Source organism: Hetaerina americana, unplaced genomic scaffold (assembly GCF_022747635.1).
Source record: "Hetaerina americana unplaced genomic scaffold, ioHetAmer1.1.p SCAF_5, whole genome shotgun sequence".
Classification (NCBI taxonomy): Eukaryota; Metazoa; Arthropoda; class Insecta; order Odonata; family Calopterygidae; genus Hetaerina; species Hetaerina americana.
Genome location: NW_027287095.1, coordinates 8,781,430 through 8,999,855, shown reverse-complemented (window position 1 = coordinate 8,999,855; position 218,426 = coordinate 8,781,430). Strand labels below are relative to the sequence as shown.

At 40.5% G+C, this 218,426-nt stretch overlaps 1 protein-coding gene across 1 annotated transcript; it reads right to left on the bottom strand.

Annotated features, from left to right (window-relative positions):
- Nucleotides 1-5,263: 5,263 nt before the first annotated feature.
- LOC139694198 (calmodulin-like) lies at nucleotides 5,264-137,732 on the bottom strand. Its single transcript, XM_071592635.1, has 7 exons — nucleotides 135,932-137,732; nucleotides 16,773-16,995; nucleotides 15,749-15,892; nucleotides 10,864-10,973; nucleotides 9,150-9,240; nucleotides 7,820-7,876; nucleotides 5,264-5,761 (listed from the first exon to the last, which is right to left on the bottom strand). Exons 1-7 carry the CDS (start codon nucleotides 135,932-135,934, stop codon nucleotides 5,664-5,666), a joined length of 726 nt encoding a protein of 241 aa, XP_071448736.1. The 5' UTR covers nucleotides 135,935-137,732; the 3' UTR covers nucleotides 5,264-5,663.
- Nucleotides 137,733-218,426: the final 80,694 nt, after the last annotated feature.

Sequence of the window (218,426 nt, the reverse complement as noted above, 5' to 3'; positions counted from 1 at the left end):
CAGTTTTCTAAAACTAAGTGGTATCATGCAATTGGTTTACCTACATTTGGTCTCGTACTCAGCAAGAAGGCACAGAATTGTGACCTACCTTTGGGCTACAAAAAATAGTAATCATTAGGTACGTACTTCTCTGAGGTTTACACTCCGTTTAAGGAGTGATTTTTTCACTAACGCTAGATGACTCTCCTGTATGATAATTCTGCTGTATAGTCCCTTGTTTTAAAATTTGTATTTCCTGAATTCTTGCAATAAAAAAAGCAAAATTGTATCATGACATGGTTAGATGCTAGAAAAAGTTGAATTCTACAATATAGATCTACAAGAAAGTTGATCTCTCTGATGCTAGTAGGATTTTCATTAGGTGAGCCATGGTATTTTTGATTCTATTTAGAGCAAATATATGCAAGGGGCTGAGTGCTTCATTTTTGGTTCGTAAATCTTTGAAAGTCTGTCATGGAATTTTTAACTCGTGCATAGCGAGAAATACTGAAGTATAAATAACCGATGAATCCAAGCCCCTGGATATTACAATCCATTCAGTTCATTTCTCATTGGAACTGCAATTTACAAAAGAAGGTCTTCTCTTAATTGTAACGTAACTTGTTTGTTGTAGATTGCACAGTCATGTTGAGTTAAAGAAGTGAGCGCATGAGAACATGTGAATTTCGTGGGTGTCACCACATACATCCCAATGTAAAATATATGTGTAGCATTTACAACGTCGGCACTCTCCAAATACTTAGTCTGTAAAAATTGTGGGGCAGAACAATGAAAAGTGCTCTTCCTCATTCAGTTGATTTGTCATTGTGAATAGCTCATCTTTGAGATTCGTCGTTTGGTGTTTAAAAAAAATTGCTGGTAACTAATTCTATATTTTTAAATTATTCATTGTTATGTGGGACATGGTAGTCCAGGGATAGAGCATCGGTCTATTGACCAGGAGGATTGACCATTGTGATCAGGTTCGATTGTCGGGTGCACCTATGGGTGCCTTCATCTTCACCCAAGATGTGTGATTTTTCGGGTACCCGAACTTCCTGGGAAAACATAGGTAGCATAGGGAAAGGAACTGACCTAATTTCTGTGGTATTTGATATTCTCCCGACTTAGGTCTAAGTATCTGATGAACTCTTAGCCAAACCATTCAAACTGATCTTTGGGCTGATAACTGTGTTCATGGTTTTATTTATTGCCACTAATGGATATACTTGCACTGTCAGGTGAACTAGAGTGGGTACATCGTCATGCTGAAAGATGCTGGATTAAATTTATTTGAAAATGTTCCCTTTATTTTATGAAACTGTTTAAATTATAAGGGAAGTGGGTACTAGCAGTAGGTTTGGAATGGATGAAACACTAATTCTTCATTTTGCCTTGTAATGTGTTTTCAAATCATCCTGGTAAATGACTATATATTATCCATTGACGTAATTAAAATATTAATGCTCAGCAAGTTTACTGGTGGACAACACAAAATTGTTCAAAATACGAGATTTCCATCATCCCCATGCAGCCAGATGCAACAGCAAATTTTGACAGTATCCTTTTAATAGCTGATTTTCCACTTTAAATAAATAGCTGTTCGTTCTCCTTGCTGCATACTCCTTATAGAATGCCTAGCAGGCATTTAAATAACATTAGAAACTACTTATTCCTTGCTATAGATGTATCAATCATGATTTAATTTGTTGATACTAAGGCGTGGTGAAAATATTTATTCATGGGTTTTGGTTACGTATGAAATACATCGTTATAGTCATCTTTAAATTTCAGGGTATTAAGGGTAATTTAAGAGACTGACAGGGAAAGGGTGACCATGAAAAAAGCAATTAGTAGCTATTTAGTTTTTCTAAGTCATTGCCCGTAAAGTACGATACGATGAGCCCTTAAAGTTCATGTAGCTGTAGTACAAAAGTAGTCGGAATTAATTTCTAAACACATTACAAATCTCATCTAAACCTGAAAAAGCATCGTAGCTGGTTTGCTTTTCGATTCCCTTGTTCTCTTCTCCGGACTCGGGGAGGGATGAGAGATCTGAAATAGTAGCAAGTAAGCCTGAGTAGCGGAGAAATGCTCTTGTTACGTGCATGTACCGATGAGCTGTGCTTAAGTGTTTGTGGGGTCATGCGTGATTTTTCGTGTTCATTTCACACAGAAATGGAATAATCTCTGCTGGCTTGGATTACTCCAAAGGGGTTCAATAAAGGACAAGGGAAAAAATTGGCATAATGGGTATGATTTAATTGCTCCCGATTCAACTTCCTGAATTTGTAATCATTTATGGCTTTGAGCGACGGCACGAGATTGATGATATTATGCTGGGAAAACCGACTTCAAAGTTATCATTTATAATTAATGGATGTTTACAATTACGGCGAGAACCAAATGTGCCCTCGAATCATTTGGAAACCATATGCATACTTCACGATACCAATTAATTAGTTCCGGTCCTTTCAGACAGGTTTTAAACCGGAGCCTATTATCAATTTTCAGAAATTGGAGACCTCTCAGTCGTGAAACCGAAAAGACCGACATTATTTGTCGAATAATAAAATCGAAAGTTTTGAAAACCAAATTTGTGGCTTATTAATCTGAAGCATTCTTCAAATAGATCATAATTTGGATTAAAAAAGGTTGGATGCGGTAATGGGAATGAATACGGTTGGCAAATACCTTCCCAGATAACCGCATGATACTGTCATTTAATGACTGTTGTACTTGGCACAATATTGCCTACCCTTATTTGTTTTCAAGCTTCTTCTTCTATCCATCGTCTCTCTCCGTGGTTGGGGGGGGGGGGCACAATAGTAAACATGTCTCATGCCGTCCACTGCCAACAGCGGTGTGTCACATTCTATGCCTGTAACTTTAGGGGCGGAGACCATGAGTGGAATGTCGATGAAATAGTAGAATTTCCATTTCTTACTTCGTAATTCTTTATCACCTGTCTTTGGTATGGTGGAGGTCTGTTGTGTAAATGGTCTTGGTTCACTGTAATTCCCTTCTTTTTCATGTAAAAAATAGCTATATTATTAGGTGAAATTAACTCTTGTTTTGGATGAAGTCTTCCTTCAGCATATTTTTTTGCTCGTTATTTGATAGTTTTTTACTGAATATTTTTTCCCTTCCTCTCCCATATGCCTTACCCTTCTCACTTGGTGCTTGCACCCCCTGCCACACACCCTTTTGATGGATCGCGCGGTATATGTAGATGAGATTGTTGTTTTGCGTGACATGAAGGTTAACTGTTAAAAATCTCGCAATTAAAAGCTTAAGACGCCAGTCAACAACTTAATATGTTAAAAAGTAGGAGATGGTCCAGGAGAGAATGAGAATACCTATTTTCACCTTCTTACGGTCATGATTTAAGAAATATATGTAGTTTTTGATGGATTTTTACATTTTTTTCAGTATCAATTGTGGTAACAACTTCGGAAATTAATATGCGATCTTGTTAAATTATTCATACTTATTGGGCTCTGGTGTAGAAATCGTTTGCAACGAGGAAAGCAATTTAATTGAACATAAGCACTAAAACATTGGAAATGATCGGAATCTAGTTCAATGAAGATGTAACAAAAATGTACCAGAATATAAATAGATAAAGAAAAAAAATATTAATCTAATCCTTGAAAAAACTGAATTGTCATATCCTTGAAAAATGCCAAGCTTAAATTTCTATTATGAAGGTATATCATTGAGGTAGAGTTTAGATTAACCATGGGGAAGTTCTGCTGGACTTCAAAGCCCCGCATAACGCGACTGTAATCCCTATTAGCCCCATATTTACAATAAACTATTTTTCACACCACATACGTTATATTTCCCGTGATTCCTAATATATTCGCAATTCTCAAAATGTACGAAAGAAAAGTATGTACCTTCATCCTAGGTTATAATATTATGCATTACCCCTCTTATCAGTGATTTCATTACTGCTACGGCAACACGCGTAGAACGTACACGCCCCTTTCTGAACCCAAATTTACCATTCCCTACGGAATCATTTACCCTCTTCTCCATTATTTTGTTTGTGAACATAAATACTATCTTTTTTGGATTTCACCCGAGCCAAATCAAACTTATGGTCGACTGCTGTTCCTTTTCCCTTTTTTGGAATGGGAATTACTACTGACCAAAGACAATCTTCGGGCCATTCTCTTCCCCCATATATACTACGAACGAGCCCATAAAAACTCTTCTTTCCGTGTTGCCCCAAGTACGCGTAGTGCCGTAGGGACATTACTTATGCCCGCAGCTTTCTCTGATTTATTTTCTTTAACGCCTTTTATACCTCACTCTCAACTGCCCTCTGATTGGAAGCGAGTATTTATCTACTTTCTTCCAATAATATTTTAGTTCTCTGTCCAAACTCAGCTAGCCGTGTATCTTCATCATGTATTTCCTGTGTACTCTTTCCATCTTTCCTGAATCTCCTCTGCATCGGTTAATGCCTTTACTCTCGCCTAGCCTTAATCCACCTATTTGGGGAACTGACGCTGCGCGGGTTGTGGGTATGGCTCCTGTCCTTTGATCTACAGGTATCTGACATGAATGACCCTTCTAGAATGCCCACTAGCACAGCCCCAGAGGTCATCAAAACACCCAATGTCTTCCTTAACATCTAGGTGGAGAGGGCAAATATGGCTGTATGTACTTTTGAATTATTTGTTCCGTGTGCTAAATGAAAAAGCTGTCCATCATATGGCTTATTCTCTGATTTAATTGAAATCGATTTCAGTTTGACGTTTCATGTTCGGGCCGAATATTGTGATTCGACAAAGCAATATTAAAGCGCCCAGTTCTTGAGTGTAGATTGAAGTGAATGGTTGATTGTTTTCATGCGTATGACTTAATGAGTCGTTGATGTGCATTTTAGGCTTATGACTCCCAGGGTACGACAATCACATTACAACTCGACAAACTAGGGCGGCAAAAACTCGTCGGCATTGAATAATAAAATACCAAATGTATTGAATTGGGTGGACAGATTGAATTAGTGCCAAGGAAATTACGCGGAAAAGATCAAATCCGGTAACGGTTAAATATGAACAATATTTTGACTTTAAAAGCTTCAATATGAATTTCATTACGTAGACTTAAGAATCAATTTGCGTCAGTCTTAATTATCAGAATTAATACTTTGTGACATTAGCATGCTCTCATAGAGTTATTGGATGCACAAGGATATTTGGGGTGGTGAAAGTCAAATCATTACAAATCGGAATTATTATTGATTGAATTTAATATGGTACTCAAAGAATACAATTTAGCATTTCCTTTATTTATATTTTTACATTAAATATTTACCATGTTTACATAAGATATGGCAAAGGCTCCATGTCTTCCTGTTGCATGTAATATCGCATAAGTTTTGCAATTTTGAATTTCAAAACAAAGGAAATTATTTTGATTTATTCTAGAGTTTAGAAGAGCTCTTCTCATTATATTTAATTGATAAAGACTTGAAGATACATACGATTGAAAAGTATTTTCGCGTAAATACGAGAGTTTTAAAAATTCAAAGGCAGAAAGTTTTGAGAGATACGCTTCTAAATTAGCAGGAGATAAAAGAGATTTGGAAATATTCGATTTCAAGTTAGGCGTAGATATAAGTAATTTACATTGAAATTGACTTGTGCAATAACTACATTTCCGTACATCTAAGTGCTAATCATTGGCGGGGTTGCTTCTTCTTTCTCTTCCTCCTCATCCTCAGCCTCGTCATCCTCACCGGGTTCACCGAGGGCATTCACAAATTCTGGAAAGAAATTCAACCGTTTGAGTCATTTTTTCAAAATATTATGTTTAATCTATTGCTTTAAATCATGTATACTCTGCATCGTTTTAAAGTATTTTATTTGTTGTTCATCAATAAAAAGATGTAGGTGCCCCGATAGTAAAATGAAAATGTTTACTCCACGTATTTTTCAGAGAGTTTAGCTTAGTAGTGCACTAGTTTATGTTTCTTTTGTTCCCCTAAACTAAGATTTTCTAGCGCCGCGCTGCGGTCATATGCATATAATGTCAATCAATATTATTTGACGTTAGGATCAAAATGGTCAAAGCAGTAGGGACATAGGACGAAGAATTGCGTTAGGCAAAGAAGCTTTCACAAGGATAAGGGTTGATAACAGAGACATTAAGTAAGGATGTTAAGAAATGCCTCACCAAAATCTTTATATTGAACGTAGTTATGTACGGCGCGGAAACCTGGTTACTGAAGCAGGAGGATAGACGTAGATTGAAGGTTTTTGAAACGTCGGTGTGGAGAAGGATGGAGAATGAGAAGTGGAAAGAAAGGAAAACAAATGAGGAAGCACTTGGTATGGTGGGCGAAGAGAAGGGTTTGTTGGGAGAAATCCTATGGAGGCAGGAAAATGGGATGAAGGGCTTATTGATCGGTAGTGGGATGTTAAAGACTGTATTAGAGGGGAGAATGTTAGGCAAACGAGGAAAGGGCAGGAATAGGATAGGGATGTTGAACGGGATGAAGGGAGGAAGGAAGTACACAGAGATGAATGTACCGTTTGGTAGCTTGTTCATCCAAAACCTACCTTAACCCGTTAATAATAATTAAGCATTAGCAATATTTACGGTACGCGCCTAATTTAATAGTAGTCTAATGTAAAGCCAGTCAGGATTAATATTGTTATTTATTAATCATATAAATTATATATCAGAATATTCAAGCGGAAAATATATATAACGTACACAATATACGAGGGTCATCCGGAAAGTAGTACCCGTTCGTGAAATAAAGACACAAAAGTAAATATTAACAAACATAAAAAATTTTATTTGAAAGAGGATACTTTAAACTACTTCTCAACATAATCTCCAAGCAAATTAAGGCATTTGTCATAACGTGTGACAAGTTTATGTATTCCTGCTGCATAGTCCTTCGCCGCCAGCTCATTGAGATACGCGAGGGACCCATCTTGCACAAATTTTTGCATAATGCAGATGGTGTTTAACAATTTCATGAACAATTGTTCGAGAAACATTGGGAAAATGCTCACAGATGTCATCAATTGTGACGCGCCGATCGTTCCTCACGAATTCGTCAACTGAGCTCACCAGTTGGTCTGTAATGACAGACGGTCTCCCCGAACGCTCATCGTCGTGTGTGTTCCCCCTCCCCATGTTGAAGTTGCGACACCACCGCCGAACAGACGACTCGTCCATTACATTGTCTCCATACACCTCCTTTAATTGGCGATGAATATCACATGGGCGAACGTTTCTTGCATTGAGGAATTTAATCACTGCCCTCACATCACAACTGGCGGCGTTCTCAATTTTTTTAAACATTGTAAACAATCACAGAAACAACACAGGCAATGCTAGCGTCACGCAACTTGGCTCAGAGAAGGCAGACAAGCCACTGAAGCTATCTGACCTCGTCCAGCGGCTACTCGCGTCGTCAGCACTTCATGCGGCACGAACGGGTACTACTTTCCGGATGACCCTCGTATTACGTATATTTCATGCGGGGACCATTTTATAAAACGGAATGGTTGAATACCAATTTAAAACAATAATTAGTAATATGAGCCAGGGTACGATGAAATCCAGAACGATGTGCCCAAGTGGTTATTGCCACCATGATAAAACTTCAATTAACTACACATATTTTTTAGACAAAAATCAACGCTCACATACAAAGATAATTGGATGTTGTTGAAAAAGACAATACCAGATGATAGATTTACCAGATTTAGAAATGCCAGTTTTCCTCTTACAGGATTTATGTGAAGCAATCACAGATTGAATGGTGACGCAAAAAAATTCAATGAATATAAATAAATAAACGTACCATAAAAATCGATTCGGCCATCGCCATCAACGTCCACCTCCTTAATCATGTCTTCAACTGGAAATAAAAGGAACTTCATTGAGTCATGTGCACATTTACGAATCTTCAAATCAGTATAAATTGCCATTTTTAGAAACTGAAGTTGGATATGGATGATTGAGTATTTCTTTTCAATTTTCTTGTTTAATATGAAGTTCACGTAAGGTGAAATCTAGAATTCCATATGTAATTATGGCCAGCATTTCCCGCAAATTTCAACGTTCTATCTAGCCTCTGCATTTAAGAAGATGAACAAACGTAGTCTCACTATAAAAAAAATTAGTGAATCAGTAAGCGTTGAATGAAGTAGTTTCACTGTTCCAAAATTTATAACCAATTGCATGTGGCCTATGATCTCTGGACGGAAATATTAGGTGCGGTCTACAATGAATAAATGGGCAAACGGAAAGAAACTTAAATGGTTTTCGTATAGCGATGAATAATAAAACAACTGAGACATTTTGAACATAAATTGATGTTGTAATTTGAGTGACAATGATCTGATTATTTTGTTTTCCTTATTTAACCATTGACGAACAAGATGATTTTCATGAATCTACGATGGACTGACTCCAAACGCCACTTCAACCATTGAATACGCACTTCACACACCTTAGGCGACATCAGAGCTCACTGGGCTACAGATGTCTCGCGAAAAGCTCTTTCCTTTCACAATTTGTTCAGAAAAATGTCTCTCACTCTGACGGAATATATTGCCCGTAGAATACTGTGAAATGATAATGAAAACTCTCGTCGTCACCACTGAACCAGGGATGGTTAACTCAACTCGAGTTTTCAGCGCCATCTTGTATACACCACCAGTTTATTTTGTTATCACGATCATCGATGAAATGCCCAAGAATTTTTGGCGACGGTTGTGATTCACGAACTAGAATCTTAGTTTTTATTATTCATTGTATTTTTTCTGGCAAGAGGAGTTTTGAGCTCCTGATCAAATCGCCTTTTTTCGAAAGAGATATCCTCATTGTCTTCACTTTTGTGCTATCATTTAAAGAGAAATCTCAATAGATATTCTTATTTTTTGATGCATGAAAGAAGAATCCGGCCTTTCTTACAAAATTACAGGTTTCGCAGAGTTGTTCAGAGATTCGCCTCACTAATTGCAAGAGTACGTATCTTTGGAGGCATTAATTCTCGCTTCAGGAAATTTCGCCAATTTAGATTTGCTTTTGGGCCCGGCCCGTGCCTTCCGTATTCCAAAAAACTGTCAAGTGTGAGTTGCGAGAGGCGTGATGGGGCAATGCTTGCTGCCCTCTTGCTTGCTACTCACTCTCTTCCTCGGACAGGTCTTCGCCGAGACACTGGAGCACGGCCCGAAGGTCGGAGGCGCTGATATATCCGCGGTTGTGCTTGTCGAAGACCTGCGAAGGGAGGGAAATGTGAAACTGAGCCAGGTGCACTGGGATTATTTGAAGTTGCCAGAAAACTTGTCAACCCACGGACGATCTCACAGTTAGACCTCCTTCAACCGAAACCTTTTTAAGTGAAATGAAACTTTAAAGCAAACGGCCAGTCGATTTGTAAAGGTATTTTTTTAGACACATTTGATTGTTTAAAAAATTAATCTTTTTGGAAGAAAAAATAGATTCAACATGATGTTAAATGCGATAATTTTAATGATAAAATACAATTTAAATTATTGTCGTACAGAAATATTAAATCATTTGAGTGAAGGTAAGTACTTAAATGTGCACGGGTATTTCGGCAAGATAGCGCCGTTAAAAAGGCCGACAAAGAAAATTTTACACTTTTGCAAAAACATAAGGAGGCGCTTTGGTTATTTCATGTTCTTCTTTACTATATTTACTTGTAGATTTTGTCGATTGATATTATAATTTAAGTAAATTCACTTTGATGCGGGAATCGTGTACCATGTTTGTCATTTTCAACCTTCTGGCTCCAAAATTCTATTGTTATTCATGAATTCCAATTTCAATAATTGAAAACTGTTCATCTCTCAGAGTTTGTATGTCGAATTACGAAAGTTTGACTGTATTCCATTCACAGGATAAGATTGAGAACTTTGCCAATGTTGGCCATGGTGAATCTTGGCCAACATTGTCAAGTTGTCAAGGTGAAAGTTTATTCGTTACAGAATTCCATCAAGTGCCCCTGAATCCGTTTGTTTGAGCTGTGAAGTGAAGCTGACTTAGTGCATAAAAATCGTGCACAAGGATATTACTATGTAAAATGAGATTTTCAAGCAAACATTGATGCATATCATTTTCACTGATGACTGATCGGAATATTATAATTTTCTATTAAGTGTCATTAACAAAATGCATAAGTGTTTTGAAGAAACGTGAATGGGTACCTGCTTCTTTGTTACGTATAAGGTACAAGTACTGTATTGTATATTTGTACTCAACATCTGTGGAATGATTGGATTTGGTTGTCTTCTTGGATGTGTTGATTTACTTCCCGGGAAAAGATGGACATTGGATGACGAATACAGTTGAACAGTTTCAATACACGTATGTCCCAGTGTAAAATTTTGGAGAGAAATATCAAAAGCGCCGTCAAGTTAGCACAGTTGTTTTCAATCTCTTAAGTTTCATTAAGCGTCCAATTTAATTTTAACACCATTGAACACAGTTTATTTTAAAATGAAGCACATCATTGATATGATTTTCCCATTTTGTATTTACATGATATGATATTGAATTAGTAATTCAAATATCTGCTATGCATTATTAATTTTTTAATATCACTGAGTATTTTGGAAAATATTATCAAAATATATAAAATACTCTTCATTGGCTATATTTTATGAGGCGGGAGGTCATCACTCGGCGTGAATAAAGAGAGATGGCCACAGATTCTGTCAGCTTTCAGGGATGAATCTAATTAATTTGGATCCATAGTGATACATCCGAAATAGCTGTACTATTTCACAAGCATGCCACGATCACTCTCGAGAAATCTTTCAAATTAACGATAATATTGATATCTGGAGGGAAATCGTTAATATTAGGTGTACTAACTCTGAAGGCATCTCGGAGTTCCTTCTCCTCTTCGTCGGCCGTCTTGTCCGCTGCTGTCCCCATGTTGGATACTATCTCGACGAACTCATCAAAGCTGAAGTTCCCATCACCTTGATAAAGAAACCTTTTGTGAAGTGATCAATTTAGAGTGTGACCAAATAAAGCTTATTAATGAAGGAGGGGTAATAGTCCTTGAAGTATTATATAGCTTAATTATTTCTATTAATGCGTAACTCTTATACTTGAATAACTTATACGACATGTACCTGTCAACACTCCACATGCATGAGTTTGCGCTTTGATTTTTTAATGCTGATTCGACTCCCAATAGATTTATTATATGGCTTGCTTTTAAGGGCAATTTAAGTGATTGTATCTCATCAACTCTCTACTTACACAATAATCTCATTGCAAACAGAGCGGGGGCAAATTAACATACTCGTATTTCATATTTTGATGGTAGTTACTTATTTTTACATATTTTCTTTCACTTGAGCGTAATTTTAAACGTATTTTATCCATCATTTACGTATTATTCTTATGGTTAGGTCGGTACGGTAATTTAGGGTGGTAATTAGCGTATATTTACGAGCAACTGCGTGGCGATTCAAATGGACGGATTGCAGCCAAAGGGCGGCAATGTGTTCAGCAGGCATCTCGCCATTTGGAGTTCAAAGAGTAAACCAACGACCAATATATATATATATATATATATATATATATATATATATATATATATATATATATATATATATATATATATATATCAACTGACAATATGGACGTATTAATTCCAAAGGAACTGCGGGAGATGCCGCAACAGTAACTTTTAATGGAGTCATCCGCTAATATGCATTTCAATGCAATAATTTCAGAGTGTAAACATCATTTACCTTGACCAGGATGCGAACCCGAATCCCTCAATGTCCGGTCGAGTGCTTTAGCCAGTTAAGCTAGCGAGGCATCCTTCTAAACTCTGAAATTGGCCAAGGCGAATGATTTTATCCTCTGAAATTGTTGCATTGAAATGAACGTATTTATTTCTCAGGCAACTTTCGGCTCATCAGCTTTAGGGCGGATTCACCTGATTGACAGGTGAGCTTGTTTAAAAAGTAAACCGGTGTTCTCTTTAACTGAGAGGAAGAGGACGATAATTGGTTGCAAACGCGTGGCGAGGTGAGCGTGGGGACACGTCGAACCCATAGCTCGAGTTCTCCGCCCAATTGAATTCACCCATCGAATCGACATTGATAAATACGTAACAGATGCCTCATTTGCGTGAAACAATTCCATCGCCGACTCATATTTCTCAGGCGAGGACATTTGCCACAAGGAGACAAATTAAATTCAGAGACAGTTTGCCACGAGCGATAGAATTTGAACATTTGAACTTTATGCGCTCCAGTAACGGGGATATTATTGCTGAGGCGAGCTGATGAAATTAGATTTTCATTAAACACGTGGTTCACCCATCCACTCGTATGGAAGAGACAAATTTTATACTTCGAGCACATTGATGGTTCACCTAAATCTCCAAACCGCGGGACAAGTCACGAGAAAGTGTGCATGTGTCACGGGGCACGAATCCTTCGCACCGAATGGTAATGGGCATTATCTCATGTTGCTACTAGAAGGAACGGTCCCTTGGAAAAAACCTTATGGCTTGGGAAAAAATGGAAAGATATTTTTATGCATAAGCTACTTATAAAAAAAGGACTTTAAATTTCGGTCAGGATTGAATTTGATTTATACTTTCTTACATTTTCAACTTCGGAAAAAAATGAGAATTAATTCTTTCGAGCTAGAATTTTCAGGAATATTTGACTCAATAAATGTTAGCGTTAAATGGTATGATACTGCAACAAATTGGGTGGTGTCAGGCTTGATGTGGTGGAAGTCGAGCATAACAAAGAACGGATCTTAGCAATATTCCACCAGATATAGTTTCCACTAGTATCTAGAAGCAATAGCTTCTATTATCTTCTATTATATGCTGGTAGCAGCGGATGATTGTAGCTAAGGATAGTTGCGATTTGCCACGAGATACTAGTGGAAACTATAGTATATCTAATGGAAAATTGCAAATATCCTTTCTATATTATTAGGATACTACTATTTTGCGTTTTGAAATCTGCAGGGTAGCATTGCAATGTCTGAAGGCCGAATACATACTCGCACGATATGCGAACAGTCTTCGAAAAGCGAAGGCAGAGATTAACGGTTCGATTCATCAAGATAGCAGAAAGAATCGATTTCCGAGTGGAAGGAGCTCTTTCTTAGTTATTTTTTTTAATGCAGCCACAGCGCGAAGTGTTTCATTCGGACAGAACTCCACAGTTCGCCTTAAAGATTCTCTCCCAGATTATTCATTTCGGTCCTCCAGATCTTAATCCCCTGGCTAATGCAACCACATTGTTTCTCCTTGCTTTGAGGCCCACCGGATGGTTTTCATTCAATTTCACTCATCCCACTGTCTTCCCTCCCGCTGAATGGACCCATTTTTCAGGGCAGGATCTTTATCTTTCTTTCTCCCCGGCCCTGAAACCCCTTAAGCCGCCTTCTCTCTTCCTTCAATAACTCCTCCTCCACCGTCCAATAATCGATCCGCCCTTACCACCTCCAAGGTCCGAAGTGGACCAGCTCCTTTCACCCTTTCCCTTAAAGTTCTCTGCCCTCGCCTACTTAACTGCCGATTGATGAATATCCATCTGCCTCTTGGATACAACTTCCCTTCCGCTCTTCATTTCCCTGACTCCACCGTGAGCACTGCATTAACTTCGAGAGTGGAGTTTTATGGTGTCGCACACCTGAGCGAAGTTTCTGAGTTTGTGGATTCGGAAATTCGATTCGGGAGGATAGAGAAACAATTTAAAATGTGTAAAGAGTACGAAGTAGTTGAATTCAAATATATTACACGAAAGAATTCATCAAATACCAATATTGATTTCAAGTGTGAGGGTATAGTACTAATAGTACTTCAAAAGAAAAGTTTTAATATTGCCAGAGTATTTTTTTATCGCGCTCTAACTTCAATATTTTGGTCTTGATTTTTAATCAAGTGTCGAAGAACTCAATGTAAGATATCGTTTTTTCCCAGCGTACGACTGCGATGAAGTCTTCGAGACGAAGTCGTCTATCGTAACCGTTTTAATGTCCTACGGTGGTAAATCCTCAGGGTAATAAACGGAAATGTTCTCTTTAAATTACTTAAATTCATATGAAGCATTCCTTTGAATATTTTTTTTTACGAATGAAAACATTTTTTGTAGAATTTTTCCGTTCTGCCATTTTAGGCGAACATAAATGGTTATGAAAAGTCTCTGAAGGGGCCCAATTCGATTGAAATTGAAAATTCAGACACACAAAGTAGGTTTTTGAAACTTTGTTTCTACCTCGAATTCGTTATTCATGAGCAATTTACTGTGTTTTATCGTTATCTAGTTTTTTCCAGTGTTTCAAACTGGTATCAGACTTTTTGAAAAGGCTTAATCTTCATCCACATCTACATAATACCCCGCAAGCCACCGCAAGGGCGTTTGGCGGGGGGTGTTAGGTCACCACCCGTAAGAAGGAACATTAATTATCGAGATTATTTGAAGTATTTTACGAAATCAATTGTGTAATGTAATTTGCATATTCTCTCTGGCCCTCAGCTTGAGCGGACCTGTCTGCTGAGTGCTCCTGATAATCGGATATCGGATAATCTTCATCCGAGTCCAACCATACGAAATTAGAAGGGACTGTGGCTATTTAATAAAGAATAAATAATTTCAAGCTGCTTCAAGTTGTTTGCAGAAACGTGATCCAAATCACCGTATCTGACATATAAGCTTTGAGGATTATGTGCGTACATGTACGAGGGTCATCCGGAAAGTAGTACCCGTTCGTGCCGCATGAAGTGCTGACGACGCGAGTAGCCGCTGGACGAGGTCAGATAGCTTCAGTGGCTTGTCTGCCTTCTCTGAGCCAAGTTGCGTGACGCTAGCATTGCCTGTGTTGTTTCTGTGATTGTTTACAATGTTTAAAAAAATTGAGAACGCCGCCAGTTGTGATGTGAGGGCAGTGATTAAATTCCTCAATGCAAGAAACGTTCGCCCATGTGATATTCATCGCCAATTAAAGGAGGTGTATGGAGACAATGTAATGGACGAGTCGTCTGTTCGGCGGTGGTGTCGCAACTTCAACATGGGGAGGGGGAACACACACGACGATGAGCGTTCGGGGAGACCGTCTGTCATTACAGACCAACTGGTGAGCTCAGTTGACGAATTCGTGAGGAACGATCGGCGCGTCACAATTGATGACATCTGTGAGCATTTTCCCAATGTTTCTCGAACAATTGTTCATGAAATTGTTAAACACCATCTGCATTATGCAAAAATTTGTGCAAGATGGGTCCCTCGCGTATCTCAATGAGCTGGCGGCGAAGGACTATGCAGCAGGAATACAGAAACTTGTCACACGTTATGACAAATGCCTTAATTTGCTTGGAGATTATGTTGAGAAGTAGTTTAAAGTATCCTCTTTCAAATAAAATTTTTTATGTTTGTTAATATTTACTTTTGTGTCTTTATTTCACGAACGGGTACTACTTTCCGGATGACCTTCGTATCATCTTATTGAGAGAGATGTTTTTTTTGGGATCATGTAAGATACCAATTTTCGGCTCACATTATTTTCGCCTTTCCCTCGGACAGCGACGTGAGAAAATACCAATTATTGTTCGGTGTATAAGATTTAATTGACAAATAATATTTTTCCCGTGAAATAATATAACTTATCCATGCAGAGAGTGAGTTTGTTAGAAATAATATATTCGGCTGATTCCGGAAATGTGGAATCCCGGACGGCGTTCGCCCCTGCGACAGCCGAGGGGAGGTCTCACCGTCGATGTCCACTTCGGTCAGCATCTGCTGCAATTCCTCTTCCGTCGCGAACTGGCCAAGGCTCCTCATCACTCTTCCGAGCTCTTCCTGGGTGATACTTCCGTCGCCGTCCTTGTCGAAGAGCCGGAAGGCATCCCGGAACTCTGGGAATTAAAAGGATTGCCGTTTAGTGGGCCCACCACTGACAGGGAATGTTTTGTCATCATGCCGTGAGGGAGGCACACGATATGATCAAACATTAATTAGCCAGAGAGCCAAGGGGTGAGAGTTATTGCTGAGATGTATATAAGGTAATTTAGGGAATTAAAAAATGTTACAAAAGTGATGGATTCTCAAGAAGTAGGAGGATTAATTTAAAAAGCTTAAGTAGATTGTAAATTGGAATTCGAGTTTTGAAGTTATTCAATTATCCAAAAACACTTAAACTTACATTTAAATTTACGTCTCTTTGCTCTTGAATTTTCACTGAAATGTGATATTGGACACTTCTAGTCGTAAGCATTCTAATATTTTTAGTAGGCGCCGTTTGATGAGAATATTTTTTTATTTCGAACTTTATAAAATTACTATTTTATTTTTAAAATTACCGTGGAGTCCGCGTAGTTGCACTTCTGGCGATCGCAGAAGTTCTAATTATAACCTCTTTGAGTTTCATTAAGTACCTGTATACATGCAAGAAATTCACTATCATTTTTTTTAATTGATTAAATTCTCATATTTATTGAGTAGTGATGAAAAATCAGTAATGCAAAAAGAGAGTGAATCATAAATACTGCTCCAGCCAAAGACGACAATAGTTCAATGGACAATAGGGCCTAGTTCTTATCTGGCATCCCCATCAGAAACGCATCGAATGAACCCGAATTTCGATAATATATATTGAGGGTGGTTTCTCGACACCTTTGCACCGTACGCGGCATGCCTTGCCGGTTCTCCGGGTGTGATGGGGGTGCACCCCAGTGCGCAGATTCCCCCGCCAATGAGAAGGAAGGGTACGTAACCCCGAGAGGCAGACGCTCGTACCTTTCATCTGCGCCTTGGAGACCTTGTAGCTGGTCGAGGAGGGTCTCCGCGAGGGGGGCCCGTGGTCCGCCTTGTCTGCACCCCCGGCGCCTCCTTCTTCGCCGCCCGGGGACAAGTCCGGGGCCTCCGGAGCGGGAGGCTGCCCGGCCGCCGCGACGCCACCCTCCGCCCCGGCGCCACCGCCGCCTCCGCTCCCGTCAGGATTCAAGTTGGTCTGCCGAGTCTGTTGACGAGAGAACGGGTCACGTTAGTGCTCCTGACTGCGTATGCTTTGGATATGTCGTGGATGGTACGTATCTTTATTTGTGACATAATTAAAATTAATGAAAGTTGAAAATGAATTGGCATATTTGAACCAGATAGGATTAGAATGGAGGGATGGACGACATAACCGGAACCTGTACGAGCTTCAGATTGCGCAGGTGTGGATGGGGAATGCAGAATCGGGATGGGCAGTGCTAGAAAGGGGAGTAAGGGATTGATAACCTGTTCTTAATAATATGGATGCGGAGGAAATGGTAAGCAGGGCATGGGAATAGTAGAAGACAGGAGTGAAAGAAGGTACGTAACTTATCTAATCAGTTATATTTGCGGACGATCGAGCAATACCAGTCAACCAAAGATTTACAGTCGTTACTTGGCGTATTGCACAATCAATGCTATAGGTATAGGCTGAGAATCAATTATCAGAAAACGAATTTAATAAGATTCTCAAGAATAGGAAGGCTAAGATAGGGATTATATCTGGGGAACATGAGCCAAAAGCTTAACTATTTGGAAAATATTTCGGGGTAGGGTGATCAGAATAGAAGAGGCATTAAAAAAAGAATTGCTTTCAGTTAAAGATATGAAGATGAGAATAGCTTAACTATTAATATGGCGCGTAGTTTTTTGTAGTTCGTTAACTTGGTCGTTGAGGCAAGAGTGGACAAGAGACTTCTGGGATTTGGGTGTGGATAAGAATGAAAAAAATAATATGGATGGAAAGGCAAACAAAGGATGGAGCACTAGTCATGGTTCCGGGATTCCCCCCCCCCTTTGAGGAGGCGCGGGTGAGAGTTTGGGGAGGTGGGTGCGGGACATTTCCCTGCACCCACCGCCGCCCCCGCCAAGCACATGCTCTCCCCTCCCCTCTAATCCGCACAGCCATATTTACATTCCTCTCACAATTGCAGATTATTGAAATTAATTGGCATTATTACGCATATAAAACGTCATGATTTCTATAATTAATGCACGTTATCCATGTGAACGAAGTTACTACCATCGCTTTAATTTCAAGTACTCCCGACCAGGCTAACATGGTAGACACCACTTCCATCCCTAAATTATCATTTATTGTATAAAATATTACAGTGCTCTTGAGCGTAAGGCATTTGATATTTTTTAAGAATCGTTTTTAGTGTCATATGTTCTAAATCGAGTTACTTTACCTATACCGTCCTGCAATCCCTGTATGTTTGCAAAACTTCATTCCGGAATACCTACTGTAGGTAAACTCAAGTTTACGAGAAGCGATTTAAAATGTTGAAGATTGGCAAAAGCGATACAGCTGCTTGAAATTGGAGATATCTCGAAGTAACAGCATTTAAGATTGACTCCAAAATAGAATCAGCAATTTGCATAATTGGCGACCACAGCTCGAAAAGAAGAGCTTTTGTGAGATTACACCGACCTCCGGGTTAATTACTGTGTTTATGGTTATAATATAAATATACGCACTCATTCACATAGAAATAGATATAAGGAAAAGGGATAGGAACACATATCAAGGACGAACACAGGTGAGGTGGGGAAGGCGGAATCAGGCAAATCACGAGTGTAAAAATATTTCCTAGACCGGGACTTGAACTCCTTATATCTATTTCTATGTGAATGAGTATTTGTTCGCCATTTGGCGGGATTTCGTGTTTTAATTTGTGTGTGTGTGTGTGTATATGTATATATATATATACATATATATATATATATATATATATATATATATATATATATATATATAATTATAAAATTATATAAATATTATTTATAGATAATATATACGTTTATATGTACGTGTATAGATACGATTTATTAATCGACTTCTGGTTCCTACGGTATGAACATATCATCGCATTATCTCGGCGAGCGATGATAGTCCGATTACGACGCCCACGCATTCTCGAAATTGGAGGGAAGCTTACTTGCCGGATGGCTAAGGCCGCGACGGAAATAAGCGAAGGAATACTTCCGTCAATCGCCGGTGGGTAATCGGAGGCGAGCCGCTTTCGCGTAATCTGGGTGCGGGAAGAAGGAAGCCTCTCGGCTGGGCGAGCCCTCCTTCCTTCCCCCCTCGCTCTCGCCCAAGTGGGCGTGTGTTTTCAAGCCTCTAGCGATGGAGGGAAAAATCCGGGGGGTGTTGTTATCCCTTCAGGAAGAGGAGGGGAGCATTATGGGCCGCATGCGGATGGGGCTCCTTGCCTCAATCGCTTTGCGGGACGAAGCCCTAGCCCCCCTCTCGTGAGCTCACGGCACCAACTTAGCGATTACAATAAAGCCCTTTCTCGCGGAGGACATTGCCTCCACTTCACTGCGACGCATCCCACGCCTCAATTTATCTCTCGTCCACCGGGAGAAATTTATTTTTCGTCCAATTTACTCTTCTTTCTTTTGTTATCATTACTCTCGCCCGTCAGTTTTATCTATCAATCGATTTTTTTCGGCTGCTCTTTACTTTTGGTCTTCATCGGCCTCTTTTCCGTGCTGGATTTTTATTGAAGACAACGTGCAGAAATACAACTTTTCAGTTTTCATGCGTTTAATTTTACAGTGTCACATTTTCACCAGAATTTTTTTTATCTCGAGTACACATGTAAAAAGCGAAACCATCAACAACACATCAGTCATGACGTCATAGTTGCGTGGTTGTGCAAATAATAATCTGAATGGAACCTTAGGCAGCTTGCGCCTGTGCACCAACTAGTTCAAATAAAGGTAAAACCGTTAATGGATTTTCATTTCTGCCCACAATTGAAGTGATTATTTCCCTAATTATGCGTACGTCTACAATCAGTGAGCAGATAAATCACTCCGCATTTTTCCTTAGCGGCTGTATATCGACAGCATTTCCATTACGAAATAAGTCATTAAAAATAAAACGATTATACCATCAATTTTCCGCCGGCTACGTTAGAATACTGTTTGGCTCTCAAGTTGCTCAGGACAACGACGAGACCATTTGGATTGCCCCAGTACTGACGCGAACGTGCGTGTGAACGACACAGAGAGGCGAATGAAAGCATGTGTGGCTTGGGCATGAGCAGATAAATTCCATATGCGTGCGAAAAGAGCGAATGTGGCTCCTTTAGTTTCCTGGATGTTTCCATCTCCATCGAAAATGACTTTTTCCGATGTTCCTCTCATCAGGAAACCCTATTATACGGACCAGACCATAGCCTCTAGATACCATCATCGTCATTCTTTATGCTCTCTGCTACATATGTGACTCTTAGATATTTTCATCTAATGATCCCCTCATCCCATATCCGATGCAAATTTCAGAAAAGAACGTGGCGCTGTCAAATGATTTGCATCAATCAACGGCCAACCAAATTCCGTATTTGACAAGTTGACGACAATTTCTAAGAAACTACGGGAGATGCCGCAACAGCAACTTTTAACGGAGTCATCCGCTAACATGCATTTGAAAATATGTGCTGAAATTGTTCCATTGAAATTGTAGCATAGGTAACGACTAATTTACAAGACCATGGTATCTTCATAGTTTCATTTTTTCCCCGACTGGAAACTAGATTTCAGAACATCAAGTAAAAATGACCTCTCTGGACACACTCATCAGATATCAGAAAAATGTTGCTCAATGATTGATATGGATTTCATATTTAAAACAAAAAAGCCTCGGTAACCTTACACGGCCCTTCGACTTTGCAGACGGGCCGTCTCCAAAGTCGAAGTTCACGAAATATTTAATTGAACGCGGTCAGTGGAGTGGCACCACTGCTATCCCGCATCTCGCACGAATGCGAATGCCTGTGACATTGTATGCACGGTATAACGTCACAACATCATTTCCCTTTAAAGTCCCCAAAATTTCGGAGTGTTTAAGGATGCTTCGGTAGCTTAACTGGCTGAAGCACTCGGCCAGATATCGTGATCCGAGTTCGAAACCGGGTCAAGGGGAAAGATTTTTACTATCTGAAATTGTTAAACTGCAGTGCACATTTAGCGGATGACTCTATTGGAATTTACTGTCGCGGCAACTCCTGCAGTTTCTTGGAAACTGATTATAAATGTAATTTTTATTTTAGAATTATGCCAATTAAATGAGAGAGTCAAGGGTCTAAGGTTGGGAAATCTTTGTGATTCGGAGAAGATCGATCCACGCTAATGAAGGGATAACTCATTTTGCGAAAAATTGAAGCCTACAAGACTCTCATAGCCCTCTTTAAGATTGCCCTCGAAAATATCGGGAGTTTAAAAGCTTAATATATCTGTATATTAATATATATATATATATTATTTTATATTATATATCAGAATAATGTGGGTCGCGGTAGTCCAGGGGGTAGAGCGTTGGACTACTGGCAGGAGGGTCCCGGGTTCGATTTCCGGGCAAGTCTCTGGGTACCTGCAGCTCCACCAAAGCTATGTGGTTTTCGGGTACCAGATCTTCCTGGGAAACCATAACCGGAAAGGAACTGGCCCACCTACCCTGATGTGTGAATTTCACTCGCCGTCGGGCTTAGTACTGGGTGAGCTCTATCATCACCTACCATACCGACCTTCGGCTTGATTACTGTGTTTATGGTTTTTTCATATGAAAAATGTATACAGTATTTACATATTTTAAAACTACTTCTATTTTTTGATAACTGTTCACAATACTCTTTTTTCTGATCCCTTTAATTCATCTACCAACTATTCTGGGAACTTGTATTTAGGCCGTAAGCTAACACCTCATATCCAAACCTTCAGGTGGGTTTGATATGGCTAACAATATGGTATCAAATAAAAATACTTCGGTGACTATGAAATGGCTACCTGGGTATCCCTAAATTCCACAAGCTTTCTCAAAAATATCCCGAAAAAACACTTATTGGGTTAGATTTTGCCTCCTGGGGTATGAGAAAAGCATAATTTCACAGGATTTTTTCCCAAAATTTTAATCAAAATGTTTCCAGTTGGAAGATCTCCGACGAATGAAACACGCTGACGGAGCTATTTCTTTTGAAGCACCCCTTAGATCAAACTCGTTGATCTAACTTTTATCGTTCATCTAAACTTATTCAGATTATTATTTAGTTAGGTGAAATATTTTAGTTAGTAGTTATAGCCTCTTATGATCAAAAAAACTGTCAAGTTCTAAATTGGAAACTCTCATCATTCCTTAACCCCTTCCTTATTAGTTGTCCTACGAATGCACAGTTTTTACTCGTATGACTACAGTTGGTTTATCTTTGTCATTTGTGTTTTTCTCATTATAAAAAACTCAATTAAAATCCCTCGCCTTTGACGAACCATACCGACTAACCTCTCTTTAAAATTCAGATGCAAATTTTCTGTCACAAGCCGGCGTTGGAATGAAGTCCATTTACCTCCTATGCAAATTTTCCTCATATTCCACGCGGGTCGAGATTCAACGAATGCGCTCTGTGCTAGGATTTCCGCAATATTCTTTTGTTTTTTTTTGGCAAATATTTCGAAATTGTACATTTTTGAGATGGCTGCGTTTGTTTGTGCTTTTGATGACGGATTCCTAAACATTGTTGTGAAAGAGATGGAGATAGGACACTCACTGACTAATATCCCACGGGTTTTCGTTTTATTGGGGCTAGTGGAATAATATATTTACATGTTAATAATAAGAGTGCTATAGGCCGCAACATAGTTTCTCTCTAAACTTGAATTTCTGTTTTATTTAGTATTTGCAGGGTTGTAATGTCACAATTTTGTAGCATTTGTTAGAGCCCGTACCTATGTCCTACATTTTATGCCTGTATATTCAGACTATCTATTCCTCCTATTTCACGGTTTATGCTATTCCTTTCTTTGGCGATAATTTTCGAAATTTTAATATCCAGCAGATTAATCATGGCTATTCTGTAGGAACTCTTGTGGCCATTCTCATGCAATTATTTGGTTTTTATTGTGGGGAGACGTGTACTTGTTGGCGATCATATCAAATTTTTAAAATTATTAAGAAAATGGATGGCGCCATGTTTATGTTGTTACACTTAAATAACACCTGGCTAATAAGTGGCAATGGTGTTACCAGTGGCATATCCATGGGTCAAAAATGAGCCAGTAGCATTTTCAAAAGCTGAAATTATGGCGGAATGTGTATTACTCCTTTGTCTTTGAGGGTTATAATGATGAAGGAATCAAAGTGTCGTCGAGGGGAAAGCGGAAAGACTCAGGTCCTCCAATCTTCGAAGGCTAACGAGAGAGGAACATCAGTTTAGGGAATGGGTGGAGTGGTTCACTTGATTGAACTATTCCATTAAACTTCTCCCTTCTATTTGGAGGTTGTATTGAAGTTATGATACGAGCATAATTGCGTTAATAATTAAAATATTTGAACGCCATGAACTAATTGATTTCATTTGCTACGTTGAGGGAAAGAGAAATCACGAAAATCATGCCTTACTTTTTCTCTTAGTTAATTTGCAACGCAAGATCGCTTTCGACGCGAGAGTATCGGGTTTCCTCAAATATTAATTAGAAAAGCAAAAGGTGACCAGTGCTTAAGATAACGAAGACCGCAGTGTCATAAATGCACTTTCGTACACATTTGCTGATAGCGAGCGATGTTCAAATAGTAGAAGTGGTAAATTCCCCATTTCTGGATATAAATGTAGGGCGTAGCAGTCTAGTGAGTAGAATGCTGGGCTACTGACCAGAGGACCCGGGTTTGTTTCCCGGTGATACCCCTTGATACCCTCAGCTTACGCAAGCTGTATGATTTTCCGGGTACCAGATCTTCCCGGGAAACCCACAGGTGACACAGAGAAAGGAACTGGCCCCTCTACCCTGATGTGCGGATTTCACACACATTTGGGCTTAGTAATAGGGCAGCTCTACCGTCTCACCTATCAAACCAACCTTCGGGTTGGCAAATGCAGTTTAAACGTAGAGTAAAAGTGAGCAGTGATCTGTGAAATCACATTCACAATACGGGCGCTGCGACTCCTTGAAACAAATTATGACTCCTAGGCTAAGGGTTTAACAAGAACTATAACTTTTAAACTTCACTTTCTCGCGAAGGTAGCGTTCTCACCCGATTGCCTTTCGCGGGTGAAACGCGAGCATTGGTACTACCGGTGATTCAGCTTGTCAGACATTGTTGTCAGCGGAACACGGAGTTGGGGCTTTCTGTTGAGGCCGAGGGAAAGTAATGAGATCGAGAATCTTGAGGGGGATAGGGTTCGCTTACGCGACTGGAATTTGTTGGACGAACGAGCCCCCGGGGGGGGGGGAGATCGGTGGCGGGATAAAGAGTGAATGCGCCAAGATGGCGCTCCAGATCCCGCGAACGTGTGTGGGTTGCGCCGAAATATTTTCGAATGAAATCTCTCGTCCTCCACCTCTGCCTCCCCCCTCCCCGCGAGAGGCACTTTCTCCTCCCCCTCGTCTACTCCTTCAACCACCGCACCTCCGCCGTCCTTCCCCGCCCAAGTTTCCACTGGCGTTGTCACGGTCCCCCTCCTAAACGATGTTGCCGTTTCATTCATCCGGAATTGCGCCAAGTGGGCTCTGAGTACGAGATACACCCAGAGTACGTAGCACTGAGCCCAGTAAGGCGAAAAAAAAACAAATTTTCAATTTTTGACCTACTTAAATTATTGATTACGCTTTTTTGGGTTCACGTTTGAGCTAAACAAAGGTTTCAGAAGTAGTGTTAATGCGGCAGAATATATTCACCAATCGGAATGGTCCATAGCCACTATAATGTTTAGTTAAATGTTTTTGGATTATAGCTCTCCTCGCACGAAGTACTTTTATGACCACTGTAGTCGAACAGTCGGTCGGTCGGTTGTGATAGGTGAGGCTGGAGATCGTTTCTAGCAAAATTCCCACGAGGTGTCCTATTCGAACATTCATTTGAGCAGAGCAGGGAGCAGCACTTCCACTCTCTATGCCGCCCGCGGTTTCCCAGAAAGGTCTGGATACACAAATACTCCCACAGATTGAGTTAAGCTGAGGTTGCTCAGAGGAGCCACGTGTATTGCAACCCGGAATCCATGCTCAGTACTATTGACCACTACTCTCTAGGCTGCTACCAGTTCAACATCACTTTAAGGTTATTTGAAAAAAAAGGTTACGGTAAGTTCAGAGAATTTACTTCGCATTCAATGTTTTTTTTTTAAATTCAAGAAAAGTTATCTCTTTTGAAATATACAGGTATTACTTTCGCTCTGATAATTATAAATCACTCGATATATTTCCAATCTTCTTTCCGATCTATCACCGACATCGTGTCGTTTAAATTTCGGTCTGGGTCGTTATCAAATTGGCGCTTGTTTGTGACACACGACGCCGAAACAGTGGGAAGTTAAATAAAAGAGGAGTGGAAAACTATTTTATGATTTCAATTGATAACAATGGCAATAATTAGTGGCCACAAAAGACCGAAAGTTGTGGGAAGAATTTTAAAATATGTTTGCTCCCTTTGCGCTTTGACCGAGACAGCCTCTTAATTGGTCCTGAATCATTCGGTAAAAAACAGAATGGTGTCAGATTCAGTGCGAGGGAGTGCGAAGGGCAGTCAAACAACGATAGAGTGGGCGAGGCAATAAAAGGGCGCAAAAGTTGGTTACGTCGTTACCTCCCAAGATCTCCCCCTCCGACGCCCTCGCATCCCTTCCTCCTCGTTAAACGCTCTCCTTCACACCCGTTCAACCCCCTGCCGGTCGACCCTCTTTCCTTTCACGCTCTGACGTCTGATTGGCCGAACTTTCAGGGACGTGATGAGAATCCAAATGCGACGGGTGCTGTGCCCCCTTTCGTCCCGGGAGCCGGCCATGAGATTCTACGAACACCTTCCGCTCACCAAAACCACCCTGAGCTTCCGGTGCGGGTGTTCCAGGACGTTTTTTTTCCTTTTCCTGTCCCTCCTCCCGCCTCCTTCGACACGGGGTCGGTGGGAGGGAGGCCAGGGCTCATTTCGAAGGCGAGCCATGGCGTCGAATTAAATCTTTCACCCCACTCTTACACTCCGCGTGTGCGAGCGCTGGTGATCGCTTCGCGCCCCCCCATCTCATCTACATCTACATCTACATAATACCCCGCAAGCCGCCGCAAGGGCGTGTGGCGGGGGGTGTTAGGTCACCAACCGTAAAAAAGAAAAATACCACATGCAAAAAAACAACACGGAAAATTACACCCACAGCAGCGCACACACTCATGCAAAAATTCCTTCATCCAATACTCATGCAAACACATATACCGCAAAACAACTAAAAACTGCACCCCATGATGCGGCACGAAAGCCATCCTACAACACGAAAGCCAGGACACAACAAGCAAGAAATTGAAACACCACATGAAAATGCACCACGAAACACTCTGCCCCCAAAGAGTCTTTAAAAGGCAGGGAATGCGACCCAACGTAGCAGGTAGCAGGAATTTCCCCCCGCGGAGAGGGACGAGGGATTGAAAGGGAAACTTAAAAACAGATGAACAGAACATGAATGAGGTCATTCGGGAAGAATGTGTTAATATAACAAAACACATAAGGTTAGTGGAAGAGCATGCATTTAAATACAACTAATTATTTTTTAGACGCTGAGGGTGGCAAGTGGAATTTTTGCTATCTATAACCCTGCAGTTGCTATCCCGTATTGTCCGTGGGAAGAAGGAGTCCTTGAGTCGGCTAGTTCTGGCATCTATTTCCCGAATTTTATATGCATGATCCAAGCGACCAATGTATGTAGGAGTACGAATAATTTGCGAGACCTCGGTGCTGAAACATGCGGATCTAAATTTATTTAATAATTTCAATCTTGCATTGAATCGTCTCTCAGCCAATGATTCCCACCCCAAATCCATGAGCATTTCGGTGACGCTTTGCGTTTTATCGTAGGAATTTTTTACAAAACGGGCTGCCCGGCGTTGAACCTTCTCAACTTCCCGAATGAGGCCTTTTTCACTCGGATCCCACACGCTGCATGCGTATTCTAAATGAGGCCTTACAAGAGCGTGGTAACAACGTTCCTTGACCTTCGAGTCACTTTTGCCGACAATGCGTCTAATGAATCCCAATCTTTTATATGCTTGACCGCAGACTTTACGTATGTGAGTCCCCCAAATTAAGTCTTTTGAGAATGCGACACCTAGGTATTTTACCGTATCAACTACTGCCAGGTCACCTCCAGCTAATTTGTAAGCAAATCCCGTTGATCTTTTAAAGAAATTTACCACTGAACATTTATTATAATTTAGAGTCAATCCCCAGTTAGAACACCATTTAGTAATGCAATCTAAATCCTGCGCTAGAATAAAACGATCCTCATCCCCAGATATCTCCCGATAGATCACCGTGTCATCCGCGAACATCCTAATTTTACTTTTCACTTCGCGGTTCAAATCGTTAACAAAAATCAAGAAAAGCAATGGCCCGATCACACTTCCCTGAGGTACCCCCGACGTGACTCGAACGCTGTCGGAACTAGCGCCATCAAGGACTACCCTCTGTTCCCGCTCTGAAAGAAAATCTTTAACCCAACTTATGGCGCCCTTGTTTATACCCGCGACCTTTAATTTATGAATGAGTTTACCATGTGGGACTTTATCAAATGCCTTTTGAAAATCTAAGAAGATGGCATCCACTTGCCTACCTCTCTCACCAGATACAAGTAAATCATGTGTAAATAATCCTAATTGGGTTTCGCAGGAGCGGGTTTTCCTGAATCCGTGTTGATTGTCACTTAAAAAGTTAATATTGTCAAGGTGTCTCATTATTGAACTGACAATTATGTGCTCTAAGATTTTACAACAGATAGAAGTGAGAGATATAGGTCTGTAATTACTGGGCCCATCCCCCATGATGGCCCAGGGAAGCGTTAAATAAAGCCCTCCCCTTACACTCCTCTTCCCTTTGTTGTCCGCAGGTGCTTAGAAATCACCGCCCGCGCAATTCTTGTCCAGAGTTCGGCAGTTACACAATTAAGAGTGTGGAGCACTCTTGGAGATAATTAGATGGTTCAGAAATAATGAATTAAAGCATTACTTAACCATTTTTTAGATCATGTCACACTGATAGGAATGGTGAAAATAAAACTCTAAAATTTCATGAATCACAATTTATTACCACAAATTATTCATTTATTATTAAAATGCAGCAATGGAAGAGTAAAATTCATTCGCCTTGACCGGGATTCGAACCCGGATCTCTAGATGTCAGGCCGAGTGCTTTAGCCAGTTAAAAGGCTTTAAAGGATTAAGATTTTGAGATGAAATGCCGTACATATGATGTCACAGGCGAATGATTTTTATACACTGAAATTGTTGCATTGTGGTGAAAATTTAGCGGATGACTTCGTTAAATGTTACTGTCGCGGCATTTCCCGCAGTTTCTTGGAAATTATTTATTATTTTTGATGGAATTGCAGAATTTATTCTGTTTCTCAAAATATGGAGGAATTCCACATTGTTAAGCCTGACACAGTGCCCTACATCATGCCACACTTCAGAACCCCAGAGAACTTTGATTCCCTCTCTGAGTAGCCAACCAAGTTCTGAAACGCAATAATACACTCTTATATGAGGACTTCAAATAAATAGTAGTGGTTTTTAGGGGAGGCGTCCCACAGCTGAGGTCATTTGCGGTATTAGGGGTGGATGGGAAAGAAAGGGTGGAGAGAAACCCGGCGTCGGTATTAGCCTACTGTTGTCGAAAGGCACCAAGGGGACCGCAGTTTCACGTCCCATCCGAAGGACGACGTACTCACTCAAAGTGCTCTCCACAAAGCACCTCAAGTAGGGAACGGGATACCACTGAAACATATTTACCGTCTCCGGGATTCGAAACCGGGCCCTCTCGGTGGGAAGCCTGTACGTTAACCAGCGAACCATCCGCATGCATCTACTGCATTGGTAAATAGCAGACGTAGAAAATTCTCGCGAATAAATCTTCCTCCTAGCACATTCAACTGACGTAGTGATGAGGCCGAATACAATTATATGTGTGGCAATACTGGGAAAGTGTGTTCTCTATGTGTACGAATCAGCCCCATAGATGTTTAGCTTCATTGAAGGAATAGTTGTGTTAGATTCGGTCGGAAACGTCGGGGAGAGATTTTATTGCGCGATGGTAAGACGTCAAATGCACCTTGAACGCTTTGGATCCAGTGCGGAGATATTTAATTTCTGACTTAAACAGTATACCAAGGAAAACAACTATATTTGCCCTCAATAGAAGGCGTGCCATAATTATTGTCAAAACAATGATGAGAACCGGATTGGAATTTGGCGTCGGGGAATGAGTTAATATGAAATCAAAAGTCCTCTTTCTAATACGGATTACAATTCAATCACACAATGACATAACTCTCTTTCCTCGGAGAATCAATTGCAAGGTAAGATCGTTAAGTTACGAGCTCCCTTCTTTGGGCATTTTATCGTTAATTTTAAAAATTTTCTTCCTGCTTGTATCGTGATTTACACGTACACCTGTACTCTGCCACTGTGGTGCTGCTGTTTCAATTGAAAACTTTATATCCATAGTGTCTGCTCATGAGCACCTACCGACGAAATCGATATATTCCTGCAACAGAAACAAACTCTAAAAAATCATGTGGGTTTAAACTAATGAGTATCTCGTTTGGGAATTCCCTGATCGTCTTTCCTAAACGTCACCGGTTTGAATATTTCCATAAGACATAGCCAGATATATTGTCTCCTAGAAGATGTTAAGCGACTGAGTTAAGCCAGGCCGTCTACCCTTGGTGGAACTAAAAACGAAATTAAAAAATTGACACGCCGTAGCATTCTTTTGGCATACGCGGCTTCATCTCTCAATCGGATGATTAGTTTTACATACGATGCAGCCGAGCATACGAATACGTTGCTAGCAATACTTAAGTCGGCGCCCATTATCGTTTGTGTGTAGTTTCGAAAACGACCATTTTCACAACCTGAGACAGACGGGTCTCTCGTGGAGACGTCAGCCGCAGGCGCCACAGTTTCCGACCCTCTCCTGCTCGCCCACCTTTTCCCCCCCATGCAACGCCCGCTCGCCCCGGCCGGGGGTGCGGCGACGGCCGACCGGTCTTCCCGCGACCGCTGTTGCGCCTGGCGGCCGCTTGCAGGCAATGTCATTATCCGCCCGAGCGCATCCGCGTCTCTGTCCGCCGGCCCTTTGTGTCTGCGGTTCGTGAGTGCCCTTATCATATAGGTCAGCGAGAAGTGGCTTTGAAAGGGGGAACTCAGATACAGACTCGTGAATCGCGCGGAACTGGACTTGTTTTTTTCAAAGTGAGCACTCTTTGTGCGAAAGAAATTCAAACGACATTTACCAGCTTCCTTATTTTTATGGACGCCTGTCGGAGGAGATTTATTTTGTCTCCAACTTTTTCATGCATATACTAAACCGTAGATTTGTACGATGCGGAAACTTGGTCATTGAAGCAGAATGATAGGGGTGGACTGAAGGCTTTTGAAATGTGGGTGTGGAGAAGGATAGAGAAGGTGGAATGGACAGAAAGGAAAACAACGAGGAAGTGCAAGGTATGATTGGGGAGGAGAGGGGATTGTTGGGAGAAATCCGGAGAAGGCAGGAAAGATGGATGCAGAGCATTTTGACTGGGAATGGCATGCTGAAAACTAGGAGAGTAAGGAGAATATTAGGAAAGCGAGGAAAAGGGGAGGAATAGGGACAGGGATGTTTAACGGGATGTATTGAGGAAGGAAGTATATTGAGGTGAAGAGGGGCTTATTGTTAGAGTATGATGTTTGGTTGTTTTTGCTAGAAGAAGCAACGAAATATTTATTTAGTTGTTATGTGCATCCGAAACCTACATTAACCGGTACATTACTTATAGTATTAACTATATCGCGGACGGTTCGACATAGTCTTTAACATGGGGTTTTATGTATCCGAAACCTCATATTCGAGGAATGCGGATGTGCATAGATTAGATGCTTTTCACATGTGTGTATGGAGGAAAATTGAGAAAATAATCTGAATGCATTGGCAGATTGACGAATGGACTATAAATGATAAAAATAAATCAACAAATATGTCGGAGGAATGAGTACGTTGCTAGGTAAGATCTGAAGGTGGCAGTGGGTAGAGGAAATATTGACATGTTTAAGTCCATTATATTCTATTTTAGATAAATGGGATAGAGGCTGGAAGGGAATGGGTTTAAGAGGAAAATCAGGCAGATTGAAGGTCTGACGCATTGATAGTATAAGTAATTCAGGGGAGAATGCTATAACAAGAGGTAGTCTCGCGATGCATATAACATTATTGCTTTTAGAGACCTTCCAAAACTTTCCTTCAATGGGCAGTTTACGTTGATAACGATGATTTCCACTAGATGACACTAATATCGACGGTTCATACTACATAGTGCATTTGTTCCTTTCATATTTATGTACGTGGAAAATATATAAGTGCCGCGCACTTCGTAAACACTCAATCGAAACGCAGTATTTTATTTTTAGGTGCTCCGTCGCACTTCACGAAGAAGAAAAGAGAGAAAGTGCACTCCTGCGAATATCACTCCAAGTCCACGTTCGGGAAGGCATTTAAAACCTCCAGGCTAGTCAGCTTTCTTCGTTTCAAGTGAATAAGATCATGTGTATTCATTACTATTACTTTGTTTTCGGAGTTCCAAGGAAGAAAAAAACTAACCCAGGTTACTTTTGTGAATATGCAAATTAGTACGTGCAATTACAAGTAAAACGATCATAGTAGTATTAGTAATACTGTTTCAATACTGCAGAGGAAGGTATTCTAAGATCAATGCTTTATAGTAGCTACTACACATCATAATGGTCCTTATAGATTTTTAGACCGAGAAATGACTGGCTGTCTTTATTTGAACAGCGATTACCACGTGACCAAATTGTAACATGCCGTGATGGAAACCAATGATTTTTAATACTTTACGTGGAGCGAACCAAATTGCGTAAATGATACCAAATTTAGACTTTTACGTGTAAGGGAAAATATTATTTCACTTGGAGTTCAGTTTTTCTTGTGTTCTTCCAAATGAAATATACGTTGTTTCACTAACAAAAATTTCATCGGGGAGCGCATGTTGCATAGTTATTACAATCTTCATTGAGGGCTCTGTGTAGTGCACTCCTTTGAATTCCTAATTGCTTCGTTTAGCATTCCTTTCATTCGAATCCGCCGCCCAAAACGTTGTGTGTCCTTCATTACTGAAAATCCGCAATCGATTCCTTTCGGCAAACATCACTTCAATAATCCTCTCGTAACTATTATTTCTCCCACAAGTACAAATAAGGGTAATTTTTTCCCGTAAATTCATTTATTGTTCCTCTGAGAGTAATGTATTTATCGAGAGGATCCTGGCATGATAGCTTTAAATGTTATTAAACTATAAATATATCACCTTTCTTTGACGAATAGTAATTTTTAGTCATCAGAATGATGATCAATTTTCACTTTACTCCAGGGCGATGCAATTAAGTAGAGTCGAAGGAAAAAGAGGTTTTATGCTTTGAAAATATAAATATATTTTGTATTTAAAATATTAAATATTTGAGATGCAAGAGATATTCCATTTCTCCCTTTCGTGCCTCCTTCTCACGTCACGTTATAACGTAGGAAGTTATTATAAATTCAAAGCGAATGAATCTAATATCCAATGATGGATGACGCTAGTTAAAATTTATCTTCTTACGATATTCCACAGACAGAAGATTGCATAAACTAGCGGATTCTTACAGTGAAATCGAAATTCGACGATCAATGCTGTATATGAATATAATCTACGTGTATACGGACCGGTACGATATTTCGCATGAAAAAGTTAAGGCGCATTTTATGCACGCTCTCTTAAATATTTCCTGAAGGATAATACTTATCTTTTTATGTAAATGAAAGGAAATCTATTTTGTAAAATTGTTTAACCTGAGAATAATAAGAACAAACTAATACAGTTTAGGTATACCTTTTTAGTAAAACTGTTCATATATACAACACGTTTACACATTTCATAAAAATAGATGCGTCACAGATTGAAAGAAACTCCTCCGTGTTATTTATCTTAAGCACTGAGACCTTTTCTCCTTTGTATTTTTATAACCTTGATAAACACTGTCATATTTCTTGTCCTTTAGCGTGGAATAGTTTATTTTTTGTCAGCCATTTGTCAACGTCAGGCTTTATTTCGCGATGATGACGCCAAATGTGTCACATTTTAGCAACCTTCATAATTGAAATTCATCCCAGTGATGAAATGGGGACAAAATAAACGAACTCATCCGAACGAACAATATTCAAGCGATTGAGTACTTTTTTTTACTTAACTCTCTTTTAGCCTCACTTCGGAATGTTGCCAACACTGAAACAGTTCACAGAGACGAAGTCTTTATTCTATACGGTGATACAACTTGTATAATTTCTCAATAGATTGGTGGAATTTGAAATCTTGGACTTAACCCCTGAAAAAACGGCACGAGTGTAAATTTTCAGAATAAAACATTAGTGCTATCAGGGAAAGGAAACGACAGCTCTGTCAGTGACATTAAATTTAACAGTTTAGGTTTGCCAAATTTAAACTCTCAATGAACTTTTGGTTGCATTTAATGTATATTTTGAAAACGCCTTATAAAGTTTCAGTAAACTTCTCTTCGGGCTTAATTTGAATTTCACCCAGATCCGACTTCATATAATATAGTCCAAGCACAAATTCACAATATTTTATCAAATCGCATGCATAGCTTCCAAAACTATCCATCAAAAATTTTCTTTGGAACTTCAATGCGTAAATACCCTATTCATCCCTTCTTTTCCGTGAAATAATAGGCGTAACAAGAGTCAAAGCGTAATAGGAAGGATATTTTTTACGCCAGAGCAAACATTATTACTCACATCTGAATCGAATACTTAATCCGTCGAATAACGTTGTTAGATCGGATGGGAAGGCAGCGAAAAACTATGGAGAGGCACCAGCGAAAACCCTGTCCGGAATATCGATTAAAACGCCAAATGGCCAACCCCCGCGGTTCAATCCAAACTTTTCACTCTTTCCCTTTCCCACCCCCACACTTTCTTTTCCTCCCTTTCCCCACGCTTTTTCACCCACCCTCTGCCAGCTGGGGGTGATTTATGGCCCACTCCATCCTGCCTCAATTGCATTCCCCGGCCCTCTTCATATTTGCTTATATTAGATTTGGTTCAATTATATCCGGTCCCATCCAATCCCCCCATCCCCTCCCCTTAACCCCTTGTTCTTCGCCTCCACCCACTCAGGACTCCTGAGAGGAGCGCCACGATGCCCCCTGCTAGTCTCCCTCTCGCTCGCCAAAGAGAGCTGCGATAATAAATCAGTCAGTGTATTAATCTCCCCGTTTCGCCAGTGGCCTCCCTCCTTCCCTCCCTCCCTCAAACCTAATCTCTAATCGTATTTCCTCTTTCATTCCACCCTTTTTCCTCACCTACATTAAAGCCCATCGGTCACAGAACTTATTTTTCCATCTTCATGGCACTGTTATTAGTTAAACTCGAGTTTAGTCGCCTTCACATGGTCGAGATTAAGGATTTTTCATCTATAAGTTTGACTCGGGAATCCGAGAATAGACTTATAATGCTAGATTTTCTAGGCTGGGCGCCCATGAAGCACATGACAGTTTCATGTGATCGTATATATCGTATTTGTATTGTATATATATATATATATATTGTATTTGTTGTATTTATATATATATGTGTGTGTGTTGTAAATACTTGTACATACGATGGTGGTCTGAAAAGTTTCCGACGATAAAATTTTAGTGGAATGAGAAAATTACTTATTTTTAATTTCCAAAACCCTCCTTATTCCCCCGATGTTGCACCTTGCGATTTTTATTTTATTCTCAACTCAAGAGACACCTATCATTATACCTCAGAAGATGAGGTGAAGGTAAACATTCGATAACAGCACGCTGTTTAACTCGCGTTGACATAGCTCTAGAACACGTCTCTATACTTCCGCTTCACAAAATACACTGGATGAATGTAACGACCTTAAACCTGCACATGCGTGTTGAGGGGGAATGTTATTTCCACATGCCATCAGGAGGGCTTCTGGAGGTCATTTTGGTTGTGGTCTACAAGCATGTGTGCATTATTTTTCAGCCTACCCTCGTATAAAACTATGAATTTGAATTTTACTCTAAATACATAAGTATGCGTTAATAATTAACGAAAATAAAGAATAATAGTGCGATAGTTGTTCAATTTTTTGCCAAGAAAATTAACATTTATTAACTTCAAAAATTTTTCGATCAAGAAAAACGAAGTATACCATCAGACATTGAAAGGATTGATACTTAAGATTTAAATGTAAAGGAGTAAAGGCAAGAAATCAAGGTAATTGTTTTTGATTTATCTTTTTTGAATTGCCATTTATTAAAAAAAATTCATATTTCAAATTCGTTAATTTTTCGCCAATATGTCAGGATGACTATAAAATCTGGATTTAGGTGAAAATAATACAATTGAAAATCAAACTAATGCGTCTCTGAATTGCGTATTCGTGACCTACCTAGTATCCTTTTTCTGTATCTCAGTGTGAGATCGGTCAATAGGGAGGAAGCTATTGTTTGGTGGATGTACCAACATACGAGGAATTTGGACTAAACCATTGGTTTCTGGGATAAGATGCAATGAGAGTTCGAAGCATTTTTTGAGGATACATTTTTTAACTTTTTCTGACTCTAAAAGAACAAATTTTGGGCAAAGATGGGGATGCCGATCGAATCAGGTCGGTGCCTTTGTTTCCGTGTCCTAATTTCGCTCTTATGTAACCTTTCAATGTAGAGGAAATAATTATGTAGAGCCAATTTGCAGTTACCAATGGTACATTCCGGAATAAATCTACGCAGAATAAATTCATTTACGCAAATTACGCGTCGGAAAGAATTTTATTTTGGCGGCCTCCAGTAATTGTCTCTAGAGCAACGATTTTTCCTTCCTCCCCCGTCCTCTCCCAGTGATCCTCCCCTCCCTCGTTCCAACCCTCTATCCCTCTCTCTCTTTGACTCACCTTTTGCACAAAAAACCCCTCGATAGAATTCCATTTGTGGGAATTCAAATCGGCCGACTCCATATTTATTTGCTCTCCTGATTTCGAGGTGACTCACACTCACGGAGACCCCTTTCCTCCTCCACGATAACCCATCCCATCCGAGCACCTCGCTGGGTAAACTGATTCCCAAAATTACGGTTCTTTTTTATTTGCGCGCTGATTTCGACGCGGGAGGCGAAGTGGAGAGAGACCTCACGCCTTAGGGCCGCTAGGACTCCTTTACAGTTGATTCAAGGCCCACGTTAATCTCTTGGCAAGCGGGACCAGTGGAGGATTTTCGTTTTCTTTTATCGCGGTCCCCTTCGGATTGTACATATTTATCTCTCACCAATATCATCCAGTCATTTAATCAGGTTCTTTATATTTTTTAGCTCTTGAATTGTTCACTATTTAATATTTATTACACCTTCATAAAATTATAGAGATTTTCGGATTTTGATTCGAGTTTTGTGGTCAACTTTAAAAATTACAAAAAAAACTTCCGACCAATATTTCTACTGATTTCGTAAAGAATGTAATCTGGGAGCAAATATGCTCATTGTGAAATTTTGATGCATTTCAGCGCTGTGCAAGTGGGGAAGGAAATGAATTTCCAATATACAGCTTCTAAACCTTCACTTATCTACTATGAATTATCAATTGCAGTAATAAATTGGATTCTTTTTCAACCACTCTAGCGGTACATGCACAAATAATCATATAAATACAACTTCATGCCTTTCTTGGTTTTCTCCATTCGCCTATGTTCTTGATCCATTTATTCAGATTCTCCTTGAAAATGAAGGGTGTGGAAGTAATACATGTTTCTGTAATTGTATGTTTTGGCATTCTCTAGCAATGCTTTTAATTTACACTCCTGATTGTCTAGTGAAGCATATCTGTACATTGTCCGTTTCGAGTCAGCTTCAGTTCTACCTTACTGCGTTCCAAAGGGAGAATATACACCGATGCGATACGAAATCATAGGACGACTCATCACCCAAACGTTGAAATGGATCTTTAACGTATTCGCTTGTAAGATAGTCATAAAAATAGATAGAAGAAATAGCTTATAAATGATATCGGAATGAAGGTGCCAATAAAAGTGAATATTTTAGCAGGTAGATTAGGGAATAATACTATGACAGAGGGGGGCTTGCATTATCGTAGAATTTGTTATTTTAAGGTGTGATTTACCTGTATGTATAAACTGTTAGTGGTCACTTTTTCCGTAATGATTATGAATATCATTCGTGTAGTTCGTATGTATTTTATTTCTCCGGGATCGTTCCTTACTAAATAAATTTCATAATTTTTTTAATATCTCCAAGGTATCATGCGTATCTTTTCCTCCGTTACGAAGCAACGGCAGTATCAGGGAAATCTTCTTTGTAGGAGTTCGAGATTGGTTTCGTTTCCAATGGTAAAAATCGTGTATTTAAGTTGATTTGCAGTCAGCCGCAGAATCCCTTCCCTTCCTTAGGAGGAGGAGGTGGTGAGGGATTCTGTCTCTCCTCATCCCACTACCAACACCCCTACTCCTCCATCCCCGTCCTGAGGATCCAAGCTTTCCGTTCGAGGGGAAATGTACGGATTCCGCAGCCAAATGCACCCACGCTCCGTCTTCCAGTTCACCCACCTTCGGACGTAAAATTCGAATCAATACGCGTCAAAAGAATGAGGTAACGGCCTGGGAGTTAATTAATTCCACCCGAAAAGATATCCAGAATTTCATTTAACTTGCATCAAAAAAGCCGGTTCCAATTCATTTGATTTATGCGATAATTAAAGTGGTAAATGGTAGGGAGAAAATATGGGAGAAACAAAGAACAAAGGAAAGAGTTGAAAGCCAAAAAGAGAAAGTTAAAAGTCCTACGGATAGGACTATGGCAGTCAACTGATCGGAGGATTCTCTGATGCATTCGGATATTTCCAGCAATATTTTGATTCCCAATAGAACATGCAATTGCATCCAAGGGCATGCAGCTTAACACTGCGCTGAATATGCTAACCGTTGGATATTAAATAATTCTTCATCTTCACGCACTCTCTGGACTACCGCCATGCCTTTCAAAATATCCATTGCATACCTGATTCGGCCTCGCTCAACAAGCGTTTTACCTTTGTTGTCGATGTTCAAAATCCCTTTACTTGACAAAGTCTTCTCAACGGTCAGTCTTTGACTGTCAAAGTTCAGTTATACCTCTATGGAACGTACATATATCTGCTAGCAGTCTTTCCGTTGTACCATTCGTGAATGATTCGAATGGAAAGTGTTGTATGCCCATCGGTTCTACAATCCCTCACTCTTATTTTTCTTTTATGACGAATTAAAAAATTAAAATAAATTATCGTACGTCGCTCGAAGTATCGAGTACCCCTTGGTGTTGAAAATACCCGTTCCATTTAAGGCCATTCCGCAACATATCGCCAAATGTTTCCCCCTTAGGATTAGGCTTTTTGAGGAGACTGCCCCAGTCTCAACCTCGTCGTGCAAAAATAAAGATGTGCATTCATCCGACTCTGTGCGGAAATGTTCAATGTCTGGTGCGTTCCTTGGGAGATGACAAAGCAAATTGTCAAGGTTTGAGGATGACCGCGGGGGAAATAAATTGTGTCCGGGAGGGAATCTTGGCGGCTGCCTATTCGGCGTGTCGTCTTAGACGGGAATGAGTTGAGGATCATGTGAGGAGGGGGATTAGAGAGGGAGGGAGAAAATAAGGCTCTCCGCAGATCGGCGTGTATTTTTTTATCTTATCATCCGTCTCTCGGTCGGAGTGAAGAGCGAGCGCCCTTCCACTCGAGAGCGACGTTCGAGGAGCTTAAGCATTCTGCCGCAGTGGGGAAACATCACCGCACCCGTCGACATCACCATCCCTTCCCCACTCTCCTCCCCCTATGCGCCTCCCCACCCACCAAATGGAGGACGGCGGGTGTTCTCCAACGACCAGGAGAGGATGGTGGGGGAGGAGGGGAGCATGCGTGTGCCCGCGGGTGCAGACACATGTCCCACATCCTCCTCCTTGACAGTCGCCCACTCCTCGTTGGCGGGGGAGAGGGGCCTCCCCGCTCCCGACGCGCGATGCGGAAGGAAGTCTCGAGGAGTGAGAGCGATTTCTCGGGAACGCGCTCTAAGCAGCGATGGAGAGAATGGGGGATGTGGGAGAGTTGTGGAGAAAGAGAAGAGAGAGGGAGTGAGCTCCGGAGAAGAAAAAGGAGAGGGGAGTGGAGGGTGAGGGCGGGGAGAGAGTAGAGTCAGTTCTGTTCGCGCCCGCTGTTTCGCACTGCCTCAGGCGAATTCCATACTAGCAGTGGTGCAAGATCTAACTTTCATCGTTATATGTTCCCTCTTTCAGTCGTGCTAGAGTGGAATCGTGGACCTCTTTGAGTGGAAACGCGCGCTGGAATAAAGGTTTCATGTATATCCAGTGGAAAGGTGTTAGTTTTATTCCTGGGTCGTCATCATCTATTCAAAGTAACATACGTGCTTTTGCAAAGTGGATTTTGCGGGGTTTCAGCGAATATTATGTAAAACTTCCTCTTGCTTCCTCTACATTATTCCCTTCTTCTTCTGTCCCTGGGAACTACTCACTGCTTTCCTGCCTTCTAAAAAACCAATAGCTTATTTCCTTCCCTTCTCTACCCAGCTTACCTTGAATTCTCCCTTCTATATCGGCTCTTTAATATCCCACCTACGTCTCAATATTTCCACCACCCACATTCTCTGCTTTTTCGGATTTCCCCCGACTACTTCCTCTCCTTTCTCGCCACATTTGATGCTTCGTCGTCAGTCTTCCTCTCTGTTTAGTTTGCTTTCTCCATTCTTCTCCAAACCCATCTCTCTAAAGCCTCCAATCCACAACCACCCTCTCTTGACTCAATGGCCAAGTTTTGGATGCATAGCGCTACGCTCCATAACAATGTCTGTTCTTATATTTTCTTATATTTTTCGCCCAGAATACCTGCCATCAACTAACTTCTTCCGATAAATTCCTACACTTATTTTTTTCCAACATACTGCCCATATACAGTTGCTCTATCACATTCTTTTCTACTTGATTGTTTAACTTTGATTGTCACCGGAAATGAAAAAAAAAACCATTGTGACCAAAAACATTAACTATAAATTTATATGATGGGAGAGCTCCTTAGACCGTCATGTTGTTTGCCGCAAGTCGTAATATAAGGCAATAATCAATCGTATTATTATCCCTAAATTCTGTGGCCAAAAACCGCTAACTGGTACTGCGATTGAGATTTCGTTGACCCTGGACTTAATTTTCCTGTGAACAGCTGCAGCTAGTTTTTTGTGTGTTCTTGTGTGGTTGTTGTGTGTTTGCCACTTAAGTTAATTAATACCTGGTTTTGTTTTTACCTTAGTTTTCCTTAAATCACACCGTATTATTGGAAAGAATATTCGGTATATAGCTTCAATTATAAATCTTATTCAATATAATTCCACGGTTGGTGGGAACGTTTTCATGGGCAAAGGAGCTTGATCTTTTTGGCGTCATATTTTTAAATGCCATATTACAACTCAACACCTCAAGGCAATGCTTATCATGCGTTATCATTTTGAAAATTGGTTTGTGGCAGCTTTCAGATGTAGCATGTTTTCCACCAACCTCTTCACTCCTTCGTAGTTCCTTGCACTGATATTTTCTATCACTTATTTCTCCTAATTCAGCAATAATTATATTCTACGTGGAAAGAGAGGCTTATTCTATCATCTTGCTGGCGTGCTGACGATGAATTTGAACGCCTTTAGGCTCATTCCATTTCCTTACCAAAGTTGTAACCACAAGCCAGAGTTGGTCCAAGCGCGTAACAGAAAAAATCCGTAACTCTCCCAAAATTTACCAATTCCTTCTGAGTAATGTTGTTTAGATTTCGAGTACTCGAGGGGAAGCGTATGAGAATGAACCGATTGGGCGCTTCGGTGTATTTAATCGATCCATCCCGGCAGTGAATCTCGCTTGACATCGAATCTGTCAAGGGGTCGCAACCCCAAAGTGTATGCGGCCCGCGTGGGGATGGATGGGTGATGAAGAGTGAGTGAGAGCGAGGGTATGGGAGGTGAGGGGGGGGGTGGTAACCTCTCCGGGAGGGAGTGGAACCTTAAGAGCATCGAGCAGTGGCGGGGGTCAGTCGGGGAGTGAGGAAGGGGGATCGAGAAATAATCAGGGCGGAATAGGAAGGAGAGAGACAAACGGGCCAGGCCCCGCTTCCTTCCTCACAAGATGCACATATTAACGACCACACAAGATAACATATTAGCACTATACTTCGTGAAATCAGGGATGCAAGCGAAAAAAATATTCTTGTTACACTAAAAAGGTAATATCAACAAATCCAGGCAAAATACAATCCCAAAAACGATTATCTTAATGTGGCAATTTTTGTTTATGTTTGAAATATTTAGTACGATCGTGAAAGTTTTTTTGGGATTTCTGGAAACCTTTCAGGCGAGGACAAATAAAAGGACAAATACGAAAATCCCGTGGTCTCAAGTCACACGTCTCCGTGAGCATGCAAATTTCCGCTGCGAAAAAGTTTAACTCAAAATTAAAAAAACTTCGATAGCCAGCATATTTTTAAGATCCATTCAGGTGACTTCCAACGCTATTCCCATGGCCATTTGCCGTTCATCACTCAAACGCGACCGAACGAATTGTTCATTGCTGGGAAGTTCCGTTTGGTTTTCAAGGGATATTAGAGACTTCCTGTCAATTACGGCCGAACGAAGCGAAACGTTACGGTTATCGTTCAACACTTCGATAAAATCGTAAAAACTTTGTATTCATATAATTATTATTGTTTTGTATTCTACCATTTAGAGTAAGTTTTGGAGAGATACATACTAAATAATGGCAAAACGATACGTTTCTACCTCTTCTAACAAAACGCAACCCATATGAAACCCAAATAAACTCATGTTTAATTACGCTTTCTCCCTTTTTCCATTCGTTCTTTCCTAACCCTTGTTCCCATCCAACCTATATCCCACTTCAGCCTCATCCTCCCTTGACTAGCGTTCTCCTCTCTTCCACAGTCTGCAAAACTCTATCGCCAGTAAAAATGTCCTGTATCAATATTTCCTGCCTGCTTTCAGACGATGGAAGTTAAAATACAGAAAAATCTCTGATGAAATATAAAGGAGATTACTTCTCCGAATATGCTAAAACTATCTTACATATTCAATCAATTTACGAATAAGACGTTGGATAGTTAATATGATACTATAGAGATCAATAATTGTCGAAGAGTCAGCAAAAATATTTAATTTCCTTTTGTGTACCCTAAGAGAGCACTAGCTATCAGAGGAAGCTATCATCTTATTCGTCTAACTAAATATTAATTGACCTTAGTATTAAGCTTATTTTTGGACACTTCCTTCTATGCGAATTAATAAAAGTAATGTCATTTGAGTAGATTAATAGTTGGGACTCAAATATATGAGTACGAAAACATAGTTTATTTCATTCTTTGAATTGTATAGCTCCCCATTGAGCTCTAACCTTAGAGTAATATTTAAATGGGGATGGTGCACGGATCAAATACCTCCCTATTAAGCAATTCAGTGGCGCCTTGCAGGGGACTGTTTGTGTACAGGATAAAACAGAAGGTTTTTACAAAATCATTAATAAAACTTGACATTTGCCATACATTTGTTGATTAATTACTCTTGCGTTGGATGCCAAACGTTTATGAGATGTAGATTGATGCATTTGATATATCTATTGGTTGAAATAAACCGTTGAGGAATCATGCTATTTCCTTTTCTGTGACCTTAGGAGTTAAGATTCGTTGATATATTTCTATGCCACTCTTTCTGTGGGAGAAGAGGCCTCCTTTCCTATGCAATTGCAAAGAATTTGCATTGCTACCACTTCTATTTCCGAGCGTATTGTTCCTTTTTGGAGGAATTTATTTCTGGACAAGTCCCCGCTCTCATGCCGATGTTAAATAATAAAATGCACATCTGATTCCATTACAGGAACTTTTGAGCCTATGGTAAATATTTGAACATAAATGATTAAAGATAAATATTATTACGCTCTAAAATACTCCGAGTGTTACTGTACAATTTGTTCTTCAACTTAATGAAGCAAAGTCGCCTCCCGTGTCTCACCAAACTCAAGAGGAGACGAAGGGAAGAAAGTGCTGGGCTTTAGTCCGTAATGAATGTCTGCGGCATTCTTTTCCAACTTCTAGTTAGCTGAACTTGTAATCGATTTAATTTAGGCACAATTAAAGTGTTGGCAAAGGAAAGAGCGCAGGAAACAATTCGTTGGTTGATAATTACAATTTTATGCTGGGAAATAAAAAGAGAACTTCGTTGGGTCTTTTCATGACTCTTATGTATTTTTTTCATCGTAAGACATTTCCTCGAACATCCCCGGCCACATTCTTTAACAGTTAACCCTCCTCCGCTCTCCCCTTTCCATTCGCCCTCTGCTGCCCCCGGCAAACCCCAAGATTTTCCAAGACCAGGCGCCGCGCCTGCATACCATTTCCTTCCCCACCACGAAGGGCTCAATAGTGCCCTGGAGTAAAAAATCGCAGACAGCTGCGCCAATCTGCTTCTTGCCTCAACACTCTCAGTCTCACTTCTGACACTCTTGAGCTACCCACGAGCAACTCGGGCATTTGATCCCTTTCACCCTCACAATAATGTTTGAATTGAAACGGTGTGAATCTCCCAACTGGTCACTCGGAGTATATTGCTTGTTCACTAAATAAGGGTTACGTTGAAAACATTTGGGCACTTTTTTGTTGCCTTTGCAGTTTGTAATGAAAAAGACAAAAATATCTTCAAAAACCTTTCACATATGATCTATTCGTCATGTCTAAAACCATTTCGAACTAACTTCGAATACTCTTATTCACGTTTCGCTGTGTGAAGATTAAAAAAATATAATTTTATTTTAAATTGTATGATAAAGACCGCTTATCTTAAATAAATACTTAAAACTGATCCCAATTCATATCAAAGGTAAATTTTATAGGGAACGAATTTTTTAAATATATATTATTATTTCTGAAGCAATTAAGAATCTAATATCACCTCAGATATATTCGAAAGGTCGGTATTCACGAAGAATATGTGCGTGTATTTTGCTAAATAAGGGGAATATTCTCTTTATAAAAATCGATCATCATACTACAAATGAATTCGAAAAAGAAATAGGACGTAAATTTGATATGATAGGAGAAGTGTGAGTGGTACAGTAATGAAACTATGAAGATAGGAAATAGTAAGATAAAATATTTTCCTCCATTTTGCAGAATTTCAAAAAAAGCTTACCTTATTAGGGGAAGATTATTTTTTATTCCGTTGGGGTTTCAGCAACTACCCTACGGCTGAAGTCACGCACACGCCAGTGAGTCTTGCGCTTTAAATAATGCGTCAAAGTATGACATTTAGATAGTGCTATGTAATGAAAAAATTGCATATTAAACCATGGTATGCTTTTATGAAGATATTTAATTTCTATCTTTATTTGACGTAGAGGAAGTATAAACATATATTTTTCATGGCAAACCGGTTTACAGAGCCCTACATATACGTACCTTCCATTTTCATCAACGCAGCAGCATGGAAAATCGTTTAAATCGAGTCAATTAAGTGTGGTGGAGAGTATAAATTGCACTTCAGAAGGGTGAATGGTCGTAGTTTACGTAAAACATGACGGAACTAGTTTTATTCAGAGGGATGGCAGACATATTTGATTTTTTTACTATTAACATCACGTTGTTTCGGCGTAGGTAGCTTCGAATGCATGAGGATTTGAAGTTTTACTCTTCTGGAAATTTATGAAACTCTCTCATCAACAAGAATGACAATAAGCGTATTGGTGAATTTTATTTAGAAAAGTTTGATTCTGTGAATCATCCCTTTAGATTTTTTCCTTCTTTTACTTTATCTGATCAGTTAAAATTCCAGATTTATGTTTGGATTAGCTTCATCTCCAATAATTCACCAGTATTCATTAAATAATCGCATAAATGCGGAACAACTTCATACTTTTTGAGGTCCCAAGTTACCCTTTAAGTAGTGGAATTATTTACGGCATTACGCTACCTTTCACTCTTGGCCTCATCAAAAAAATATTTCCCGAAATGTATCGGTAATCTGTTTGCAGTGGCAGGCGGCCGTCGGTGCATCATTTCAAGCTGGCGTCATATTTTCTTTTGGTCCATATCAGCGAGCACACATTCCACGTGTTCACAGCGATATGAAGCGTATAGAGTATCGAGTATGTGCGAGAGTCACGTTAATCTGTCGAGGGCCTCACGGTGAGTGACACGACGACCGTGAGTGGGCAGTTCACGGGCCACCCTTCTGGCGGCCCTGACCATAGGCTCTCTCTCAGGGATTCATGATGCGAGACCCAAGGGTCAGGGAGTACGGCCTCCGTATAATGCAGTGGTAATGTGTTTCGAATGCTCTACATTAACTTGGTTTGTCGTATTAATCAAATAATAGCAGTGTCTTTACGTGAAAAACCAGTATTTTATGAAATTGAACTAATTCTGAGAAGTGCTGACTAAATGATTTTTTCGTTCGGAATATTCTGCAATATTTATTGGTATCAAATGTTTTTTTGTGAATTGCTTCGCAAATCAAATCTGATTTGTGAAGCAATCCACCAACGATTGCACATGGAGGCGAAGGCTACGACGTTTAGGCAACACACAGCACATAAGTGTGTTTAATGTTGCATAAACATTAGGATACTGACCTGTGTGTATACGTATACTGAAGTGACCTACGCGTATATTATTCTTTGATGAACTTTTTTCTACGCTTAGCTGTGAGACACTCAGGGAACCATACGGGGAGCAGAGTTGTACTGGAGGACTTGATACTCAGGAAGATGACATTTTTTGCAATGATCCTGGAATAACGGATTTAGAAGTGAATGTTTCCTGGCATAACCGACTGCGTCACGTCTGGAAATAAGGGGTGTAAACGCGCTTAACTAATGACGCAATATATCGCATTGTAATTTCATAGGTACTGAAAACAACTTATCGAAAGCACAAACAGACTACAATGAACTCCGGCTGCGAACTTTGGCGTCGTTTTGACTACATATGCGGGCAACAGAGTGAATGATGGATGAGTTTGCTTTGATAGTTTATCAATCTTAATTTTGTCGTCACAATGATACTTTAATTGCAGCAATCCTAGGTATTCAGCATAAAAACATAAGACAAATGCATCTTAAGCGTCTTAAGAGAATACTGGGACGACCCCGAATTTCTCTTTGGCTTGCCATCTCCTTAATCTTCCCCTTTTTTATTATTCAGAGCTCCCCGTCTTGTTTGACAAATTTGGCTGTTAGATTTGAGCGTGAAAATTGAGTGCGATAAATAACTCTCCATGCTCCTCCATATTGAAGATCGGACTAAATTGTAATCGAACAAAGAGTTTTACGGGATAATCAGGATTTACAGGAAAACATTGTCATACTTTTACGGGAAATATTTCTTTTCCCGTGCATCTAAAGTCCGAATTTCAGTGAAGAATAGCAGAAAATAGGCATGTTCAGGTATATTTTAAATGTCAGTCCATCCAAGTCATTTACTTTTGAGAGATTCATGAAGATTTTAAAGAATTATGCTCGATATTTCGTGGTATAGATGGCGGCGATCAGAGCGCAGGGGGCTAATATGAGATGCAATGTAATTGATTCGTGGGGCAGACGAACGCACTGAGATGTGAGGGTGAGGGGGATAAAGTGAGGGAGAGAGAGTGCGAGAGTGGGGGGGTATGCCGCTGTTGACGGATCACTAGGCCATATTTTGACATGCAAAGCAAGCGGTGTGGGGGGACAGGGAAGGTGGGGAATTGAGAAGAGGGACGGGCTTGCGGAAAGATGTGAAAGGGCAGTGTGGATAGGAGGGGAGCATTGGAAACTGGGAGGGTGTGGGGGTTTGATATATGGATTGGATGGAGGTCGGAAAGGGGCCTATCGCTATGGCGGAGAAGGGAGGGGGGTGAAGGCTCCAGATGGGACAGGAGGGCGAGGGGGAGGAGGAAACATGGGAGAATTTGGAGCTGGGCACTGCTTGAGAGACCTCTTCAATCGCTTCGGAAGACGCCTTCCAATATATAACCGCCGCCCCTATGGGAATTCCCATCGATGGCGCCATTTATTTTAACAGCACTTGAGTTCGATCGATTGTACTAGGAGGAGACCCCGTGGATCTCACATTTATCAACCAATGGATACTTCCTTTTCAACCGGCTGATAACCCGATTGATCTCTCGTCAGAGTTATCTCCCATGCAGACTGAAATCAATCACTCACGAATGAATTCGGCATCAAACACAAAAAAAACGAAATTAATAATTCTATTTGATTTATTAAATTAAGATTGTGTGAGTTTATCCCATTTACTCCGAATATCAAGGGACATACGATTAAAATTATGTGGTAATAACACATCATGACCAGGGCCGGCAATTTAATTGATGAATAATATTTTTTTCCGGAAAGTACCCGAATTTTTTAAAGATGGACGAAAAGGCATTCAAAATCTCTGAGACATGTTTGTATCCACTATGCTTGAATAATTGAGGAAAAAATTGAAGATCTAGGCAGTGTATGCAGTAAGTGGAGGGCTGAAAGGGAAGTTTAAACAATTTCTTATATCAAATTAGTTATATCGCGTTAAATTTGAACTGTCTGCTGGTGTTTACTCTGTGTTATATTACGCACTCTATCGAAAGATATCGGGAAGGTGGAAAACTGGCTAAAACTTTAACAATGGTCTCCTGCCTTAAAAAAAATCATAATCTAATCAAAAATGTATCAAACCCCAAGTCATGTCCTCGGAGTATGCAACCCTTCTCTTAATTGTTTCATTTATCATTTGTTCCCCCGAACTGCATATTTTTCTTTTGTTGCCCACAAGTAATTCGGCTCCGTCGCTTACGGCGAAGTAAGGACGCTTACCAGGCGCTTATGCTTATCAGTCGGAAAAAGGATGAATATTGGGGGAGGAATTTATTGCAGGGTGCGCATCGATTTTATTTGATTATTTCACCCTATGAGTACACAAAATGGCCGTTAGTTGTCTACAACATAAATCTGGTCGATTTGTCCGGTCGTAAAAATTTCTACTTGGATGATTTTCAAGTGTAAAATTTTAGATTGAGCACAAGAACTTTATTCTATATTAGATATTACACTTTGCTCATCTTTTTTTAAATTCAGATACCTCTCATTCATCAAAAGGTCATATAACTTCAAAATGTTGAAAATTTATTTCATCGCAGTATGAATTCAATTTTTCTTGCAAATGTCTGAAGAGTCACTAAAAAATCATCGAATGGCTGAATTCGTGTCTAAATAAATATGTATTTATTTTCTCGTAACTTTGAACAAATTTTGAATGTAGATTGATTTTATCGCAGAAATTAAGTACACATCAACAAAATTTCATTAATTATTTGTTTAAAATTGTAAATAAGCTAATATAATAATGTGCTCCAATCATTGAATTTCAACAAACAGAATATGATTAATAATAGTCATTATGTGTATCCCATATATTTTGATGATTTGATGCATTCTTTTTCTGCAAATATATATTGCGGTTGATGAAGCAACCGCTTTTGAAAATGTCGTGTTGATTATCCATATTTGATATTTCAAATGAAAAATGTACGAGTTGTTTAAAATGAGAGTGAATATTTAGCTATGAATTTACTTTGAGCAATATTTTCAGATCAATATGTTTTAAAATGTAATTAATGTGTTTGATCTAGTGTATTTTTATGACGGCAACACTTTTAAATTGCTGATTTAATTAACTGTATACTTGTTTTAAAATACATTGCCAATAATGTTTTTCAAATACTCGAATGCCCTTAAAATAACGTCACTTAAACTAATTGGTGGAGGCAAAAAACCACTTAAAATGCAATACAGGCGAAAAATTGTCAGCACGAAATATTAATTTTTTGAAAACTTTTTTTTACTTTTTTACCTTCTCATATTTTTTCCTGTTGTGGGTGAGTTATGGTTAAAAAAACCTATAGAGATTTTATTTTCTCTGTGTTAGACTATTGAGCAAACTAACGTGAAGAAGTGCTTTTTAGTACGCAGACATTAATATGGATGAACTCGATTTATGTTTTCGCAATGAACTCCCATTAAGGATCATTTTCCACCGGAGCCTTTATTCCTCTCAATTTTCTGAGGCGCATATCCATTTGAAATTTAAATGAGTCAATCGGGTGAAAAGTTGGATGATATTAATCCTTTGGTTAGGCCTACTTATACGGTGCCCATTACATAATAGAGTCCACCGGCGGTGTTCCTTTTCCGCCCGCAACTGCCGCATAGTTCCAGAGCTGGCGATTATTTTAATGCATAATTAGTAGTGTGATGGTATTAGTAGGATTTTCAGGAAAATACGTTAAGATGAAACCATTATGATCAGGATGAGCTTAGAAATGGTTTGAAATTGCTTTCTCTAGTCGAAATTAAAAATAATAACGCTTATGCATACGAGGGTAGTCCCAGAAGTACCCGGCTTGATCTAGAGATGGCGGTAGTTGTTTGAAAAATATCACTGTATACGCAATCTAGAAATATTGATGACACCACGTTGTTCAGTATTTGTTTGGGAGCCATCAATAGTGAGCGTTTTAGTGAATTTGTGAAAATGGAGAAAATTTGTCATCTTCATGTGATACAATACTTTTATTTGAAAGGCCTCAGCCCAGCCAATATAATAAGTGAACTGGATTCTACTCTAGGTGATTCTGCTCCTTCGTTTACAACAGTAAAATATTGGGTAGCAGAGTTTAAACGAGGCCGTGAGGCCTGTCAAGACGAGCATCGGTCGCATTAGTCGACCAAATGAGGTGACGACTCCCGAAACGGTGAAGAAAATATACTAAGTGATGCTGGATGATGGTTGACCGAAAGTGCGCGAGCTAAGAGGCACAGTGGGTATTTCAAAAAGTGCAACACATCGCCCATTGACTGAAAATTTAGACATGAGAAAGCTGTGTGCAAGATGGGTGCCGCGTTAACTCACACTCGAGCAAAACCAGTGTCGCGATGATGTTTCAATTTAGTGTTTAGCTAAGTTTCACTGCAACAAAACAGAATTTTTGCGCCGTTTCATAGCCCTGGATGAAACATGGATCCATTACTTCACACCCGAGACGAAAGAACAATCAAAACAATGGATTCAAAAGGGAGACCCGGCTCCATAGAAGGCGAAGACCGTTTCATCTCTAGGCAAGGGCATGGCGTCGGATTTTTAGGATACGCGTGGGATAATTTTCATTGAATATCTTAAAAAAAGGAAAAATTATCAACGGTGAGTATTATGTGAACTTGTTGCAACGTTTGAGTGAAGAAATCAAGCAAAAGCGGCCGCATTTGGCTTAGAATAAATTTTTTTTTTATCAAGACAATGCACCAACTCACAAATCAGTTATTGCAATGGCCCAAATTCATGAATTTATGAAAGTTTGAATGGCTACCTCATGCACCCTATTCGCCAGATTTAGCCCCCTAGGGTTATTTTCTGTTCGCAAACTTGAAAAAATGGCTCAGTGGTCAAATATTCTAGCTGCGGAGAAGAAATGTCGGCAGTTGATGGCTATTTTGAGGAGCAAGGCAGTTGTTATTATAAAAAGGGTATCGAACTTATTGAACATCGCTGGGATAAGATAATAGGGCTGAAAGGACATGTTGAAAATAAACGCATTTTTTCCAAATTTTTGTGATTTCTTTGTTGGGTTGGGTACTTCTGGGATTACCCCCGCGCAGCATGAAAGTTACTGTCAACATGAAACAATAAATAATATTGAACTTGATGAATGGAGACGTTAAAGCGAGCAATAATCTCTTCCGCACGTTTGCTGCACCGTCAACCAATTGATCCATTGTAAGCAAAAACCATTCGTTGAATTCATGTCCCGAGAATGTGACCACTTGCCTGAATAGTAAACGCAGAACTTCGCCTGCCATAGTTGCGATCGAGCTCTCGTGTACCGTGGCGAAAGCCTCTTTCGAAGTTAAATCGCGAGAGAGGAGAGGGCGAAGACGTGTGCAACGAGCCGTAAAATGAGTTGGGAGCGGAGTGTCGGGAACAAGGCGAAGCGACGAGTGTTTTGCCCGCGAGCTGTGAGACCTTCCACGGAAATTGAAAAGGAAAACTATGCAGCTAACGCGATTACCACCCCACTAATTTCTTCTAAGTCATCCTCGACACTATTTTAATACTTCTATCTAGCTCGCTTTGGCTGTTTGTTATCACTTTAACATTATATAACTGTTTTTCAAGCTGTGATCAAATGCTTAAGCTACTTATTATTAACTGATTAAAATTCGTAATTTTTAGGCATGACTTTGTGGAACTTAACCATTACTGAATATCCATTTTCTTTCCGAAAAATTGATTACTCACTGTATCTGCTTTAGAAAGTAATCTGTTTCCCTAATTACTGTTATTTAAAGATAAAATACTGAATCACACGTCACTAACTTACGCTTTGATATCGTCTGTTTGATTGGTTTCCACTTCATACGTAGATGCAGAGTGCTGAAGATTTACTTTTCAATCTAGACGTTGGAAGTTGTTTATTTACTTCAAAGTATGCATGGCCAATTTAAAAAAAGGCAGGTTTTAATTAAATTCAGTACAACTGAAGTAGCAGTCCGCCGAGTGGACCACCTTCAAGAAGGTTCTCAAATCCCCGAGGAGATATGGATAATTTTTTTATTTAAAGTTTTATAATATGATATCAAAAATTTATTAATAGTTATGTGAATTATTTAGTAAAATATGATGACTACTCATCGTGTATAACAACTTAAAGAGCGATCAACCTTTGTATACTTCTTAAGAACTGCTGTCAACAATAGAGTATTTGGTTATCCATTGTTTCAATAGTGACTAATAAAACTTATCCGAAATACAGGAATTATGGGTACATTTTATTGCACATCTATTTCATATATTATTACTCATGCAGATACGATTTTTCAGTCATTTAAAAGTTGTTTATCTTGTAGTTGGCTACAGAAATGTAATTATCATTTTATTCCCTGGTCAAGCTAATAGCTAGCTATCGAACTGAATTTAGAGCGTCAACACGTTACGATATGTCATATTCCTAATGCTTTCCTCACGTTTTAATTCTTTTCTTTTTCAACTAACGTCTGCTTCTTCTTCTGTTTCTGCGTGCTTACACTTCCGACAATCCGTGGGATTACGACACCCGTTTTCTCTTAGCAGTCATGGTGAGCTTCGCTGGTGACGCCATGTGACGTAAATGTGCTGATGTCATTGTTGCCCTTAATAGTGATGCAAAAAGCGGATCTGCCACTCAAAGGGGGAACTAGAGTAACGGATGCACGTGCATCATGTTAAAAATTAAGGAAATATTGAGCGCATGAATATCTCAGTTCAATGCCACAATCGAGTTAGTAATATTGATTATCGTGAGTGATATTGAAATGATTTCGTTGAACTTTTTTTGACGCTATTTGCATAATTCACCCTATATCCAAGACATTTTAATCAAAAAAAATACGTCGTGAAAAGTGTGTCCTTTATTATGAGAGTAAATACGGCTATATTTTATAGCAACTTCAGATTTTTGCAGAAACCTAAGATTTTTGCAGCAAACTCGGATTATTTGCCCACGACGTACAGGGAAGTAAGGGGCTCATCAGATTGCGAGCTATTCTTTAGAGGCTTAGACGCAATATAGGATTGGTGCAAGGAATGGGGATTAGTACTTAATATAGGCAAATGCGTAGTTTTGAAATTTTGTAACAAAGGAAGTGAAAAATAGGACGTATATTATAAAATTCAAGGGTTCAGTGCCAACTACGGCCGATCAAGTTAAATATTTGGGAGTGGTTCTAACACCACGCCTTTCATGTGGAGCACATATGAGGAAAATGTGCGGATCCGCTTTATAGAAACGGGATATTATGTAGATAGATATGAAATAGGCTCTAAACGTCTTTCTTTTTTACATTCACGTAAAATGACCATAAGCATGTTATGGAATACTGCATGAATACTGAAAAAAATAATATGATTTTTCTTTGCTTCAGTAAACATTCCACCCTGGAGAATCCGGCCGGCGTTCGGTTTCACTCCCATCATATCGGCCGGTGTTGATTTGAGAGAGGATAGGCCCAGAGGCGCCACCGTCGGACAAGTGGTGAAAGTTTCCTTAAGCCATGTGCTAGAAGCGTGCGTAATAATTTGATTCATCATGGTTGTAGTAAAAGCACGTTCTGCCTTCGACCTGAATGGCTGAGAAACATTTGACGCCACCTGAGAACCTTCAAATCCATCTAGTTGATCGGAAGGCTTTTCTCATGGAGTACACCGGGTACGTCTACCTCTATTCACGCAATAAACCTGGTAAAAGTATGTCCATATTCTAATTATTATATTTTGTATGTGGTTATGATACGTTTCGTATCCAAAATACACCGCGCCCGTGTCAATCGAATTTAGTTTTAGAATCCCGAATTACGCATTTAGTTTTGAACTATTTTCCATAACGTATGTATCTCTGATCAAAATGAAATTATGGCAGTTATATGAACTCGCGGGAATCATGACGTGCAGGCAGAGTGTGGGAGTGATGAAAAAAACAAGTAATACCTACGGTATACAGAGTATTGGAAAGTTAATTTCTTCGAAAGTGGAAAATTCAAAACATGCCACTTTGACGAAATGAACAAATTGAGATTTTAATGTTGGGTTATCAATTGTAAAAGACACCGGCATAGAAAAATAGCAAAGCTATGTACCTCGGGATCAGATCAAACCGATTAAAAACTCTTCATAATTCTGTGTAGTAGCAGTAGATGTAGAACTGGCTGACCACCATTGACTTAAGAAGCCGGAATGAGAACGCTAAGTTGGTACCATTGTCCAATGCATTGGCGAGTATGTAAATCCAACTGAATAATATGTATACATTGATGGTTCAGTAGAACTAGCAAATTAAGAATCTATTTTAGGCATCATTTCAATGTTTCGGTGAGAAATGCGCCGACGAAAATTCGAATCAACTAACACGCCGGAGATAGTGTGTTCAAAAGAATTTAAATATTCACGGCTAACGAGGAGATTATGGTGTAAATCACATACATTATATTTGACGGTAGAGTCACTTTCCAAAACTTTACGTTCGTATTTTTTCACTTCTCGCCTACAACGGTTCATAGTTCATTTCCCGCGTAGCCACGCGTCCCCTCGCACTTTAAGGCCCTGTAATTTCACAACTAAACTGCTGACGTAATTTATGAATAACCCCCTCGGTTGAAGTGTACAAACGTGTTCGACGGACGGAGAGGGGGCTGCGCAGGGACACCCATTTTCAGACCAATTGTTTGTTTGGTTGGGCGAAACTGTTTTGAGGCCTGCGTTCGTCCCCGAGATGCCCTCGTCGTAGCCCGAGGGGCCCGCTCTGCATTCCCCCACCCCCTGAATTCCTCACCTACAGTCAAATGTTTGCCCTGGCCCATGGGGATGGTCAAGCATTCCTTCCCCTCCCCCCTCGGGGCGTGCCTGCAAACAGGAGTATGACCGGAAGGTTCAGTTCGTTGTAGTCTGCACGCCACCCAAAGTATCGCGGCCAACACGAGACGAAGTTTGATCGAATTAATTTTCGCAATTTTGAAATGCCCACTTGAAAGAGGCTACACACACGCATTATAATACAAGTAATAACATTCTCCAAATTTGGGATATATGCGAATTTTCGTGACGAATTGCTCGCATTGGGTTTGCATCAATTGATATAGTATTGGCCACGCCCGCTCTCACACGAAAGCATTTTTATGAATGAATTCCTTTTCTTTAGTGTCTGATTCTTTGATCAAAGGGTGTCATTATAAATATTGAGAATATAAGGACGGTATAATATTTACATTATTTTTTATTGGTGGATACATTGTTAATAAAGCTAACTTAAAAAAAATTGCTTACAAGGCCACCGAAAGTGTGTCCGTGGAATAAAATTGGTCTCAAATGTGCCATTGAACATTGTCCTTCACCCTCTAATAGATGCTCGGGTCATTTGAATGACAAGCACGTCCCTTTAAACGTGGTTGAAAGTACCTTGGGATCCAACTGCATCGGATGTGCAACCCAAGGTAACTAACTACTCAAGAGGCATAGGAAAAAATTACAGCAATGATGAAAAACTAATTCTAATACTTAATAGTATAATTACTAAAACTAATTATAATATTTTTTCGCTTATTTAAATTTCCTAGTTAGATAATTCTACCGTTTAAACGTTCTGGCCTTAATTTTTGTTGTTTTACTGACCGTAATATGTAATACACAGCATTTTATTGCAAAGACATTGTTTCCCTTTATTTTCGCTTTATTTACACGAGGTAAATGTTGTTACTCGAAAGCATCTCCCTCACCTAGAAAAATTATATTTGGGTGGACTATTGTAGTTATTTGTACATATTTTTATTATAGAATCAGTGTTATCATTAAGTTTTCAATGGAAATAGAAATACTTACAGTATCTTTTATATCTTCTTCCAGAACGGGTGAATTGAATTTTTCAGTGGATAAATTTTTTATTGGTATAGTTTCTATGTATAATACAGTTAGAATTTAGTTGCAATCAATTAAAAAATGTTTATATTTGAGTTATTATTAACACTCTAAGGAAATCCGAGAATATGCTAGGAACCTAGAGAGGTCAAAGGGAACATCGATTTCATTTTGAGGGGACATGGTTCAGTGTTGCAGAACAAGAAAATTATGTCATTTGTTAAAACCATTATTTTATCATAATGCAGTATTCCGTGTCAGTCTTTAAATGAATGAATAAGTGATCGTAGCTCTTTTCCACTTGATATTTACTTATCAAGTGGATACTTACTTCCACTTATTAAGTGGAAAAGTGTTACGATCAGTATGCTCGACTTCCTCCACATCTCGCCTGAAGCTACTCAATTTGTTCTTTAAATGAATATAAGCTCGTAATCTGTCTTCCATATGCGATCATTTTTGTGCTTTTGGAAAAGAAATAAACAAATATCCTCATGCCTTCACCTTCGCAGTTTGGTTGCTCATGGTTAAAAATAAGGTGTAAATTGATATTTTGCTAGATGTGAAAGCAAGTATTTAAAGGCAAGTACTTGTAAATAAACTAAATCATAACAATTGAAATTTCCCCTGCTTGATACAAGTTTATTGATCAAAAGAATTTCAACAGATATTAAACAGATTATACGTGAATAACTACTTTAAATCGGATGAAATTGGAGTCAGACTCTCATTATTAAGTTTATTTCGTAGACATTTGATGACTTTGAATATACACGCAAGCAGATAATGGGTAATTGGGTATTATTTGTCTTCAGGGGGCATAATTAGGCTTGCATCCGTCTAGAGGGGTACCTTTCACCTAATATCCATTTCTGTTTGGCGCAATCCAATTTATTACCATTCCATTCCTTCCTCCCTTTCGCGTTCCCGGTGCCATTGAAATGCCGCCGTCTCACCCCCGTGCTCGAAATCCGGGGATCCACAGATTCCCAGATTTCCCCATCAACCCCCTCCCCCTCGCCATCTCTCCCTCCAACCCACCCGCCTACACTCACGACCGACGCCTCGCACTTGCGGGGAGGTGCTCTTCCTCTCTTTTGTTCAGATGATCGCGTTAACATCGGCTTCAAGACTTTTCCATTGTTTTCCTTTTCCATTTTAATTCCGTCTTACTGCCACGGCCACTCTCCACGCTTGTCTGCTGCATAAAGCTCTCTCGAGTCCGAATGTTCGTGCCCTTACCATCCTCTCCCGAGCCAATAAAACTCCATGGATACATCTGCATCCCCAATATAATTCTCTCGCTCCGCACCGAGCGTCATAAAGGTTGAAATGGTTCCATCTCAGGATCCGCCAATGGAGTGTTCCCGCGGACTCAACACTCCAGACATATAGATGTGCAGTAAGGAAAAGGTAATGGTTTGTCGAAGTGGAGAAGATATTGACACGAAAATTTGAGTCGGTAAAATTGGCATCGTAAACTTTGGTAATTGTAACTTCGTGGCATTAACATGGCTATCCATGTTGCAAAAAAAGTGTTTCTCTTTTATACTCGTATGTATCCGTGATTATAAGTTCCTCTAGGTTTTATCGCGTGGAATTATTTGTTTAAAAAATATTTCTCCGCGAAAAAATCATCTGTGTGGAAATGGAAAAGTCTTTCTTTATCAGCGTTAACAGTTCGCCTAAAATTTTGTTTCGAAATCGGGGAATTGGGCAAACTAAGCGATATCACTAACGTCTTTCGAAATCTTTGATATACAAAATCCTGAAAGAAGATCCTTATATTTGTCTTTTTATGATTTTTATTTCCTTCGTATGTATGCATATCTTCGCTTTGTATTTATAGATGTTTTCCTTCACCTCGTGCATCACGATCTGCGAATGAATTCTTAGGCCCAAATGAAATGAATTTTGTCAACTAACTCGATCACGTCTCGGCATCTATAGCTTACATCATGTGCATTGCTATAGCATCTAGGTGGCATTATGGTTAGTATAGGAGCTGTGATTGCCCGTTGGTAGAAAATGTTTTGAATTTAAAAATTAAATGAGGAAGTGCTTAGCAAGTTATCGGCAAATCATTACGCTTCAAGGGGAGCATAGATTGAAATTAGTTCGAAAAATGTTTTTTAATTCAATTTTTAATTAAACTACATATTTGATTTGCTAATTTCTGACAAAATTTTGGGTCAAAATATTACCAAAATAACATTTTCTACCCTAACCACCTAATTTTAATTGAAGAGGGCTACAAATGACATGTAGGAATCAAATGTCAATCAATATTTTCATCATAAGAAAAATATCAATCTCTCATTGAACACTTTTTCTTACTCTGTGCCAAAGGCAGAAAACGTTTGCAAGCTATCTAATTCTTAAGCTCCAAGGAGCGAAAATGTGCCAATCAGCATCTGCATTGTAGCTATTGCCAAAACCGACTATGCCCTTGTTGTTCTATCTATTAGGCATTTTAGTGATATCCTTTGTCATGGTCAAAATGCTTAAGAATTACTTTGTCAATCCCTAGGTATGGATTGGATAATTATGCTTTTGTATCTAAGTACAGTGCTCAATTTTAAATTGTCCTAAGGTAACACAGGCATCGTATTGTGTTGGGATGCCGCAGTGTTTTCTATTCAGTAGTCGAGTTTTAAGGAAAAAAAATACGTGGAGAGGTTCAGTGAGTTAAATCGAAATGTATAGTTGAGAATTCTCTCTATATAGTTGAGAAAGCTCTCCATTACTTTTTGGCCAATTTTCATTGATAACCTGGCCATATAGACAGTGTTTTTGTGATGTAATTAGATTGGTTTTTACTATATTCGTAAATAAGATACATCTATAATGTACAATAATTTCAGAGCAACGTGTACCAAGGAGATCGAATTGAAGCCAAGAAAACCGGAATGGTCGTATCTAATTATTAAAATGCTCCATTTTCAGAAAGCGCGATACTCCTGGGAGAAGTCGGCCTGAGCTGTAGCCGAGGAGATAAAGGAAATCGGTGAGTGTTTGGGTGTCTCGGGGGTCGTAATGGTCCCCACCAAAGGTTGAGGCGGGCGAGATCCGGAGGATAATGGCCCGTTATGTGGGGATTGCTATGGACAAAAGAGGTCGGATTGGGGGGGAAAGGGAGCTCAGCGGGGTCAGCTGCCCCTAAATGGCCAAGCCCATGGGACGACCAAACCGACCATTAGGCCGGCCGCAAAGACCGTAGAACGTAGCCTACACCAGCCCAGTGCTGCGCGAATTTTGTGACAATGTGACACTTGGTGTTTGGAAGGTGATGAGAAAAGACAAGTTGCCATCAGGTCCGGCAAAATAGAGGGAGCGCTCTCTTGGAGCTCTGCATGGTCGTAATGTTTCGGCCTGATGTAAGAAAAATTTCTTTATCAGAAGCAACGATTATCTTTTTGTGAATGCTTCAGATTTGATGCATCTAAAATAGCTCATGAGACTTAAATTTATACTTTCAAAGGCTGAAGCGTACGTGGTGAGAGAGAATGTTTAGTATTCCAAGCCACTTTTGGGGGAAATATATTTGGGTGGTTTCTTGCGTTTCATTCGTTCATAAATTGTATTTTAAAGATGTAGGCTTTGTGATACGGGGTGATCCTTGGCTATGGTTCTGTATTATTAGTGCAATACTATTCACCTTCAAGTGTTTTAAGTTATTTAAGCGATTTGCATTTAAGTAATTTAAAGTTGCATTTTTTGTAAATGTTATTTATGTATTTTTTCCAACATCGTTGATGGAATTGTATTGATATTAATTATGAGAATTCCTACTCTAGACAGGTGGAATTACTTCTTTAAAAATCTGCCTGGTTATAGTAAGACCCTTATGAAATTAATGATCGTTGCGCGAAATTTTTAATAGGCAGGAAGCGAGGCCAGTGAGAGTACCCCTTCTGGCACGCATCTAAATTTTCTCCTATGGAACCTCGGATTAAATTTACTGCCAAAAATAACCTGATCATTTAGCGTTTCAAGCAGGATGCAAACCTAGGTAGACATGGCTATCTAAATAAAAGGATAACCTTACTGCGATAAATTTGTTGACATTTGAAAATTATGAGCAGAAATATTTAAAATAAAAGAAAGCTTAAAATTTACCTAAAATCCGTAATATTGAAAAAAATATAGCAAAAACTTTATTAATTATGATATGAAGGTGTTGTTATATTGACAATGAAGGTATTGTCAATTGAGGAGTTGTAACTACATCTGTGAGTGTCCTTTATTTTTGTTTCTATGTTTAAAAACCTATACAAGTGTATATGCATACATACATAAATATATATATATATATATATATATATTATTATATATATATATAAGAGAAACTAGTGATGATGAATCACATGCCTATATATTAAATGAAAAAAGTAAAAATTGGTATGTTTCTGTCTAGGTCATATATTTTAAATTCTGCACCTCGGCGGGTATTTGAAAGCCCGTCAGAACTACCTTCCACGGCGCGCCTACGAGCAGTTCCTCCCTGAAATGTCATTTTTATTTTCCACCACTGTTATTCATGGAGCATGCACCCTTTCTCGTCCGTTTCTCTAATAATGCATCTGCGCCATTTGGCGGAATGTCTGAAGTGGCACTTCTTTAAAGCTCGCCAACTCTACTCCATTGTCATGGTGACACGCAATAAGGTAATCATTTCCAAAGAAATCATGATGTCTGCGGTAAAAAAATAATAGCGATGACCCCAAAAATATCGTCGATGGATCTTCGGGTAAACTTGATGCATGTTATTGCGTCCTATTAGCGTGGCATTTTTAGCACAACTTCGACGTAGTAAATGTGGCATGAATTTCCACGGAGCATGAGGAATGGGCATCTTCCGTTTCTGTTTTACTTTGAACCCACAAAATATGTGTCCTGACTTTGAATCGCTAAGCTTGAAGCTTTGGAGCACTTTCTTCTCGGCGCGGTAGTATTTGAATGAGCAATAACTGAATTTACGACCGTTAATATCCCGTATGTACTATAAAGTTTCGTCACAGCCATTTCCTACGGCCGTTTCCTGCAGCTAACCCCTTTCAAATTCAGAGAATACACGTCCTTATGTGTTTAACCGAGAGCCTGGAATACTGCTGCGGTTTTAACGTGGATTTTTCTTCTTTGGTTATATTTTTCTGCTAGATCAGAATCCTTACTGTTATGGCAGAAGTAGCGTTTATGATATTCGACAAAATGCTACCGAATGTAACTAAGATTTGCGATTTTATTCTCGTCCCACGTTATACTTTTGTTAATATTAAAACAAAACAGAGATGAAAATCGAATCTTTCGTGTCATGCTGTCAATCTGTATTTTTATTCCCTTCTGCCAGTCATTTAGAACTGGACGTGTCAGATCTGGTTCTCTTTTCTCATCCTTTCGTTGATCCTGTTTCGGAATACTCGGAAGCCCTGAGCGAAGTTAGATGCTGACATTCGATGAGTAACTCCCACGATGTGATAGAATGAGTTCCCGCCTCGCACCATTTCACACACTTAAAAATCTTCAATAAACACACCTGCGAGCATTCAAAGCTTAATTTTATCAATTTCGTTTGTGGTTGGGAAACCAGTTTAGCTGCAGTGAGGTGAAAACTGCCTCATCATCAACTTCTTTCAACTTTTGATTGAGAATTAGATTTTAGGGTAGGCGACCGGCATCTGAGGTCGTTTACGCCGTTAGGGATGGATGGGAAAGGAGGATGGAGAGAAACCTGGCGTCAGCATTAGCCTACTCTTAACGAAAGGCGCCAAGGGCTCCACTGCTGTCCCATCTGACTGACGGCAAACTCTTTCAAAGTATTCTCCACGAAGCACCTTAAATGGGGATCAGGATTCAACTGAAAAGGATGTGTCGCCTCAAGGATTCAAACCCGGGAGGGAAACCGCTACCCACCGCAACATCCGATTCCTCTTTTAGCATTATATTCATGAAAAATTCAGGAGGTGAACGAAATATTATCTTTATCTCTTCAAAAAAAATACTATTGATGATTATGAAGTGACGTTATTAAAATAACAACCTTTATTACCTACTGCTGACTAATTCATCCGAAGTCCCCCCCTTTATTGCATCTCGCTCGCCTTTTCGTTCGCAATTGCCTTCAGCGAGACATCCTGGCTAAAAATACATACACGTACTATAGATTCCTTCTTTTCTTTCAATCTTTTCCACTGGATTTATTCTTTAGACCTACATTTGCACGAACTGCATTCTTACTTGCTTCGGTGCAACCCCATATATCGCATCCATTGAGAAGTAAACGTGTATTCCAATTAATGGAAATGGCTAAAAAAGACCAAATCAAGGAGTTCTTGCAACATTTTTATTTGAATATTTGATAAAACAACGTACTTATGCGACTCTATCCATATATACGTACGTCTTGCTTTAAAGTTTACTTGTATTGAGGTTTAAGATTTTTTATTCTTGTGCACATCTTTTGTGGTTCAGATCCATCTTGGTTGTCTGATATCTTACGCTTAGTGCTTTTTATATCTTCAATTTTGGCGATCCGTTATAAAGGATAAATCCTATTACATTGTAGGAGTTCTGTGGTGGGGCATGAATACACTTCAGCCCAGGGTCGGAAGAATGTGTTTCCACGCTAATATTAGTATGTGAGCCTATGACTCTATCCCCAGGACTCTTTCTGCATAATATTATTGTGCTTTAAGTTTTTTGACGATAAACATGTTTTTTAACGATTAACTGTCATGCCGACAATTTTTTTGCTGTTAATATTTATGGCATGCGCCGGAGAATGTTTCCGTTATCTCAAATGTTCTTTCATGCCTCTTCCTCTTTTGATAAATAATCCCCACGCCTTGCCTCCCCAACTCCCGACTCGGTACCCCTCCCACCACTCCTCTCCGTGGGGCGGGTGAGAACTCAGTTAGGGCATGTTAAATGGCACCATTCCGCCCCCGTCCTCTCTATCCCTCCTCCCCCGCTCTCCCTCAGAGGAGAGGTCTCTCGGCTACATGGGGTCCTACGCCGCTCATAGGCATCACCTGTCAGCCGCTGGGTGGAGTGGTTGAACGTCCTTCCCCACTCCGCCCCTCTATCCAAACTTCACCCCCTTCCCCCTTCGCACGCAGGGCCCGTCCCGCGGCGGCGGCGGCCTCAGCACCGCCCGGGGCCTCATCGCACGAATCGGCCGGAGTGGTTTCGCTGCCGACCAATGCAGCGTTTTCAGGGGGCTAGGGTTACTCGGTGAAACACAGCGAAAGATTATTTCCCGGGAGTTACCCCTGGAACGTGAAACGTATATTAGTTCATTTTTCTCGGACTGTGTTGACAGATTGAGGCGACCGTGTGAATTTGCTCATGGCGAAATGGATTTTAGTTTCATGCACTGCATGGGAAAGGGAGGTAAAAAAAGACAAGGTCCTTGGCAGAAATGCATAAGAAAAAATAACTAATCACGGGATAACACGCCTCTAGGTTGAAAGTTTGGAGGGTACAATTGTTTAGGCATGGGTGACTCCATTCGTAAATAATGTCCGATTCCAGAAGTATTAGCATTATAATTATTCATTTTTCAGTAGTGGTATATACGATATAACTTAAGTAGAATATAGCTAATTTTCAGCATAATATTGATCGTGGAACACGACTAAATCCGTACTAACCTGATTTTCATGTTTTGAATTGAAGATTTGACGTTGCTATGTAATCAGAGATGGCATTCTTACTTGTTGACAACTCAAGTATCCACAATAATAGGAAAAATGCATTGTATTGATCACTAATTTTTAAATCGTCGCGGCGGAGGGATCCCCGTAAATATAACCATTGCAGGGATATATTGATTTGATTACGCTGATTGCCCTCTTTACTTTTTCAAGCACACTAGAATATACAGAAAGATTTCCGAGCCTCATGCAATGGAATGAAAAAGTGATTATTCGTTAAATATTTTACGGTTTATATGCACGTGAATTTATATAATTTAAACCCAAAAGTCAAGCTGCTCAGCGCTTGTGCCTTAGTTTTCTTAGATAACATTTTTATGCTCTTGTCTAAATTTATTGCTCGTTTCGAGGTTCTAAGCGGTCTTAAGGAAGTCTTCAGAAGTTCAGAATAGAATACTACGATAGTTGGCCTCTTTCAATTGAGATTATTCGATTTAGCATCATTTCCATACCCATTTTGAACATGAACAACCAGTTCGCCGAACTGTGTCCCATCGTAAACCATTTGCTTGGAACATAGCTGGGGACACAAATTGAAAGAGGATACATGATTGGTGGTACTCCGTTGACGTATCTAGAGCTAGAGTCTCCGTTGACGCGTCCACTTTTAAATTTTTTGGTTGGTGGATGTTAGTTACAGCCACCAACCACCATAACCGACCCGAGCGTTGACTTGGTAGGTGACGGCAAGATTTCACTTCGCATTAAGCTCTACTGCGGATGAAATTCAAATATTCAGATAAGGAGGAGGACCGCTTTCTTTCATTACGACACCTACGGTTTCCAAGAAAGATCCGATAGCCGAAAAATAGCTAAGCATAGGTGAAGTTGAGGGTGTTCAGAGGCATCACCCGAAATGGAGTCCGGGTCCTCCGGGCAGAAGCCGAACGCTCTACCCACCACGCTTAATTTTTTTTAAATATCTAATTGGCACTAATGAAGAATTTATAGTGTTGATCCATTCGTAATATAGCGTTATACGATTCACGAGAGTGACTGTTATTCCTTAACACACCCTAGTGGTCGAGTGGCTGTGAGTCTGTTTCCTTATTTATTTTTGCATTGTTTGTGTGTGATTGAGGTACACGTGGGTCACTGATTCCCAAACACGACTGAGTGTGTGTTTTCCATTTTCCTGTTACTTGTCACCTTGTTTTCATCTAACCCCCCTTAAGCAAACCTGGTGTCAATCAAGTTTACGGCCTCGGCTTTTGTTTTCCAATGTTTCACGACCGTAGGTACGTTCATTTTAAGTTTACATTAAGCGTTCTTCTACAAAGTAAAAGTTCAATTGATAACACTGATGAATACATTTACTTTCCGGGCAAATATTCGGAGAATCGCCAATATCGATGTTTTAGCAAAACTCAAAACAGACAGACCAATCATCATCATCATGACTTGATAATCAGCCGAGGATTCGGGTTTAGCAGATTTCCAAACTATCCTGTCTTCTGCCAATTTCTTTGTTCCCTCATAACTCCTTGAACCGAAATCTGCCATTGCTCAGTATATGTCCAATTAGTATTCGTATTTCTCTTGTTAGAGGCCTCCATAAGTTTCTCTCTTCACACGAAGTGCTTCATTCTGCATATTAATGTTTTCCATTATCCCTCAGTAACACCACTTTCCACATTTCACATCCTTAGGAAAGGATATTGGAGAAGTTTTAATGACTTGTGTTCTTATGCCTATTTTAGCGCTATTAGCCGTTAGCAGTTTATATAACTGTTTTCTGATAGGAGACCTTCCTTTTTCGTCATTTCTATTCTGATTGCAAAATCCTCATAGCATCTTCCATTACTGGCGATCCTACCAAATGTCAAACAAAACTCTTCCCCTTTTTCTAGCGTAGGTTTCCCTGGTCTCACATTATATGCCCTACTTCGACGGCAAACCATTACCATAGTCTTTATCTTGTTTATCGTGAGGTTGTGCTTCGCCGTCCTCTTCGCCATATTAACTATGTATTATTCTTGTCAGGTCTTCTTTCTTATCGGCATATGTACGTAGTATGCTATGATAGAATTTTATTGTTCCATTAGCAGTGCCATTTCAATGCTTTCCTTGCGGGTGTTATGGTTTCATGGGCCTCCCTTTAACCTGTTTTCAGTCGATAGACCACCTGCCAAATTTTAATTGTGATTAAGATTGCCGAAGGATGATGTATTTCAAGATGATATCTTATCGCCGAATGCACCAACATGTTCTTTGCGGATTTCCATATAATTAGAATCCACGAGACTGTCATCGTTGACATAACTCTCCAGTTCCAACGCCTGAAAATTGTGGTATTTGCGAATCATTTGGCCGATTTGTATTAATTACGGCAGAATATATTGACCAATGATCCCATTTTCGAGTTATCTCTCCGAAACTCTATGGTTTTACTCGTTGAGGTTTTCTGCTTATCTCCAGCCGCAGTAGTATACGTATTGAACCACACATGATCCACAAAAGTCATGCTCTTTCATTTTATCACCCTCTGTTGGTTCATTCCCGCAACCGATCGTTTGATTACTTTGAATATTCGTAGCAACATGTTTGCAGTTTCATCCTTGAAGATAACATTAACCCGTGAAAATATGATTTTAGTTCGCACTTTTGAAGTATGTGCATCGTTAGTGTTTCATTTTATTTTAACGTAATTACTGATTTTTACTGCCACTATTTTTTTGGAATGCTGCCATTTTCTTGCAGCCACGATATTTTTATTTAAAGGGAGCTTTATTCCAGTTTTTATTCCTAAAATGCTTTAATTCAGCAAAGAGTTGCCAGATTTTCATCTGTTTAACCAACTGCTAGTCGATTTTTTCATTTTGTAAAATTTGATTTCTTTTTTTTAAATCAAACTTATCAATTTTAAATTGATGAGGACTCCTTAATACTTAAGGGTCGATTGAAAATGCATGACTTTAGGTTATAGCCTGATATTTCGGGTTTAATATTCTCAATGGAGATAATTTTTGCACAAAAGTCAGGGGCTTTAAAGTAATAGGGTCTAAAGGGTAGACAAACCCTGTATACGTGTGCCAACTGTTATGAATATATGACAGGTCTCTATTTATCTTTCACACGGTCGGTTTACTTCTCAATTACGAAGTCTAAGATGAGAAATTCATTCCATAAGCAGTTGTCTTGTTACCAACCATTCTTTTAAATTATTACTGCGATAAAAAGAAAAATAGTTGTAATGTTTGAGTTTTGCTCCAAGTGTATCTTAATCATTTCCTTTTGATAAGGTGAACCTTAATCATTGCCATTATTATATTTTTGGCCTCCGAATAGCTTGGGATGAACATTATAATTTGCGCTCCAAAATTAAGGGACATGTTTTTCATGTTAAACGGAAATAATAGGCTAAAATCAGGGATTGTGTAAAATAAATTCTTTTAGCACCATCGGTTTTGATATAAATTGGCACGTGGTGGAGCTTTATTCGTTAAAATGATGTTTCATTTTTTATTTCAAATACTAACTTATTTATATATTTATTGCACTAACCGCGAGACATTCTATTAACCTTGATGAATTATTATTAGACATTATTTGAGTCTTTAGAACTTCGTAATACTAAAAAATTATGAAAAATCCGTGGTTTTTGCAAGGAAAATGTCGTGAACCTTTGTATCAGTTATTTTAGGGAAATTTAGTAAGTTATTTATAAAATGTAGTGTGATTAAGTCCATGCATTATAGAATCATTTACATTACTTAATACAGTTAACACTAATTAATACAGTTTTATGAGTCGGAGAGTTAATACTAATGCTCTCTGTATCTTAGGGAATTGCTTACAAACTCATTAAATATTGTAATTTATCCGATTTCATTCTAGGAGGTTGTTCTTTTTTTTATAAAACTTGAGAGGTCTCTGAAATTCAGTCGTAGTGCATCAATCAAAGAATGGATCAGTTATTTTTTTACTCCGCTTCATGAAGAACAAATAAATTCAACATTGTGCCAAAATTTGAAATAATTTTGATGTCGCATATTTCATTATAATACGATTTGATTATTTTCATTTTTTTATTTAGGGCAAATTAAGAATGAAGTGGAATAGAGGTGCTATGTGTGTGTGTGTGTATATATATATATATATATATATATATATATATATATATATATATATGTGTGTGTGTGTGTGTGTGTGTGTGTGTGTGTATGTATTGGTAATTCAGTACGACAGATACGGGATGAGACTCAATATAGATAAAATAAAGGTTGTGCGGTTTACCAGAAAGACAAAGGCTAAGCTAAACATTAAAATAGGAGGGCAAAGACTAGAGCAGGTAGAACAGTTTACGTATCTCGGAAGTGTTTTGGACCAACACGGTCAAAGTAGTTGGGACGTAAGAAAAAGTATCGCGCTAGGCAAAGAGGCTTTCACAAGGAGGAGGGAGTTGTTGATAGGGACGTTGAGTAAGGATATTAAGAAAAGATTCGTGATTACCTTGATATGGAGCGTAGCTATGTACGGCGCGGAAACGTGGTCATTGAAGCAGGAGGATAGACGTAGACTGGAGGCTTTTGAAATGTGGGTTTGGAGAAAAATGGAGAAGGTAAAATGGACAGAGAAGAAAACAAACGAAGTACTTGGTATGGTGGGCGAAGAGAGGGGTTTGTTGGGATAAATCCTATGGAGGTAGGAAAAGTGGATGAAAGGGGTATTGACCGGCAGTAGGATGTTGAAGACTGTAATAGAGGGTAGAATGTTAGGCAACCGAGGAAAGGGAAGGAACAGGATAGGGATGTTGGACGGGATGAAGGGAGGAAGAAAGTACTCAGAGCTGAAGAGGGACCTGATGTAGAGTAGGATGCGGGATTTTGTGTTTTGTTAGGAGTAATAAAATATTCATTTGGTAGTTGTGTCCAGCCCAAAACCTACCTTAACTGGTAGATTAACTAATAATAATAAATATGTATGTACTTATAGCGTTTCACATCATAATCTCATTCTTCTTCGTTTTTACTATCCCTTCCATTGTATGGATGTTTTTATCTTTTTTTTTCTAAATTGAATGGAATTCATCTAAATGGATAAATATTTTAAAATCTTAAATATTTGCACTAAATTTAACTTCGGCCTTGAAACGGGAAATTTTTGTCAACATTTAAATGATTCACCTTCATTTCCAGGAAGGTTAATTTAGAAAAAAAACTATTGAATGAAAACTCGATAAAATATCACCCGCTGGTTGGCTAGAACGACGAATTTTCAATTCCTCGCTTTAGATAAAATTATTTAAAAAATTCTTTGATGAACTTTTCTCAGAGTAGAAGGAATTAATGCCTTCTTCTCAAGAGCTTTTAACGTCTCCTCAGATGCCAGCCAGTCCTCCCTCCAACTTCGACCGCGTGAAACAGAAACTTACGATGGAGAGAAATAAGGTTCTCGCCAAAGTGAGCCCTGGCACCCCCAAGGGGGAGGAATTAAACGGGCTGTTGGGAGAAGGGGGGGCATGAGAAGGCGAGACAAAAGAGCATCTGGGGAGTGAGTGTGAAAGCGGAGTGGCAAAGAGGGTGCTGCGACGGGAACCGCGCACCAACACCCGCACCACTCACTGCCTCCTTCCGTGATGTTGGAGGGTGCATCGCCACCCACGCAGTCTTCTATGCACCATTCACTCCTTTCATCAACCCCTCCCTCCTCCCCACGGGACCCTAGCCGTAGGTCCGCTCGACTACAGGGTAGGACACGCCGAGGCCTTCTACAATTCCTATGCCTCTTCCTTCATTATTTGCTCCATTGTTATTTTCGGGCAATAAAATGAATTTGTGTTTATATCTCTGGAGCCCAATATTGTTCCATAAAGCATTATAGTTTAGGTAATCCTAAACATACTAGTATTTTATGGATGGATAAACTAGAGCATTTATCAAAGGGAGTATCCTTATTTTAGAATCAATAACCACCGGGCCTCATGCAAAAATTCTTCCCTGATTGGTATGCTTCCAATCCCTAAGCACGCCTTTGAACATAACACTCAATTTGATATACTACCTTGATCAAAAATTTCCCGGAATTTATTCAGAAAATTAAAAATACAAGTTTATTCATCTAAATCTATATTGTCCCCTTCAAAGTAATCCCCATCGACTGCAACACACTTATGCCAGCGCTTGATCCAATCCTCGAAACATTTTTTATATTCGGTTTTCGGTATGTCCATCAGTGCTTCCTGCGATTTTTCCATTACTTCCTCTCGGCTGCTAAAACGCGTTCCCCGTAATGGTTTTTTAACTCGATTGAACAGAAAGAAGTCACAGGGAGCCAAATCAGGTGAATTCGGTGGCTGTTGGATGGTATTTGTTGCATTTTTCGTCAAAAAATTACGAATAATGATAGCACTGTGCGACGGTGCGTTATCATGGTGCAAAATCCACGAGTTTTCTGCCCACATTTCTGGTCTCTTTCGGCGCATTGCTTCACGCAAACGTCTCATAACGCCCAAATAATACTCTTTGTTTACTGTCTGGCCTTCTGGCAAAAATTCATGATGCACTACACCGTTGTAATCCATGAAAACCGTCAGCATTGCCTTCTTTTTTGACTGAAAACGACGTGGTTTTTTTGGTCTCGGCTCATTTGGTGAACGACATTCACTTGCCTGATGCCTGGATTGCGTGTCGTACTCATAAACCCACGTCTCGTCTCCAGTAATGATCCTTTTGATGAATGTGGGATCGGATTCAGCCTCGCAAATCATGTCTTTTGCGACGTCAACACGGTCTCTTTTTTGCATGAAATTTTGAACCAACTTTGCTGCTACACGACGGAAACCCAAATCATTAACAACAATGTCTTGGGCGGATCCATAGGCAATGTTCAAGTCCTCCGCTATTTCTCTGATGGTTAATTTGCGGTTATTGACCAACATTTCTTTTACTTTATCAATTTTTTCACCGACTTTCGATGTCGATGGTCTGCCACTGCGTTCATCATCTTCGATTGACTCACGACCACTTCTGAACCGCTCGTGCCACTGGTAAACGACCGTTTTTTTTAGAGAATCGTTGCCGAAACACTTTTCCAACATTTCCAACGTCCGTGCGCCACTAAATCCGTTTTTTACGCAAAATTTAATACAAGTTCGTTGTTGCAAATTTAAATCCATTTCTGCAATTGTAAAAAATCGCCAACACACACAGAGATAGATGTACTCTTGGCTACGTAACTTTTGCAAATGTCAAGTTATGACACTAAGATTTAAAGGGAATATCAACAACAGATGTACCAATTTAACAAAAAAACAGAACTCAAATCGGAACGATGGGAGCGCCACACGGTGGTTATTCCGGGAACCTTTTGATCAAGGTAGTATGCTATAGTGCTTCCATCATAGCACCCCTCCCACCCTCTGACCCTCCGCTGAAACTCAAAACAATAGAGTAGGCGTTCACCTGGCTCCTGGATTCCTGGAACTGCCCAGGTATTATTAATTAGACATTAATTACCCCGATCTTCACATATTTTCATCCCCATCCGCACCAACACCTTCGAAAAATTCCCCTCCTTACTCTTCCCCTCCCAACTTTTCCCATCGCAAAACTTTTCTTTCCATCCAGCGTTTCCAGCCCCTTCCCTTCCTCAGTTTTGTCCTCCTCTTCCTTGAGAAAGGTGGCTTGCACTACCAAAAATTAAAAACCTAGTGAGTTTCTTTTCTTTTTTTTGCGTTTCTGTGTTTTTTGTCTTTGTCCACACGTCCTAACTTCATATATATTATTATTCACATCCTTGAGACTTTCACAAAAGTTTTTGACGTAAGTATATATGTATGTATGTATGTATGTATGTATATATATATATATATATATATATATATATATATATATATATATATATATATACATAAAAAACTTTAGTGAAAGTCTCACGGACGGAATAATAATATATATATATGTACACACACATACATACACACACATATAGTATAGAGTCTGTCCCAAAAAGTGAGTAAAACGATTTTTCCTGGCAAAGCGGACGACTGGAGTGGAACAATTTTTGGTGGTAAAAATGGTGAAAGGTCTTGGGAAAGCAACACGACCCGCGTCAGTTGTCTTCGGGCCGTTACAGTCTGTGGATCGCTGTTAGACTGAACCCCCGTTAGTGGGTCGCGTCACTAATTCACGATGCCACTTCCATCGAGCAAAGATACGCGATTAAACTTTATTTTAAACTCGGGAAATCGGGTTATGAGACCATGGCCATAGTTAATAATGCTTATGGAGATGGAGAAATGTCCCAAGTGATGGTTTTCTGCTTGAACAGGAGGCTCTGGGAGGGTGAAGAGGAGGTTGACGATGAGGAATGCCCTGGACATCCATCAGAATCACAGTATGATGAAAATGTGAAAAAAGTGAGACACATGCTCAATTCTGATTGACCCCCCCAAGTGTCAGGATGTCAGCAAAAGAGTGCAATATTCAGAAACCCGCAGTCCATTGCGTTCTTACAAAAGATTTAAATATGAGAAAGGTGTGTCACGATGGTCCCCAAGGTGCTGTCGGAAGACTGCTTGTGTGGTACGATCTTACCTTGCACCTCTTGCACCACTATGAAAATGACCCGACGCTTATAGCTCACTTTTATATATCTGCCACTGGAACAAGTGATATGTCGTCCGAGGCTGGCCGGTGACAGATAGATAAAAGTGAGCTGTCATCCTATAGGAGACGCCCTTAAATGTTTAGGATCTCGATATTATTGACGAAGCTCGCATTATGAATCGATTCGCTCTCTGGAACGACTGAATGTTACTTTAAAAAAATATATTTTAATGAACTGACTAATGTAATAAGCTCAAACTGCTAACGTAAGACAATTTCAGATTTTAAAATATTTAAGCTTTCGACGTTAACTGAAACTTAGAATTTGTTTCATTCTCTGAACTCAACTAAAGGTAATAATCTGCTATTTTACCTCGGTGTTCGAGTTTTGGCCCCATTTTCCTCGTGCCTTCCCTAGCTTAATGCGTGTATTTATTCTTGATTATTTTTATGTATAGTTTCAGTATTAAGTTTAATATTCCGTAGTGCCCCGTGGATTCTTACCATTTTCCGCCGTATCGCACCGCTCCATTGTGTTCGGGCGTGTCGTTTCAAACGGTCGTTTTTTCCCCTCGGGTTCATAATAAGGATTTTTGCGGCGCCTTTTCTCTTTTTGTGGATTCTTCTTCTTCGCCGGCGACTCTCGTATTATGTGGACCCTTAGTGTATAATATCTTTTTGTAGGCACTATTTACTGCGGCGGAAATTCTTATTTTCGTCCTTCTTCCTTATATCCGACTCTCTCTCCCTCTCCTCGGCGCTGACACTCCACGCCCCATTTACATTTCACTCTCTTGCCGGGGACTCCGCCGACCCATAATGCCCCGCCCTATCCCTCGTAACTCCCGGGTGGCCCCCTCCTACTCCACCCTGCCCCCCCCACCCTCGGTCGTTTCCACCCCCTCAGACGGCCCTCCCTCCACCAACCCTCCCCCCGGTGAAATCCCGTCACCCCCAAAACACCCATTCGCTCCGTCCATTCCTCACTTTCCTAAGCTCCCGAGTGGCGGTGTGTCACGAGACCATGCACCGTCACCGGGTGCTCACGTCAGCACCGTCGCGACGAATCTCAAGTGTCTTACAAACACCCCTCTCGAGACAATGCGTCCCCACCCAGGGATTTCTCGCCAAGTATATGCCACAAATTTCCTATTCATTCAAATGACATTTTTTTAAATGTTACTTTTCATGTTTATGCATAATACCTATACGTATGTACTGGCTATGATGGATCAAGATGATTCTTGGAAATATTAGAGCGTGTAAATGACCACGAGTGAAAACCGCGCCGAATTTTCACTAAATATTTAAGTGGAAAATTACATCTCCATAAAACGCTGATGAAATATTTTCGAAAATTTTCACCTGCGAGTCCGTCAAATACAATTATACCCCTATAGACATTTTCCAACCATATTAATGGATTATACCAGGCGTATAGTTCTAGAATGGTTTACACTTTAGATTAATTTGTTGCAGTGCAATCGCAAACAACGAAATTTGGTACCATAGTGACCAAGAGTAACCTTAAACATTACATCTGATAAAGGGTTAGGTAGTTTAAAGGAGAACTATGTCTAAGAAAGTCACATCTCATGGGAGAAAAAATATTATTATCACCTTTCAGCACGAGTAGCATGCCAGATTTCTTTTCGATTGGTAGTTGTGTGGTGAACCTCATGAACCCTGAAACATACACGTAATTCTTTGAGCAGTTTGTATTGGTAGATGTCCTAATTGTTCATCTGTTAATGGAGGTAATGAATGAAAAAATGTTCAAAAAGCACTGATATAAAAATAAAATGATTAAATGTGATAATAAGTTACTCTGAATAGGGGTAATGTTGTGGGATAGGAAAGACCGAGCTACCGAGGCTACTTTTAAAATTAAAAATTAATTCTGCCGATTAAGTTTTGTGGGTACCTCCTCTCGCAGTAAAACATGTGCATAAATATTTTGGTTTATTTAATTTCGCTACATGGAAAATTCTTTTTATTCTAATAGTTGCTCCACAAAAAATTGGAGTTACTGTTGAACATGAACGTACCTCGTGAAGGTACGCCTCTGAGGCGAATATTAAAAAATACCTTTTGGCTTTGATCTGTATTTTAAAATACCCGTATGCTTTTAAGGCACTCATAACAAACAAATTAAGTGAGAGATAGAGGACAACGTTTATGGGAGGAATGAAGGTTCTAGTTGATGTTATGAATTTATGTGACTCGAAGGTCAAGGAACCTTGTTACCACGCTCTTGTAAGGCCTCATTTAGAATACGCATGCAGCGTGTGGGATCCGAGTGAAAAAGGTCTCATTCGGGAAATTGAGAAGGTTCAACGCCGGGCAGCCCGTTTTGTAAAAAATTCCTACGATAAAACGCAAAGCGTCACCGAAATGCTCATGGATTTGGGGTGGGAATCATTGGCTGAGAGACGATTCAATGCAAGATTGAAATTATTAAATAAATTTAGATCCGCATGTTTCAGCACCGAGGTCTCGCAAATTATTCGTACTCCTACATACATTTGTCGCTTGGATCATGCATATAAAATTCGGGAAATAGATGCCAGAACTAGCCGACTCAAGGACTCCTTCTTCCCACGGACAATACGGGATAGCAACTGCAGGGTTATAGATAGCAAAAATTCCCCTTGCCACCCTCAGCGTCTAAAAAATAATTAGTTCTACTTAAATGCATGCTCTTCCACTAACCTTATGTGTTTTGCTATAATAACCCATTCTTTCCGAATGACCTCATTCATGTTCCGTTCATCTGTTTTTAAGTTTCCCTTTCAATCCCTCGTCCCTCTCCGCGGGGGGAAATTCCTGCTACCTGCAACGTTGGGTCGCATTGCCTGCCTTTTAAAGACTCTTTGGGGGTAGAGTGTTTCGTGGTGCATTTTCATGTGGTGTTTCAATTTCTTGCTTGTTGTGTCCTGGCTTCCGTGTTGTAGGATGGTTTTCGTGCTGCATCATGGGGTGCTGTTTTTTAGTTGTTTTGCGGTATATGTGTTTGCATGAGTATTGGATGAAGGGATTTTTGCATGAGTGTGTGCGCTGCTGTGGGTGTAATTTTCCGTGTTGTTTTTTTTTGCATGTGGTATTTTTCCTTTTTACGGTTGGTGACCTAACACCCTCCGCCACACGCCCTTGCGGCGGCTTGCGGGGTATTATGTAGATGTAGATGTAGACATATTTTAAACGTTAAACATACTGGCGATTTAGTGAAAGCTGGAACTGTCTTGAAACTAATCTTGACGCCAAAAGGAACAGTAATTTTGTTGACCCGAATCAATGATTATTTTCTTGGAAATCGCACAACAAGTAAAATGAATTTTTAGTTTTCTATTTTGAGCATTATTTCAACTAAATGAAACAGTTTCTGGCGTAGCATGGTGGGAAATCTTCATATTGAAATTGAAACAACTTGGCTTTTCCGCATAGTAATTTTTTAATTTACGATCTAGGTTTCTTTATGATATATATATATATATATATATATATATATATGTATATATATATATGTTTATATATATATATATTATATACTTAATATGACCTGACGATGTCATACCATAACGAAACCAAGGTCGTATATAAAAACATTTTCTATGTGGAAAGCCAAGTTTTATAATTTTCAATTTCAATTATTTCAACTAATAATCAATCGTAAAGAATAAGGGAGGAGAATATTATTTTTATCCAATACCGACACAGCAATAGTTACAGATTACACTTCCGATAGGGTTGAATATACATGAAATATCGAGTCCAAACACTTCAATAAGCTGATGGGTTCCGATTGTATAGTAAAATTTCCCATTCACTGCAATGTCTACTCGAATGAATTCAGGTGATCAGACTCTTCCTGTTTTGCGGAAGAGTTTTTCTTCAGTCTCAATTTCAACTCTCAGCCGGGAGAAATATCATTCTTTAGAAACAGACATCGAAATACTCGCAGAAGAAAGGATCTTCTCCCCATCCGCCATTCTTAATTTCGACTTCATCCGGCGTCACTTAGGCACCAAACCCGCCTCGTCCTCTCTCATATGCGCGACTTCTTCCTCCTTACTCCCACGCACTTTCTCCTCTCACCACTAGCCGTGGAGGAAGACTCGACGACTCTATCCTCCTCCTTCCTCATCCCTCCCGCTGCAGTCCTGGAAGTCGTTGTCCACAAGGATGATGTCCAATCTCTCCTTTATTTCCTCCCGTTGCTCGTTTCCCCCGCACCTCTCCCCCTCCTGCCTCCATCTCGCGCCCGCACCCTCTTCCGCCGCGGGCGGGCGCGGTGGAAAACAGGCCCCGGACGGGATGGAAGGACTAAAAAATGAATTTTCGCGCTCTTGTTGCCGGAGGCGCTCGTGTTGCCGCCCATCCTTCCCACACCCTGGACCTCCCTCCCTCCCTTCTCCCATTTCCCTTGTTTGCCGTATCCAGGGAGTGTCCACGTTTTTCACAGTTCTAGTTTCTGTTGCGTTTCCTTTGTGTTCACTCCTTCTCAAGCCACTCTTTACTAAAAAAAATTGTTGAGAATGGCCAAAACTAGCTGAAAATCAGGAGTGAAAGATACTGGGGCCCCATGCTTGCTCTGGGGTGCTCTGCTGCAATTGCCTGTGGCGGTCGAGGACGTTTTTTTTTGGATGGCATCGACCATAAAATCATCTCAGCGCAAGGATTGAGACAAAAGAAAAAGTGAATGCGTAGGGGTTAATTTTTCTTGGTTACCTCTATTTGGTATTATGTTAGTACACATTTTTAAGTTGTAAGGAAAACTAAAAACATCGCAGTGCTGTTAAGACACGATGTGGATGCACGTTAAAAATAAATGAAATGGTTGGAAATACTTACAAAGATGTTTTGGTATCGATTTCCGGTCAAGGAAACTTTTTCCTGGTCTTAATCAAATTACTTTGCAACTTTTCTAAAGCATATTGATAGTTTAAAGAACCAAATAGGTGCGTGGAGGTGTATGTTAATACCCGCATATGCGTGTGTATATATGTATTCGTGTAAATATGAGGGCTGTCTAGAAAATAACCTCCGTTAGGCTATAAAAAAATACGCTCGTATAGACACAGAAAAGTTATTATTTTCATCTCAAACCTATATATCTCTACTATTTCAAAATATATTTTCCAAACAGATTTAAACATTTTTTCATGTCTTTGAACTAGTCTTCAAATTCCTTCACCATAAAATTCTTCCACCTAAGCCACCACCTAATTCTTTCGCAGCCAACCGCTACCACTATACAATATCATAAATGCTATATGGTGCCAAACCATATGGATAAGAGAAGAATACGTGTTTGATAAAACCAAAAAAGCTCGTTCGCGGGCGCATCAAAAGTTTTCCAAACTTTAAAAAATGACTCGGAAGGTTTTCGCATTGCTCCCTTGAAGTGGCGTTGAAAGCCTCGGCGTTATTTGTAAACCACAGCGGACAGCCTCGTAGAGAGCCTTTTTTAAAAAAATGGCGTAATAAAAATATTTGGGGAGTTCATAGCATTTGGAACATATCTTTCCATGGGAAGGTTTTTCGATAGATCACGCGCTAGGGTCCTCAATCGCTCTCATCCCTTGATCCGCCCTCGTGTTTTTGTATCGAATTAAACATCGTTGACGCCGGGAACACTCCGGCGCTTGAAGCGCACGAAAACATTTGAGCCGAAATCAGTGCCCGGGCATGCGTTATCACCCTCGTTCAACCTGATCAATTTCAATTGGTCCCGTCTCCGGTCCCGTCCCTCCGCCTGTTGCTCGCCTTGGGACCTTTCCCTGCCCACTCGCCTCTGACTAATGCCACCACATCAGTTAACTTTGTTCCCTTTTAATTTCCTTTTCGTTTATTTTTTCCTCTCGAGCAGTTCTTTTTTTCTACTGTGTAATTACCATTTTTATGGTTATTTTAAAGGCGTGGATATTCAGATATTTTTTCTCGGCGTTTTATGACCGCTTCATTAATATTTTAATGGGGGCTCTTCCGAGAATTTAATATGCACGGAATATTTCCATTTCGTCAAAGATTACTGGCAAAAACATTACCATTTAAAGTGTTTAAATTAAAGATCTTTTTCTTTTGGCCGTTACTCTTCGCAACTTTCTATCACCAAGGACTAAGAACTCTTCCACCATGTCACGTTTCTCGTTTATTCCTTGTTATCAAAGTTTTTACCGCCGCTTTTTGTCAGAGGGTGTCGTTTATTTTCAATTTTTAGCCACAGATTCCTATGAATTTCTATTATGAGTTCAAAAACCATTTGTGTCGTCCCGAATTCTATCCAATTAGGGTCGGCATTGATATTTTTAATGCATGCCAACACTGATTATCCATCCACTTCGTACTTATGATTAGAATCATTTCAATCCGTCATCACATGACACACTGGAGGCTGGGTTACTTAGTAACCACACTCTCCGACATGCTCTCTCAAGCTTCATATTTGGACGGCTAACGCTATTACGTTGCTTGGTAAAATAAAGAAAAAACATTTACAGAAATTGAGAGATTATTTTGATAATGATCCTCATCTTTTACAAACGGAAGTCTAGATTTATAAAATAATATGCCCGATTTATATATATATATATATATATATATAATATACATATAAATAAATTTATATACATATATATATACATATATATATACATATATATATACATATATATATACATATAAATAAATTTACACATATATTTAATTGTATATATATAAATCTTTATCAAAGCATTAATTCACAGAAACGGAGAAAGCGCACTCAAATATCAAGTTCACGGTTCTGATAATGACGGCCGTGCCGTCGGTATCCTTTCTGTGTGTAAATTTGTCTTTTTTGATCAAAGTGTTTATATATTTGCGTCGACCCTGGAGACCTTCCCTTTTCGATATATGTGCGTATACATTTATTCACATGCATTGCACAGGAGCAAGCATGCTTTTATTTTGCCTGGAGCTGGTGGAGGCTGCATTTCGATTCCGCTCTTATTTTTCAGTGATTCCATTTCATCTGAATGAATAAACAGAAATTAAAATAAAATAAGTAAAGCAGTCGTTTGACATGTTGTTAACTCTCGGGTTGAAATGCCAATGAATACTAACAATCCTTATAAGCAGATGACTAATATAAATTTGGTAAAATATACGCGCGGATATTTATATCAAAGGCACCTCGGAGTTGGTATAAGGAAGTAGCGGGGAAATTTTGCAATTTCACCATTTTGGGATCAGATCCGGTAATATGATTCGCTTAATTCCCTTAGTGCTGCCTCTGGGAATGGCGTCTTTCGCCGCTAGAACAACCTCTCGCCGTAATAACGTGGCTTCCAAATGGGAAAAAAGCATATCTCAACGGAAGGCGCAGTCGACGCCCGGATCAAAAATCTTCGGGTCGCATGAAATGTGTTCCGAATCAGTTCAGTCCAAGTGGCAGCATTAATTGGACGCGTGGGAGATCAAAGATCAAGGGGATGAATGAAACGGTACGACGGAGGCTCGTTGGCGCGAGTTGTCTCCCAATTTGCGACCGGGTATCGCCCGGAAAATAGGATCGGGCGGTCAAGGCGGATTACAGTCGTCGGGCGGATGTTCTTCTTCTTCCGCCAGGGAGAGCCTTGTCATCGGTGGGCGGTCGGCCTTATCCGGCCACATTTCCAATCCGTCCAGTCTCCTCGCCGTCAGCCTCTCGCTCGAATAAACCCACTTTTTTTCGATTTAAGGGCGACGTTTGTACTCATCCAGGCGACAGCTTATGCAGAATCCGAATACTCCACGGGGCGCGTCTAATTCCTTTTGTATCCATTGAGGTCATCGACATCGGCTTCACATTCAAGTGATGATATTTGGCAAACCTTAATGTTGTGGTCACGAATTTTAAATAATCCTTCCGTTGCCGATATTTTGTGCAAATATACCGCAAGTTTTTTTTTTTTTGGTGATCAGGTTCAATTGCGATCACAGCAATTGAGGACACCTATTTTATTTCGGTCTGTGATTTGCAAATACCACGACATTATAAATGCCTATGAGTGTGAGTTCAGATCGGAAGCCTTCGTAAGGAAAATCGGACATAAATCAATGCGAAAAAGATTTAAAATTAATCGTATTTTTAAAAAATCGGCATCGACCGGCTCCAAAATGTTATTTCCATTAGGAAGCGTGAGGAATAGAATATCAGTTTGAATTCTTACATATCCCTTGGGCGGACATTTGAGCAATAATTACGTTATGAAATAAATTATGATTATGCAATGACAATCATTACCCTGTGCAATATTGGCAAGCTCTTTTTATTTAAAAATCCTCAAGGAGTTCGTACGTTATTACCGATTCGTTAACAGCGTTACTAATGAAAATGCTACGCCAGAGCATTAAAAGCACTGAAAACCCTCGTCGGGCCTACTCATGAAAGTGCCGGTAATATTTTGCGGTGGTATCACTTTACGATGGTAGTCGAGGAAGCGGGTTGGGGTGAGGTGGGGAGGAGAGGGTCAGGGGAAGAGGGATGAGTCGGAAATCGAAAGAAGGGAGGAGGATAGGAAGGGTCCAGAAGGAGGGAGTCGGGAGAAACGGGGTGGGGTTAGCTTTCCCTCGGATACGTATTTCCACCGCCCACCGAAACAAATAACTCGGCGGCTAACAATGAGCGAGGAGACTTCGAGAATAGCTCGACGGGAAAAGGGACCCCCTTCCTTTTCACTCCACAAGCCAACGATATTGACACCGACACCGAAATTTAGCGGAGCGCGAGAACGAACGCACCATATCAACAGCTGCGATTTCCGAAGGTGACGACAGGAAGCATTTTGTTGTTGTTATAACTGAGCCTATCGAATTTATGAGTATTTCTTTACATACGTATCACAGATTTACTTGGCTTTGCTTGGTTTATATCAACAGAGGACGTAATGGTGCGGCGTTCATATTCTGGATAACTCGCTATCTCGCAATTGGAAGAACCTTTTTCACAATCATCCATTAAACCAACTAATATATTTTTTAACTAATAGTTTATAAGGGTGATCTGAGAAGTTCTCGGCCTAATGATGGAAATGACAATTTATTTTCTCCAAAAAAATTTTATTTTTCAACAAAATCGCCTTTTATATTGATACATTATTATAATGATCCTGATCTCGCTCGTTTAAATGAATATACTTTGTAACTTCCACACAATTTTTATTCGTACTATCTGATCTCGCTGTTCCATGGCCATTATATAGACGTTACGTACGCTTTCCCCCGTGCAACAAATAAATTTTGTGTCACCCTTTGGCCATAATGCATTTGACCTTTTATATTTCTGGGTACTGTTTATCCCGGGATTCCTGACCAAGTGTGGTAAAGAATCCCAGGCTGTGTGACCAAGGTGTTGGTGTCGCTTTGCCAATGCAATTAATTTAAAAAATGTACCTTGACCAACATTGGTGTGTGCACGTACTAAATTTGTCCACAGTAGTAGAATCAGAAGCTCCTCCTAGCAACATTGATGGCTGTAAATGGGGTCAATCGGCCGTATATGATAACGAAAGATTGTCATGATAAAAGAATTAATTGATGGATAGAAGTACTAGTGCGCTCTATATTGTTAAAGTACTCGAACTTTTTAAGTACCTTTCTAAGCAGTTTCAAAGTAACAACATATAATATTCCACTCGGCAACTAATGAAATTAAAAGTTACCCAGCATTCCTGCATGGTAAAATCACCGTTTAATTCGATGACTAGTGACCTAGCACTGGCCTGCCACACACCTTTATGATGACGTCCAAAATAATGCACGTTTAGATGTGGTAAATGTGATTCGAAGCCGTTGTATTTTAGTAGGACGGCATTTTCCAACACTCAGCTAACAATCCAAGTCGAATATATTGATAAATGATAGATGTCAATAGCATCATATTGAATTAGGAGTATTACAAATTCATTTAAACTATAGGTTTTATTTTTAAAAAATATGAGCACATGTGCACGATATTACAGCAAAGGCTTCATTGAGACCCGAATAAATACTTCAATATATATCCAACTTATTTTGTGAACAAACTCATAAGGTGCTCATAACATGTCTATGCCCTTCTGGAGGCAAGGTAGGCAAGGGAAGGCAAGGCAAAACTGTAAAGCATTCATTCGCGTTTTACCTTGCAGGCCACCACGGGGGAAAATAACCCCCTGCTGGGAGGTGACCCCCTGCCGTCAAGGATTGTTAGTGATCTTTTAGTATCTGCTGGCATTTTATCATTTGGTAGCTTGAATTGAACTGCTAGTATTTCAAGTAAGGACTAATTATTGCGATATAAGCACCCTATTATACAGTATTTGCTCTTTGCTCAGTAAATGAGACCAAGTGCCGTTCATGTAACTCCACAGATATTTCATACGAGTTTCCCTTATTTTGAATCCCGCGTTACCGTAACGACTGCCAAGTGTTCGTCCCTCTGATTTCCTATTTAGCGGCCCTGATTCGAAAAAATTAAATGAGCTCTGAGATTCCAAGAAACTGCGGGAGATGTCGCAACAGTAACTTTTGACGGAGTCATCCACTAATATGTATTACAATGTCACAATTTCAGAGAGTAATAGAAATAATTCCCCTTGGTTTCTGCGCTTCATTCAGTTTCTTGGAATTTGTCAAAGGTTTCACCCTCAGTGTTTAAAGTTGGCTTTAACCTCGTGGACTGTGGCGTGTCGCGCACGACTACGAATGCCTGTGACATTGTATGTACGGTATTTCGTCTCAACATTTTGTTTCATCAAAGCCCCAAAAATTTCAAGGTTTAAATTGACGCATCGATAGCTTAACTGGCTAAAGCACTCGACCGGGATTCGAGGGATCTAGGTTCGAATTCCGGTCAAAGCGAATAATTTTTAATCTCTGAAATTGTTAATTTGTGAGCTCTGAGATGGTTAATGTTTTTACGGGATAAAAGGTAACAAATCTTTCATAAGTTCTCTACTCTTAACGTGAAAAATACTTAAATTATAATTAGGAGGCACTTAAATCAACACAAAATAACTCTAACAACATCAATCAACCCAAAGGTCGGTTTGTTAGGCGATGGCGGAGTTCACCCAATACTAAGCCCAATGGCCTGTGAAATTCACTCATCAGGGTAGAGGGGCCAGTTCCTTCCCCTGTATCGTGATTGCCAAAAATATCTGGTAACCGGAGGAGTTGAGGGTGCTTAGGTGTGTCAACAAGACTTGAAACTGGGTCCTCAGATCAGTAGTCCATCGTACCCTCCCCCATCTCCCCATACCCATCATATGGGTTTTTTTATTTCATAAGTGCCAGTGAGGGTATTCTGCGTTATCTCCAGTTTGCCTTAAAAGCGATTGTGGTCCTGATCTTTGCTTTGGATTTTCCCCTTTAGGCCGTTCATGGATTTTTACAGGCCATGAGAGACTCGGGATTCCTCGCTTCCCTTTTGGGACCTTAATGCAACATGTTATCATCGCCTTTGGGCGATTACTATCTACCTCTATAGTTTCTACAGTTTTAATACGCTTCGGAGTTCCTTAAATGTCATCGGTGAAATTGGCGCTCAAAGTTTTGCTGACATTAAAATATCTCTGCCAGAATATGCGCTTTCTCAAAAGCACTGACGCGGTGGCGATGGACAAAAAATCCCTGGCTGGCGATGAATGATGAGAATTTCGGGATCAGATGGTGTCGGCCCCTGGCCTTGAAGCCCTTTCCGAAGCTGTGTGTTTTTTCCCGACCTTGGAGATGGAAAGGGACGCTGTCATTATTTTTTTCGCTCCATCACCGGGTACTAAATTGGGGAAAGGTTCGTCGAAAGTGAATGTGAAGGAAAAAGGTCAGAGGAAAAATACCATTCGGTGAAATTTGGATCTAACGAAGAAAGCTATCCTGGAGAAAATGTAACCAATCGCCGTATACGCAGATAAAATAAGTTCAAACATTTAATTTTTTTTACACGACATGATTTTTTTTAGTCTTACTTAATCTTAGTCAAGAAATTATGCACACGCTAAATTATGAAATTCAACATTGATCATGTTTAAATAAGGAAAATGTATTACTAGGTCCATTATTTAAATAAATGGGTTGCGTGTATAGAGTTAATACTTCATTAAAGATGACATCAGAAGATTAAAATGGTAGAGGTAAAGCTGCTGCTTTAAACTCAATAAATTATAGATAATGCATGATTTCATTGATCTTCGGGACACTCTATTTCCCTCTTGGGGTATTGCAATATCTTGTGTTGGTGGTCTAGGTTCTAAGATGTCGCGGAACCATGCTAAAATATTAGTTTCGCCCGCGACACTTAGTCGGATTAGACAAATCGGCCCGGGATTGAATAGGAAAATGCAGGCCTCGCAATTTTAGTCAGCGAATTAATTAATGAAAACACCGGTTCTTACATTCGATCAACGAAGTAGCTTTGAAAACATTAATACGTGTACGTATATGGGACATTTTTCTCCTTGAGACGAAACGCTGCTACTAATTAAAGTAGCAGAGTTCGAGAATCTCTTGTATTTTATTGGCTACCTATGCTCTCGATCGTTTTTCTCTCACCGTTGCTTATTCCTGGTTGGTTGCTTGCTCCGTGCGAATGATTTGGCAAAAGTAATTTCCGCGGTCTTTCACTTGAAATTGGCTGGGTTTTGCAGCAGTGCTTCTGACAACAATTTTACTGAATCCGTTTGACTCTCGCGTTTTTGGAGTGATCGTCATAATGGCTAGAAGCTGAAGTTCAATTAAGTGTCGTATGGGAAAGCAATGATATCAATGATTAAAGATGCACTGGCCGTTCGTGTGACCAGGTGGCTCTCCTACCGAGTCCACCCAGCGACTTCTCCGTCACTTCGCGGTCGTATACTTAATTGACTAGTTTATTTTACACTCTTTCGATATCACCCATTTTGAGCCCGAGACTGGAGAAATCACAACCCCTCCCCCTTCACCGGAGGAAAGTGTAATCAAATTTGAACTCTCAGATCTTAGAAATATTTACCCTTAAGTTCTTCACCTACGGTTGACATGCCACGAACAGGTGCACATGTATAGAAAGAAATAGAATTTAACTGAAAATTTTGAGTTATGCACAGCAACGCCTACCACGGTTTTCCTAAGTGACAATAAAACCATTGAAGGAGAAACTTGGGCGTCAAACAAACATATTCTTATTCGATCCTATTGAGAAGTATGGATGGCATTAAACCTTGAGTTTGAAACTAATGAATGGAAAAGATTCGATATAATTGGAAATCAAGTTAAATTAGCAACTGGGAGGCCATGACAGAAGTCTGTTCAATTTTTTCAACGATTAATAAAGCTACCTACTCCAAGGTGTACGAATACGTAGGGTAATGGATATATTAGAAAAATTTTAACAGAAATACCTCTTCAATCGCACGAATAATTGAGATTCCATCGGCCTCTTTAGCTTTACTTTCACTTTGGGCTTCGATTCCAGAAACATGGCATAGTTTACGGGCGGAACATTATGATAGATGTCAATAAGCTTTGGAGGAGATATTTCTGTTGCCGCAAGATTATTTCGAGAGAGGTATCGGATGAATTGTGTCAGCGAGTGATCAGAAACAAAATTTTAATCCTGTGATATATGCTTGAAAATCATGTTTTGGTTAAATTCAATGCTACATTCTTCAAGTGACATTGATGTTTGGAAAAATAGGGTAAAATAATGCGCCGTGGTTAGTATATATGGAAACTTTTTGAAAAAAGACATTCTTCAATGTTTGTAGAAATTAAGGTATGAGATGTTAACCTTTGTTAGAAGTTAAGGGGGAACTTAATCCTTATAAGACTTGAACGTTTCCGAAATGTCCGGGGATTCTTAATCATATTTGAGCTCTGGTTACCTCGCTGGCTCCCTGCTGAAATTCCCTTTTCATCTGCTGAGCATGTTTTGCTAGGCCTTCGATGTATTTTACGGTCGCAAAGCATATCAAGATTCCTTTCGCTTGAGGGGAGTTTTTCTCGCAGGGACATTATAAGATGAGAACACGTAATTGAAATTTCGGGAAAAGTTTTAAGAAGGCTTTGGCGGGGAACGCGGTGCCTCGTAATTCCGGGCGGCGAATTTCTTCCGAGGGTATTAATTCGCGGCTGGCGGGGAGCGCCATGGTCCTCCAGGGAGGAATGATTAGGAAGCAGCGAAGAAAAAATGTTGAGAAGCAAAGTTGTGTAATTTGTCAGATCTAAAACTGGTGGGAAATGTATTGCGTTCGAGAAAGTTGATACATCTATGTTATGACTCGGGCGATGTCGTCATTGGAGATTATTTCGCGAAATATTTCTTTCTCTCAAATTACTGTATCGTCGCGAGTATATTCTGCAATGTTTACCGCCGTTAAGGGCATTTTTCACAGTTGGTCTCTTATATTCATTGAGCTGCACACCTGAAGCTATTCGCTGAGTGATTTTCTATCTTCAAAACGGGAAAGATTTCGTCTGAGGCAAAATCTCACGTCCAATTATGACTCTAAACTTTACTCCTAATGTCGTTCTTTTTTGATACAGAAATTTTATTCTTGATGGCAGTGAATTTGTTAATTTAAGGGAACAATGATGTGTTGCCCCAGAGCACAATTAAACCACAAACACCGTAATACTCAACGCGGTGGTTCGTTTGTTAAGTGAGGGCAGAGCTCACCTCCAAACGAAGACCAACTTCGTGCAAAACTGACTCATTTCATTGCTTTGGCTATTGTTGGGATAAAATTTTTTTTTACTGAAGTGTTCTTTAAAGAATAAGGCAGAAGATGAAAAGGTCTCTGTGCCTCATTTTTTTTGGGGTTTTTAACTTGTTTTTTTTTTGAAGTCATAGGAAAGTTACGATTTACGTCTGCTATTGGGTAACTCTACTCGTAGCTCTTGTATTGTGCATATTTCTTACCATAAACTATCAATATAGTGGGTCAAACATTTATGGTGCGGTATAATCTTGACAAATATGGCTAACCTTTTCAATGGGCGTAAATTTATGGCCGTCCTTGAGCCCATAATACTAAGGTGCCATAAAAAATGGGATACCTTGAAAATTGAAAGCAGTCAAACACGATTTCGATGCCAGAATCTTAAGTTGAATAAGAGTGTTCCGCGAAGAATAGTAATGGAATGGAAGCAGATGGAAAAGCGAATAATTCCTCACGAGCCGATTTGTAGCGTCTGCTGGTAGCATTGTGCTCACGTACTGCTAGCAAATGAATCCCAATAGTCGACACCGAGGGTGAGATTCACTCCATAATAATTAGGATTTGCATTAAGGCCACGGAAAGAGCACCATGAGAGAAGTGCAATTTCGAATTGCAGCAAATTACGCCTGAGTACACTTGCGGAATAAACTCTGACGGCGGGCGATTCGCCAGAGGGGCACAATCTTAGTGTGGACAATGGCAAGAGAAATGACTGAGAATGTTTCCTTATTCGATTGCTATAATCTACGAGCTGAATGGATAATATCTCACTTGGAATAATTTTTCCTGGGGGAGTTCGTACCTATTACAGCTCGGTCGCTTGTAGATGTACTGATTTGGGAAGCTAAGTTCACAATATATTGCTTATGGAGGCATCAAATGATAAAATCTTTTCAATTATTTCATTAAAGCCATTAACCTCAATTAAATTTTTAGGTAGTTATCTTTGTCAAAGGCCACAAACACCGTCATTATGTTAAAGCATTCCGGTCATGTAGCCTTCAATCCTTAAGATTTCCGGTACTCAATTCTCAATGTTCTCATCTCATACATATATATATATATATATATATATATATATATATCTGTGTTTGTGTTTTTTTTAAGAGTTCAGGGGAAATGCATTATGCACTGATAGACAGGAAACCTTCCTGTCCCTCGTGTCGGACTCCCACCGACTAAAACCCCTCGTCTCTTCCCCTGTGGTCTTGATTTTCTCCCGCGGTACTGCTGGTGGCTTATTACTTCGCGGGAGAGACCATTAGCCGTAGCTTTTCCTCTATGCCTATTCTTCCACTTCCATTGTTGCGCTCCTTGCGCGCTCTGCTCGGCGCAGCTCCTTCATGATGGCGATAATGAAGTCGCAAATCACGCTCCAGGTCGCCTCCGACGACAGCATATGCTCCGCCAGGTTCTCCGGCGTCAGTTGAGTGCGTACCCTTAATACCAGGGCGTCGCGCGATGCACTGAACCGTGGACACTCAAAAATCACGTGTTCAGCATTCTTCTCAACTCTTGGGCACGTTGGGCAGTACGGTGGATCCTCATGTTTGTATTTATGCAGATACGCCCGAAAACACCCATGACCCGATAGCACTTAGTGAGGTAGTAGCTGAGCTCCCCGTGGGACCGGTTTACCCATTTCGCCACGTTTGGGATTAGCCGGTGTGTCCATCTTCCCTTCGTTGGCGTGTCCCACAATCTCTGCCACTCCTTAACACTGTCTTCTCTCACTTCTTTCCTGGTCTCAACCGAATTCTCCCGCTGATACCACTTCTTCCTCTCCTTCGCCAGGAGCTCCACTGCTACCATACCCGAAATCACGTTAATGGCGTCCTCGGAAACTGTCCGGAAAGCGCTTGCCTCCCGCAAAGCACTAATCCGGTAGGGCGCTGCTACCTTCCTGCGATACCCCTTCCTCAGCAGTGCATCAACCCATATGGGTATACCATAGGTGAGCACTGAGGTAGTAACTGATGCCGGCACTTGTCTTCTTTTCTGCTTGGGGCCACCAACATTGGGCATAGGCCGTTGCAGTGTGGTCGCCACTACAGGGGCTTTGCCGCTGACTTGCACCACCTGCTCCTTAAAATTTAGCCTGGTATCCAGGGTCACACCAAGATATCGAATGAACGACCGCGATGTGATCTCGGTATCACCGTAAAGAGTCACTTTCTCGGCCCGCTCTCTGCTGGAAACAAGGGGCGCTTCGGTTTTATGTTCTGCCAATTGCAGTCCGACAAAGGAAATCCATTTCTTAATCTCAAAGAAAACCTCCCCGAATATGTGTGTGTGTTTTTTTGAAATTCGTTGCCTCAGGCGTAACTTTGTGGAATTTGCATAACATATTGAAATGTAATGAAATAATTGACTTTGTAATTCCACACACTTTATTTAAAAAACACGACCCAGGTTTCGACGTTCGAACGTCGAAACCTGGGTCGTGTTTTTTAAATAAAGTGTGTGGAATTACAAAGTCAATTATTTCATTACATTTCAATATGTGTGTGTGTGTGTTTGTGTATGTGTGTGTCGCGGTAGTCCAGGAGTAGAACGTTGGACTACTGACCGGAGGGACTACAGACCGGATTCCCGGGCAAGCCTCTCTGGGCACCTGCGACTCCACCCAAGCTATGTGATTTTTTCGAGTATCAAGACTTCCTGGAAAAGGGAAAGGAACTGGCCCTCTTTATTACCCTGTTTGAATTTCATGCGCCGTCGGGCTTAGTACTGGGTGAACACTACCATTACCTACCAAACCGACCTTCGGGTTGATTACTTTGTTTATGGTATCGTATACTCTCTATATATGTATTCTTTTCTTCTTGCCGAACTTTGGAGATTCATTCCAGTCGTTTCTCTACTGCATCGATGTCAAATACCCATTGCTCCTTCTACCAGGGAAACTCATCCACTTCAAATTTTGCTGTGGAGACGGATGCACTAAGACTATTAGATGCTTAAATATTATTAGTTTGTTTAAATATTTAAATAAATCGATCGCAAATAATCGTTGAACATTTACTTAGGAGAACTATCATTTTCTGTTTTTAAAAAATAGGACATTTTCGTTAGTGTGCATACGAATGAATATTTGGCGGAATTTCAATCGGAACGGAAGATAATGAATCCGTTTTTGGGATTAGTGACAATTTTTTTTAACTGCTTCAAAGTGTATCAGTAAGGCATTCGAACCACTCTGGGTGGTATTTTCATTTTGAGATATTCTTTGAGTATTAAGGTACTAGAAGATGACCGGTGTAGATGTACATTGGTACATCTACATCCACATAGTACCCCGTAAGCCGCCGTAAGGGCGTGTGGTGGGGGGTGTTAGGTCGCCACCCGTAATTTAGAATAAAACCGCATACAAAACCCACAAATTCATGCCAATCTACATAAATAAAATCGTATATATTCATGCAAAATCCTTTATAACTCACACACATGCAGATACATATACTATCAACCAATACACTCATTCACCTGCGAATATACCTCATGTCTAAGCAACGCTTAATCTAGTCCTGACTTGTAAGTTCAATGTCTTCAATATTTCAATTGTGACTTTGTCTACATTTGGTAAGTGGCAAGAGACCAATAAAATCAGCGGCAGTAACAAGCAAAGCACGATGCCTTTATGCTAAGCAATAACGCTCTCCAGCAAGTGCACAAATTCTCACCCGATGAGTCAAAACACAAACATAATAGTGTGGAGCCTTATCACAAGGGTGATGGGACGCACTTTCCCACCTTTCCAGGAATAACGTGGCCGCAGCCCAGACATAAACAGATATCTCTCTCACGCACATAAAACATATTGAAAGCTCCCTTCTGGATAACTGTCGAACTTTGTTTGTATCCACGCTGCAGGCTGTCGTCGTCGTATTTAGTGCTTGAGGGACGGGTCACCGGATGCGGGTGGCCCCTTCTTGATCCCTTTCCTTTAGCTCGCCACCCCTCCCGCGTGCTCTCTTCCCCATCTTCCTCGAAGCTACCGGAGTTTGATTTAACCAAAATTCCATGAAGTGTATTATATATAACAATTCTAGACATGTTATGAGGTGCTACGTACACTTAGGTTTATAGCAGTAGTTTCATGAAAGGTCATATGAATTCATATCCATGCTCTAAAAGAATGCATGATTTTAATTTTATCTTAATATACCATTTTACTCTTTCATGCAAAATAAAAATTATTTCAGTAATTTTTGGTTGTCAAGGTATTACCTTGACAGCACCAGTCCGAGCAGTAGTAGTGTTTAGGGGAGGCAGCTGACAGCCGAGGTAATTTGCGCCATTAGAGAAAGACAGGAGAGGATGAAGGGTACGGAGAAACCCTGGCTTCGGAAGTCTAATCTTATCGAAAGGCGCCAAGGGGTCAGCAGCTTAACGTTCCATCCGACGTACGGTGTACTCGCTCAAAGTTCTCTCCACAAAGCACCTGAAGTAGGGCTCGGGATACCACTAAAAATTTCCTCCACCTCCGGAATTCGAACCAGGGCCCGGTGGTCCGAGCGGGAAGTGGTTTCTCGCTAACTTTAGATCGTTATCAAGCTGGTCATTTCTCCATTCACTCTTAAGATCTACGCAGTTTTTCATGAGGCGGGAGTTTGATGTGATTTTGATTCTCGAACTTACCAAACCTACTTTGTCAGCCAGTCAATCGGTATAATTTTTCGTCGCCCAGAGATGGGACTCACCAATTATTCGGTGTTTTCATGACTATGTTTACGTCGGGTTTATCCCTTGCGTTGCTGCTGAGACACGATGTTTATGTTAATCCGGGAGAAGTTGCCAACTGGAAAAAAAAGAATTCGCAAGGACGGGGATAGAGAAGTGAAATTAAAAAAAAGCTAGTTATAAAATTGCAGATGCTTGGCAAATACCTGTATGAGCGTCATGGAATGCACGGGCATAAAATCTACATGCCATGAACTTGTTCTGGTTTCCATTCGCTCTAGGGGAACCTTAAAGCATTTCCTGTTCATCCACCCAGGGGGCGTCCGTGAACAGGAATCCTGAAAGCTCCTGCTTGCGTGAATTTGGTGGAGATTTTAGTGCCGATTCGTCATCCTCTTCGATGATGCTTGAATATCGAATTCAAAAGTAAAATCTTCAAAATAACCTATTTCGGAATATAATTTTATATATATATATATATATATATATATATATATATATATATATAATAATGGGCTGACACAATATAACACAAATAGAATAGAATAGCAACATTTAAAAGGACACTCACACGGATAATTGTTCGAGCTTTCGGCCCTCTCAGAGGCCTTCTTCAAGAGAGACTCATATATATATATCGATGATGTTGAAGCACTCACAAGACAATATAACATTCGGTCGACACAATAGATAACACTTAAAAGGACACTCACATTGTAGATTGAGCTTTCGGCCTCGAAGAAGGCAACTATGCTGACATGGTGCGGAGGCTAACGTAATGGCTTCGCACCCTGAGGGCGCGGGTTCAAATTCCGGCGGTGTTTATTATTTTTCAAAGGTCTCTCGATCCCTACTTGAGGTGCTTTGTGGAGGGCACTTTGAGTGAGTACGCCGTCCGTCGGATGGGACGTTGAACAGCGGACCCCTTGGCGCCTTTCGTAAAGAGTAGGCTAATGCCGACGCCAGGTTTCTCTCCACCCTTCTTCCTTTCCTGTCCATCCCCTATGGCGCAAATGACCTCAGCTGTCGGTCGCCTCCCCTAAACACTACTACTACTCGAAGAAGGCCGAAAACTCAAACAATCTAAAATGAGAGTGTTCTTTTAAGTGTTATCTATTTTATTTGTGTTCTATTGTGCCATCCAAATGTTATATATATATATATATATATATATATATATATATATATATATATATATAATAAACAACATTTTCGGCAGCATAGGCTAGATAATGAACCTTGCCACTTAATATTTAACTTCGACAAAACTGTATAATATCTCCGTGCCGGGTTAAAAACGTGCTTACAATCACAGTACCCTTGAAATCACCCATTAGGCTTTTATTCGTGTTACAGGAAACGGGCTTCACTGGTTAGTTTGTTTGAGCTAGAATATCGCCGCCATAATGACCCACAATAACGGCCATGCTATGTGGTATGTTTAATTTTGTCTGAGAGCAGATAAGACCTGAACTAAGTCAGTGCTAAAAATGAATCACGCTTAACTGTTAGGGCTATGGAGGCTATGAAGCGGATCCTTGCCCTAAAATGGCACGGCGCTTGCCTGCTGGCCATATGGGCCCGATTCCGTTCCGAGCGCCGCCTATGGGCACCCTCAGCTTCACCCGAGCCGTATGCCTCCTGATCTTCCGGGGAAATTGCAAGCGAGAGGAAATACCACCCCTTTCTCCTTCGATGCGTGTATTTTATGCATCACCGGACGATGCGAGGCTCTACTTTCTCCTATCAAATTGATTGGACTATATCCCGTAATTGAATATTCTTGCATGTAAGCACCTTCTTTCGTGTGATTAACTTTGTACGAGTGCATTATCGTACTGATATTTTCGTAAAGGTGTCACGATTGTGATTGTGCATGCACGGCTGGCGACCCGACAACCCCCGCCACTCACCCTTGCGACGGATTTCGGGGTTTTGTGTAGATGTAGATCAATCAAGCGGTTACGTGGTTGGTTTTCTTTGACAAAAAATGAATGTTACTCCCATTATGCGTAAAGGATTTCACTAAGTTTTAGTACTTGTACTTAATGTTTTGGGATACATTCGGAGGTATTAAGCTGAAAAACTACCCTGAACAAGTACTTTTGTGTGGACAAGAGGTCCAAGGAGCTAGGGGATGAGGGATGGGGTGCGGGGATGGAGAGAGAGGAACTTACCCCGCTCGGATGCGAGAGTCGACGGAAGCCATGTGGCGCGAGCGCGCGCGCATAAACAAAGTTTACCCAATAAACATCTTACGGTGCTTACTTTTGGAAAGACAGTGGGAGCGGCGTCCATGAAAGTGTGACAATAATATTGCTGCTGGATGACGGAAAAGAAACATTTTTCTACACTTGCTCCTAGTTTGTTCTTACTTAAGCTAAAAACGGCTTTAGCCTCAACCTGTGTCTGAATCGCACATTGAAGGTTGAATTGATGGCACGAGGGCACTTGGTGCGTTACCGGAATATCGCCACTGGTTTTCTTACCGCCAGTAGTTATTTTTATTGGGTAATCTACCGGTTAAGGTAGGTTTTCGGATGGCAACTACCAAATATATAATTTGTTACTCCCAACAAAACACAAAATCCAGCATCCTACTCTACATCAGGTCCCTCTTCATCTCTGAGTACTTTCTTCCTCCCTTCATCCCGTCCAACATCCCTATCCTGTTCCTTCCCTTTCCTCGTTTGCCCAACATTCTCCCCTCAATCACAGTCTTTAACATCCCACTGCCGGTCAATACCCCCTTCAGCCACTTTTCCTGTCTCCACAGGATTTCTCCCAACAAACCCCACTCTTCGCCCACCATACCAAGTACTTCCTCATTTGTTTTCTCGGTCCATTTCAACTTCTACATTCTTCTCCACACCCACATTTCAAAAGCCTCCAGTCTACGTTTATCCTCCTGCTTCAATGACCACGTTTCCGCGCCGTACGCTCCATATCAATGTTTTTGCGAGTGTTTTCTTAATAGTATTAACCCGTAAAGTCGTTCAAAGGTATGGGATGTGAATGAATCAGCGCTTTTGAAGCTCTTTCCCATGTGGTAATTATCGAGGTGCACTTGGAAAACTTCAGCACAGTGAGGAACGACGTTAAATCATTGAATAAATGATCATTTGAAGTCATGTTCAGCGGTTATCTTCGTAATGACATGAAGGGACTCTGGAGGAGGACCGAGGAGGAACTGACTGATCTGAATTGACGTACTCAAAGTGATTTTGGACTTGGTCTTTCACTCTCCTCCCAAAGAAAATAATGTTTGATACAAGGCGATATTTAAATTCTCTCCGGGTAATCTTTTGGCAATTTGATATCTCCCGTTTTCATGTTGTTCTCTATGGAGAGTTCATTTTGTTTTTTAGTAATTGAACATTAATGAATTCTTATTAAATAACATCATGAATTCTTTACAACTCGTCGAGAAACCTCCCTCGAAGTGTAATTGACGAAAGCTGTGTATCTGTCGCGTTTTCCTCTTGTGCTGCTATGAGACCACGTGAATATTAGCTCGAAACAATTGCGATTTTCTTGAGTCATTCATTGTATGCAACTGACTCTAAAATAAATGCGCTAAATAACTTTAATGCAAAATTCCTTAGAATGTATTCTTGGAAGTTTACAATGAAACGACGCACAAATAAAAATTGTGTCTGATGAAATATTGAATTTCCACCTTCAAGATTCTACCTTTCTACCAGCTGGGAAATGAATGTAATATCGGCCCTGGAATGCCTGGAACGGTTAAGGGAATACAAAAGCGGAAAACTGTGGACACCCTGAGGAAGGAATCTGTGGGAAAGATATGTTTCCCAGCACTCAAGAGCGGCGCCATTGCCGCAGAGATAATGGCAGCGGAGAGGTTCGCCGCCGTCTCTTTATCGGCGGCTCGGAACGGGGGGCGGTGGGGAGGTTTTTACTGAGAGGGGGAAGCGGGGGGTGAGATGTGCAGCCGGCGGATGCATTAGCTTTATCGCTCCCGTCAAACGAATGGCTGGATGATTTTTAGCAACAGCTTCAAATAAAACTTCGTGTCAGGGTTGTGGCAAAAAACAGCTGACGAATGTTGAATAGTTTGGCACGTCACACACGTGAGCGATGACATTGACTGCGTGCAGAAAATTGACCAGCGGTTACGAATAAGGCAGGCTGGAACTCTAATAGTGTAACTCCACAAAATTATAGTAGCTCCCTGAATTTAAACATCGGAGAGTGATGGAATGCACGTCCGGAATGTAAAAGCAGGTCGTATCAAGAGTGGCCTTCGTTTGAATAAGTTGATGTTTCTTCTTTCAAATGTATTCTATTCGCCCACATATCGATACTTTAAAAAACCTCGAATGTTAGTTCCTCCAATAGACTTCTCGAATTTCCCTGAGCTAATCTCCCGCCTATCAATTTCCGTAAACAAACTCTCCTTTCTATTTTCTCTTTTCTCATCTCAATATCGCCTACCGAAGGTTGAAGAACTCTTGCAAAAAGCGCAACCGTGACTGCAAATTCATCATCGTGACGCCGTGGCACTCGAGAGTGTAACCCTCACAAAATATCCTCCAAAATGTACGTCACGACTTCCTACTACGTACGAACCCTTAACCTAATGGTTCGCTGCTAGTGAGTTGTTCAGCCAGGAATTCCATCTGGAAGAGCGAAAGGATGGCGTCAAAATAAGCCAGGGGCTAGAATCAAAAGCAGCTCCTTGTAAAGCCCACTTTAGATTCCTTTATCTTTGCCGCAATGACCAATCGACGCGGCGGCGTAAAAAGCAAGTTCCTAGAAGTTAATACCAGTAAATTCTCATGGGAATAAGTAACTTTTCTCAAGATTGATGAAAACAGTGCCTTGTGCAAGACGTAGTCTGCCCAATAAATACGCGAACGGGTGCAATATGGTGACCATGATTCGGACTATAGCCCCGCCCACTAGCGGTGCTGGTTGCCTGAGACCCAATAAGCCGTCTGTGCTTGGCGGATCGTTGCCTTTACGTGGGGTGCCAGTTATGTTAGTTTCAGTTGTCCTTGTTTTTACCGTTTGTCGAAAATGGAAATTGACGCAATCACGGATCAATGAATCAACATCAAGTTTTTTGGTGAAGTGCGGTAAAAGTTATCAATAACAAACTGAAATGTTGACAGCTGTTTACGGTGGTAATGCGCTGAAGAAAACATCCGTTCTCAAGTGGATTAAGCGTTTCAAAGATGGCCGACCAAACGCCAGAGATGATTCAAGGCCAGGGCGGCCTTCAACCACCTCTGATGAGGGCAACATTGATCGTGTGCGGTCCCTTGTCCTTACCGATCGCCGAAAAACTGTCCGAATGGTAGCTGATGAACTGAATTTAGGAAAATCAACAGCACACACTATTTTAACAGAACATGATGGATGGATCCTTCACCATGACAATGCACCTGGATATTCAGCATTGATTTTTCGCTATTTTCAGGCAAAAAATTCAATCACCATCCTTGCTTATCCCCCTTAATCGCTATATCTCGTCCCCTGTGACTTTTTCCTATTCCCAAAATGCAAAAATGTGGTGATGGACATCACCGGGAAGATGTGGACACAGTAAAGCAAGAAACGACGAGAAAACTGAAAAGCCTAACTGCCGAGGACTTCCAAGGGTGCTTTAAACAGTGGAAAAGAAGATGGAATAAGTGCACAATAACAAATGGAGAGCGCTTTGAAGGGGACAGCATCGATATTGACTAAACTTTGCAAAATAAAGTTTTTTTACGGTCTCAGTTCGCGTATTTATTGGACCGACCTCGTATGCGAGTGAAATGACGAACGCGGGCAGCGGCATCTCGATTTTGTTTCCGCCTCCGCGGGACGGAGTGAGTCGAACCCTGGAACGGGAAATAGGCGTATCTCCTGACCCTTCCCAACCCACCTTTCTCGTAATGTCGTCTCGGCTTCGTTCCTCTCCCCCATCTTCCCACTCCCCTTTCCCTCCCTCCCCTTGATTCATCCTCCGCATCGACGGTCGAAACAACGACGCCCGTCCGATTGCATTTTCCCTTCTAGAGTCGCGGTAGACGTTCCTGTAAAGACACGGAGGCTGTACTCGACCTTGGGGTAAGGTTAGAGGATGAATAGGGGAGATACGGGTCAAATCAAACGAATGTTTTTCCCTTCAAGTGCTCCTCTAAACTTTCACGTAAGCGTGATACCAAGATATTTAAGAGAGACTCCTTTCTCCTTTACTTGGCATTTGCCTAATGTCCACATATTTCTGACAAATTCCCCTGGGTATTCGGGGATGGAGACAGATAGTTCCTGACCTAATGGTCCAATTGTCGACCTCAGGAAAATCGGAGAACTTTGCTAAAAAAAAGTAGATGACAATGGGAAAGTAACTGGACTCGTACTTCTTTCTTGGTGGCTTTCATTCGCTTTGGGGCTGGTTTTAATAGATATTGTTCTGAAAATGTCTGATTGCTACTCTTTGACTTTCCAGCATCAAATTACACATTCCATTGATGCACCAACTCACCAACATTCAGGTTGTACAATCATAATGTCTCCCATAAGTAAGTGAAATAAATTTTTCATCGAAGATCGAATGAACAAGCTAGGACTTTTTTCAACAATTTTTCTTGAATATATTACGCAAAGTCCATTTTACTTTTTTGACGCGTCTAGAATAATGAGCGTTAAAAAAAAAACCGTGGGGTGTCTCTCGTGGTCGTAGTATTCATCCTCTAAGATAACCCATTCAAAACATCCACCGCTCATTCGATAGAAACCGGAACCAAACCACAATAATCAAACGGAGGGTTGTTTGGATGTGTGTGTCGGTTCAATCACACTTCGGGATAGGGATAGAGTCATTTCCTTTTCCTGTGCCACCTGCGGTTCCTCCAGAGGATATCATCGAAAAATCGCTCACCTTGGGTTAAAAGCTACGACAGCTGCGTCCAGAATTACGCGGATTTGTACTGCCCCCCTTGTTCAGTAGCCGAAACACAACCTAATTACTAAACCACTCCTCTCCCTCCCTCGACAGACTCGGTTACAGTTAATTAGTTATTTATCTGAAAGAATTATTCGAGTTTACGTGATCACTAGATGTTATTTGATTTTTATATGACATTATGCATCGATTTTAGATGAAAAAAATAGAAATGTGTCCACGTGTCCCGGGGGAAAGGAGTTGCTTCGTTCCATATTCCCGAGGCCTCCTCCCCGCTCTTTATCCCTCGCAAGTAGCGAAAGGGAGGGAGGGATGGAGGGGAGGCGCCGTTCTCCATCTAAAAGACCTCTCGTGAGGAGTGCAGCACTCGTGGGGGCGATCGGATGCGAGGCTCCCCGTCGAATGGGAAGGGGATTGCGCGCGAGTAATCACTGCTCACGGCGCGACGAGTGATCCGCATCCTGCGCATAATGTAACGTTAGAAGAAGGAGAAGATGGCGGAGGGCACTCAAGGAGGAGGAGGGTGGTGGAGGATTGCGACGACCGAGGCAGGCTCCTTTTTGCTCCTCACATCACCACGGCCGTCAACCACCACCACCCTCCGAGTCGCGTTCTACTTTCCTGCCCCATTCCTCCGCGGCTAAACTTTTTCCGTTTTTGCGCCTTGATCTCGCGGCCATGGACAATTTTCCCCGTTTGAAAAAAAAGTTTCCATCGCGTCCCTAGCTTCGGTGTCTTCAGCGAGGACATCTCGGTAGACGGACAAGATTCATCCAGATACGTCCGTTTCTACCTCGTGATTTTATTTTACTCTTGGGTGGGTGGCGATGAGATTGGGGATCAGGTCCAAGCGCCGCAAGGCCTAAACTATGCACCTGTGTAAATGCAGGCAGATTTAGGGAGCGAGATTTTTTAATAGTATTTTCTGCTTCTAAAAAAATGATCTTTTCTCTCGACCTCGATCTCTTTCTCACGAATAATTTGAAATTAATCGACGGCCTGAAATGAAACGAGAGACCGAGAGAATTTCTTCTATGTCTCTCTCTCTCTCTTATAAGTTGCCGGTCCCGGTGGCGGCGGGGTAACGTCCCCACCTGCTAACATAAAGGTCGCGGGTTCGATTTCCGCCTAGGTGGATTTTCCTCCACCTACAGCTGGGGTACTTTTAATATTCATCAATGAGTACGGGTTAGGTGAAATAAGGGACTATAAAGTCTCAATCTCGTCCCAATAAAGTCATTAAATAAATAAATAACTTGAGACGTGAAATAGTTAACATCGCAGCGATCGGCAAGTGGGCCACCTTCTTTTATTCTTTAACCATTCTACTGTAAACCAATCGCTCTGCTGGAGTCTTGGTTGCCCGGGAGGGCGTTTCAATGTGTCCAGAGCAACTCGGCATATGCATGTATCGGTCCTTGTTTTCATCTTCATGAGGACATAATTTTCGTGTTCCACGGAAAGGTCCGCACGAATCCGATTTTACAGGTAAACAAACTTTTTGCAAGGAATTGCATTATGCACTCTCTCTTTGGACAAAATAGCTCCTTCATCGCCGGTCACTGTGGCGTAAGAATCCCAATGGAGAGAGATGAAGGAGGAGAGAATTATTTTTGCGAATATGAACGGGTAGTCTCAACTTCTGCAGTCATTATTCCGAATCCGATGTTCTCGAAAGGATGAAATCATTGAGAGACCGGAGTAGGGAAAGGAACAATGGGGAGGGAGGGGGTCGAGTCTGTTATCCACCCCACTCCCCCCCTTCCACCTCTCGGCGGTGTAATCCCCACTCCCCTCTAACCCCGCGTGCTCCCCCTTCCCCCCCCCCGGCGCCCCGAATGAGGAGAGACGCCCTCATTATCGCCCTCGTTATCGCCCTTCAGTCGAATCAGTCGACTCGGGGGCGCAGTTGGCTCCAAAGGCGGCCCCTCCGCTCCCGGCGCCCGCGAGGAAGAGCCACAAAAACCCACGCTCATACTTTGCGAGGTGAGGCGGGGGTGGGGTCATCGATCCTTTCTTTACAGATAATGAAATGTAATAAAATGGTTTCGTGGTCCGCTTTCGTGCAGGCATCGGGTTTTTCAGAGATAATGGGGTTAGTAAGTTTCCTACTACGGGGTTGATTAATTAATTTATTTTAATCAGTTTATAAATCACCAAAAGAACACAGAGGTCTTCCACATGAACTGAAATTATTATTATCGTTAGCTTTTTCTTCCGGGCTAAGATAGGTGTATTGATTACAAGGAACTGTTACACTTAACTAAGCTCCACCTAATAAAGCAGTAAAAATTATCTAATACATTGCATTACAATGACCTATTCTTCGATACCACATACTGCGCACTTCCTGCCTTTTTGAATTTCGTCCAATATACAGATTTAATTTTCCTCAGACTACTTTGTACACTTAAAATTCTCCCCTCTATCCCAGTCTTCAAAATTTTGCTTTCAATTTAAATGTAACCAGAGCATGGTAGACAAGAAATAGATTAATTTACCACAGCAGAAAAGAAATGAATTTTAAATGTGAAATACTAAATGGATAAAAAGTAGATGTGATGTCCATCCATAGCCTCATCCAGAGAAGAGAAAAGAATGGGTTTATCAATGTCTTCCTTTGGTTCACACTGAAGCTAATGTCCAGAACTCGCCTTTATTAACGTCAGTGAGAAACAATTAAGTAGCTATGTATGTGTATATTAAAAGCAGGGAATATTCATTAGTTCACTTAGAATATATTTTGGATGTTTTTACGGTTGCAAAATGCTGAAGGAACGTAGCCTCCCTTGTTAACTTCTTCCTATCCCTTTGTGTAAAGTTAACAGAGTGTAAAATTAACAGAGTTCAGCATAACTTTGGGAGAGTTGTTGATAGCCATGATGTAGCAGAACTTAAAGAGTTTTGCGGAAAGCTACATATTTATTTTCCATAATGGATATTCTCGTGGAGATCATTTGTTAATAGCTGATCGTAGCACTTTTCCACCTGATAAAATTTATTTTACGACCGGATTTCGACGTATTACATCATCATCAGGTATCGATGTATTACATCATCACCTGATGATGATGTAATACATCTAAACCAGTCGTAAAATAAATTTTATCAAGTGGAAAAGTGCTTCGATCAGTTATTTATTCTGTTCGACTTCCACCACATTACGCCTGAAGCTACTCAATGTGAGCATTTGTTTTAAGAACGAGAGATACTGCTAAGGAAAATTGAAATATATTATTGTTTTTGTAACCTATGTACCTTCTTCAGTGAGAAAATAACTGTCTGCAGAATAAGATGTATTAACTCCGAAACGATATACCTGTCTTAGCATGGCTCACAACTAATTGTCAATTAGGCTAGGTTAACGCTTAAGCGTAGTACTTTTAAAGGATTAAGAAATCTCACATAAACACAACAATTTCATTACTGAAAACGAACTTAAGGTGACCACATTATGAATACATGTTTTGCATAGTTAGTATCGGTAATAGATATATTTCAGATATTGCTAAAATGCCTCAAATTCTTCAAATTACATCCCTTGAGCGTCGACACACTTTTGCCAGCATCTTTTCCACGACTCGAGGGCTGTCTGGTAGGTGGATTCTGGAAGGTCCTTAAGGGTACGCGCGCAAACTGCTTAGAGTCCCATGGTGGTGTCCTTCGAGGGAGGATTTCACTTTTGGGAATAGATAATAGTCTGCCGGTGCCTAATTGGTAGTGTAAGGAGGTTGGGGAATTGTCGTAATGTCGTACATCGTCAGGCAGTCGACTACCTTCCAGCCTCAAGCACTCAAGACCTTCGGGACGAGTTTAGCGCAGATCTTTCGCATTGCCAAATATCCAGTGATAATTGATAATGCACTGTCGTCTTATCAATACCAATACGATCTACGATCATGCGCACACTTATCCGACGGTCTGAATTCAGCACATTACGTATACGCCAGGAAAATATTGTGAGCGATACTTTTTATACAAACCTTATATGTGCTTTTCATTTTACTTCTAAACATTCTCGACCTTTTTGGGATTATTTTCTGTTACCGTCAGTCAATATTAACCAATAACTCACATAATCCGCGTGACCTCTTTCCGATACTGGCATTTTTCGTAGAAAATGAGAGCGAATTAACTAGTCACTACAATGTACAAAGCTTCTAACGTTAGCATGGATATCGGGAAAATCGTATTCTCATACTCTTAATAAATTACATCCAAGCTGGAGGGAGTCCTGCTGACAATATAAATAAAAATTTGGTACTCTTACCGTAATCATTCCGTAGTTGTTGCAAAAGAAACCTCATTTAGGTCTCTAGTTTGAAATTTGTAACTCATCGATCGAGTGGTCACAAAGCGTAGGAAATCCAATTACGATATCCAAGTATCCCGGGTTCGGATTTATGTATTGACCGCGTATAAACTTTGTCTACAACGAGCAAACACCAAAATATTTACTCTCGCGTTAATCCTCGCACCAGATCAACCCAAATTCCAGCCTCCCCCCGGCCAATTCCCAACCGAGTCAACAATCGACCGGGTCCCGGGGGTCGCTGGGGTCGTTCCCGCCGGCCGAAATACATCGAGGGCCCGCAAGATGTAATAGATTCGGGTGTAAACGGCGCGCAGGAACTAACGACGCCACGTTCCCAACGGTTGGGCGTAAAATGAACGTGGATATCTTAATGCTACGGGGAAGGAGGGGGCGGGACGGACAGGGTTTGGGGGAGCACGCTCTTCCCAGCGGGAAAAAAACTCTGCCTCAGCACATAAAAAAGTGCTCATAGAAGAATTTTGAAGAGTTACGCGAAGAATAACCTACTCATCGACATAAATAACGCCTTTTATAAGTGCAGACGTAATCTGTCCCAGAAGTAAGTCCGTATAATCAATCCGATGGGAAATATTCACTTCATATTCGAGTGCAAATAATGAAAATTATTCAAATGAGCACCGTTGGGCATCGACTAGCCGAGGCGTCGACGGTAACCTCATTACGGCCTCTTTGACGTTACCCGGCGTTCCAAAATGGTTGCCGTTCAAGCTCCTTTTTCTTCTTGGGAACAAAAAGAAGTTCAGCGGTGTCACATCAAGGTTAGTTACGACATGGCATTGTCGTGGTGCAGCCTCCAATTGGCAAATATCTCCTTCTTGACGCGTTGCACTCTTTTCCGCAGCCTTTTGAAGACTTCCAAGTAAAAATTACTGTCCACTATTTCTCTCTCTCTGAGTCATAAGCTCTTTTGTGGATAACGCCTTATTAGTCTGAAAATACGGTATAATAATTTACCTTTTTTGGGACAGACCCTGAGGTTCCTAATATCTTTTTAAGATTGATTAAAGCACATAATGAATTTCCAATGCAGTGTCAAAAATAAACCTTAGCTCTATAATGCACATATTAATGTCTTTGTATGGTGAGCCAACGAGGATCGTTCGTCAAGGCGGTTCTCTCGGTCATCCATTTTGAATTCTTTTAGAAATTGTAAGATATCTGGTTTAAGAAATATGTAAATTTTGAATGAATCAAACACCTGAGGCTTCTCTGTCACTACTCCTGCTCATAGTGCTTAAAGGGGCTTAACGTGCCGAACAACGTACACTTACCAAATTTTTATGGTTTGGGCTTCAATCTAAGCTGGATACTCGTGTTTCTGTATTGATACTTCAGATCGAAGGACAAATTCACCGATAGAAAATACAGGGATAAAGAAACACGCTCTGCTTGGTCATACATGCCAGCTGAGTTAGTCTGGGGGGTAGTACGCATGACTGCTAATTCAGGAATCTTTGGCTCGAGTCTTGGGTATTGAGTTGACTCTGCCGGTATGTTAAACCCTGGGAAACCTGTTGACAAGCCAAAGGCTTATCGGGATCCCAAAGGGTGCATGCACCCCCAGAGGAGTCAGGAGAGCAAAAGAAATATTTCATTTATCTCCAGAGGTCAAACAATATGTACATATATTAAAAGAATAATAATTTACAATAATAAAATAATAATAATAAAATATGTAGTAACACTCTACATTTTCATCAAAAGCTTAATGCGATTGCCACAAAAATTAAATGACGTCATTCATACGCAAGTGACCAACATGCGTGTTCCATAATTCTTTAGAAACTCCCCCAAACGTTCATTTAAGATGCACATTCATCTTGGGGAATGAGGCGAACTTTGCAAATTCACAAAAATTTATTAATACGGTACTGCCGGTTTCATCACGTACCGGTGACATCTTTCGGTATCTGAATGTCGTCTATGCAATGAAACCGGTAGTACCGTTTAATACATTTTTGTGAACATACTAAGGTTGTATTATTCCTCAATATGAATGTTCTCAGCGTTGAGCCCGATGCTATCGAAATGCACACACGTTTAATCATAATTCCTCTCGTACGATATCAGAAATTGAGGAATCATTAAAAAAATATGTGCTAATCGAAGAACTACTCGGCGTAGAGAATATTTTGAATCGGAGGTGAATATTAAAATCCCTTTAGACTTTCTATTGCATTCTTCCGAACTTCGGCGTGCCTTCTTCACTACGGCGTGCCTTCTACTACCTATGTTAAGGATCTTTGAGAGGGGAAAAAAGGTTCTATAAAATCTCGGTGTCACGTATTTCGAAGTGTATTCGTTTCATTGCCTTCGGGTGCTTCATCCGACCGATTCAGAGCATCACCGTGATGATTCCCTTGCCATCCGCATGAAGGTCGAATCCGGTAAGGACAAAGTTTATTGGCGATGCGGTGACTTGACTGCTCTTCCCTCCAACTCCCCCCCCCCCGCCTCCACTCGGCATGTCCCCCTCCCAGCACGTGATTGACGTGCGAGGTCGCAGAAGGCGTTCGCATGCCACGCCCCCGCTCCTCTGGCCTCAGTTAAGGAGGCACGCCATGGATGCGGTCGCCCCTAGTTTTTTCCCTGTCGTATTTACGACCCTTCCACGAGATCTATTCCATAGGATCGATTTCCGTTCGCTCTCGGAGCTGGGGAATAGAAATCACGCGCGAGGGCGTGAATTTCGGGAAGGGTGGAAAGTGGAGGGTGCGCTCTCTCATCATGTCGGGGGGAAGGTCCCTCGGTTTACGGTGGCCTTTTAAAGATCTTAAGGGGACCCTACCCTACTCTCCCTCCCTCTCTCTCCCCTTCCTAAAGGGGAGGAGGATTTAAAGGGGTTGACCAGGGAGTTCAGTCCGTGCGAGCGCCAACCGATTTTTTTAAAAGGTGACTGCTCATTCCATTATCGTTTATGAGACTGCGCAAAAGCATATCGATGGACGGTGGGTCGTCAGCTGGATTTCTCCGGAGATTTCGGCACGAGATTCTCCCAACGAGGCTTAATTAAATGCGGTCTGGAAGAGCCATCGCTATTGTTCCTTTGCTCAAACCCAGCGATGCCGCCTCGGAGTCCTCGGTGGCTCGAGGATATATTTTTTTATATCGATTAGATCCGAACTTGCCTTGATTTTGCCCGAACGTTCCCGCTAGTTTGTGGGACCGCACTTCTTTCGATGCGAATTTGTTTTGCACTACCTTCTACAATCAGTGAAGAATGCCGATTTTCGGTCTGGCAATCATATTTATGATTGTGTCAACAGGCGTCAAAATGACTATAATAATCATGCTTGATGTTCCAGAAAGGTGTTCAAACAAATATATTCACCCGTGACGAGTTTATATTACCTGAAATATGGCTAGTGTATATGAAATTGACAACATTGATCGTTTTTTTGGCAGTAATAATAGATTTACAAAATAAAAACCTCCGCGCACGGTTGACTTCTTAAACAAATTATTATTAAATAAAATAGTTCCTGGCGTCACTTGGTGGAAAATATTCATATTGAAATTGTGAATAAACAACTTGGCTTTTCCGCATAGAAATTCTTTATTTACGATCTAGATTTCATTATGGTATAACATCGTCAGGTCCTGACGTGGAAAAGCCAACATATATATTTCCAATTTCAAATTATTATTATTAGGTAATCTACCGGTTAAGGTAGGTTTTGGGTGGGTACAACAACCAAATAAATATTTTGTGACTCCTAACAAAATACAACCCAACATTCTACTCTACAACAAGTCCCTCTGTGTACTTTTTCCCTTCATCCAGTCCAACATCCCTATCCTATTCCTACACTTTCCCCCTTTGCCTAACATTCTTCCCCATCTATCAGTCTTCAAAATCACCGATATTTCCTTTTGATTTCTCCCAACAAACATCTCTCCTCGCCCACCAAACCCAGCACTTCCTCATCTGTTTTCCTTTCGGTCCATTTCACCTTCTCTATTCTTCTCCATATTCACGTTTCAAAAGCCTCCAATGTAAGTCTAACGTCCTGTTTCAGTGACCACGTTTCAACGCCGTATATAACTACACTCCATATCAAATTTTTGATGAGCTTTTTCTTAACATCTTGATTCAACGTCCCTGTCATCAACTCCCTCCTCCTTGTGAAAGTCTCTTGCCTAGTGCAATTCTTCTCTTTACGTCCCTACTACTTTGACCGTGTTGGTCCAAAACACTTCCGAGATGCGTAAACTGTTCCACCTGCTCTAGTTTTTGCCTTCCTGTTTTAATGTTAAGTTTAGCCTATGTTAGCCTGACATTTCATTTTCAAAAATATTTGCTGTAAAAATCACTTTAAGCCGCCAACGGTGTACTAACTTCTCATAATAACTCATGAGAAAATTATTCTTTGGCTTTTGGCTATCCGAGTCCATAAACCATTCTTAAAAAGATTTTTAAGGTTATCGTGTCTCTTGCCTCTTATTTTCATTCGTACAATACGTACCATCCCTGGATCTCGTGTAACAGTCGCTTTAGTAATTCTTTCTTGTTTAACCTACGTTTTTAACAAGTAATTGGAATACCAAAGCAAGAAGCACTATTATGTGCTGTTTACGTAAGTTTTGAACTTGAAATGTATAACTCTCCTCGGTATCATTTTAAAATCCTGCAACTTGTCACCCGTGTGAGTCCTAATTTATGTCTTCACAGAACTCGAGTCTTGAGGTAATAACCGTAGAAATGTTTGTGGTGAATCTGCTGCAAAAAATATACGTACTTTTCTTCTTCCTTCTACAGTACATGCATCACATGGGTATCGCAGTTCTCTTCTTGGTCAAATATTTGACGGACGATGAATTATGCGAATAAATTCCGATGGCCATCATTTTGTAAGTGTGGTCGCAGTTTAAGTTCTCTCATTATGATTTCTGTGCAGTGTACTGGAACTCCTTTCAGCAATTGAACTCTCATCTGAGCTGCCATGTTTCATACCAGGGAGAAAACCCTTTTTTCGTTTCCCCTGCTCGGGATGGCGGACATGTTCCATTCGAAATGAGTCACTCTTTATTGTGAATAAATGGCAACCCCGCAGGCAAACCGATTCAATGATGAAATAATCTTCGAATCCAGTCATCCCCCAGCCAAAACCCACATCCCTTAACATCGACACCGGGGCGGACCATCCCCACCCACCCGCCTCCCCTCCTTCCCCTCAGAGGAGCCTTTTACGAGTCAGGGCCCTCATAACCCCTTTTTATACGAGGCCGCACCAGGGGATCGCCCAGAGTCCGCCGTCAGTGGAATCGTCGACCCTGGAAGACGACCCGCTTGCATCGCCGCTCGATCGCCATTCCCGATGAGAGACCTACGTCTTTCTATCCCATTTTCACCTCATTGTCCCCTGCTCCGGGGGCCGTAGGGGGGGGAGGGCACAGTGCATGGGGGCCAAAAGGGGAGGTGGGCTATAATTGGAGCCATGGAAATAAATCGGGTACCGGAGAACGCAATGAAATAGCTTCCGAACAATCCCATTGCGCTTGGAATAGTCACGGCGCCCCTTGCGCCGGCTACGTTATGTTATGTTACGGCCCACTGTTAAACGATGCGCTTCTTTTACTTTAACCCTCGCCGAACCACGAAGGGAATGAGATTGCCAAAATGGTTGATACATCTTCTCCCTTTTCTACTCCCTTCTAGGAGAATTTTATTTCTGCTTTCATCCATCTGTTATCTTTTGATGCAAGGGCTCTTGACCCGTAATGGATCCCTTGATAATGGCCTCAATTTCTTCACACACGGGAATAATTCTTGCATATCCCGTCCAGACCTTGTCTGGAAAGATGAATCTGAATGGCATAACATTCCGGGGCAAATATTTACGCAGAATATGTGACTAGTAATATTATTTACTCTGAGTACGAAAGCTTCGAGTCGAATTTGGGAATGAATGCATATACCTGTACATGTATGCACTTAATGTTATCAAGTTTTACTTTCTCAAATTTAACGAGAGAAGGAATTACAGGGTGCCACAGACCCACAAACAAACTTCAATTTCGCGACGTCCAGGGTAACAGCTACTCTGTTAGCGAATTTTCGTGCAACGGGTCATTTTAAAATGTGTAAGTTAAAAAAAGTTTTTGCATGAATATATGCGCCACTGTGGGTGTAGGTTTGCATAAATATGTTGGTTTTGCATTTGGCATTATTCTCTTTTACTGTTGGCGACCTAACACCCCCTCCCCTCCGCCACACGCCCTTGCGGCGACTTTCGGGATATTATGTAGATAGAATGCTGTCAAATGGTTGGATGAGGGCTCCAGCATGAATTTCGCCTTACAACAGGAAAGTAACTACTTTTTGTGAACTTACCAATATATAATATGATTAAATGTTTGGAGTTGCCAAGGGGACCTCATTGAGAAGATTTTTTGGGTCCAAAAGGACCCACGGGCCGAAGTTTTGATATGAATGGACAATTCAGTTGAAACATTTGAGCTTTTTAAATCGGAGGGGGAAATAAAAAAATGCTTGTGTGTTATACCATCTTTATTTACTGGCCTACTGCTAACTTATAGTAATACTAGGGAGAGTCAATTGAAAATCTTGAAATATATACATTTCTTGTAATTTCTTCAACACTTAATATTATCAGCTATATTGTTTTCATGTGAACTCTCCATGGTGTGCAATAGAAATATGCCAGCATCTTGAAAATTCACAATAACTCTGTAAATACCATGGGTTTAACTGCCACTTGGTCTACCTGCCATGGTCAACGGGAGTCTCTCAGAGAAGTAATGCTGCTTAGGAATTGCTTGGTCCGCGGTTAAACATGTTGGTGTGACAGAGATGAATCACCAACTTTCATCCATCGATGAATTTCAATGTTTCTCATCTTAGCTACTCCACGAACAAATAGAGCATAATGCTCCATCGCGATATGTTACAAATGCAGCTGTGATGCTTGCACTATTGTTGCACCGTTTTGTTGCTTTCTTGCATCATTCTACAAACTGTGGGACACTCATCAAACCACAGTACGGTGGGACAACGTTTTGAAATTTTAGCGCACTTTCAAGGATTTCGCTTCATTTTCCCTTGTATCTCTTACCTGAGCAATCGATAAATGTGAGGTTTGTCTTGTATTTTTTCTGATTTCTAATTTTCTATCGATTTTTACGAATACTTTTGCAATGAATTGAACTCCAGGGGTTTGTGAGTTAATTATTTTGCCATCACTCACTATTGACGGCTGTCCGGGTGAGTGTTTAGTCCATTTCGGATAATAGGTGAGGTGATATGTGGTCGGTGGGGAGGCATGCAATTCAGAAGGAAAGTGTGGAGGTATCAGTGGAGTTTACAGGAGTCCAGTTTCCCTCCCTGTACCCCCAAGAGTTGGCGAGCTTGTGATTATAAGTGTCTCTGCGAAATGCTCGCTCCCCTAAATGGACGGCATCCTTCACTTAGACTTGTCCTCTGACGGAACAATCAGTCACTGTGCATGTCGACGTCACACGTACTTCCCCTCCCCCGCAGCTCTATTCTCTCTCTCTCGCGTGACGTCATCCGCACGGTTGTCGTGACCGGAGTGTAGCTTCCTTATCTCCTTCCGCGAGAAAGGTTTAGGGAGCCGAGGAAGATTCCTGCTCCATTCCTTTATTGCGGGCGTCCCGACGTGACCCTCTCTTGCTCCTACTCCTCTCCTGCCGCTGGCCCCGCTTTCGGAACGTAATCCGGAATCTGAGTAATGAGAGCACTTTTACTTTCCCCCCTCCGTGCTTGGTGCTTCTCCTCGTCTCCGGCGCCAACGATCACGAGCCATGGACGCCGCCCTTCAATTGCGGAAGGCCATTTGCGGATTTACCTCACCCATCCCCCTCCACCTTTCCCTGGACCCGTGAGATGCGAAACCCTCCCCTTCCCCGTTCACCCCTTCTCCTGCCCGCCGGCCCTATCATTAAACGTGCACATTTTTCGAAAGAAAAAATATTTTTTAGATTTGACGAAATTATTTTTTATTTAGAATTATCAATCAGTTCAGTGACGTGCGTGTACTGAAAAAAGTTCTCTTGAAAGACGAAATTTTTTTTTTAATTTAGTGCCATTATTGGATGAATTCATCAAAACGAAATAAAATTTCGAAACACATCGTGAATTTCGAAGCATTCTACAACTAATGTAACACGTAAAAATTTACAGAATTTATTTCGAAACATTCCATAAAATGATAAAGCTTACATTATTATGTTTGACAGTTTTATCAGCTTGTACTGGCCTTATTTGTACCAGTCCTTCGGCAATCAAAGATCATTTAAGTTAATCCTTCATAAACAATGGAATAATATAAATGCAATAGTAAACCTTACGAAATGATTATTCCTTAATCCTCTCCCCATCCCCTCCCCAACCGCCCGGCAAGGAAACTTGATGAAGTGTCGCGACCCCTCTCCCATCCCGAAAGCCTTACGTAATGAAAGCACAGTCCGCGGAAGGAGTGATATCTCTCCGCGGTGAAGTCCCTCCTCCGCCGGTGGGGGCTCTCCTTCCCGGGGAGAAAGGAGGGGGCGAGGGGGATGATCCCCGAGGCAAGGGGGATACCATCGCGAAGGGAATAGCAGGATAGGGGGTGGGCTTGATTACTCCTTGTCCTCCGAGAGGTGTGCGGCCCATCGCGAAAGAGAGGAGGACGGGTGGTGGAGCAGGGAGAATGGTCGGTCGTGTCCCGAGTCGAGTGGAGACCCCTCGCAATCAGGGGTGGTTGGGTTCCCATCCCTCTAACCCCCATTCCACTCCGCCCACACCCCAACCATTCCCCACAAACTCATTCGAAGCGGCATCAAATCCACCTTCAAGCCCCATCACAAACTACACTTCAGTTCTGCCGCAATTTTGAAAAGGGCGAGGGAGGTGAGTAGTACTACAGGTACTACTGTATGTGCGTTTGATGAAAGAAGTGGGCATTCGGCGAACATTTGGCTTGCTTGGACCACGCTCTTTTTCTCTCCACCTCTCTCAATCACTCTCTCTGCTCTTGACACCGCAATCCGTTCGTCACCGATTTCTTTCGCAGTAAATGAAATAAAAAAAAACAATCGGCATTGAATGCAATACCACGCATTTATTCGTCGAGAATTTGAGATTTGGTACGCACGTATTTGAGGCGTGGAGACCTCAAATCTCAATTTTTTTCCGGTGTTGTGATGTTTAAGCTGCGTCAACATTTTTCCATCATAGTCAGACGAGAGAAAGGGAATGTTTCACGTCACTATCGTTTTTTTCGTGTCGCGAAAAAAAACCTTTGACCTTTGATATGCCAGTGGGAAGGGTAGTGACGTACTCGTTGGATGACCTGACAGTTGCCAGTTCAAATCTCGCCTTTGAAATGGATGGTGTGTTGAACACAATTCATTGTTCACGACTTGGGTCACGGTTTTATTATACGTAAGAGTTAGGAAAACCTTAAGACACTTCCAACGTCTTTACCACGTCATCTTACATGGTTTTCATTCTTTGCTCTCCGTCCAAATCTTCTCCACGTCATTCCTGTCGTCCGTGCGTGTCTCTTCGATTTATAATCGCCATGCATTGGAAATGATCTTTGGGATCGCTTCGTATATCGAGTGTTGATTGTGTTCAGGTATCGAACACATTGAGTACAAGATTAATTGCAGGTACATCGGCCTGCGTCAGCACTCCTTTGGTTCCGTATAGTACTACTGTACCTACATCTACATTGTACCCCACAAGCCGCCGTAAGAGTGTGTGGCGGCGGGTGTTAGGTCACCACCCGTAATCAAGATAACAGCCGCATACAAAACCCACAAATTCATGCTAATCGACTCACACAAAATCGTATGACACTCATGCATAAACATTTATGCCGGCCTCGGTGGCGGCGGGGTAACGTCCTCGTCTGCCAATCCATGGGTCGCGGGTTCGATTCCCGCCTGGGTGGGTTTCTTCCACCTAGGGCTTGGGTGTTTGTAATCGTCTCCATTGTTATTCTTTGTTAATATTCCGATGTAAAGGCCAGAGTGCTGTTTTCGGACTAAGGCTAAATAAATAAATAAATTTATAGCTTATAAGCATGCAAATTCATATACTATTAACTAACATGCACGTGCACCTAAGAATATACCTTATGTCTATGTAACGTTTAATCTTGCTCAGAATTGCAAATTTAATGTCTTTCGTATATTTACATAGTGACTATGGTTTCTTACTATTATGATTCTTGATTGTCTACGGAAATAACAAGTGTTTGTTTCTATCTGTAATGGAGTCCTTATCTTTTATTTTAACTCGTTTGTTCTGAACCTTTCTAAAAGTCTGTCTCGCTTGTTCTCATCGCATCTCAAGTGGCAACTCGAGTCCCAGCCTAGTTCCCCTAAAAGGCCTGTCACACCCGTTCTTGTGGTAACAATTCTTCACGAATCTAGCGGATTTTTTCTGGACTCTATCTTACTCTTTTTGCCAAATATTCTCCCAAGGATCCCAAATACTTGCGGAATATTCTAAACGAGGCCCAAATAAAACAAAATAACACCTCTATTTTACTTTCTCATTACAATTCCCCACCACTCGTTTAATATACATATTATCCTGAAGGCCAGAGCAAAGACCAGTGAGAATTCATTAACCATTACGGCCAGTTTAATTCGAAATTTTGTGCCGTAGATTAGTTCATAAATGGAAATAAATCCGCTCTCATAGGCCAAAATGTGTATCCTATCTTGTCGGCTCCTCCGCGGGCCTTCCTTCTCCAAACGTAATCCATTCCCAACCATGAACGTGACAATTGGTAAATAAAAAGAAGGGAAGAGAAATTTTTCGAAATTTATTTCTAATTTCGTTTTATGAAAAACTTTCGACGCCAATTTTTTATTTACTGCTACTACGTATTCCGGGAGGAAACAAGAGTCAACTTCGACGTAACATTGTTCATTTACGCTGGAAATTATGAAGATTTTATTGTACAACTGGTGACGTTTGAAACGTAACATAAAAAAATAGTTTTTGCTTTTTTCGTTCAGGATTAGCTAAATAAACGGAGTGTAGGAAAAAGAGCAGCCCAAATTATTGCAATTTAATTATTTTGTATTTGCGTATACGAGATGTACGTTGGAGGAGTACGACGTACAACCGAATTTGAATGTATAACACTTGCCACGTAAATCTGTTTTGTGTTGCGAAGGCAACGGGATCGTCCACGAAGCACGCAATGATATTGAGGAGGCATGAGTGGTTCATAACTTTTCTAATTTATCCCAGACAAAATCGCAGGCAGACAGAAATCCTTAGACTTTTGAAATACAATATAGACTATGATTTATTTACATTCACAAGGATCTAAATTATGGAACAAGTTATCATTCATTATAATTAGATTTCCTTGGTAAGCTAACCTAATAATAATTACGAATCCTTATTTGAATGCTGTAATATTTTATTCCTTAAATGCGTGATGTAGCACACCTGGATGGGTTTGGATTATTGGAGATATTCAGCATATTTGTCACCTGACTTTGAAATCGGTTACATCATCATTCATGGAATTTATTTCTTCTGGACGGACAGAAATTACACTCCGCTTATGAATGAAATATTGTGTTATCATGGAAGACATTTTCCTCATTTGACTTTACGTTGTGTTATGTGCTGTGTTGGGTTATGCATTGTGTTGTAACTTCAGCCATCGGAACACAATTAAACTGTTATTCCATTGAGGCACTCCGAAATATGCTCTTTAATCTATTTAAAATACAAAAATCGCTTGGAATGAAAAATTTGAATACATTGCAACTTTACCTTGATTTTTTTAAGTTTGCACTATGCTTTACCACAGAGTAGAAGTGAGAGATATTGCTGCATTTTTCAAGTGATTAAAATAAAGTTGTAGTTATCTGGACTCATTCCATGTTTTATATTCATAATGTAAGGGAAATGCATATAACAGTAGCTTTTATCTATTTTTATTAATATTTTGGCATCCTGCAAGTCACCGCAAGGGGGTGTGACAGGGGGTGAATACACGACAGACTAATTTTGACCCGAATATGATCCCACCGCGGTCGGCCAATGTTATTCTGATACCTTATTGTTCTTGGAAAAAATGACATATCAAATTTATCTTTTCTACACTTAATCTCTCGAATTTTATGGAGATGATCTCGTCTACCATAGTACTATGGAGTTAATAATACATTTTCAACATCACTGCTAAAGAGATATCCTCCCAATTTATGCTAAGAAATTTAATCCGTAATTTAACCTTCGCTCCCTGAGTGATTCCCACCCTAGCTCCTCAATTATTTTGGATACGCTACTAAGTTTATCATAACAACGCTTTACAAATCTGGCTCCTCTACGCTGCATACGATCCAGTTCGGAAATTATTCCTACTTCTACATCTACATCTACATCTACATCTACATAATACCCCGCAAGCCGCCGCAAGGGCGTGTGGCGGGGGGTGTTAGGTCACCAACCGTAAAAAGGAAAAAACCTCGTGAGGATCTCATATATTTGCAGCATATTCTAAACCTACGAAAGATAACATTTCTCTTTGACCTTTTCATCACATTTACCTAGTCACATTTACTCTTCTAATAAATCCCACATTTTTGTTAGTTTGTCCACACATTTCCCGTATGTGTTTCACCCAGGAGAGATCGTTGAGTGAGGGTAACACCTAGGTATTTAATTGAGTCTACACATTTCATTTCATATTCCCAATGCAGTAGGAGTTCGGGAGGGAATTTCTCTTTTTCCAAAAATTCATCACTACGCATTTTTCCATGTTAACCCTAATTGCCATTTGTCACAAGTGTCAATTACATTCTCCCCGATAGTACTAGCGATCAAATTGACGACATTCGATTAGGAGGAGGGCTCCACCTTTTTCTCTATACTTTTGATACATTCATTTACCTACCTACTATAAATCATAGCCTATGCCGTCAACATATTACTTAATTTTCCTATTTATGGAGGCTCATTACTTGCGTTTTCTAAGGGTTTATATGTATTTCTTACTTTATACTGAGTCTTTAATATTCTGAAAAAATAACTACAGTCCCTTCCCTCAATCTCTAACGGAAGCTTGAATGTCTGCAAATCGCAGATCGGAGAAAATCCTCCAGATTCGTGAAACAATCTTACGATGAGGAGACGAATGTGACAGGCCTTTTAGGGCTATTAGGTTTGAAGCCACTTGACATACGAAAAGAACAAGCGAGACTGAGACTTTTAGAAAGGTTCAGAGCAAACGAGACACTAAAGGAATTATTATGGCCCTACACTATATAGATAGATCAGACCACAAAGGTAAGATAAGGGATATAACGTAGATCCCAGTACGTATAGATATAAACACTCGTTCTTTCCGCAGACAATTAGGACTCAAAATAGAAAGAAACCAAAGTCACCATAGAAATATTAGAGACATTTCATTTACAAGTCAGGACAAGATTAAACGTTGAGTAGACGTAAGGCATATTCGTAGCTACATGTGCATTGTAGTTGATCGTATATGTATTTACATTCACTTAAGTGAAAAAGTCTTTCGCATGAATATATACGCCTCTCTGATTGTTAATTGGCATGAATTTGTTGGTTCTGTATGCGGTTTTATTCTATTTTACGGGTGGTGATTTAACACCCCCGGCCACACACTCTTGCGACGGCTTGCAGGGTATTGTGCAAATGTAGATGAAATCGGAAATAAAAAGTTCCCTGACCATGTTATTTCTTTTCGTGGGAGATTTTATGTCGCTGGGGTCATTTACATACTTTGAACGGATTAATTCATGAAATTGGTAGGCTTCATATTGGTAGTGACCTAAGTATTGGCATAGTCCAATGCGTTGAACCAAATGCAACTCCTCGTTAACAGACGCAGATATTCTCCGCCAATTGCTACATCTTACCGTGTAATTTACAGTCAATGCAAGAGCTTGAATTGTTCTCTTTCATTATGATTTTAGTAAATCTTGATAATTCGATCTCCTAGGTCTGATTTTGATGGCGTACTCGCGTTTAAACAAGTGATCAGTCATACTTTATTAAATCTGTCGAATGAATGAGTGGAAACACAAATTATATTTGAGCACACATCACCGTGTTTGAAAAGCATGACCACCTCTTTTCCCAGCAATAAAATGGCATGGAATAAAGCAGCGCATAAATTAATTTAAATCATAAATTATTGACGGAGAAGTTGTGTTTTGGCGACTTTAAGTCAAGGAAAAAAAGAGCCCAAGTTTTATCCCTCAAAAATGAGGTAATATAGGTCTAGTCTAATGAATAGACCCGTAATTCTTGAATACCCAGCTAAATTTGGGTGACATTGAATTTCAACACAGTTAGTATAAAAAGGAAGCTCCTTAAATATGGGAAATTTAATAAAAAGCCACGAAGGCCATGCCATGACAAACGAATGCGAGAGAACAGTAAGTGGGAAAAATTTACAGTTTATCTCCTTGTTGAACTATATGATGTTACACAAATGAATAATACATTTGGGCCACTAATTGAAATTTCAGATTCCATATAAATGTGAGGGAAAAGGAGTCGTTGATATAATCTCATTTTTCCGATTGATTTGGGCCTTATTTTTGGACCCACATCTTCCGTTTCATCTTATCGGGAGATTTATTGTCCAAATGGAATGCAATGAAGCGGTCCACGGCCGAGAGGAGGAAGAAGATCCTATGAGGAAGGTGGCATCGAAAAGGTAGCTGGTCGTGGACGGGGAAAGATGATGTAAAAGAACCAAAGAAGGTGAAAGAGAAGACAAAAATGGCTTACTCTTTCCGGGACCATTGAGTTTTAAGGCCCTTCCACCCAGACATATTCCATTTACGATCAGGTCACGTCGCCATAGAACTGATGATGAAAATGATGCACCTAACGTTTGAAACCAAGGCATAGTTACGACTTCCGCGAACCTTCCATCGCAGCCGATGGTTTGGGACGTCCCAATGTTTAGTTGATAGGGAATATCGTCAAGTATGAGGCAAGTTAGGGAATTATGATTATCGGTAGCGTGCCGACTAGCAGCAGGTCTATAGACGTGGTCTGAAAACTATTATTTATGCCGTCGTGAACTTCAATTGAACTTCCTCTCGTCCTTAACTCTTTTTTATCTCCATCATCCCTCTCCGTGCCCTGTAGAACGCCGTTATCTTTCCTCCTTCTTATCCGCTGACGTAACATCCTACGATCCGTCACAGCCGTTTGAAAACCATTGTGTCCACCCCATCCACTTTTTCTGCACTCTGCGAACTTTCACCGACAATTTCCCTCTTCCACTGAAGCCACTAAACACTCCTACTGCTTCGCTTCTCCCGATGCATTTTATCATATACTTCTATGATTTCCATGCCCATATATCCATAGCAAGGGTCGCGGTAGTCCAGTGGGTAGAGCGTTGGACTGCTGACCAGAGGGTCACGGGTTCGATTCCCGGGTAAGGCACTCAGGGTACCTGCAGCTCCACCCAAGCTAAAGTGATTTTTTGGGTACCAGGTCTTTCTGGGAAACCATAACCGGCACAGGGAGAGGAACTGGCCCCCCTACCCTGATGTGTGAATTTCACACGCCGTATAGGGCTTAGTACTGGGGGAACTCTGCCATCACCTACCAAACCGACCTTCGGGTTGATTACTGTGTTTATGGTTTTTTATATCAAAAGCATACCAATTGGAATCATCCTGAGCCCTCAGATACCATTTTCCGGTTCCATTCCACAATAATGCCAACCCTAACCTGTTTAATAAACTTCTTTTGTCATTTTTACTTTCTGTTCTCGTCTATTTGTGTAAATGCTTCATTTAATAACGCAATTTTTCTCCGATTCTTTTTATTAATTGCTCTTAATTGATTGAATATTAATGACTAATTTAAATTTAGTAAATGAATGAAGGCTAAATTTACAATTTCTACTGGACTTTTCAAGAAGTTCTCTCGGGTTTCCCACCGGGTCAGGTTGCAGTACACCGACGTTTCGAAGGCTGACTCTGCCATCGCCTTCAGACCCTGAAGACGATGGCAGAGTCAGCCTTCGAAACGTCGGTGTACTGCAACCTGACCCGTTGGGAAACCCGAGAGAACTTCTTGAATACCATACGCCGGGAAAACCTGAGATCCTTCATTCTACTGGACTTTTTTCACCACTATGTTTTCGTCGCAATGCAACATCATCAGGTGCCTTGATGAGGAACAAGAGTTATATATAGATATATATTTGGAGGGGGGAATGGAGGGCTAATCTGAGTGTGGGTAATTCCACTTACCCACTCCCAGAGCATATATATATATATATATATATATATATATATATATATATATATATATATATACACACACACACACACAGGAGCCTCTATTCCCCAAAAATGTCACCTAATGATGTTGCTTTCTAACGATACCACGGTCGCAAAAATTATAAAGTTCAGTGAAATTTACAAAGTTTAGTTGTTTATTCATTTACTATGAATGACTTCCACCAAGTAAAGCCTGAGAAGGTGGTTGCTTATGGATATTCAGGTTTGTTGTGTTGGTTTTCTTTGTATTTATTGGACGCTTGTAGGAGGTTTGGGGGTTTATCTTCGAACCCCTAACATCCCTTCCTCTGGGAACGTAGAGGCGGTTCATCTGAGCGAAGTGAGGATTTGGAGGTTTTTGAAACTGATTGGGCTTTGGGAGTGTGGGGTTTTACCTTCGGATCATATATATCACCCACGGACTACTCCTTTAATTCTCTCAGCAATGATTACTATCTCCCAGATGATTAGGGTGACTAAATCATTGAAATTCGCTAAATCTGAATTGGTTAGCTGTGTGCTTACTTTCATCCCATACGGCAAACCCCCCTCTTTATGCCTCTCTTGCCTTTTCCTCGGCGCATTATTTATGAGGCGATCGATCGATCAGGGACGATACCTCTGCCGATCGCCGCCTATCTCTCTTCTCCACCCGCCACCCATACTCTGCTCTCTGGCTCATGTAGAGATTTCCAGTCGGTTCTTCTTCCCTTCCGCCGAATCCCATGTAGTGGACGGACGCTTGGGTGATTTTCCAGACCTTTCACATGAGCCATGCGGAACAAGAATGGATATGAGAGGGAGAACGGTGATGGGCAATTTTCGCGAGGGAAATGAAACATAGTCGTCCGTAATTTCCACCAATTTTTCACCCATAGCGCAGTGAAAGACAGGGGGAGGGGATAAATTTGTTTGCGTAATAAATTAGCTGATGAAAGTGCGGCATCTTTTGCACGAAGAAGCATATCAGTATTGGTTAAATATAAAAATTTAGTGGCATAAACATTAGTGAAAGTGAAACAACACATATCAATTAGCATTATTTTCCAAGGAGGTGAGTACATATAGTGTGAGAAGAGGCATTAGTTCATGGAGTGTACCACGTAAAGAACTATATTGAAAATTAGGAAACCTATTATTGCGATCAAATATTAAAATAATGAAAATAGTCCAGTGACTGTCTAAGATCTGAATGTATTTTATTTTGTGGAAAATTAAATCTTGAGGTGTAGGGATGCGCGAGTGGAGGCTATTTTTAGGAATTCTGGAAAAGTGGATGACGAAGGATATACAGACTGAGGGGCAAACAAGGTTTTCAACACTGTCTTCGAGGAAGTGCTTAGTAAACAAGGAAGAGGGTGAGGAAATGATTGGTCGTACGGAGAGACGCAGATACTGTACCATTTGAAGAGGCCATTGGCGTGGGTTGACTTTGTGTACATTACCCAGAAGTGCGTCAAAGGAATAGATTTCAAGGACTTTCGAAAACGCAACTTTATCTTGATCGATTGATGCACATAAACGAAATCAAACGCGAGTAAAGGCTTCACAGGTTGGGATTGGAGTCGGGGAAAATACGCATAGACACACTCGAAATGAAAATGATAATATTTAGTATCTCATTGATCAAATAATCTGAAATATAGTCGGTGGTTTATTTGTTTCACGGTATGATCGTACATCTCGTTCTTTTTGAATCACCAAATCACTCTTATCCATCCATCGGGATTAGCGTGACAAGGAATGGGAAGAGTTCGGTGAACATCAAGATGATAACCTCTCGAGTTAAAGAAGCGTTCACTGAGAAGAAGTAACCGATATGCATAAAGAGGATACGGTTAAAAACAAGGAAGTAATTAATTAAACCAATAATGTGTAGTAATTACAAAAAAACACTCTATCGATCAGAGACGTGGTCCATTAGAAATGCAGGCGGAAGAAGAATAGAAGCCTTTGAAATCTGGTGCTGGAAGAAGGTGCTGAAGATCGAATGTATGGATGAAGAGGCAAACGTGGCAATTATAGAGCGGAGCAGAAGAGAGATGGATGGAAAGCATATGACAATAAATTTAATATGAACGGTACAATACTTTCTCCAAACGATTTCTATTTTTATGACCAAAGATAAGGAGAGCTTTTAATAAATGAATCAGGCCTATATAATGTTTTCACTTATGTCTCTGGAAGTCGAAATCAATAAATAATCTCTAGGTCCTCTTTCTGTTTCTTCCTAAACAATTCTCTTATAAATCTCTTTTCTACGGCGGCGGTTGATTAGGCAATTGTCTCACGAAGGAGAATGGAGCAGTGGTGAAGTATGGAACTAGTGGTTTTCACATTCGAGAGATCTAAAGCAACACTAAATGCCCTGAACGACGTAAATTGTAATATAAGGACAATTTTTTTTAAACATTTTCATTCGAGATACTCTAAATGATTAACAGCAAAAGAAAATTCAATTCTACATTAGCTCAATTCCCACGCCGATAATCAAATATTTTCCTGTTTTAGTGAGAAAAAATTGCGCCTCGCGGAAATTCGTTTAGTTGTAATAAAAATATTTGTCGCTCTTTGCGAATGATTTTTGGGCGGCGCCACTATCGTACATTAAAAAAGATGTCAATTTCGTTCAAAAGGGTCGATTTCGTTGGGTATATTTTGACGAAAATCTACCCACACAAATCATTTCGTCTACTTTGAATTAAAAAGTTTAATATAAAATTCTCACTTTTCATTTTAGTAGTTTTTAAGTAATCGCGCTCACAAAAACCTATCAAACTCATACGGATAGAAGTCGTCCGGAGGATGGTCAACATATGTCCTTGAGACCTCAAATAATATATTTCCATTGAATCCCGAAATTGATATTTTTTATGACAGCAATAAAGTCCTATAAACTACGTACGGAAAAAGCAAAAAGAACAAGGTGGATTCGAAAAACCTTAAAATACGACATATATGGTAGCTATACGAAAGAGGGATAAATAAATGGAAAGGTTGCATGACGAGGTCAAGGGTGGACATTGAAACCAAACAAGAGATGTAATACGGATGAGAAATTAGGGCACATGAGTGAGTTAGCAGGGCAGCAGCCACCAATCTATGGGGTTGAAATACGCGCCGGTGGGTGACCATCGTGGAATTCGATCCGAAATTCCTACGGCGTAGTTCTTCAGGACGTAAGAGAAGAAAGAGGGAAAGATCATTGCCGCAGCAAAACAAGCTCTTGCGAAAAAGAGGAGCGTGAGCTCGGGAGGCGGCAATTAAATCATAAACAGACGTAATGGCCGGAGGAAATGGAATGAAGAATGTTTACCATCCGTTCGCATTTGGCGGTGTTACTTCTCTCGAAACATCATTGACGACTGGCATCACAAAACACGTCATTCCATACGCTCGTCGGCCAGTCATTAGAATCATTAGAGATGGTGAGATAGACGCGTAATATCAGGGCTCGTGATGTCTGAAGTGGGAATGGGTATGGGAGGACGTGAGGGTCGCTTGCTTGCGGTGCTGGGCTGCGGAGAGAGAAGATCACGTAAGGGGGAAGGGATGGAGGCACTCGTGGGCGAGGGGGATGGGGAGGCGTGGAAAGGTCGCGGCTGGCTCGCTCGCTCTACCCATCGTCCCGGAGGGAATCCGTAGGGAGAGAGGTGCCAACTACTTCCTTTCCTGCCCTATCGCTCTTTTTTTCAGCTACGGGAATGGAAGATAGTGCGGTCAACAGTCTCGAAGCACGTTTTAATTGGCCATCGACGAATATTTTGAGACAGCCGTAATGATTCTAATGACGGCTGCGATGATTCTATATTGCAAGATTTTCCCATGACAATATTTGTTATATATATTAATTAATGCACTATATATACATATATATAGTGCATATATATTGCGTGTGTATATATATATATATATATATATATATATATATATATATATATATATATATATAATACACACACACACGCAAGGGTTTTTCGTATATTAATGAAGGTGGCTTGGACCACCGAAAAATGAGTTTTAAAAACTTTTATTAGCATTTTAAAAAACTATTTTTGTGCTAGAGTGTGTGTGTATATGTATAATATATATATATATATATATATATATATATATATATATATATTATATACATTATTAGGTAATCTACCGGTTAAGGTAAGTGTTTGGATGGACACAGCTACTAAATGAATATTTTGTGATTCCTAACAAAATACAAAATCCAGTATCCTACTATACATCAGACCCCTCTTTATCTCTGAGTACCTTCTGCCTCCTTTCATCCCGTCCAACATCCCTATCCTGTTCCTTCCCTTTCCTCGTTTGCTTAACATTTTCCCCTCTATTACAGTCTTCAACATCCCACTACCGGTCATTCCCCCCTTCACCCACTTTTCCTGCCTCCATAGGATTTCTTCCAACAAACCCCTCTCCTCGCCCACCATACCAAGTACTTTCTCATTTGTTTTCTTCTCTGTCCATTTCACCTTCTCCATTCTCCTCCACACACACATTTCAAAAGCCTCCAGTCTACGTCTATCCTCCTGCTTCAATGACCACGTTTCCGCACCGTACATAGCTACGGTCCATATCAAAGTTTTCACGAGTATTTTCTTTACATCCTTACTCAACGTCCCTGTCATCAACTCCCTCCTCCTTGTGAAAGCCTCTTTGCCTAGCGCAATTCTTCTCCTTACCTCTCTACTACTTTGACCGTGTTGGTCCAAAACACTACCGAGATACGTAAACTGTTCTACCTGCTCCAGTTTTTACCCTCCTATTTTAATGTTTAGCTTAGCTTTTTCATTCTAGAAAATCGCATAACCTTTGTTTTATTAATATTGATTCTCAACTCATACCTGTCGCACTGAATTTCCAATTCACTCAGCAATGCCTGCAACCCCTTCGCTGACTGACAAACTAAAGCTTGGTCATCAGGAAACCTAACTGATTTTACGAATTCCCCTCCAACTTTCATTCTTACCTCCAGTTCTTCCCATGCCTCTTTAATCATTTCCTCTGCATACAGGTTGAACAGCAACGGTGATAATGGGCAACCCTGCCTTACACCTCTTCCTAACACTGCCCATCCGGACTCCCCGTTCCCCACCCGCACCTGAGCCGTCTGAGACATGTACAGGTTGCGGACTACCCTCCAATGTATTCGTATTTTCTGCAATATACCCATTAGTTTTTCCCAGTTCACTCTATCAAACGATTTTTCGAAATCTACGAAACAGGCAAATACCTCCTGGTTGTGTTTTATATTACTCTCGATTAATAATCTCATTATTCCAATGGCATCACGCGTACCTCTCCCCTTCCTAAACCCAAACTGATCATCCCCTAAGTAAACATTTGCCCTACTCTCTATCCTTTTGTTTATGATCCTGAATATTTTTATATAAACACAATCAAACACAAAATCCCGCCATATGGCGAAAACATATTCATTCTCATGGAGATAGATGTAAAGAAAAGGGTTAGAAACACATAAAGGACGTTCACATTTTTTCGTTTGTGATCTGTTCGATTTCGCCTTCCCCACCTCTTCTGTGTCCGTCCTTTATATGTGTGTGTGTGTATATATATATATATATATATATATATATATATATATATATATATATATATATATATATATATATATATATGCTTTCGTAGACGTAACACGCATTACTTCTATATCTTCAGAGGAAGACGGATTGTTTCCGTCGAAATATCAAGAAAATACGTGTGAGTGTTCTTTTTTTTTGTGTTTCTATATTGTGTGTTACTGTAGTAGTAGTAGTTTTGAGGGGAGGCGACCGACAGCTAAGATCATTTGCGCCATAGGGGAAGGACAGGAAAGGATGAAGGGTGGAGAGAAACCCGGCGTCGGCATTAGCCTACTCTTTACGAAAGGCGCCAAGGGGTCCACGGCTTAACGTCCCATCCGACGGACGGCGTACTCACTCAAAGTGTCCTCCACAAAGCACCTCAAGTAGGGATCGAGATACGTGTATTGTACTATATACGAGGGTCATCCGGAAAGTAGTACCCGTTCGTGAAATAAAGACACAAAAGTAAATATTAACAAACATAAAAAATTTTATTTGAAAGAGGATACTTTAAACTACTTCTCAACATAATCTCCAAGCAAATTAAGGCATTTGTCATAACGTGTGACAAGTTTCTGTATTCCTGCTGCATAGTCCTTCGCCGCCAGCTCATTGAGATACGCGAGGGACCCATCTTGCACAAATTTTTGCATAATGCAGATGGTGTTTAACAATTTCATGAACAATTGTTCGAGAAACATTGGGAAAATGCTCACAGATGTCATCAATTGTGACGCGCCGATCGTTCCTCACGAATTCGTCAACTGAGCTCACCAGTTGGTCTGTAATGACAGACGGTCTCTCCGAACGCTCATCGTCGTGTGTGTTCCCCCTCCCCATGTTGAAGTTGCGACACCACCGCCGAACAGACGACTCGTCCATTACATTGTCTCCATACACCTCCTTTAATTGGCGATGAATATCACATGGGCGAACGTTTCTTGCATTGAGGAATTTAATCACTGCCCTCACTTCACAACTGGCGGCGTTCTCAATTTTTTTAAACATTGTAAACAATCACAGAAACAACACAGGCAATGCTAGCGTCACGCAACTTGGCTCAGAGAAGGCAGACAAGCCACTGAAGCTATCTGACCTCGTCCAGCGGCTACTCGCGTCGTCAGCACTTCATGCGGCACGAACGGGTACTACTTTCCGGATGACCCTCGTATATATATATATATATATATATATATATATATATATATATATATATATATATATATATATATATATATATATATATATATATATATATATATATATATATATATATAGAAACGCAATTATTGGCGTTGTAAAAACTATTTTTTTTCACATCATTAGCAAGAGCTCCTTACGAGGGGAGGACATCTTAAGAGAAAGCGCCTACGTTTGAAGTTTCCTTCTGATTGAAAGAAATATAATTGCTTGGTCCCATCATTTCCCGTTCTTTCAAGCGGAATAAAAAGCGTCTTCGTTGACCGCCTCCATCAGGAGCCATATAAAATTTCCTCCAAGTGTCAAATGCTCTAACATCAGCTTCGCTTAACTCTCTTGTATCTCTTTTCTCTAACATAAAAATATGAATACAGTCAATAAAATTTATAATTCTGGTTCAGGAAATTTCACTTTATAGTTTCGCAATCGTCTCGCCGATTTAAACAAAAAGTAAGGAATACTTGCGGGAAGAAAAATATAAATGCTTTGAACCCAAAATATTTCAAGTAACGCAAATCCAAAGCTAAGAAGCACATTTTTACACCTGTATATTAAGGTTTGGCCCCGGTACCGCAAGAGTAACACTCGTAGGAATATTTCTTTATGTTCTCTAACCTGTAGATTCTAATGTGGGTAAATTTACCGAGGTAGGAGTGTTGTTGTAGCATAGTTGTAGAATAGTTATGTTGAGATATATATAAACCATAAACACAGTTATCAACCCGAAGGTCGGTTTGGTAGCTGTTAGCAGATTTCACCCAGTACTAAGCCCGACGGCGTGTGAAATTCACACATCAGGGTAGGGGGGGCAGTCCCTTTCCCTGTGCCGGTTATGGTTGATATGGTTTCCCAGGAAGAACTGGTACCCGAAAAATCACATAGCTTGGGTGGAGCTACAGATGCCCAGAGACTTGCCCGGGAATCTAACCCGGGACCCTCCGGTCAGCAGTCCAACGCTCTACCCCCTGGACTACCGCGACCCACCTACATATATATATATATACACACCCACGCATTTATGTATCGATCATTATTGGTGGTCTACCAAAGCAAAGATAGGTTTATAACAAATAACTCGTATGGCGTGCCCCTCCCCAGCCTGAAAGCCCGTTTTCCCTGCACCAGATGATTGAGCCGAATTTGATTGATTTTTGAATTTCCTATCGTTGGGAGGAATGAAAATCATTTGACTTATTTCCATAAGGTTTAATAAGAAACCTATGACCACGTCTATGAATATATAAATTATTTTTATAATAGGCTTGCGTCCCGCCATTTCTAGGACAAGGGGGAACTGGACGGATTGCGTTTGAATTTTGGGGAGCGTGATCAGCATAAAGAATGAACTAGAATTAAGGGACTTAATTATTTATTACTGGTCTCTGTGAAGACCCGTCAGAAGTAGAAACAGATAAACCCTGAATACTACTCCAAAGTCTCATTATTTTCTAGGGAACGTAGTACTTCTAAGCATGAAGAAATCATATGTTCTGCTATAGCAAAACAATGCTCTCTTCCACTTAATGCCTACCTCTCTTCAGCCTCTCCAAAATTCCCATTAATTTCCTCCAGCCTCGTTTACCCAACATTCGTCCTGCCTTCACCGCCTTAACACTCCATTGCTTCTCTATATATATTCCGTCCATTTTTCCTCTCTTCATTGATTTCTCTGGAGGACCTCACTTCCCGTACCTCACCAAGCATTTTTTCATGTCTCTTCCTTTCCTTTAATTTTATTTTTTGTCGTTTTTCTCCGTATTCACATCTTAAAAGCTTATGTCTAAGACTTTTTTATGTCTCTCCCATAATTGAAAATAGTTTTGTTAGTAACGGAATTCTTATCCTATTTTTTTTAACCATATATCCATTTTCTAAAAATATTTCTGAAAAACTCTGTCGACCTCGCCACCTAATGAAGCCTCCCACAGCTAATCCTGAGTACTCATCCGATGCTGCATGTGACAGCCCAGTTATGCGTAGTTTTGGACCAAGGCATAGAGCATAATTAAAGCATACACCCTTCCAGCAATATTCCCATGATAGATGAAGCATCACGCCTCTTCCCTCTCCTCTTTAAATTCAACTTATATTCACCTAACGTTTTATTTGTGACCTTTCCCGTACAATCTTGATGATCCTAGGTTCTACCTTAGATACGTGACAGAGTTCGAGAAGATTTCAAGATTATCTACAAAGGCAAACTAATTTCAATTTTGGTTTTCAGAATAAATTTTGAAATTCTTAGATATTTATGACAAAATTGGCATCTCATAAAAAAGATAAAATTTACCACAGATTACGTCTGGAATTGCATCATCTTGAAGTATTATGCTCGTATGTATACTGAGTTATGTGGATTCAAATACGATAGATCTCGGTCGTTAAAAATAATCAATAGTAAGTGTAGGGATGGATATATAAATACCTCTAGTGCAGAAAATAATGATATGTCCCTACCGACTTTGGTACTCGGTCATGCATACTTTACACCTTGGCAATGGTCAATATGAATTTCTAAATGCCGCAAAACGAACTACAGAGGTAACGCCTCAGAATAATATCAATTGAGTGTTGACTGGCTTAGATTTGCGGCGAGAAGTCAGTAAAATTACGATTACGTGCTTTTTCATTGTACTTATTGTATTTTTTCGACCAGAAAACGAGATGAGATGTGAAAAACGCTCAAGTTTTTTCTTTTCTTTCATTAATTATTCAATTCTTTCATCCGATCTAGGTTGTTATCACAATAAAATCTCCAAAAGTAAGTTTTTTTATGGATTTTCTGTCTCCTTAGTAACATTTTCGTAAATTGAAACAGCAGTTTGCTATCACCAATTTTTTTATTTTTTTGATACTCGACCTAAAACACTTGCTTCCGAAATGATTTTGAAAAAAACTCAAATGCCATGCGAAGGTGCATTACTCCATATGAATGACCGAGTTGCATTATTCCATAAAATACCGGGACAGATACCCTGCCGACTAATCTACTCTACACCCTACACCGCAAACCATGCAAATAGTACTACTTGCAGTGTACTTTTAGGGGAAAGAGTTTAGAATTTCTGTAGGCAATTGAAGTTCCATTCTTTAAATGCTTTTGGGTGTGTCAAATTTGTTAGTAAAGTGCCTTTGGAAGCATGTTGTAAGATGTAAACTCTTGGTCGGATACGAGAAAAGTTCCCTTGCCTTCTCCTTAGAACGAACTTCAAATATAAACGGCCGTTTTGATGACCATTAAGATTTTGGCGACTTAGCACTTGATTCTTGTCCTCTGGATGTATTTATAGTGAATATCATTTCTTTTTGTTGCATTTTTTTGTAGTTATGCCCACCGTAATTCCGAATGGGGTAATAACTTCGTGCTTCTGAAATGCATTATACGTATTCTGACTGAGCATAATAAAATTTTCAATAATGTCCTACAATCGTGGCCCACACCTTGTCTAGGGTCCCAGTCTTCAAGCAGCGAGTGTGATGCGGTTTATTATTGAAACATTCGGCTATTATTATTATTATGTAATCTACCGGTTAAGGTAGGTTTTTGGATGGACACAGCTCCTAAATAAATATTTTGTGACTCCTAGCAAAACACAACATCCTACTCTACATCAGGTCCCTCTTCATCTTTGCGTACCTTCTTCCTCCCTTCATCCCGTCCAAAATCCCTATCCTGTTCCTGCCCTTTCCTCGTTTGCCTAACATTCTCCCTTCCATTACAGTCCTCAGCTTCCCACTGCCAGTCAATACGCCCTTCATGCACTTTTCCTGCCTCCATAGGATTTCTCGCAAAATACCCCTCTCTTCGCCCACCATATCAAGTACTTCCTCATTTGTTTTCCTTTCTTTCCATTTCACCTTCTCCATTCTTCTCTAAACCCACATTTCAAAAGCCTCCAGTCTACGTCTATCCTTCTGCTTCAATGACCACGTTTCCGCACCGTACATAGCTACGGTCCATATCAAAGTTTTTACCCTTACCCCATCCTTACTCAAAGTCTCCGTCATCAACTCCCTCCTCCTTGTGAAATCCTCTTTGCCTAGCGCAATTCTTCTCCTTACCTCTCTACTACTTTGACCGTGTTGGTCCAAAACACTGCCGAGATACGTAAACTGTTCTACCTGCTCTAGCTTCTGCCCTCCTATTTTAAATTTAAACTTTCACTTTGTCTTTATGGAACACCGCATAACCTTTGCTTTATTAATATTGATCCTCATCCCATATTTTTTTCGCACTGAATTTCCAATTCACTCATCGATGCTTTCACCTTGACTGACTGACAAACTAAGAGCTTGCTGCTCAGCAAACTAAATGCTTATATATACCTGTATATATATATATATATATATATATATATATATATATATATATATATATATATAAACACAGATGTAGATTTTTAAACCATGGAGACAAAAAGAAAGGAGAGTCATAATATGTTGTTTTGACGTTTCGACTGCTGGGCCGTCGTCTTCAGAATGGCGTTCTCGGGGAAGAGCGGAGAGGACATGTGCGGGGGAGAGGTGAGGGATGGAGAGATAAGGGACCAATAGGAAATGAACAAGGGGGTTGGAGGGGATATGTAGGTAGCCATATGATGTATTCAGTGGGCTTGGTTCAGCCTGGGCGGTTTAAATGACTGGGTCACCCAGATATTCGCCATCTCGCGGGTTCTCACCTCTATTATACTAGCAGATTTGGGAAGAGTTCCAATCACCGAAACGGTGAAACAGTCATTAAAAGATTGATTGTGGGAAGCAGTGTGAGTAGGGATGGGATAATTAAGGAAGGAGGTACTCGGAGATAAAGATGTAATTGATGTGGTTACTGGATTGTGTTTTGTTAGGAGTCACAAAATATTAATTTGGTAGTTGTGTCCATCTAAACCCTAACTTAACCAGTAGATTACCTATAAATAATATGTATATGTATATATATATATATATATATATATATATATATGTAACACATCGACGTCAGCCATTCCGGAGAAAATTGAATTTTCTTTTCCTATATGTGATCCCCATATTTCATCACAAACAAATTATTCACAATTATTTAGTCAAACCATTTATAAAGCAGTAAACATTAACGCATAATTTTCATTTACATTGTAGTGCCTTAAATTTGTTAACTGGCACATTCTTAAAAGTTTCATAAAAGTTTTTCCTGCGAATTCGGTCTCATTTTATGCACAAACCAAAGCGTGACTTGTATTGAATGCAGAGGATTGGGTTTGGAGAAATTGATGTGGAACAGAGATACTTAAGAATTTATCATCGATGCATGTGTGTGTCTGGGTAATTGATTGGCATTATTAGGGTAGCTGTTGTTAATTCACGCGGAAAGTACCCAGATATTCCTACCATGTGGTTTCTAATTTAAATACCTCCTGTAAAAGTCATGCCAGAAAAAAACACGTAAAACAGTGTCTATCCATAAGCTAAGAGACCGAGAGAGATATTAATTAAAGTTCCTTTCGCTATTTTTACTTATTTTGGTAACCCGTGGGCAAATGTCTATTCGAACAAACGAACACTTGGCATCATGCCATTACTTTAGACTCTAAATCATCTAGGAAAAGTTATTGTTGCATTTAATAGGTGAATAAATTCTTCAAATATATTCAAATACAAAAATATTAAAACATGTAACTTTATAAAAATTCAATTTTAATAAAATATCATGATTTAATGTATTTCATGACTTGTTTACCCCTAACTCCTTAACTGCACGAAAGATTTGAAGTATTAGCGGAAGTGTACTTACATATATGGGTAAGATGCGTAGAGGCTATAATTCATGATTTGAAGTAAGCATCAAACGTGACGTACAACGAAATGAAACTAAAAGGATTCAAGGGATTCAGGCATCACCGTCAATGTGCAAGTTGAAGTGAAGATACGTAATTTCATTATTAAGTCCGGTTATGTTATGGAAACATACGCTGCTCTTTTTTAGGAAGTTGACTAGCGAGGAATAAGGGGAATATATTCAAAAGCAGTACACTTCACTTGAGGGGAACGCAATTCTCTCTGCTGTCCTCGGTAACTGCTTCAGCTTGCCCCATCTTGACGTCTTAGCTGACGGTGGCATTAAAGTCACCACCGATGAAACCTTATTCCCATCCGCATCCAAAACCAATTCCAAATGTCAAGATTCATCCTCATAGCCGTCTAACTCCGACCAATCGCGTGGACTGAGAAACATGGTCACCCCAAGATGGCCTACGTGAACCAAGATCCTTTTCAGCCTAATGATATCGAAATATATACAGAAGTCACCCTTTAATTCGAATTTCACCCGAGGAGAACTCACATTGGACTGATCATTTTCCTCCACTTTAATAAACACCGGAAAATTGCTCCCAGTTTTCACCTCAACAAAATGGTTTGTGTATTTTAGCAATTTCCTTAGCCACTATTATCGTGAAGTTAGGTTTCGATTAGCGATGATAGGGTTAAGCCCGAAGTGAACTTACAAGCCCCACGAAATTCACGCGTCAGGATAGAGGGCCTTTTGCGTGTAACCTGCGATTTCCGAAAAACTTGGTATTCAGAGATTTTCATTGGAGCATTAATTTAAAAGACAAATTATGAAATATTTTTCTTAAAGTTTTGACTTGGCAAATAGAATATGCGGAGGTTGCGAGCGTAAAAGTGAAGGGAGGTTGACTTTGAAGACACAACTGGTCGAACTTCTTCTTTGGCGGCAGGAAAGAAAATGCATTCACTTATGACGGAAATAGAATTCGTTAAAATTCAACTAAATTCTCTTCCGAACTCCCCTCCGTCGGCGGGGAACGAGTGTCGATTGCGGTAATCATCCCCCAAGGTTGTTTTGGCGAGTGAATTGATGGAGCCTACTTCGTGCCAACAGCGTTGAAATTAACGCTTAGGGGTAGTGAGGGGGACGGGAGGGAGGAATGCGGGACTTTTCCTAGTGCCGGGTGTAGTTTCCCAGGGAGATCTGGTCCCCAGGAAGCTCGTGTGAAGCTGGTAGTGTCCAGAGGCATCATCATAATTTGAACCCGGGGCATTCGGTACGGGAAACGAACGATCCGCTCATCAGACTACCATGCCAACATTCATTTGAATGCAATCAACACACAAAAACAGGAACGCCTCTTAATAACGCTGTTTGCTGGGGAGTTATATTTCATTTTGGCTTACTAAAGGACGCCCGCGAAAAACTTATTTTTACTACTGTAAATTAACATCGTTATAGACTTAGTGTGTTTTTGTGCGGCTCGGCGATTTGGTCGTTGGCGTAAGAGGATAAGAGATAGGATATACGTAGGTTGGTAGTTTTACAGAGGCGGTTGTGGGGAAAAATGAAAACAAATTTAAACGGACGAGAGTAGGATAACAAACGAAGTGCTAGGCATAGTGGCGGAGAAGAGAAGATTGTTGGGAGGAATCAAAGGAGGTAAGAAAGGCGAATGCATAGCATTATAATTGGTGGTGGAATGCTGAAGAGTGAAGGATGTGAGAAAATGCTAAGTGAGGGGAAAATAATGAACACGTTGGACGGATTGAAGGGAGGCAGGAAGTATGCGGAGATAAAGAAGAGTTTATTTGAGTGTGGGGTGTCAGGTTGTGTCATGTTAGGTGAGGTTTAGCAGTAGTTTTTAGAATTACCAGTAATAGATTAACAATAGATAACGTTAATGGTGATATCTTGAATTATGGAGAAAATGGTGGCGTCAAAGAGAATAAATATGTAAATATGGAGAGGTTAGCCAAGGGATGAATAAATTGAAAAGAGAGAGAGAGAGACGACTCAAACCAATCTTTGGATTAATGACACACGATGATGGCCGTGGATTATTTTGATGAACCATGACAGGTCTGTACTCACTTATACATCAAGGCCTTAGTTCACTGCGCTATCTCAGAGGCATTGCAATTGTATGCACTCAGCCATCGATCCAAGCGCTAGATTTTATTTCAATATTTTCGTATTTTATATCAATGTCTTATGAGCAAAAAAATTTGCACTTTTTCACGAAAACTTTAGGAAAAGTGCAAATTTGTTCTTCTCATAATGACGAACTTCCACTACATCTCGCCTCGCAAAATCTTTAGGTAGGTTAATTGTGCAATTTATTCCCCTCGTCTACAAACTGCGTTCACGTACATTTATACATGTGCTCAATCTCTCCAAGTCGTCAATCATTTCGTTTCCATTAAAGCGGAGAAAACGTATCTTCCTCTATCCTCTCACAAAACTTCATTTCCTTCGTTGAAGTCCCACGGTGAGTGTTTTAGGTGTAATTATAGATGGCAATGATGTTGTTCACGACCGAATTGAAGAAATTTCTCGAAGGTCATTGACTATTGTCCTGCACTGACTCACGAAATAAAGTGATCCTCTTCACCCGCGAACGGTTCTATTAGGTCGCGTCCTTTCAGTTATGAACCAAGGGGGTCGACTGGCAACATCGAAGTTCCTCAGTCGGCTCCAAAGCCCTCCAGCTTTGATCAATTTCCTTCCCTCTAGAATTCATTGATTGGCATGCTACTTTCATCCACTCTTAGTATTCGCACCCGACAACACCGCCATTGATTAGAGCACATGAAGTTCCTATCAAAGATTTTGTATCGATGTTTCCGTAATGCGTGGTGACCTTCAATTTAGTTCATCCGTCCCACACGTGCCATACATAGCAAGCCTCCTGATTGTCACGAAATTCCGATTTTCCTCATCCTGGCGTCACTTATTCGCTAGATTCCCCCTTATGCTCAATATTCCTCCCTAAAACATTTCCTGCCATGGACCACTTCTCTCCGCCCTCCAAATTCGTCGCGTCCCTTGAATGCTAAACGGGTAATTCATCCCCAATTATGAATTATTTAAAAAATGAATTATCGTGTCCTAATAATTTGCAACAAGTGTTCCCATATCACGAATACTTGAAGGAAGATAAAAATTATGATAAAGCGGGGAAGAAGATGGAGCAAGAGGGGGCAGATTTAGGACAGAATGCCGTCACAAATGTTCATTGGCTGCCCAAGTGGGCAAGTATAAATCGTCCCGGTGAGTGAAGTCCCACCTTTACCGGTCATTGTGCATAAGAAACGCATGGCATTGAAGAAAGAAACATGGCTTCAATGGAAGTGTGGTTTGCGAGAAGGAGACACTTCAAACTAGGAATAAAATATGAATTCTTAATCTAACAAGAAAGGAAAGCCGACAGGGAACGGCTTTTTGCAAAAGAAAAAAAAGTACGTCAGTAACAGCACTAACTGTCCACCGGCACACTCTGAGCATAGAGCGGTACAAAAAGGAAGCGGAGGCGAGGGTCGCCCATTTCCCACAGCGGGAAATTACACTTGGGCAAGAGGAAGTGGGTGACAGCAAGATCGTGAAGCGGATAAAATGATACCAAAATAACTTAGTGGACGGCGGAAGAGATCCGTCCGGCCGTGAAGCGGCTTATTGCTATGAAGAAAATTTAAAATTAAAAGACATAGAAAAGACTCATGGGCGAGTAATATCTTGAGGCAGTGGATAAGTGTGTTTCTCTCCGGGATCATAGTCCCAGATGATTTATAGTAGCGGATTTCCAGACGGTGCGAGGCGGGATTTGAAAGGCGCGACTTGCGAGCGAATAAACTCCGCGACGGACGGGAGTTTATGCGCTGCTCGCACGTCGGCCATCGTAGTGAAACGACTCACTTGGAGTAACGACCGAACAGCCTTGTTTTGGATGGTTTCAAGGTGTCGCCAGAGCGTTTTCCGGATGGCAAACACGGGGCAAGCGTGCAGAAACTGCGGGCGAATGATCGACCTGTAAAGTCCCATCCTGGCCGAAGATGATCACAATCACGAGCGGGCAAGGGAAACTCCACCCGGCGTGTAATAACGTCTCGTACTAATGTTCAAAATTCTACCGTTACTCACTTACATATGGTGATATAACGCATTTATTCTATTTCAATCTCGTGAAGAATTTATAATAATAATTGTTTCAGGCCATGATAGAAGCCTTTGTGTTGATTACGTTGATTTGATAAATTGAGTTTTAGATTCGAAGGAAGCCGAGGCGAAAGTAAAGGAAAGCAAATTTGGGGGGAATGGAGAAGGGAGTTGAGCTGAAAAATGGTGTCTCGCAGTGAAATGGGTGTGAGGCAGTGTTTAGGATGGACGAGCCTTAGAAGTATGTCGATGCTCACGAGTCCCGAGTCTCGTAGTCCCACAAGACATCTAAAAACCACCTTGAAGGTTCGAAGACCATGACCACTAATGACTATCGATAAAATAGAAAATATCCGGCGGCTCCGTAGGATGGAGCGCCTGAGGAAAGAGTTGCAGAGAATGCCGTACTCACCATTATGAGCGAGCGGAGTTGATCAAGGATGTTGGGGGATGCCGCCGACGAAACGTTCGTCCGGTTCGCGAATGCGAAGGAGGGCCCGTGCGAGGAGGAGTTGCGTCCGGAGGGGTTGTTGGCGGCGACCCTTCGGGCGGAGAGCGAGGAGGAAGGGGAGGAGGAGGAGGAGGATGTGGAGGGGGAGGAGGAGGAGGCGGTGGTGGTGGTGGAGGAGGAGGGTGAGGGGGGGAAGTGGGTCGGGAGAAGGTGACCGATGAAGGCTAAGATCTTCCCTTCCAACGTGACGGCGGACTTTCGACACCGTTCCACCTGAATCAACGGACGGGTCGCCCTTCCGAGCGCGCTCCTCGCCGTTCACTCCCCCGTCTCTCGCGCACCGATGGGCCACTCGCCGCGGGACGAGACGCCCACGCCCGCCTGCTGTCCCCTCTCCTAAGGGCCCTCTCGGCACCCTCCCCCGAATTCACCCCGCGCGACGGTTCGCCCGATATCCGTCTCTTTATATCGAACAACGCCAATTCCTTCCACTCGACGTCCGATCATCAATGGCGCCAATCTCGGACTTCACGCACTTCTTCGAAGGGAAGCAGAAGAGACGATTTTATCACCTTCCCCGCGTCTCCGTTTCCCCTTATATCCTCCCCCACTTCAAAGTGTACATACGTCGCGTTTTCTTGGTGGATCTTCAATGAACTCGAGGCCTCTAAACTTGGTGCTGGTCGTTGATGCTTTGTTTTGAAAGGACAGGTGGTGAGTTAGGCCCCGATTTTTCTCGCTGTCTCGAGCTCTAAGGTCCACCGAGAGGACATTAAACTTTCTTGAGGTAAAACATACGAAAATTCAAAACTTACAATGCTATCATTAATTTACGGACATTATTTCAATTATATAAGGAATTAAACCTTATAAAAATGCGCCATTACTGAGAGGGTTTAACGCAGAAAGGGTGGAAATTTTACATGTCACCTACTATTAACCAGCATTATTACGACTAATTGATATTTTCCGCTGCATATATAAACGGATTTATAGTTGAATAATAAGCCTTATAAATACTGGAATTATTTTGACAATATCCAGGAAGTGTAAAAATTCGTCAACTTTTTTCGTAAACCCTGAAGGAACACTATAACCTTAAGCTAGAGCAAACGACACTTAATATCTACACTCCGTTGTAATCAAAATTTAAATTAGAAATGTTTTTTCCAGTTAAATTTTCGCGAACGATAAAATGAATAGTACGAGAGTACTCTATTGAATTAAACAAAGCGTGCAAGGATTCGACGGAGGACGCAATTTTGAAGCTCGTCTACCACTAGTGAAAGGTATCTACTTTTTCGGAGCTTTTTAGTAGCACGTCTCCCGCGGGAGTCACACTCAAGAGGCTTTACATACGAGATAATTTCCCCGGGCTCAGTCGGGAGGAACTACGAAAGGCCTTCCGTAGGCGTGTAATGGAAAGAGTTTTCCCCCTGTTCTTCAGAACAAGTCCAAAACTTCTCTCCCTCTCTCTCTCTCTCGCCTGTTTTCGACGTCCGAGAGTCCCAACTTTCACGACGGGAGAGGAATGCTCCCGCCTCCCCTTTTGGTTTGAATACAGGCCCCTCCCCCGCACCGCGCTCTCACGTGCGCCCGACGAGGCAAAGGGTTTGAAGGGTCCCGGGAACCTCCTCCGGGGTGGACGATCTCCCCGCTCTGAACTCTGACCGGAAGAGGAAAGCTCTGCCCTCCCGCTACTTCCGAACGCACCTCTCGACGCCTCCAACCCCTATACTCCACTCGCTTCCCTCGTAGCGACTGAATCGGCGGCCGTTTGATGCGACTCTCCGCAGATACGGAGAGGGATGCTGTGGGCGGAGGGGAGGGGGGAGGAGAGTAAGTGCGCGGGGGGGGGAGTAGGGAGCGGGATGGGTTTGGGGAATCTCTGCACGTGCGCGGTCGGTGGCCCTGCTCCCTGTCGGCGGCTGTGGAAACCACTTGGGTGTTTTTTTTCCTCTCCACCCCACCCCTCTCCTCTCCCGCACCCACGAATCAACCCTCTCCCTCCGCCGACGCAAATCCCGCTGCACCTCTCGTACACCCCCATTCCTTGGCTAGTGGACCCGGTCAACAAGAATACCCACCTCATTTTTCCGGGTGCCCGAGCTGAATGCCGTTGCTATGGCTACACGTTCAGTATGCATCAAGTGGGTGCCCAGTTGAAGGTATGCACACTTCACGGTTGGGTGGGGTGATTCGATGGATGTGGTAGCTAGGATTAGTTCTGATTAGAATAAATTCGGAGATAAAAAAAATTATAACTTAGCATCGTGTAAACTACACCCTAACTAACATCTATCATTATCGGTAGATTTGGATGAGGCGACCGGCATCTGAGGTCATTTGCGCCAATAAGGATGGATGGGAGAGGAGGAAGGGAGGGAAGAAACCCGGTGTTGGCATTTAGCCTACGCTTAACGAAATGTGCCAAAGGATCCCCAGTTTAACGTCCCATCCGACGCACAGCGTACTCACTCAAATTGCCCTCCACAAAGCACCTCAAGTAGGGATCGGGATACCACTGAAAAATATCTGCCGTGTCAAGGATTCGAACCAGGGCCCTCTGGGTGGGTAGCCATTGCGTTATCCACTGCACTATCCCTATCCCCGTAACAGCTATGAGGATCATTTCCTTAGGTCAAAATTGAGGTACTCGCACAATGGAGTGTATGGGGTGGTATCGCAAACTTTTAACTATCACTAAAAAATAATCCATATGGAAACTTAACTTTTATCTGTTATTATTAAGACTTCTCTACAAAGTCACCATCCAGAGTTAGAGATTTCTCCCAGCGTTTCTTGACCTTTCGAAGGCAGTCATTGTAGAACTCTGTAAATAACGTCGGAAAGCATCGTTCCACCTCTTGAATGACGTCATTTGGGATCCTCATGAAGTAGGTTTACTTTTGGAGGCCAACGTAGAGCAGCTAGGTTTATACAAGTTTTTATGTACCAGGTGGCAGTGTCACGACACTATTGGAAGAGTTAGGATGGGAGCCACTACTTGACCGTAGGCTTAAATACAGGTTAAATTTACTGCGTAAGTTTGAAGCAGGTTACTTATCTGAGGATGTTAAGGACATATTCCAAGCCCCCTATTGCTATGTTAGACCAGATGATCTACGTAAAATCAGGGAGATTTATTGTAGAACGGATAGATTTATAATGTTGTTTTTCCCTCGAAACATTAGAAATCATAATAGACATGGCAGCAATCGCGTAGGAGATAATTAGAATTGGTACTGCATTTATCTGTCGATATCCTGCATGCTATTCTTTTTATTTAATAGACCCATCCTTTTTAACCGTTCTACAGCATAATTTGAATGTACGTATCCTGTTATTGAATTTTGTTGCATATAAGTCATTTCTTTCGCGTTATTAAAGTTTATTGAGTACATGAACAAACAAAGATTTGTGCAGATGTAACATAATTTGGTTTTGCATTTAGTTTTATTCTATTTTACGGGTGGTGACATAACACCCCCCGCCACACGCCCTTTCGGCGGCTTGACGTATATTTTGTGGATGTAGATGCAAATTTGTGTTGTCAAATATCCGATTTCGCAATGTTTTTTTGAGTCCTGGAAAAATAAAAATTCGCTTGGGGCTAGATATGAAGAATAGGGTGGATGTTGCAAAATTGCAAAGCCACATCGGTTTGGTTGCCGGTCGCACAGTGTTTTCTGGTGAAAATCAGTCAGTAGTCGTGGAGCCCAGAGTGCCGAAACCTTGGACATTTCTTTACGCATATTTTCGTGAATATTTTTTCAAACTTTTCCGTAACTAATATCAGTCTCATTCGTGATTATTTAAACGGTCGCGCCTCGGTCTAATGTGATTACGAATGCGCTGTAAAATATGACACACAAATTAATCACGCAAAATTGAATTTTTCCTGAATATTTCATGGACATTGCAGCCGAATGTTGCCAAAAGAAGAAATTTATTTCGGCCGAAAACCACGATGTGTCGACTCTCTTTTCTGTCGCACTTTTGGGGAATATTTTGTTATGCATCGTAGTTAATGAATATCTTCCCGTTATTAGGACTTCCATTCGAGATTACTCAAGATTGGATTCATGATTGGGTTTTACTTAGGACTCAGTACAAATCCCCCTTCGCGCATTTCCTATGAATTATTCAAACTCAGGGGTGTCGCAGGTGCAGGCGGCCATTCGAATCCGAGAATTAAACGGAGGAGTTTATTATTATGTACGTACTGGCTACTCGTAAGTCAGATACTTTAACTCAATATCAATTCAATTTTACGTGACCATCTAGGTCAGGAACAATATCATTTATATAAATTTCTTGGCAGTAATATTAAAATTAACAACCTGATTTTCGCCGGTTTTTAGAAAACTCCTCTTATATCTTTCTGCAAGAGACTTTAATTTTCTTCTCATTTTAAAAGACCTCTAATTTTTTTATCTCGTGGATTTATGGGCTTTTCCCTGAACCAATCTTACCTGTCGTAACTTTGATGGTTTCACAAAAATAAATTTTTGATGGTAAAATTTCATTTCATGCTCCTAAAAATTATGACTGATAGTGTCGATAATATGCTTGCCTATGAATTACTCTGGCGTTTACTGCTGGAAACGAGATATTTAACTTGTTCATAGTAACTGTCTCTGTAATGATTCAACCATTGCGCTATGCATATTATGGTGCGTAGTAGTACACAATGCCTATTTCATTCTTATTTTTTATCCATATTTATGAGTTCCTTTAAAATGTGATGACATGGTATAAAGTCCCACCGGGAGGGTGAACAATAGCTAAAAGCTAATGTCATTCCGTTCATATGATAATTTCATTAAGGTTCGGTTAAATGTTTCCCATGTGGGCATCTTTAAGATATTTTCTCCTGAAAAACGGCTCAAAAGTCCAAGAATGCGATCAAATCTTACATTTATTAGTTTCCTTACGTTCAATTGTCCATAAAAGTTGCACCTTTCTTTCATAGTAATACTTATTATCATGCAAACGACAGTTTTCTATACAAATGCGTAGAAATTGTATCTACCAATAGATTAAGTATCAATTTTCGTCAAGTAGTTTTGGTCATTCTACAAACAAATGCAGGAAATTACTCAATAATCATTAAGATGATTACGATTTCTCGCTGGCTTATAAAACCGATAATAATAATAATAATGCGAAGATACCCGTAACATTTTAAATTCATACATTTGTCACCTACCAAAAACTGATTTGTTTACATCGGTTCATGTTTGCTGAACGCCTTTCATAGAATGTGGCAGAATATTATTTCTCACTTTTCTAACAATACAAATCATTCAACATGATAATATTCATGCTAAGCTACATTCATACTCTTTATCCTTGCCTAAGCTGTTAGTTCTTTATCATGAACTGTTTATACTCCTTGAAATTATATTATTTTACTTCGACTAATGACACTAACGGAATGCGATAATTGAAAAATCATCGTAGAAAAAATCGGAAGAAATGGCAAAAGTCTTGAAAAAAGGGAAATATTGTTATTTGTGCGGCTTATACGATGTAGTGACGTCAAGATATGATTAAAAATTACGCATGGAGAAGATTTATGTGGGAGATGACTAAGAATTGGAGCAGGTACCAAAATGAGTATATCCTCGGAAAGCAAAGGTATTCTCGTCTTTCACCGTTACTTCGGGAGAAGTAAGAATTTAAATTCGCAATGTTTTATGATTCCACGTCTCATAAATGGGCAAATGACCCCTTCACCGGAATGCATTCGGCAGTCCATTTTTAATGCGTTCCCTACTTTACATTTAGAACGATATTTTGCTTATTACTCGTCAAAAAGTAAACGTGTACACTTTATAATTGAATGTGGCAGAAGGTATACGTTTGAAGACTAACAGCATGCATCGCAAAATATAATTAGGCATTATTGGTTTGTGCCTATATTGTTTTGAAAATTACCTTATTCTCTGACACTTGAAGCTTTCTTAGCAATATTGAACCAAATTTCACGATAGTAATGTTTTGTAAATTAATTTTCAGGCATGAAGTTGTTTCGTTAATCGTGTAATATAAACACACGAGTGACACTTAAAGTAATGACAAAAAAGTGTTCATTTCATATAGAAAAAGCCATTGAAAGGAGAATACATCAACGCAGAGCTTCACGGGGTCAAGTGCAAACTCTTTGACGCCGTGCACCAATTGAACAAATTCTTGTTCTTATCTTGGAAATTGAAGAGATGCGTGGGAAGAAACCTCAAAAGAAATATTTCAAAATAATTCCCTGCCAGAACTCCTTCCTGGAATCATGTATTGGCCTGCTAAATTTATAATTAATAGACTATTTGGTTTAATAAACACAATTTTATCTATTGCTGATAGTATTTAAAGCTCAAGTAAAAAGATATCGTAACATTCATCGACATTTCCGCACTCTCCCACAGTTTGGTGCTAATAAAAATACCTAAATGACATTTTCAGTTCACCCACAGCCCACGTACCACTTTAAAAAAACTAACTTTTCATTTAATTCGATGTTTACAGGCTTGACTTTGTGGAAATCCATAATCACTGATGAAAAAAACAATGTATTTTTCCAACAAACTTTTTATGTTAGGTACGACTAGTTGCAACGCATCGGCGTCATCATCAGGTAACTCAAATAGACGTACCTGATATTGAAAATTTGTTGAAAAGGTACATTGTCTTTTACTTCAGAGACTAACTGCACATCTTTTTTTAGCCGTTTAAATGTCGTGTAGGATGATATGAAATGGTAAAACGGCCAATCACAAGAGGATTTGGGGTGTAACTATGCACATTCGTTTAGCGTGCGAGAATAAGGGTTTATTCGTTTTAGAAATGGTTCTAACGAACAGACATTTTAGATGAAAAAATCTTAGATTGAAGATTTTACGCAATATAGGAATATTTACGGTTACATTTGACTTTTAAAGTAAGCTATAGACGGAAGGAAACATGGATTGAAGATAAAAATTTTGAGGAGCAATCAAATGTTGATGAGTTATAGAAGGGAAAATGTTGAGGAAGTTAGACAGATTACGGAAAATACTAGATGTATTAGAGGCCAAAAAGGTTGGTAGAATGTAATTGAAAATGAGAAATGGTTCAAGAAATTGTTTTCCCATCGATAAAACGCGAGCCATCAATCGTATATAATGGAGATGCTGTTTGTTAGTTCGCAAAGAGTAGAATAGGAAAACTTTTAAAACATGAATAGAGCCTGCCATCTGATTGTAGCTGAGTGTATTTTGAGGATTCATAATTTTTATTTAAGATTTATTTCGTATATTTGACAATATAAACCAGTATTTCTCCTCCTCGCAGTTTCCTTCGTAAATTTAGGTATTAGCGGTATTTGTAGCTAATAGAAAATGGGAAGTCGTACTTCATGAGAAAAGGTTGAAAAACATTAATTGCATAACGTTGTAATAATTCCAGGGGTACTGGGGGTATTTCTGATAAACAGCAATTAGAGTAGTTAAGTTTATAAGAATATCATAAGGGTTTAAAAAAACTTTCGTTGGCCATATTAAACCAATGCTACGTTGGCAACTTCTTTTTTGATACCATTCTTGTATTAAAATGATTTCGCAGAAGCTACTGAAAGAACCATCGAAACACGAATCAGTATAAATCTTCATTTATATACGTATTAACGTTCGTTTATCCTTTGATTTTCTGTAAGTTTTGAAAATATTATTGTGTTGAATATCGCAAGTTTAAATTTGGATCCTCATTTACTTCGTTCAATTTTTACCATTTGATGTATGCAGTTGATATTCGATAATTATCTGCCCCTTTTTCAAATTAAAATTCTAACTTATTTATTCCAAATAATTTTCATGGTAGTCATAGCTGAGAATTGAGTTAAGGGTAATCATGTATGCAATTTGAAAATAGCGAGTAGCACGAACTTTAACTCCTCATCCGTTGGGATTTTTGAAAGCGTTGCCACTTTAAAAAAAATTGCGCCGATCAAATATTTTATTGGATGGATTCTGATGGATGCTCAGCAGCAGCGTTACGGTGCACTCCGATTCTTCCAATTCAAACGAATGCGGTGAATGACTCTTACTCAGGGAAATAGAACCTTTCGGTTTTAATTTGGAAACTATGCAATGCATTGTAAGGAAGTATCCGCCCACTAATACCAAAGCTCATACCTGCGGGAGGATACATTCTGAGAATCAGCTTGCTTTTTTTATTCATCAAATTTGCAAAGATTTTTTAGGGGATTTTTGTTAAATATTTCAAGTTAATATCGAATCAATACTTGCATGCATATTGATTTGGATGCAGGGTCTTGTTTAAATTTATATATATATATATATATATATATACACACACACATATATAATATCATATATATATATATATATATATATATATATATATATATATATATATATATATATACATATACATGTGGGTCGCGGTAGTCCAGTGGGTAGAGCGTTGGACTGCTGACCGGAGGGTCCCGGGTTCGAGTCCCAGGCAAGGCACTCTGGGAATCTGCAGCTCCACCCTAGCAAAAGTGATTTTTCGGGTCCCAGGTCTTCCTGGGAAATCATAACCGGCACAGGGAAAGGATGTGTGAATTTTCACACGCCGTATAGGGCTTAGTACTGGGTGGTCTCTACCATCACCTACTACCTTCGGGTCAGTAATCGACCTTCGGGTTGATTACTGTGTTTATATATATATCACGGAAACTTTTCCCGATACTTTTTATACGAACCTTGTATGTGTGTGTTCATATATATATATATATATATATATATATATATATATATATATATATACGTACGAAAGGTTTCCCATTGAACCATTCGGAGAAGTAATGGGATCGGGCGAATGGAATTTCCGAGGCACGAATGTGTGTATATATATATCTATCTATATATATATATATATATATATATATATAAACACACACATACAAGGTTCGTATAAAAAGTATCGGGAAAATTTTCCGTGAAATAGATGTATTTCCGAGTTTGCTACAATTCCTCGTGATTCTTCAAAGTACACCCCTTGCGCATCAAATCGATGCACTTTTGCTAGCGAATTTTCCACAACTCGAAGGCTCCCTGGTGGGTGGATTCTTGAAAGTCCTTAAGGTTACGCGCGCAAACTTCTTTGGCGCTTAGAGTCCCATAGTGGTGTCCTTTGAGGGAGGAGTTTAACTTTTGGGAATAGAAAATAGTCTGCCGGTGCCAAATTGGTAGTGTAAGGGGGTTGGGGAATTGTCGCAATGCCGTACATCGTCAGGCAGTCGACTACCTTCCAGCCTCAACAGCTCAAGACCTTCGGGACGAGTTTAGCGCAGATCTTTTGCATAGTCAAATTTTCAGTGATAATTGATAATGCAACTGTCATCTTATCAATGCCAATACGATCTGCGATCATGCGCACACTTATCCGACGGTCTGAATTCAGCACTTCGCCGGGAAAAAATTGTTCACAACACCTTTTATACAAACCTTGTAAGTGCTATTCATTTTACTTCTATACGTTCTTTCCATTTTGGAATCATTTTCTGTTACCATCAGTCAATCACGTCTTCATTATGCATTAACGATAATTAAACTGGTTTCGACTACAGTGGCATCGAAAGTTTCAGAAGGGATGGCCCATTGCATCCACACGCGAAGCGTGCAATGTAGATGACGACCGCTACGAACACGAAAGTACGCTTGTGAGTGACAAATAATTTTACCTTCGGGTTAAATTGCGTTCTGTAGGAAAGATGTAATTTGGCGAAATGAAAAAAAGAAAACAGTTTATTTCAAGATCGTTCCTAGGGTGGGGAAGAAGAGAAAGATCTTTTCCAGGAGACCTTGGAGTCGCCGTTCGTTTGTTTCAGCTGTGATTTCCCTTTTCGGGAGAGGAATAAAGCAAATGGGAGTGGAAATCCGGAAGTAAAGGGAGCGGAGGAGGAGATTGCACGTGAGGGGGCGGAGGAGCTTGCTGTATGGGAGGAAGGAGGGGCGATGCCCCCGGTAACTGAACCGGGTGGAGGCCGGGGGGGGGGGGGATGGATAGGGAGGATGGGATGGAGGGGTCCTGGACCAAGGGAATGCCCACCTTCTCTCGGGATTGGGGCGAGAGAAAATATTTCAGCGAGTGGCAGGGAGCGATAGCGAGCGGGAGAAAATGGTGGGAGGAGAGTGGGAGAGGCGGGAAGGAGGGAAAAAGAGACGGGACTAAGAAAAAGAAAAGAAGGAAGGAAGAAAGGCAGGAAGGGAGAGGGGAAGGGTTCAAGGGGAAGGGAATGGAAGAGAATACACAAGAGTGGAAAGAGGAGGGATTGTGGGGAAGAGATTTATCCATCGAGAGGAGATGTCCGTAGAGATTATTGCGGAAGAGGGTTGGGAGGAGGGGGTGTCGGGAGAGATGTGGACGGGCCGGGGGGAGGGCGGGAGGGCGAAGAGGGTTATTCGGGGGGTAGACACGTGTTCGGGGAGGGGAGGGGGTGGGGAGGAGAGGGGGTGGGTAGAGGGGGTCAGAAATGGGAGAACCGGAAAAAAGATGGTGTACGAAAGGTTTCCCATTGAACCATTCGGAGAAGTAATGGGATCGGCCGAATGGAATTTCCGAGGCACGAATGTAAACTACGAGGATGGAATGAGATTGCCGCGCGATCGAAATTGAGTGCCCAAATAAACACATCATCCAGAGTCCTCCAACCTAGATTTGATTTGTAGCAGCAGTTCTCCAAACTATCCTGTGACTTGCCTTCTTCTATCACTTGCTTCCGGTTATTCGTATTTGATTATCCCCTCCAGTTCTATTTGGCTTCTTTCAAAATGGTTTTTAGTTAACTGTTGAATCTCAGAATATACCCAATTAGTTTTTCACCTCTCCTTATGGCTGTACCCTAAAGTATGCTTTGAGTTGCCACATTTCATATGATTTTGGATAAGACTCGGTTAAAATATCAAATTTCTCACCATGCTAAACTATCTTCCATAGTATTTTTGCAGATATCGAAATATTTAGCTACGTTTTACTGTAACGCGTGCATAATACTACCTTGATCAAAAATTTCCCGGAATTTATTCAGAAAATTAAAAATACAAGTTTATTCATCTAAATCTATATTGTCCCCTTCAAAGTAATCCCCATCGACTGCAACACACTTATGCCAGCGCTTGATCCAATCCTCGAAACATTTTTTATATTCGGTTTTCGGTATGTCCATCAGTGCTTCCTGCGATTTTTCCATTACTTCCTCTCGGCTGCTAAAACGCGTTCCCCGTAATGGTTTTTTAACTCGATTGAACAGAAAGAAGTCACAGGGAGCCAAATCAGGTGAATTCGGTGGCTGTTGGATGGTATTTGTTGCATTTTTCGTCAAAAAATTACGAATAATGATAGCACTGTGCGACGGTGCGTTATCATGGTGCAAAATCCACGAGTTTTCTGCCCACATTTCTGGTCTCTTTCGGCGAATTGCTTCACGCAAACGTCTCATAACGCCCAAATAATACTCTTTGTTTACTGTCTGGCCTTCTGGCAAAAATTCATGATGCACTACACCGTTGTAATCCATGAAAACCGTCAGCATTGCCTTCTTTTTTGACTGAAAACGACGTGGTTTTTTTTGGTCTCGGCTCATTTGGTGAACGCCATTCACTTGCCTGATGTCTGGATTGCGTGTCGTACTCATAAACCCACGTCTCGTCTCCAGTAATGATCCTTTTGATGAATGTGGGATCGGATTCAGCCTCGCAAATCATGTCTTTTGCGACGTCAACACGGTCTCTTTTTTGCATGAAATTGAGGTCTTTTGGCACCAACTTTGCTGCTACACGACGGAAACCCAAATCATTAACCACAATGTCTTGGGCGGATCCATAGGCAATGTTCAAGTCCTCCGCTATTTCTCTGATGGTTAATTTGCGGTTATTGACCAACATTTCTTTTACTTTATCAATTTTTTCACCGACTTTCGATGTCGATGGTCTGCCACTGCGTTCATCATCTTCGATTGACTCACGACCACTTCTGAACCGCTCGTGCCACTGGTAAACGACCGTTTTTTTAGAGAATCGTTGCCGAAACACTTTTCCAACATTTCCAACGTCCGTGCGCCACTAAATCCGTTTTTTACGCAAAATTTAATACAAGTTCGTTGTTGCAAATTTAAATCCATTTCTGAAATTGTAAAAAATCGCCAACACACACAGAGATAGATGTACTCTTGGCTACGTAACTTTTGCAAATGTCAAGTTATGACACTAAGATTTAAAGGGAATATCAACAACAGATGTACCAATTTAACAAAAAAAACAGAACTCAAATCGGAATGATGGGAGCGCCACACGGTGGTTATTCCGGGAACTTTTTGATCAAGGTAGTATTCTTTTTTACCAAAAAAATCACCTAAATTTAGGTTTGTTATGATAAATACATCATACCATTCCATAATCAGATCGAAGAGTATCGTTATATGCTTTAGGTATATATATATAATATATATATATATATATATATATATATATATATATATATATATATATATATATATATATATGTGTGTGTGTGTGTGTGTATGTGTGTGTACAGGTATATACGTATATATACATATATATATCTATATATAATATTTTTTTTCCAAGGACAAGGACGCTTGTATATCAAGTTGACGTTTCGACGGCACGGCCGTCATCATTAGAATCAATTCCAATTCAGTCAAATCAATCAATGATTCTGATGATGACGGCCGTCCCGTCAACATTAACTAGATATGTGAGTATCCTTTCTTTGTGTTTCTGTGTATAATGTAATCGAAAATGATCTTGTGATTAGATGAAGAAATGAGATAATTAGGAGAATTAAAAATGAATCATAAAAACCTAATCATTAAAATCAGAAAATAATTTTTATCTAATTTAATTGTTCCTTTACAAAATCTTCTTTTTTCTCTATCTTCTTTCTCTATCTCTCTCCTGTATTATTCATCCATTTTATCAAGCATTGTTAATCAACTATCATCAGCGTAGATTTCCACCAACCAACCGCAGTGGATCTCGACGACTGCTGGTACGGAACTCTAGTCTAGGTGTTCCTCATTTCTCGCCTTCCCATTGCGTCTACCTTCGCTCGAATCCCGGTTAAGCTGAGAAAAATGAAACACTCATCTGCGTAACCCCGCGGTGCGCTCTTATCTTTTTTGTGTACCAGTGACAGCCTCACCCACATTCCTGGTTCGTAGGTACTCCCTCCTCTCCTTCTAAGAACTATCGCTTCAAAGGAAGCCATCAGGGCAATCCCAAGGCCCTTCGTCCCATGCCTTACCGTCGTCCTTCCTCCCCTCCCCAGGACGATCCGCGGGGACATCCATCCCGATCCCCGAGCTGCGTCGCACGGGGGGGGGGCAGTGGGGGTGCTGAACATCCCTCGCGGTGTACCTCCTGCCCCCTCCGTTATGCCTCTGCTCCTTCCTCGCCCTGCGCCGCAGTCTAACATTCGGTCGATCACTCAGAATTCGAATGACTGGTTAGGCTGTGATATTCCGACTCTCCATGTCACCTAAACGTGTCGTCTCAGATGTAGTGTAAAGAGGATTATTGGTATAAAGCCCATTTCAACAGATTTCATTTAATTTTCGTCTTCTTTTTCTCCAGTTCCCTGTGTACGTTAATTGACCAACTGCACCGTGAACATATATCATGGTTGCTGGGACTTTGGAAGAATTGCTATGCTGACTCCGTACTTCACTAATGTAAGCATTTACGTCAGCACAGTGGAAAAATATGCTTAGAGTTTAACCTGCAGGGATTGAGTGTGTAGAGTTGGCGAAAATATTACTGAAGAAAACTTTATACGTTTTCAAATTGTTTTCATGTAGTAATAAAGATAAAATTCAAAGAGAATGATATATAAATACGTTAAATTTTACGGTCTATCTGGAGAAAAATTCTGTTTTGATGAATTTTCTTAGAGAAATGAAAATTCCAAAGAGCGTAGAGATATTTATAGCCTGTAATTAAGACCAGCGGGCAGTGATTGAATGTTCAATTAAGCATTGACGTAAGAGCTTAAGACGAAGAGAGTCAAGAATACACGTTGACTTGTAATATCTTTTGTTTTTATGTCGAAAATAATGTTATTAATATTTATTGGTCTATCGTTTAATGTGATTTTGGATGAACACAGACAACACCTACTTTTTTAAGCCTCGCTTACCGACACCCTTCTGCGATAAATTATTATTCCTTTCCACATGCGTTGCATTAAACCTCCTTTCATTACATCTAATATGTTTGTACTTTCCCTACCTCGCTTGACTAACATTCTCCACTCTATCAAAGTCTTCATCCTCCCATCACTGTTCAAAATTCTCCACATCCACGTGTACTGTTCCCTTTGTCTAACTCCAGTTCCGTATAATTATCAAATGAATACTATTGCATTCCATTTTCTCACTGTCTTTTCCGTTTTTCCCCTTGAATCTGACTGACCATGTCACCAACACAAAATTATTATTTGAGACCACGTCAGGTCTCAAGGAACTGTGTTCATTAATTATGGTTAATCTAAATATGTTCCTAACCAGATAATATAGCCTAGTAGACATTCCGCTGAGTCACCGGGCCCTGCACGTGCACCTGCATCAGGTTCTGTGTTTAATCCTAGTTTTCGCAATGATTAAAAGATGTCCCTGCAAAACTCTCTTTCTCTCCTCTATGTAATTCCATATTCCTGAACCGTAGTCCCATTCCTCATCCACCCCCTCTCTTCCTTCACCCACCACCGCGTTCCCATCCCTCACGATATCAAATGTTTCCTTTCAGCGACACTCGCATTAATTTCCTAGAATTGATCGCATCCCTCGCCTATTTATTCCTTCCTCTGATTACTGGAGGGCATTTAGGACTGAATAATGATCAAGCTCTAGGTTGAGATTTTACCCCTTTAATAATATTCTATCAGTCATTTCCTCTATGCTTATTCCTACCTTTTGGATCAACATGATTGCCAACCCTTGTTGACACCCTTCCACTCCGTTGTGTATTACTCTATAATCATCACTCTAGCAGTCTCCACTAACCTTCTATCTCACCTCGCATAGACCTAAAATATCTATATTTCCTCTTTTCATCTCTCGCTTAATATTCTCTAATTTTCCTGTCCTCAACATCGTCCTAACATTCCAGGACCCAGTTTTAACAGGTCCGGTTCTCTTCTGTGTCTACCTTTGGGCTGATTCCAGCTCACGAAATCCTTGCAATGGCTTCCCCTTTGCAAGGATTTCGTGAGATGACCGCGGAAGCCTTGCCTATCCCGTGTCAGGACACGACACTTGACCCCGTAAGCGGAGTCTCGTAGTTGCCAGGATTCATTCTCCTAATTGCTTCCATCATATTTCCTTGGAATAGTTAAATGTGGTGGTTTCCCGTTGCCTTCCTCATTAGCGTTGTTAGCGTGTAACTCACTACCACTCAATGGCCGCATCCCTGTTGCCAGACACCTTTGCAGCCACCTCATTGAGGTACCATTCATCTGGCTCCTAACCTTCGAACTCTCTGTCATTGATGACCTTATCAGGAGAAATCATTGCTCACGTTAATGCAGCTATAGTTGCCCTTAGAACTCTCAAGTCCTGCCATCACGTCAAGATTGTAGTGCATGGGGAGGGCAAAAAGTAATATATTTAAGCGAAAAAAATTGGAATTGAGAATTTCCGAGAGCGCACAGAGGAACCATTAGAATGATATGGTTGATAACCAAACAGTATAGGTGACGAAGATAAAAGAGTCAATGGGCATGATGGTCAGTAAATAACACTTCGAAAATAAACGTAAATGAGGTAAAAATAGTGCTTTTTGGAAGAGTCCGAGTACTAAGTAAAACATAGGCCTCAAAACCTGGAATAAGGGGGAAGAAATGGGTGATTTATGAAGGAAGATCACATGTGATGGAAAAAGAAGAAAGATGCAGGGGGCAGAAGAGCTTAGGTGGAGAAATGGGCCAAGAAAAATGGCTGCTATTGAACAGAAAAGTATATTTGACCTCAAGAAAATACTTCACTAAAACACAGAGGAGGACTTGCGCGCGCACATACGTACACTCGTCGAGCATGATATTTTACCGTTTGTGGATCACAGGAGGGCAGCATAAAAGAAAAGATTGTAAGCAACAAAAATGTGCTGGGGCGTTGATACAAGTTTAATGGATAGATCTTCTAGCCGAAGAAAAACTCGCGAATGTTGAGATAGGAAAGATGTTCGTTGAAGATGCTACGAAGAAAAAGAGACTTAACTCCCCGAGCATGCACCAAGGAATAGCATTCTTCTGAAGTCAAATATTTAAGGAAGAAAGACTGGGAAGTTAAATTAGTTACGTTAGTTGAGTTAGTTAAGTCAAGTTAGTTAGTATAAGGAAAATTAAAGATCTAGTTTAAGAAGTTACGTCGAGATTATCGGATTTGAGAACAAAATGGAAAGATTCATTTATACAATCTTACTGCCTACCGTTTTCTATGGCAGCGCCAGTTGAACAATAGACTTATTTTTGTATTAACATGATAGCCGAATAGACGGCTTTTCAATTTTAATATTTCCAATATATCATCCATAATTAATAATTTTTCTGTATCTTTTTTTTGGAATAACTCGAAAAATTGACATTGGCTTTATTGATAAGTAAATGTTGCTACGCAAAAATGCTGCTGGTTAACTTTACTCTTGTCTATAAAACGTTAGTTCTTTTTTTATATTTAGAGTCGTAAATGTGAAAATTTCATTTCCAGTTAACTAATTCGATAGCTCTAATATCATTTTTTTACAAAAGCATTTTATTTGGGTTTTTGTGAGGCATGAATAGTATATAATTTTGGGATAAAATTAGGTAATTAATGATGTAATTAAGGTGATTATTCCTGCTTAATGACTACATGAAAAGTGGTCAGAGAGGTTCTCTCACTTTTCGAGTTATTTTGATTTGTCATTTAATTGTACATATAGGATTCACTTAAAATTGAATTCAACCTCTCACGTACCTCTGTGTTTAATGACCCGAATTTTGTCGAAACAATTTTGTGAAATTGAGCCAATATTTGTAAAATGTGAGCGAATAGTCTTTCTTTATAGAGAAGCTGTCGTTAGAACCTAGTCCCTTTTCCAAGCTCGCCGATCCTCTCTAAATTAATCCGGTTCGCTTAGAATTTAATTTCATAATTGGCTTGCTATAAAAAACTTCTTGGAGTTTTGACTACGTTTTCTTTGCCTCACGAGCAAGTTTAATTTACTTTGAGATAGCAATCTCGAAAGACAGAGTGATTTTTTTCATGAAATCAGTGTAAAAGCAACCTTGAAAATTTTGGTTGGGACAATTCAGGTTACAGTGAGGAACGGATGAGACGGGGGGCTGTAGAACACTTGGGTCAAACCAGAAACTTGTATAGCCACGCCCTCTCGTGCTTGTTTCAACAACTATGTCTACGCGGAGATCTCATTTTATAAGCCCGTCGCGTTCATCCCCCTTCGCCTCCCCTTTGACTCCTCCAATCAAATCAAATTCTGATAAAACTTATCAGTTGTTTGAGGTAGATTGAATCGAAGACTGTAAATAGCAATGTCAAGTGAATATTCTACATTCCTCTTTTCTTCACAATTAAAAAAAATGATTATTCCTGGCAAAGTCTTGAGTTCTTTCTGCCAAGAGCTTTTGAACAGCAACTTAAAAAATCTATGTCTATGAATTTGCCCCTCGATTGAAAATCATTGGAAATTGGCAGTTAGTGTAAACTGGGTTTTTTTTAAATTTCTCGTCAAAAACGTACTATCACGGTGTTTTTCACGGCAGTTTTTTTTATGATTTTATCGCTTTGCTCTTAATTATTTTTATTAATCCCACTCACTGCTAACCCTCACTCTATGTTAATCTAAACTCGTCCAATTTCAAACAGGTTGGTTTCCTCTTTTTCCAAAAATGCATTATTTTTTCGCTTGCCTCTCTTACTTACTAAATGCATGGAGTTGGATGTGTTTTTACTGTATTTTCCTTGTAAATGGTACGTTGAAGTAGAATATCGTACTATTTTGCTGTAGAACAGTAATGGACAAATATCAGTTGATATTTAGCTATCTGCGAAACCATGTTGAAAATATAAATGAACGCTGTTAGCATGGATATTAATGTACCTTTGTTTTTTCCATGAATGGTGTAGAAAAGTTTGAATACAGTATGAGCGGCTTATTTTTTTATCAAGTTTCAAATCCTCTCTTTTTCGCTCTCGATGGAAGTTGCGATGTCGAAGCAGTTCTTCAAAATTCCGCATAAGCGCTGCTATCAACGTTAGCTTTGGGGTTCGTAATTTCAGTCGGAACCTCAGATAGCATGCACCAAGCCAGTAGTCGTAATTTCTAGATGACTTTGTAGAGCCCTGATCATAAAAACCCAGTTTAAACGTTGTCTTTTTATGAAGTAACAACATGTTACGTGATATTGCTCCTAAGACTGTTCAAAAGGTTCTCTTTCATGGCCAAAAATAAGTATGTTGTTAAAGCTGGATGAAGGTTAAACGATTTGAACTCTTTTCGTAAAAACGTCAGAATAAAAATTAAAAACATACATTAAGCTCAGAATAGTTTATAGCTGTATCTGTCTGGTATATGCTTTTCAAAATGCGTGCGTCCAGAGCAAGAAATAATAAGCTTGCGCATAACTGACTTTTTGACACATCCTCGTGTTACCTTTAGTCATTGTCAAAAATATCTTGTATATAGAAAATATAATTAGCTTAAAACTACAGTGCTTTAGTACGAAAATAGTTTAGAAAGAGGGTAAAAGCGTGAGAAATGTGATACACACTTTTAAAGGGAAGAGGCGTGAGACAGTTTTAATTTTTCCAATTTGTCGAAGCTTTTGGCGGTAAAAACTAATTGAAACAATTTCTAATTACTTTTTATCGAATTTAGAGGAATGAGTTTTCATTTGAATGATAAGTAATTTTTTCATTCAGGGAAAAACGAAATATATTTAACTCTCCAACTCTGGTGAGTGTTCAAGCGGGTAAACTTTGGAGCGAAATGTGTTGCACGAATGGTTGCCAGGGATTAATATCATTTGCCCCCATTCTCCGGGTGAACAGAAAATTTTCATTCAATCTGTGTAATCAAGAGAACTTTTAAATATGAGCCTTTGTTTTATCATACCAATGTTATTGATGACTCCAGGGAAGTAATAAAAAGCATTTATCTAAGGTAATTTATTCCCTAATTTGTATCAACGCAATCTTTTTTGGACGGTAATTTTTGAAGGATATTCCTTAAACTATATTACGAAGCTGATATTTTTAGATCATAACCTATAGTTTGTAAAATATGCAGCCATCATTACTTCAGGAGTGCTAAATAATATGGAAGAATATTTATCAATTTAGTAAGGTAGCCTTTCAATACTTAGTAAAAACTGCCCAGTTCCTTATGCGACAACACGTTCGGTTTTAATCACATGTATGGAATATCCATCGAAACCTAAATGATATCACTGGATGAAGAATGAAATGCTTTTGATATCTCGAAAATTAAATTGTATTCTGAATTGTATAGAAGTTCTTGTGGGAGAAAATGATGTTTTTGACTTTGATACTTAACATCTGCGTAGGTCATTCCATTGTTCATTCGTTAAAGTTATTCAGGAGCTCCTTAAAAGCTACATATAGGACTTTATCTTTTTTGCTTTTTACCCTGATTTATAGGGAAAGTCTCGTTTTTTAATGAAATAATTTTTCATCGACGTCTTAAACGTGGCTGGCAAATGTTTAAACGGTACATTTTAAACTTATAAACATTGTTTAAACCAAAATAATAATTGCGATATGATCAAAATCATCCAAATTCGACAGCCAGACTTCCGACACCTTTCGCTTAATTTGAGAGATAGTTGAGGCCGTTACTTTGAGAAATTTAATCATAATGAGAGGAAAGCGACACACGAAGGCATTATGTTTTCACAGAATATTCTGTGGAACCGCATGGTCTTGATGTGTTACTCACCGATTTCGTATGAGTAAAATAGCAGATACGAACTTGCATGGTACTTTACGAACATGTATTTGCATGCGATGTTATCTGCTGATTTAATTCGAAATTTTATCAATCGGATGGACGAGGAGGGAGAGCTTACAGACAATACCCGCAGTTGGTGGAGTTGGAGGGTGTGTCCAGCGTTCCCTGAACAAAAAAGAGGTAATCTTTGGACATGGCCACCTGCCCGCGGCGGGTCCACAAATCAAGCAGTGTCTCTTGCACACCAGTTTCCCCCAATTCCCCGCTGGTGCCATGGAAATTCTTATATTAATTATGTTTTTGTATCTGGAGTTTCGACCCCTCGGTTACCTCCTCTTCTTTAGCTGCGCTATGAGTTTATAAGCTTTACATTTTTTCTTCAGGTGATTATTAAGTGCAAAATAAAAGATTTCAATTATGACAATGGAAAAATTTCAGAGTGTAAAAATCATTCGCCTTGACCAGGTTTCGAGCCCGGTCCCTATCCCCAGTGGATGATTTTTATACTCTAAAATTGTTGCATTGTAATGTAAACTTAGCAATTGACTCCGTGGTGTTTAATGTTGGTTTTTAGCCTCGTGGACTGTGGCGCCAAGGTATATCGAGAACCAAACTCGGGCATAATACGTAGTTTAAGCATCGATTTGCCGCCACCACCGGATAATCATGGCCGAAAAAGTGACTCTTTTATTGGGTTTTTATCGAAACGTTACGCAGTGATGTGGACACAAATTTTATGCACCTAATCAGTCTTATTTCAGAAATCCCTGCCTTATCCCTCCGTATTAGTCATCTCATAATTGAAATCCTCTGATCCAGCAGATATATATTTGTTCAATGGTACGATTAAACAGGAATCAGAATTTGTAGGAATTTTTAATTACGGGAATTTGAACGGGTGACCTACCAACTGAAATTTGAGCGGAGAATTCCTTAGTGGAATTTCATCTCGAATGGTGAGGTAATTACTGTCCTATATCTCTGGGCGGGGCATTTAAGGTTGTTCAGCATTAATAAACTGATAGAGACCCGATTCCGAATTCCCTTCCTCGTCCTTGATTTTATAATAATTTCTCCAGGAATTTCCAGAAATCGATATTCGAAAAAATAAGACGTCGACATGAAGCAGTAGCTCGCTGGTTTTAGTTTTCCATGGGCATCTTGAACATCTCCATCCTATATCTTGGGTTAAGAACGGATTTCTGTGGGAATTAGAAAAATGCAGTTCTTTGATGAATACACAATATACGTGCTTGTATGTATATCCCTCGCTTCTTTATCCCCTCTTCTTCCTAGTCAGTGACTCATCCGCCCATTGAATTAGCCTCATTCAGTACCAGATATTAGTTCATTCCATAATTAGTTTTCATCGCTGTATCCCCCGCCCATTTCTCACTTCCGTAGAAAGATCTGCGCATTATGTAATGGAGCAGATGGCGGGTGACGGCTGTTTGAAAACTTTGAATCTTATGTGATGAAAGAGAAAGGGTATCTTTGGAGTGAAAACATCCAGTCTTGCGCTGTTCTGTTGATTATATCCCCGATCCCTTAACTGCCGTGTGAAATATTTTCAAAGTTTAAAATATTTTACTAATTTATATCATTGGTCTCTTCCGTCATGCTTTTGTATATTATACGATGGCTGCTATTTATATTTTGAGCATAATAATAAAAAAGAGTAATTTATTGTTGAAAATGATTTTGTTGTTTTTTTGAAGTATTCTCCATGATAATCAATACACTTTTTCATGCGCTGGAACCAATATTCATAACACTTTTTCCACTTCGGTTAAGGTACCTCCAAAACATGGTTTTTGAATGCATTAAGGGGTTCTTCAGATACTGAAACACGTCAGCCACGCCATGTTTTCTTCAGGGCTGTATGGAGGATGGCCCATCAATTCGACGTTTTGGCCTGTCAAATAGGTAGTTGTTTCAGCCGATCTGTGAGAGCTTGCATTGTCAAGATGAAGAATGATCCTTCGTTGCCGCTTCTTTTTCCGTATTTCATCAAGCACTTCTAGCAAACAAATGCTCTTGTACCATTTATAATTCACATTTCTACGTTGCTCTAACGGTACGGTTGCCACATGTCCAGTTATTTCGAAGAAACAGGCGATCATTTGCCTCGATGTGCTTCGTGTATCACTTTTGTCGGATTCGACTCGTCTTGGAAGACCCATACAGCGGATTGCTGTTTTGTTTCGGGCTCATACGCATAGATCCTAAATTCATCACCTGTGTAGATTTTATGCACAGCTTTTGATGCACCGTGATTGTATTGGTTGAGCATTTCTTTGCACCAATTGACACAAGCATCTTTTTTAGCTTTTGTCAAATTATGCGGGATCCAACGCGAACAAATTTTTTTCCCAGCTAAATATTCATGCAATATCCTCTTGATGCTCGTCATACTAATCCTCAAGGATGTCCCAATCTCACGGTTAGTCACCTGACGATCTTCGTTTTATACCTCTTGCACAGCATCAATGTTTTCTGGTGGAACAACTGTTTTGGACGACCTTCACGACTTTCGTCGCTAAGCGTACGGCGTCCATGATGGAATTCGTTTTACCATCGTTTCACAGTGGCGAAGGATAGGGATTTATCACCAAAGGTGGAAGTTAGTCGATTGATGCACTCCTGTCTTGATAATCCACGTCGGAAGTCGTAAAAAATCATCGCACGAAAGTGTTCAAGAGTTAAATCCATTTTTTCGCTAAGACAAAGTTTTCAAGTCACTTTAAACAACACAAGTTATGATCAAACGACAAAATTTCGCGAAGTAGGTTATCGTTAAAACGGTCAAACACTCAGATGGAAACGCCAGATAGCGCCTAAAACACTTAGTGTTGTCAAGGCTCAAAGTATAAATACCAACCACATATATATACACACATATGCATATGTATATATATATATATATATATATATATATATATAAACTGACTAGTTTTTAGGAGTAGAGGTTAAAGTTGCTGGGGTACCATGCTAGATCGTTATTCTCGGATGGACAAATCTCACTCTCTAGTTCACTCGTTGATGAATATCTGAGTGCCAACACCTGAAACTAATGGAGAACACCATTCCCGAGGACATGCGCCCCTGGGTTACGTTGGCCGCGATTTTTTTCAAATGTTAGTATGCTTGCCACTAAAGCTGGAAAGGAAGGGGTCTGTGTCACCTACGACTGAACCAAAAATAGAATACGTCGACTTTAGCTGCGGCGGGGAAAACGTCGGTGGATTTGCACTCGAGCAATACAGATTCATTCACAAAACGGAATGGTGACATTTTCTCTTTTTTATCATTTTATCAAACATTCTTGCTTCGGGATAGGCTCGAGATATAATACGGAGCACGAAAGATTGTTCCTGTGGCCTGACCTTTTGTTGTTTTTTTAGCGTGGAGATTACATTTGTACGTGGAAGAAGGTATGCAGGCAAACCACTGATGTAATTTTAATGTAAAAACAAATAAGTTGCTGAAGGGGCATAAAGAAGAGACAAAAGTTATTCAACTTTGTCGAACGAAAAGAGCAGATTGGGTGATTATACATAATCCACCCAATATTTTATAAGCCGAATATAAACGCTCAAAGAGTTAATTTCTAGTTCTTATATATTTCAGCTTAACAGTTCATTCTTATAACAAGGCGCCATACGGACAAACCTTTTGTAAATGAATGATTGTAGGAGGCAAAAGGGCATTTGATGGAGATTTCCGGAAAATGCTTGACCGGTAGACTGCTTCAATCAAAAGTAGTGATCGACCAGAGATATGTGTGTTAAAATCTTTTCCAAAAATTTTAAACAGTTTGATGGCTGTGCGATAAAATGGATGGACCTCATTTTGTTGGAAATAAAAGCGAAGCAAACCAAAATGCGCGAAAAGTAACACAATCCAGTAGGGCCAACTCGAATTCGCGGGAATCAGCTAAATCCAACAATCCCACCCGTCCCTATGCCAAGATTCTGGAAAAAATGCGGGCTATCGCGAAACGGAATACCTTTTGTGTGTTATAAACTATTCTTTTTAGTTGCTGTATGCAATTCATGAGTTTGTGCGAAGGTTAGATCTTTATGCAAAGATTTGAATATGACACTAAGAGCTCTCGAAGAAAGCGTTAAACATTTCTGATAAGCTCCTTATTAGACCAAGGTCCTTTAAGGTTAGATTTATTCTTACGCGAAAAAATTATAAAAGCGGAAACAGTTGTGCGCTTGCTAACAGTGAATCGTGGCGTAAAAAATATTTCATATTGTTAACTTATATTCTGGGTGCGAATTAATCGAGCAAGAGAGGAACTTAAGCAGGAAAAAACCTTAATTCGGCTTAAGTGTTCGTTATTTTTTAAAAATACTCAATATTTTCTCTAATGAAAACATTATCTTTGGTACCTACCACAAGAGATTTTATAACGACCTAGTTTTCGGCACTCATCAGCATGATAAGGGTTTTATTTAATCGTCGAAACTTGTGGTATGCAGCTGGAAGAACTGTATTCATTTAAGCTACTACGAATGAATGACAGAGTTTCAGGCGTAACATGGTGGTAATCCTTCATGATGAAAGAACACACTTCGCTTTTCCACATAGATTTTTTTTCATTACCCCCCAGGTTTCGTAGAAGAAGATGAAGATGTTACGCCGTAACAAAACCTAGGCTGTAATAAAAAAATTCTATGTGGAAAAGCATAGTGTGCCCTTTCATCGTAAGCAAGTATGCATATATTCCATGAAGTTATGTCGGATACCATCAGTTGCATGAAGCGAATATGAGAATAAATTGTTTCGCAAAGCATATATCGTGACGTTCTTAGCTATCTCAAGCCAACTGGATTATCACGAGATGTAGGACCCTGCCGAGCGACTCAAATGACTTGAATGTCCTCCAATGTCCCCAACGGAGAGGTAGAGCCGAAGTTGTCCATAATTTGAGGTCATTTTGTGAACCGGAAGCCGACGGTTGCCCGTGTGAATATAACGACTACTGGTGTCCCAAAAAGATCATCGCTGACAGTTGATACAAAACCCATGCCGGAGGTGCAACTCGAAACCATGACAACTTCTTGGCAAGGGAACGGGTCGATAGAATACCATTGGTGAAATCTATGACTGGTTCCAGGTGTAAAAGCACTTAAAAATAATTTTATTTACCGTTTCAACATGCTCCGTCATAAATTGTTATTTTGATCGTTTTTGATTTAAAAAAAATATATCTCTGAATTATTTTAGGTTCCTAGAAATATCCGTTCTTAATTGATATGCATGTGATCTATATCTCTAAATTGGTGACATTGGGGAAATTCCCCCCAGTGGAATGAATTTACTGTTGCTAAAGGCAATGATATTGCCTTAAATGTTTTCAATAATCTTATTTTAATTTCACATGAACTTTATGCAATTCTTTATGATCACATTTCGATGCGATGAATGGCACAATTATATCAATTCTCCCTAATTTAGTGGCGCGAATGCATCATAACGTGAAGTCACACAGGTCTGCATATCCTTTCCTTTTTACATCCGATTGACGTAAATTTTCACTCCTTTCTTACCTAATCGGCCATCTGTCACCTTTTCCATTCGCAACAGAGCGTACTATTTTGTTGATACCACCCTCAGATAGTGCTAGTTGTCTATTCCAATATTCTTTCCTTATATTATTGATGTAGGTTAATTCGCTAGATATTTTCAGATTGATACAGTGTTTCATAATTATCTTACTTGTTACGTTGCTTGCTTTTACGTTACTTTTGCTTAAGTTTCATACTACTGCCCTGTTTCATTTGCCCTGAAATTATTTTTCATTTTAAGATTCTGACCATTTTCATACTTACTCTTTCTGCATACTATCTTGCCATATTATCTTCTTTTCTCTCAACAAATTTTTATCTTCTTTATTAATATTTTCATATATTTAAAAAAATCGAAAAAATGCGCTGCATTCATTCTCGGGGCCCCAATTGAAAGGGGTGGAAGGGTCTGGGGTTGAAAATTCGCCGAGACGAAGAGACATGGGTTTGGATCGTCGCGTGGTTGGAGTGGCCGTTGCAAGAGAGGGAATCCGCGCTCTCGGTCGCGATATTCCTCGTTCCCGCCCACTAACTTCTCGAGCCAAGACGAGTTTCAATCCACGGATGAATCAGTATTATTAATGTTAGAAATAATACCTTATTCGTTTTGGCAACTGAAGTATGTCCATATCTTGGTGGGAAGGGGGAGATTTCAGTAATTTCAGCGGATATATCTACATACTTTGTGTAAATCATTTGGGACGAAATACAGCTATTATTATTTTTACACATCTTTCAATATCTAGAAAACTAACATCTATGACAAATAAATGTGCAAGTCGGAAAGCATGTGTCTCGTACAAATTAAAATTCGCTACTCGACTTTTATGGTTCTACGGAATAGATTTGGAATGTCGATAATTGCTGCGTCATAAAATCAATGACACGTCACGAAAGGGATTTTCTACCTACTTGGGATACAAGTACTAGGTTAGGAGAGTAAATAGTGCCATGCTTAAGGTGCCAACAATGCGTAGAATAAAGGCGGAGGGGACAATGCTCGACTGGAAGAAGAATCCGTGATTGGCCCGTGGTTTTCTGGGCTCGACCAAAACCGAAGATGTGTTGGTGGTCGCCCACACCCATTTCTCAGGACCCCCGCACCCGGTCAGTGGCCGGGAGCGAATGGTGCGGTGATTTTGGAGCAGCCGTCGACGTCACACGTCACCCAGCAGTTGCATCACCCGGGTGGTGCCCAGCCCTATCCCCATTCTTCCCGCCTCTCAACCGCTCACAATGCACCCGCATAGGCTGCCACAACACACACGCACCACCCCCGCCTCTTCCGCCACTCCCCTCCCCCGCTCTCCACTCCCCTGCCCCGCCCCCCTCCTAATTCGATTAAACAATGAACGTGAGCGGATGCACGAAGGAGGAGGGAGAGTGACGTATAATTCCTCTTGTCTGGCGGGTGGTGACCCTCAACCGTCTCCCCTCCTCCCCCAATCTCCCACGCCCCCGACCGCCCCGCCTCCGTCTGAGACCCCCGCATGGCCAACGAATAACCGTTAAGTCGAGTCGCAGCCATTCTTCTGCCATTTACTATATTTCGCCAACCGAATTCATCTTCGCTCTACTACATCGGAGGTGACTCTGTTTGCCTTAGCATTTTGTGATTGTCACAACTTTTAAGTGATAAAGGAAGGTTTTTGAGTAACCAACGTGCAGTTAAAACGAAATGGAAAAATGTTAACGTTCTTTTCTCAACGAAATGCGAAGTTCTTAATGGATCCTATCTTGAAATTAGTGGGTAATAAATTGCTTTAAGCTTTGGCACCTTCTTCAAAGCTTCCACAACTAAAATGATCCTCAAAAGATTTGCTATTACAATGCAATATATATATATATATATATATATATATATATATATATATATATATATATATTATTTATTTATCAGGTAATCTACCGGTTAAAGTAGGTTTTTGGATGGACGTAATTGCTAATTAAATAATTTGTGGCCCCTAGCATGTATATATATATATATATATATATATATATATATATATATATATATATATATATATATATATATAAACCATAAACACAGTAATCAACCCGAAGGTCGGTTTAGTAGGTGATGGTGGAGTTCACCCAGTACTAAGCCCTATTCGGCGTGTGAAAATTCACACATCAGGGTAGGGGAGCCAGTTCCTTTCCCTGTGCCGGTTATGGTTTCCCAGGAAGACCTGGTACCCGAAAATCACATAGCTTGGGTGGAGCTGCAGGTGCCCAGAGTGCCTTGCCCGGGAATCGAAACCGGGACCCTCCGGTCAGCAGTCCAACGCTCTACCCACTGGACTACCGCGACCCGCATATATATATATAACGATTGTCCGGAAAAACTCATACGAGCGGCACAATAATGGGCTGACACAACATAACACAAATAGAAAAGAATAGACACATATAAAAGAACACTCACACGGTAAATTGTTCGAGCTTTCGGCCCTCTCAGGGGCCTTCTTCAAGAGAGACTGAAGAAGGCCCCTGAGAGGGCCGAAAGCTCGAACAATTTACCGTGTGAGTGTTCTTTTATATGTGTCTATTCTTTTCTATTTGTGTTATGTTGTGTCAGCCCATTATATATATATATATATATATATATATATATATATATATATATATATATATATATATATATGTATGTATGTATAAGAAGATATATAGATAGTGGTCTTTATTTATATAAGAAGTGAGGACTCTGATCTTAGGAGAGATGATGATTTAAGACAATAATTCATGAGGAGATTCATTCCTTGGGTTTATCTGAAGCTCATAACTTGAATAAACAGTGGAATTATAACTTAAGAGATATTATTTTAGATGCTGTGTAGAGCTTTGGTGCTTGTCGTTTTTGAAATTTTGTTTTAATTTAAAAAAATTTGCAATAGATGTAATTTCTAACCAATAAGATTGTAAAGAATGAGAGTCGATATAGCGGGTTGATTAGTACGAGGGATATTCAAAGAGTAAGAGCCGTTGTTCATTAATAAATGTATTTACTAGCAAAAGATGTTACATATTGACGGTTTCAGTTCACTACAAACCTACTTCACTTTTCTACGTTATCAATGTTCATTTTTAGCACTTTTCTTTGCGTTTCACCAATTTATTCAATCCCTCAGCATCGAAGTTCGCCGCCTGGGAATTAAACTAGTTGACAACGGCGATCTTGAGTTCCTCGTCTCCAAACCGTAGCTCGCTTAGGAACTATTTCAAGTGCAAACCGTTGTCCAAGAAGGAACTACTTCAAGTGCATAAAGAGGAAATAATCGCTTGGTGCAAGGTTAAGTCACCTCCGTCTTTTCGATAGTAGTCCAAGAACGTTCGTTCACTCAACATTCTTTGGTCTTAGTGTTGGTCGGTAAGCATTTTCGCTATCCTCCTTGCTCAATATTTTGGATATCCGAGCTTTTATTCAACAATTGTGTGAATAAAGGTTGGTCCAACAAGAGGAAATTCATCAGCCGGAGCACTAATCACCAATCGTCCCTCAGATCGCAGTTCTTGGTCTACTTCATCATCAGTATTTCAATCCTATGATTGGTTTACTGTAGCCCTCCATTCTTCCCTATTTACTGTTTATTCCCTCACCCTCTGATAGGTTCCCTTTTTTACATCCTTCTTAATTTGCCATGTGGACTTGTCTCTTGGCCTTCCTCGCGGGATATTTCCTTCTATTATGTTTCTATCTAATCTATTGTGCCTCAAGGTATGTCCAATCCATCTAGTTCTTCTTTGCCGTGGAGCTCTCCATATGGTCCTTCCCTCTTCTGCTCTTCTATATACTTCTTCGTCCCTCACCTTTCTGTCCATTTAATCTTCAGCATTCTCCTCCAGCACCATTTCTCAAATGATTCTACGAGTATTCTTCGTTGGTTCACTTTTCCAATATTCCATGTCTCTGATCTATAGAGTACTCCATACTCCACACGAACGTTTTGGCGAACTGCTTCCTTGTTTGCCATCTAATGCTCTTTGAACATACGAGTAGTAGTTGCCTCTTCTCAGTGAACGCCTTCTTTGCTTGGGCCATTCTTCGCTTGATGTCGGTGGAGCTTCTACCATCCCAAGTTGTAGTACTGCCCAAGTAGTTGAAGGATTCAACTTGCTCTAGTTTCACCCCTCGAATTGTGATATCTGCATTAAACTTCTCTCTTCCACACACGAGGATTTTCGTTTTCTTCTTGTTGATGCTCATATTATATTCCCGAAGTGCTTAATACATAATATTGAGGTTTGCTTGCAGGTCCTCACGAGCCTCTGCTACTACTGTGATGTCGTCGGCGAACCGCAGCATGTTGATTTCTTCGCAATTCACCTTAGTTCACTTGTTGAACGATTCCATCGGTCTAGAGATGGACTTGCCACTCCGCTCTTCAACGTTAACATTTGTGCGGCCATTTTTGAAGTCTCGGCACCACTGTTTAACCCTTCCTTCACTCATTACTGTAGGTCCATGATCAAGGAAAACTCCTGAAGAATTTGGGCAGCTGATGATCCTTTTGCAAACACAAGAATCGAATCACAGCACGCACTTTGTCGCTGGCGCGAGCAACGATTGTCGCGGACATTTTTATCTGTGTTCACCGACAGGCGAACGACAACTGAAAAACCCTATTAAAAATAAATTCAGTGACTCCGGAAACAATCGATAGATGGCGCTATATGCGTACAACTTAGTTCTGATCCGACATCTGTATTTGAATATAAGAAAACGGCCCTTTATTTTCGAATATGCCTTCTTCGCCCTAGTTTTTATGCGTTAAAATTTCTTTCATGTTCATCTATTATGAAAGGTCATGAAATATACCAATTTATCAATATTGAACTTGGTAGTAGTCGGCATGATAACTTAGGGGACTCTTAAGCCATTTCATCCTCTCCACCCCTATTTCTCGGCCTCTCTCTAACGGGCGGAATTACTGTGGCCACGATGGGCCGCGGGGATGAGAGTGTGTGAAATAACCCGCCCCGCCTCTTTTTGCTCCGAGGCGGAAGGGAGCGCCCGGGGAGTGAGAGAAAGACGGAGGGAGAAAATAGGGGAAAGGGAAGGGAGGAGATGTGATGGGGGAGGCAGGGATGGTTTGAAGTGACCAGATGCTTTCGGTTTGGAAGCGTGACGAAACGAGTTTCAAAAGGGAAAAACGGGTCATATTCCGAGAAAAGCAGCCAATCTAATCTAAAGCTCATACTCGTACTATTCCGTTGACGACAAATTAGAAGATTACAAAGGAAAACATTTGAATCCAACTGAACGTCCAGTCAAACTCCCGCATTCCCTTTTCCTGCCTTCATCCGACTTGTAACTTTTTTCTTATTCCACACGGGGTGGAGAAATTCCTGCGTTCGCGAAAAACAATTACTGCAAATTTGAGGGATACTGTATATCTGTAAGTCTGTATCTGTTTATTGAGGTCCTAACAAATAACTTTTGACCATTATCCGGTGGTATCTAGCAATTTACAGATTTTATTTTCCGAAATCTTTTTGCATTACATATGATTTTCTAAAGTTAGTGGTCTATTTTTCGGTTTACCATTAAATTGTAAAAAAAATTATAATTCTTTGGTATTTTAATTGATCACTATCAAATCACATAAACATACTTGAGTTATGTGTACAATGTGTGCTGATCACTGTGGTGGAGTTTGGGGGATTTAAAAAAAAATCTATAACACTTTTTTACTTAATGGATGAGTTCATGATGACAGTTATTAAAAAAGTTATTAAACTACGAGTGGAATTAATGGCTCACACTTTTCCTAGCAACTGAGAACAATTTTTTTACGATTGGCAATGTTTTATTTGCCTTGGCAAATATCTGAAGGTATGATGGTCATTATACTCGCAAAGAAGAGGCTATGGCACAAAACTCTAAACAAAAAGAAATGTACGTGGAATTACGAAGTCAATTATTTCATTTCAATAACTTAATATTAGTTTTCAAAAGAGGATTACCGTTTGTGCACAGCAAGTAAATTTCTAGTCGACACAGGTTTTAATGCCATATAATGCAATGGGGATGTTCCGAATAGAGTTGAAAGACATTGACAAATCGTTGAGGCTGCGGAATAATGAACTGTCGAGGGCGCACGCTAAAGAAAAAGTCCATAGCAGGACGATGTAATGGAGGACATGGTGTAAGGGAGTTGATGCAGATGAAGGTAAGGCTGGAGCTGGAATTAGATTACTCGAAGGCTAACGAAAACTACGAAGTATTGATGGAAAAGGTCAGCGACAGTCGGGTGACTGGACAAGATGGCTCATTAACACTGAAGGGCATTTGATGAAATGGAGCACTAATGCGTAATTATAATTCCGTTTCCTCCCCAGGATTATGGGCATCTCAATGTTCGCGCCTTCCGGCTGGATGGAAGGGCGATCATTGTGATTAGTTGGTTCAATTGACACAAGCAATTGTGCAACAGCTCGCAGGAACATTTTTTTAAACTTCCCAGATTTCCCGTATATTTCACCCCCGATGTTAATGCTTTTACGGGGAGTATTGTACGTAATTCATGATATTAAGGATTCTTTTCATTTAGTCTTGATTTGAATGTGCTGAATTTTTTCATCATGCACAAGATTAATGTGTTTGTTGCTAGGTTTTCCGCATTATGCATCTTTAATGACCACGTTTCCATACGGGGGTGCCAACATCCATGATGCAATCCTCCATCACTAGGTATGTTATTTCGCGTTGGCTAAACCTCATGCTGAATACGTGTAGAGCAAGCGGGAGTCTGAACAGAAAGAACAAATTTCTTCATCGAATATGATACGCTTGTTTATTTCCCTAAATATCATCATGAACGATGTGTTTAAGTCCAAAGATTACGAGAAATTCCTAGTAGGGACCCATTAGAAACACCAAGATTGCATGCACGACATATACTATTGGATAAATACAGGCAAATACCTGTATACCTGTTGATAAATATATACGTATGGAAGGGTCTGCGGCTGTGGATCTTGATGTATTAAGTCCCTACACTATGTACGCATCCTGCTGCAGTAGTGTGTAGACTGTGGTTGTTCTACTTTGCTCACCGCAAACTGTTAAAATTTTGCACTGCAATAGAAAATCTAGCGCGTTGTGAAGTGCGACCTGTGATTAGGTTTTTACTGGCAAAAAACCGCAAGCCAATTGAAACTCATGGGCAACTTTGTGAAGTGTACGGAGACGGAATAATAAGTGAAGGCGGAGTGAGGCAGCGGTGCATTCAGTTTAAAAATTACCGCACCAATAATCTTCACTACGAGGACCGCAGTCCTCGGCCTAGACTTGTGACAGATGAACTGACGGTGGAAAGCAACCAAATAATTCGTGAATATCACCGATTTACCTATTTCCAGCATTGGACACGTGAATTGCAGCACAGTGCTTTGACAGTGACGCAGAATTGCATGCTGGTAAAAGCAAGTGGTTACAATTTAAGGCGGCAGATTTCGTCAGAGACGGAATCGAAAAGATTGCGTATGATAAATACGTCTATGCCATATGCATTGAGGTTTGTGGGTAGTTTATTGATGAGGTACTTTGTCGAAGGCTGTAATTAAAATCTAAAAAAACCTCGTCGACTGGAAGACTGCCCTCTCCCGAAATAAGAAAATCATGAACAAAGAGCGCAAGTTGCTAGAAATTCGTCACTCGGCTTTTATTATCGACGTTATCGGGTAGATATTGAGATTATAGCCCCTCATTCCACATAACCCTTACACAATAAGTAAGACAATCGCAAACACCCAAGCCCTAGTTGAAGGAAAACCCACCTTTGCGTGAATCGAACCCGCGACCTCTGGGTTAACAGGCGAGGACTTTACCCCACTGCCACCGAGGTCAGCTAAACTAAACAGCTAACTAAAGAGTATGTCGGCATTTAAGATATGCAAAAGAGAAGCATAAAATTTATTCCACCGCCAAAAAAAATTTGCCGTTACTTCCTAGACGACTTGTACAAAGCCAATGAAAAACTGTCTCGATGATTCAAGGCCGAAGGAGGTCACGTCGAGGAGGAGTCATTTTCGAGGAGGGGTGAGAGAAGGAGACGTAGGGGGGATGGGACACACTGGTGGCCGTCTTTAATGGGTCGTTGAATGGCTATAGTACGGGAGAGGCCATAGACGTCCGTAGTGCGGGAGGGTGGTCGAGAGGGGGTGTTTGAGTGGGGTAGGAGAGGATAGGGAGGGAGGGAGGGGAAAGGAGTCGGCCTATTAAATGCGTTCCCAATTACGAGTGAATGAAGCGACCGCCGGGGAGAGCGCTGTCGTCGTCGGCGTAGATGGAAGGGGGAGGGGGGGGCATGGGCGCCGGAATGAGTGTAGTGCCCTCAGTCTCACGTGATCGATTGAGAGAGGCCTGCTCCTCCCCCGCTCCTGCGATGCGTCGATCGATTCACGCCGTCCGTCTTTTCTCCCTCCCCCGCGGCGCCCCACCCCCCTACCCCACTCTCATCCGCCGCCGGCCAAAAGACAAAAGCGATCACCACGACGTGAATCTTTCGGGAGAATTCGTACGGTTCCTCCGTCGCGATGCATAGCGGCGGGAGGGGGGGGAGTGAACTTCGAGACTTGTTGCTTCGTGATGTCCGGGGAGAGATTAAATGTCAACGCTTTCCGCCTTAACTCATCCTTATCTCTAATGATTGGTCGAATTCCGCCCGCCAATCCCCTTCAGTGTCCGGGTTCTCATGCGCCCTGATGAAACGGACCGTTCTCCTCTCCCAAATTCCCCACCTCCACGCATAAGGGTTGTAAAGGGGTCAGTTCAATTCCATGTGCCGCGCGTGGATTCCCAGGAAGATACCGTAGTCGAAAAATCGCACGGATTGTTTGAAGCTGAGGGCTCCCAAAGGAGTCAGTCGGAATCGAACCCGGGCTCTCAAGTCAGTAGCCTAGACTTCTGGACCCACAGATCCCCTTCATTTCCGTCTAACTCTACATCTACATAATACCCCGCCAGCCGCCGCAAGGGCGTGTGGTGGGGGGTGTTAGGTCACCAACCGTAAAAGGGAACATAAACACATGCAAAATCAAGAGCAACTACGTCTACTGGTCTATAATTCATTGTCATCTTCTAATCCCCTCTGCAATAACTCGTTTCTCATATTATCACTATTCTATATTCCAATCCATCCGCCTCCAGCGCCGGGTCTCGAGGTCTGCCATCCCTCTTTTTTGCATTCAATGGTCCACAACGCTGATTCGCGGGAATGTGTTCACGCATCGATTCCATGTTTGCGTGGCACAGCTTCTGTCAATTCTTAGAGGAGAGAGAATAGTAGTTGTCTCTTCACCGTGAAAGATTAAGTCGCAGTATTAATGCATGTATTCTTTAAATGATGCACATCGAACTTCTCCCATCTCATTAAACCGACTCTGATTATAATTACGTTAAAGAAGAACGTTTCTGAGGCATGTGAAATGTTTCCCTTTTCAGGGCACACCATCTACGTGCACATCCAACTCTTGCCCTCCAAATGCTTGGTGATTTTTATCGATTGATCCTCCAATTTATACCATTATGATATCCTTTGAGTATTTGATTGATTTCGTTGAAGAACGTCTTCGATTACCATCGATTCCTTACTACGACTACCACGTAAAAATACGTAGAACCAACGCTCGTCGCCTATGACTAGTGGTTCAAAACTATTCTTTAACGCATGCGTGTAAGAAATGATAAAAGGGGAATGGGAATAACTAGAGATGTAAATGAAAGTCGGTGAGAAATTGATCAAATCAGTTAGATTTTCTTATTTATTTACTTTTATTCATAGTATATACCCTGCAAGCCACCGCCAGGGTGTGTGGCAGGGGGTGAATACACACCAGATTAATTTTACCCGAACGTGACCCTACCGCGGTCGAACAATGTTACTATGATCCCCTATCGTTCGTGGGAAAAATGATATCTTAAATCTATCTGTTCTACACTTCAACTCTGGCCCTCGGATTCTCCACAAACCTTCATGCTTCGCTTCCGCTAGATTAGAGGTTCCTTCCTATTTGTACCTCCAGAAAAGCTATCATAAAATTCTTCAGAATTACTGTCAATTTTAATGTAAAGTAGTTTTCATAATATATGTAGAGTGATTTTTGAGCGTGTTATTTTTTACATCATAATGGCGGTTATCAGCTTTATTTACATGCATACCTTAGGAAAGTTTTATTTTGTTGTGCCGAAAGGCGATAGATACTAAGCTACGTAAGCATTGAAGTATGATATTGTGCTTTATCGGAAAATTGTTAGCGGCCATCTTATACTGGTGTTAACACCATGCGTTTAATATTCACCGCAGGTTTTAATCTAAAAATAAAGGTTTCATGAAAGCGTGCTAGGTGCAACTGTGATTTGTTGCTTCTGCTAATTAAGACAGTTAGTTACCTCTTGTAATGAGGAATTCCTTGCAGATGCGTTAGCTGGTGGTTTAACTGGTGATAAAAGCGTAAATACAGGAATGTACCATACTCCTGTCATAAAGAGAGTGTCTTTTTATGGCTTTCTGAGCGAAGTCAAAAGTTGGATGTGAAGTGCTTCTCTTCAGGGTATTTTAGCGACTGTAGATGATTAGAGATTGGAGAAAAGTTGCGAAAAGTTAAGTAGGGGTTGAAGAAAGGTAACGGAGATTTCATAGAATAAGTACCAAGTGTCGTATTAGAAGTAAGAAATTTGAGCAGGTTCATTATTCAAGGTACCTTTGAAGCGTCGTCCATGGAATGGACGTTAATAAGAGAGGAAAGAGTAATGTTGGCCAAAAAACATTTTGCGGAAAGATGATGAACCTGTTGACAACTAGAACTGCCAACAGAGATGTAATGAAAATTGTTACAGCGTTACGTTTGGAACGTAGTTAAACCATAGGCATGAAGCATGTAAAAGAAAAAAGAAATGCACGAGGAAAATGTTTTATTGTGGATGTGGAAAAGGATGGAGAGGAATTTATGGGCAGATAGGGTTAGGTGTGAAGAAGCATGCGAGGAAATGGTACCACGAGATAAATTTCAAGGGACAGAAATATCTGGTGCACATTCTAAAAAATGACTATATGCAAAAGAGGATGTGAACTGTGAAAATAAACGATGAGAGATGGAGAGGAGAAGGGAAACGTGGCATGCCGATAGTATTAAAAAAGATAAGGCTTACTGAGAAATAGAGTATTATTCACAACATCGAAGCACCTCGCGATAGTCACTCCACTAAGTCCTGGCTGAAGATGCCCTGCTGATGATGAAAGCACAAAAAGGGTTGAGAGAGGGACGGTGGAAAATACCTACTCCGAATACTCAGAACTACGTAATGGGAACCAATTATTTTCAAAATTTCAGAATCATTTCTGTAAAGAGGGTAGGGTAGTTTCACTGCTGCATAGTACGTGCACAGATAGCAGTCAACATCACTGGTTATCAATCAAAGGATTTGATTGCAGCAGTTCTCCTGGCCATCCTATTCCCTGCCGCTTCCTTCATTTCCTCATAGCACCAGCATATTTCATTACTTGCTTATCGTAGTTCATCCTACGTACGCCTTCCGCTACAATCCTAACCTTCCATGTTTCCTTCGTTTATGGTCTTCAGTAACCTGTCGTGCCTAAGGATATGTCCCACTACCGTCCATCTCCTCCATGTAAGTTTCCTAATAGACTTTTCTCTTCATCCTCTGTTCGAATTACTTCTTTATTCGTCATTCAATGTATATTTTATTTCAAGCATTCATCAGCAGCAACATATTTCCATCGCCTCCTATCTTCTTTTCTCTGTTCATCCCATCGTTCATTTTTCACATCTATATGGACGTGTAGTCAATATAGTATCAATTTTAATAAGTTGCTTCCTTATGCCTATATTCTAGTGCTAATTGCCTTAGCATTTCCCCATAGCAAAACATACTCCATGCATAGTAGACCACCCGTGCACTTTTCTTTAATAATCATATCTTTACTTAGCGTACCTGTTACCACTTCCCTTTTCCAGCAAATGTTATTTATCTGAGAACATGGTAGTCCAGGGATAGAGCGTTGGATTGCTGACCTGAGGGCCCGGGTTCGATTCCCGGGCCCTCAGGTCAGCGGCTATTGACATTTCTCAGCTAATCCAGAGCTATTTGATTTTTCAGGTCTCCCCGATCTTTTTGGCATACAATAGGTGGCAGAGGGGAAATAACTGCCCCCCCCTTTCCCTGATGTGTGAATTTCAGACGCTGAACTTAGTATTTGGGTGAAATCTACCAACACCTGCCAAACCGACCTATCGGGGTGATTACTGTGTTTTATGGTTTTGTTTAATATTCATAGAAAACGTATCAGTTTCCAAAGAATCTGAAGACGTTCAAAAAAACTTCCAAGTGGTCTTCGAATGTGTTTCTGCGGCTTACAAGGCGAGGGTTGTTACCAAGGTGTGTGCATTCGGCGGCAAAGTTCAGACCATTTGCGTTCAGCGGGAGACGATATGTTGAATGGGCAGGAAGCGGGACGGCGGACTTCCCCTTCGTCGCCGTGGCTCCCTCACCCATCGACAAAAGGCACGGGGTAATTGAGTGGACATTAGCGGGGAGGGATGAATGGAGAGTGGCGTGGGCGGGAGGGTGGTTCCGGCGGCGCTGAGTGGGCTTTTGGAGACGTTGAGTCCTCAATGTATCAGCCAACTTTATTGGCCGCGACATGGAAGTTCAAGGACAATACGGGGAGCGGTCGGAATTTCGAGACGGGTGCTGTGGTCTCTCGGGAGGGCAGGAGAGGGGGATTGGTTTTTAGAAAGTGAGCTGAGAGCAGGGACGAGGAGGAGCATTTTGCAGAATGGCAGGAGTGGAGGAGCGAGTCGATGGGTCCCACGAGAAACAGTGGGCATTGGCCCCCTTCAGCGATGATTCGGATCCGCCGCGTCTTCCCACGCCGGGAGAGGAGCGGAGTTCCCGGCTTCTGCTGCCTCGTCTTCCGATGCCATTTCGAATGTCGGATGAGCGGATCACTCGACGTGGGGTGCTCCGTCGGATGTGGTCGAGTGGGCGGAGGGTGGGGGACGAGCAGAGGTGGTCGTCTTTTGGTCGAGGGATGTGGATGCTTGTGATGGCGGATCTTCTCTTTTCGAATTAGAATGCGTCACCCACATGTGCTTACTAGCGGACTCACCCACTCATCATGCATTGAACGACTCTGCTCATTGATTGTCCTTCCTCCAGTTTCATCAAATTTACTTTCAATGTCGATAAATTTTCGCGTTACATGTGCTCGCTATGATCCCAGGATGTAAACCTTGTCCATCATGAGTCATCATAAAAGTCAGCTCAGTTTAATTTATTTTCTCAGACGTAACATTCCAAGTGAATGTATGTATTATTTATGCTTATACCAGGTGTGTTTTAAAAAGTAACGGGAATTTTGCACTTTTTCGGTGCATTTGAAGTGCACTTTTGCACTTCATAGTGCATAATGCACTATGAGTTCTTGTTACAAGGTCAATGATCAGTAAAGAGATTTAGAAGTTTAGAAGTTAATTCCATTTGCGTGAAGCAATACGAAAGAATCGACCGTATTTGTGGCGAAACAATTGATGCTTTTGCAACTGCTCACACTGCTCACTGTTCGGCCAAAACAGCACTGTAATTGTCTCCCTGCCTCCATATTCGTCAAGCATGTTCTCGTGTGACTTTTTTCGGTTCCCAAAACGAAAGAGGACCTTAAAGGGCCGTCGTTTCACAAGCATAGAGGAGAATAAAAACGCATCGCTGAGGGAGCTAAAAACTATACCAAAGATCGAGTTCCACGAGTGTTTCGAGGATTGAGGAAAAGCGCTGGCATGAGTCTATAATATCTAATGGGGACTACTTCGAAGGAGATATCATTGACATACATGAATAAATAAAGTTCTTTCCAAATCACTTTGATTCCCGTTATTTATTTTACAAACTTCGTACACGAATAGAGTTTTTGAAGCACTTGGACAGTTTGGAGCTGAATTGGAGTGGAAGTTCACGTAGTTTCGTGGAGGGAATATTTTTGCAAGAGGAAATTTTGATTTAGTGAGAGGGAAAACGCAAAATTGAGCCATTGGAAGATCTTTGAAAATATTAAACGATTGCTACCAATAAATATTTTAATGCTTATATTTCTGTAGTAGTTGCATAAGTTGCTAGGAGAGTCACCCGACGGCTGAAGTTGATTGCGACAGTACGTGGATAGATTGGTATTTTTTAAAGTTGAACGGTTTCCGGGAAATGTGGCAAGGAATCAGACGAAGAACATTAGCCTACCTTTAATGAAAGGTGCCGAGGGGTCCATAGCATCTCATCCGACGACGGATGGTGTAGTCACTTAAAGTGCTCTCCACAAAGCTACTCAAGTAAGGATCGGGATACCACTGACAAATTCTCCCACCGTCGGAATCCGAACCCCGGGACTCAGGATTGAAAGCCCCTTACATTTATAAATGGTTCGCTATAAGTTGTATATGGAATAGTTATATTATGTAGACATTAAATCATTCTATAGTTATCATCCCTAACAAATCTTCCTCCTCATATTTTAGCAATGGCGAGTAATTTCAACGCATTCTTTTTGCTTTGGATGATCTGTCTGTTGAGGATGACAACTGGAGAGGCCTTGGCTACCTTGCTTCGGGGCATGTTACCTATTAGTGGCTAACCATGATGTAATTATTGGATGAAGTAAATGTGGTAATTTTCCATTGCCTTCCTCATTAGTGTTTTTAAAATGACGCTATCAATCAAATGACTGCCCCCTGGAATCGAACGCCTTTGCAGCCACCTCACTGAGGAACAACCGCTGAGTGGACCGCTTTTCTTTTGCCTCTTACCCTTCGACCCATGGGCAATCATGACGTAGGAGACCTTCCACCACGTCCAAGGTTGAAGTTCATGGAGAAAGATAATCGAATTATGTGTGGAAAAATGTCTTAAATCATTTGGTAACTATTTTAAATTAATCAAGGCTATTTTTTAATTAACTTCCGGTCACAAGTCACTTAAACTTTATTTATGAAAATAGACTCCACGCAAATGACAGCGTCGAGTATCGCTGAATTCAATCATGAAGTAACCATAACTTGCTGATACATGGCTCCTCTACGAGATAATTTAAAAATGTTAGTTATATCTGTATTAAAAAAAACATTCTTCTTCATCGCGAGTACACCAAAGAATATTAGAAAAGTAACCACAAACTTTTGTCAAACCCCGCTCTTCAAAACCAGAGTTGGTACGATTCAAAAGTGAAGGATCCCTTGAAGAAAGAAACTTGATGAATACCGTTAGGTTTTACTGTGATTTTATTCGTCGATATTTGGCTCAAAATCATTAACTGCTTTTCATGTTTCATTAAAAAAATACCGTGAAAATTGAAAGTGAATGACAGGTTCATATTAAAATAACCAATAAGTCTAAAAATCACTAAAATAACGATTTATCTTGACTTTTAACCTGTTTGCGCGATAGATTTGATGAATTTCAGTGTATATCTATGTATCATGTATGCAACTATTAGCATTTATTATTATTTTTTCGTAAACCCACAAAAATATTTGGAAGATAATAATTTAAGTTTTTATACTATTTCAATACAGGAAATTCAAATAGTTTCACTGAATATCTTTCCCATGATCTTTAGAAAGAAGTGATTTTACAAGTTTTCCTCGATCTGAACTACACTCTTATTAACTATACACCACCCTCTCAATATATTTACCTACCGTAATGTTTTACAGCAAATCCGATGGCTTTTCCGCTTTATCATCAAAGTAATTAAGAATGCATGACATAGATTATCTGGGCTTAATATGTAGTTTCAGCGGGTCAAAATTTATCATTTGAACGTAAATGTTTTGGCAGATTAAAGGGTCTGTGATTTCGAGCGTGCATGGCCTGTTATTTTTAACCGACATCACTAAACGACAACAACAGTCATCTGGGTTACATTATGACAGCATGCACTTTTTCTGCTCTTTGACGTAATTAGAAGTTAATGACTGCTAACTCACTTCGAAGATAACTACATTGATCTCTCTGTCTGAACTTTAATAGCTGGAAGTTGGCTAACAATAACTCCGAAAAATCTAGCTTGATAATTATATATGCATGTTAAATCCAAGAGGAATCAAATTCAATTTCAACTCCTATTAACTCAGTATTCGAGAAAATTAACTCCGTCCTACTCGGAGGTCAAAGTTGAACCGATTTGGTAAAGATTTCAATCTGTATTTAAGATGAGATACGTATAACCAGTTTCACTTTCCGTCAATGAAATTAAATTACACAAATCTTAGATTCTGAACTTTAAGGAAAGTTTTACTTCAGATTGAGTAATCTGGCAGGAAAATGTAATTTCCTGAGCTTTGCGATATTAAATCGTGAAATTTAAAGGAAGGAATAACCTTCAAACGAATTTTTCGTCTGCCTAACATTTTTAACTTTTTAAAACCCTCAAAGATGGATCACGAATGCAATTAAAAGTTTTTATTTCATCGGATTCAACTTTAATATATATATATAAATAGGTGTTTTCCCGAGTCTCGAATTCACCTAGGTTATACAGTGTTATTTATGTTTAGTTATGAGAAGCGAATAATGGGGAATGTCGAAGTAAGGAACTCTGAGGGAATGAAAAGAAGGCAGGAAAAGGTATAAATATACTATATAATATTGGTATATAATATTGGAGTGTCGTTGTAAGGAAATCCTCGGAATGATGTTCCGTAAGGGTTGATTGGTCGCTCAGGAAAGAGGTCCGAAGATCGGGGGTGAGGGGGAGAGTGAGGTCCATGTAATCGGAAGAGGGGGAAGGGGGGGTGGCTCGAGCTGATGAACGTCCAAAAGATAAGGCGTCATTTGTTTGAGCTACAGAATTATGTAACATCAGTGGTATTCTATGCTATAATCTGTGGTAAGGAAATTTAATTAAGCCTGAAACCTGAAACGGTGGCTTTTTGAGGCAATTGTATTTTAAAATGTCTCTTGAACTATGAACTTTCAAGCTCTGAGGCCATTTATATCGAACCAATTCCTGAGGATGGAGGAGATTTATTTGTTTTAATCCCTCTTTTAGATTTTAATTTGTTTAAATTTGGAACTTACGAACCTTTAGTCCTATTATTTCTAAAAGTTTAGAGATGAATTTGCATTACATCCTAAATATTTCTTGTTATATTCCGGGAAATATATGGAAAAATTCGAATTCATTAATTTATTCAGACGCGGAAAGTTTTTAATATAATCATTAAAATTAAAATCATGAATACTTAATTTCTTTATTGTGTATTTGGTAATCAATCAATTTCAATGCGTATTCAAAACTTTTAATCTCTGTTTAATTGCTTTGGGGGATTGGGTTCGAATTTTTACAAGCACAAACAAATTCCCAAAACTAATTAAGAGTTTAAGGTCGCTGTTTCCTGCATAGTTTACCAAACCTTTTGATTAGGCGCTTCCTCTCGATCGTGTATGCATTTTTAGATCCATTCCATTCATGAGATTATTTTACATGCACCCACAAATAGGTTTCATTGTTCTCCCCGAATCAATCATGTCATCGAATTATGACCCTTGTAAACGTAAAACGAACGTACTTACATCCATGAAACAATGGAAAAGCTAAATAGCCAAGGCCGTAAGCTTGATTGACTCTGGTTTTGTTTAAGGGGGTAGGTAAAAACTAGGTGACAAGTTGGAGTAAAATTAAAAATCACACACACTCGATCTGTCGGGTATGTTTTGGAAACCGTTTTAACCCTCAATCACACTCAAACAATGTAAAAATGAGTACAAGGAAACAGATTCACAACAGCTCGATCACCCGTCAATCTCCTACAGAAATGAAAAATTCAAAAATAAAGGGCATAAGTTCACGGACACAACCACTCGTTCACTAGGGTGTGTTAAGGAATAACAATGACTTTCATGTATCGTATTAACACACACGCTCAGGGTTTGCAAGGATTTATTTTATGCCAGGGACCCGTAAATCTCATACAGCAATGAAAATTTCAAAAACAAAGGACATAAGTTGACGCACACAACCACTCGTTCACTAGGGTGTGTTAAAGAATAACAGTGACTTCCGTGTATCGTATTCACACACACGCTCAGGGTTTGCAAGGATTTCTCCTATGCTAGGGACCCGTCAATTTCATATAAGAATGAAAAATTCAAAAAGAAATTACCGAAGTTCACGCTTAAAGTAAACCCTGAGTGTACGAGTAAGTGTGATTCACAAAGGTCAAACTCACCCGAGTGGTTGAGTGACTAGGTGTGAGCATGTGTCCATTCTTTTTGTATTTTATGTGTGATTGATGGGTCACTGGCATAGGACAAATCCTTGTAAACCCTGAAATTACGAGTAAGTGTGATTCAAAAAGGTCACTGATTCCGAGTGAATGAGTGACTGTGCGTGTGAAATTCTGACCATTGTTTTTCAATTTTTCATTTCTCTGTGAAATTTCCAGATGATCGAACATATGTGAGTCTGTTTCATTTTATTTATTTTTGCTTTGTTTGTGTGATTGAGGTACGTGAGGGTCACAACTGTTTCCAAAACACGTTTAGTTCACGGCCTTGGCTATTTCGTTTTTCTATGACCCTTTTCATCGTCATTTCATTTGCTTTTCATCCCTGAATGTTGCAAAAGAGAAATTTCGAAATATGTTCTATAGAAATAGCAAATTCTATTGAAAGTTTTTTGCTGTTTTTGGGAATTATTATCGAAATTTTCGTCTCATTGTAATGACACACGCCTTTGAAAACAGTCGAATTCGGGCAAGCGAAGAAGGAATAGGGCAGAGAATTGAGGGTGGATTTCCGGGGGAGAAGGGATCCAAAATGTAACATTGGTGTCCTTTGTTGAGAAGAAGTGGAAGACCCGAGATGGGGAGGTGGTACATCCGGATCTCGGGACGTCTGGAGCACCATGCTCGTTTGAACGACGTGGTCACTACGGCTGAGACCGCGTGGTCTAAGGGTCCGACGGTTACGTCGTCGCCGTTTGGTCTTTGCGGATAAAACCTCTTGAGCTCAGTCCCGTCGGCGGGTAATACCCGCTAGAAGTCTCAATCGTACGACTTCAGAAGGGGTGGCCGTCCACCCTCTTTTGGCCCAACCTTCGTGACGACCGGAGGATCGTCCGGAATTCGCGAGGGATCAATATGTGGGGGTGAAGGGGGGGTTAGGGACGCGGCGCGGGAAATGTGCTTCCGAGTGAGGGTGGAGGCGTGGGAGTTTATGAGTTCGGTGCGACAGAGCGCTCTTGCTGCCGAACCCTTCAGTTTCAAAGTTCCCGAGACGGATAGCAGTCCCCTCTCCTCCTCCCCCCTTCATTCATCCCTCTTCTTCCCGTTCCTCACGATGATTATTGGCGTCGAGCGTGAGATATGCATGCGAGGGGGCAGTTTGCTACTTCGAAGGAGGTGGCTCCCACTCCTCCTACTGTGTTTTCGTCTCCGCCTTTCTCCAAACTTTCCCTTTCTTCGACGGGCAGAGACAAGAGTCCTCATACGTTATCTTCTCTCTCCCGGTGCTTACGTATCTTCCTTTCTTTCCAAACGGCCGAAATGTGTACCTCAACTCATGCATGCCAGTGTCGTAAATCATGAGGGAATGCGAAACGGTCTTCCGCGAACCATTAGGAGCCATCGCTCAGCTCTCCTTATCCCCACAAAGGATATCTCTCTCTGTCTGTCAAAAGACGGCCTAGCGCACGTCATATTTTTTGTCAATATTTTACCTCCTTTCTCGTCATATTTCTTCACGTTTCCATCCATTTTTTTCAAATCCTTGGAGCATCGTGCTCGCGGAATCACCGCATCGGGATTTCACTTCGTCCCAATAGTCACCAAATGGGCCTGGGACTCTTTTTTTCGGAATTCCACGTTTTCCTGCACAAAAGCAGTCTATGACAGTTTCCCTTTAGGGGTTAACTTTGAGTAAATGTGGAAAGTCCTTTTAGCCTTGCTTTCTTCCTCATTTTTAAGTTTTGCACCCTTCCTCTTGATTTTTTTTAGGATTCACTGGCGATAAATCATCAACTCGGGTTATGTGTTCAAGGATTGGTTGGCAGAAACTCTTCATCTTATATGCTTTTTCCTACCAGTCTCTTCATTCCCTCATTCCCTCGTCTTCTACCGATATTTTTCATCACTTGCTTATCGTGCGAATTTAATAAAAAAAACACTTCTTTCCGCAAGAAAATGCTCATTTTTGCCCGCGACAGGTTTTTATTATATAGTAGCATCATCAGGCAACCCGATATTATTCTATCGAAACTGTTTCTTCCATTAAATGGAATTTTACTGTGGAAAATTGTGTTATTTATAAGTACAAATTTAGTAGCTTCAGGCGAGATGTGGTGGAAGTCGAACATAATGAAAAACTGATCGCTTGATAAACTTTTTTTTTAATTTTACGACGGGGTTTCGATGTATTACATCATTAACAGGTAACGATACGAATTACGTTACCTGATGATGATGTAATACATCGAAACCCGGTCGTAAAATCAAAAAAATACTTTTTATCAAGTGGAAAAGTGCTTCTATCAGTCATTTTATTATTATAACTAAGCTATAGTGCCCCTGGATGTGTCCAATTGGTTTCCCAATCCTTCTTGCTAGTGCCCTCCATAAGTCTTTCTCGTCACCCGCTCTTCAGTATACTTCTTCGTTTGTTCTGCTTTCTATTCATGTCCATCATTCTTCGGTTAAGCTACGCATCCATCGCCGCCAACCTTATTTTTCTCCGCCTCCGTCGCTATCGTCCTCGTCTTGTACTCGTAGGAAAGGTGACTCCATATAATTTGGTCATGCATTAGGTCTTTAGAAAAAATATAACTGCAAATAATTTTGGGTATTTTTTTAATTTTGAACATAATATCCTTTTAACACCAAAATAGTGAAAGTGGTAGTAATACAGGTGAAGGTGAAGAATTGTACTGGGCAAAGAGGTTTTCAAGGGGAGGGAATAATTGACCGGGACATTGAGGAAGAATGTTAAGAAAATATTTGTCAAAACTTTGATATGGAGCGTAGTTCCACTGAAGCAGGATTATAGGCATTGAGTGTAGGATTTATAAATGTGGGTGTGAAAAAAGAAGGAAAGAGTGAGATGGACCAAAAGAAAAAGAAATGAGGAGGGATAGGAGAGGGGATTGTTGGAAGAAAACCAAAGGGAACATGGATACTGAAATCAGAGCGTTTTGATTTTGTTGAGGACTATGAAAGAGGGGATAATGTTGGATGAATGGGGAAGGAATAGGAAAGGTATGTTGATTGAAATGAATGTAGGAATGAAGCACAGAGATAAAGAAGGGATTTTTGTAGAGCAGGATGTTGGGTTGTGTGTTTGTCAGGAGAAACAGTATTTATTTAATAGTTGTGTCCATCTAAAACCTACCTTAAGCCACTGGTTACCGGTAGATTACTTAATAAAAAAAGTATCTGTTGGCAATTACCTCCTCGTTTGGCGTGAATCGTTTTCAACCGTGCCATTTTTTCACCATAGGAAATAAAAAAGTCTCTGGGGGCCAAATCTCTCATGTAGATGTCGTAATAATTGAAGGAAGGGTAGTGGAGATGGAAATGGTGGTCGTTGGTGATGGTTTTCTTTCTCCTTACACAGGTCAGTATGACTGATTGCAGAAACTAGTCGAAGGTAACAAATTCTTTTCTTTGGGAGCACGAAGTCCTTCTTCGTCGGTTTTTATTTGTAATGGATTCGTGAGATGATAATCGCGGAAGCCTTACTTCTCCCGCTGCTCGGCACGACACACGACCGATTTGGTCGAGTTCCGTAATTTTAAAAATATATTATTCGGTAAAAAATGTCATTGAAATTTTAAAGAAATAAGGCGTAATTGCAGAAAAAACTTTAACCTCAATGGCTTTGATCAAATTAAATTGTAAATGAACATAGAGCTGAACCTCGTTCTCGAACTTAGGGTGTTGTTACGGAATGAACTGAGAGATGCTCTGATTTCGATTAGAATCACAATTAAGTATCGAATTTCTCACGGATCAGTTCGTCTTATTCCTTCATTTCACTTATCGTCTATACTTTACTCTTCTAATAAAGGTTTTGCATATTTTTTTGGCATTCGTATTTCTTGTCTATCGCAAACGCTTTGTCATCTCAATTTCAGCCTCCAGAAAGCCGATTCCGATCGCAATATCTCCTCTAAGATTGGTTCCCTCCTTCTAGAAACTTTTTGATACAGCCCTTCCTCCTCTTTCACTCTTCACAGGTCATAAGGTATAGGGTGACTCAATGACCTACATAGATGTCACCGACGTTTGCCCGAGGTCTTCTCTTTCAATCCAAACCCAGAAAAGCGAAGGCAAAGAATGAATCCACTCTTTAGGCTGACTGCGCATTTGGACTTCTCTCTTTCAGTTTCATCCTCCTGAGTCCCTCTCCGTAACCTTTCTTCTTTCGAGATTCCAAGAGTTGATCGGCAACTTCTCATCACCTAGCTATGTAACTCGAGTGCGGCGTCATTTTGGCCTCCATGCTTACCACACGTGCGACGCTCTTCGCCACACGACGTAGTATTGGGACCTCCTCTCCCGTCTTAATTTTCCGCCTGTGTTTTATTTTGCTTCCGATTGCTGACCTTTTTACTAGTTACCTGCTAAGATAATCTTTATGCTGACGAAAAAAAATAATTCGAATATTTTATGTGCAGGCTCAGTTGTGCTAGTTCTCTTTCGTTAGAAACGTCATATATTTCATAGTGAAAAAGTCGGGTTACCATTGAAATTTTTTAAAGGAAGTTATAATAATAGAAACACATGCACTTTTCTGCTTACTTAAGTTTTTAATCTCGAATAGACTTGCAGACCCTTTGCTTAAACACCCTTCTCAAGAAAACGCTTGAGTGAAAACTTAATCAAGTGGAAAAACCGAATGAGTTTACGTTCTGTTATTTCGTGATAGTTCCACCACTTCAAAACATATATTTATATATATATATATATATATATTTATTTATTTATATGTGTATATATATATATATATTTATTTATTTATATGTATATATATATATATTTATATATTTATATATATGCATTCGTAGACGTAACACGGAAGTGCCGAATAGTACAATACACAGTAACACACAATATAGAAACACAAAAAAAGAAGAACGCTCACACGTTATTTCTTGATATTTCGACGGAAACACTCCGTCTTCATCTGAAGATATAGAAGTTTCAGATGAAGACGGAGTGTTTCCGTCGAAATATCAAGAAATAACGTGTGAGTGTTCTTCTTTTTTTGTGTTTCTATATTGTGTATTACTGTGTATTGATATATATATATATATAAATATATATATATATATATATATATATATATATATATATATGTTTTGAAGTGGTGGAACTATCACGAAATAACAGAATGTAAACTCATTCGGTACTCATATGTTTTGAGTCTTGAGTGGGAATGGTTTCATTCATCAATAATTGAAAAATGACGAATGGTTTATATCCTTCAGATTTGTGTGCAATCTGCCTTTCTTTGCGCTTTGCGGATTCATAGTGAAAGCTGAATATTCCTAGGTGGGTTAGTCGTCCATGGGGAAATGACCCCTGCTTTAGACGAGACCGCGATATACATATATATATATATATATATATATATATATATATATATATATATATATATGCATACATACATACATATATACATACATACATATATACATACATACATATATACATACAAACATATATACATACAAACATATATATACATACATACATATATATATACATACGTGTGTATATATATATACACACACACGCACGTGTGAGTCTCACGGATGTGAATAATAATGTATATGAAGTGAGCACAATCGGACAAAGACGAAAACACAACAACACACAAAAAAGAAAATAAACTCACTAGTTTTCGAACTATCGGTGGTCCGAGCCACCTTTCTCAAGGAGGAGAATGAAGTAACTGCGGTAAAGGTTATATATAACAGAAGGGGTTGGAAACGCTGGATGGAAGGGGAAGGTGGGGAAATGTTTTCGAGGGGATGAGTTTGGAGGGGGATTTTTAGAAAAGTAGGAATGATAGGGAAAGTGTTGGTAGCGGAGAATGGATGAAAATATGTAAATATGCGGGTAATTAATGTCTAATATTAAAATCTGGGTGATTCCAGGAATCCAGGAGCCAGATAAACGCCTGCTCTACTGTTTTGAGTTTCAATTGAGGGTCAGAGGGTGGGAGGAATGCTAAAATGGATACACAATAGCATTTATCAAAGGGAGTGTTGAGTTCGGAGGCGCGGAGGTGTGTCCCTTCTCACACGTTTGTATATGCCTATGTCATAGAAAATCTTGGGTTGACAATCAGACCGATATGCATTGAATAAATTAAATCCGCTCTAACACGCGCAAAAATATTCATAGTGCTAATTTTACATGATAATTCATAGATTTACATTAATCAAATTGTCGGCTAGTCAATTGATTTCCCATATCTATAGCATGTAAATCGTTAATAAATATTCCTTGACAAATAATGTGCTAAAATTAGCTTGTATATAATCTAAAAATCATACCTACTTCCGAGATGCTGTTCTCATTTCGATTAAGGACGGTTTTCCCGCCGTGGGGCTTGTAAAACAAGCTACGAGGCTGAGCTATGGTATCTTGTCACAGACGAATTCACTCCAGAGACACTCTTCTCTCCCTTTCATTTCATCGGCGGTGCGGGAGAGGGCGTCGCGGTTTCAATTTCAACGAATCAAAGCAGTTTCCTTCCTTCCGTCGTCTCCATGCCCTCATTTACTCTTTTCCACGGGTTTCTCCCGTATCCCTTTCCTTCCTTCGTATCCATCGAACCCTTATCGCCTCACATTTCCAATTTCCTTTCATCCATCACCATCCGCCGCCCACGGCCTCCCCCACCCCCACCCAGGCGCCCTCCCTCTTCTCAGGCTGCGGCGGTGGCGCCTGGGACATCGGTAACCCAGCACACTCGCCCTCCCCCCTGCCCCACTCCAACGCCCCGCTATTCAGCATTTCCTTTCCTCCGGCCCTCCCCACTTCCTCCTCCCGTCAGCGCATTCCCCTTTCCCCTCTCCTGTTAAATCGACGACTGCAGAAGTCGGTCATGGGTAACATGGGCACTCTTTACTTTCTCAAATACAAATCTTTACCAAACTCTTCTAACATACGTACTGGTTTTGGATAATTCTCAGTCTTGCTCATTGCCATATTTGTTTTTTTTATTGTTCTTTTTACCTCTTGGAATGGTTGACAAAATATACGGGAAGGCAGGATGAAGATAGGAAAAATGCATAAAATATGCGTTGATTTTTGCCGACTCTCGTCAAAAGTTTTCTCGGTGATATTTACTTCAGTCCCACCTATCTTCAGGACTCTACACGTACGCTGGGCACTATCATAGACGGAACGGGCCTCTGAAAATCGTATTACTACCTTGGATGTCATCTTGAGTTATTTACGTTGCCGCAATATAGTCGCTTCACCCCATCAGTTCATCGCATTAAATAGAAGCTCTATTGAACTGAAGTGAAAAATACAAATGTATCTTTCCACTTAATGTTTTTTATTCGGTATAACTAGTTCCGACGAATCGGCGTCATCCTCAGGGGCCGAAGGCGTGTCAGTGGATTAGCATTAAACAAGGAAGAATGGATTCCTGAAGTCAAAACATATTCTGATTTAACAGGCTATTAAATTTCTTATACGGTGTTTCTATTTAAGTCGATCTAATCCATCCCATACATTGGGAAATACCAAATATTTCTTTGGGATATGCGTGGTTTAAATGTTTTTATTCTTTAAGCCTAACGATTTTCTAGCTTTTTTCCGAATTTTGTGGCGATTTTTCCCCTCTCCCCCGCCTCTTTTCCGATAGATGAGGTATCCAGAATTTCACATCGTGGATCAATATTGTCCTACGAAACGGGAATGGGACATATGGACTGCGGAACGTGAAATTAAATTGCTGTTTTTCAATGGGATTATTTTTTTCATATTCAAAACCGCAATTTTGCCCATTAATTACACGCGTCCTTTTTCATGCTCCGGCCCTCTTCACCGCAACTAAAACTTTTTTTAGCATTTCTTGAATTTTCACCGTGATTGACGCGGTTTGACTTTAGCTCAAGAAACTATTCTGCACGCGAATGACACTGACGAGCACATAAGGTCGGCCTTGGTTTCGTTCGAGTGGCGCAGACCAACGGCAAAACCAAGCCAACCTTCCGTGCGATGAGTATTGCGGCCATCGGTTGGGTTGTGGTGGGGTGGGCGATGAGAGAATGGTTCAAATCCGCTTGTTAATTACGTGTGGGTCCTCTTAGCTCGGGGTAACTTCTTCTTGTCCGTCTTCTCGTTTTTTTAACTATTACCTGTCAGCCGACACCACCCGTTCCTCCAAGCACCCGGTTCACTCGATTGTTGTCCCCAGGTTTGTATGAAAAGGAAGATATCACAATTTCTATGCTGGTCCATCTACGCATACCTCCTAGTAAAACTGTATCACCTAGAAAAGAGGTGAAATTCCGAAATGGCTGCTCAAACCCCGGACACTGCTGTACGAGTATATTCTTTAGATGGGCGGGCCTGTGTTAACGTCCCATCGGAAGTTTGAAATGCTACTGAGAAATAAGGATCGCTTTTCCACATTTTTATTTTTCATTCTCTGTGTACACGATTAAAAGAATTGATTGCCGTCATACACTTCCCTGAATTGTTATTCATATTTATATACAGATTATGCCTCATTAAAATACGTCAGTTATTAAATTGATCGTATTGCTTATATAACGGTTGCGAACCTCATCGTGCGGACAATTAAATAGAACTTTCAAGTCAAAATTAATTTATTGATTCCGTTAAAAGTAAAGTTAATGTTAGGTATTTACAGAGACGAAGACTCTTTCAATTTTCCACTAAATGAAGATTTATTTTCGACTAGTTTCGATGTACTTCATCATTTTCAAGTGAAATAAACACTTGAAAATGATGTAGTTTATCGAAACTAGTTGAAAGTAAACCTGTATGAAGTGGAAAAGTGCAAGAGTTTTCTTCTCTTCTATTATGAAACAGTTCCACTAAAACACAGCTGAATCTGTAATGTATATCAATATACCGGTGATAAAGACAACCGATACCTCTTCGAATTTTCTTACCTTCACGTTGGGTTAGTTTGGGGGAGGGACTTAAAAAGCTTTCTTTCGTATTTTGTCATAGATTCATTATAATACGTTTATTATATATTTGATAAGTTTCTACACCAATACCTACTCCCTATTGATTGAAAATAATCAAAATTATCGCCAAAGATTTATTGAATTTGGAGAAGACAATATTATAGAATTGGGAACAATTATTCCGAAGGTTTATTACGATACATGTTCTAATTTGAACATATTTTCTCTGGCACGTACTATTCAGGTGTGATGAAATCTGCAACTGAAACATTAAATTTTAGTCTGTTGACACACGCTTTTGCTAAAAATACGGTTGTTCAGTCGTATTTAACTATGCTGATATTCATCCGCAGCTACACAATACCTCACAAGTAGCTGCAAGGGCGTATGGCAGGGAGTGTTAGGGCACGCACGGTCCTTGCACACATACGAACATGCATAAAAAAATATATGTTTATCATGAAAAATAATACCAAAATTTTTCATTTACATTATTTCATGTAATGCAATCTGAGTAGGTTCAAATTTTTAAACATAGAATTCCTTTGTCTATGTTTTAAATGCATTAGTATAAATTATTTTTGTAATCCTAATTAAATGTGTGATTATATTTAATAAATGTTGAGTTGCTTGTACGCGATATTTCTATCAAAACCGAGTTTAAGATTACTTGCAATACCACGTAAGACACGATATGACAAAAACCTATTTCACGATAACGTTCACGTTTTTTGGTACGGCTAATTTTTCATTGCACGAAAACCTCAAATTCAATTTAAAAAATCCAGACCTATCCGAAATTCAGACGGAGGTTTCTCGTTCCATTTTCTGTTTCCTTCGATGGTAGATTAGTATCTCCTTTACTAGCAAGGCAAGTTTTAATGTTGGTAATCGCTTTGATTCGATTTCCAGAAATTTTCGTTGGGATTAAATGAGCTCAAATCACGAGAAAGAGAGGAAGAATGGGCGATTACAAGCGCCGCGTTTCAATTGTTTACTCAACCCCATAAATACCCCGCGGCGTGCCCAATTCTCTCTCCCTATTCCATTCCAACTTCCCTTTCTTTTTTTTTTGCGCTCCATTCGAGAATTGATATTGTGCCCACGCCAATTATAGCAAATCCTTTTTGCGGAGAGAATTCCGTGGAAGGCCGCCTGCTTTAATGCACCTCCTGCCTCAACGAATTCGCCCAAAGAGAGCGAGCGGATGATGACCGCCGCTATTCTGTCAGCAGGGGCGAATGTAATATCGGGTATTCTTTTGAATTTTGATCGCGTACACTCCTTTGCTTTCCAAGATAAAATTTCTCAAATCTCTCTCTCATTTCGTTCTTCCTCCAAGGGTATAACCTTGTTTACACTGAAAATTCTTTTGCTGATCATAAGTGAATGTGAAATGTTTTTTTTATCAGTACACCAAAACCAAAATTATGGTTAAATAATTTCAAATATTTTTAGGTACGTCTAGTTGCTAAAGATTGTTTTTATTTATCAACTAATATTTGTTTGGTAGGGTTATTTTGAGGCACAATGCTAGTGTGTCAAAATCATTCGCCTTGACCAGGATTATTTTTAGACTCTAAAATTGTTGCATTGTAATTCACATTTAGCGGATGACTCCAATAAAGTTCAGTTACTGTCGTAGCATCTCCAGCAGTTTCTTAGAATTTGTTACAGTGAGGTATTTACAATCGTCGATGTTACAATGAAAAATACAGGAGTTCCTTCAAAGTAACAAGCGGAATCGTAAGCTCCTGGTTTCCTTTTAACTTATGCGTTTTCTCAACTCGGACAGAATTTTGCACGAGGTGATCTTCTAAACAACCCCAAGCAAATTGGTATAGCCTGTTAAATTTCGTCGCAAAAAATGGAAATAAATGATTTCTTAGAGAAAAAATAGATGAATCATAAATGCGATGGGAATGAACTAGCCGTAAACGAACCTCACATTAATCCTACCCCCGAATAATTAGACTAGGGATTTTTGTGTACGTTCCATAATTGTACAAGCCCCGCCTTAGCATAGATAAATATCATCTGTCTTGTACATTTACGTAAAAATTTTAAACAGGAGTGAATGTGAACCGAGTAATTTATAAGTGTGGAGGATGCGTTGGTGGTTACATACGTTTTTTTTTACAGTTTTTCGATTAAAATAAATTTTCTGCTGCTTTAAAGAAAATGAAAGTTTAAAAAAATATTTTGAGTTGATTTTAGGAAACAAATGCATAAGAAATGAAACAGGATTTGAGAGTGGATGATCTCAGAGAAATTTTGATGTCTGTAACTTTATTAAAGAAGCCCATCTCTTTTGACGTGAAAGGATATATGTCTTACATATTTTGGTGAATGGCGTTCGATCAAAGGTGATTACCATTGGAGTTCATGGAAGGGGATGCTGTAGGTGTGTGTGTGTGGGTTTGAGAAAGAGAGGGAGGGGAACGAAATTGTTTTCGGAGTTTGTGCGAAATGGATGGGAACTCTTCTCGCTCGTGGCTGGCCACCAGGGAGGGAAGTGAACCCAGTCAGGCGGCGGCGGGGGGGGGGTGGGTGTCGACGGGGGGAGGAGTGGAGTGGTTGGGAGCGTGGTGGTGAGGAGGAGTAGGAGAAGGGCGTGGGTGGTGGAAGGTTGGCGTCGCGGATGGTTTGAGTGGGGGATCGCACGATATAGCCGGTAGTCGTGGGAAAGAATGCGGTTCGATTCCCAGGGAGCCAATGGAACGGATTTCGCCGACGCGGTACCTTATTTCCGCTTCCCGCAGTCTTGGAGCAATAAAAAAACTTTTCCTTTGCGGCTCCAGATTAGTTCTTGCCGCTGCCTGAAAATAGTGAGTGCAGCCTAGAGGTGATAAATCGTATCCTTGTGCATGCTGTTCAATGTTGTTCAAATGTTTTTACGCCTGTATGGAGATAAACTATTCTCGATTCAATTTCAGCGATCGAAGAAGCGCATAGCGTACTTGACGAATTTAAGAAAATAACCCTTGGTCTGTAATCTTTGCGAGGAATAGCGGCGAAGAAAGTGGAACCTAAACAAAAACGTTTGTAAAAAAATACCATAAAATTGAGGCAAAATGAGCCCGAACGCACTCTGTCACCTGTTGTGTGTCGCACGCACCTGAATTTTATGGACATCTCACTCCCGTGGGTGACACGCGTCAGTCACAGTACAATTTAAACGATTTGAATGGCATAATTGAAATATAGAATAATGCATGAACAGAAACGTTTCATTAAGGATCTGTAGTGGCCTTGGAAATTAGATATACTTCGGTGTTCATATTTTAAAAACCAATTATCATCATAATTTTGTGAAAAAATTATAATTTTATGCAAGTTTGTCATGCCATTTCATTGAATACAGGTGGATTGACAGTGCGTGAACGAATCAATGAAGCATTATTATAACACAATCTTTTTGCCAATTGCCGTGATACTAGATTAAGTAGGAAATTAAAACATGTGGAATTATCAACTATGTTACAGCAACTTAGTGTTTTTTTTATTTCAAATAGAAAGCGAGATTTTTTTCTTTGAATACAAACAAGAGTTGACTGACAGTTAATTGTGATTTGGTGAAAATAGACTCCGGCAGCCCGCACGGAAGCGGGATGGTTAGTTGCCCTCTATTCGTTCCGAATCAATGCAATTAATTCTAAAATAAATAGCACCATTAGGTTATTCGCTCAAGGCGGCCATCTTCTGAGTGACAAAACGAGCTGCGAGTCCACTAGGAACTCAGACGATGTCGATTGCTTTATGTCACGAGATGGAGGAATGCTTTCCAGCGTCACTTGATGAAATTACTTCATTGCGGAAGGAAATAATTCTTACTGATTCCAAGCATGATATTTCACGACACCGGGCTCGCCTTGGAGCGCCATCATCAGGTGAAATTTCAAATCAAGTTGCATCTCGATCTGGTACTTTCCCGGCGAATAATGTTTTCCAAGATTATTCGGGTCTCCCAACGGGTCCACGTTCGTAGGGTTGCCGACGTTTCGATGGCCGAGTCGTCCATCGAAACGTCGGCCCTGAAGACGATGGACGACTCGGCCATCGAAACGTCGGCAACCCTACGAACGTGGACCCGGTGGGAGACCCGAATAATCTTGGAAAACAAGTTGCATCTCGTCAATGAACAATTCGTGGAATATACACTTTCGGTGGGATTTCCAGCTATTCTCTTCTTGCGCACCTCACGAGTGGTTTTCCCAGCTAAGTCTGGAGAAATACTGGGGAAGGAATTTGTGGGGAAAGAAATCTCGCGGCACGTATTATAGGTTCGGAAGGGTAGTTTATTTATTTGAGAGTATCAGCTGGAGTCTACCGGTCATAAGTAGGTTTTATTCAGAAATAATAGACAAGAAAGTGATTATATTAATATTAATAGTAGTTATTTGGGGAGGCGATCGACAGCTGAGGTCAATTGCGCCATTATAAATGGATGGGAATGAAGGAAGGGTGGAAAGAAACCCCTTTTGAAAGAAAGGGCCCAGTGGCGGTGGGATAACGTCCTCATCTGCCCAGCCCAAAGGTCGCGGGTTCACCTAGGGCTTGGCGGTTAGTAATTGTGTCCATAGTTCTATATATAATTATTGATAGTCCGATTAAAAGGCCAACAAGTGCTGTTATTCGGATTAATGCTAAAATAAATAAATAATTGTCTCAATTCGATTAGTTATGAAAAAATTTGGATTTCGATTGTCTTTCAGAGGTACTTAAGTTTGAATAATGGCAAAAGGGAATGTGGATATTGACCAATTACAGTGTGGCGACAGCTCCTGTGAGTAAATTTTATAAAGTTATAATAACTAATGACGATAGTCAGATTTGGCAGTCACATGTTACCTGCCAAATCATCTTCCTGATTACAAGTAGATTACGGAGATTCTCTTAGCAATAATCCTGAAGTCAACATCTTGGTGTCTTAGGGGAATTAATGAGCCCTGAAAATTTTAAAAATTAAGATTAAAACATTTTGATAAAATCATATTCATCTCTGGAACTTCGAGAGGTTTGAAGCCCCGTTCTGTGATTTATAAGGTGCTCAATTTTTTTTTCATTTTGGGTATTTCGTTGTGGCACCTTCAAGCGGAACCAGGAACAGATAAAAAAACTTCACACAAAAAAACATGGAAATTTCACTCGGTACGAATCGTAAATCATATTTCCGTTTCATTGCGAGAATCAAGCAAAAAATCTCGCATCCAAGTCGTGATTTTCCAATGTAACATGATTTAAAATTGATGATTATTGACAGCGGACCTCCCCTTTGGCTTCCCACTCGAGGACCTCGGGTGGGAAGCCATCACTTCCTTCCTTCATTTCGGATGTTCGGCTGCTCGAATGAAGACGCATAATAGCCGTAATGGACTTCACTCTTGTAACCCTTTTATTTTGGCCATTTTTTATTTCCTGCCCCGCTACGTCCCCTCTCCCCTCGGTGAAATTTTTCCTGCCCTCACTCAGCATCTTTGGTCTCTCTTAATGGGGTTGGTGGCTGCCGCTGTTCGACTTCCTTCCCCGCACGCCCACACCCGGGGTTGAACTACAGGGCTCAAGAGTTCGGATGTGAGGGAGGGAGGGATGGGGGAGGGGCAGAAAGGAGGGGAGGGAACATAGGGATGGAGGGGGAAGGGGAGAAGGACCTTGCCGCCGTGAATCCACAGCGCGAAACTTCCGATTCTGCTCGTCTTCGCCTTCCACAACAATCGACCCGTCCCACACGCCCGCCCCCGGCCCTACCGCCCTCCGCCCGCTTGAACCACTCTCTCTCTCTCACCCTAGCCAACGCCCCCTCTATCCCTAAAATCCGCTACTCCCCCCCCCATCTTCACCAACCCACTTCCCATTAGGGATCCCTCCTCTGCCCTCTCCAATCGCACTTTCTCAGCATTTTAGCGACCGGTCTTTCCGCGTCTAATTTCGTTTTTCTTCCTCGATTTTCCTCCCTTACCACTCGCCCACATTATTTCTGTCTTCCTTCTCCCTCCTTAAACGGCGTGGTAGCCTCGTGTCCGGAGTACAAAATCGGGTCATTCCTTTATCGTACACCCTCACAGCTTCATCTAAACTGGGAGGGTTTTCGTGTACCAGATCTTCCTGAGAAACCACAAGCGATACAGAATAGGGAAATGGCCCCCCACCCACCCTCTGCACCGACCATATGTGAATTTCACTCGCCCTATTGGGATGAGTATAAGCTCTACCCTCATTTATCAAACTAACATTCCAGTCGATTACTGTGGTTGTGGTGAGTCTCCTCCTAGATTAAAATTTAAACCTACTCGGACAACTTATCCAATGGAGCCTATATTAATCGATGTTCAACTACTCGAGCATATTCCAGAATGAAACTTCTGGGCATCTTCCTTGTTACATCCATTACTTCTAGTAATAATTCCCGGATGATGTAAAAGATTCTTCGACATTAAATCCATTCATAATATCCGTCCGTCTTGTTGTTGAGACCAAGTCGTTGGAAAATATTGCACGCCTAAAGATAAATTGGTCATTTAACACGAAAGTACATTTAAATCTAAATCTGCAAAACAGGGCCTCATATAAACTCCGGGTAATTACACAAATCGGGGCTTGTTGTATGAGGTCAATGTCTGCTTGTGTTTGTCATTTTCCCTAATAAAACATTACTTGACACTATGCATCACCATCTCATGACCAATGGAATAATGGCCATAAACTTAAACGATTGCCTATCGGACACAACGATTTAATGATATAGCGTTAGAGGAGTTTCAGTCGATTTCAAAATAAATGAGTGGATGCGGTTCCCAATGAGAGAAGTACTCGTATAAAGCTCGGTGACGGTGGAGCAAAGGCATAAGGAGAGGCTTTTAAGATTAAAAGTAGGAGGGGTGAATGAATGCTGAATGACGCATCATTCAATAAAACCTCTCTTTTTGTCCACTTTACAACTTCATTTTGATCTAGCGAAGCCACTTCGGTGGATTTCGGATGGAGGTGTGAAAATTGAAAGAGAAGGACCGTATCCTATATGTGCATGGGAGGAGGGTATTGAACCCCTTGAAACCATTGTCAAATACATCGTTCCTTCGGCTTTAAGCCTGTGGCATGCTGTTTGTATCTATGTTGAATATTTATCGTAGTTTATTCAATTGTTTCGCATTTATAATCGGCATAGATTTGAGGCTTTTGAAATGTGGGTGTGGAGAAGGATGGAAAAGGTGAAATGGAAGGGAAGGAAAACAAATGAGGAAGTGCTGGGTTTGGTGGTGAAGGGGAGGAGAGGGGATGATGGCTGGAGAAGTCCAAAGGAGCCAGGTAAGATGGGTGCAAAGCATATTGATTGGCAGTGGGATGTTGAAGACTGTGAGGGGGGGAAAATGTTGGGTAGGCGAGGATGGGACAGGAATAGGATAGAGATGTTGGATGGGTTGAAGGGAGGAAGTACACGGAGATGAAGAGGGGCTTACAGCAGTGCCGTGATTTCAGATTGTGTTTTTGAGTGGGAAATGAATGTAGGGTATCGTTTTACATACAATTGTTTATGCAGTCTCCATCCAAAACCCACCTTAACCGGTAGCATACCTCTAATAATATTAATGCTGGGTAAATTTTAATTTGTGCTTCCATTTTCTTCCGAAACTGGATTTCCAATGGTGAAAGTTACCTTTCGGTTCGTCCGTAACGATTCTCCCGGTACATTTTCTATGAGATCGGTATGATTCCAAATCAGGTCCCTCTGCGCAGTGATCGACACGTTTCAAGTTGAAGTTTAATCAGTGCGACATATTTTCTCTCCTCAACTTTTTTCAACGACTACTACCTTGATCAAAAAGTTCCCGGAATAACCACCTTGTGGCGCTCCCATCGTTCCGATTTGAGTTCTGTTTTTTTTGTTAAATTGGTACATCTGTTGTTGATATTCCCTTTAAATCTTAGTGTCATAACTTGACATTTGCAAAAGTTACGGTCGGTTTTCGGTATGTCCATCAGTGCTTCCTGCGATTTTTCATTACTTCCTCTCGGCTGCTAAAACGCGTTCCCCGTAATGGTTTTTTAACTCGATTGAACAGAAAGAAGTCACAGGGAGCCAAATCAGGTGAATTCGGTGGCTGTTGGATGGTATTTGTTGCATTTTTCGTCAAAAAATTACGAATAATGATAGCACTGTGCGACGGTGCGTTATCATGGTGCAAAATCCACGAGTTTTCTGCCCACATTTCTGGTCTCTTTCGGCGAATTTCTTCACGCAAACGTCTCATAACGCCCAAATAATACTCTTTGTTTACTGTCTGGCCTTCTGGCAAAAATTCATGATGCACTACACCGTTGTAATCCATGAAAACCGTCAGCATTGCCTTCTTTTTTGACTGAAAACGACGTGGTTTTTTTGGTCTCGGCTCATTTGGTGAACGCCATTCACTTGCCTGATGTCTGGATTGCGTGTCGTACTCATAAACCCACGTCTCGTCTCCAGTAATGATCCTTTTGATGAATGTGGGATCGGATTCAGCCTCGCAAATCATGTCTTTTGCGACGTCAACACGGTCTCTTTTTTGCATGAAATTGAGGTCTTTTGGCACCAACTTTGCTGCTACACGACGGAAACCCAAATCATTAACCACAATGTCTTGGGCGGATCCATAGGCAATGTTCAAGTCCTCCGCTATTTCTCTGATGGTTAATTTGCGGTTATTGACCAACATTTCTTTTACTTTATCAATTTTTTCACCGACTTTCGATGTCGATGGTCTGCCATCATCTCCGATTGACTCACGACCACTTCTGAACCGCTCGTGCCACTGGTAAACGACCGTTTTTTTAGAGAATCGTTGCCGAAACACTTTTCCAACATTTCCAACGTCCGTGCGCCACTAAATCCGTTTTTTACGCAAAATTTAATACAAGTTCGTTGTTGCAAATTTAAATCCATTTCTGCAATTGTAAAAAATCGCCAACACACACAGAGATAGATGTACTCTTGGCTACGTAACTTTTGCAAATGTCAAGTTATGACACTAAGATTTAAAGGGAATATCAACAACAGATGTACCAATTTAACAAAAAAAACAGAACTCAAATCGGAACGATGGGAGCGCCACACGGTGGTTATTCCGGGAACTTTTTGTTCAAGGTAGTATTTCTCCACTATTAGTCTGATTAAATTATTTTTAAAGAAACAATTAACTATTTGATTAATCTCCGCACGTTACTAACGTGACTACCTCACTCGATGTTATTAATATTCCCAGGTATTTTAATTGCTTCGCTCCGCTTTTGTCTTCCCTCCTGTGTCTGCTTCCGCCACATTCTTTACTGATAAAATCTCACTTCCGGTAATGGGTTACAGTTAAATTCCTCTTTATTAAATCATCATTTAATCATATTTTAGTAATATTTCTCCGTCTATTTTTTCTTGAATATTTCTAACCTCTGTATTATTAAACAGCAATTTTATTTTGACTAATTTGTCTCCACATTTATATGTGTATATCAGTTCTCCTTTTGTTCCTTCTCCTATTTTTCATGCATCATCTATTTGAGGGTTTTCGCAGGTTTTTCACACTCCCCTTCACGTGTGGGTGTTTTCCTGGAGTAAGTTTTTTCGTCATGGATAAAAGCCTCATTCCTTACGCTTTTCCCAGAATGTTGCTTATATTTCTACGATCTTTGAACTCTTGGATATTCATTGTAAATCTATTGTAATTGTCTATTACTTTTTTATATTGTTTATCACTCATATGCCATTGTATTTTTATTAAATATATTTGATGATAGAGGAAGGGACTGTCACAGTCACAATCACGCCAAAATAAATCAGAATTATTATTATTAATATTCTTTTGCGAATTATCGAGCAGGTACAGTAGATGCGGAGGACGAGAGAAATTCATTTTCGCATAAACTTATTTCAGCGAATTTGTTCATTTTCAATTGAAAAATCCAATCTTGAAACCGAAAGATAATTAATAGTTCTGTTGCCCATTTTCGTCCTCTCTGTAATCCCTCTTCCGCCGACGCAGTTTTAACCCTTTCTGCTTCGTTTTTATTTTTCGTCCTCAGTATATACCGCGCAACTATTTACGTGAACCACTCCACCTGCTCCCACGCCGAGTTCTGCTGATTTGATCTATCAGCCTCATCTTCCATCTTGTCGACCGTTATGCATGTATATGTACTGATGCCATGTGGGCCCGCACCGCACCCGGGGCCCTTCGCGGCTCCCATTCCCACATCGGAACTTCCGCCCTCCCCACGCCACGTAATCTCCCACGGGCGTCCCTCCCGACTCCCAAAAGAGCCATCCCACTCTTCCCCCCCCCCCCCCCCCGCCGTGGTGGCGGCGGTGGTGTCGCCCTTCCCTCCCCTCCCCGAAGTTAATCGCCCCTTCGTGCACGGCCTCACGTCCCACCGGTCGACCCCCGCGAGCCCCTGCGGCCCGTCTGCGGAGGCCCACCCACCCCCCTCTCCCTCCGGTCTCCCTCCCAGGGCGCCCTTTACTCCCACTCACTCGGGGGTGCACCCCACTCCCAAATCTGGGTCGAATCGGTTTGGAGTAATCGTCAATCGTGGCCTTCGTCTCGGTGCTGCTGAGGTGGCTTTCGGAGTTTGCTGAGTGGGGTATAGCAATATTTGTTTCCTCGACGTTTCAATCGATTTGAACCGAGGCTCCTGCCTTCTCTCCTTCTTCCTCGAGGACGAAAAGGAAGTCTTCGGCACCGGCAGACGTTCACTGCGGAGAAAATGTTCTGGTAGTGATCAGAAATTTCTAAAGTGGAATCCTGCAAAGGATTCAACTGGAGAAATTGAGTCAATATGATTGTATTTCGTAAATTGTATAAATTAGTCGCCTTCCATAACATTGGCTCAGGCACAGTAAACTGGATGGCGATCCGGAGTTAAAAGATCAATGTCGTCCAATGTGAGCTTATACAAGTATGATTTATGTTTTGTGTACGTTCAGATAAAAAATTGGGAATTTCCCAGCGGGGACCGTGGGTATAGAGGTCCTGATGGAGGGAATAGAGGCCCTGAGGCAAGAAAACAGACGATTGTGCTTTATGGCAACCTTTTGATGGCAGGTAACTTTGTATGATTGGTTTTCCGACGGAATAAAGAGGTGAATCACGGATGATAATATTCACGTTATTATTTCTGTAAAAGAAAATTAGAACGAACTACGCATCTCAAAACCTTGCCGTCGTCAGGTCAAATAAGGCATCACTTAAGTTGAACACCAGGTGATTATGCCTGAATGTTGAACCGCGCGCTGCACTTTTAAGAAATAATCGCCCCAGCCATAGCATCTGTGTTTTCCATGAATTTCGTTGTTGCCCCATTACATCACGCTTAGTACGGTTAATTAAGCAGTACTGCGTGCACGGCCGGAGCTTTATGCAACCGGTAATAAGAATACTACGAAATGTATAATGCTCAAGGCCACATTTGCCATCCCACCCTTCGAATCACCTGATAAAATTCACAGTTTCGAACTCTAATGCGTGGGAAATTAGATCAACATTTTCGCTCAAGCATTAGAAGTCGCGAATTCTATAATTTTTTCCTTAGTTTGGCCCAAAATTGATCAGAACAATGATATTTGCATCTTCATACACACAAAAGTTCATTGACTGCCCAAGCGGGCAAGTATAAACCGTCCCGGTGAGTGAAGTCCCACCTTTACCGGTCATTGTACATAAGAAACGCATGGCATTGAAGAAAGAAACATGGCTGAGGTGGAAGTGCGGTTTGCGAGAAAGTGAAACTTAAAACTAGGAATAAAATATGAATTCTTAATCTAACAAGAAAGGAAAGCCGACAGGGAACGGCTTTTTACAAAAAAGAAAAAAAAAGTACGTCACTAACAGCACTAACTGCCCACCGGCACACTCTGAGCATAGAGCGGTACAAAATGGAAGCGGAGGCGAGGGTCACCCATTTCCCACAGCGGGAAATTACACGGGCTTGAGGATGTGGGTGACAGCAAGACCGTGAAACGGATAAAATGACACTGAAATAACTTGGAGGACGGAGGAAAAGATCCGTCCGGCCGTGAAGCGGCTTAATACTATGAAGAAAATTTAAAATTAAAAGACATAGTAAAGACTCATAGGCGAGTAATATCTTTAGGCAGTGTATAAGTGTGTTTCACTCCGGGATCATAGTCCCAGATGGTTTGTAGCAGCGGATTTCCAGACGGTGCGAGGCGGGATTTGAAAGACGCGACTTGCGAGCGAATAAATTCCGCCACGTTGCTGGTTCCTCTGATTAATTTTACATTTTTGTATCGTCTTAAGCTCAAGGCGAATTTATTTGCTTTGTCCGCGAAATCCTTGCATGCTCCCTCCTTTTTCTTACATTCTGTGAGGTCATTGATAAATATAGCTGATGGATCGGCTTCAGTCATAGTTGCCAAGCAATATAACCAATCGGAAACAAGGACAAAACTGAGTCAATTTTTGGCTAGATTTTATCCCGCCGCTTATGCTATAATTTCCAATTTTCTTGTCTTACCCACACTGAATTGTCAGTCTGGTTTCCTTCTCCACTGATTTTTCCTGCTTTCCTCCCTTCCCTGCCTTCTCCTTCCCGCCCCTAAGGGTAACTACCCCATTTAATGCGTAACTTCTAACGAGGGGCCACCTGGGTCGATATTGGGTTTGTTCATAGTATTGCCCTGCATCTGATGTGGCGCCTATGTTGCAAGATAGAGAAGTGTGGGACGTCGCTACGACGGCACTTGAATTGACCGCAAAGGGTAACGGTTACGTTTATTTCGTCTGAGAGAGAGAGCTTCTTCGTTGTTTCGGGAGAAGTAGGCTGTTAGGCATCCCCAACAGCCTTTGGTGCGAATGTAAATCTATTTTTACAACAAAAGAGGTTTTGAAATCACAATCTATTATCCTTTTGATTGAATTTTACACCATCACGGGCCAAAGAGTTAAAGCAATTTTGAGGGTACCAAGCCATCTATATCCCTAATTGTTAAATCAATTAAACGCTTTCATTCCAACAGTTTTATTCAGAGGCAGTCGTTACGTATATACGTGATGGTATCTTTTTTAATTAATTATTACTAATAAGTAAATGAGATATATGGATAAAATTTATTCTGCATACTTATTGATCTTAATGCATACATAATGTTGTATAAATGGTGTAACAATGATTTTCGACGCAATCTGCATAGTTCTACAATGACGGCCTTCGAAATGCTAAATAACGCTGGGAGATATCGTAGGTATAACTCTGAGTGGTGACTATGTAGAGAAGTCTTAAGAATAACAAACAAAAATTAAGTTTATCTCTCGATTATTTTAGTAATAATTAAAAGTTTACGATGCCCCAGCTTACGAATACTGAAATAATAAAGTAGGTGAGTCATGAGACTGCAACGCGAGTATTGACGAAAACAATCATTGCAAACGATGCAGCGCCCACATCACAGGCAACAAGCAAAGGGAAGCTATTGTGAGTGGTCCCACTCGGATACAATATTTTAACTCGCGCTAACTTTCCCATTAAGGTTTGAATTCCCGTGCAGTGGAGTACTGGGCTTAATAAGGAACTTTTGATTGGATTAGCTCCTGAATGCCAAGGTCCCGATTCCATTAACCTTCGCTTGAAGCTCGATGTGAGTCAATTTAGAAGTCATGCTAAATCCACTGGTACACGCTCGTGCGGACGGAAATTGCAAACTTTGCAGAATGTATCTCTTAAATGCTAGTAGCTCAGATCGGTGCTAAATCACGTGACCGATGAGGAAAGCGATTTCAGCGAGGGTGAGTAATGTCAAGGGCGACCCGTCCCTCGGTGGAATTTTAAAGACAAGAAGTGAAGGATGGATAATGATTTTAGAATGTTAGGTACCATCAATGAGAAAATGAATTTAACCGAATGAAGTCATAATGGTCCAACAAGTTGATTTGTAATAAATGCCCAAGGTTCAATGTTCAAGGGTCAGAATAATTCTTACAAAGTCATATGCTGTGAAACCAACGTAAGAAATTGGATTTACCAATGAATCGTAAGACGTTTTTTCAGAAATGTAAAAGTTCTTCCACCGAGTACATGCTAATATTACTCGGGTAGCAGCTTATTCCTAATGCATCTTTATTGTCTTCTTGCGAAAAATATGAAGAATTTACATTGCGTGTAATACTCCGATGAATCTATTGCTGCAGTGCGTTACATTCTATGAATATGGCGACGCTTTTTTACTTTCAGTTTAACTTAAAAATCATAAAAGTGGTGTCCTGACGATTGTTCCTTGACTAAAGTGTGGCCATTGACTGCAAAGGTGTGAAAGATAACGGAGTTGAGGTGCAGCATTGATTAGGGTAACACCATGGTAAGTGTTGGCATCGAGTGAGACACAGCGGGGGCTATTCAAAATGACAGGAAATGCGCTACCGTTATGGTGGCTGCACATTATTTCAGACTTGAGATTCTTTGTATTATTTTCCATTGTGGGATTCTTTCTATTCTGTGTGTGGCGCTTTGAAAAGTAAACCACATTTTAATATTCCTCCCTTCATTGTTGAGACCACGACCGGTTTCGACTTATACTCGAAATGTTTTTCTCAAGAACCTCACCACAAAATGTGGAACATTATCAGGTGATTTATTTTTCAAAGATAACTGACAGTTATCCACTTAATAATATTTCATTCTATAACTATTTAACATAACTATTTATCATAATTTGTAAAAAAAATATTTTTTCGAAACGATGCCAATAAATCGTCCATCCGTAGTACTGAAAAACATAGGTGAGTGAAAACATAAGGCTCGTTACTTATCATAAAATTTAGAAGGTGTTTTTCCTACCAGTGGACGGATAAAGACGTACTTTTCTCCTGTTCAAAGACTTATAATGTCCGCCATGGGGTCAACGGTATGAGTAGCAGGCGCATTCAAATTATTATTATTATCTACATGCCCTGCAAGCCACCGCTAGAGTGTGTGGCACTAATAACATAAAAAACGAATTATTTATGAAATATTGTCGCGAGGTTGAGACTAAAAAGTCCCCTCTTGCACCAACCTCTTGTCATTTGCATGCATAAATACGTCAACACACATTACAACAAATAGTGTAGAAATGTTTACAGTGGTTTTAGGAAAATAGGAAATTAAAAAAATTAAATTATAGCACTGGGAAAAATATTGGGTACATTGTGAAAAGATGTATCCATTTGTGGGTTAAGCACAAGGATTTTGAAGTGATATCCTTTGCAGAAAAACCAACTTCGGGAAAACACCCGAAAGGGAAGGGGAAGGGTTGTGAAAAACCTGTGAAACCTACTGAGATTTGACCAATGTGTGGGTACCTATTATAGCAGCGAAAGGACGATGTATCACATCAAGAGAATGCAAAGAAAAATTAAACTTATTAATTAAAATAATTGCAGAATGGGTATTTAGAAATAATATCACATTTAAAGAAAATAAAAAAAGAATATGGTTCGAGTGGGGAACGATTGAATTTTATTTTAGCGGTACCGAAGGAATCCATTACCCACTTCCTCCGTATTTTCCGTCTCTTCCAATTTGGCTTTGGCAGATTTCGAGTAAGGGTCTCCGTCAGCGTGAAGGACGGATCGACGCCGCGTTCAATTTTTTCTCGATCAGAAAGCGATATTTCGACGGGGAATGGAGGGACAGGGACGGTTCTCCCCACCTTGCGTCATCCATTTAAGTCCCTTTCGCCCTCCGCGGAGTCAAAACCCTCCGCCGCTCCTTCGGGCGCCGCCCCTTCCTCCCTCTCCCCTCCGCTCCACTCAACATTATCTCCGCTCCCTCCTCGTTTCCGCTCCTTCCAATCCGAGCCGTCTCCTTATCTCCTCATCCCTCCAACAACCCCTCTCGCTCACTTCCCCTCCCCTCCCACCAACCCCCACTACATCCCCTAACACCTCCCACCCCCGTCCCACCCCCATCCGACTAGGAAGCCTTCAACCCTCTCCGACTTCCTCCCCCGACGCTCCAAACCCACCTCACCCTCCCTCTCCCCCTCCAACCCCCACCCCCGAGTGAAGAGGGTGCGCCTCTTCAAATCGCCAGTCGTATGACCCGCGTGCAATTTCACCTCGTTACGCCGTTGGCCAGACGAGAGGGAGCGGGACGGGGGGGGGAGAAAGGAAGGGAAGGAGCTGAGGGTTCGCGTCGGGGGTGAGAGAGAGGATGAGGGTACTCGAGAGGGGTCGCCCCTTTTGAATGGCACCACGGGCGCCTCAAAGGGTCTCCGACAAGGCTCTCCGTCGCGTGCGTGAAGATCCCCGGAGACGTGGCGTGACAGTTGTCTCCGTTGTGCCGCAGCTAAAATGTTTAAGTAGGTCAGAGTAAACTAAACAGGACGTGGGAGAGTTCAATGTTTGGACGACATAAAGAGAGAGAGATAGTGAGGAGTCGATGGCATTTTAACTGAATTATGTTGTAATGAATTGACTAGTGCGTATACGATTATATGCGTGTATATATATATATATATATATATATATATATATATATATATATATATATATATATATATACTTTTATATACATATACACACACACACACATATATATATACAAACAAACATTCACATGGATATAGATATTTGGAAAAGGGATAGAAACACACATGAAGGACAACCACAGGCGTGGTTGGGAAGGCAGAATCGAGCAGATCACAAGCTTTCCTCTTATGTCCTCGTCCATTTCACCTTTTGAGAGTGAAACAACTCCCGAACCTGATCTCCTGCCCAAAGAAACGAGGCAATTGGATGCCCCCCGCAGATTTCGATGTAATTTACGTTTCCTCGTTTGCTCAAGTGGTTAAGAGAATCAGTTCGGCAAATAGAAAGATCCGTGGTTCAAATCCCGGGAAGAAAACTGTTTTACACTTGTGATCTGCTCGATTCCCCCTTCCCCACCTTTCCCCAGGGAGAGTTTCCTAAAGAAAGGTGGTTTTGCCACCGAAAATTCGGAATACGTGTGATTTTCATTTGTGTTTCTCTGTGCTTTTGTTCGCTAGAGCTATCTCGCTTCTCCTTTTGAATTATTCACATACATATATATACACTCACACACAAACATATATATATATATTCGACTTTAATATGAAGTATAGAATCCAAAATCTAGGTTTTTAGACAAGGGGATGAAAGTATATTAGAGGCTTTTGATATGTGAGCTTGGTGAGGAATGGAATAAATCAGTTGGGAAAGGCAGATGACGAAATTTTAAAACTGGTAGAAGTATTCAGGAAGTGATTAGGTACTATCCGAAGAAGGCGGAAAAAATGAATGGAAGTGTTATTAAGAGAGAGTGAGATCTTTTTGGCCGTAATCTAAGGGAGACTGTTAGGTAATTCATGAATCCGTACAAATAAAAAAAATCGTTTTATGCCTCCTTCAATCGGTGGCCTTACCTTTGATTGGCGCCCGGCGTCATCGCTCACCCACGCCACCTTTCTCGGGCGTCGATATTCGACAGGAGACTCACCCCTGTATATTTTATGACGGCGCCTCTCGTATCAGATGCTTTTTTTCTCATTTTTCGGCTTTCCACCCCTAAATAAATGAGTGTCGGCTGTTGCTTTGTGTTTTGATGGAATCTGTTTTACCAGTGCGCAGTTCGTCTTGAGGCCAGTCAATATTGTGAATGCGTCGCAATTAGATGAACCTTAAGACTAGTGTTAGAATTAATAGTTATTGAAATTGATTATTTGCAATTGACTTTTATGTTTTCCAATGGATTAATCATTTGAATCGTTCACTTAGTTTCTTGGATTTGATGAAGTTACAACGAATCTCAATCTTGGCTGTTATTCAAAATCATCTTCGGTGTGGCTAAATATGAAAGACTCTCGTTTCCTTTGGTATTTTGGTACCCTTGGACCAAGTTTTTCATTGTTTGAATCTGGAATGTCTGGAAGTCGTATGGAATGACTTGAAAATGAAGGATAATTTAATTGTAATTCCACGATCCAAAGCATTTTATTTACAGTGCTTTTGCCATGTTTTGCAAGAGAAGGGCTATTACCAGGAGATTTATGGCTTAACGTCAAATTTTATGACTATCGGAAGTCTTTCAACCCTTATATCCGCCAGAATTCGTGTTTTTGCTTAAGCATGGGCCCGGTTGTACCCTTGGAGTGTTAGTTTTTTACTCTCTTAATAGCAGCCATCGACGTTTGAATACGATATCGTTTTAATACTGCTCCTACTCCCAACATATGGTCACTCCTGACTTTAATTTCATACGAGTAGATGGGTTTCCATTTTCGCGAGCCTGCGAATGCTTAAATATTTAAACGGGGAGAGTAATTCCTTTATTTCTTTATTTGCTTTTCGAAGTGGATATCTGCCGCCACATCAAACCAACCGACATGAAGAGCATTATGTGCAATTAAAATCGTAATAGTACTCAAGAAATGTAGTGCGTGTTTCAACGCCATGAGTTAATTCAAGCAAATTCCTCACTTTGTGTATACCTAAGTGACGAGAGGGAAAGATAAGCAATGGTATGGGAGAAACAAGACAGAAAACCATTGATTATTTTACAGAGGGTTTTTCGGTGTATTTTTCGAGGCGATTCCGTTTATATTAAAAGCAGCCGTCGAAATGATCCCCCTCTCCCCAGCTGCGATCGTCGCTTTTGCCTCTGACGAGGAGTTCGTGCACGGGGTGTGGTATAAAATTCTGGCACCTCAAGGTCGTGAAAATAGAACGGGAATTGGGGAAAGGAATAAGGAGCGAAATGAAAAGTGAAATGACGTGAAGGAACACTTTTTAAACATCGTTATGAAAGAACCGTCTCCGCAGGTAAAAATCTATAAGGCTTTAAAAAGTCCGCAGGATTTATTTGTAATTTATTCAAAGGAAATGCCGAAAAGAATTAAGCCTAAATTGTGTGATCTCTACAGGAATACTAACGATAGATTGTAGCCGTTATTTGCACTCAAATATTATCGCTAACTTAGAGATTATGAGAAAATAAGGAGAATAAAAATAACTATTCTAATGAAAATAACGAGAACATATATGTAACAGAATATACATATATATATATATATATATATATATATATATATACATATTATATAAAATAAATATATATATACACATATATTTAACCTCATCAGACACATTTTGCAACACGTCGGCTTGACGAGGAGAGTCGCTGTGGGGAAATTGGTCGGAAATGACTGCAGGGGAAGACGCCAGAGATGAGAGACATTAGAAAAAAATAACAGGCATGAGAGAATTTTACAAAAAATCCCATGTAGGAGCACGAAGAAAAAAAGATTAAATGTTTGAATAGACAGCTGCTTCAAAGTAATCCTAGGTTTGATGACGAGTAATTATTATGACTTAATATTGAATTTATTATTGGGGAAAAGTCCATAGAATAAGAAGGAATACAATGAAAAAAATGGTACGAGATCTCCATTGTCTGTAGTTTATAATTAGGAGAGAACACGGAGAAATAAACTTTTAAATTAAAGCGTTAGAACTCGTTTTATTCAGCTGATACAATTAATGAAAGTTAGATACAAAGCGTTTTCACACTTTCACTTTCACCTGCTGATGTTACGTACCTACGCGTGAGACCTAGATATTGCATGAAATGAAGTGTGGAGTTGATTACTTTTACCGTTCGGTAATTCTTCAATGAATTTTGATAATTCCCTAAAGGTTTCCGGAGACAGGTTAATGTTGCAATTGGGTCTGGATTTCTTCTTAGCACCACAGTGTCACTCGATAATTCTGGATGGGAATACTCTCAGGTTGTTCTCTGCCATTTCGGCTGTCGAATTCCCTCCTTGAATCACTCTGCTCTCGCTTGATGGCGTGTCTAGGGTTTTGGATTAAATCATCTGAGTCTGAAGAGCACCGCAGCGTCGCCTCGTAATTGTTAACCGGTACGTTCTCGACCCTGGGTTAAGGAACCAAGGGGTGTAGGGAAGATGAATATTAGAATATATATATTACTCTGTTTTGGGGATCACCCATTGAGCACGTATGAATGTACAATGTTCCAGCTAACCGGTGAAATGAAAGTACTGGTGGAGAAGATAATCAAAAATAATAGTATCAGGTAATTAGAAGTTGGCACTCGGAGAATAACATTCGTTACTAGAGGAAAAATTACAATAATTCATTGTTAACTAGAATAATATACAATTTATTTTTATGTGTTTATAAAAAGGTCATGACAATAAGTTCCTGGATCAAGGAACTTTGAAGTTGACAAACTGATCTAAGAAAGGAATTTCGAAATGGTTTGCTTCAGGGTATTAGATAATGTAAAGAAAGAGGGTCAGTTTGGAATACCTTAATTGTAACAGTTGTCCTATTCTTAGACATTTCCAAGGGGTAGTTCGAGATTACCTCGCGAAGTAGAGTAACAAGAAAAGACCCTAACAAATAAGTAGCAATTCAAGTGGAAAATTCAAGTGACCTTTGTGAAAAACTCTCCAACAAAACCCCTCCGCCACCACACCACACCCTTGTATCCTTCGACGTCTCCAACCTCTTCACAAGCATCCCGGTATCCAGAGCAGTGGACGTGGCCGAAGAGGTTCTCAAGAACAAAGGAGCAGACCTACAGTTCATCAAAGAATTTGTGAAACTGCTAAAAGTGTGTGTGCATCAAAACTATTTCCAATTCAATGGTGATTTCTATCAACAAAATGAAGGCTTAGCGATGGGATGCCCCTTATCACCGCTCCTTGCTGATTTATTCATGAACGATTTCGAGGAAAATTTTTTCAATAGTGAATCAATAGGCATCAAGAATTTGTTTTGTTGGTTTAGATATGTCGACGACATCTTTGCCATATGGACAGGAACCGATAGACAGCTAGACAGTTTTTTGAACACTTTAAACTCGCGCGACCGCAATTTAAAATTCACATGTGAAAAGGAATCCAACATGGAACTCAACTTCTTGGACATTACAATCTCAAAACAGAGGAATGGCTTTAGCTTCTCAATTTTTAGAAAAACCACTGCCACAGATCATATCATCCCCTCCGACTCACTCCATCACATAAGCCAAAAGTTATCCACTTTCCACTCCATGATAAACAGATTACTTAACATCCCCCTTTCAAAAGATAGTTACGATAAAGAATTGTCAACTATAAAGGAGATCGCATCCAAAAATGGCTATAGTGAAACATCAATCATGAAAATTCTTTATAAAAAACGCCTCGAAAGAACGAGAAAACTTCTTTATAAATCGAGTGAAGCTACGGACGAAAACCTTCGCTGGTGTAAACTCCCCTACTACGGCTACATCTCCCAAAAAATAGGTAATTTCCTCCCGAGGGACAAACTTAAGATAGCCTACTACAACATCAATAATCTTGGGTCCTTCCTAAATAATACCAAGGACAAGGTGGATAGGGTCAACAAAAGTGGTATATACAAATTGAAGTGTAATGACTGCAGTGCCACATACATCGGACAGACAGGCAGATCCTTCCTCACACGCGCGGGGGATCACAAGCGCAGCCACCGCACGGGGAATTTAAAACAATCGCACTTTGCGAAACATTTGTGGGAGGAGGACCACTCCAGCGACTTCAACCCGGAAATACTACACGTCGTGGAAAAGGGAAGAAGAATGGACAAATGGGAAGAACTGGAGATAAGAAGACACATGAAGAGTGGACATTTGGTCAACGAAATTTTATTTGAAAATCACTCCCCAATTTTGGAAATCTCCTTCAGGAAATAACATGTGCCAAAAAACCCCTGTATCATGCCTCTTTTACCCTCCTCCAACCTCCTCATTTAGCTCACCCCAAAAACTTCCTTTCTCTTTCACCTCCCCCATGCCACCTTCCCTCCCCCCCCCCGCCAACGGACCTTTACCTGCCAGCCACGCGGCTTAACCCCCCCCCTAACCCCTCTCCTTCCCATTAGCCATTCACCCCACCCGCCCTCCCCCAACATTCCTTTCCGAAAAGTGCATATATATACAACCCTGTGCCCGAAAAATGTTTGTACCTGATGATGACGCCGTTGCGTTGAAACCGGTAGTACGAATAAAAATTGTGTGGAAGTTACAAAGTACGAGGGTCATCCGGAAAGTAGTACCCGTTCGTGAATTAAAGACACAAAAGTAAATATTAACAAACATAAAAAATTTTATTTGAAAGAGGATACTTTAAACTACTTCTCAACATAATCTCCAAGCAAATTAAGGCATTTGTCATAACGTGTGACAAGTTTCTGTATTCCTGCTGCATAGTCCTTCGCCGCCAGCTCATTGAGATACGCGAGGGACCCATCTTGCACAAATTTTTGCATAATGCAGATGGTGTTTAACAATTTCATGAACAATTGTTCGAGAAACATTGGGAAAATGCTCACAGATGTCATCAATTGTGACGCGCCGATCGTTCCTCACGAATTCGTCAACTGAGCTCACCAGTTGGTCTGTAATGACAGACGGTCTCCCCGAACGCTCATCGTCGTGTGTGTTCCCCCTCCCCATGTTGAAGTTGCGACACCACCGCCGAACAGACGACTCGTCCATTACATTGTCTCCATACACCTCCTTTAATTGGCGATGAATATCACATGGGCGAACGTTTCTTGCATTGAGGAATTTAATCACTGCCCTCACTTCACAACTGGCGGCGTTCTCAATTTTTTTAAACATTGTAAACAATCACAGAAACAACACAGGCAATGCTAGCGTCACGCAACTTGGCTCAGAGAAGGCAGACAAGCCACTGAAGCTATCTGACCTCGTCCAGCGGCTACTCGCGTCGTCAGCACTTCATGCGGCACGAACGGGTACTACTTTCCGGATGACCCTCGTATATTCATTTAAACAAATAAGTAGCAATTTCTTTCTGGTCTTCCGTCTGGTGAGAATCCTAATTCAGGCCGAAGCGATGTTTCGATGCTCGTCTTGGGCATCATCTTCAAGGTAAGAAAGAATATACCTGAGGCGAGCATCGAAATGTCGGCTAGAATGGAGAATAACGACCGGTGAAAGACCAGGGGGGAATATTTTCACATAATAACAGAGACGAAGACTCTAACAATTTTCCACTTAATAAGTTATCAAGTGAAAAAATGTAATAGCCTTGTCTCTATTATTATAGAACAGTTCCACCACATCACACCTGAATTTGTAATTTACGAGCTCGTAAAATAGCTTCACATTATTCTCCGGGAAAGCACCAGCCCTCAGTTTTCCCTAACAGGTATTTTATTCTGTTGCGAAGTTTTAGCCAGCCTTAGTCAATAAATATGAAGATACATGGGCATCCTTTCTAAAGCCGAAACAAATATTACACAGCGGTTAAGTAATATTTCTAATTTTAGGCCTAGTTTTTAAGGGCATTGCTAAAGACAATCGTAGAATATTCAAGTAAAGGTAATATCATTGAGGAAAATAACAATTGCTTGGGTGGGGAAAGGGAGTTAATGCTTTTTCAATGTTAGCTGATGGAGAGATGCATTTGCAGAATCATTGACGTAATATTTTCAAGATAGATAGCTGGTGATGGCTATGCATAAATTGTGAACAGAATCAGATCAAAGATACAGATGTGGTATGAAGAAATTTTACTAGATGATGATGTTTTTACAAATCTTATTTAGAAATATGATGTTTCCGATGACTAAATATGTTGTCTTTGAATAGTTAAGATCAAGATCGTTATCTTCACTCCGTTTGTTAATTTATCTTACGTCATCTTTCAGTGCAGAGGTGCAATCATATTTAATTAATCGATTTGAGAGGAATGTTAATTTCAAGATTGTCTGCACATACGACCGTATCGTGTACGTATCATGTATTCTGCTAAATTGAGTTAGAGATATCACTTTAATAGACGTAATAAAGTATAGTCCCAAGAATAGACCCCGGGGGAATGCCGATGGAGAGCTTAGCCCGTCATCGTAACCGATTCAGTCCATCCCCTAAGATAAGGATGTTAGGTAAATCAGTTAGGTCCTGAACCAAATAAATTTAAGTTTCATCATTTCTATAATTCTAATTCTGAGGTGCAACATGTTGAAAGCTTTGCTAAAGTTAAAAAGGACCAGAAAAATAACCATACAAGTGGTCAATTGCTCTCTGGATGATTTCAGCGAAGCAAAGATAACTTTCATAAAAGCAGTCTTGGTACTGGTACCCCGTCAAATACCGTATTGAAGTGGGTCAAAATGTTCATTTAACTGCAAATGTACCGTGGATTGGTGAGACTATTTTCCCTTAAATTTTTGACGCCAAATCGCAGGAAGGGATGGTAAAGAGAAAGAAATAAGAGAATGAAGGTCAGAGGCAAGGTGATCATTATCATTAGTTGGTCTGCTACGTGGCAGTTCACTCAGAGTTGACCTCATTGTCTTCCTGTCTTGATCCATTCTTTTCATTTCTTCGTATTTTCTCCCAATTTCAAACATGTCCCACACCATATATCTCTTTCCTCGTCCTCCCTTCCCCTCTCTCATTCCCTCCAACACAGTCTTCAACAGACACTCCTTCTTCACACAATGTCCTAACCAATTCATCTTTCTTTTCTTGATTTTCTCTACTAATTCTCTTTCCTTTCCAATCCTTCGTAGGACCTCCTCATTCTTCACTCCATCCTCCCATTTCATTTCTTCCATCCTCCTCCAGATCCACTTGTCGAATGCCTCTATTCTTTTTACTCCATCTTTCCGCAAAGTGCGTGTTTCCACTCCGTGCAAAACCATACTCCAAATGCAATCTTGCAAATTACTTTCTCATTTCTTTTTTTAAACGTTCGCATAGTAGTTTCTTTTCTTTTGCTATAGCTATTCTTGATTTGATTTCCTTGGAACCGGATATGTCTTCAGTGATGACACTTCCCAAATACTTAAAGCTCTCTACTTGTTTGATCTCTTTGCCTTACAATGTGATGCTGATCCTTTCACCTTTACCACCTAATCTTAGTCTTGTTCTTGCTTATACATTCCATATTCTTTACATATATTGTCAAGTTCCGCTAGCATCTCTATGACTTTCCGTTTACGTCGGTTACCGGTTAGGCAAGGTCAATGTAGGGGCAAGTGGGAGCGATTGAATTACATAGTGTCTTCTGTCGATGAATCTCATGGCATAAGTGTGCTGCAGATCATACGAATGGTGCTCATTATGGTGGTGTATAGGAAGAAGGATTAATTTTCCACGGCGTGTCCTCTTTAAAAAATATGAAACGATAAAAAATATCACAATAAAAAATATAAAACTATAAAAAATATCACACGAAATTGAGGCTCTCTGAGATTACTTGAACGCTGCTCGCTGTGAAGACAAACATCCCAATCACTAATCGAAAAGTCACGTGGGCAATTTATCTGAAATTCGGATACTGTAAGTTTGATAATGATATCCCCTTTTTTATTGATTTTTCGCGTGATATTAAATTATCCAGTAAAGGTATAACGATGCACATAAAGTTATTCCATTAAAACCTTTGAAGGCAAGGAATTTTGATAAAGTTTGCAAAATAACATGACATTAACCGTAGATCTAAAATGCTTTTTATCTCTTTGTCTACCGTTCTGAGATTCTATGATGTATTTATTGCTAGTTCCCTGTGATATATAGATGATTTAAAAATATTTACTTCCCAAAATTTTAATTTGTTTTCAATAGCATAATTCTATCCGTTGTAAAAACTTCATAAATAACGAGAAAGCACTATTTCTAAAACGAAATTCACTGCAGCACCTCTAAACGTCAAACCCGCGCCATTTTTTCGAAAGTCTATGACATGTTTTTGATCGTTGGAAAACATTTTACGACATCAGTCGGCAGTGAATCGAAATTCGTGTTTTGAGCAAACCTTGTGTTCGCATGCTAACTGAATCTGCCCCGAACCTTCGTGTTCGGGAAGTTTTTACGATTTCGTCTCTTTCATATTTTTCCAGTCAAAATGTTGACATTCTGCAGTGATTCAAAAAATTTCCAGGAGTATTCCTCTTGAGCTGCAACCACGAAGTAATGGCCGTCGTGCATACATGCATGCATAGTAAGTTTATAGCCTTGCTTAAAAAAGGATTAGTATCAGTAAATAATCTGCATCTACAGCCTATGACCCAACTAGAGATTTGCGATAAAGTTTGTAGGTACCAACGGAGATGGACGAGAAGGATGAATGGGATAAAGGGATTGCATTAGAGAAGGAACCTTTAAGGGTTTTATATTCCGCACTTCTGGAAAAGAGAGTCATATATTTGCTGACAACAGTTCATCAAAATTTATCATCTATTTTTTCCAAGCATATTTATTGGTCCGATAGGTTAATATGAGTTCGGCTATGAACAATGTAAGGCAATGGTTAGCATCAAGCTGATGATTTATGGAGTTCATTTTTCGAGTTTGAAGAGCAATCATGAAATGAAATTTTTTTGCTAACTTTTAATAATTACGCTTGGAAAAATTGTTGGAATTTCTCTGTATTATTAATATGGCAATCTTGATATCTTTATAAGGCAAGGATGAAATTGAAAATTTTAGGAAAGATTTTTTTTAAACTCATATTATTTACGTTAGCCTTGGACAGATTCGAATACCATCGGCTGAAATTTAGTGAATTGACATCGTAGGCTCTTCATTTTCCAATACTATCAATTCAGGGGCTCCAATTTTGTATTCCCTGACAATTGATAGCTGAGATCTGCTAGCCTCGTAGTGGCGATTTTCACCCTACCGCAACATTTTTATACGTGGCCGGCCTATCGTTGTTGTACTTCATAAGAGAGGGGTTGCTGGATTTCTTCTGTTGCGTCTTCCCCTGGAAACTTGTGTTCTTCCAAAGGCACCTTCCACACCAACCAAACCACATTTATCCACATGAAGCTTGGTTGGATAGCTGAGGGTAGAGCTCACCTAGTACTAAGCCAAACTTCGTGTGAAATTCACTCGTCAGGGGGTCAGTTCCTTTCACTGTGCCGCTTATGGTTTCCTAGGAAGATCTGGTAACTGAAAAATCACACCGCTAATATTACTGCCGACAATGTCTGACGAACTAGTAGAATTAACTGACTTCCTCTGAAGAGTTTGCCTTGGTGGCTGAAAAAGGGTAAAACACGTAACTGCAGCAAGTAATAGCCAAACTATTGAATAAAATCGGCAGACTTGCTTCTTATACTTCCATTAATATTTTGAGTTTTTCTTTTCTAATAAACCCAGCCAGAAAATTCCTATCCGTCTCCACTTATCCACGACCCACAATTAATAGTATTTCAGACCGCAGATATGGCTTAAACTCTGTTAAGGGCCTTCATGGTGTGATACTGATGAAATAAACCTCTTTAAGCTGTCTGCGCAATCACTTTTCTTCCTGCAAATCAGTTGATTGCCGTGTAAAAATAGTGGTACTCATATATATCAGATTCATGGCCCCTTTTGAAAACGAAGATATTATTAATATGTTTTTATTTCAGCGGAACTAAAGGATATATGTAATGTATAAAATTTTTCACCCGCCGGTCGGCTTGATATCTGAGGGCGGAGTTGAACTGGTACTAATCCAGACGGCGTGAGAAATCCACTCATTCACGTAGTTTCCAAATCTTTTCCCTTCCACCCCTCGTTATGCATAAAGTTCTGGTGCCTAGAAAATCACAATCAAAATACCTAGGATTAGCAGGGGTGTCGAGGGCATCACCAGGGTTTTAGCTAGTGACCCACCGGTCAGTGGAAGACCATTCTTTGATTAATGGGCACCCGAGCGAAAGAACTCACGAGAATTCTCTCTTTGAGTCACCATGAAAGAAAAGAACACTCGCACAATCGTTGGACTGTTTGGCGTCCCTCCGCTATCGTCGACTATAGAAAAACTGCAGGGCGAAGGAAGTAAATGGGTTGGGGAGGCTGGAGAGGAGGCGCGTTTTAGGGATTTAGTGTACAAGGTGCGTTCCAAAAGCAATGCAATTAAATTCCCCCCTTCGCTCCTATTGCTTGCTATGGAATCAAACAATTTGGAGAGCGAGGTAATGGGGACACAGTTTTGCCGCGGAACTGGTCTCAGTGCTCTCCATACTGTGAAAGCGGCAGGACGTTAGTTATTTTAAACCTCCGCGCGCCGACCGTGTCACGAAAGACCAACCGAGCGGTAAGTTTAGGTGAACTTTGGCAACGTATTGAAAATGAACCTGATTATTTGGACAACGTCATCACTGGTGATGAAACCTGAGTTTTTGAATACGACCCAGAAACAAAACGCCAAAGCTCTGAGTGGCACACTGACCAGTCTCCCAAGCTCAAAATGGAAAGAATGAGCAAAGGAAAAGTGAAAACAATGCTCATTGTCTCTTTCGACAGTTAAGGAGTGGTCCATTAGGGAATTTTTCCTCAAGGACCGACAGTTAACGCTGCCTACCACGTGGATTTGTCGGAAATACTCCGAAAAAGGGTCATCGGGACGAGAAATGATATCTCCGCTACGTCATCTCCATCTCCATCTCCGTCATGACAACGCACCTTGCCATAAGGCTCTACGAGTCTACGAGTTCCTGGCCAAACACCAGGTGCCAATGCTGCCCCACCCACCCTATAGTCCTGACGTCGCCCCTGCAGACTTCTTTTTGTTTCCTCGGATTAAGGCAGCCCTGAAAGGAACCAATTGTTCGTCTATAGAAGAGATCTAATCAGTTGTGAAGAAGACCTTGCGAGATGTGCCCGAAGATGCCTTCCAGGGCGCGTACCGGTCATGGCAGATTCGCTGGAAAAAATTGATAGAAGCCCAAGGACAGTGCTTTGGAGAATTTTCAGTTTTTTTGCTGAAGTCTGTTCAATAAATTACTATAAAAAAATAATCGCATTACTTTTGGAACGCATCCTGTATACCTTTTTAGACCTGGGGGTTGACAGGACTGGAGATACAAAACACAAGTGGCCCCACGAGTCCTTCCTTGCATGTCGGTAGCGGAATCTAGGGGAAATTCTAGGACTGAAAGAGAAAAGAAGCTATCGAAAGTTAACTCATGAGAAGGGAAGAATGTACAGAGATAGAGGGTGGCATAGGGGTGCAGATATTGTTGAAAAGCGGTGATGATTTATGTGGGGGAAGTCTGAAGTTGCATATTCTTCTATACAGAAGGAGAGGCGAAGGATGGGCGGGGATGAGGATGACTATTTTGGAGAGACAGTCGGTGTGGTAGTGAACAGGTGACACTAGGATGTGAGGGCCTAGGGAAAAGAGGGGAAGGGGTAAAGGAAGGCCATGTGCTACAACGTTGGTAGCTACTGAACGATGGTCGATGGTGGTAGGTGACAAGAGGATCTCATAACGACTCGGCGGATTTAGAGATATCTTTGAGGTTTGCTGCCCGTTTGAAGGATACAGATGGGTGGTATTGGGGGAATACATAGGGAAGGGATTCACTATTTGTCAATATTGAAATATATATATATCCATATAAATCTTCAGTTACTCTCCCGGCGAATTAGGTGGTGCATAGATTGATTGTTCCGGGTGTCTTACTGTTCGGAAGTGGAGAGTAGTTAGTGGAAGGAGAGAGAATTTTCTTTTGTAAAAGTTGTCCCGGATATCCACGTTTAATTAGCGTGGGGTGCATGTATCGTATATGTCATCAAGGTACCCATTAAAAGTAGGAGTATTGTTAAAAATTCGATTTTTTTCTACTTGAAAGTGGATTGGGGATGGAAT

Excerpts from the sequence above, each read along its gene's own strand:
- LOC139694198 (XM_071592635.1), bottom strand. Across the intron at positions 15,893-16,772 it reads CTCCAAGGCGCAGATGAAAG|AGTTCCGGGATGCCTTCCGG; the intron begins GTACGAGCGTCT and ends TTTAATTCCCAG. Across the intron at positions 9,241-10,863 it reads AACTCCGAGATGCCTTCAGA|GTCTTCGACAAGCACAACCG; the intron begins GTTAGTACACCT and ends CTCCCTTCGCAG.